General features: G+C 43.8%; 6 protein-coding genes and 7 long non-coding RNA genes across 29 annotated transcripts; 7 read left to right on the top strand and 6 right to left on the bottom strand.

Moving 5' to 3' along the window:
- Window positions 1-2,715: 2,715 nt before the first annotated feature.
- PLEK (pleckstrin) lies at window positions 2,716-27,854 on the bottom strand. Its single transcript, XM_072768649.1, has 9 exons — window positions 27,696-27,854; window positions 18,297-18,452; window positions 17,875-18,056; window positions 16,162-16,253; window positions 12,894-13,078; window positions 11,221-11,325; window positions 6,370-6,456; window positions 5,444-5,513; window positions 2,716-4,334 (listed from the first exon to the last, which is right to left on the bottom strand). Exons 1-9 carry the CDS (start codon window positions 27,735-27,737, stop codon window positions 4,198-4,200), a joined length of 1,056 nt encoding a protein of 351 aa, XP_072624750.1. The 5' UTR covers window positions 27,738-27,854; the 3' UTR covers window positions 2,716-4,197.
- Window positions 7,994-8,795, top strand: LOC140600413 (uncharacterized). Its single transcript, XR_012003684.1, has 2 exons — window positions 7,994-8,483; window positions 8,626-8,795. It is a non-coding gene; the product is annotated as an uncharacterized lncRNA (long non-coding RNA).
- LOC140600414 (uncharacterized) lies at window positions 11,841-31,153 on the top strand. Of its 2 annotated transcripts, XR_012003685.1 has the most exons (5): window positions 11,841-12,055; window positions 12,974-13,252; window positions 13,930-14,061; window positions 30,172-30,302; window positions 30,955-31,153. It is a non-coding gene; the product is annotated as an uncharacterized lncRNA (long non-coding RNA). The 2 variants fall into 2 exon arrangements; XR_012003686.1 differs by lacking the exons at window positions 30,172-30,302; window positions 30,955-31,153 and adding an exon at window positions 14,284-16,200 and having other exon boundaries at window positions 11,850-12,055.
- Window positions 31,154-43,210: 12,057 nt separating this feature from the next.
- LOC140642340 (uncharacterized) lies at window positions 43,211-47,140 on the bottom strand. Its single transcript, XR_012038815.1, has 3 exons — window positions 46,677-47,140; window positions 45,816-46,061; window positions 43,211-43,597 (listed from the first exon to the last, which is right to left on the bottom strand). It is a non-coding gene; the product is annotated as an uncharacterized lncRNA (long non-coding RNA).
- A 2,502-nt stretch (window positions 47,141-49,642) lies between these two features.
- On the bottom strand, window positions 49,643-55,704 carry LOC140600410 (uncharacterized). Its single transcript, XR_012003683.1, has 3 exons — window positions 53,572-55,704; window positions 52,981-53,093; window positions 49,643-51,273 (listed from the first exon to the last, which is right to left on the bottom strand). It is a non-coding gene; the product is annotated as an uncharacterized lncRNA (long non-coding RNA).
- Window positions 55,705-66,154: 10,450 nt separating this feature from the next.
- CNRIP1 (cannabinoid receptor interacting protein 1) lies at window positions 66,155-82,319 on the top strand. Its single transcript, XM_072768648.1, has 3 exons — window positions 66,155-66,365; window positions 68,423-68,573; window positions 81,767-82,319. The coding sequence occupies exons 1-3, from the start codon at window positions 66,187-66,189 to the stop codon at window positions 81,929-81,931; spliced, it is 495 nt and encodes a 164-aa protein (XP_072624749.1). The 5' UTR covers window positions 66,155-66,186; the 3' UTR covers window positions 81,932-82,319.
- A 3,388-nt stretch (window positions 82,320-85,707) lies between these two features.
- On the top strand, window positions 85,708-92,369 carry LOC140600408 (uncharacterized). Its single transcript, XR_012003682.1, has 3 exons — window positions 85,708-85,935; window positions 87,834-88,610; window positions 90,623-92,369. It is a non-coding gene; the product is annotated as an uncharacterized lncRNA (long non-coding RNA).
- Window positions 92,370-113,409: 21,040 nt separating this feature from the next.
- PPP3R1 (protein phosphatase 3 regulatory subunit B, alpha) lies at window positions 113,410-179,182 on the top strand. 3 transcript variants are annotated; one of them, XM_072768643.1, is made up of 6 exons: window positions 113,410-113,549; window positions 146,451-146,490; window positions 165,315-165,491; window positions 167,125-167,184; window positions 168,104-168,288; window positions 177,063-179,182. In XM_072768643.1, exons 1-6 carry the CDS (start codon window positions 113,502-113,504, stop codon window positions 177,108-177,110), a joined length of 558 nt encoding a protein of 185 aa, XP_072624744.1. In that variant the 5' UTR covers window positions 113,410-113,501; the 3' UTR covers window positions 177,111-179,182. The 3 variants fall into 3 exon arrangements, with proteins under 3 accessions (XP_072624744.1, XP_072624745.1, XP_072624746.1); XM_072768644.1 differs by lacking the exon at window positions 113,410-113,549 and adding an exon at window positions 115,684-115,794; XM_072768645.1 differs by lacking the exon at window positions 113,410-113,549 and adding an exon at window positions 116,873-117,239.
- Window positions 179,183-179,934: 752 nt separating this feature from the next.
- On the bottom strand, window positions 179,935-190,640 carry PNO1 (partner of NOB1 homolog). The gene is made up of 7 exons (XM_072768642.1): window positions 190,359-190,640; window positions 189,727-189,876; window positions 187,078-187,161; window positions 186,841-186,901; window positions 186,489-186,606; window positions 181,268-181,338; window positions 179,935-180,382 (listed from the first exon to the last, which is right to left on the bottom strand). Exons 1-7 carry the CDS (start codon window positions 190,569-190,571, stop codon window positions 180,315-180,317), a joined length of 765 nt encoding a protein of 254 aa, XP_072624743.1. The 5' UTR covers window positions 190,572-190,640; the 3' UTR covers window positions 179,935-180,314.
- Window positions 190,641-190,945: 305 nt separating this feature from the next.
- DNAAF10 (dynein axonemal assembly factor 10) lies at window positions 190,946-213,069 on the top strand. The gene is made up of 8 exons (XM_072768641.1): window positions 190,946-191,254; window positions 198,108-198,208; window positions 200,481-200,611; window positions 202,955-203,056; window positions 205,404-205,519; window positions 206,142-206,276; window positions 209,004-209,101; window positions 212,165-213,069. Exons 1-8 carry the CDS (start codon window positions 191,072-191,074, stop codon window positions 212,370-212,372), a joined length of 1,074 nt encoding a protein of 357 aa, XP_072624742.1. The 5' UTR covers window positions 190,946-191,071; the 3' UTR covers window positions 212,373-213,069.
- Window positions 195,068-201,411, bottom strand: LOC140600407 (uncharacterized). Of its 3 annotated transcripts, XR_012003678.1 has the most exons (4): window positions 201,131-201,411; window positions 200,181-200,295; window positions 197,612-197,697; window positions 195,068-196,427 (listed from the first exon to the last, which is right to left on the bottom strand). It is a non-coding gene; the product is annotated as an uncharacterized lncRNA (long non-coding RNA). The 3 variants fall into 3 exon arrangements; XR_012003680.1 differs by lacking the exon at window positions 197,612-197,697 and having other exon boundaries at window positions 201,131-201,402; XR_012003681.1 differs by lacking the exons at window positions 195,068-196,427; window positions 197,612-197,697 and adding an exon at window positions 199,760-199,905 and having other exon boundaries at window positions 201,131-201,403.
- An 18,763-nt stretch (window positions 213,070-231,832) lies between the features above and the next one.
- On the bottom strand, window positions 231,833-243,508 carry LOC140600405 (uncharacterized). Of its 11 annotated transcripts, none has more exons than XR_012003671.1 (4): window positions 243,365-243,508; window positions 240,609-240,777; window positions 237,847-237,968; window positions 231,833-233,051 (listed from the first exon to the last, which is right to left on the bottom strand). It is a non-coding gene; the product is annotated as an uncharacterized lncRNA (long non-coding RNA). The 11 variants fall into 11 exon arrangements; XR_012003675.1 differs by lacking the exon at window positions 243,365-243,508 and adding an exon at window positions 242,608-242,869; XR_012003672.1 differs by lacking the exon at window positions 243,365-243,508 and adding an exon at window positions 242,121-242,587.
- Window positions 243,088-262,158, top strand: C1D (C1D nuclear receptor corepressor). 2 transcript variants are annotated; one of them, XM_072768646.1, is made up of 5 exons: window positions 243,088-243,200; window positions 256,584-256,731; window positions 257,463-257,529; window positions 257,844-257,899; window positions 260,532-262,158. In XM_072768646.1, the coding sequence occupies exons 2-5, from the start codon at window positions 256,594-256,596 to the stop codon at window positions 260,694-260,696; spliced, it is 426 nt and encodes a 141-aa protein (XP_072624747.1). In that variant the 5' UTR covers window positions 243,088-243,200; window positions 256,584-256,593; the 3' UTR covers window positions 260,697-262,158. The 2 variants fall into 2 exon arrangements, with proteins under 2 accessions (XP_072624747.1, XP_072624748.1); XM_072768647.1 differs by lacking the exon at window positions 243,088-243,200 and adding an exon at window positions 243,395-243,595.
- The last annotated feature ends 24,485 nt before the right edge of the window (window positions 262,159-286,643 follow it).

The following is a 286,643-nucleotide window of genomic DNA, read 5'->3' as shown; positions in this document are numbered from 1 at the left end:
CAGAGCGGGGCCCAGACGGATCCAGAGGCTGTTCAGACCTGGATCTGAGTCCTGTTGCACGGCCGGCCGCGGGTCTAGGGCGATGTGATCACCCTTGGCTCCCTGCAGCATCGGCCCCGTACAGCTGGGGGGCAAGGGGTGTGGATGTGCCAAAGCTCCCGGCACACGCGGTCGCACGAACTAAACTCCGTCTCTTACTACAAGGGGGACCCTTACGGCGGGGACTGAGAGTTCGAACTCGGGCGGCCGAATGGGGCTAGAACCCCCCCTCCCGACAGTGCCAGCCGTGCGACCTTGGACCAGTCCCTTCACCCCTCGGTGCCACCGTTGTCTCTTCCGTTAAACGGGAGTAACGTGGCGTAAACCTGCTGGGGCGATCACGAACGGTAGGAAGCCCTCCCTGCAAGGGACGTGGGCAGGCGAGTGACAGCGGAGAGCCCCGAGAGCTTGCTGCCACACCTGCGGACACCTGCGGAGCTCGGGCCGGCCCTGAGCCGTCTGGTGGTGACTGTCCCTGGCTCGCTGAGCGCCCGTCAGCCCCAGCGAGCGCCGCACTAAGTGGCAGGGGGCACTTCTGAAACAGCTGCAAAACACAAACACTTCTCTGACCCCAAAGATCACAAACCCTAAAACAGGGAGGATGGTTGGGGTCTTCAACCGACACCGAATGAGCAGACGTCCGGACAGGTGGGAGCGAAACCCCCAGGCTCGGCGTCTACCTGGAAGTGAGGGGAGGACGAAGAGGGAGGCGCGGGGGAAGCACCGAGTCGGATCTTGCAGGGACAATGAGGCCAAGAGAAGCCAAGCGTTGTCTGCGGCCTAGGCTGGGGGAGACGTTGGCAGGGACCGGCGACAGCGGGCAAGAGGAAGGGCGGGAGCCACCTGGCGAGGCTTGCTGGGCCCCGCACTAGTGCCTCGGCGCCTGAGCCCTGGGCCGTGGGGTCCCAGGAGCCTCCTGGCAGCGACACAGCGGATGTCGGCGACAGCTAGCCATGCCTTATTGTTTAAAAAAGTACAAGTGCAAACGTAGCCCCCACCCCACCGTCCCCGCCCGCGTGCACACACGCAGAATCAGAATCCCCGGAGCTAAGGCTCGGGCACAGGTTCAGGGAAGACTCCACCTGCCACTGGGACCCGGACCGGAGGCTGACAGCCACTGCCATGGGGCCCGGGACCCGGACGGCCACGGGCAGCTTCAGGCACACGGGAGAAAGGGCTTCGAGGGGTGCAGGGAGCCCACACGTGCCAGGGGACGCTCAGCTGGCACGACCGCTAGTCCCAAGGACGCCCCTTAGTCTTAGCTCAGGCCTTAAAAAACAAGAGAGCAGGTAAGTCGGACAGGCGGCCAAGGCAGTGAGGCCCCGCGTGGCCCTGCACACGCCAGCGCCGGGCCCCACACCCCCGGGGACAACCACGGCCTCCTCCCGGCGCCCTCGGCCTCCCCTCCCGCCTGCCCCAGTGGAGCCCAACCGCCGAGGGCCCTCACTCCAAGCTCAGTTTGTCTTGTAAAGCAGGCTTCTCCCAACTTTCTGTGTCCCCCACCCTTCTCTCTCCCATACCCCCTAATCCACTCTGGCGACTTTTCAAAACTCTACATTTTCAGAGTAGGACAGGAAATGGAGCCTGGAATCTTAAATAGTTCCATCCATGGTTTTCTTTTACCCTACAGCGGACGTAGGGTGGCAACAGGGGAGTTTTTGTCCACGGTAGACTTTTTCCCCAAAATCCAAAGGAAATGATGTCCATGCTCTGTTTAGCTTTTTCTTTCCTTTTTTTTTTTTAATTTTTTTAGGATTTTATTTATTTATTTAGAGAGAGAAAGAGCAGAGGGAGGGGCAGAGGGGAGGAGGAGAGAGAATCTCAAGGAGACTCCGCACTGACTGCACAGCCTGACGTGGGGCTCGATTTCATGACCTGAGCTGAAATCAAGAGTCAGACGCTTAACCCAGTGACCCACCCAGGCCCCCTTAGCTTTTTCTGATGTCTACGAACGAGCACCGGGAAACTGCTCGTTATTTTTAATCTAAGCAAGTTCCTCATTTTGAAAGCCGGGCCCTGCCGGTGGAGCGTTAGCCGCGGTATGTGTCTGTCTGCCTGTCTGTCTAGGAGAGACACTGGACATCCGCGGCCAGCACTGTATTCTCCACCCGCCTAGGGCTACACTCTAAAAATCCACTTTGGCCAGGGACACTTCCCTTTCACCAGGAAGAACCAACCGCCCGCCTTGGGAAGCCATAATGACGCTTTGACTTGTCCACGCACCACTGGGTACACATTCGCAGAGCGTGTCATGCAAATCCCAAGGAGCGACCGTCGCCTAAGCTGCACTTCTGGGGTTAAATCCGTGCACATCTCGCTCAACCATACATAGCAGCCCTTCTGTAGGAAACTCATTTTCCCCTAAAGTAGAGAGTTTTCTGTGTCCTTCATAGTCGCTGGCCATTTATAGATGCTTCTGCTTGCCCGAGCATTATAATCAAGGTCTTGTGAATTAAAAATTAGTGATACTTAGTCTTCATTCCCCCCGTATTTGTATTATTATTCCCTGGAATAGACTGATTTTGTTGTGTTTTTTGTTTGTGTTTTGGTTTTTTTGTTGTTGTTGTTTTAATGTTCTAAAGTCATCGAGCTGACGTGCGAGGTATTACCCTCAGGAAGTGGGTTGTAGAAAAGGAGAGTCCTCGGTGAAAAACATCAGAACCATCACACCAAAGAGACGCTGAACACGGTCACGTTTATTTCAAAACATAAAGTTGAGTCCATATTAATAAATACTTTTGACACTGAATGTAGAAAACCTACTGTGCTTGCTAAAGAACCGGAGGAAAGGTGACCTTCTACGCCCAGGCCGTTGAGACGACAATCTGGGAGTAGGAACAGCCTCACGGACGTTATGTGCAACCGGGAGAGGGAAAGAGAGGACTTGATAGAATCAGGAAAAATCTGCACTCCTTTTCTCACGAGACCCTTAAACTCAGAAATCTGAAATTGGAAAATGCACCTTTACACACGCACCTGGGGTTTTGTTTTTTTCCTCATTTCGGGGTGAGAATCCCTGGTTGGTGGGCAGGGTCAAGGTGGAGGGCGGGTACCCAAAGTGAACCTGGGTCAGACCGCTCCGGTTGGTAATCGGTTCACGAGGCCCTGAAGAGGCCAAGCAGGCTGGTGCCCAAAGCTCAGAAACAACCACAGTTATCGTTGACCCAAGAATTGGAGGCGCCGCACAGCGCGGACGGCCACCTCTGCGAGTTCTGTGTAGACGTAGGTCATCTCAACGCTCCCTTCGTATAAGCCCAGTCTGGCGGCTTTCAATCCAGCCCCCGAAGCCTCTGGAACTTGGGGGGTAAACGTCAGCCAGCCAGGCCCCCAGGCCCCTCACCCCCCTGGTGACCCATCCGATGCCTTTTCCTACAAACATTCAATCGAAACAGAACCTCAAGGACTGGAGTCCCCCGTCCTAATTCCAACCGATGGTAGGGAAACGCTCTGGAAGGGGACGAGCATGGCCCCGTCTCAGACCCGCCTCGGGTGGCAGTGGGCCGTGCCTCCGGGCGCCGCAAAGACCCCCGGCTGCTCCTGGCTTCCTTGGGTCATTTTCCCAGAAGATGGGACTCTCCAGGTCATAGTTAGTGATGGAAGGCTTCCACCTAAAAGCGGCCACTGTGGCGCTCCCTTTGGGGAAGTTTTGGGTCAGAGTGAGGAAAGAAGGAAGCTCTTCGTGATAGATGATCTAACTGCAAAGAGGAGGAGAAGGTGGCAAACGAGAACAGGAGGTTTGTGCCGAGACCCCCCGAGCAGACCCCGGTCCCCACTGCATCGCCTTCTGAAGGCCAAGATTGAGCCCACAGCAGTGACACGCTCCCACTGGGCGACTAGAGGCATTTCCACTTCCCCGGCTGGTGGCATATCAGGGCTTTGGGTTTTGAAGCTCGGGCCTGGGGAGCTTAAGCAGTGGGGCCAGGCCGCACAGCTTATTATATCTGCGTGGGGGCCACAGAGAGGCTTCAGGGAGCCGTGTGTCGGCGCGGGGGAACAGGACGCGGCGTGTGGTTAGTTACATTCAGAGCCTCTGCAGACAAAACCCTGCACAACCCTGGGGCCTTCCTCGTTGATTTGTCCCCAGAAGTGGACAGGTCCCGGACCAAGCTAATTCATCGGGTTCCTTCGGGAGAATGACGATGAGCTGCAGGAATAGTCTCACTTCCCAGTCCGGGAGGCCACCTGGATGGCTTTGATCCACTCGGTGCGCTCCTTGGGGGTGGCCGCTTGCAAGAAATAGTGAACTTCATCAGCCGTGATGATCTCAAAGAGGTTCTCTTCTTCACTCTTCCTGACTGGTGAAAAAAGACAGTGAATTACGGCGCAGGTGCCCCAGAAAGGCCGCCCAGCCCTCCCTCCTTTGGCGAGGGATGCAATCTTAATGTTTTCAGTGTTCTGAGAGAATGAAGTGTGTGGTTTGCAGATTCACCATCCCTGTGTGATCATATATAGTCATTGTATAATTATAAGTATGTAGTATTTATACAGATAGGTACAGAGTATGCTTGTGTGCTTGTGTGAGTGTGAGTGTGCTTAAGAAAGGAGTAAAATAAAAAAAAATTAAAAATTTAAAAAAATTTTAAAAAAAGAAATGAGTAAAATACTCAAGGACAAACATTTCCTTTTATCCTTTACAAGCAAACTAGATTTCTCACTTTTGCACATCAGCCATCTCTAATGAGTACCTCACATGGTGCCTACTGAATACTTTCCCTCTGCTCATAATATAAACCAAGAGCTGACTCAAATATCTTAAAATTAAAAACAAAAACAAAAACAAAACAAAAAACGTAGACCCACTCCCAGGACCGCCGGGACAGCCTTGTTTTTATCACGGTCTAAGTTAGAGTCTCTGCTGAAACATCAAAAAATAGCGAACTGGCCAAGAGTGTGATTAAAACATCCACATCAAATAAGAAATCATAATTGTATCAGGAGAGGACGGTGAGCATACCCAGGGGTAGTGAAAATCTAGCTTTTGCAGCTGTAGTGTTTTCCCCATCAGCCTCTGTAGCACCATAGACCCAAAATGATGCAGTAAACCCAGGGCCGGGATGTCTAAACCACCTGCCCCCGGTGAAGTCCGCCTGCACCGGCACCATTATTCCGCACACCACACCATAGACTTGCGACCTGTCAGGTGACCCCTCATTCCAGAGGAGGAGCTAAGGCCCAGATGCGTTAAGTGATTCACCCAAGATCTTGCCACTAATCAACCGCAGGCAGGTGCCCCTCACTACTGCACAGACCCTGCTTGCTGTGGGAGATCCCTGGTCTGCACGCGTCCAGGGTCCTCCCTAAGGGATTGATTGATTGATTGAGGATTGCTGTTGGCTCCGGACGGCCAGGGGTGGGAAGGAAGCCTCGGCAGACACACGTCTCTCAAACAAAACTTCATTCTTACCATCTGGGTTGCTCTCCACGGAAGTCACGACACAGCCTCTCAAGTGAATTGCTCCCAGAGGTTCTTCTCCCTGGAGAAGAGACGAGCCCCTCGTTAGGTTTCCAGTGTACGAATCCACCTCATCCTGTGGGCTCGGAAGCCGCCCAGACCCCCCCGGCACAGATTAGGGCATCAAAATGGGTAAGAACAGAAGGAGGCCGAAGAAAGCCCCTTCCAGATCCCTGACCCCCCCACTTCACTCGGGGAGGCTGGATGAAGAGACACAAGCCAATCCAAGTTCCATTTCTGGAGGAAGGTGAAGGGCAGGTGGAGAGACCACATCGCCATGTTGCATGATCGAGCTGTTGCATGTTTCCAGAATTCTTTGGCCCCATGCACCTGACACAGCGGCCTAACCCTCGCAGGAGGGAATCAAGGAGCTCTGCCCTGCGATCGGAGGCTGACACCCACCCCCGATGGAGCTGTCTTTACACCTTAGACTTGGCCTCTTTTATTAAGGAAAAGGCCCTCTTCTGAGTTGCCAACAGCCCAAATGGCTGTGACTCACTCAATACTCTCATCCAAACCGGCCCAGAGGAGGAATCATCACTTTTTTGCCCATGAAAACATGACTTGGACTGGTTGAGTTCCTCTGAAAATATCGGATTGGGACAAACAAAGCAAAAATTATGTTGAGTTGACCAAAATAAATGACAATACGGTGATATTTTCTTTCAGCCCTGAGCTTATGCTGGTCTCAAAGCATAAGGCCTCACACCTTCCCAGTGAGAGGGGAGAGGAGAAGGTAGAGGAGGGTCGGAGAAGAAGACATGGGAGGGTTAAAAAAAAATGGGGAGAGAAACAAGCAGAAAGGAGAACAGGAAGCACAGCTAGCAGACGCAGTGGAGGCTTTGAGCGCAACGGGTTTGTTGCCCACAGGCCCTCACCCCGGCGGCGGGGTCGTAGTAGTGCAGGTAGGCAGGGTCTTCTCTCAGAATAAACTTCCTCACTTTCCAGTTTTTCCTCCTGTGCCCCTGTGTTCAGGATCAATAGAAGAAAAGGAATGATGAGTTCCTGGAATCGCTCTGTAATAAGTCTTAGTGCACTTGAAACAAACAAAAAACAGGTAAAATATTAACCCCACCACCAGAACCAGGCCCCAACCCAGGTCTTTGCCAGGGAGATAGCACTAGGACCAGTGAACAATTCGGGTGTTGGGATATTATGGATTAGTTGTTTCTTTTTGTTTTTAAAGACTTTATTTATGAGGAAGAGAGAGAGCACACCTGGGAGGAGGAACAGAGGGAGAGGGACAAGGAGACTCCACACTGAGCCCAGAGCCTGCAGCGGGGCTCGATCCCAGGACCCCAAGATCACGATCTGACGGAAACCAAGAACCAGTTGCTTAGCCAACTGAGCTCCTCATGTGCCTCCTGGATTAGTTGCTGCTAAGATTGTCTTCCCGCTTCAGTATTATATGTGATGGTGCTGTGCCAAGGTACGGACATCCAAGGGGCGATGCAGAGGTTAGGACATAGCCCTCCTCTTCAGAGAGTTTACAACCCATGTAGACGAATAAACTAGCAAATGTCCAACTGCAGTAATTGGTACGGATAATGGATTTCAAGGGAATTAAATGTGGGATATGTAATTGTGGGTTTGGGGGGTCAAAGAGACTCATTAAGATCTGGACTTACCCCCAGAGGACCCACGGGAGTCGGATGGGTGAGAAGGAGGTGGGACGACCTGACAACAAAGACGCAGCAGTGGGAACCTGCCAGGCGTATGCAGACTCTGGTGACTGAGACCGGGACGGCTAGCGCACGGGGGTGCCGGGGAACGGCAGAGGCAAATTCGGGAAAGGGAAAGAGACTCTAAGGCACAAGGTGAGGGTCGTTGCTGATAGCTTCTGAGTCAGAGGCGGGAAGTCACATTTTAGGAAGATTAACGTGGCGGCCTCACGGAGGGCCGGCCAGCGGGCCAGGGGAAAGCTAAGCCAGGGGAAAGCGGAGAAGGTAAACAGAAGGTCATCGGGAAGCGATCGCGAGCATCCACGTAGAATCACTAGGGACTAGCATCGGGCGGCGGCAGCGGAAATGGGAAGAAATCCGCACCGGGACAGACGTGATGAAGGCGAGGAGGCCCTGGGCCTCCGAAACAGGACGACGGCGTTCAGACCGTGAGTTCGGTCAGTGGGGTTCGTGTCTGGTTTACCTTTGTTCCCCCGGCGCCCAGCCCTGGGCCTGGCACGGGGACTCTCACCCCAGAAGCTGCTTCATGTTTGTGCGTAATTGCCTTGAAGTACCCAGTTTCTCAAGATTTTTAAAATGTCACGGAAAACCTGATTTCCCATGGAAAGTTCAAATGACTTAAATATCTCCAGGAGCTATATAATAGGTGTATATATATGTATTAGACTAGAAGATGTATAGTTTCCATCTTGCCAATATGCCGCGTTTTATTCGTTCATTCTCAAGCCCCACGTGTTGGCAGGCACGTATACAAATCTTCCAATACTTTCCACGTGCTCATATAGGGAAAAGTGAAGCATTTGTGGTTTTAGCAAACAATGCGTCCTTCATAACACCAGGTCAGAGGAGTTTAAAGGGAGCTGCCACGAATGGGCCTCGGTTATTTGGCCAAGCACTCGGTCAAGGAGCTCCCCTCCAAAGAGGCTTTTACTTGCTTGAAGGATGGAGCCAGGAAGCTACAGAGTCCTATGGGAGGACACAGGCTGTTTCTCTGCATACATCATATCCAAAAATACTTCTGCAAAGCATCGACTTCTAAAATCCCTTTACTGAATTCTTGCCCTTTGCCTTGGCTAATGTTGCCCGTGAGACGAGATTACTAAAGTTTCTGCCTGACGCCATTTCCTCCTGTGGACCTGTGGACACACACTTCAGGGTCTCTCATGCCACCACTGGGGGAATGACAAGTTCTTATGAATCGTGGAAGAGGGAGGTAACAGGAGGATGTGAAATCAGCCAACCCTGGCCAACTGCCGATCGCCGTCAAGCCCTCCCTGACATCGATGATGGGACGCATGGAGAAGTTTAATGTTAGTAAGTGGGGATCGGGTCGTCTTTCATTTAATGAGTATTTCTGGGAGGGGTTAAGGCATGTGTGAATGAATGCCTGGGGTTTCGGAGAATTGTTGTGGATCTTCCAGCTACTTATATTTAATTTAATTTGCTCTACAGGGACACCCGGGTGGCTCCGTGGTTGAGCGTCTGCCTTCGGGACCTTCCCGGGGTCCTGGGATCGAGTCCCACATCGGGCTCCCTGCAGCGAGCCTGCTTCTCCCTCTGCCTGGGTCTCTGCCTCCCTTTCTGTGTCTCTCATGAATAAATACATAAAATATCTTTCAAAATTTTCTCTACAAAGGTTCATTATCTATTACAGACCAAGGATGCTGAACTACGCAACAGATAGGAGAAAAACACATAATGCATTGTCCTTCCTCATCAGAAAACCTACATATGGTTGACAAATGAGATATTTTATTCATTCTTTCATAAAAGAATGAATTAGATTAAAGGGATTACGTTGAACATAAATCACTATCATTCATCCTCAAACTTGCCACATCCCCCGAGTAGAATTATTTCCTCTGGGACGGGGGAAGTAGGAAGAATGGGGGGAGGACTGACCTCCAGTTGGACACAGCCACTTCCCACCTGTGAGGTGTGGGACTCAGGTGTCCTTTTTCATCATGAGCCTCCTACACACGTTAACCCTGGCCAACTCCCAGGAGCAGACACAGAGCAGTTTCTCTTCATGATACTCGAAGAATTTTTTTTAATCCCCTCAGGTGAGTCTGATAGGAACCAGGTTATAAACTCCCGAGCTAAGAGGATGCAAACGTTAAAGGAGGCAGGCCGTCAACCAAAATAGAAGAGGTTTCTGTTCCCTGTCCCTCCCCACTCCCCGAAATTAGGGGAAATGATATTGTAAAAGAGCAAAATTTCCGAATGCACATAGATTTCTGTTTTCTGTTAAAAGGTGGCTAAGAGGGATGACTCTTTAAATAAAGAAAAAGGCCAGCTTTTAAGAAAAAGGCCAGCTCTGTGGTTCTCAGCCTTGGCCCCACACATCAGAATCATTTGCAGAGCTCTGAAATCCGGAGACTCCGACCTAATTGGCCTGGGGTGAATTTTTAACAGATCCCTGGAGGATTCAAATGTGTGCCAAGTGGGCTAGCTGCGGCTAAATTGTAGTTATCAAAGGTCAGGTAGAGGAAGGCGAAGAAGAGCCCAGAAGCAAGCCTACTTCCCGTCCCCACTGTCTTCCACACACACTCAGATAACCATGTCTCGACCACCCGGGGTATGGCCTGGGGTGCTTCGCCCAGACCTGACATCCGTCCAGCCCAGACTTCGTCTACCCGCGTTCAGCCTTCACGGTCAGTCTCCTCAGGGCTCCCTCGACTCTAGACTAAGCCTCGTCCCATCAACCAACCCAAGGAAGTCGCAGTTGACAGCAAGATAGAGTTACAGGCGGAATCGGGAAAATAGGGAAATCACAGAATTCCTTCCCAAGCTCCTCTTGTCTTAACATCCACCTTCTGGGGCAGCCCGGGTGGCGCAGCGGTTTAGCACCGCCTTCGGCCCAGGGCGTGACCCTGGGGTCCCGGGATCGAGTCCCACGTCGGGCTCCCGGCACGGAGCCTGCCTCTCCCTCTGCCTGGGTCTCTGCCTCTCCCTCTATCTCTATCTCTCATGAATAAATAAATAAGAATCTTTAAAAAATAAAAAGTCCACCTTGTGGCTCCTATAATCAAAGAGCCGGGAACACGGCAACGTTGGGCAGGCCCGGAGGTTGCTGGCGACGGGCGAACTCGGCGCACAGGCCCTGGCCAGAGCCTTCCGTATCGGAGGCGGCCCGGTCCTCCCTTTCCCTCTAACCTGGTGGGCGGTCACCGGGGCACCGACGTCGTTAGGATCCCCTGCACGTTCTTTTGCAAGCCCTTGCTCTAGTTCTCTCAGGGCCCTGAACTCTCAAAACCTGCTGTGAAGGGGAGTCTTCCAACGGGCGCCCCGCTTCCCTTGAGGAACTCCAAGTCCGTGTCTACACCTCATGCCGACCCCATCCCGGGTTCCTGTTTTTAAGAGTGAGCCCAAGCCCGCGGCTTCTCCCCTGCAGCCCGCGAGCTGCCCGCAGACGGCTCTCCCCAGCACAGCCCCAGGGCCCGCCTTTCTCTGGCACCAGGTGCGGGATCAGCTTTCACCGTGGCCAGCCCCGACTTCTCCTCAGCCCCCGCCCTCGCATCCCCCTGCCCCGGCCCCCCGGCCTTGGCAGCTGCCGCCCCCCGGGCTCGCCCAGCCGGCCGCGGCCTCCCCCGACGGCAGCCGAGCCCGCAGACCCGCGGCGTCCCTGCTCCCGGGACAGTGGGGCTCCGGAGCTGGCCCGCCCGGCTCCCGCCGTCCCCCCACAATCCAGATCATGATCCCCCGCTGCCGGGGGCACGCTGGCTTCTCCTTGTTTCCGGGCCACTCTGCCCCACGACGGGTAGGCGAGGACAAGCACTTGGCCCATCGGTTCCTTCTCCGGTGGTGAGAAGGGCACCACTTTCTGGAAACCTCTCTTTGCCCCGCGAAGTGGCTACCGAAGAGCTGCCCCGTTGGGAGGCGCGCCTGGGCCCGGCCTGCTCCCCGCCTCCCGCCTAGGCCGCGCTGGCTCCCGCTCCACCCGCTCCGTCTAGGGGCCGGGGACTTGGCCGAACAAAACCAATGAATGGGAACGGAGGAGTTGGGAGGCCTGGTGAGGGCGAGAAGACGGGGCGGGGAAGCACGCACCTGCTTCAGCAGACAGCCCTGCTTGATGATGACCCCTCGGAACTCTTCCTTCAGAATCACGTCGTCATCGCTGGAATTCTCCTCACAGAAGAACCCGCTGTCCGGCTGTTGGGACACCAAGCGCTCAGTGTGGTCACCAGCCTCGGCAGGTGGCTACTTGCCAGGTCTCCTCTCTGCCTGCCCCCTCCAGCGACTGCAGTAGGCTCCTTTGCTCCTTCCTACCCCAACCTAAACTTTAAAGGTTGTCCTTGGCGGGACACCCGGGCGCTCAGCGGTTGAGCATCTGCCTTCGGAGCAGGTCATGACCCTGGGGTCCCAGGCTCGAGTCCCACGTCGGGCTCCCCGCATGGGGCCTGCTTCTCCCTCTGCCTCTGCCTCTCTCTCTCTCTCTCTCTCTCTCTCTCTCGAGTACATAAATAAAATCTTTAAAAAATAAAAAAATAAAAAAAATAAAGGTTGTTCTTGGCCTGCTCATTTCCCCTCCCCCGTGTCTTGTCTCTGGCTGCTTGTCCTCGCTTCTAGATGCTTCCTCATCTCCACCCAAGTGTGACCTTGGCAATACCTAGCCTTTCCTTTTCTCAGGCTCCCCAAGCTATGTTCCAAGTCCAGCTCGGCACAGTTCTTCCTTGTTCAAAGCCTTCCTCCTCTGGGCGCCTCATGGCCAAGTCCTTAGAAGCGGAGTTGGCTAATTTACAAGACACTGCGTGACACAATCTCCATTATGATCTTTACTGTTTAGCCCCTTCGACTTTGAGGAGACCAAGAGCATGACGTGTCCATCCAGCCTCCTGTTCTGAGGTCAAGAGGGAACTGGGACCTGCTCAGCTATACGCAGGTAATGAATCATGCAGAGGAAGAAGCGTTGCTCGGGTGGGTATTTTTAGAATCCCACATTTAAATGGCTATAAACAACCAGATCAAAGGTCTGGAAAACAAAACAAAACAAAACAAAAACTGGCAGTGGAACTTGCCCCAAGTGAAATGAAACTCGCTTGGGGATATTCACTTCATTTTTGTAAGAAAGTGGTTCTCTTAAGTAGTTTCCTAACTTTTGCGCTCTGACCCCGAGTTGAAACAAAACTGCCAAAATCCCCCTAGAAATCCGCAGTGGCTGGCTTTCTTATATGGCCCAAGATTAGGTCCGTATTGTGCAACGTATCCTTTCCCAATCCGTGGTACGCATATACGGAAGATAAGACGAATGGGGGCGGGGGGGGGGGAGATGATTGGGCGAGGGGACGTGGAGAAACACATTTTGTGTCAAGAGTCGTCAAAATACAACTGGCACATCGTGAATTTACAAATCTCCCTCTAGAAAGGAAGCTCCCTCAGGGCCATAATTTTTGCCCAATTATTCTTTTTTTCACTGCTGTTGTCTCCTTTGTCTAGGAGCGTGCCTGGAATGTACTAGGGCCTAATAGGGTTGTTTTTCTTTAAATGAATTATTGCTTGGAATAAGAATAAAGTTTTAAACGTTCACTTAAAAACAATGTGCAACGAGACAACATTTTTCTTCAAAGTGAGTCACTGGATACAGCAGGCATTGCAGAGGAGGCCAAGTCGGGGCTGGGTCCTTTCTTTTGCACATGTGGGTGTGAATTCAAATCAACCCACAATGTGCGTGGGGCAGCCCCCAAGACAGGAAGAGTAAGCGGGTAGCATTTCTCACTTACAAAGTAGTAGAAGGCATCAGGGTTGTCCAGGAAAGGGTGTTCAGCCATCCCATCCGCTGCATTCTTGGACAATTCCCCAGCGGGCTGCAGGTACCCTTCACCGAGCAGCGAGGACGCAATCATGAGGCCTTCCTGGCGATTCCGAACAGACTTATTGGACACCAGCCAGTCGATGACACAGTTTCCTGGATGGGACCAGCAGAAGGAAGGTTAATGTGCTACCGAAGTACCAGAGAACAAGCCACCGACAGTTACCCCTCAAGAGTTCCAGAGTATCCACGTGTCTGACTTGTCTCGTCTTCCCCGTGATTCCAAGAAGGAAAAGTGAAATCAGTGGGATAGACTCTTGGAAACAAAAGGTATCTTGTAAAGAGCTTTTACGAGCATCTACATGCTCCTTAAGGAGCAACACATGCATCAAAGAAACAGGTTTTACTGACTCACTCATTGACTCTGTTAATGAGCAGACACTAAAAAAATAAAAAATAAATAAATGATTTAAAAAATAATAAAAAATAAATAAATGAGCAGACACTTATTGAGCATCCACTAGGTGCTAAGTGCTGAGATGGCTACTGGGGATGCTCCCTCGGGGAATCTAAAAGGAAGAGATGGGCTGTACTTAAGGATTGGGACAAGCGTTCTGCTGCAGATCGGTGTGGTGCCCTAGAGCTACAGGGTCAAATCTGCAGGAAGGTGGGGTGAAAGGGGTGATAGGGTGGGGGGCGCTGGTGGGCACTGGTGGGAAAAGATTCAGGGAGGAAGTAGCACAGCGCTCAAGCTTAAAATATGAGTATATGTTTGCCAGGTACACGCAACGAGAGCTGAGGGGAACCTGCACAGGCCGAGGGAGCAGCGCATGGGAACCGAGGCACACAGGCGTGAAGCAGCCCCTTTGGGGGGTGGAGGTCAGAGCTTGTAAGAAGAAGGCTAAACGACAGAGAGAGAGAGGGAGAGAGAGAGGAAGGCACGAGGTGAGTCGGGGAGCTTTGACGGCATGAAGACTCATTGCAAATCTTGATCACATCATTTGCAGGCCTAGCAGTGACCCTGAGAAGTCATCTAATCCAACGGCTGCCTCAAGAGAGGATTGCCAAGAGGAGACAAGGAAACTACCCAGAAGAGGGAACTGACCCGTCAGTTGTGTTCTCAGCAGGCTACAATAAAGGTTTGTATTAAAAATGGCATGTTCTGTACGAAGGGAGCCACCCAGCGAGCCAACCTAACAGGCAACAAGTTCCGCGTCATCAAAGCAAGAGTGGTAGGATATTGCTAACTTTTGAAACAGGAGTTGGTTCGTGAGCCTTCTGGGAATTTCGTATATGAAAGGCTTTCTACCCACTTTTCTCGTAGAAGGATAAACTCATTAACACTGCATTTCTGCTCCTAGGCCTCAGAGTGAGCCTCTAGAAGAGTCGGGGCGGTAATGACAGACCTCATTGGAGAATGAGAAAATTAGGGCCCAGTGAGTTTAAGTGACGTTAGGCCTGAGCTACACAGAGATGGCCTGTCGCCCAAGTGTTCTAGCCCTAGAGCCCAGGTGTGCTCGGTCAGGTGTGCTGAAGCTTGGAAAGACCAGTTCAGGCTCCCCGTCATCCGACGCTCAAGGTCCTCTGTCACTTGTCAGCGGTACAAGAGTCCCTGTCTCTGCCTTAGTCTCGTTTCCCCACCGAGACCACGAGGCTCCCACATGACACCTTGACCCCACCTGGATTCTAGGACCCACCCTGAGCCTCAGTGGACAGGACTTGAGAAGTTCCAGCCCTGTACTCTGGGAGTCAGTAACACGCTGCACAGGGAATGAGTATGGCCTAGACCTGGTGCCCGCATCTATTTTGGAACCTCCTCCTTGTCCCCTTCCTTTGCGAGAGGATCTGCCTTAGTGACGTCACTCCTGCTGGAGTCAGGGCCCTGCTTTCCCTTATCACTCCCACAGCTTGGAATCTCCGTCCTAAATGTCAGCCCTGACTGTCTGATGCTATTAGGCCACAACCTTACTCTCCGAGGCTGATTCCCGTTGGATACTGCCCTCCCACTGCACATCACACTCTACCTTTCTGACTTTGACCTGGACCATTTTCATGAACCATCTATTGACTGCTTAACCCCTCAGATTCTACATCTGTTGTGTCTTCTTAGAGTTTTCCTCTCTTGATCTCTTCTGTTACTGTAAGGCATGCCCAGCGTCTAACAGTCTAGCTGCAAAGTGCATGTCCCATTTGGCCCCCTGACGGACTATGAGCCTCACCAAGCTGGTCATTTTCTTTTCCCAAATGCATGTTCTGGATATCTCTGCCCCATACCTTTGTCCTCACCATACTTAATGAAATGCCACCAACTCTTTGGGTAAAAGTTAGGCACCGATTTATATTCATCCTGAGTTCTTTCTCAGGTTCTTTCTTTTCTGAACTCAGAATTGTCCATGCAGACATATGACTTCTTAATATTAACCACCCTGAGAGCTCGCACCATATAGTATCTAGTGTGTACCAGGCGCCATCCCAAACGCATTGCAGCAAGCCTATGAAGTAGATGCCCTAGGATTATCCCCTTTTTATGGACTACAAAAGTGAAGCACAGGGAGGCTAAGTCATTGATCTAAGGCTTTACAGCAAGTAAGTGGCAGAGCCAGGATTTGAACTAAGGCAATCTGGCTCCAAAGAACATGTTTTGAACCTCTGTGCCATCTACCTAAACTCAAGACACTACTTGCCTGACCCTGCACAGCCTCAAGCATCTCTCACATTTTCACTTAAATCTTTCATTGTATACCTTGATTCCTGTTTATCATCTTTTTTTTCTTATTCTCATCAGTTTTTATTTTTTATATAATAATTTATTTTTTATTGGTGTTCAATTAGCCAACATACAGAATAACACCCAGTGCTCATCCCGTCAAGTGCCCCCCTCAGTGCCCGTCACCCATTCACCCCCACCTCCCGCCCTCCTCCCCTTCCACCACCCCTAGTTCGTTTCAACGCTGTGTCTATTTCAACATCATGCCATTTATTTAGGGAGTGGAGGTCGGGGAGAGACCCTTTGATTGATTAGCTAGAACTTCTGAACCTTTAGCTTGACCAACAGAGTTCTTTTCCACCTTTCTTTCTGTTTCCATCCTGGCGAAGTTCAATTTCTTATGTTCACCAATCTGTGTTCTATGACCCCATTTGCCCACCACGCTTCACGCCCCCTCCCACATGTGAGGCTGAGCGAGAACTCTATATTGCCTTCCCCAGGTGCCCCATTTCAGACTTGAAAGGCCTTTTACCTGTGAAGCAGTGATTAAATATCTTCTTGTCCTTCTCTAGATTGAGTTCTTTTATTCCTTTCTCGATATCTTTCATGGACAGATACAAGGCACTGTGCAGAGATGGAAACAGACAGGTGAGTGGGGAACCTTCCAGAATGGCGAATCCTCTCTGGGAGTCACCACCTTGGAGAGACTGGCCATGACCACAAGCTTCCCCCATTCTCAGGTGGCCCCTGAGCCTAGTATCTCCATTGGAACAGAAGCAAAGGGTCGGGTTCATATTTGGGTGACTCTGTGGCTTATATAGCATTGAGCAAAATATACCAGGAAAGTACTTAATATCTTACATTCTTTAAGCTCTTTGGTAATTGAACTCCTAGTACCTGAGTAGAGAGTTGCCCCTGCGAGGTGCTAAGATGAGAGGTTCTCAGGGCCAATTGTCCATACACATTCTAGATCTTTAATTGCCCTCAGTCCTCATGTGTCAGTTCCTTAAGAGTCCTTCAAGAGACCATCTGTTGTTGATAATTGCCTCCAAGGAAAGGAATGTTCTGACTAAGCTTATCTTTTACTCTAAAAATTATGAGGGATGGCAAGTTCTCATTTTTTTTACTTGAAATAATAAACAAAAGATGGCCTTGCCAGAGAAATTGCAGACAGCAAAATAGAAGGCTACTTTCATGTATCCTGTGGCTGCACAGAACACAAGGATTATTCCCATTTAGCACTGACAGCTGCAGCCACAGACACGGTCACTGGACAGCCGCACCCAGCAACCCTAGCTGCACCGGGCACTGCCTCTTGGGTCATCACCAAAAAGTTTTCTTGGTGAGGGAAGGTGCTTATTCTCACCAAGCTCAAAGCACAGACTTTATTAAATCCCTGTGATGTGCTAAGACCTGTGTTGGGCTTGCAGAAGGGGTTTCTTCTCTCCTCTCCCAGAAATTCTCCCCATTTTGTAAACAGAATCCTCGTTGGATGTGTTAAGCAACCAACATGGAATTCTTCCTACCAGGGCTCCTGCTTCAGGGTATGTTCAACATAAAAGCAAAACTAACAAGAAGCGAAGAGATTCTAAGGGCAAGAGGCTCGTGTGGTAGCAGATGTGGAGCATGCAGGAAGGAAAAAAACCCTGACCCCAACCACTGGTCGATGCCAAATTTACCCGTGAGCCTCTGAAAACCTTCAGGCAGCAACTATCACCTGCTAATCCAAACCAGCAAACATAAGAGACCATGAAACCAAGTTAGGGCACCAATAGCTTCTGCCCAGAAGGGATATTCACCCTGACTGGCTCTTGTTGGCTGTATAAGTGCATGACCCTGAACTTGAAACAATACCTGCTTGGACACATAGCCCCCACCTATCTAGAGATCCTGAACCTTACTTTCAAGGCTACGTTATTATGGCTACTTCATAAATGCACTTATGCGTTCTCTCTCTTTCTCTGTCTCTCTCTCTCTGCCAAGATTACCCAAAACGAGGGAATTTATACTCTATTAGCCTCTTCTCCTCATCTGCTAGAGCTTGGAGAGGCTATGATCACTCTCCTTCAGACTCATGGAAACACCTCAGTATACCAAGCGCCAGTATCAACTTGGAAGAGTGGATACAGCCTTCCAAGGTGACCGAAGCAAGCCTTGTAGCAGGATCTGTTGTGAGCTTTCCATAATGGGGAGCCAGGGGCGGGGGGATGAGGAAGGGGGGAGTAAAGCAAACACAGAAAATCACCCTAAGTCAACGGTTTCTGGCAGTCGAATGGACCTCCTGGTGGATTTCCTTGCGAACTTTTGACCTCCTTCAATGCATTTAATGGCCTTCTTGGTGTCCCGAACCCAGGAATCTCTCTCCTCCAGGAAGGCTGCTTGGAAGAAGTGGTCCTGCTGTTTGGTCGTAGTGATCTTAAACACAAACTAAAAATCAAAGCACATCCCATTAGAAATGATTCCTTTCGAAGAGCTGAGGTCCCTTATGAAGCAACCCCATTCTGGAAGTGAAGTGCTTGGCCAACAGAAACCCAAATGCCCAGGGTGGAAAGTGAGTGGTGGTGAGAGGGACAGACCCAGGGAGCACCATTCCCATTGCAGGCTATGCGCAGGCTTAAAGGTCAGTGCATGGCAAGGTGTCCACTGTGGCTAACGATGTTGACTCACCATCCTTTTGCCAAAGTCTTGACAAGGGCTAGTCAGTGTGCTTCCTTTCAGGGGAATCATTCCTTTGGGGCTGTTGTCACTTTTCTTCTTGTAGAACTCAATTCCATCTTCTAACAGTACAACCCACATGGGTTTCCAGGTGTTGAACACACTTCCCTGTAACGACAACAAAAAGAGCTACGCAATGATGTTTTCCAAAACTGTTCAATAATGGGGCATAACTTGGCAAATAGCCTCGCTTTGGCCAGAGTGGACGCAAATGATGCACATTCGTATGACCAGGCTGGTAAGAAAGCAGCTTCAGGGAAGAAGGGGACTGCCATTCAGATGGAAATTAAAAAAAAAAAAAAAAAAAAAAAAAAGCTTTTTAAGAGAAAATGTATTTACATGCACAAGCTGGCCTTCAGCTTCCCAGGGGCCATTACCAAGGGATTATGGTATGGCTCTCTATTCTCCTTGTGTGCTTCAGTCTGGCTTTCTGTGGCTCATTTTCTGCTCCCAACCCTGCCCCTGTGTCCATTCCACTTAGGGATGGCAAATAGATTCTATCTCGAGCGTCAATTGAGACTGAATAGTAGCTGATGGAAGCCATCAGCTTGGAAGCCATAAGTGGTGACACGCTAGCTGCAGTTACTTCCATCCTTTGGTCTGATCAGATTTTCTCTGGATGTGAACATCAAGAAGAAACTCAAAGAGCCACCTTGCGTATGAGCATGAATAAGTTATATGAAAATCACTTGCAAAATGCTCTAGGAGGACAGAGTGAGACTATCCATGTCAATGTGGCCTTAGGAAAATCCTTATTTAAAATGTTTTCAGTTGGGGTTAATGCCAACCGCACTCGTAGCAATAAATTAGCCATTCTGACTACATCAAGAAAGTCTCTTTCTTATCTATATTATGGGAGAACTTTGGAAAAGGAAGTGGTTCTTTGCTTCTCATCTTTTTTTTTTTTCGCTTCTCATCTTTGAACCCGTGGTGTCGCCTTGTCATGACTACCACAAAGTAGAATTATCATCCAGTTTCCAGCAGATCCTGCTGCTTATCTTAAAATACAAAGAGTATTTGTAAAAAAAAGATCCAGTTGCCCAAAAGGAAGACTATTTATGTAACAAAGATAAATACTGGTGGGACTATCGTTTTGCTTGTCCAAGTGTTTCCTTAGTTTTAGTCTAATTTAAAAATAATCTTAAATTAGAGCACAGTATCTCTTTTCTGCACAGGCAGGATAGCTCTCCATACTAACACTGGATTATTTCTCTTTTTAAAAAATAGGCAATGTCAAGACACATGAAATAATGTCAGTCAAATGCCTTTCTGTCTTACATCTATCTGAAAGAAATTCATATTCAGAATATAAAGAGCCCCTGCAAATTAGTAAAAATAAAATACAATCTGTTTTTTTTTTAAACGGGAAAAAACTGAAAGAGATACTGTATTAAAGAGAATATCCGAAAAGCCTTTGAAAAGGTGTTCAAAATCACTTTTCACCGGGGGAATGTAGATTAAAACCAAATGAGATACCTGTACACGCCCACAAGAGTATCTAAAATTAAAAAGATTAAGAAGAGCAAGATTTGGCAAGGATGGTAACCGGAACTCCTATACATGGCTGGCAGGAGTGCAAAATTGTCCATCCAATTTGGAAAGCTGTGGAGAATGCCCTAATTCTTAGAAGATACATGTTGAAGTATTCAGGTGTGAGGTGGCATGATGCCTGCAACCTTTCCTCAAGGATGTCAGTGTAAAAATGTGTGTGTGTGTGTGTGAGTTTATACAGAGGTAGGGAGAGAGAAAGCAAATGCATCCTTTTGTTAACAGTTGATAAATCTAGGTAATCTACTATTTTTCCTACTTCTCTGTGGGTTGAAAATTTTCATAATAATTGAAAAAAAATTGATAAATAAATGAACAACGCATGACACTATTATACATTAAAATTCAGGATATATAAAAAAATAAAATAAAATAAAATTCAGGATATACTTTTAGGGAAATATGGGAGGTCTATTTAATTTTTAAAAAAGAAAAAAACGAAAATATTCAAAGATACATTCACAGAGGTAGGAGTAAGAAGTTGGGCTAGATGACTGCAAATGCCTTTCAAGTTCAAAATCCTATATCCTACCTCAGGCCTACCAAAGGTTAATAACGGCTGTAGTCCCTCAGGGCTTTTGACCTTGGAACTGGGGTACACTGGGAGAGGTCAGCCAACACTGCATTCCTTCTGTGGACAATTAAAATACAGCTACTCCGGAGCCAACTGTTCGACATGAGTTCATTTGAGTTTCCTAATTCAAGTGCAGCCTAAGGGACCCTGTCAACTCACTCAGAGGAGAATGTGTCCCCTGGGATTCGGGCTCATTACGCACAGCCAGGAGGCCGAAGTTCTATAAAACAAAAGAAATCTGACCATTTATAAAGTGGAAACTTTCTTCCAGGCTTGGCTGTGGTTAATTAGGTTGGGGTGATGCACTTGGTATGTGCTCTCTCCTTGTGGCTATTACTGCAGCTTCTCACTGGAGTTAGCTGTCAGCACCTCTCTCAGCCACCTCTTTATTCACCCCTTCTGTCCCCAAGCCTCTTGATGCTCATCAAATAGCACACGTGGAAGTGTGATCAAGGAGCATCCGAGGATATGCTATATGTTGGCAAATTGAACTCCAATTAAAAAAAAAAAAAAAGGAGCATCCAAGCCAGAAAGGCATTTAGGATCACCTGCCGACACTCTCATCCTACAGGTGAGAATGTTGAGGCCCATTTAAGTGACTGGGCCTAGACCACCTGCCCAGTTGATGTGGACTGCGACTAGAATCCAGGCTCCTGGTTCTCGATTTTATGCTCTTTCCATTTTCCCTCAGATGCCATCATCATTTCTGTTCTTACATAACTAAGTAATTCTGGATTCTAAATCAAAATTTTTAGACCACTTAGCTAGCCATATATACAAGCTCAAATATATATATACATATATATGTGAATATATCATAAATGTATAATATATAATGTACATTACATAATCATAAACATAGGGACTTATTTATAATTGAGTAAGAGCAATCATATAAATAATCATAAGATATATCTAAATCATATTATATCATTTTATAGAAACATAATAGATATGTTTTATGATTTCATACATATAGAGAGCATTTTTGTGTTTTTTCCCATTATAGGCCAAAATCTAAACAATTTCAAGTCACGACAGGCAGGTGTTAGATGCTGAGTCAGATTTAGTATCTCGGGTCAAACAACTGCTCATCATCACGGGACTGCTATAGTTTAGTGCACAAGAGTCTGAGAACGCCTGACACCAAAGGGAGAAATCTTAAAGGACAAGATATTTGGCCATATAAAAAATTACACCTCTACACATTAAAAAAAAAAATCCTGCAACAACTGGAAAACACGTATAAACATGTGGATTTTATAACCTATTCTCATATAACTAAAGGTTAATATTTTCAATATTTTTTTGAACTCTTTAAAATCAATAAGAAATATACAAACACTCCTAACTTCTTAAATGGGCAAATGACATACACAGGCAATTCTCAGAAGAAAAGCCTGGATTGAATAAACATAAAAAATGCACTGCTTCAACAGCGCTCGAAGAAATGCAAATTAAAATGAAATAAGATCCGATCTTTTTATTTAATGCGATTTTTAGAAAGATATATAAAAATGTACTAGTGATGAGTTTGGGGAAATAGCGTTTGAAAAAAAGGAGCTCTGTGAGTCAGCAGTTTGATGTGGGCTGTCAAAAAAACTCAATCATTGTAGGACTATATAAATAGAGGCATAGAATCCGAAGTGATGAAAGTGATATTGTAACTTTAGATGGAGGACTTCCAATAGGTGACCATGGATCTGGATCTGAATAGCCCAGGATCAAATCCCAGCTCTGCTACAGTCTAGCAATGTGACCTTGAACAAGTTTTTAAACCTCATTTTCCACATCTGGCTAATGGGAATAATGCTACGACCTATTTCTTAGCGTTATTGGGAGGTGACGTGAACTACTCCATGGAACTTGCTTAGGGCAACAGCTAAAAGAACACAGTAAGCATCCAATGAATACTCCCTATTCCCTGTAATTCTGTGCCTCTAAGTGCACCTGGAAAATGACCTCATGTTCAGGAAACCTCAAAGCTGCAGATAAGCAGGGCCAAGCAGAGCAGATGAGGACTGTCTTCAAAGGTGTGAAACATTAATATAGACTGCTTGGAAGCTCAACAGGTGGAGGTCTCTGAAAAAAATAAAAAGTTTGCTGCATAACTTAAGGGAGAAATTTAAATTAGTGAGTTCCCCATCGCAAGAGGTATTCCAGCGTGCTTGTTAGTGAATTAGTTAAAGAAGTGTAAGCCACAGTTCAACGAAATTCTTAAATACTCAGTATTCCTTTCAATCCCCAGATTCTTTGTTTTTTTTTTTTTTAAGATTTTATTTATTTATTCATGAGAGACAGGGAGAAAGAGGCAGAGACACAGAGAGAGGGAGAAGCAGGCTCCCTGCACGGAGCCCGATGCGGGGCTCGATCCCAGGACCCCAGGGTCACGGCTGAGCTGAAGGCGGATGCTCCACCGCGGGGCTGCCCCAGTGCCCGAGGCAGGCTCTGCTTACACTGTTCCCACCCTGAGGTGGGGGGGACCTTGATGGACAGCTCCAGGTCAGAGTGACCACTGCACCGACTGAGGCACGCCTGCTTGTGTAGCTTCACTGAAAGAAGCCACGACTCCCTGCTACGGGGCAGGGGAATTTGAATGTGGTGTCGAGCCCCTCCCAGACGCCTCCCACGGAGTGCAGACACCCCCTTTCACTTCCTTCCCCTTTCCCTGACTTCTCCTTTCGTACATTGATGTTGACGCTTAGCTGGAATTGAAAGGAAATTACATTACGGGGAAAACTCGGTAACTGACTTCGGTGGAACTGTGAGGAGGCCTCACCTAACCTCCCCGACTCGGGGGACGTGTCAGTTTCAGTAGATGGTGCATTGAATTAAGCCCTTATTGCTGCTACATCATAGATTGTATCACCCAGTTTTCCGAACCGATCCATGAAATCGCTCGCGTGACATCCCGGATAAATGGTCATTTTGGCACCTACGTAAGTTCTTCGAAGGCAAGGACACTAATCTATTCAGTAGGATATTTTCTACATGAGTAAACAAGTTGGACAATTTCTCAATAAAAACAGAGGAGGTGAGCAATAGAGAAATGGCACCAACCAAATGCTCAACAGAGTGATTTCCGGAGTCACCAGGGCTTTACATTCGAATTTCAACTTCGCCTCCTCCAGGCCGTGTGGCCTTAGTCAAGTCATTTAATTTTTCGAAACATTTGTCTCCTCCCCTGTAAATGAAAGTAATACGGCACCTACTTGCCATTGCTGCGAAGGTTAACTGAGATACTGTACTTGATGGGCTTAGCACAGTGGCTAACTGGCAGGAGGGGCTCAAAGAACAGTGACCATGTAGACAGATACGATCCCACGGTGTGTAGACAGCGGGGTGAAGTCATTCGGACCCAGGCTTGTCCCGGGCACCATCCACCATGGCAACAGCACTCCGGAGAAGAAAATCACTGCCAAACGAGCCCCGGGTACCACTAGCACCAGGTAGGCCTGGCCCTCCACGACCCCAAGGCCACTGCTGAGTTACAGAGCAGCTTCGCCACTTAACAGCCGGGTGCTGTTGGGCCAAGCCTTTTGCCTCCCTTGTACCTCAGTTTCCTCTTCTGAAAAGTAAGGATAATAGTTGGGCCCACTCTGGGTTGAGTTGCTATGAACATTAAATGCTCTGGTGCGAGCAATGCTCCCATCTCTCTTTGCTGCAGGGTAAGGACCAGCTGGTAGCTGTTATGAGGGTGATGAATCGACAAATGCAAATTGCTGGGGACCCCTGATGGTGGTGTGTCCGGAAGGAAAGGTAGCTGGACAAAGGGTTCCTAGGCTGGGCCTCCTGGCTCTCGGGATGCCCTGCACCCGAGGCTCTCTTCCTCCCTCCGCAGCCTTCTGCGGCCCTTTGCTTTCCTGCTCCAGCACCTCCCACCCTTCTCCTTCCCGCCGCCCCGACTCCTGCGCCTTGGCCCAGCCTCGCACAGCCCCCCAATCCCGAAGCTGCTCTTGGGATCCGCCCTGCTGAACGCAGCGCCTGCTGCTTGGTTGTCGATCTGCCAACATCACTTTGCTCCCTTGACCTCTAGGAATAGGTTGGTTTGGGACATGAGTCGGTAGAGTCCAGCTTATTCATTGCATGGAAACTGCTCCTCTGTCCGTTTTTTTTTTTTTTTTTTTAAGCTACGAACGATTACAAATACATCCAGATCAGCAGTGTGCTCTCAAGGACGTCCAAAAGACGTCTAGGTTTATTGGTTGGAATTAATCCCCAAGCCGAGAGAAAGGGAGGTTGAGGTCACTAAACCCAATCTGGCCCACGGTACAATTTGTCCAGGCCTCACTTGAGTTCTGGTAAATTCATCTAATCTCCCTTTCGCTGGCTTGGGTAGGCCTGCAAATGGAAATAAGGATACCATCACAGAGGGTGATTAGGATTGAACGAGGTCATGTTCGCACAGTGGCTAAGCCGCTGCTGTCTGGTCAGCTCTAGGTGCTCTTTTTTTTCCCCCTTAAAGTCAAAAGTGACAAGATCCTGAGGCAAGGAGGTCTAGGTCTTACTAAGAGTGACAAAATTGCAAGGGGATAAAATCATGTATTTTTCCTCCTTCTCGAACTCTCATTTTATTTAAAGACCTAAGGCAGGGGGCAAAGGAGGAAACTGGAATTGTAAAATGTGAGCGGTCACCCTGCACAGAAGAAAAAAAAAAGGAACATCTCATAGTCAGTCCATTGACTGTCGATCCCAAGATTTCTGACTTAACGACATCCTTGCACCAGCTTTTCTAATATTGTATTTTGCCACTCAAAACATCTTATCTCCAATAAAGTTATTTCACAAACCAAGACCTAGGGAAAGGGATGTCCCTTATTACTACCCAGGTACCTTAAGCTGAATAAGAGAAAAAAATAAATGAAGGGAGATTCATATACTATTGCTTGTCATGCTCTAACATCAAAAACCACAGGGAAGGCATCCAACCGCCTTGCCAGAGCAATATTTCTATGGTCTTTTCTTCACTATTACCTTGGCAACCAACCCAGAACCAGTGCATGTCCCTCTTAGCAACTAGAAAAGGACCTTCATCTACTGAAGCGCATATCAAGACGAATATAAATAATCATGGTCACATACGTAGCACCTACTATGCACTAGGTTCCTGACATCTATAGTTTTTAATCTGTATGTATGAGGTAACCGAAGGAAACTGAACGTCCAAAAACATTCCTGGGAAATTCTGGCTCCAGGTGCAGTCCTATAGCCAAGGAAGGGAATACTTCTGAGACAAGCATGCCTTCAAAATGATAATTAGAGAATCTTAGCACAATACAACAAAGACTGTTCTAAAAGGTCCCAGAGAAAAAAGCAAAAACTACGGAAGATGTAAATTATAGATAGGAAAATGAGGCAGATGGAACGTGTGAAAAAAGTCAATATGAAATTCCACTAATGCTTTTACCTGGGTACATTTTCTAAATTGGCTTTAATAGGCCATAATCTGAGAGAAGTACTCTCGCTGATCAAAAACTATTAATGTAAATAAATCTGTAAGCCTGGCAAACCGAACTCTTTCACCCCCACCTTCTAGTGGGGCGGCCTCACTTAGTAGAGATTTAGTCTTCTATATTTTTTTGTAATTTATGGAGGTTTTTTTTGTTTTTTGTTTTTTTTTTTAATTTATGGAGTTTAAAATGTGAACATACAAACTTAAATAGCAGCAATTTTCACCACAATATGTTTCCATTCACTTGCTCTTCTCCAAATAGTAGGTCAAGCAACCAGGGAAGAAACACAACTTTGATTATTACTCAACAGTCACAGGGAATGGTCGGCGCCTACTGCAAAAAAAAAACAAAAAACAAAAACAAAAAACAAAAAAAAACCATGCACACTTCTGCGCGTGTATATGTGTGTCTTTTCCAAAGGAGTTTTCACAATAGCTAGAGATGCCATGTGAGCTAAAGAGCACACCATCCCAGGCTCCTCTCTTCTCCGGCACCACTTACGATTCTCACTTCCACAGATACATTACAAACCTTAACCCACGTTACACTGACTTCAAGAAAATCGTGGTGGAGGGGGCAGAGTTCAGCCCCATGAGTCAAAACCCGAGCCGGAAAGTGGGTTTGTCAACTGTCACAGCCACGTGACCTGGGGGCAGTCACCCAGCTTCCTGGTCTGTTTCCTCTTCTGGAAATGGGAGAATGAGGTCAGGTGATGTCATGTCCCTTCCAGCGTCAGGTCAAAATAGAATCAGGCTTAACCTGCTCACAAGTAGAGCGTTTGGGGCTAAAATGTTAAACCCACAAATGACCTAAAACAGGCACATTAGGTGCTCGCTCCGTTGAAGAGTCGAGCGTCTGAAAGACTGTAGTGAGTTCGGTCTACTTCTGACGCGCTGGGCCCACTGGGGTCATTGTGAGAACACTTGTTCACGGAGGTGTTGCCCACAGGATGCCAACCAGCCCCGCGTGTGAATTCACACAACGACATGACATGTCCCCGGCGTTAGGAGAAAAACCAGCGGTGCTAAGAAAATTCAAGTTTTTCATGCCATAGCCAGTGAGACGAAAGCATTTTTGAGTGATCTTGGGTCCCTGTCCCCTGAACTGTAGAAGTACTTCCTCCTACCTTAGCAGTACAGCAGATAAATGGACTCAGAATGCTGAATGAAGAGATTTGAGCCCAACTTAAGACAAAGGCAAGGTTTTTATGCACCCATTCTTAGGAGACGGCCCAAGAGATCAGCTACGATTGCTGTGTCTTTATACCAGCTTCTCTTTAATCCCCTTCTCTTTCCTCTCCTCCATAAATAAATAAATAAATAAATAAATAAATAAATAAATAAACAAATAAATAAAGGAGGATGGGAATTTAAGTAACAAAGAAATAATCTCTCTGAGTAATGTCTAGAGCAGAAGAGTGCGAGTCTTCAAGCACAATGTACACATGCAGCTCCTGACAGGAGTTTCCTAAATCACGGTGTAGATTTTGCTGAGGCCCCCACCTAGAAGTCTAGAATTCTCATCCCTGCAAGATGAAGCTGCGCTCGTGCCTGAGCTGGATTGTCCACCTGTCGGAACCAGGATGCTGTGGATCCGTGGATCCGGTGCTGGCCCCCCTCCCTTGCTGCACCTGCCGCGCTGCTCTCCGCGCCAGCCCAGTGGGTTCAGTAGAGAACATTCCTAAGGTGAGTGAGTAGAGAGCCCCAGGCTGCGTGCGCCCCACTGCTCCCCAACCCCATCTTCAGCGAGACCCTGGTGGGGGGCTCTTCTGCTTACCCTCTTCACCAGGTAGCCCTCCCTGATCCGTTTTGGCTCCATGGCAGGTGGACCACCAGACCGCGAGTCCGCTCTCCCCGAGCCCCGTGAGCAGCTCAGCCTCCTCTGAGAGCTGAGACAGTTGTGGGCAGCTTTTCTAGAGCGAGTTCCCTTTCACAACTTCCCATCTGCTGGCCCGATCGCATGATCACATCCTCTTCCTCTCCCTGGGGTGGAAGACCAGAATAAGGAACCGCAGGCAGAAACTACCCATTCTTTGCTAACTTGGGAGACTTATTGGGAGTGCAGTTGGGTTGGATAGTCACCCCAGGTAAATCTTTACTGCTGTAAACAAAGCCATTCACCTAAAGAGGAAACAAAAAAAGACAGTGAAAGAAGAGGAAAATGAGCAAGAAAATCCCATTTCATTTAGTTCTTACAAGAAACCCATGGGGAAGTGATGTTACTGTCTTTCTCTTAGCTATAAGGAAACTCGGGCTCAGAGAAGAAAGCAATCGTCTCAAGGTCACCAGTTGGCTAAGAGGTGGATCCGGGGGGGACCTCACCCAGTCTGCTGCCCCACATCTGACCTGAGAACTGGGCGGCACACAGAACGGTCGCCCACAGTGGACCTGTCAAAGGGAGTCCACGGGCAAACATCTTTGAGAAGTTTTATCCCTATAGTCCCAGCTTTGTGACTCCCCTTCGGATGAACAAACTAAAGCTCCTCCCAAAGTACTAGAGCAAAGACTCCTCCTGGGATGGTGTTCGAGCTTGTGTTTCCCAAACATACTCGGCCGCAGAATTCCTCTTCGAACAATTTCTGTTACCATCCGTGTTATGGGTTGAATTGTGTTCCCCTCAAAAGAAGTCCTAACCCCCAGCACCGTAGAATGTGACCTTATTTGGAAATGGATGTAATTAGTTAAGGTGCAGCAATACAGGAGTTGACGGACCCTTGACCACTATGACTAGTGTTTTCTTAGAAGAAGAGTGAGAAGTGAGACATACAGAGAGAAGACGGCCGTGGGATGGCAGGGGATGTGATACGTCGCCGAGCCAGGTTGTGCCAAGGACTGCTGACGGACACCAGACGCTGGAAGGTGCAAGCAAGGATCCTCCCCCTAGAGTAGTCACGGAGAGAGTGGTCCTACCAACACCTTGATGTTAGACCCCTGGCCTTCAGAACTGTGAGGCAATAAATTTCTGTTCTTTTAAGCCCTGTTTGTGGTACGTTTTTAGAGCAGCCCCAGGAAATTGCTACAAATCTGAAAAACTGGCATTCTACAGGAGAAACACTGAGAAGGTTCCCTGGGCCGTGTGACAATGGGCAGGTTCTTTCACCACTCCATGCCTCGGTTTTCTCATCTGCAAAATGGGGACAGTGACACCGATTCAACCGAGTCATTCTGAAGATTCTGAAGATGAAATAAGATAACACGTGTGAGTGTTTTTTTAAAAGTGTCCGGAACAAAGTAGGTGTCCGTAGACGTCATAGTCTCCATTTTCAGGGATCATCCATTACCTTAGGGCAGATCTTTCTCAACGTTAAGTTTAACAGAGGTCATGGAAGCAATCACAGAGCTAGATTCTTTTACTAGTCACCATTCTTCATCCCACCAGCCACCATTCTTGGGCTGCAGTCAACAGAAACCAACTCTAGCTGATTGACTGGAGGGATATAGAGTGGCTCACAGACTTGGGGGAAAAGAAAATGAAAACTAGAGTCTTTGGAAAAACAGAAACCAGGGCAACTGTGGGGTTCCAGGAAATCAGAACTAATGAATGGTCTCTTTGAGACACCAAGCTCAAAGGCTTCCAGTGGATTTGAGGCTCTACAGGTTCCCAGAGAAGGAGCCATTGACGGGCCTTGCTTGGCTTAGCGCTTACCTGTTGGCCACCCGCAGGGGAGGCCTCGAACTGACAGCCCATCAGGACAGTGCCCCAGGGGCAGGGGCTCATCCCCGAGGGAAAATCAAGGATGAGCTATTAACCTAAGTGTGAAAGGCCGTAGGCAGGCAATACAGACTGATGTCCCCACAAGGCATCTGAGGAACCAGGAAAGTTGGGAGCAGGATGATGGGCTCTTGGGGTTTTCTAAGACCTTCCTGACTTGCTCTCCTTCCTCCTTCCAGCTCCGTGACTACCCTGCAGTCATTGCCCTTCTGTTCTCACTTGTCACCAACACAGATTGTGTAGAATTCTAGATGGCTTGCCATCGGTTTGTCATTGTGCCAAGATTATTCAAAAACTGGGGAGAAGGGGTAGTAAGAGTGGAAGAGTCCACATTTGATGGCCCTCGGGTGAAACAGAAACTCATAAAGGGGTGGTCTGCAATGTCTGCATTCAAACAAGTACTGTTGCTCCGGGTACGTCCCCGTGGGCAATGGAAACGGTGCGTGGATTTACCAAGTCTGAGCTCACAGCTGAATCCATCTCCTTTTGTTCCATGCAAGGGATTTCTAGTTTATCATGTTTTCTCCTGTTTTCCCAATAGGACGAGAGGCCTCGAAGACTCCTTACACCAGGAAATGTCGTGTTATCTGGCCGCCCACAACGTAGAAGCATCCTCCGCATTCTGCATAATTCATCTCAAGAAATACGTGTTTAATGGTTACCCTGTGGCAGGTGCTGGATGAGGTCATAATGTCTTGCCCCCCAGAGCACCCCAATGTGCTGCTCCGCTGAACGTACCACGGACAGGATGAGCACTGGATGTTATACTCTCTGTTTGCAAATTGAATTTAAATCTAAAAAGAGAGAGAGAGAGAGAGAGAGAGAGAGATTAACTAGAAGTTTAAAAAAAAAAAAAAGAATGTTCCACAAATGGATCGGATGCTGCTGCTTGGGCTTCTGCCCCCTGGGGTCATTGCGCCTGGTTAGCAACACCTCGTGGCCAGGAGAGGAACTGTCTGAATCAGCGGCGTGTTTAGGGCTTCCCTTCTCTCTCTCCCTCTTTTTTTTTAATAAATTTATTTTTTATTGGTGTTCAATTTGCCAACATATAGAATAATACCCAGTGCTCATCCCATCAAGTGCCCCCCTCAGTGCCCGTCACCCAGTCACCCCCACCCCTCACCCACCTCCCTCTCTACCCTTCTCTTACCCATCTGAGCAATTGCTCCTTGGCGCTGTGGGGCCCCATCCCCAGATCAAATAATTACAGCCTCTTCCAATATCTTGTTCATGTATGTGTGTCGAGGCTTTACTTTTTAAAAATCCCATCCTGTCCTTTTAATTCCCGGGTGTGACTCACACGTTGGAAACATTCCTACGGTAGGTTGTATCTGCGTAAGGAAAATTTAAGACTTTGGAAGAAGCAGAAAAGACGACCTGCGGGTCTCCAGGGGAAAGCTACGCAGGCGTCACTCTCCGCACACGGCTCCGGGCCACCTGACACCGAGCAAGTCGGGCTTTTCCTTGTACTTGAATTATCTCACGACTCTGTAAATTGTGGATCGTTGATAGCAATGCAAATTATTCTTGTCTATAAACATGCAAATATATTTTTCTGATGAAACTTCAATAGATTCTATGGATTCCAATCCACTTCACCCTCCCCACCCCCCCCCACCTTACCCTGCACTAAAACAAGCTGGGTTTTCGCCCATTTGTAAATCGATTTGAACATTTTACTCCACGTAAAAGGATCACGATGATAAATTCAGTTCGTATTGTCATCATGCAGAGTCACAAATTCTTTTCCTTTTGACAAGAACTTTCCAGATCCACTCTCCAAACTACATCCAAATACAAAATATGGTATTGTCGACTATAATCAACGTGCTGTGCGTTACATTTGCATGACTTACTCATTTTATAACTGGAATTTTGTACCTTTTGACCCCTTCACCCATTTCACAGACCCCTAACCCTGCCCCAGGCAACCACCAATTTGTTCTCTATATCCATGAGCTCAGTGTTTTTGTTTCGTTTTGTTTGGGAGTGTTTTTTAGAATAGTATTTAGATTTTTTAACATTAGTATCTCTCATTTTCTCCCTGATTTATTTCGCCTAGCATACTGCCCTCAAGGACCATCCATGTTGTGACAAATGGGAAGATTCCATTCTTTTTTTAATGGCCAAATAATATTCCACTCAACAAACATATTACATTTTCTTTATTCATTCATCCATCCGTGGGCATTTAAGTTGTTTCTATGTTTCGGTCACTATAAATAATGCTGCACTGAACATGAGGATGCAAGTAGCTTTTCAAATTGGGAGTTTCATTTCCTTTGGATAAATACCCAAGAGTGGAATTGCTGGATCATAGAGTAGTTCTATTTTTAATTTTTTGAGGAAATTCCATGCTGTTTTCCACAGTGGCCACACCAGTTTGCATTCCCCACCAACAGTGCACAAGCATTCCCTTCCCGCCACATCCTCGCCAACACTTATTTCTTGTCTTTTTTTTTTAAGATTTTATTTATTTATTCATGAAAGACAGAGAGAGTGAGAGAGAGAGAGAGAGAGAGAGAGAGAGAGGCAGAGACATAGACAGAGGGAGAAGCAGGGCCCCTGCAAGGAGGAGCCTGATGTGGGACTCCATCCCAGATCCCGGGATTAGAACCTGAGCCAAGGGCAGATGCTGAACCGCTGAGCCATCCAGGCTCCCTATTTCTTGATTTTTTGATAACAGCCATTCAACCTGGCGTGAAGTGACATCTCATTGTGGTTTTGATTTGCACCGCCCTGATGATGAGTGCTGTTGGGCATCTATTCAGGCATTTGCTGGCCACCTGTATGTCTTCTTTGGAAAAATGTCTATTCATGTCCTCTGCCCATTTTTTAAATCGGATTGTCTGGGGTTTTTTTGCTATTGAGTTGGATGAGCTATTTACATACTTCAGATATTAACCCCTTAGGAGGTATATGATTTGCATTCAGTAGTTGCCACATTATCTCAGTTATACTGAATAAATCTGCCCTTTGCCCTGAAAGAATACAATATCTCTATCTTTCAAGGCTATTGTTCACTGTACAAATACCCCTGAAGAGATAGTGCCTCTTCTTGCAAGTTGCAGAGAAAGATAAATGATCCACGGAGCATTATCACCCAACAGAAGGAAAGCCTTATGTCGTTAGCTCATTTAAACCCACTAGAAAATATCCAGTTGGTGCCCAATGGGTCTTCAGCTCAAGATGGGGAACCAAGCCCACATACTGTGCAGCTGTCTCCCAACGGACACACAAAATTCCACACAATTTATGCGCAAATGATAGAAGAAATATAAAAGTGTGAACATACATATACCCATTTGCTTCGAAGAGAGTATTTCCACGCATATATTTCCTCGCACTGCCAGCTCAGAGGACCTAGAAGCAGCCACACCCCAGTAGCAATGGGCATGATGGTAGGGGCCAAATGTCTGTGTTCCCCAAAATTCATATGTTGAAATCCCAGTGCCAAAAGTGACAGTATTAGAAAGTGAGGGGGGCCTTTAATAGAAAGTTAGGGCATCAAGGGGCTTAGTGCCCTTAGGGACTTAGAGAGCTTGCCTTCTCCCTCTGCCACCACGCGAGGATAAGATGATAGGACGGCCGTCTGCAGCCGGAGGAGGCTCTCCCAGCTGTGCTGGCACCCCAACCTCGGCCACTCGGCCCCCAGAATGGTGAGAAAGCTCTGTTGTTTATAAGCCACCCAGTCTGTGGTAGTTTGTTAGAGCATCCTAACCCGACCGAGACCCTCCAGTGCCCAGATGTCGGTCCGCGATTCTCCAATAGAAGGCAGTGGGCTCCTTGGACAAATAGACGATTCTAGGGCCGGAGCAGGAGATACACAAGAGGAGCCTGGAGCATCCTGTAGTGCCAGAAAGGAACGAAACACTGAAAAAGATTTTTTTTTATTAAAAAACAAAAAAGTATGAGGTGCCTGAGTGACTCAGGGGTTGGGCATCTGCCTTGGGCTCAGGGGGTGATCCTGGGGTCCTGGGATCGAGTCCCTCATCCAGCTCCTTGCTCAGCAAGGAGCCTGAATCTCCCTCTCCCTCTGCTGTTCCCCCTGCTTGTGCTCTCTCTTTGTCTCTTTCTCCATCTCTGTCTCTGTTAAATAAATAAATAAATAAATAAATAAATAAATAAATAAATAAATAATCTTTTTTAAAAAGGCAAAACCACAATGATGGGTCATGTCAAAGGGACACAGGAGCCAACAGAAAGAAATTCCAGAGGCCAAAACTGGAACAGTTTGAGCAACAAAATAAGTAGAGCAGGATTGGGTTATATCTCAAGGTATAAAAATAGGTAAATAAATGATTGAATAAATAAATAAATGACAGAGAATATACAAATCTATTCCAGGAATTCCAAATAATTTATGTAAATACTATCCCCTCCAAGCGACGGAGCATATATCGCGGCTCCTTGACTACTGTGGGCTGCTTGCGGCGACTTCCCTTCAAGGAGTACAGTATGCAAAGAGGAAAAAAGTAATTTTATGGTGGAGAAAGCTGACGAACACTACCTAAGCCAGGTGATCAAAGCCAATATCAACAGTGATAAGTCAGATCGAGAGTGTGCACTCATGGGGAAAGCATTACACAGACCTCAGTGGTGGGACATTCTATTAAATTCTTGGCCAGCACTCCTTAAACCTGCCAAGGGCATCAAAAATAAGGAAAGTCTGGGAAACTCTCACAGCTAAGAAGAGCCTAAAGAGACATGACAACTAAATGTGATGTGAGACCCTGGCTGGGATCCCAGAACAGAGACAGCACAGGATGAAAAAACCTAAGCAAACCTTAAAAAGCATGGACTTTAGTTAATAATAACGTAGAGATATTGGTTATTTCGTTGTCATCCTCTCAATTTTCATAACGTGCAGATGGACATTCCCACACAACAACAATTTCCATATAGTGATGTTCACGCTCCATTTGTTCAGAAAGGTTTTAAATTCGCTAACTTGGGAAGGTATCTGCATCTCCACGTTCTCTGCAGCATTATTCGCAGTAGCAAGGTAGGGCACGGCCTACGTGTCCATCCGCAGATGAAGGCGGCGAGGGTGTGTATATGCATTCGTGGATAGTGAGCTATTGCTCCTGCGCACAAAAGGAAGGAAATCTTGCCACTTGTGACAACATGAATAGACTTCGAGGGCATTATGCCGCGATGATGCCGTTATGATCTCACGTATAGATGGAATCTAAAAAAACAAAAACAAAAGCCAAGCTCATAGATACAGAGAACAGATCGATCCCAGAGGTGGGAGTGTGAGCTGGCGTGAAGTGGGGGGAGTAAGCCAAAAAGATACAAACTTCCAGTTATTAAAAAAAATAAATCCTAGGGATATACTACTGCATTATGTATCTGGAAGTCGTTACGGGAATAAACGTGAAAAGCTCTCATGACAAGGGAAAACCTGTTTGGTGACTACGCATGGCAATGGATGTTAACTCGGTTTATTGTGGTGATTGTCTCTCAAAATATGCAAATATTGAATTATTATGTTGTGCACCTGAAACTAACGCTACATGTTAATTATACCTCCAGACTAAATAGTAATAATAATAATAATAATAATAATGATAATAATAATAATAATAAAAAGCTTGAAATCAGCAAGAACTGTCTTGCAGTGGGAGCTGTCTTCCTCGCCCTCCGAGGACGATGAGGGTCCAGAAGACCTCTTCTTAAGCAGCAAGGCTTGGTTAAGATGAAGATTGTAACGACCTGGAAAATCCTCTAGCTGTCTCAAGATGGAAAGCACTCGAAATTCATTATTTTTGAAGATACCACGAAATAAGAGCCTTATACCCCCAACCACAGCCGAAACCTAAGAGGGTAGATCCCCAGAAGAATCCCACAAACACGGCCACGCTGCGAGCACCAGCTGCTGGGGGTGTGGATGGCTGGGAGCCGGGAGCTGGCCGGCCAGTTCCAGGCCCTAGAACATTCGGGAAAGTGCGACGGACAAACCAGGGGCGTGGACGGCCCCGCTGGGCACCTGCCGCCAGCTGGCAGCTTGAGCAGAGAGGGGATGGCCTGAAGAGGCGGAGGGGACCCAGGACGGGAGCTGGGGGGGCCTCACTGACTCCCGGGCCGTCTGTTGAGTGCACGTTGGTGCCCGGGCCGGCCCAGCGTCCGATAAGCCTCCTGTTCTCCAGCACAGGTCGAGGTTGCCCTGGACAAGGGCTGCCTTCTTTTGTGCCATCGGCCCCTCCCGCAGATAGAGCTCGATGGCCTGGGAGTTCTGTGCCCGGGGCGGTGCTAATTCAGCGCGTCTGTAGGCCAGCTCCCGCCTCCCAGGACACTGCCCGCTGCAGCATAAACAGCACTTCGGGGGGCACCCTCACGGCCACCCCCTGGCTGCTGTCCCAGGAAGCCTCCGGGCTACCGAAGTCTTATTTTTTTTATTGGAGAGAGAGAGAGAGAATCCCAAGCCGACTCCCCCGCTGAGCGTGCACCTGACGCAGGGCTCCATCTCACGACCCTAAGGTCACGACCTGAGCTGACATCCGGAGTCTGACACTTCACGGACTGAGCTGCCCAGGCTCCCCAGGCCTCTAGTCTTTCCAAACAAAATGATATTGCATCGGAATGTTCCCTACGCCCTTTACTGGGGCTTGAATATTATGAACAGGAACAGAACTCATCTCAACTTTGAAATATATGGACCCCTCTTCTTTTTTTTTTTAAGATTTATTTATTTATTTATTCATGATAGGCTTAGAGAGAGTAAGAGAGAGAGAGGCAGAGACACAGGCAGAGGGAGAAGCAGGCTCCATGCAGGGAGCCCGACGTGGGACTCGATCCCGGGACTCTAGGATCAGGCCCTGGGCCAAAGGCAGGGGCCAAACCGCTGAGCCACCCAAGGATCCCCTGGATCCCTCTTCTTAAGGACAACAGAAAAATCAGTAGATGCGTGAAGAGTGGACACTGTGTGCAAATGGAACGCATTCGTGAAGAAGCTGGACCGGGGCAGGTGCAATCACAGAGCCCCCGCTTTTCCTCGGCGCTCCCCACTCTGACAATCAGTTCTCCCTCAGCCCCTTGGATGAAAACTGTGGCAGGCTCCACGTGTTTCCCAAGAACTCTTAGTTTTAGAAAAAAATCCAGTCTGGTGATCATCTAAGTCTAGTCCAGTGTAATATAAAACAGTCTAAACATCCTTCTGTTACTTTACAGTCTGACCCCCCCTTCCCCCCCGGTTTGAAACCTGGAATGAAAGAGGAAGATGAATGGTCTTCTCATCCTGTCCTGGCTCCTCCCCTCGCCCTATTTCCTAGGTTCGACTTTCTGATCTCTCCCGGGCCTAAGGGGCAGAGTATAGGGTGAAAGGTGTCTCAGTAGACCTGTCCCTCCAGAGAACCCCTGAGACAGCTGCTTTAGCGCCAGGGCTTGGGGACACAGGGGAGAGTCTATTAGGCACCATGCCTTAATTCCTCATCCTTGTATGTCACTGAAACTTAATTTGAAAATTTCTCCTTTTTTTGGGATGCCTCGGTGCTCAGTGGTTGAGCATCTGCCTTCAGCTCAGGTCCTGACCCCGGAGTCCCTGGGATCGAGTCCTACATCAGGCTCCCTGCATGGAGCCTGCTTCTCCCTCTGCCTGTGTCTCTGCCTCTCTGTGTGTCTCTCAGGAATAAATAAATAAAATCTTAAAAAAAAAAACAAAAACCTCCTTTTCACAACAACGTAAGGGACCATGAAAGATGCCCTACTAGGCAGACGCCTTTCAAGTAGACTCATCGTGAGTCGCCTTACTCATTCAGTGGCCCCGGGCCCGTAGCCGGCTCGGGTCAGCCCTGACCTGGGTGTGCATGGCCCTGACCCAGCCCTGCACGGCGATGCACCGCGTTGGTGCCCGACCCAGCAGCTGAGCTCCAATCTGAGCTCCACGACTTCCTAGCCATGTGTCCTCGGGCAGGTCACTCGGCTTCCCTGTGATTCAATGCACTTGTTTGTAACACCAGGGTAATAATAGTTCCCCCCTCATAGACTTGCTGTGAGAAGTAAATGAGATAATTATGCACAGCTTTCAGGTGAGTGTCCGGTACATAGTAAGTGCTTACTGAATACTAGATAGTATTAGTGGTGTTTTTTTTTGTTTTTGTTTTTGTTTTTGTTTTTTATGATAGTCACACAGAGAGAGAGAGAGAGGCAGAGACACAGGCAGAGGGAGAAGCAGGCTCCATGCACCGGGAGCCTGACGTGGGATTCGATCCCGGGTCTCCAGGATCGCGCCCTGGGCCAAAGGCAGGCGCTAAACCGCTGCGCCACCCAGGGATCCCCTAGTGGGTTTTTTTTTTAAGTTAAAGCATAAGTGACAACCTGAAAAAAAATTTGGAATAAGCACAAATTACAAAAAGTTACTATTCGTAACATAAGAAGAACTACAAATCTTGGGATCCCTGGGTGGCGCAGCGGTTTGGCGCCTGCCTTTGGCCCAGGGCGCGATCCTAGAGACCCGGGATCGAATCCCACGTCAGGCTTTCGGTGCATGGAGCCTGCTTCTCCCTCTGCCTGTGTCTCTGCCTCTCTCTCTCTCTCTCTCTCTGTGACTATCATAAATAAATAAAAATAAAATAAAATAAAAAAAGAAGAACTACAAATCTAACAGAAAAAGAAAATGCAAGGGAAAAAATGATCAAAAATATTTGGAATAAGTAAAAAATACAAGAAGTTACTATTCATAACATAAGAAGAACTACAAATCTAACAGAAGAAGAAAATTCAAGGGGAAAAATGATCAAAATATTTGGAATAAGCACAAATTACAGAAAGTTAGTATTTATAACATGGGAAGAGCTCCCACAAATCTATCAGTAGAAGAAAATTCAAGGGGAAAAAATAATCAAAAATATTTGGAATAAGCACAAATTACAAAAGGTTACTATTCATAACATAAGAAGAACTACAAATCTAACTGAAGAAGAAAATTCAAGGGGAAAAAATGGTCAAAAGATGCCAAAAAAGCATTTTTACAAAATAAGTATCATTACTTATGAAGAAACTTGCCCGTCTCAATTGTAATTAAAGAAATGCAACTTAAAACAATTCGGATGTGCCCTGTGTTGCCTCCAGACTTAAAATCTTTCCCGTGTGGGTGAGAGTGCGAGGGCACTCCCATATCCTATTAGTGAAAATAGAAGTTAGCAAAAGCCTCCGTGGAGAGCCATGTGCTGGTAAATTTTAAATACATGCTGTTTAGACAGACCAAGTACACACCCCAAGGATCACGCACTCTTGCTTATCCCAGAGAGGACTAGTGATCTTTCTAAAAAAAACAAAAAACAAAAAAACAAAAACACAAAAAAAACAATAGATGCCCACTCATCCTACGAGACGTCACTTGTGGTCTGCGCTTCAAGCGTCTGGTTCCTCTCTAAAACCGACCGTGAGCTCATGCATCTTTAAAAATCCATTAGTAAACAGATTTGTCCACTTAGCAATAAAATCAAATCTATTTTTCAGCTGAAAATCTAAATCAGGGCGTAGGACACGTTTTCCGTGAGAGGGCAGAGAGTAAATGTTTCCAGGTCTGAGTCATACAATCTCTGTCACGATCACTCGGCCCTGCTGAGGTGGCGCAGAAGCCACCGCAGGCCACCCCTGGATGACGGAGCGCAGTTGCCTTCCGGTGGAGCTTCGCTTGTGGACGCTAAACCTGACTTTCGTACCATCTTCCTGTGTCACAAAATGTCACTCTTCCGATTTTTCTCCACTATTAAAAAAATGTAAGAGGCGTTGTTAGCTTGCAGGGCATAGAAAAACAGGTGGCAAGCTCGATTTAGCCCAAAGGCTGTTTTGGGTTTTTTGGGGGGGATTGGGTTGTGTGTGTGTGTGTGTGTGTGTGTGTGTGTGTGTGGCTTTTTTGGACCTCTAATCCCAGAGATGGAACTCCGTTTAATCTGGTCAGTGGGCTATTCTAGACCACAACAGAAAAATTCTCAACACATTTTGGACCATTTTCTCAATACTTCACAGTATGCAAATATTACAACAAACACAACAAATTTCCTTTTCCCAGCTGGGGGGGGAACAGAGGGCATTCCTTAGAGGTTATTCCAGTTCTAATGTACTTGTAAATATACTTGGGGATTTTTTTTGGATTTTCAAAAAAAAAAAGAGAACCTGTAAATATATCAAAAGGCACAGAAAAGATGGAAATAAATAGGGAAATGGAAGAGGGTGAATTAATGTTTTCCATTAAAACCAGTGATTTGGGGGAGCATCTGGGTGTCTCAGTGGGTTAAACATGTGAGGTCAGCGCAGGTCATGATCCCGGGGGTCCTGGGATCGAGTCCCACATCAGGCTCCCTGCATGGAGCCTGCTTCTCCCTCTGCCTGTGTCTCTGTCTCTCAAGAATAAACAAAATCTTTTAAAAATAATAAAAATAAATAAAAATAAAATAAAAAAGAATATTCCCATCTAAGGAAATAGTGATAGTTTTGGGGGGCGGGGGAGGGTCCAGCCATAAGGATGTTCTTTGCAGTGTGGTTTATAGTGATGAGAAGATGGGGGGGGGCGGATCTCTAAATACACAAGAATGAAAGCCTGGTTGAGGGATTTATGAACCCTGCATAGAATAAAATAAATGGCATTTGATAGGAATCAGCGGAAAAAGCAGGACACAAACCGGTTGGAGACTTCAAGTGCTAGTTTTTAAGCCGCAAACGTGGAACTATTGTCAGGCTGAAAGGAGGTGGGGTCCTGTGACGATCTGGGTGCTGAAAAATAAACTGTCAAATCTTTAACAAGGCCATATCTAACAGTGACCATAAATATTTCAATAGTTAGAGGTACAGTGTGTTGGGGACTTGCGGGTATAGTTTCGGTGCCCAATTAACAGGAGCGGCATCAGCCAATGCCAGCGTGCCCCCTGCTGTGGCTGGCTTCTGGAAGGCTCTAGAAGAGTCAGCACAGCTCTCGGGGCAGCACCCCCAGCAGCAGCAGGCTCGCCGGGTGCCACTGCCCGCAGGGCCCACAATCCCAGGAGGGTGAGCAGGGGACCCGGGGGGACGGACAGGCCCTGCCCCGGGCCCACGAGAGCCCCCCCTCAGGGTCATCCCGTGCACAGGGCCCAGGGGACGGGCCGGGGCTCCCATCCCAGGGGGTCCGCACAGCTGCCAAGTGCCAGGTGCAGTGCCCACGGCCAGGGCCCCAGACTTGCATCTCGGGGGGCCTGCATGTGCATCACGGTCACCCACACCGAGGGTGTCTTCAACCTTCCAGCGTTCAAACCCGTTCTTTCCTAAAACGGGCTTCGGAAGCTATCGCAACTGCTGGGAGTTCCAGGTGCCACCCATCCTCCTGCCACTTCCTGCCACTTCCAGGTGAGCTAAGGGGCGTTAAGAGCAGCCTGGCGTCTGGATGCCCGGGTAGCCCAGTGGTGAGTGTCCGCCTTCAGCCCAGAGTGTGACCCTGGGGTTCCGGGATCGAGTCCCGCATTGGGCTCCCTGCATGGAGCCTGCTTCTCCCTCTGCCTGGGTCTCTGCCTCTCTGTGTCTCTCATAAATAAATAAAATCTTAAAAAAAAAAAAAAAAAAGAGCAGCCTAAGGTTACTGAAGCGATTTTTAGATACACTATTTTAAAAGTTCGTGACATCATCAGCTCTGAGCTGTTATTTCTAGGTCAGCACAACGTCTTGTCTGCAGGCCTCGTCATGCAGCAGCGACCGTGAAGGCCGGTGACCATCGGACACCCTGGGGCCCAGTGGGGTCGCCAGTGGGGCGGGGACGCACCAGCAGCGGGGTGACATCACGCACCCTCCAGCGGCTGACCTGCCACGAGAGGTGCAGGGAATTCTTTCCCCAATGGAATTTAGACCAAATGAAATCTCTGATCACAACTTGGTCCTAAAAATGTTTTGAAAAAGCTAAGAAAACGTTAAAAGCTTAGAAATAATTTGTATATAGTTCATCCTGATTCAAACAGATTTCCCATTTCTTTAAAAGATATACCTTGGAGATCCCTGGGTGGCGCAGCAGTTTAGCGCCCGCCTTCAGCCCAGGGCGTGACCCTGGAGACCCTGGGATCGAATCCCACGTCGGGCTCCCGGTGCATGGAGCCTGCTTCTCCCTCTGCCTGTGCCTCTGCCTCTCTCTCTCTCTGTGTGACTATCATAAATAAAAATAAAATAAAAAATAAATAAAAAAATAAAAGATATACCTTGGTCTCACTTATGGAGAGAAAAAAAAGGTAAAATCTGGGCTTACTTAAATATTTACCAAGTAACCCCGGGAAGGGAAGCTGGATTAGACAACAGCTAAGTTCTGTTCCAACACCTAGATTCTATAATTCTAGGAAATAAGTAGGATTTGCTTCTATTTTGCTTGGTTTGTTTTGGGTAGTTGGATCTCCTTCAAGCCCAGAGTTTCTTTTTTTTTTTTTTTTTAAGATTTTATTTACTTATTCATGAGACACAGAGAGGCAGAGACCCAGGCAGAGAGAGAGGCAGGCTCCATGCAGGGAGCCCGATGCGGGACTCGATCCCGGGCCCCGGGCCCCGGGGTCACGCCCTGGGCTGAAGGCAGATGCTCAACCGCTGAGCCCCCCAGGTGCCCCCAAGCCCAGAGTTTCTAGGATACTTTCAAGCCCCCCCCTCCCGGTTTCTAAGAGTGAAAACAGAAGTCTTTGACTTCTTGATTCACCTCTTTATGAGAGGGATGGATGTCAGTGCCCCTAAGGCTTCTGTTAATTCCCCAAATGCTGTCGATGGTTTTCAGAATCACGTTCTCTTTAACACTTTGATCAACCTGAATCCACAATAATAAGAGCTTACATTTATTGAATGTTTACTATGCCTTGGCACTGTGTTAAATCCTTAATTTTAAACTCATTTAATCCCCCCCACTCTAACCAGCCAGGTATGGTCATCATCCCGTCTTACAGAGGAGAAAGCGAGCCCAGAGAAGTTCAATGACTTGCCCACATCAGCGGAGTTCATACAGAAGGCGGGCTGGGATTTGCTCCAGGCCTGCCTCATTCCAGAACCTGCAAGCTCAAAAAAAAGAAAAAAAAAAAGAACCTGCAAGCTCCACGCAATACCTGGCCCATGGTCACCTCCAGTCCATGGCACATGGCAGCCAAAATTAATTAATTAAATTCACATCAGCCCCAAAGAGAGCCACCGTTTCCACAGGCGAAGCAAAGCTTCCTTGATCTTTCATTCCTTAAAAAAAAAAAAAAAAAAAAAAAAAAAATCACTGTATTTTTGTATAGACACCTATCAATACAATATCCCTGCAACAAACACAATCCTGGATTTTGTGTACCAATGTCTTAAAATCTCTTGACAAATCTGAGGTAAGGAAGTAAACGCTCCATTTGAAAAAGGCTTCTCAAAAAAAAAAAAAAGAAAGAAAAAGAAAAAGGCTTCTCTTCTGAAGACCATTGAAACAATAGGAGTTGGGGCACCTCTGCCTGTGTCTCTGCCTCTCTCATGAATAAATAAATAAAATCTTTAAAAAAAAATAAAAGATAGGAGTCATATAGAAAACTCTCTAATCATCGATCTTAATCCAGAAATAAAACCGGTGGATAAATAAACACAACCATACACATATAGATAAAATCTGAGGTGGATATCCTTTTTTAAAACTTTATTTATTCATTTGAGAGAGAGAGCAAGTGAGAGCAGGAGCAGGGGAGAGTGTTGGACGGAGGGGGAGAAGCAGGCTCCGGCGGGGAGCCCGACGCGGGCGGGACTCGATCCCAGGACCCTGGGGTCACGCCCTGAGCCCAAGGCAGCCGCTCACCCGCTGAGCCCCCCCGGGGGGAACCCTTAGATGAATATCCTTTACACAATCCTCCTTTCAAATCATTTTTCGTCGCAATGCTCAAGACCGAAGTCGAGCACCCGAAAGTTCGAAGTCACAGTCTTTGGCAAAGGCCCCAGTGTGGCTGCTCAGGCAGGTGACGCATATGCTCGGGATGGCGAGGTGCCCTTCGGTAAGTGGGGGTGTCCTGCGTAGCCTGGGGAAAAAGAAAACTGGTAAATGTGAGTTCCACGTCTCACGCTTTATATCAAAATAAATTCCGGATGGATCAAAAACGTCCATATTAAAAATATCGGGAAAGCTCTATCAGAAAACACAGGATAAAATTATTCTTGTGATCCCAGAACGGGGATGCCCTAAGAGGCTGATGGGCTCAACTGCACAGAAGTTAGAAATCCCGTCTGTGGAAAGCACCGCAAATGAATCGAAAAGACAAATGTCAAGCTGAAAACAAATGATGCTAACATCACACACAAAAGGCTGATTTCCCTAGTGTATAAAGAACTTACATTAAAAAAAAAAGGGGATCCCTGGGTGGCGCAGCGGTTTGGTGCCTGCCTTTGGCCCAGGGCGTGATCCTGGAGACCCGGGATCGAATCCCACGTCGGGCTCCTGGTGCATGGAGCCTGCTTCTCCCTCTGCCTGTGTCTCTGCCTCTCTCTCTCCCTGTGTGACTATCATAAATAAATAAAAATTAAAAAAAAAAAGAACTCTTAAAAAAAAAAAAGAACTTACATTAAAAAAATAAGATAAAGACAGAAAATGGGAGGCCCGGGTGGCTCAGCTGTGGAGGAGCAACTGCCTTGGGCCCAGGCCGTGACCCCGGGGTCCCGGGATCGAGTCCCGTGTCCGGCTCCCCGCAGGGAGCCTGCTTCTCCCTCTGCCTGTGTCTCTGCCTCTGTCTACGTGTCTCTCAGGAATAAATAAATAAAATCTTTAAAAAATAAATAAAGGTTTTTGCTGGAAAACAGTTGCTGGTGTGCTTCATCATACATGTAAATGCACGGACGATTGATGAGATCGTATTTTGCAGGCGATGATGATTTTGAACTGGAGTCTCATCCAGCAGACGCTGCTGAAGAGCGGGGCGGGAGGGGGGGACAGGCGTGTCGGGGGGCGCGGGCCCGCTCGTCCCCGCAGGACAGGGAGGCTGCAAGATAACGAACTCCGTCCGACTGGTCCTCCCTGCAAAGTTGCTGAAAATCAATCAATAGGCTTTGTGGTAAGGGCTGGAGAAGGAGAAGGAGGAGGAGGAGGAGGAGGAGGAGAAGGAGGAGGAGGAGAAGAGAAGAAGGAGGAGAAGAGAAGGAGGAGGAGGAGGAGGAGAAGAGAAGGAGGAGGAGGAGGAGGAGGAGGAGGAATGGCCTCCCAGGTCTATATTCCCCTTTGATGCTGGTGGCCAGCAGCGGGCCCCTCTCCTCCACAGCGGCTGAAACACTCGTACCTACACAGAAAACTCTAGTTTTCTCTCGTCCATGGAATAAATGGAGCAACGAGGAGACGCGCGCAGATGATCCAGCACCTGTGAACACCACTAAGAGCTACGCTGAGGGGTGCCCTGCGGCCTGCACACCGGGCGCCCCACCAGGCCTCCGCAGGCTGTCCCCGGCCTGGTCACTGCGCGGTGGCTGCTGTCCCGGCCTCGAGCTCCCGCCGGCGCCCCGAGCTGCGCCCACCCAGACTGTCCCGGGGCCGGCGGGCTGCGGTCCCCCCTCTGCAGGAGCAGGCGACGGGCCACTGTGCCACCCGCGACCCACGACCCGCCCCCGGGCTTCCCGCCGCCTTGTGGCATTAGCCCTTCCGTGGGGCAGTCGTGCCACCAGGCCACCGGGCTGCACGCTCCCCGGACACGGTCAGCCTCGGCACCAGCACGGCCACCATGGCCTGTGACCGTAGGCACTGTCCCCTCCGGGTCAGCTCCACCCCTCAGTCCCCACTGTACCCTCCACGTCAGCGTGTCGGGGGACAGTGCCCCGAGTCCCCTCAGTCCCCAGTGTCCCCTCCGGGTCAGCCCCACTCCTCGGTCCCCAGTGTCCCCTCCGAGTCAGTCCCATTCCTTGGTCCCCAGTGTCCCCTCCACGTCACCCTTGCTCCTCGGTCCCCAGTGTCCCCTCCAGGTCAGTCCCGCTCCTTGGTCCCCAGTGTCCCCTCCATGTCAGCCCCGCCCTCGGTCCCCACCATCCCCTCCGTGTCACCCCGCTCCTCGGTCCCCACTGTCCCCTGATGTCACTCTGCTCCTCGGTCCCCAGTGTCCCCTCATGTCACTCTGCTCCTCGGTGCGCCCCCAGGCCCGGGTCCAGCTCTCCTTCCCACCCCAGGGCCCCAAGTGGCGTCAGACGCTCAGTGCGAGGATCAGGCTCGGGCTTATTTGTCCCCCTCCTCTGGGTTCCAGGCTTTGCCACCTCTGTCCCCACCTGAACATGCTTTGCTCCTGCTGTTTGAATGGCAGCGCTATGACAGGCGGGAAATCCGCGTTGCAGCTCGACCTTCAGGGCAAGAGCTGTGCCACCCGCATCCCGTCCTCCGAGGGTGGGGAAGGCGACCTCTGGGGTCACGGTCGCCCTTGTGCTCGTGTTAAACCCGCACAGACGCCCGCGACCGCGATGATCCGTGTGTCTGGGCGGTGCTGTTGGAATATCGTGGCCTGTGACGTGCAGTGGCTTGAAATTCAAGTCAGAGATATGAGGAGCACAGTGGGTGGGCGCCACCGAGGTCATGAATGATACCCACTCAATCGGGGTGATCGATACCACCCACTACTTTATGTATGAAATTTCCCAGAATAAAGACTTTTCTGAAATATAAGAAATTGTGTTTAGGGCGCGTCTGGGTGGCTCGGTCAGGTAAGGGTCCACCTTCAGCTCAGGTCATGACCTCGGGGTCCTGGGATGGAGCCTGGGGGGGGGTCCCCGCTCAGTGGGGAGCCTGCTTCTCCCGCCCCCTCCCCCTGCATCCCTCCCTCTCTCCAGCTCTCTCCTGAGCTCTGTTTCTCTCAAAGAAATAAAATCTTTTTTAAAAAAAAAAGAAAGAAACTTTGTTTAATGCCCAGGAAACCCCTAGAGTCAGGTTCACAGCAGTGAGGGGCCTAGAGCTGGGGTTTGGTGGCCGCTAAGAAAGCAGGCAGTGCAGAAAAAGGAAACTGCAGGGGAGGGAAACGGAAGAGCTAAGGGCAGTGGCCAGGCCGCATCTTCTGGGGTCAGGGGGCCAGAGGGGCCCCCCAGAGGTAAGGGCGAGGCGGCCAGGCTCCCCCTCGGGGACAGATGCCGCGTGCTCACCGCTTCTGCGACTGCTTGACTGCTCGGCCCCTATTTTAGAGAGTGAGATCTCACAAGCCACAAAGCCAATCTGTGGTGCCACAAACCGGGGCTAAATAGAACCTGGGTTGCTATGGGAACAGCAGAGCCGGCCAGGGGAGGGCCGCGTGCTTTGTCACCGAGACAAAAAAAAGTAGGTAAAAAGCAAAAGGCAGAGAATACAGTGGGGACGGGCGCCAGGCCGGAGCCCTCTGGGGTCAGGGCCCTGCAGAATGTCATCGGCCCCTTCCCAGCCTCGGGGCCTCCCCCCCAGAGCCGTGTTTATGAAGCAGGGTCTGTGCACCCGGGGAGGGTGTCGGTGCGCCCATTCTGCAGAAGAGAAAACCGAGGCTCAGAGAGACCAGGAAACTCTCTAAGGTCTGGTGAGTGCCAGGGCTCGGATGGAAACCCCGATCGACCCAGAGCCAAGGCCCTGTTGTCCCATCTCTGATCCTGGAGCATTTAGCGCTGCTGAGTGCTCGCTCAGAAAGTATCCGTGTCAACCGGGGGGTCGAACAACAGCATCAAAGTAAAGGTGAACCTAGAAATCGTGTTTAAGCACTTAAAGGTCCAGAGCGGGACTGCAGAAGGGGAGGCAGGAGGGGGGATGGGGTAACCAGGGGCGGACACTGGGGAGGGCACTTGATGGGATGAGCACTGGGTGTTACACTATGTGTTGGCAGATTGAATTTAAAATTTAAAAATGCAGAAAAACAATAATAATAATTAAAAATAAAAATAAAGTAAAAAAATAAATCAAATAAAATAAAGGTCCAGAGTGTTTTGAAGACTCATACTCCATCTCCTTTCTTTCCCAAATGTCAAGCAAATAGCAACTGTAATATTAGGCTATAATAATAATAAGGGGGAAATCTCTGAGAAGAGACACATCAACAGAGACGTGCATTAAGGAATGGGCCAAACGAGCAATATTCTGAGACATCAGCGTGTATGTCAATCTAACATCATTGGGATAAATAAAAATTATGCTGTTCCGCTTAGGTTTCCTCTCATAACTTCTCAAATAAAGGGTGCGATGTAAAGCAGCCTTATGCGTGTTCAGTCCCTATAATAAATCCTCGATTTTAGTATTTTTTTCAAGGTGGTAGGTAAAGGGCATGTATCATCTCAAGCTGGGTTTTGAGGAAGATGCTTTCGTCCGTGGTTGATGTTATCTGGGGATACTGGACGTGTTTTGCTGAACACAAACACAACCCTGATCATCAGCCCGGTTGCCTTGTCATCCTCGAGGAGAGAGATCGAGGCTCCTCGGTGGGGGGGGGGACACGGCCAAGAGCCTGCTGCCCCTACGGAACAGACACCGCGATCCACCGGTTCCACCAACGAATTCCAACCATATTTTAGTCTTTGCATTATTCATTCAAGATTTGAGGTCCTAAGAAAAGATACGTGCCTCGCACCTTACGCAAGGATTAACACGGAATGTGTAATATCTCTAAATGCAAAACATAAAACTAGAAAACTTGCAGAACAAAAAGAGGAAAAATATGCTGCAGCCTCACGTTAGGCAAAGATTTCTGCGATACCACGGTAAATTCGTGATCCATAAGGAAAACAAAGTGATGAATTAGAATTCTTCAAAATTAACAACTTGTGTCCTTAAAGATACCACTAAGAAAACCAGAAAGATAAGGCACAGATTGGGAGAAAATATTTGCAGACCGCATTTCTGTACTGTATCTAGGTTACATGAGGAAGTCTCAAAACCCAGTAATAATAAAACTAACAAGTCAATACAAAAAAAAAAAAGAGGAAAAGAAAAATTAATAAACATTTTGTGGCGGGATCCCTGGGTGGCGCAGTGGTTTGGCGCCTGCCGTTGGCCCAGGGCGCGATCCTGGAGACCCGGGATCGAATCCCACATCGGGCTCCCGGAGCATGGAGCCTGCTTCTCCCTCTGCCTGTGTCTCTGCCTCTCTCTCTCTCTCTCTGTGTGTGACTATCATAAATAAATGAAGAAAAAAAATAATTAAAAAAAAAACAAAAAACATTTTGTGGGGGACACCTGGGGGGCTCAGTGGTTGAGTGTCTGCCTTGGGCTCAGGGCGTGACCCCGGGGTCCCGGGAGTGAGTCCTGCATCGGGCTCCCTGCATGGAGCCTGCTTTTCCCTCTGCCTGTGTCTCTGCCTCTCTCTCTCTGTGTCTCATGGATAAATAAATAAAATCTTTTTTTTTTAATTTAAAAATTAAAAAAATAAACATTTTGTGATAGGCTAACCAATGGCTCCCCTAGAGATGCCCACATCCTAACCCCTGCGGTTTGTACATATATTACCTCACACAGCAAAAGAGACTTTAAATATGATTAGGGTCAGGATCTCGAGACCCTGAGATTATCAGGGATTATCCAATGGGGCCGAATGTGATTACAAGGTTTCTTATAAAAGGGAGACAGGAGGGTCACAGTCAGGAAAAGACAGTATGATGAGACCCAGAGAGAGACTGGAAGATGCTCTGCTGCTGGCTTTGAAGACAGAAGGTAAAGCCATGACCAAAGAATGCAAGTCATCTCTAGAAGCTAAAAAAAGTTAAGGAAATATTTTCCCCTGTGGCTGTCAAAAAAAAAAAAAAAAAAGCAGCCCTGCCAACACACTATTTTAGGATTTTTGACCTCCGAACGGTCTGATAATTAATTTGTATTGTTTACACTCCCAATTTTTTAGTGACTTGTTCCAGCAGCAGTGAAAACCTGATGCACACACACCCACATGCACTTAGGGGCACATACAGCTTGAAGAAAATGGTTTTTATGAAGATAAAAAAAAGTCACATATATACACATACAACATAAGCAGTTCAAAGAAAAATTATGAACTAAATATATGTAGGTAACCGCCACCCACAAGAGAAATAGAACATTCCCAACAGCCTACACACCCCCTTAGGCCCTTCCCCTTCCTGTTCCTCCCTCCCCGCTGAGACCACAACTGCCCGACTCCAGGGTCATCATTTTCAGGGTTTCCTTCACAATTCACAGGCGCCTAAGTGCCCACAGACGAGTGGATTTCTTTTTTTTTTTTTTTTTTAATTTTTTTTTTTAATTTATTTATGATAGTCACAGAGAGAGAGAGAGAGAGAGAGAGGCAGAGACATAGGCCGAGGGAGAAGCAGGCTCCATATGCACCGGGAGCCTGACGTGGGATTCGATCCCGGGTCTCCAGGATCGCGCCCTGGGCCAAAGGCAGGCACTAAACCGCTGCACCACCCAGGGATCCCAGACGAGTGGATTTCTAAACCGTACGGCGATGTTGCCTGTTCTCCTAAAGGTTTTCATGGTGGTGGGATTCGCGTTAACACAAATGTTTTCCGCCGTGATCGTTTTTGAGCGCACAGTTAGTTCTGTGATGTTGGGTGCCTCCACATTGTTGGGCAACAGATCCTAGAACTTTGCATCCTGCAGACCCCAAATTTCATCCTCATTAAATCACTCCCCTTCCCCCTCCCCCAGGGTCCCTGGTCACCACCAGGCCTGCTGTCTCTGCGAGTTGGTGACTTTAGATCCCTCGTCTGAGCGAAATCCTACTAGTTTGTCTTTTGGTGACCAGCTTTTCTGCAAGAGCATCCTCAAGGCTCACGCACGTTGCAGCATGGATCCGAATTTCCCTCCGCTCTAGGTCTGAGTAATGTCTCGCTGTGCGTGGACACCGCATCCCGCTGGTCCATCCACCTGGCGTGGACACTTGGTTTGCTCCCCCCTTTGGGCCATCGAGGATGTTGCCGCTGTGAACGTGACTGTACGACTCTTCTTTCAGTTCTTTTGGGTATGTATCCAGAAACGGGGAATTCTATTTCTTAATTTTTTTGCGGAAATTTTTCTGTTTTCCACGGCAGCTGCCCGTTGTACATTCCCACAAAGAGTGCACAAGAGTTCTCATTTTTCCACATCCTCTTCAGCACCTGCTATTTTCTGGTTTTGGGGTTTGGGGTTTTTTGGGGTGTTTTGGGGTAACAATCATCCTAAGGGATGTGAGGTGATACTGTGTTGTGGTTTTGATGTGCATTACCCTAATGATTAGGGACACTCGGCATCTTTTCATATGTCTATTGGCCATTTGCATATCTTCCTTGGAGAAATGTCTATTCAAATTCTTTGCCTGTTCCTTTTTTTTTTTTTTTTTGCCCATTCTTTAATGAAGTTATCTGGGGGTTTTTTGGTTACTGAGTTGTAGAAGCTCCTTATATATCCTGAATGTTAACCCCTTATCGGAAATACGACTCTCATTTTGTCCCTTTCCATAGGTTGCCTTGTCATTCTATTGATTGTGTCCTTTCATCCAGAGAAGTCTCTAATTTTGGAGCAGTCCAATTTATTTTTATTTTTATTGCCTATATTTTTGACATCATAACCAAAAACATCACTGCCAAATCCAACGTGGAGGTTTTCCCCTATGTTTTCTTCTGAGAGTGGTATAGTTTGGATCCATTTTCAGTTACTTTTTTTTATATGCTGGGGGGGGGTAAAGGTCCCACTTCATTCTTCTCCATATGGCTATCCAGTTTTTCTCAGCATCATTTGTTGAAAAGAACTGTCCTTTCCCCTACTGAAGGGTTTGGGCACCTGTTGAAAATCATTTGACCATAAATGCAAGGGTTTATTTCTGGGCTCTCTATTCTATTCTATTCCATTGGTCTGCATGTCTGCTTTTATGCCAACGCCAAACTATTTTGACTACTCTAGCTTATTTATGCTTATTTTGGAACTATTAGAATCCTATTTGTACTCTTGAGGATTTTGTTGGCTTGGGATTTGTGTTGGTTTTGGTTTGGGTTTGGGTTTGGGTTTGGGTTTTTTGGTTTTTTGTTTTGGTTTGTTTTTTTGGGGTTTAGCATTGAGATATTGCATATAGCTGAGTTTGTTCATTTTCATTGAATATGGTATTCTCTCGTCCAAAATTTGTCCATTCTATTGTTGGCGGATATTCAAGTCTTTCTCAAAATCTATGGGATTTTTTTTTGGAAATAGATTGCTGTCACCCAGTCCCATCAGGTTTGAAATGCTTTTTCATAGCTACAGTCTCTTTCGACCTAGATCATCTTTGTGATTTCATCTTTTGAGTTTTTAAACATGTAATTCATAACCATTTTATATTTCCTATCCGAGATTCTAACATTTGAATTTCCTGATGGTCTAAGTTTGCTGTTAATTATATGTGTGGAAACTCAATCTTCTATCTGTGTGGTTTTACTGATTTTTTTTTTAAGATTTTATTTATTTATTTGAGAGAGAGCCTGAGGAGGAGGAGAGGGAAAGGGAGAAGCGGACTCCCCACTGAGCAGGGAGCCCAGCGCAGGGCTTGATCTCAGGACCCAAAGATCGTGACCTGAGCTGAAGGTAGCTGGTTAACCAACTGAGCCACCCAAGTGCCCCATGTTTAGTTGATCTTTGATTGAAAGTCGGTATTTGGTTGATATTCATCTGTTGAATTATGCGTGGCCTAAGTTGAGCATGCTTCCTTCCTCCAGATATGATTTTTTATTCACTTCTTCGAGGAGCCAGGGACTGTTGCAAATCTACAACTACTCTTAGCCCATATGTGGAGCATGAGGAGCCCTAGGCTCATTCCTCACCCCCCTCCCCTCCATCTTGAAGCTGGCCCAAGAACTTACTTTCTGGATGGCAGGGCTCATAGTGCAATTTCATTTGCTCCTGCTCAAGTCTACCTTCTTAGAGGCACTGGAATTTATGGGGTTTTCACTGGGATTTTTTTTTTCCTTTGGAAAATTCCCTATTTTCTGTGATAAAAGCAGTGTCATAAAAGTTGGGTGTTATGTAAGTTCTAGTTGTTTTGTAAGAGGAGAACTCTCTTGAGACTATCTGGTGCAACGGCATATCAAAAGCAGAAGTCCTTCAGATGTCATTTTTGGTAGGTTGGTAAGGCCCTCAGGCTCCTGCTTGATCTTAATAAACGGCAGCTATTCCATGAACCAAACTGGACTTTTGCTTTATTGAATAAGATAGACAGGAGCTAGGTTGTCCCCTGCTGAGGACAAAAGCTGTACCTGGTCCTCACAGAGGCATCAGAGCGATCTGGAGACCAGAAAAGAGAAACGAGCTCTACTGAATGAGTTTTATTACGTTTCCACTGTTTGCTGAGAAATGTGAGCCATAAACTAACCATAAATGCATCCATTGTTAAGAATAATGTGATTTGGGTCTACTTTGGATGAATCAATGAGGTTCTTCATTATGTGACTCTGAGGGAGGTGAGTGTGAGAGCTCGGGTCCATCACCTACATCAGGTAGTATCTGGACAATCAAACTTACCTTGAGCTTATTATTTTGGCCTGTTGCTGAAGCGTCTTCACCATGTTAAGATTTGATGGGAGCCTCTTGGTTTAGAGAGCATACTTCTATAAAGAAGCTACTTGAAGAACATTCTGTCTTTCGCAAAACGACATTTCAAGATATCTATTAAATTACTCAGCGTCCCTTAAACAAGAACCCACACACTTAAAAGATTTCTCCTTATATTCAATGCCAGGAAAAGCCACATCTCTTTAGAAAAAGATGTTTGCTTTTTATCAAACTAAATAACCCATATGTTTCCTGTCTCAATTTTTTTTCCTTAACTCCCAGAAAAATCAGATCTACACTAAGGGCTCAATTGGGGTAACCAGTACATCCCAGGTCCCATTTCTGTCTCTGATCCTCTTTGTAAAAAATAACATGATTATCCTTTCACTTCGTATCATAAAAGTAATGCATATTCATTATTCATATTCGTTAGGGAATACAGGCAAGAAAATTTTTTAAAAGCCTGTTCCTATTAAAACCTTAGTGTACATCCTCTGACTATACCATCCCCACTCCCACCCCTACTCTATTGTTATTTCCTTGCCAGATAGGAGAACTGACTCTGACTTATGTAGGGAAGGAAATTTAGGAAGAAAATTTTCCTTTTCTTCTACCCATCACATGTTCATCAGCTGGGTCCCTGCAAAATAGACCAACAAAAGACGCATTAACAAGAGAAAAACAGAGGTTTAGTAACATGTACATCACACTTAACTCATGGAGTACCCAGTGGCGAGTAACTCAAAAATGTAGTTAGAATTTGGGTTTATTCTTTTTTTTAAAGATTTTATTTATTTATTCATGAGAGACCCAGAGAGAGGAGCAGAGACACAGGCAGAGGGAGAAGCAGGCTCCATGCAGGTGCCCGATGCAGGACTCGATCCTGGGACCCCCAAGTCCAGTCGAAGGCAGACGCTCAACCACTGAGCCCCCAGGTGCCCCAGGGGCTACATCTTTACAAACGTATGTCCTCTTTTTTTTTAGGCAAATGGGGAGACTGGAGAGAGTTTTCCTTGTATGGCTCTTCTCAGTTGCCTTCTGTTCAAAGTAATCATCATGCCAAGGTACCGAGGCGTGTTGGGGGGGGGGGATTCCACTACCACCCACTTGCCGAAGCTGTAAAATCTACTCGTTAGAAGGCTCCTGGAGGGCTCCCACGATTCAAGTGGAACACCCAGGCCTCAGAATGACAGCAACCCCGTTTACAGCCCCAGAGATGGAAATCCCGGCCTCCTCAGGACTTGACCATTGGTTGACTCGTGTCCAAACTCCTTTTCTTCGTGGGGCCTGGCCAGCGTGAAGCAGGCATTCAGCGCCCCACGAGGATTGCGCGGCGTGGGGCGGGCCCGGGAGCCAGTCCACTGAGCACCGGGGGTTCTGCTGACATAAAATCAGGATGAATAGAAGGAAGCGTTTCGAACCGCTGCCACCACCTGTTTTTTCCTCCTCTCTCCTGTGTAGCCCAAGCCTGGTGATAATGAATCTATGTCGCCCCAAACCTAATGCCGCTGCTGTGACAAAGAAACCATGGACTGACTGTCATTCTCCTGGGGGCTCCTGGGCATCGGCTGCCCGCATGCCCTTCCTGCCCTTCCTGCCCCACCGAAGACGGAGGGCATCTGGAGGACGGGAGAACAGGGGTCCGCACTGGGCGGGAGGCCAGAGTCCCCCTGAGTGCCTCACACACAACTAGAGCAAAACAAAGGCTGATTCTTTTTATTTTAAAAATTCACTGTAGATGGTTTTTTTATTTTAAATTTTTTTTAAATAAAAATTTTAAATTTTTATTTTAAAAATTCAGATGCGAATCTGTTGCATATCATTGACACCCGAGACCTAACGGGCACCCTCCTCAGCTGTTTATCTCCTGCAGTATTTCTCCGCAGCTATGGGAACACCCATTTATAGGACCCTGGTACACTCAGTGATGTCAATGTTAGTTCTGAGGAAAGGGTTGTGGCAGTCAAAATACCTTTGGGAAAGGTATTTTCTATATTATATTTCTATATTTTCTATATTATAGTTTTGGATAGGCTAAATGCACTATATCTAATTAACTTCTAGAAAGTTGCCCCCTATCCTGCCATACACACACACACACACACACACACATTCCAGTAGAGCTGTGTTCCAATAGAACCTGATTTATGGACACTGAATTTTTTTTTAATTTTTATTTATTTATGATAGGCACACAGTGAGAGAGAGGCAGAGACACAGGCAGAGGGAGAAGCAGGCTCCATGCCGGGAGCCCGACATGGGATTCGATCCTGGGTCTCCAGGATCGCGCCCTGGGCCAAAGGCAGGCGCCAAACCGCTGCGCCACCCAGGGATCCCTGGACACTGAAATTTGAATCATGTAATTTTCACATCATCGGATACAAATTTTTCTTTTTTCTTTTTTTTCCCCCAACCACTTAAAAATGTAAAGCCGTTCTTAGTTCACAGGCTATACAAAAATAGGCAGGGTCAAATCTGGCTCAAGGGCTATTGTTTGCTGATCCATGTTTTAAATATTTGTACCGGGACGCTGGGGTGGCTCAGCGGTTGAGAGTCCGCCTCGGGGATCGGGGATCAGGGATCGAGTCCCAGGTCGGGCTCCCCGCAGGGAGCCTGCCTCTCCCTCTCTGTCTCTCATGAATCAATCAATAAACTTTTTTTTTAATAAATAAATAAATAAATAAATAAATAAATATTTGTAGCACAGTGACCACCTCCCTCAAAATGCTATTTGCTCAAACAAAAACGTGTGTATGCTTTGGGGCTGCCTTATTAGGAAGATTTCAGATTTAACCTGACATTTCCGAGGGGGAACAGTCTTAATAAAGACTAGCTCCAAGTCAGCGCCCGGCGACGCCCGCCTCCTGCTAGCACCCCTCCCGTGCGACACTAGCATATGGCACAAGTGATGGCATGTCACATCCAGGAGGGAGTTATAAAGACTGATTTCCGTCTTGGATGCTCTCTCTCTGTGTCTCGGAATCTGCCGTGGGGTGTGGTGAGGCCCACCCGGCGAGGAGCTGGAGCCTCCGGCCGACAGTCAGAGGGGGACTAAGGCCTCTGGATCACACCCGTGGGAGCAGGTTTAGCAGCACACCCCGCAACCTTGGCTAATGGCTTGAATGGAACCTTATGAGAGACTCTGCACCAAAACCCCCCAGCCAAGGCCTCCTGAACACCTGATCCCCCAGAAACTGTACGGTAATGAATGTGTGTTGTTTTCAGCTACAAAGTTTTGGGGTCACTTTTTACGCGTCCAGAAATAAGTAAAGCAGTGTCTATGCGTGACCAAGATCTGTTGGGATCCTGACACCAACCCTTCCCATATCCCTGTTCTCAAGCCCCCTCTGCTCTGATGTAAAACCCAACCCTTTGTCTGGGTGCCCAGTCCATGAACCCTGCTGCACCCAGACACTCCCTGAAATTGAGACTTAACTCGAGCCTTTGGAATGTCTGTGTGTCACATATGGAACTAGTAAAAGGAGAGAGGAAAAGTTCCTTGCACATTATTTTCCATAAAACACTGGTTGGATTTTCTGAATCTAGTAGTTTAACAGCATTTTTCCCTCTCAAGAAAAAAAAAAATTAATCTGCTCCTTCCTAACCTACTTATGTGACTCGTCATCTTTCCTTCTCACGTGTTCCAGTTTCTTTCCAGACAGTATATTGAAGTTTAAGTACCAGTTCTTAGAGAATTGTGCTGTTTTTCAGTTACCTGATTTTCCTTATGATGCACAATCTATTCCACTATCACTCTTCAGTATGAAAGGTCCTGTGGTTATTCAAGATGACATTTTGTAAAACATAAGGCAGGAAAAGCAATAATAATAATAATAATAATAATAATAATAATAATACTCCCTCTGCCAAGCCAATCACATGACCCTCACAGAAGCTTGGAGCCAGGCCAGTTGTCATTAGCAAGAAATCATCTCGTGATTTCATCATACTTTGTGATTTCAGGGCATGGGAACTTCCTAATGTCCTCAGATACCTTCTATACCTTCTGCTTCAGTGTGAGGGAGTTTCAGGCACCTGAGCATGTGGGCATGTGAGCTCATAAGCAGAAGAGAGGTGGGATTCAGGAAGCGTGAAATACCCAGTTGTTCTAACTTCCCCTATTCAATTTGTTTCTCAATTAATCAGAGAACTCTAAATGTAGAAGAAACTTCAAGAGATCATTAAAGATTCCCATCTGGGCAGCCCCGGTAGTGCAGCAGTTTGGCGCCGCCTTTGGCCTGGGGTGTGATCCTGGAGACCCGGAATCAAATCCTGCGTCGGGCTCCCTGCGTGGAGCCTGCTTCTCCCTCTGCCTGTGTCTCTGCCTCTCTCTCTGTGTGTCTATGAATAAATAAATGCTATCTTTAAAAAATAATAATAATAAAGATTCCCATCTGGTGTTTGACATCCATAGCTATGTCCTCTAGAAAATTAGACAGGGTCTAGTGACCATGTAGGTCTAGTGGACGAGGGTTATCAGTGGTGATGGGCTTACCAGGCACTGTCCTTAGAGTTCAGGCACCAGACTTGGGCCATCTCCACTCAAAGTCCCCTTCCATCATTTATTTTTGTTTTTATATGTTCTTTTGCCTGACCAGAGTCTTCACTGGTCCTCCTTTAGGAAACAGCACCCCTTCTGGATACTGATTCTCTCTCTCTAATCATTTTGGTGCTAAGGGTTCTATTTCTAGTTATTCCTGAGGTCCAGCTGATACTTTTCCTCATCGATGTGCTGTTGCATAGACTCTTCCTTTGGTTTTCATCAGATACCTAGTCCGTCTTTACCTAAACTGGTTAGAACTGAGTTCCTTGACTTGTGAGCACTTGCAAATTCATCCTAATTCAACTGTGCTATGTGTCATGGTGTAAATAAAAGAACAGGAAATTATGGCCTGACTGAAACACAAGACATGCAAAAAAAATTAGAGAATTATGTAAGAGAGCACATAAATATAATTATCATAGTAACCATGTCTTGGTGGTGTATTAAGTGGACATTAGCTAAAGAACATTTCGAAAGCAATATTCTAGGGCACCTGAGTGGCCCAATGGGTTAAGTGTCCAGCTCTTGATGTCTGCTCAGGTCTTGATCCCATGGTTGTGAGCTCAAGCCCCATGGAACATTCACACCGGGCATGAAGCCTACATAAATAAATAAATAAATAAATAAATAAATAAATAAACAAACAAACAAACAAACAAGCAATATTCCATTTGTGAAAAAAATTATTAAAATGGCCACAACACTTGCGTGTTAAAAGACATCTATTAGTTATTATCATACGCTCAGCATTAAACCCCCACCAAACAGAGACAATCTACAATATTGTGCCATAGACAGACATTCTGTCATTGTCCTATGAAAATCTGAGCTACACTCTCTTGTTGGACATCTGAAAGTTTAAGTATGATTCAAAATGTCGACATCCTGACATTGAAGAAAATTTCAAAATATTTGAACAAATGGAAAAACGGCAAGAGGGGAAAAGATCAACCCATCTCCATCCTTGTCATTTGCATTAAACACAGTGAGAAAAGCGAGAGGCCATTTTTTTAAAAAGCGTTCCTATTGGAAGGGAAAATACGGTGATGGTTTGAACCTATCACAGGAGACTCGGTGAATGCCCTGCTCTGGTTTCTTCTGCATTGAACTAAAGATTTTTGCAGTCAAAGAAGAGAAGATAGCTTCTCCGAGACTCTAAAAGTAGTTGTATAACCTTCACCTTTTGGAAGGAATCTATAAAGCAAAAAATATTGCTCTAAAATATTAGATGTACTCTTGCGGTGCCTGGGTAGCTCAGTAGGTTAAGGCTCGGACTCTTGATCTTCAGTCAGGTCTTGATCTCAGGGTTGTGAGTTCAAGCACTGCATTGGGCACCTACTGGGCATGGAGCCTACTTAAAAAACAAGCAAATAAATTAAATTAAATTAAATTTTAGATGTACTATAAATACCATATTCATTTTGTACTAGATTTTGACTATGACTAGATTTTATTATTAATTAGAGCTATCCATGTCCATCTTTTCCTCTTGTAGTTTGCCACTGCCCCCAATATTCCAATTAGTTGTCAGTTGACTATATTGTGATTGCTCTAAGACTTCGAAGGAAGGGAATATTGGTGAGGGCTGGGCCACTCAGTAACAGCTTTAAGGAGAAGGCAAGACTTGACTTGGGCTTTGGTGGATGGGTTAATTACTAATAATTCTGAAAAATTAATCATTCACTGATTCATTCAACAAATATTAAGCACCTATTATTTGCTGGGCTCATTTCTAGGTACTGGGAAGAAGGTTGTAATAGGATAAAATCCCTGCCCTAAAGGTATTTACATGCTGGTAAAAAGTGTACAAGTAGACAAGTAAATGTATATTTTATAATTCCAGATGCTGACAAATGTTCTGAAAAAAATAATAAAGTAGGGGCATGGAGGCTAAATTTAGGCCTTTCTAATGAGCAACATTTGGTCCTGAATGGAGAGAAAGAAACAGGCAACGCAGAGGTGCAAAAGAATAGCATTCCAGGGATTTGGGAGGAGGGGAGAACAGGAACTTAGTTTTTCAAAGTTTGAGTTGGGGAAGATGAAAACATCCTAGAGTTGGATGTCAGTGATGCTTGCACAATGATGAATGTTCTTAATGCCACAGAACTGTACACTTTTTTAAAACGGGTTAAAATGGTCAATTTTATATTATGTGTATTTTAACCACAATTGCTTTTTAAAGGTCTGTATTAATAGCAGAACAAATGGAAAGCCATCTCTATGAAATCTAGCTTTCATTGAATATTTATTTACATTTGTGAAGAAAAAGTGAGTACTGTTCTCCTGGTTGGTCACAGATAACATCGATGGCAGGAATCAACAAATGTTTTATTTGGATGTAAATTCTCAGGCTAAATTGGCCCAGAGCAAATGCAAGCAAGAATTGATGTTAGGATCAGCATCCCTGAGCCAGAGTCTGCACAGTAACTGTGTATAAAGGTAATTCCCCCAAGAGTCCAGCAGACCGACAGGAGGCCCATTGCTGGTCGCCATGACTACAAAATCCTTTGGGCCTAAGGTGGGGTGTGGATTCTTTGGGATTGGCCTAGGAGAACGGCTTTGACTTCAAGTCTAGCGAGTGAAACTAGGAGAGGAAGTCGTCTAAAGTCTAAAATAGAGGGTAAACTAGTTGAGATCTCTGATGCCAAGTCCATCTGAAGCAGGAGGAGTCTGGTACGTCATAAATTACTGACACTGATTTAAAAAAAAAAAAGAAAGAGGGCAGCCCAGGTGGCTCAGCGGTTTAGCACCACCTTCAGCCCAGGGTGTGATCTCGGGGTCCTGGGATCGGGTCCCATGTCGGGCTCCCTGCATGGAGCCTGCTTCTCCCACTGCCTGCGTCTCTGCCTCTCTCTTTCTCTGTGTCTCTCATGAATAATAAATTAAAAAATCTTTAAAAATAAATAAATAAATAATAAAAAAGAAAGAAAGAGCTCTTATAGATGTCAAACTGTAGCTAAATATGGATTAAATGAAAAAGAAAGCAGCCAAGAGTACTGGGATTGGACTTTATATATATGCACATGTATACACACACACCTACACACACAGCTACGTTCTTGTGTCATAATGCTGATTGCTTTTTGAAGTCTATAATATGAATTTAGCCCAAAGAATGGACCGTGAACATGGAAAATTATTAGCTTGATTCCTCTACCATGTGCACCATTCACTTGGGCTAAACTTACCAATCTCTAAAAGAAGAGCAATAACGGTGGCCCTGTTGATAGACAACGTTTAAGGACATCAGATTTGAGGTAATAACACTAGAGACCTTAGAATCTAGTAACATATTTTCAAATAAACAAAAATAGCTACAATTTATTAAGTATCTATTATGTGACTGATACTCTTGCTTTACACAATCTCATTGGATTCCATGAGCATCATATATGTTACCACTATCATTAAACAAATGAAAAACCTGGGGACCTCAGAGGTTAAGTAGCTTGGGTTGCTCAAGGTCACCAGCTTATAATCAGCAGAACAAGAATACAAGCACAGATCCGTTATACTACATACCCGTGCCCTTTGCACATTTGCACAGGAAATATTCCGTTCTCAAAATGTTATCCTCAATGCACAGCATCCACAACACCTCACATTTGAAAAGTAATTTATTTTTTCAAATGCTTTCCATATTCTCATTTGATTCTCATAGCATTGGGAAGGATGTATTTTTTTGGGGGGGGATGTATTTTAATTCCCATTTTATACATAATAAAAATTGAAATGCAAAGATTTTAAGTGCTTTGCATAAAGAAACCAATTAGTGGCTGAGTCAGCAATCAAACCGAAGTCATCTTACTCCACACCCGACGCTCTTTTCTTTCTTTTTTTTTTTTTTTAAGATTTTTATTTATTTATTCATGAGATACACAGAGAGAGGGAGAGAGAGGCAGAGTCACAGGCAGAGGGAGAAGCAGGCTCCATGCAGGGAGCCCAACATGGGACTCGATCCTGGGACTCCGACGCTCTTTTCAATACGCAGATGGAAGTTGACTTGAGACTGGGATTGCTGACCAAAACGCGGAGGAAAACAGTAAAATTTCCAAAAAGACTTTAAAATAATTTCAAAAGAGTATCACCCTCTTTCCAGTCCCTATCCACCAGAGTCACCAACATTATGTTTGCTGTGTACCTTCCAATTTTTCAAAAGGATAAATAAAAAACATACACACATTTATATGGTCTTAAAATTGTTAGTGTTTTGAAATACCATCATACGATAGATGCATTTGCAATCAGATTTTTTTTTTCAATTTATGTTACTCCAGATAAATCACTTGGATCTAATTACTTTTCAAGATACAGGAGAATTTACATATGAATGTGTTTAAACTAAGGACAGAAATTCAACTCGACAGATATTTATGGAGCACCTACTATGTGCCAGGCACTGTTCTGTGCATGCTGGGATACAGCAATGAACAAACCAGACGACGTGCTTGCCCTCGAGCTGCCAGTCTGCCACCGTGTAGCCACCTCACTTCTATCATGAAGAGTTTTAGCAGGGGCAGCCCGGGTGGCTCAGTGGTTTAGCGACACCTTCAGCTCAGGGCGTGATCCTGGAGACCCAGGATCGAGTCCCACATCGGGCTCCCCACAGGGAGCCTGCTTCTCCCTTTGCCTGTGTCTCTCTTTCTCTCTCTCTGTGTCTCATGAATAAATAAATAAAATCTTCAAAAAAAAAAAAAAAGAGTTTTAGCGCATGTGTTTGCCAGTACAGCATACAATTTATTATGTTAACAGTGTCATAAATTCTACAGCATGGGCATATAAGAATTTATTCAGCTGTTTATTTCTCGGTTGACATTCAGTTTATGCTTTGTTTCGATATTTACAATCAATGCTGCAATTGATACCCAAATTGCATATCTCCAATGTCATGCCTTTAGTTTGGCTGAAGGATTAGTTTTATTTTTTTTATTTATTTTTTTTTAATTTTTGTTATTTATTTATGGTAGTCACAGAGAGAGAGAGAGAGAGGCAGAGACACAGGCAGAGGGAGAAGCAGGCTCCATGCAGGGAGCCCGATGTGGGATTCGATCCCGGGGCTCCGGGATCACGCCCTGGGCCAAAGGTAGGCGCTAAACCGCTGCGCCACCCAGGGATCCCTGAAGGATTGGTTTTAATAGGAGGATTGTTGAGGATGTATGTGTGCGTGTGTGTGTATATACACATAGATACACATATAGTTTAATTTTTAAATTTTTAATTAAAGTTGTTTATTTTTATTTTTTTAAGATTTTATTTATTTATTCATGAGACACACACACACAGAGAGACAGAGACACAGGGAGAGGGAGAAGCAGGCTCCATGCAGGGAGCCCGACGTGGGACTCGATCCCGGATCCCATGACCATGACCTGAGCCAGAGGCAGGCGCCCAACCACTGAGCCACCCAGGTGTCCCTAAATTTTTTATTTTTATTTATTTTAATTAAATTTTAATTTTTAATTTTTAAAGTAACCTCTACACCCAACATGGGGCCTGAACTCACAACCCTGAGATCAAGAGTTGCATGCTCTACCAACTGAGCCAGCTAGGCACCCCATTTATGGTTTAACTTTTAGTAAATTCACTACTTTACTTCTAATAAAAGGTGGTAGCCACTCTATTTTTCCACCAGCCTATGACAGGGCTGATCCCTACATCTTTACCCACAGTGAATTTTAACTCTTTGAAAATTTTGCCAGGTTGATAGACAAAAACATTTGATATTACTGATTTAGTCTACATTCCTCCGGCTTTTTTAGTAGAGATAGCTGAGCATCCTGAAACATGTTTATGGGCCATGTGTATCCCCGACCCCAAACCTTAATAATAGTGGCCGATATTAGAGTCAGGCACCGGAATGTGCATCGTCTCATTTGACTATCGCAATAACCCTACCAGAGAGCCAGCCTCTGCTTTCCTCTACCCCTTTTACAGATGAGAAAAACTTTCCAAGCGGTTGTGAAATTTTCCCAACGTCACACAACTGGCAAGGTGATAGAGTGAGGATTTTAACAAGTCTGACTGGAAGGCTTCTGGGTTCAACTACTACACAAACTGCCTCTGCTGCGGAGGCACATTTTCAAGTCGTTCCCTCCAGCCTTATTCCCTCCCTCTCAGTGAAGTCTGAACGATTCGGATAAACACAAATATTTGATGGGTCCCTTTGCAGAAGACACTACAGTAGGCATTATTGGGTGACCTGACAAAAGAGCTCCTGTCCCCAAAACTTATACACGTTTTGTAAAGAACATATATATTAGTTTTTGTTTTGTTTTGTTTTGTTTTTAAAGAGTGAGAGAGAGAGATTTTACTGGGACGCATGGGTGGCTCAGTGGTTAGGCGCTTGCCTTTGGCTCAGGTCGTGATCCGGGATCTGGGATCGAGTCCCCTGCGTGGAGCCTGCTTCTCCCTCTGCCTGTGTCTCTGCCTCTCTGTCTCTCACTCTGTGTCTCTCATGAATAAATAAATAAATCTTTTAAAAAAAATAGATTTTACTTAATGTCAACGACGATGGTATGATCAGCAAATTTATCGATGTAGAAAAGCGAACCATTACACAAAACCCTGAATTTAACACCAAAGAGTAGCGTGGGCAAGATTGCAAACTCTGAAACAAGAATGAAACCTGATGTATTTTTGTAAAATAATGTAGCAAACAAATCATCTTCAAGATGATGGTTTTTCTAAAGAGAAGCAATACTAGCCTGATTGAATGAGGGCTGCCGTGCAGACGGGTCCCGACGCACTAACCTCACTAACCTGCCCTGGCCTTGGCCAGGTGAGCTCAGGGCCCCGGTAACTATCCAGGCAGGCGGTGCTGAAGCCCGCGAAGCCGTCCCCCGTGGAGCCCAGCACCCTGGGTCGCCAGCTGTCAACCAACCTCTCCATCCCATCCCGCGCATCTCAGATCTGCCGAGTCGCAAGGGCCGCCCCGCCAGTCATCTTGCCCCCAATCCCTCCTCTTGGCCTTCGTCACCAGCGATGCTTCAGGCACCTGCCAGTTGCCTTTTACAGGGTTAATCGCTCACCTTTCAGGATCCGTGTAAATATATGTGACTACACCGTGTCAGTCTTGACCCAAGAATATGCATAAGAGAAATACACACCTACAGAAGGTGCAGCTCCTGGAATGTGTGTATATATATACATATGTATAATATATATATGGTCATCATGTAAATCATATATATACGATTTTTTTCTTGCATATATATATATTCATTATATAAATCATATATATATGATTTTCTTTTTCTTGTATGTATATATGATCATATAAATCATATATATATTATTTTCTTTTTCTTTTTCTTGCATATATATAGAATCATCATATAAATCATATATATGATTTTCTTTTTCTTGCATATATATGATCATATAAATCATATATATGTATTATTTTCTTTTTCTTTTTCTTGCATATATATATTCATCATATAAATCATATATATGATTTTCTTTTTCTTGCATATATATGATCATCATATCAATCATATATATGATTTTAATTTTCTTGCATGTAAATCATATGTATATGATTTTCTTTTTCTTGCATATATAGAATCATCATATAAATCATATATATGATTTTTTTCCTGCATGTATATATGATCATCATATAAATCATATATATATGATTTTCTTTTTCTTGCATATATATAGGATCATCATATAAATCATATATGATTTTATTTTTCTTGCATATAAATCATATATATGATTTTCTTTTTCCTGCATGTATATATGATCATCATATAAATCATATATATATGACATTGCTTTTCTTTTTCTTGCATATATATGATCATCATATAAATCATATATATGATTTTGTTTTTCTTTTTCTTGCATATATATGATCATCATATAAATCATATATATATTATCTTGTTTTTTTCTTGCATATATATGATCATCATATAAATCATATATATATATGTGATTTTCTTTTTCTTGCACACATTTCTAGTCCAGGGTCTCTTTCAGGGCGCATTATCTGGACCTGCGCCTTCCCGCGGCCATTTCCCCTAAGCCTTGGAAAGACTCGTATTTCCTGAAATTTAAATCACTGGCTAGTGAGTAGCGGTTTCCTGCAGCGTCTCCCCTGCCCGCGCGGCCTCCTCCTCCTCCCGGGCCCGCCCGATTCGCCAGCTACGGCTTCCGCAGGCCTCGGCGGGCGGAGCAGGGCGGCGTGGGGAGCCCGAGCCCCTGCACTCCGCACCCCTGCACCCTGCACCCCGTAGCCCTGCACCCCTGCACCCCTGCACCCCGGAGCCTGGCACCCCCGCACCCCTGCACTCCTGCACCCCGGAGCCTGGCACCCCTGCACCCCGGAGCCCGGCACCCCGCACCCCTGCACCCCCGCCCCGCACCCCTGCACGTCTCCAGGAGGAGCCCCACGTCCCCCCGCGGCCGCAGGGATGGCGGCGCGTAAACAGGATTAAGTCCCCTCCGGCCGCGCCGCCCAGCCCGGGCCTGCGGGCCGCGCCCCCGAGCAGCGCGGCGGATGCTGCGGCCCCTGCAGCCCGCGCCCCGAGGCGGGCCCCCCCGCGCCCCCCGCGGCCCCCGCGCCCCCCCGCGCCCCCGCGCCGCGCCCCGCCCCGCGCGCCCCCGCCCCCGCGCGCGCAGCCATGGGGGACCTGCCGGGCGCCGTGCGCCTCTCCATCGCGCTGCGCATCCAGCCCAACGACGGCCCGGTCTTCTTCAAGGTGGACGGGCAGCGCTTCGGCCAGAACCGCACCATCAAGCTGCTCACCGGCTCGTCCTACAAGGTGGAGGTGAAGCTCAAGCCCAGCAGCCTGCAGGTCGAGTGAGTAGGCGCGGCCGGGGGGGGGGGTCCCCGGTCCTGCCCCTGCCCCTGCCCCTGCCCTGCGCGTGCCCCCACCTCCCCTTCTCGCTCCCGTCCACCCATCGCGCCCAGGGCTGTTTCCAGGGCGGCAGGAGGCCAGGCTGGGGGGCGCGGGGGGGTCCCTGTCAACGTGCCACCCCTGGTGCCCAGGCCTCGGCACCCCCCTCCCCATGCCCGGGGCTCCCCGCTGCTCCCCCTGCCGCAGTCCGCCCACCGCCCACCGCCGGAGCCCGGCTGCGCAACGAGGCGCCTCTGCGCGGGGAGGTGGGTCCCCGAGGGATGCTCCCTCCTCCCCAGGGATGCTCCCCCCTCCCGCGGCCGCGACCCCGGGGCATGTCTGCTCGTCCTGCAGGCTGTCCCCCCTGCTCCCCCCGGGGCTGCCTGTTCGTCCCGGTGACACGGCGCCATCCCTGTAACCAAAGGATGTCTCTTGGTTTGTCTGTGGCGGCGGTGACCTCTCCCGCCCCACCCGGGCAGCGGGGGGCCAGCCCCACACCTGGAGCCCTAGCCCGGGAGGCCCCGAGCCCCCTGCACACCTTCCAGAGCCGCAGGGCCCGCGGGCAGGGCTTCATCCAGGGCGGTGTAGGCCTTCCAGGTGTCAGGCCCTAATCCAAGGCCCTAGAACCCCACTGCGAGGTGGCAGGTGCTCCCCACCCCTGTGTCACCAGCCCTGCAGCCGCGTGCATGGGTTACCTTCGCGCTTCCCCGCGTTCCCTGCACTTCCACATAGCCCGGACTTTTCCTGTCCCTTCTTTCCTAGCAACCTCTTCTCCCAAGTTATCTATCCTACATCTCATTTTCTTCACGGTGGTTCTCTATGTTTTAAACTAATCTAAAATGAATCTGTGTTAAGGACGGGACTAGGGATGCCTGGGGGGGCTCAGAGGTGGAGCGTCTGTCTTGGGCCCAGGGCGTGACCCCAGGGTCACGGGATCAAGTCCCGCATCAGGCTCCCTGCATGGAGCCTGCTTCTCCCTCTGCCTGTGTCTCTGCCTCTCTCTGTCTCTCTCTCAGGAATACATAAAATCTTTTTTTTCTTTAAATGACAGGACTATTTTTTTTCTCTTCACACTGTAATGTTTTTAAGATTTTATTTATTTGGGAGTGAGAAGCTGTGCAAGAGGAGGGGGGAGGGGCAAAGGGAGAGGCGGACCCTACTGAGCAGGCAGCTGGTTGTGGGACTGGGTCCCGGAACACGGGGATCACAACCTGAGCCAAAGGCAGGCACTTAACCACCTGAGCCACCCAGGTGCCCCTGCACTTTGATTTTTATCACGGATTTTTCATTGCCCTAACCTAGTAGTTCTTAAGCTTGAGTGTCAGAATCACCTCAAAGGCTTCTTAAAACACAGATGGCCGGGCCCACCCTAAAATTTCCAGTTTACTATGTCTGGGGTGGGGCTTAATATTTCGTTTTCTGATACCTGGGCAGGTGATACTGACACTGCTGCTCCAAGGACTAAACCTGGAGAATCCCTAAGTTAACATAAAGGAATGATGCCAGTGAGAATTTCTGTTTGTGCGGCCCTAGATCACGGGATCTCTGATTCTTCGAACAGAAGAAATCATTAAAGAACGAGTTCAGTGGTTTTTCAGTCGTACCTGCATGTTGGAATCACCTAGAGAACCTTAAATTAAATTTACCAGTGGCCAAACCAGACCTGACCATATTGAATTCTAAGTTCTAGGGTTTGAGATGAGACTGGGGATGGGCACGTTTTTAATAGCTCCAGAGATAAGAAACTATAGAGGCGAATGATAATCCAGCTCCACCTTGGACAAGTGTTCTGGATGAGAATACTAAGGTCAGTCCAGAGAGATTAAGTCATTAGTCTATGGTCACATGACTGGTAAGTTGGAGAACTCAAGCGTCTTCTTCACCTTTCAGAACTTTCCTCCCCATCAGATGACCCCTTTAGCCAAACCCTGTAGGATTCCGGCCTAGGGTTATGGTCCAAACCAGGACAGGGTGCCTAAGTTAATTCCTGCCATATATGGTCACCTCACGTCCATTGCAGGAACATTTCCATTGGTGGCGTGCTTGTCCCTCTGGAGCTGAAGTCGAAGGAGCCAGATGGGGACCGAGTTGTTTATACGGGCATATATGACACAGAAGGTGTGGCCCCAACCAAGAGCGGAGAACGGCAACCCATCCAGATCACGATGCCGGTAAGGCCCTCATGGGGGTGTCGGGGCAAACGGAAACCGTGGGGGAAGAAAAGTCGGTGTCTCCCCTTAGGAAAAAAAAAAGAAATATCATGAAACTATGAAATATTATATTAATGCACAGCTTCATATTGGGGTCTATTTGTCCGTAATATCCCAATACAATTAATTAAATAATCCATGCTTCTTCAATGGTCAGTTCCGTAGTAATTTCTTATATGGCAAAAAAATCAAATCTCTTTCTACACTCTATTCCGTTGATCTGCTATTCTTATGCTAATACTGTACTGTTTTAAGTATATTGCTTTTATAGTATGTTCGTGTATTTTGTAACTGGCCGCCTTACCGAACTTGCTTAATTCTTCGTTTAATCTTACGCTTTTCAGATTGGCAGTTGTAATCTACATACAACTATCATTTTCTGATTCTTCTTTCTAGCCTTGTGGCATTGGCTGATGTTCCTAGAATAATGTTGCTTATTAATGATGGGAAGCGGCATCCTTGCCTTCACGGTTTCACTATTAGGTACAATGTTAGTTTTAAATATTTTATCATGTTAAAGCATCCTTTTTCTAGCTCATTAAGAGACTTTTTTTTTTTTAAGATTTTCTTTATTTGAGAGAGAGACAATTAACCAACTGAGCCACCCAGGCGCCTCGAGACTTTTTTTTTTTTTTTTTTTGATTGGGAGATGTGTTGAATTTTATCTAATTTATTTTCTCATCTATGGAGAAAATTTGTCTCCTTTGATACGTTGATGTAATAATTATATAACATGCTACCCTTTATTTCCTAAAACAAACCATACTTAAAAATTAAGTATTTTAAAAAATATATCACTAAACTCAATATGCTAATATTTTATTTAGGGTTTTTGGATTTCTGTTTTAGTTTTTTGTTTGTTTGATTCATCAACAAATATATGGGGATAGCCTACCTGTCAGGCAGCAGGAGAGTATCAATGAACAAAACAGACATTTCTGGCTTTATGGAGCTTCTAAACCAGAGGAGGAAAACAAACTTTACATGATTATCGATAATAAAGGAAATGATTTTATCATACAAAATATGCTTTTTAAAAAAGGGTGGTGGTACCCTTGGAGCATATGCCAAGGGTTGTATTCTAATCCAAAATTTTGGGGATAGTTTTTTTGGAGAAATGAATAAATAATTAATGAGAATTTGAGAGTTGAGAGAAGAAGGAACACTTGGTATAAGGGTTACAAATTGTTGATTGATTATTTTTTGACCCTTAAGGGGATGATACTCATTATGTGATGAAGAAAGTCAGATTTTTGAATACTATCATTTAGGAATACACTGATAGAACTGAAGGCCAACAAGTCCCTGTAGGATTTCTTTTTATTGGGCACAGATACAGAGAGGAGGACTGGGAACACATCCCAGCATCTGAAAAGATTGACATGGTTTTAAAAAAATGTGAAATAACACAAGTTTCAGAAATCTGAGCAAATTTTTAAAGCAACAGTAATCCTCACATTCTGACCCAGTTCATTTTCAGATTCCCTTCCACATTTATACATTTTAGCTTTGCAACCATTTTATTACGTCCAACATTCTATTTGTCCATTTTATTTGTCCAACATTCTACATATTCATTGTTAGAATTTCAGTGACAACCTAAGACTCTGTCATGCTGTTCCGTAATGATCAGATTACTCCCCAGATGTTAGATATGTCAGTTGTTCTCATCATAAAAAGTGCTATCATGAATAATTCTGTGCTACTGCTTCAATAGGAGTAAAATTGTTCGGTCAAGAGAGATGCATTTTACAGCTGTTCCCACATACCGGCCATTTCAGGTATTTTTACAACGTGTTGTACGTGCCATTTTACAGCGTTACTAACAACAGAGAAACCTAGTGGCTTTGCTCTAATTATGATAACATTGGGAATTACTTTAAAAAATAAATTTCCTAATTTAATTTTTACGATCATTTATAAGAATGAACATTTATTTCAACATTTAATTTTATTTTTGTGTGTGTAAATTGGTTTTTTCATGTTTTGTTAATATTTCTATCAAAGATTATTTTTTACAAATCAGAGTCGTGAGGCGCACCTGGGTGGCTCAGTTGGTAAACCTCCAACTCTTGATTTCAGCTCAGGTCATGATCTAGGGGTCGTGGGATTTAGCCCTACATCTGGCTCTATACTCAGTGTGCGGAGCCTGCTTGAGTTTCTCTCTCTCTCCCTCCCTCTGACCTTCCCCCTACTTGTGTGCATGCACAATGCACTCTTTTTTCCCTCTCTGTCCCAAATAAATAAAACCTTAAAAAATCAGAGTCCTAGTAAAGATCTTTTTTAAAAAATCTGTCGTATCTGTCATATTTCTCCCAGTATTGCTTTGGTTACATTCTCCATTGTGTAGAAACATAATTACATCTCTCACATTTTCCTTTAGGATTTCTTCTATTTAAATTTGAGAAAGTTATTTTTCCACACGGTTGGCACTCTATTTTGATTTTTCCGTAATTTTAGATTTTGTTATTTGCTTTCCCCTCGTTCAATCTTGATTTATATGTTTATAGTTCTGCATCCTCTTACAAAGGATTTAAGATGGGATTAGCATTTTATGAGTCCCAATAGTAAAGCCTAGGTTCCTACATATATTGTCCATGACCAAAAGCAGCAAGTGATTGACAGCTGATTTTTCCAAGAGTGATCACATGGCTGTTGGTAAGAGCATTGGCCGTGTATTTGTATCTTATCTGCAAGAGGCTGATTCTAAGGAAAACAATAGAAATTAGAGAAGGTTTCCTGATCCAGTCAGCAGTTCTAATGTTAAATTCGAATTTTATTCTAGTAATGAAAGACCCACGTGGCCTTGAACCTATTTTATGACTTTTGTCATCAATGTTTCAAGCTTCAGTATTGTAAATTACAGACACAACCACACTTTCAGAGACAAGGAAGTCATGAAATGTCTGAGTAAACTAATTAATTAAGCAGGGGAACCCAGTAAGGGAAGCTGAATTAAAGGTATACAAGAGCAGCTTCTTAAGAGTGTAAAGTTACGTCAAGGTATTTTTTTTGGGGGGGGGCACCTGGGTGGGTCAGTGGTTGACCATCTGCCTTTGACTCAGGTCATGACTCCAGGGTCCTGGGATCGAGTCCACATCGGGCTCCCCGCAGGGGACCTGCTTCTCCCTCTACCTTTGTCTCTGCTTCTCTCTCTGTGTCTCACATGAATAAATAAATAAAATCTTTAACAAAATAAAAATAAATTTTTTTTTAACTTTTAAATCATTAGCTAAATAATGCTGAGACTAGGGATCCCTGGGTGGCGCAGTGGTTTGGCGCCTGCCTTTGGCCCAGGGCCGATCCTGGAGACCCAGGATCGAATCCCACGTCGGGCTCCCGGTGCATGGAGCCTGCTTCTCCCTCTGCCTGTGTCTCTGCCTCTCTCTCTCTCTCTCTATCATGAATAAATAAATAAAATCTTAAAAAAAAAAAAACTAAAAATAATGCTGAGACTATTGGCTACTTGGGGGGAATGTCACTGTTACTCTTTCCCGATACCGTACTCTAAAATATATTCCAGTTGGATCAAGGGGCTAACTGTAAAAAGCCAACTTTTAAAAAACTTGAATGAAAAGAAACAGGAGATGGCCAAAGCTAAAAATTAAAAGCTTTGATTACATGCACTCTAAAATTTCTGTCAAACATCCTAACGGTAAAGTAAATCTTCATTAAGAGGATTTAAATTAAAAGGCAAGTAGCAATCAGTGAAAAACTTGTCCGTAGCGTGCTCGGTCTCCCAAGCTACTCACCCTGGGTTTCGGCCGCGGCCCCTGCAGACTGGGTTTGCGGCCTGCCCTTTGCTGCCCACTGAGGCTGAAGGCAGGAGGTCCTTGAATGATCTCTGACTTGGATTGATGGCAGTTGATCTCTTTATTCAGATCATTCCAGGGGCCCCGGTGCTGGGAGTGACTCCAGCGATACCAGCTCTCAAGCTCTCAAGCTCCGTTTCAAACGGCAGCGTTGGCTTGTTCCTTAACGTGACCGGTGCCCCATGCGGCGCCTCCAGGGGGACACGCCAGGTGGAGACTCTGCACCAGTCCCACTGTTCCCCTCTTGCTGGCTCTCGTCAGTGGGGGACGGGGTGGAGGGAGTTTGGGGGAATACAGCAAGGAGGCCTTGTGATGAGGCCAGGTGTGCGGAGGTAGGTAGCCCTACCGGGTCCTCCCAAACACAAGAGTGGTTCGTTTGTGTCAACTCGGTGCAGTCATTTGGCAAGATCTGTAACTTAATATACAAAGAATTCTTCGAAACCAGTGAGGGGAAAAAAAATAACAATAGGATAGGGAAATGGGAAAGTAAGCAAAAATAAATAAATAGGCAATTCACAGAAGAAGAAATACAAATGACCAATAAATATATATTTTTAAAATATTTTATTTATTTATTTATTTATTTATTTATTTATTTATTTATGAGAGACACAGAGAGAGGCAGAGACACAGGCAGAGGGAGAAGCAGGCTCCACGACTCGATCCCGGGACCCTGGGGTCACGCCCTGGGCTGAAGGTGGCGCTAAACTACTGAGCCACCAAGGCTGCCCCTCAATAAATATATTTTTAAATGGCTTAATTTCACTACTGGTGAAAATATACGTGTAAATAGTGCAATGCAGTGCAATAGCTAATTTCCAGCTACAGAATTGGTCAACTATTAAAAAAAAAAAATAACACCAGTTGTTCAGTGCTGGTGTATTTCTTTAGGAAATAGAGTAATTTTTGTAAATTGATATTGTGTCTTACAAACTTGCTAAATTCACTCATTAATTTTTGTAGCTTTTTATTAGATTGCTTAGTATTTTGTGCAAACAGATGTTCACCCGTAAATAGAAACAGTATTACTTTTTCTTTTTTTCTTCCTCTTGCCATAAGGTACTGGCTAGGACGTTCAACACAGTGCTGAAGAGGAATAGTAAGAGCTGATGTTCTTGCCTTATTTCCCATCTTATAGGGAAAGAACTCAGTCTCTTACCACCAAGGGTGATGTTAACTACAGTTTTTTAATTTTTGTCCATGCCCCTTGGGCAGATTGAGGAACTTCCTTTCAATTAGGAGTTTGCTGAGAGGTTTTTATCATGGATGGATGTTGAATTACCAAATGCTTTTTCAGCATCTATGGATATGATGATAATGGCTTTTCTCCTGTATTTTTGTCAATATGGTCTATTACAAGGATTTAAAAATATTGAACCATCTCTGAGTTCCAAGAATAAAACTCTCTTGGTACTGTTGTAAAAGCCCATTGCTGGATTTGATTTACTCATATTTCAAGCAAATAAAAAGTAGAAACAAATTTTATGCATAAGCTCATGAGGAATTTTTGTCTACAATTTTGCTGATAACATCTTTGCCAAGTTTTGGTGTTAACATTGGCTTCATAGAATGAACTGGGAAGTATTCTTCCTCTGTGGTCTGAAAGAATTTATGTGGAATTGGAATTTTTCCCTTTAATATCTGAATTTATCAGTGAAGCCATTTGGGCCTGAAATTTTGTCTCCAGGAGGATTTGTAACAACAGATACAATTTCTTTAGTAGATGGAGGTTTACTGATAGTTTGAATCTTGCCAGGAATTTGTCCATTTCATTAACTGTATTGGCATAAAGTTCCCAATTTAAGGTCTTTAGGATCTATAGTGATTGCATCTCTTTCATTCCTGATATTGGTCATTTGTTTTCTCTTTTTTTGCTCAGTTTTTCTAGGGGCTTATCGGTTTTTAAATTTTACTATTTTTTAAAGTAGACTCCCCCCACCCAGTGTGGGGCTTAAATTCATGACCCTGAGTTTAAGAGTCGCATGCTTTACCAGCTGAGCCAGTCAGGTGCCCCTGGAGTTTATCAAGATTTAAGACATTGTCAAAAAACCAGATTTTGGTTTCATTACTTTTTACTTATTCTTATTTTTTTCCTCTAGAGTTTTTCCTTATAGTCTTTTATTTATCATTATTTTCTTTTCTATTTCACTGATTTCTGTTCTTTTTTTTAATTTCTGTTCTTTATCATCATTCTTCTCCACTAGACTGAGTAAAGTTAAGAGGACTGGCAATGCCAAGCGCTGGAGAGGATGTAGAGCAGCTAACGCACTCATTGCTGGTAGGACTGTAACATGGTGCAATCACTTAGGAAAAGTTTGACAGTTTCTTATAAAGTTAAACATACTTTATAATTCTCAGAACCTTTTGTCCTATCTATTCAATAAGAGAAATGGAAAGCATCTATCTACTCATAAAACTTCAAGCAGGACAGGAGCAGAGAGGCTGTGAATCCAGTAGGAATCCATAGGTCATACCACACTAAAAGCCACAAATGCTTATTATACTGAATTTGTTCACTGATGAGGTGACATCATGTCTCTACCAATATAATCATGTTGTTCTGTGCTCTCGAGTCAATGGATTTCTGAGGGACCTAATTCTTGGTGAACTTCCTATGTCTCTAAGTGGCATGGTGAATGGGACAAAGTATCCTAGTGATTCTAGGCCATTTGGTTCTAAAACTATAGAAGTTATTTTAAAAAATAAAATAAAAAATAAAATAAATAAAACAAACTTTGGGGGTTCCTTGTTACTGAAGATGACGGATGAATCTCTTCTCCTTGGAATCCGAGGATTCTCTTCCATGTCAGTTGTAAAATAAAAACGTAAAATAAAAAAGTCTGCAACTTGCAGGACGCTAAGAAAAATAATACATCCAGGTCTATAGTAGAGTGTCACTTTTAGAATACCAGAGACTGGGCGGCTTGGAGGCTGGAAGTCCAAGACCAGGGCACCCGCAGGTTCGGTGTCTGATGAGAGCCCTCTTGCTGGTTCAAAACAGTTGCTTTCTTGGCTGTATCCTCACATGAAAAAGGACATAGAGATCGTCCATCCCGTGTCTGTTTTTAAAAGGGCATTAATCCCATTCATGAGGACTCCACCCTCATGACATACGAATTTTGGGGAGATGCACACGTTTAGTGCATGGTAGTGTCCTAAAGCATCCTACACATGACAATCCATATATGTTCTCACTCAGAGAAAAATTAACCTCTAACAAATTTCCTTCTAGAAGCAGTTTGGTACAGTGATCCTAGTTTCTAGATAGGAATTAGGGATCCCAGGCAGCCCCAAAGGCCCAGCGGTTTGGCACCGCCTTCAGTTTGGGGCGTGATCCTGGAGACCCGGGATCGAGTCCCACGTCAGGCTCCCTGCATGGAGCCTGCTTCTCCCTCTGCCTGTGTCTCTCCCTCTCTCTCTTTCTCTCTCTGTCTCTCTCTCTCTCTCTGTGTATCTATCATGAATAAATAAATAAAATCTTTCAAAAAAAAAGTAATTAGGAATCCTAAGTTCTTGACCTTCTCCTCTCATTAGTCGGCTGCATAGCCTAGACGTAGGGCAGTCACTTAACCTCTCTGAATCTTAGTTCTTTCATCTGTGAAACAGGGAAGCTAAAACTATCAAAAGACCTAAGCAGAATGGCCCATGTAAGGTGTTGTATAAAATACAGAATGCCATGCATTTGCACAGAATCCTACCTGTGTGTGCATTGCATCACACAGGCCGACTGGGTAGGTTTTCCTTGGAAGGCACAGATGGGTTGGGAGGGAGTAGAGAGCCTGTGTAGTTGCTTCTGTTCTTTAAGAAGAATGTCAGCTTTCAGGACCCCATCTGCTCCTTACATTCGAGGAGAAGAAATTCTGAGCCAGGTGGTGAGGCATCCATCCTGGAAATAGAACTCCAGAAGAAAGAAAAGGAAGAAGGCTCATGCCTTAGAACAACTAAGGCACAGAAAAAATATAGGCCTAGTAGGCGGCAATTAACTACAACATGACCTGGGGTCCAACACTAGTAAAAGAGAGACAAACCGGAATAGAAGTACCTAAACCTCCCATATCTGTAGCTCTCGCTGTTGCCATCAGCAGATTTCTACGCTGGTCTCCTGTGTCCCTGAGAATGGTTGATGTAGGAGAGATGTTCGGGTTTGAAGCCGACGGCCAAGAAAGAATTCTTGAGATGTCTTTGGTGCAAAAAGATGGTTTTATTAAAGCACAGGGATGGGCCTGGGGGCAGAAAGAGCCGCACTGGGGTCATGGAGAGTGTGGCCCATTATATACTTTCAAGTTGGGAGGGGGTCAGGGAGAGTGGAAGCCTCCCAGGTTTCCAGGACCCTAGGGGGCTAGCTATTGTTAGGAAAATGTCATTTATTACTGTTTAGTAAAAACTCCGTCTCATGAGACTCTTCAGATGTATACTGGGAGTCGTGTGCTTGGAAGATGATCTTGGGAAAGGGAGTAGAGATAAAGGAAGTTTCCAAAGGAATTTTGACATGGTAAAGTTGACTTAAGGACCCTGGGGGTCAGGCTAAGATCGCCTGTTGCCCTTAGCAAAGCATCAGCATCGAGGCCGCTGGGTTCCTAGAGGAAGGTCCCTCTGCCTGTTTCAAGGACTTGTCATTCTTAGGTGTAGGTAGTGAGGGAACTTAATAAGTTCTCTCCTTTGTTTCCCACATCACTGTGACATTCAGACTTTCTTAATTTTAAGGTTGTTCAGACACAGCATCACGTCTTCAGGTTTTTCTCGCCTGTGGTCATCATCATCTTCGTTTTTGTTTTTACAACCAACTTTTATTTATATCCATCTCAAGAAAGGCCTCCGTATTGTTTCTCCCACTTACCTAGCATAGTCTAGAGCTGCTTTGCTCCAAAGATTAATTGGTGTTTGTAAAATATTGTTGTAACGTAATGTAATTCAATTGCACTTAAAATGTGCAGTGCCCTGTGCTGGTCAAATCATGGTAATAATCACAATCCTCATCATCGTCCCTCTTTAAAAATCTTGGTGATTTATAAAATGAGATTTCAATTTATTCTTCCCACCGCTATCCTACTGTCAACAAAGTTGTCATCTTTTCACTGACATGTATATGTATCCTTGATAGAATTCATAAAATGCCTAGGGTTAAGAGGATATGTATGTTATTGTTTTAGAGATGATAAATCCATTTCACCATTTTTAACATTCTTTATGATTTTAAAAGTAACATTTTTTAAAAGATTTTATTTATTTATTCATGGGAGACACAGAGAGAGAGAGAGAGGCAGAAACACAGGCAGAAGGAGGAGCAGGCTCCCTGCAGGGAGCCCGACGTGGGACTCGATCCCAGGACTCCAGGATCACACCCTGGGCCAAAGGCAGGCGCTAAACTGCTGGCCCCCCCGGGCTGCCCAAAAGTAACATTTATTGCAGAAAATCCAAGTAGAAAAAAATAGAAAAACACTCAATTCCTCTAGTTAGAAGCTTTCTTGTTAACATATTTTCATTCTCTTTTTTCCATATGTCTTATTTTATATACTTGAGTTCATACTGTATATAAACTGTATTAATATTTTTCCTGTTGACATTGGTATAAGCATTTTCTCTCATCATTAAAAACCCTAAATTCCTGTGTAATGGTTCCATAAATCCATCATATGGATAAGCCACCATTTTCACAATATTGTCTTAAAGTTGGATGGTTAGATTGCTTCTGGTATTTAGGCATTTTTGCCAAATTGATAGGTGAATAAGACCTCTGTGAAAGTTTCTATTTCTTTAATTACTAATAATATTACATTTGAATATTTTTCAGATATTAGCCATTTTTTTCTCTTTTTAATGAATGTGTTCTGTTTTATCCAAATACTTACTAATTAAGTCATATAAGTTTTTATATATACTAAGGGTATTAACTATTTGGTAAAATTTGTTTTAAATACATTTAAATAAAATAAATGTCTCATGAATGAAATGAATGCATGAATGGGAAACAACAACAGCAAAAAAACAACAAAACATAATTCCATCAGTGTTTCTAACATTAATATGTATCATTTTAATTGAATTAATACCAGACATTCTTGTTCATACTTGACTCAGTTCAGGTAACAATGTAGAATAACAGAAAAAAATAGCTATTAAATATTTACACTGAGAATCGCTACATAGACTTCCATGACCTAGATATGCCATGGTTAAGGTCTCAAAGATAGACATTTACTGTTGTTTTTCACAATAAACACTGTGACATCCTTAAGATAAACGAGAAGTGGAATTGCTCTACCCACGTGTATTTATTCCTTTAACCCTTTCCGGCGGCTGTACGACTCCATCCCTGCTAGCCGTGTTTAGGCTGTTTCCTTGCAGCTCACTAAAAATCAATCTTTCTATTTTTTAACCGACATTCAGGGGCAGTTTACATGTAATAAATGCACTTGTTTGAAGCATATTGATCAATGAGTTTTGACAAACATATACATATACTCATGTAACCAGCACCTCAGTCAAGATGTAAAACATTCCCCCCAAAAAAAGTTCCCTCTTGCACATTTTCATCAATCTTGAATCCCTTCCTCCCGCCCCAGGCTCTGAGTAAACCATGGATGTTTCCTGCTTCCTATAAGCATAGATTATCTATGTACTGTATAGTGATAGAAGATAGATGGATAGATGATTGATAGATAGATAGATAGATGATAGATAAATAGATAGATGTGTGAGTTTTATATAAATGGGATCAAACAGTATACGTGTTTTTCGGGGTCTGGATTGTTTTGCCCAGCACATCTTTGAGATCCATCCTTGTTGCTGCTGCCTGAATCGGTATGTTTCATTTTATTGTTGAGTAAAATGCCATCTTCTAGATACACCAAACTCTATCACCAAGTGTGTGATGAGACTTTGGGCTGATTCCAGTCTGAGGCTATCGTGAATAAAGCTGCTGTATTCTTACTTGTACAGGTTTCTAGGCTGCAAAGCTGTGATTCTTTTTTTTTTTTTTTAAGGGGAAGAAGACAGTCTTTCCTGATTTTTCTTTTTTTTTTAAGATTTATTTATTTATTTATTTATTTATTTATTTATTTATGATAGAGAGAGAGAGAGTCAGAGACACAGGAGGAAAGAGAAGCAGGCTCCATGCCAGGAGCCCGATGCGGGACTCGATCCTGGGACTCCAGGATCACACCCTGGGCCAAAGGCAGGCCCCAAACCGCTGAGCCACCCAGGGATCCCCTCCTGATTTTTCTTAAATTTTATTTATTTATTCATGAGAGACACACAGAGAGAGGCAGAGACATAGGCAGAGGGAGAAGCAGGCTCCATGCGGGGAGCCCGACATGGGACTCGATCCCGTGACCCCGGGGTCACACCCTGAGCTGAAGGCGGCGCTAAACCGCTGAGCCACCCGGGCTGCCCGAAGCTGTGATTCTCTAGAAAAAGATACTTTCTTCTCTTACTTGGGGAAAGAGCTGGGGACTCTAGGTAGATCACCCGGTATTTCCAGTCAGGCACATTTCCCAAAGGAAAGGAAAGCCAAACCTTGTTTTGGGATCGAATTAGCAGGATGAGGCAATGGTGCAGGATATAATTTTGAGAGCATCTTGGAAAGCCATCTGGGGAGCACCTGATCGCCCTCCTCCTGCAGCGGCCTCAGGCTGAGGCTCTTATTGCTCACTGCCCTGCCGCCCTCCACGTCTTCTGGCGCCCGACAGGTCTAAGAAAGCTGCCAAGTCAGTCCCTGTCCCCTCCCATGACGGGAGAGGGTCAGAGGAGAAAATAACGACAGGCATCATGCTGCTGAATGCCAGATCCCCTAAATAGCTCCGGGAGGCAGTAGCAGGGTCAGGCTACCCCGCAGGACACTTGAGCACCTGCCCAGGGGCCCCTAGGGTATTCTCTGCCCTTTTCTCAGCTACATGGGAATTGCGTGCTTAGGGCTCAGGCGAGTTCTGTGCCGCGATCTGCAAGGCCCACCTTCTGGAGGCAGAATGCAAACTTCTCGAGGGCAAGAACCGTGCACGTTTTCATGTGTGCAAAGCACGTAGCAGGTACTCGAATGTGGGTCTGGGTTAGTGGATAATCGAAGCCGGAGCCACAGGCACGGATTTCTTTTTTTTTCTTTTTTTTTTTTTTTTTGCATTTTAAAAAGTTTTTAATATGGGAGACAGAGGATCATTATTATGAAACAATTTTCTTTTTATAAATAACTAGGTCTGACACAGTGGCATATCCATGGGGCACACAAGAAACATACTGTGCGTGACATATATATGGTATACACCATCGCCTTATACAGTATCCCTAACTTAAAAGACTGAATTACATTCACTGATTTATTTACCTATAAATAGATACCGCAAACTACTATCATTTAAGATAAAAAAAAAATTGATGTTCAAAGCACTTCTGTAGATAATACAGAAGGTATGTGTTGGCACCATAACCAGATGACTGACAACTAAGCACACAAACCAGAGACGTAAATAATATACTCTCCGTTATGAACAAGTTCTAGTCAAGGCTCCATGTCACATCTAGTGGCTGAAAACTAAAGAGCACCTAGTAAAAGAAAACATATTTAAATAAATGCTTTCCGGGCACGGATTTCTAACGTAGAAACCCTCAACGGTATTTTTAAAAACTCAAGCAGGGCCTTTGCCAAACACATGCTTCCGAGAAAATATCCTTCCCTGGAAAAGGGGAAGGGCAACACCCCCACCTTGTGTCCTGTGTTTCGTGATTTTGTGTTTATGTTATTTTGCACGACCGTCTTTTGAAATAGAAACCAGGGGCAGCCTGGGTGGCTCAGCGGTTTAAGCGCCTGCCTGCGGCCCAGGGCGTGATCCTGGAGACCCGGGATCGAGTCCCATGTCGGGCTCCCTGCATGGAGCCTGCTTCTCCCTCTGCCTGTGTCTCTGCCCTTCTCTTACACTCTCTCTCTCTATCATGAATAAATAAATAAAATCTTTAAAAAAAAAAGAAAGAAACCAGAAGGTCACCATCAAACACTATCCCCTCTTCTCTTCCTAACCCCCACCCCCTCCCTTCGTGGCAAGCTCAGAAAGCCCGAGATTCAGAGAGTGGTTTCCTTCCGATCGTGGAATTTGGAAAATGGGTTCATCTGGGGAGTCGTGTTTATTAAAGACGGTGCAACAGCAAACGGCACTCGCACGATGGGAATAGGGTCTTAGGGGAAGCATGGCTTGCAGGCAGCGTTTCTGGAAAGCAGCTCGTAGTAAAGGCAATAGCTCGTCCCAGTGGGGGCCTAACCCTTGCAGACCCAGGAGTCCTGACCGTGCGCCCCTGGTTACGCAGGCCCCCGTCTGCGCAGAGTGAGGTCCTTACGGCGCGCTTGTCTTCCCGCAGTTCACCGACATTGGGACCTTCGAGACGGTGTGGCAGGTCAAGTTCTACAATTACCACAAGCGAGATCACTGCCAGTGGGGAAGCCCCTTCTCCGTCATCGAGTACGAGTGCAAGCCCAACGAGACGCGCAGCCTCATGTGGGTGAACAAGGAGTCCTTCCTCTGAGGCCGCCTCTCCCCGACGGTGCGGGTCGGCCCCTTCCGAGGCCCCCTTTCGGGTAACCCAGCGCAGGCCTTCACCAAGGCACCCAGCCTCTCTTGCCCCTTGGGTGCCGATGCCCTCACCGGCCCCGGTTATTCTGCAAGTGTCCGTTCCCTTCCGATGTACCGTCCCCGACGTGAAAGGTTGTGACGCCCCGTCCCCGAGAAGCCCCCACTGTACTAACGCGTCGCTGTCCCTGCGCCCGGCCACCGACCGCTGCGAGGAGCTCGGTGGCGCGGGCCGGTGGCGCCCGCTCCCAACGGTTCGGCTGCAGGGCCGCCGGTGTGTCGTTGCCAAGTTGAGTGATCGCCCTGTTCTTGGTAAATGCTAAATAAAAAGATAAAACACAAAACCATGTGTGTGGGTTCTCTCCCAAGTGTGATGCGGTGGCGGCGCCGTGCAGCTGGGCCAGGCTGCCGGAGAGACCCCCAGGCTGCGCCTCCCGGGGACAGGTCGGGGACAGGTCGGCCCTTCCCGGGGAACCACGATGACTGGAGGACAAGTGTTTCAGAACTCATTAGAACTCTTCCAGGTAACTTCAGGGATTCCTCTGCAGCCCGGTAGACGTGGGCCAAGGCATTGTTGGGGTAACCCGAGGGGACAGCTGTTGTAGGGTCACCTGGCTGGCACGCTCCCGACGTGTCGCATATGATGGGCTCCCTGCGTCCCCCTCCTCTGGGACTTTGTAAACCTGCCTGTGGAACTGTAACGAACTTCTGATAGTTCTTAATAAAGGTATTGGAACGGCGTGCTCCGAGTCTTCTTCTACTGGAGGCCAGAGCCGCCCAGCTGGAGGACCCCGCTCCGGGCCGGCCCGTCCAGGTGTCCAGCTGCGGGGGGGGTGGGGGGACCCCGGGACTGCAGGCAGCACGCTTACCCCAGGGTGGCGGGGCGCTTCAGCAGCGCTCTGACGAGGCTGCATAGACGCTGCACCGGGTGCACCGTCAGACGGCACCGCGCCCCACCGGCCTGCGTCCTCCTGTGATGACCGTCGTGGCTCCCAGGTCGTGGGACAACGTGCTGTCGTGATGGGGCAGGGACGCCGGGAGGGTCGCCTCCTTGCCCGCCCCGGTGCTGTAGCGACGGGCTGGTCCCTGACCCCACGCAGGGAGGATGGAGGCCCTAAGGAGCACAGACATTTCCTCCAGAAGCAGAGGTCGGAGTGAGTCAAGGGAGGTGGGGAGGCGACAGAGCCGAAGTCCCGCGGTGCACGGTGCTGTCGCCATCCCCTGGTGAGCGCAGATCCTGTCGTCCTGCGGAAGGCTGGTTGCGCAGCTGGTTGTGCGTTTGCTCATTTGCTCCCTGAGGCTCCCTGGGGCACCCGCCAGGTTAGGGGGTCCATCTGAGGAGGGCTCCCCGGGGGCACCTGCCGGGTTAGGGGGCCCATCTGATGAGGGCTCCCCGGGGGCACCTGCCGGGTTAGGGGGCCCATCTGATGAGGGCTCCCCGGGGGCACCTGCCGGGTTAGGGGGCCTGTGTGAGGAGGGCTCCCCGGGGGCACCTGCCGGGTTAGGGGGTCCATCTGAGGAGGGCTCCCCGGAGGCACCTGCCGGGTTAGGGGGCCCATCTGATGAGGGCTCCCTGGGGGCACCTGCCGGGTTAGGGGGCCCATCTGATGAGGGCTCCCCAAGGGCACCTGCCGGGTTAGGGGGCCCGTGTGAGGAGGGCTCCCCGGGGGCACCTGCCGGGTTAAGGGGCCCGTGTGATGAGGGCTCCCCGGGGGGACCTGCCGGGTTAGGGGGCCCGTGTGATGAGGGCTCCCCGGAGGCACCTGCCGGGTTAGGGGGCCCGTGTGAGGAGGGCCGCGGAACCGTATTTGCAAGGCCAGCCCCAAACCCGCGGCCCCTCTGGGTCGCTTCCCCGCGGTGAGGCACAGCAACCCCCGGGCTCTGGGCCACCCGTGCTGGGCGCTGAAAGAGAACAGTGTGTGTCTCAATTCCTTTGTTTGTCAAAAAATAACAGTGTGCGTTACGACGGCTGCTAACATAAGCATGAATCCATTCCCCATTTCTGTATTTTGAAAACCAACATTCAGGCACCCCGGGTGGCTCAGCGGTTCAGCGCCGCCTTCAGGTTAGGGCGTGACCCCGGGGTCCCGGGATCGAGTCCCCCGTCGGGCTCCTGCAGGGAGCCTGCTTCTCCCTCCGCCTGTGTCTCTGTGTCTCTCGTGAATGAATAAAATCTTTGGGAAAAAAAAGGAAAAGAAAACCCACGTTCGATTACTGGCACCCAGGTTGAGATAAACCACAGATTAACGCCGGACCGAGGCTTAGGTCTTCTTCCAGAACATCCAGTAGAAAGGCAGACGTATTAGATGGTGGAGCACTATGGGAGCTGGATGTGTCGACGAGTAAAGGTTTCCACGCGTGGAACGAGGTTTCGAGCTCGTGACTCAGCTGCCAGAGCTTGCGTGGAGTTGTGTTGAGGGATGGAAGCAATAGCACAGCTTCTGCAAATGTCCTTTTTTTTGTTTTGCTTTGAACAAGAGGCTCTATAATCTTTGAGTGCGGGGTGCCTCACGCCGAGCTGGGCGCCGGCCCGGTGGGAGCGCGCACACCTGCCCGCGGACCCGGGAGCCGCCACCTGCTGCTGCTCGCGCCCAAGTGCTCACCACCCCGCGCGTCTCACTTGGCTCGCGTTGGAAGCACGGAGTGAGGCTCATAGAATTCTAAGGCCCTTTACGATTTAAGGTGGAGGCCCCTACCTTGCGGTCCCTTAAAAAAAAAAAAAAAAAAAGAAGAAGCTTGTGTCTTTCCTTGGGGCCCAGAGGTCGGATTGGATCAAGGGAGGTGGGGAGGAGATGAGGCCGAAGTAAACAGGAAATCTTAACAGCTAAGCGGCCACGGTAAGCGATCTCTCCTGGCAGCTTCTCTTCTACTTGTGACTGGACTCCAGCCCGGTCCCTCTGGCTGCTTCTCGCAGAGCTCGCCTCCTACTCCAAAATCTGAGTGCTCAGCTATATCAAGCTGCTGAGTTGTAACTTTGCCCCTGGGCCATCTGGAAGGGCTATTTTTATACGAGTTGTAGCCATCTCCCCCTACTTCCAAGCATCAGATGGCCACCCAGAAGCTTGAGGAACTAGGCCATCCTTCTAATTATGATGATGACTCAAACGCTTCGGAGCAGGTGGGAGAGTAGAAATGCCTTGAATTTATATTTTGTGACACCTCGTTTGTCGAGAGGTCACTTACCCAGCCGTCCAGACTGTCTGGATTGCAGTCGAGAACAGAAAACATGCCAAAAAAAAAAAAAGACAAAGATCCCTGTCACAGATGTTGCGAAATCCCTTCACTAAAGGCTGGGGTCTTCCCCCTCAAGACCTTGCGACTCCTACTGCAGAGGCAGTTCTGACTTACAGGGTGGTCTGGTGCCTGGCTTTTAGGAAAGCGGAAGCAGAATGAGTGGAGGAAAGAGGGCAATTTATAGGGGTAGGTACAGTGAAAATAAGTTTGTTTTTTTAGTTTTTTTTTTTTTTTTTCACAGAAAGAGGACAAAGAAAAAAAGCAGATAAAATAAGTCCAAAAATATCATAGATAGGGATATCCTTACAGTATAGGGACACGGTCCTGTGCTAGGCTAGTGGTTTCCATGGACATCAGAAAAAAATTGATGTGCACAGTCATTACCCTGATTTACTTAGAAAGACGATGCATCATTATCTTCAGAAATGTGGCATCATGTTTAAGAGTTCAGATTCTGGGGGCACCTGGGTGGCCCCGTGGTTGAGCGTTGGCCTTCGTTTCAGGTCGTGACCCCGGGGTCCCGGGATCGAGTCCCACGTCGGGCTCCCTGCATGGGGCCTGCTTCTCCCTCTGCCTGTGTCTCTGCCTCTCTCTGTGTGTCTCTGATGAATACATAAAATCTTAAAAAAAATAAAAAAGAAAAAGAAAAAAAGGACTTCAGATTCTGGAACCTAGACACCCCAATTCAAATCCTGGCTCATCCACGTAACAACTGTAAGACCTTAGGTAAGTCACTTAATATCTCTTTTGCTTCAATTTTCTCATTTAGAAAACGGAGGTTGTAACAGTATTTACCCAAAAGGCATGGTTATGAGAATGGAATAATGTAAAATCTTTAGGATGATGTCTGACACATTAACATTAGTTTCCTGATTAATTATCCTTTTTTTTTTTTTTTTGCATAGAGTTGACACACAATATTCCATTAGTTTCAGACGTGCCATTTGGTGTTTGGCAAGTTTGTACCTTATGCTACATCCACCACACGTGTAGCCAGATCTGTCCCATTACATCACTATCCTAGTATCAGTGTGACTGGCACATCACATTATTCAGTACATTTTATTTAAAAGACAAAATATATTTGCGAACAAAATATTAAAAATGTAAAGAGAAAAACTGAAGGTATTTAAGGGATAAAACTCCTAGGATATTACTGATATGGATGTGGAGTAATGGCCAAAGTTTTTGCTCTATTTTTTTCTTTTCTTTTTTTTAAAGATTTTATTTATTTATTCATGAGAGACACACAGAGAGAGGCAGAGACACGGGCAGAGGGAGAAGCAGGCTCCATGCAGGGAGCCCGACGCTGGACTTGATCCTGGGACCCTGGGGTCACACCCTGAGCTGAAGGCAGATGCTCACCGCTGGGCCACCCAGGTGCACCGATGCTTTTTTTTTTCCTTAAAAAAAAAAAACATATGCAAAGACAATATTTTAATTATGTGAAAGTAAATAGCTTGAAGTAGCATATTTTAAGACATTCTGGGAAAAGAAATTCTCCACAAACCGGCTCCATAAAGTTTCTTTTAGGAAGATCCAGTTTTGAATAAGATGGAAACGTTAGGACAGAGTCAGAGCACCTAAAATCTGGGAAAGGTCTAGAATGATGTCTCAGGTTCTCTTTGTTATGTCTTTTACTCATCCTCACTGTTCCATGAGGTCGGCAGCATCTGTCACATGTCCATTTTACAGAGGAAATGGGACTTAAAAATTACTGCCAATAAATAGAAGTATGGAATTTTTCAAAATTCAGTGCTCAGTATAGAAATCTGTGGCACTTGGGATGCCTGGGGGGGCTCAGTGATTGAGCGTCTGCCTTCAGCCCAGGGTGTGATCCTGAGGTCCTGGGATCGAGTCCTGCATCGGGCTCCCTGCATGGAGCCTGCTTCCCCTCTGCCTGTGTCTCTGCCTCTCTCTCTCTCTCTTTCATGAATAAATAAATAAAATCTTAAAAAATGAAAAAGAAAAAGAAAAGAAAACTATGGCACTATGGCCTGGGTGACTCAGTCGGTTAAGCAGCTGCCTTCAGCCTCAGGTCATGATCCCGGGTCCTGGAATCAAGCCCGGGGCAGGCTGGGCTCTCTGCTCAGCAGGGGAGGCTGCTGCTCCCTCTCCCCCTGCCCCTCCTCCCGTTCGTGCTCTCTCTCTCTCTCTCTGTCTCAAGTAAATATGTAAAATTAAAAAAAAAAAAAAAAAAAGAAATCCATGGCACTCTATGCAGCAAATTTCTTAAAGATGATCTTTTGTCTTTAACGTCATCCCAAGTACTGTGAGCGCACGGATACGACGTGACAGTTGTCCCGGGGCAAGGACGAGGCCCATTCCCATTTGCTCCCGGGTGCAAGGCAGGCCATAGCCGTGGTCCCCCCCGTCTAGCCCCGGCCGCGGCCAACTTCTGCTTCTCCCTGCGGTCCACCCAGCCCGGGCGCCTGCACAGCCTGTTCCCTCTGCTTGGAACGCTCCATCCGTTCCCTACCTAGCCAGGCCCTCAAGGGCCAGCTTAAATGTCACCCCAGCTCGGACGTCCTTCCTGACTTCTCTGAAACGTTGAGTCAAGAATAGTTGTGAAACCTTGTTTACTCAAATATTTTTCTTCTTTTTTCTGTTGTACCCCGTTTCAGAAAAGCGTCGTCAGCCTCGATCTAACTTCTGCTTTTCTTAAGTGTTCTGGACGGCTTCCACGTGTTCTCACTGACTCAGTGAAAATGAGCTGACTCCATAAAAAGGTGATGAGATTCTAGAAAGAGCTAGCTGGCTGGCTGGCTGAGTGGCCGGCTGAGAAGTTTGGAAATGCGTTAACCCTTCGGGGGGTCAGTTCTGCTCCCCAGAAAAGAAGGAAGGGGGAGGAGAAAGGAAACCAGCTTCTGAGGTCTCTACTGCCACTGATCTCAGTGAAGATGCCCTGTAACGTCAGTGCTGTCGGTGCTGTCGGTGATGACGGGGCGAGGATGGGGAGTCCTTTCTGGGAGTTTGTGCGCACCAGGGTGGTCGCGTGCGCTCCCCGCCAGGTGTTGCCAGCCTTCCCCTGTGGGAGCGCGTGATAGGATCACACTTCCACGGCCTCGGAGAGCCACGTGTGAGCGGCCCCGGCCAGCAGGCCGTGAGCAGAAGCCACCCTGTCACTGCCAGCCTGAAATACCCAGCTGTCCGTGCGATGCCCAACAGCACTCCCCTTCCCTTTGCCGTGGCCACCAGGCACTTTCACCACGATCCATCATCCTGCATCCTAGCGTGGGAAGATACAGAGTAGAATCTTAGCCCGCCTTCCTTGGACCCGTAGCATCAGTAAGAAATAAACTTTCCTCCCCCGCCTTTTAATGTGATAATGTTGAAATATACAGAGAAGTTGGGAGAACTCTAGAGCAAACGTCCACACACCCATCACCTGGATTTCACAGGTAACAACTGGCAATATTTGCATTATCACTTGTCTATCCATCCACCCTTCCATCATTCCATCCTTCCACCTATCCACCCATCCATCCTCCCACCCATCCATCCTTCCACCCATCCATCCGTCCATCCATCCATCCTCCCACCCATCCATCCTTCCATCCATCCATCCATCCATCCATCCATCCATCCATCCTCCCACCCATCCACCCATCCATCCATCCATCCATCCTTCCACCCATCCATCCCTCCACCCATCCATCCTCCCACCCATCCATCCTTCCACTCATCCGCCTATCTGTCCATCCATCCATCCTCCCACCCATCCACCCATCCATCCATCCATCCATCCATCCATCCATCCATCCTCCCACCCATCCACCCATCCATCCATCCATCCATCCTTCCACCCATCCATCCCTCCACCCATCCATCCTCCCACCCATCCATCCTTCCACTCATCCGTCCATCCATCCATCCATCCATCCTCCCACCCATCCATCCATCCATCCATCTGTCCATCCATCCATCCGTCCATCCATCCATCTGTCCATTCATCCTTCCACCCATCCATCCATCCATCCATCCTTCTACCCATCCTTCCATGCTGTATGAGTCTATCTTTTTTGTTTGTTTGTTTGTTTGTTTGAATGAAAAACTAGCCTAAGACACATCTAAGATTTGGGGTTGTATATTATGACTGTATAATTTAGGCTTTCCCGATGTACAACTGAGGAGCCCTGACCCCACTACTCTCCTTTTCAACAGATGACCCTAAACTGGAACTACTGCCCCACCCCCCAAAAAAAGAAAAGTAATTGTTTTAAAATTAATTCTAAAACATCATTTCCTGCCAGGGAAAAGTTAAAGTCCTGGAATAAATTAGGAGACTGATTAAACCATCTTTTTCCTCTCACGGACTTAAAAAAAAAAAAGATCAACTCTGAGCTGGGTGAGGTGGGGCTCTGGAGGTAGCAGGTGGATTACATGGGGGGAGGAAAGGCACCCATCACATTCCCTAAGGGCTTGTTGTATACAGCATCTCATTAAACCCTTCAAACTACCCTATAAAGTGTAAGTGATTTCCACCATTAAAATGAAGACATTAAACTCGGAGAAATTAGGCTACCTGCTGTCGCAGGGCTAGTGTGAGTGGCAGAGGCAGAATGACAGCTCGGTGACTCCACCTCTGGAAGCCCACAAGCTCCCGGCGCCTGACCGTCCCCGAAGCTTTCCCTTCATGCTGATGAGGTCCTTCCTAGAGAGGACGAAGCCCGTAGGGTAGCAGTGATGAGCGGAATTGTGAACATCAGCTTATTCAACAAAAATATTTTTTGAAGGTTCCAAAAATTCAACAAGCCCATTAACCACAGGAGCACTGTGAATTTTTCAAAGCTGTAACAGTTGGTTTTTCCTTGGCTTCATCAGTCACTTTCTCTGATCAAAAATAAATAAACAAATAAAAAATAAAAAATGGAACTTTTTTTTTTTTTCATTTCTTCAGCTCAAAACCTGGTCAGAATCCTTTTTTTTCCTTTCTTCTCAGTTTATTCTTTAGGCTTTTATCTTGTCGTGGAAGATCAGATGTGTGTGTGTGTGTGTGTGTGTGTGTGTGTGTGTGTGCAGACGTTGGGCACTTATTTCCCCCAGCCTAGATGATCGCACCTTGAAATTTAATAAGAAGACCACACTGAGACATGTTTAGAATTTTGACGGTTGCAGCCCAGTGATTTCAGATTCGTGTAAGTCATACCCAAAGTGGAGGGTGGGAGGGACGGGACTTGAAGTCGTCAGGTTTCCATTCAGGGCAGGGATGTTCTCCCCCAAGCAAGGTAGCTCTTGCTTACGGGGGGAAAGGGCACAGCCCAACCATGTGGCCTGGGAAGAGGACCCAAGAACCCTTTTAGCACCTGGAGTTACGGGAACTTATTCTTACCCTGTAGATGTAATCCAGCCCCGAATGACTAATTCCTTCAAATACTGAATATAGACTTTCTTCACTTTTTATATTTTATAGGGCTGCACCTTTCCCTGGTGATCTTTATGAGACTGAGCCTCCCACTAAAGCTTGGATACCTTCAAGGGGGGCAGCGTGTAGGAGTTGCCTGGGGTGTTGAATCGGTTCTGTGCCCTGACAGTGGTGGTGGTTGCATGAATCCATCCACGTGTCCAAGCTCACAGAACTGTACAAACACACAGACACATAGTTCATTTTATTCTGTTTCCTTAAAAAAAAAAAGGCAAAACCCATGAAGACACTAACGTAGTGGCCCGTGAGTCAAGAAGTCAAGTTCTCAAGGCCGGTCCATCTCCTCCAGCATCGGGGAGTGATTCCACCGGGACAGACCTGCAGACAGGCTTCTCGAACGGGCGCTGCCGGGTGCGGGTCTCCCCTCTTTCCTGCGGGGGAACCAATCCTCTGGGAGACCTGGCAAGCGGCAGAGGCTTCCTCAGAGGCACTGGGAGAAGAGCTCCGCGCCGGGTGCTTGGACTCTCGGCGGCCCGGTGTGGGGCGTGGGCTGAGGCGCGGCACCCCGAGGAGGCTGCGACGGGGAGACAGGTGCAGCGCGGACGGGGCAGGAGAGGCCCGGAGCAGAAGCGGGCCTCGGTCAGTTGGGTCAGCCTCCTGGGCTCCGTGGCGCAGGGAGGGGCTCCCCAGGACGGCCAGGGGACGGGGAGTCGGGCAGGTGCAGGCAGGTGTGCGCCTGGGCCCTGGGAGGAGGACCGTGCTCGGCGGCCTGCAGGCCCGGGCCCGCCGCACGTTCAGCTCCGTGTCTACATAGCCCTGCCATTTAGTCGTGGGGGTCAGAGCGTTCCTCGGCGGGCCGCGTTGTCCAGGACCTGGGGACCGGTTTCGCAGGGAGGGAAGTGTCTGAGCGGACGTGACGGCCGGAGGAGGCCAGCCAGCAGGTGCAGCCGGTGGGGGCGCGAGGGCCTGCGGGGCCAGGGCCTGGGCCTGGGCCTGCATCCGTGCCCCGGAGCCGTGCTCGGGCAGGGCCTCTAAGCAGCCAGCGTGGCCTGAGCTTGCTCCCCCCTTGGGGGGTGAGGGGAGGTGGGCGGAAGGCTGCTAAGATGCTCGGAGGGCCCCCCAGGAGGAGCTTAGAGACGCGGGCGATGTATCAACCCACACGGGCCGGGGCTGCCCGGATCGCAGCTCTTCTGGCAAAACAGACCTATGGGACTTGACAGCGGTTCTGAAGAAGAAACGGCCCGGCCCTTGTACGTAAAGCTTGCTACTTCCAGGGCCTTCCCAGAATCCCCCGCCCTGCCGGGCTCTCAACCGAGCCTGCTGTCTATTCTAGGCGCGCACACACCTCCGGAACGGCCGCCCCCAGGGAGCCCTTGTGGGCATAAGCGCTTCTTCAGTGAATGCCATCTCGAGGAACAAACGGTCTTTGCTTTGTTCCTGCCCCCGCCCCCGATTATTTGCTTGGCGGTCTAAGGAAGGACGGCTGCTTCTCACAGGCCATCAGAACTACCTGGGGTGCTCGCTGACACGGAGATTCCCGAACCCCACCTTGTGCAGACCTGCCAAGGTAGGGAGACTCTCTGAGAGTAAACCCAAAGCATCTGCATCTTACTAAGCACCTTAGATGATCCTTGTGACCGCAAAGTTCAGAAACGGCTGGGGGCTCAGCGGCTGAGCTTCTGCCTTCGGCCCAGGCCCAGGCCGTGACCCCGGGGTCCCGGGATCGAGTCCTGCATCGGGCTCCCCACAGGGAGCCTGCTTCTCCCTCTGCCTGTGTCTCTGCCCCTCTCTCTGTCTCTCAGGAATAAATAAGTAAAATCTTAAAAAAAAAAAACAAAAAACACCTGCCTACGGTCTATTCACTGTAGTTGTTCTCTTCCATGTCCTTTACTCATTCCCCCAACACTTGTGGGGCGCAGGCTGGGCCTTGCACAGATGCACATGGGTTGGGCTGTGTTCGGCAGGAAACGAGGGCTGCAGGAATCTTCCGAGCATAAAGTGCCAGAATGACATGTGTCACCGAACTATCTCCCGTTGGCGGCTCGCGGGCGGGGAGAGGAATATGGAAGGCAGCACCTGCAGAGGAGGGGGCGAGCAGGGCACAGCGAGAGCGCGGCCCACGCCGACCAGGAGGGGTCTGACGTGGGCTAATGAAGGTGAGCACGCAGCGGGGGGCCTGCACGGAGGCAGCCTGGCCCGTGCCCTGTGGGCCACGCCGTGGAGGGGTGGAGGGGTGGAGGGCTGACCGCTCGGGTGGCCACGGAGGTAGGGATGGACGTAGGGATGGAGGTAGGCACAGAGGTAGGGATGGAGGTGGGCATGGAGGTAGGCACGGAGGTAGGGATGGAGGTAGGGATGGAGGTAAGGACGGAGGTGGGCATGGAGGTAGAGATGGAGGTAGGGATGGAAGTAGAGATACAGATAGGCACGGAGGTAGGGATGGAGGTAGGCATGGAGGTGGGCAGAGGTAGGCATGGAGGTGGGCATGGTGGTAGGCATGGAGGTAGGCACGGAGGTGGGCACAGAGGTAAGGATAGAGGTAGAGATGGAGGTAGGGATGGAGGTAGGCATGGAGGTAGGCACAGGGGTAGGCATGGAGGTAGGCACGGAGGTGGGCACAGAGGTAAGGATGGAGGTAGAGATGGAGGTAGGCACGGAGGTGGGCACAGAGGTAAGGATGGAGGTAGAGATGGAGGTAGGGATGGAGGTAGGCATGGAGGTAGGCACGGAGGTGGGCACAGAGGTAGGGATGGACGTAGAGATGGAGGTAGGGATGGAGGCAGGGATGGAGGTAAGCATGGAGGTAGGCACGGAGGTGGGCACAGAGGTAAGGATGGAGGTAGACACGGAGGCAGGGATGGAGGTAGAGATGGAGGTAGGGATGGAGGTAGGCATGGTGGTAGGCACGGAGGTGGGCACAGAGGTAGAGATGGAGGTAGGGACAGAGGTAGAGATGGAGGTAGGGATGGAGGTAGGCATGGAGGTAGGCACGGAGGTGGGCACAGAGGTAAGGATGGAGGTAGAGACAGAGGTAGGGATGGAGGTAGAGATGGAGGTAGGGATGGAGGTAGGGATGGAGGTAGGGATGGAGGTAGGCATGGAGGTAGGCACGGAGGTGGGCACAGAGGTAAGGATGGAGGTAGAGACGGAGGTAGGGATGGAGGTAGAGATGGAGGTAGGGATGGAGGTAGGCATGGTGGTAGGCACGGAGGTGGGCACAGAGGTAGGGATAGAGGTAGGCATGGAGGTGGGCACAGAGGTAGAGATGGAGGTAGGGACAGAGGTAGGGCGAGGGATCATGGCTAGTCCGAGCCAAAAACCACTTCAAGGGAAGACTCTTCAAAATTGTTATTTATATATTTGGGAGAGAGAGAGAGAGAGAGCTCGCAGAGGAGAGGCAGAGGGAGAAGCAGGCTCCCTGCTGCTTGGGGAGCCCAATGCGGGACTTGATCCCGGGATCCCTGGATCACAACCAAGCCGAAGGCAGATGCTCAACCACCGAGCCGCCCAGACGTCCCCTCCATTTATACATTTTTATAAACTAAATGCGGGGAGTAAGACAAAGAAAGAGTCAGGGAGACAGACCGAAAGAACGAGAGACACGGAGAGAGGTTGGGATCCGAGAGCGTGCGCAGCCAAGGCAGGTGACCATTCCTAAGGAAGGAGGGTGGGGCCGGGAGACGGGACGCGAGCAACCTTGCCGATGTGCAGGCTCCCTCTGCGTCTTCAAGCTGTGTTTAGCAATGAGTTTAGAGACGCGTGCTTTGGGGACTTTTGGAAGCCATTTGTTAACAGCTGCTTACACGTCTTGTTGGCTGCCACTAGGTGGTACTCGTGGCAGGACAGATTGGCCGGGCTTTCCGCGGCCCGTGCTCATCCCGGGCACCTGCACTGGGTGGAACTGCTTACCTGTAGAGAGTGATGCACATAACTTCACCCGGTGTTATTAGCATATATTCCCAGAGCTTAGGGCTCGGGGGCCCCCAACTTCCCTTTAATTCCCCCTCTGGATAGGAGGTAAGAGATTTTTCTATTTCAGGCCTATCAAAATATTTTCAAGTAAGAAACTGCCTCTATATAAATTGTACAGAGTGTGGTCCATGTGCTTCTCTCAGATTGATCTCAAGATCTCCACTCTACGCTAGTATTCCCAGGCCAAATTTTGATCGGATGCATAAAAATAACTTAACTCTTTTTCTCTGATGTCTCCCTTGACCTGAGGTTTCCTAGTTCCAAGAATGAGGCCTTCCTTTTCATCCACTCACCCTTAATTCTCCCGGACGGTCACGTCTTCCGCCCGCCTCAACCGATGGGGGCAGGAGCCGAAAACGTCTTACCACCCATCGGCTTTCCATGTCCCCTGATAACTCAGTAACTGTGATTTCGGGCTTTCCCCCATTTAGGCAGGCATATCTCCTCTCCCGTCATGGAGGGTTCTGGACTGGTTGTCCCTTTGTTCTAAAACAGGGTTTCGTCTCCAAAGCGTGCACCCCAGGCTCCCAACCCCGGAGTTAGCGTAGCTTAGCCGGACGCGGTGAAAACACTCTGTGCTGTCTGCAGAACACCAGGGAGACCCACCCCAAACTCCCACAGCTACTCAGTCCCAAAGGCTGCAAGGCCAAGAGGTGCCTGCCGTGGTTCTGGCGTGGCCGAGGTGGCCGAGGCCTGTTCCCGGTTGTATAATCCTCACTAGGCCTGCTGGAGTCTTTTAACCTTCTTACCCCCTCCAACCCCCCCTCCAACCCCTACCGGACTCCTCCAGCAGGGGCAGTACATTGAGTCAGCCTTTGGATCAAACCCAAGAAGAAAACTACCAAGGTTACACAGCTGTACGAGCCACTTCCTGCACAGCCGGTCGGGCCACTGACAAATACCAGAGGGGAGGCTCAGGAACACCGCATACCAGCAGCATTAGTGTCCCATAGATATTAGCCACTATCCATTGTTGAGAATAATAAAGACAACTGTTTATTTGAGCTCTTGCTCTTTGCCAAGCCCTTGCTAAATCCTTCGGCCACACCGGAGAGCAGCCGTGTAGCTCCCGTTTGACAGATAAGGAAACAGGGACTTGGAAAGGTTCAAGTGACCAGGCTCAGATTCATCTATTTTCAAAGCCTGTCCTCTTAATCCCTATGCTTTTACGAAGATGGGTAAGGGCCCCGATCGTTCAGAGATCCGCCTACACCCCCACTTCATAGATTACTGAGGATCTCGACTCCCCCTCCCACCCCCCACGCCCCCACCTCCTCTGACCCCTTAGTCCACTGTCTTTTGCAAAAGGGAAAGAGAGAAGTTCAAGGCAAGAAAGTAAATGTAACCTTGTCCACGGGATTTGCACTGACATCTTGCCTTACACGTTTTTAAAGGCAAGAACTGTTTTTCGGGTGCTTTTTGTCTCCTCTCGGCGCTTCCTATGATTCTCTGCACTTTGATGCGTCGGTGACTGGCTGGCCTCTAGTTCCCATTCGGCGTCAAGAAGGTTAATGATGGGAAAATAACTCAAGGTTTGTTATTTTCTGTGGGCCGAGATAATTTTTTTTTTTTTTTTACCATTTGTTTCCCTTTACCACGAATCCTTAAGAATGAAATGAAAATTGGTTTCCAAATTGAAATATTTCATCTAGTTTTTTTTTCGAGGAGTCTAATCATATTACTTTAAGAAAAAAAAAAAAGAGTGGATCAAGCTGGTGTGGTTGTTGGAAAGCCGTAAACAAGAATAAATCCACCACAACCTTGTCTTTCCCAGGAACTTGGAGCAAGAGCTTGTTTTCATGGTATAATTAGGTAGGGATTTCTGTGACTTAATTTAAAAGCCTGAATTATAATCACCTTTTGTTCTTTCTTCTTCTTCTTCTTCTTTTTATTTTTTCAAAACAGTTTTCTTCTCTACTACCCCTGGATGAACCTGGCTCTGCCTCTCCAAATTCAATGATGTCAGGTCAGCAGGGAGCAAATTCAAGACTGTGCAATGCCCATCAGCTATTAGCTGGGGAGATCCCTTCATCCCCAAGGTCCAAGTTCAATTCTAAAGGGCATGTTTTCTTTTCGGCGTACGTGGTTATCCCTCATGAACAGCAATGGGTGTTTGAGAGTGAATGTGAAGAAGGCTTTGCAACCCTGAGATTTTTCCAAGCGTGAATGTCACGAGGCCAAACTAAACACGGTTTTGCTCTTTGGCTCCGACAAATGGTGATACCCCCGAATCAGAGACTCCAAGTGATGAAATGTCCACACAGGTGGCTTCTGCACGCGTCACCTCGAGGACACGGGCTTTGAGAATGGCCTGTCTCTGTACTTCTCGGGCGCCAAGCCGTTGTGACCGTGCGAGGGAGGGGAGGGGGCATTTCTGAACAGGGCTGGGGTTTGTTGTTGTTTTGCTGCCCAGATGTCCTACAGCTCGTGCCAGGGAACGAGCTATACTCAGTGCTGCGTGAATGTCCTGTCGTGGAACACTTGCATCCCCGGCTACCTTCGGCTGATTTTATCAGTATCAGAGACTCTGACATCATGCACAGAGACACAGGCACTGGGGAAAAAAAAAAAAAGCAACCAAAATGTGAATAACAAACTGTTCGAGATGAAGCAGTTCTAGAGGGCTGGCTCCACTTGCCCGAGAGGTGTGTAGCAACACCAAATAAGCCAAAATAAGAGGCAGCCTTGTTTGTATAGAACTTAATAGGCCCCAGAGGGGAAAGAGCTCAATGAAACAATCTCGCCTAATATTTTTTTCTTAGGTTCTTTGCTCTATTTCATGGAACCGATGATTTAGAAAGGTCTCTAAAATGCACGGTGGCAAGAACACCAGTCTGCCAGGGTTCTCAAAATGTACGTCAATGGCTTTAGTCTTATTGGATATACAACTATCAATAGCAGTAGTGGCATTAGCATGAACTTAAACTCAGTAATTTCTGACAATGAGGGCTTGACTGATATTTCTAAATTCTTTACGCCCCCCAAAAAAGAGTAGGAAACAACATGACTAATAGTCAGATGAAGACCCTTTCTTTTCTTCTGAAGATATTTTTAAGGATATAAACAACCCATTCTCTTCTTTGCTGGTATTAACCTACAAGAGACAGAAAGTCAACTTGTAATTGTCTTTTCGTGACTGTTGGCCTCAATTCCTGGCTCAGGACATAATAATATAAAGCAACTGGTTTTGTCTTGCATGAGAAACTAAAATTAAAATCTCAGGAGTTACTTATTTTAACCCAGAAACAGGAAAGGAAGCAGTCTGTTAGAAAAAAAAAGTCATGAAGACAGTTTCTCAAATGTGTGGACCTTTTTAACTTAGTACCAATCTATGACAAAAAGCAAAACGAGACAGGAGTGGGGTTTTCCTTAAGGTTTTTAAAGTGTTTTTGTTTTTTTTTAATGTCTTTCTCTAGTTGCAACTGGACACTGCTACTGGCATGTCACAATCTACTCTGGGGAATGACTAACTAAATTACTATATCCATAAATATTCTAGTGGAAAACATTTGCAAGGCTCATTTTCATAAATACACTGCAGTGCCTCGAAGTTGAGACCCATCTCATAAGACTAAATTCAATTCTATTTTTCTACATTACAGTCAACAATTTCAAGGTGTTATTTTAAACATCACAACTCCAAAAGTATGACAGAGAAGAGTTATATGGATGCTATATAAACCAATATTGCAGTTTATTACAGAAAAAAAAAAAACTACCCAGTGATGGTGGATTCCATTTTTCATACTCTCTAATTCTGAAAGTCAAGCAGCCTCTAGCATTTATTCTTGGCTGGGATAAGTGGTTTTTTTTGAAAAATAAAATTTGGATGAATGTATGTTATTCCAGCTCTTGACACATTCAATCTCTGTTTTTTTTTTAAATCATAAATCATACTGCTGTTATCAAATGTTTAGCTTTTGAAGAAGAAATAACACTAGGTGTTTATTTACCAAAGCTAACTGAGTCGAAGTCACAGCTAATTCTGTCTCATTCTTGGGATTCTTCTAGTCACAAATTACTCAGTGAAAGGAGCAAATGTGCTATATTAACTGAATGCTTGAGTAGTAAGTGAAGTTGTTTATAAATTGTGTTACCCAGTACACAATATTCTATACTAGTCATCAGTTAATCTATAATTGGAAGGGAAATTGTATTTCAGACAATAAACCTTTATCGAGTGCCTTCTATACATCAAAGGATTGGGACAGAGAAAGAAATCACAAAATAATCTCTAGATCATCTTACAAATTACAGTTGTCGAGACAAAAATGTGAAAGTAGTAACTACAATAAACAAGTAAATAACTTGTCTGCAAAAGAGGAAAATCTTTCGTTTTCCCTTTCTGCTTTTGGTCTTCAGTGTTATTAAATTCCATTTTTAATCCACTTCCAGGAACAATGTGAAGCTTCCCAGGTAAGTTCAGATCTAAAAGATTGAGGTGTTGGCATTATCAACAAATAATTTGTGAACACAGTTCCTGGAAACAAAGAGCTAATATTTTTGAAGATCTCAGTAGGACGGACAACCTCTTCCCCTCAACTGTATCGATCTAAAGAGAAGTAGAAATGTTTTCATATGTGAGGAACAAGTCTCTTCTTTTTTTTCCTCCTCTTTTTTATTTTTTGAAGGTTTTTCTTTTTTTTTTTTTTAAGTCATCTCTACACCCAATGTGGGGCTCGAAATCACAACCCCAAAATTAAGAGTTGGCTCCACAGACGGAGCCAGCCAAGTGCCCTGGAATGAGTCTCTTTTTTCTCTGTAAACACATAGGGCTCCAATTCCAACCTCCTTGGTTCCCTTTCCTGGCTTGGCAACTTCTTCCCACACATCCCCAGGGAAAACTGCTTTGTCTCATGGACACTTCATCTTCCAGCCTGGTAAAAAGGGGAGGAGGGATAATAATGCTTTTACTGCAGAGGTGTTGGTAAGAATTAATTAATATTTATAATGTGCTACATTAAGGTCTTCAAGTGATTCATAACTTAGAATTTATATGGCTCTTGATCATTGCTTAAAGTATTTAAAACAGTTCTTGGTTTTTCAATTCAGGCCAAAAAAAAGGGTGGTGGGGGAGGAACAAATCTTCTTACTTCAAACAGTAGGATTAAGCATAGGAACACTTTGGCTTTCCTAGGAACGATTATTTTCCTGAGGTGAAAATATTGCTTTAGGCTATGAATAGAGTAGCCTTCATTTAGAGCTGATAAAAGCCAAAGGAAGGAGGTTCTACAAAGCCATTTTAATAGCTTATCCTGCCATCTTTGGTTGTGTTTTCGAACTATTCGCTACTCAAGGGGAATCAGTTCATCTATTTTGTAATTATTTAATTCTAGCACTTAACAGAAACCCAAGAGGTCATTTGATTGACGTCCTTCTGCCTGCAGTCGTAGTACTGAGCTCCGATTCTGCAAAGCAACTCTCATTTTATAGATAAGGAAATGAAGGCTTGGTGAGAGCTTAAGGAACGGAGCAGGGATGCAAACTCACAACATTGGACCACACAGCCCATTCCCTTTCCACTCCTTCCCACGACCATCTCCAGGAAATACCGAGAGCTGCCATACCCTGTGCACGTATACTTTCCATCCCTATCCTTCCTCTGGACTTAGAGAGGAAACTAAGCCATTCTAAGGAAACTTGAGTCTCATCCCCAGAAGAGATCAAACCATCAGTTATTTTTGAAGGATAGGTAGTTTACAATCACTTTTAAAAAAGACACGTCTATAAATTTACATTGAAGACACAGTAGCTACCTATATCCTTTCTTGAAAATTGACTTAGGTTCACTTAGTTTCAGTGATTTTTATACCAAGTTAAAAGGCATGTGATGTTTGGAGAGCCCTTTAAACTTTATATTGAAGCATAATATACACACAGAAATGAAGTATATTGTCGAAATAAAACAAATGTCTAAGATCCATTCTATCTGTACCTCATAAGATGTGATGCCATTTCACATCTCAGAGAAATGTATACAAGTAAGAATTAGCTCTAACAATCTATACATTACCTCATATACTTAAGAGTGCTCTGAAAGGTTAAGGTCATTATGTAAATTAAGGTATCTTTGGTAAAATATTATTATAATATCATTGTTTTAAGTGATAATGATATATTTTCCTGTGCCTTTGAACAGCAGACAGGACACGATAAAGATAATTCTTATTTATTTATTTAAAGATTGATTATTTAGAGAAAGAAAAGAGAGCGATCATGAGCGGGGGTCGGGGGCAGGGGCAGAGGGAGAGGGAGAAAGAACCCCAAGCAGACTCTGAGCAAAGCACAGAGCCTCACACCGAGCTAAACCCCACGATCCTGAGATCACTACCTGAACAGAAATCAAGAGTCGGACATTTAACAGACTGAGCCACCCAGGTGCCCCAAGATAGAGATAATGTAAAAAATCATAGGTGCCTCTGCACACTACCACTATCTGTAAACACTGATTAATAACCCGTACAAGTATGAATATGTATAAAAATGTGTTCATACAATTTACCTCCACACAAGTTGCATAAATCATCTTCATTGTCTTTTAGAGGAATGATATGGCCTTAAGGTCCAGAAATACCTAAAACCTTGGATAGCAATTGAGAGAAGTCAATCCTTTTTTTTTTTTTTTTTTAAGATTTTATTTATTTATTCATGAGAGACACAGAGAGGCAGAGGGAGAAGCAGGCTCCCTGTGGGGAGCCTGATGTGGGACTCGATCCCAGGACCCCAGGATATTACGCCCTGGGCCAAAGGCAGATGCTCAATCGCTGAGCCACCCAGGAGTCCCGAGAGAAGTGAATCTTGAGTCGATATCCATCTTCATCCTTTCATTTGGACTCATATTCCTCTGTTTAACATTCACTGAGTGTCAACAGAGAGACCTTTTCAAACCCACATCATTGTCCTAAGCTGGTAAACATCCAACCCCCAACTCTGGAGGCTCTGTGATGCTCCTGAGCTGCAAATGCATGTTTGTGGGAACATCACCAATGGGCATAGAGCTTCTATTATACTTGGTTACACTCTTCTTATCTTTAGACAGGGAGTCTGTTCAGCCCTACCTCTAACTTAGTTGAAGGATATAGGCCACCAAATATCCTGCTCTGTGCCAAGACTCAAATTAAACACAAACAAAATGCACACACCGTGCAAGATTGACTTGGACTCAGTCCCTATTCTCGGTGTCTATTATGACAGGTGCAAGAGCTGAGCAGCCCTCTGGGTACCACGTCTCAGCTGTGCAGCTCCCTCCTGGTCATGGGGCTCTGGCACCATTAGCAGAAAACACCCTGAGAAGACTCCCTAAGGGGCTGAATTCAGCTTTTGTCTGCCTGGTGAAAAACATAATTCTTCTCCAACAATTCCCCTAGGATTTTCCGTAGGGAGTAACATATAACACTAAATTGACCCAATTTGAAGAACAAGTTAACTAAATGAGAAAGAAAACAATGTCCCGTAAACATATTTTGACGAAACTTCAGTAGTTTGAGTTTAATGTCTTATCAGATTATATTCTCTTTTGGCACTGAAATCTGGCTAACAGTTTTCAGGAAAAAACACATTTTTAGAAAATATTAAATATAAATGCAGATATTTAAAAAATCATAAAAACTGTCTGAAGAGCTTTTATGAGAGTAATTTAAATTATTTATTACATTTACTAGAGCCCCGTATAACCAAAGTACTTAAATACTTTGATGTTTTAACTTTTTAGGGTTGAAATTTTTACAAAGTTTCAGATAAAAAAAATATATTTTTATTTACATTGCAATGTTTTTTTTTAAATCTTCATTTTATAAACATTAAGTGGTCCCAGAACTCAAGCAAAAAAAAAAAACAAAAACAAAAACAAAAAACCAAAAAACAAAAACAAAGCAACCAACCAATTAAAAAGAAAGTTATGGGGTGAGGAGTGGAGAGAAATTAGAACTGATCTATTGTCGTGTAACACATTCTCCTACTAAATCAGACGGAGGAATTTTAGATCAGCAGATAAAAAGCTAATCCAATTTCCCCTACAAATGCTTGGGGGTACTTTACTGACTGCCACGGTGAGGAAGTATTTCTGTATCTACAATTAATGATAAAAATGAGTGGTCATTATCCACATAGAAACACTGTACTCCTGGTACCAAAAAAAAAAAAAAAAAAGCCCTCAATAGCTAAATTCATAAAGCAACTAAAAATAAGTAGACAGAAAGTCTCTATGAATCTTTTTCAGGGAAAAGTCTCTTGACTAATTCAAAAAGTATCAGTCTTTGCTCCCCTTCAAGCATTCCCTTGATTTCCTTAACTTCTGGTTACATAACCGATTCTGTGACTTGTAAACAAACAGCCCCATCGCTTAACAATTCGGGATCTGTGGGCTTGTACTGCTGTTTCCCTGTGGGGGTTGAGAGCTGCATAATGATTTATTCCTTCCCCGCCCCTGCCTTCTTTTCCTATTTGGCTCCCTCTTTTTTTGTCAAAGTAGGTTAAAAAAAAAAAAAAATCCAAGGGAACTCAATGTGAAAACAAACCCCGGTGCTAGAGGATGGAGGCCAGCAATTTCGATGCCCAAAGTGCAAGAAATGCAAAGATGTGAGGGTCTCGCACTTGGATGAGCTCCCCGCAGGGAGACCACTAGGATGTGGTCTTTCCAGCATCCCCTGGGCTTCCAATCATATGCTTTTGGATAAAGCAGCTTTGATTCTCCTCATTTCCCACGCATGAAACTCTCACAGCTCCAAAGAGAGCTCTGCCTGCAGAAGATCCGCGGTGGGGGAGTTCAGGAGGAGGCCGGGCTCGCAGGCGGGAGGGGGGATTCACCTCCCTGTCGGTCGCTGGCGGGCCCCAGTGACAATATGGGCTGCTGGCCAGTCGGATGCTTGCCATTCTGGTGACTGGACCTCATCGATTACCTGGGATTGAAACCCACCTAATTCCACCCCTGAGAAGTTAGATTCCAGAGGAGCGGTTATGTGGTGGATTTGATTTCGTTTCTGCAGTGCAGATTGAATCCGACTGATACTGTGGCATGTTGTACCACGCATTTCCTGGCACTTTGTGTTGCTTATGGAATTGTCAGGAAGTGTTTTCGTTACATAATGGTTTAATGCAGGAAAAATAAACACGTGGACAAATGAAGTATCTGGAATTTTTAAAAAGTAGAAATGCGGCCTTAAGGAAGGACACACAACAGAGCCTTTAAATACCTTCAGTGATTATGAATGTTAAGTAATTCTTTTTTTGTGCTTGCTATTTTAGAAGACCTTTTTTCTTTTTTCCTAAATATTAAAAAAAATTTTTTCTCTTTTCCACTTATCACTTATTCTTCTACGATTCTGGGCAGTATAAATGATTTCCATGCCAAAGAATCTCTTGGAACATTAGCGTCTAACATCTAAGCTCCTAGTGGACTTCCTTCTTAAAAAAAAAAAAAAAAAAGCCCCTGAAAGTATTTTATTAGCTGCAACAGAGCAGAAATAAGGATGTTTTAAGATTGCAAAAAGCAGAGATGCCTGGATGGCTCAGCAGTTGAACAACTGCCTTCAGCTCAGGGCGTGGTCCCAAGGTCCCAGATCAATTCCCACATCGGGCTCCCCACAGGGAGCCTGCTTCTCCCTCTGTGTCTCTGCTTCTCACTGTGTCTCTCAGGAATAAATAAATAAAATCTTTAAAAAAAAAAAAAGATTGCAAAAGGCGTCTTTGAATAGTGTCTGGTGATTTGCTGTTAGTCCAAGGAGTGTTATGTGATTTGTGATAGAGGAATACTTGATGATCTCTCTCTCTCTCTTTTTAAAAAAGAATTTATTTATTTATTTATTTATTTATTTATTTATTTATTTATTTGAGAGAGAGAGAGAGGGTGCATGCACAAGAGAAAGCACAAGTGGGGGGGTGGCAGCAAAAGGAGAGGCAGAGGGAGAAGCAGGCTCCCCACGGAGCAGGGAGCACCAGCCCCACCCCAGGACCCTGGGCCATGACCTGAGCCAAAGGCAGATGCTCAACCTACTGAGCCACCCAGGCGCCCCTTGGATGATCTCTCTATATGATGCTTGCCCCTCTTCCTTAAAAAACCAGGTTGTCCTGGGAGCTTTCTGACCGTAGTGTGTCCTCTCGCTTTGTTTTTAAACTGTATTTTCACTTGTCTAATTTTGAATAAGAAAGTCCTATTTTCTCTGACCTTGATCCACATGATCCAGGTTGAACGCCGCCGGCCCCAGTTCCGTAGCCTGCCGACTAAAGTGAGATTCTGAAGCCAGTTAGCTGCTGCACCCAAGAAATCAAGAGGCGCCTCTGTGCTCCTCTCAGAGACTGCCTGCCGTTGGAGCTTGCCTGGTTTTGCTCTGGCAAGTTTCATAAGGTTTGTTGGAAACAATAGAAGCATAGATTTGTAGAGTTGAAAGAAATGGTGCTTGGCCTTCACCGATTCTAAATCCCTTATGCTAGAGATGAGAAAATGCATTCCAGACAAGGATGGAGAGCTTGAGGGGCACATTTTCTATTTTTTTATTCTTTTTTTCAAGAATCCATTTTTATTTTTATTTTATTTATTTATTTTTTTAAGAATCCATTTTTAATTCAAGTTCATGGTAACAATGTTTATACCCTACTAAGGGGCAGGGACCCCAAAATTTGTTGTGATTTCTCTGTTCACATAGCACAGGAGTTAGAGGGAAAGACTAGTTTGCTCCCGTGAAAAGGGCCGAGAATATATAGAGCAAAACACTGAACAAATCTTAAGGACCTGGATGTGATTTGCCAGCCTCCATGTTAGTAACACCAACGATCTGACTTTATGTAATCATGAACTGCAACTTGGAAATTGGATAATAAAACATCGGGGTGCCTGGGTGGCTCTGTTGGTTGATCGTCTGTCTGCCTTCTGCTCAGGTCATGATCTCCAGGTCCTGAGACGGCCCCCTCACCTCCCTGCTCCGCGGGGAATCTGCCTCTACCCTCCTTCCTTCCCCAAGCCTCCCCCCTCTCTTTCTGTCTCTCAATCTATTCTTAAAAAAAAGGGGGGGATCCCTGGGTGGCGCAGCGGTTTGGCGCCTGCCTTTGGCCCAGGGCGTGATCCTGGAGACCCGGGATCAAGTCCCACGTCGGGCTCCCTGCATGGAGCCTGCTTCTCCCTCTGCCTGTGTCTCTGCCTCTCTCTCTCTCTCTCCCTCTCTCTTTGTGACTATCATAAATAAAAAATTTAAAAAAAGGATAATAGAACATTATCATGGAGGACTACATGTTTCTCCATAGTGGAACATAACTGGTATTGTTAAAAAGTAGTTTAAAAATTAACTTTCTCACTTCATGTATCTGCTTCTTGTGTATCTTGGAAACGCATTTATTTACTGTAACAACAAAGTTGTAGTGTTTTAAAAGTTCACTGTTACTTATTATTACCTAATGAGTAGAAACATTAATTGAGGACACAGTGGAGAAGATTATGTTCCTGCTATTTCTACACACTAGTGCAAATAATTCCAAGTGGGAAAAAGTTGGTGAGTCTATGGTCGTGGAGGTCTCCATAATTGGACTGTTCTTACAAAGACAAAAAAATTGAACCATCGTCTTTTCCCTCATCACGTCTTCGGGGCTGGCTGGCTGTCAGATAAATGGCACGAGTCAGTGGTAGGTTTGGTGTGGCCTTCTGGGACTGTTCCTTATGGAGGGAATTGGTTTTTATTTAAATACGGTTATCAGCTTCGAGGTTACATACCTGGAGCCATCGTTACCAGAGTTCTCCGAAGCCTAAAGTCTTACATGAATATGATACTTGGTGAGGGAAACAGTTTTACAAAACAGTGTCAACATCCCATTTTTTAATTTTAAAAAGAAAATTAAAAATATAAGGGGTAATGCCCACACATGCACCCACAGGCCCCACAGTTAGGCACCAAATGGCAGTATGACATAGTGGTGGAAAGCTTGAGCTTTGGAGTCACTCAGGCCTAAGTTCTACTTCCAGCCCCAGCACTTACTGCCCTCTCTTCTTAGAGCCACACAATGATTTTCAGTTAACTGAGAGGAATTAAAAATATGGTACCGATTTCAAAGTGCTTAAAAATATGTCTTTATAACTGCATCCTCTTCCCCATGCTCTTCCAGCCATTCCTATGATTCTTTGCGACCTGCTAACCAGCCAAGCTCAGACTCCTCCAAGCTTCTCCACCAATGCTGGTACTGGGAGGGCTCTCCTGGGGTTCAAAGTTCTTAAAGTCAGTGTTTATAGTGCCTCAATCTTCCACCCACCACTATCTAAACATCCAAAGCCTGTTTGCTCTGTCACAAGAGCATGCAGATCTCAACCACTAGGTGACTGGAGACTCTTGTCCTCATCTCTCAACCTCTTACTCTTAAATCCTTACTCTTAAGCCCACACACTTTAAATACCAGGATCGCTTTGTTTTGGGGCCTCTCAAAACCAGGGTTAAGGAGCAAAACGTGTATAATTCACTGAAGAAAACATTTACCAAACATTTTATCCTTAGTCCAAAATACACGATTTGTAAGTAAAATATTTTCCTAGAAATACAATCACCTTCCTCATTCTAATAAGATGCATAAAATATTATCTACATTGCAATTTCCAGCTGTGGCCTGGAGAATTTTAGCACAAGTGCAATTTGCCAATTATGCAGAACTAGCAAGTTCTATTTACAGCTTTATAAATTTTGCATATCTCCTACATGTTTATAAACTCTTTTCAGAAGAGCAAATTATTTTAAAAAGCACACTGATTAATTTTAGTGAGATAGTCTTGAATAGGCAGTCATGGCTCATTTACTGAATATTCACAACTTACAACATTGTACTGTATATACTTATTTCCACAAGTATTTTTCTTCAAAATATGCCTTTTTTGGTTACTCTTATATTTCTTGGAAGAATAGCATTATAGAGAATATGCTAGTGAGTGTTTTAAATTTGATTCCGACAAGTTTGTCCCGAAAAAAAAAACAAATTTTCTATGATAATTTTAGTCATTGTAAGGAAAACTGATATAACCAGTCAATTTTTTAAAAGATTGCGAATTTAGAACATCGCACAAGAAAGAACTCATTCCAGCAGAAAAACAGAATGAGGATTAAATACTCAAAATAGTTATGACTTTTGTTGAAACAAATTGTTTTAATATACTCATAAAATATAGACTTAGAAGAACTATGCCATCATCACCTTTATGTACAAATAATAGGTTAGTTTAATTTTCTATCAATTAGGATACCATGGAGAGAAAGAATATGATGTGAAATTTTGTGGGTAGTGTAGGTACTTTGATGGAGAAAAAAATTAAAGCAATGTGTATCACAGAGAACATTTTATAACTATATTATATGAGCTATGTGTGCGATTGGTGCAAAATTATAACAAAATAAGAGTAGATCTTGGGGATCCCTGGGTGGCGCAGCTGTTTGGCGCCTGCCTTTGGCCCAGGGCGCGATCCTGGAGACCCGGGATCGAATCCCACATCGGGCTCCCGGTGCATGGAGCCTGCTTCTCCCTCTGCCTGTGTCTCTGCCTCTCTCTCTCTCTGTGACTATCATAAATAAATAAAAATTAAAAAAAAAAAGAGTAGATCCTAGATCATATGACATTTTCAGAAAATATGATCTTCAGCTCTGAAGAATTTTTTGTTGTATATGCAGTTCATTATATGGTCTCGTTGCAGGATTTGCATAGGTTACTTGTGTCTTCGTGAAGAACATGATTGACAGATCAGTTTCCTTTTTCCCTTTTTTTTTTTTTTTTTAAGATTTGTTTGTTTATTCTGGAGAGAGTGCATGGGGGCAGGGAGAGCAGAGGGAGAGATAGAGGGGAAGCAGACTCTCCACTGAGTACAGAGCCCAACAAGGGGCTCCATCTCACTCCTCTCATGACCCCGGATCATGACTCAAGGGGAAACCAAGAGTTGGATGCTCGACCAGCTGAATCACCCAGGTGCCCCAGTTTTGCTTCTTTTTAAGGTCAAATGAAGTTTTGAATGAATTGGATTAGCTATTCAATAGGAAGGAGAGTAAATAGCCACTGTCAAGTCAGGCTTAATTAACTTATACTTCATAGGGAAAAAGTGGGTGGTTATTTTCTAGATATTTTACCTTCAAACCTAATCACTAAATATTTATATAAAATACATACACACACACACACACACACTCAATGTTCAGGACAAAGGAGAGATTAATAATAAGAAAAAATAGTTTATAGTTGCCTAGAAGGATATTTATATAGTAAAGATACAAAATATTTTGTTGCCATTTACATGTTATATTTTCTTCCATATACAGAACAGGAAAATAACTTTGGAAATACAAGCAGAATCAAAAGTCAAACTAGAGGCTTGGGGGAAATCATATAACACATGATAAGGGGATCATATCCATCAACTACAAGGGGTTGTTACAAAAAAACACTAAAAAAAAAAAATCCTCCTCCCCAAAGTGGGCAATGAGCAAGTAAGTCACAGGGACATAGGTAAAAGGTCAAAACTTAAGAAAAACATGCAATATTACCAGTAAATCAAGGAGTGCAAATTAAAATGAGGTGCCAGTGTTTTAAAAAAAATCTACATTTAAAAGAAATGTCAATGCGTAATTTAGATGGTTGTTGGGAAATGTGCAATGCCAGTGGGAGTCTACAATGGTACAAACTTCCTTGAGAGTAATCTGACAATATATATATTTTAGAAATCTTTTTTTTAAATTTTTTTAAAAGATTTTATTTATTTATTCATGAGACACACAGAGAGAGAGAGGCAGAGACACAGGCAGAGAGAGGAGAAGCAGGCTCCCTGCACGGAGCCCGATGCGGGACTCGATCCCAGGACTCCAGGATCACACCCTGAGCCAAAGACAGACGCTCAACCACTGAGCCACCCAGGCGTCCCTATTTTAGAAATCTTTAACATTTTTATATTCTTTGTTTCTATCATTTCACTACAAAGAATGTATCTTTAAAAAAATTGGAGATTTGCACAAAGATGTGCAAAGACGTTTAATATACTATTGTCTGTAATAGGAAAAAACTGAAAACAACCCAATTCAAAATTAAGTCATGGGAGATTTGTTAAATAAATAATAGGATACATTAATATTATTAATGTATATATAATTGTTTATATAATGAATATATAAACATTAAAAATCATATTCTTTTTAAAAAGATTTTATTTATTTATTCATGAAAGACATGGAGGGGGGGCAGAGACACAGGCAGAGGGAGAAGCAGGCTCCATGGTGGGAGCCCGACGTGGGACTCGATTCTGGGTCTCCAGGATCACGCCCTGGGCTGACAGCGGCGCTAAATCACTGAGCCACCGGGGCTGCCCAAAAAATCATATTCTTGAAGAATATTTACAGAGGTGGGAAACGTCACCAACCATTAAGTGAAAAAGTATGTTATAGAACAGTAGGTTCCAATTATGTAAATAATATATATAAATAGAAATATATATAAATTTTTTCCTGTGTATACATGTAAAAAGGATAGGCTATACGTCCAAATGTAAGCAATGATTATCTCTTGGTGGTATTATTACAGATGATTTTCCTTTCTTTGTACTTTTCTGTATTTAAAACATTTTCTGTAATAACCATCTTAATGAGCCAGTGGTTCCCCCCAAGAGTCCCTTAGAATTAAGCTATTCCATTTATGTCACTAAAGATTACCCAGTTCTCAGAGTCAGGAAAAAAGGAGAGAAAAGGTGTTCAAAAGGGGAACATCCAGAGTAGTTGCCTCTAATGGAAACAAGGGATGTAAACGACCAGTTACTAATGCCTCATATTTAGCCGCAGTGGTCCCCACTCTCTCCCCATCTAGAAAATGCCATCCCAGCCTAGTTAGGGTTCAACCACAACTGAATGACAACGCGCGGTCATTGCATCGCCTGGTCATTCACTAGAGAAGTCAGTGGGGGCCTCTGAGGCCTGCCGTCTAAGGCCAGCGGATCCCCACTACCTGTGGGTTAGAAGCCGTAGAATTTCTCCTTTTCTAGGGGTTCGCTGGATTCTGAGCGCATCCCTTTTCCCATATCAGATGAGTTAAACTAACGAATGGCTACTGTAGGCCAAACCGATCTTCTTTTGCCAGTTTGTGCATTTCCATTCCTTTGGAAGTCACAGTCTACCGTGAAAATCCCCTGAGAAAAAAACCCCGACAATCAAAAGAACTAGATTCAATGTGTTGCATGCACAAGGTGCTGACCAGGAGGAAGGATGCTTATTTTTACATGGACCATAAAACTGGAAACTTGATCCTTTATTTATTAAAGATCTCTTAAGGGGACGCCTCGGTGGCTCAGCGGTTGAGTGTCTGCCTTCGGCCCAGGGTGAGACCCCGGGGTCCCTGCAGGAGCCTGCTTCTCCCTCTGCCTGTGTCTCTGCCTCTCTCTGTGTCTCTCATGAATAAATAAATAAAATCTTAAAAAAAAAATAAAGATCTCTCAAAAATCTTTGTAAGATGGCAGGATTAATACTTTATCCCCTATTACATTCTCTACATTTTAGAATTTCTCTACAGTGTACTGATTGCTACTTGAAATTTATATTAATGGTGAGGGTAAAATATGGAAGTTAAATTACAGTAAGAAAAAAATCATTAGTGAAAGCTAAATGAATTATTAATTCTATAGAGCCACTAATAATATTTTTATAAATTAAAATGTGTTGTTCGTTGCAATATGTTGTTTGATGCTGAAAAAACTAGATGAAGTATTTTATTTACTTATTAAAGATGTTATTTATTTACTTATTCATGAGAGACACACAGAGATGCAGAGGCACAGAAATGCTAAGGGCACATAATATAGTTTCAATTAGTTTGTTACATTTAGAATTTGCCTACCCTCATTATAAACAAATACTATGTTTGTGGTCAGTGATGAATAATTTCAGTTAAAGGATTTAGATGAGTGTTATCCAAGAGAACTTAGGTACGCAGTTACCCAGCATTTATAATGTAGCTTAATAAGAGAGAAGAACTGAATTCAAATTTTATTCACTTTTAATTAGTTTAAATTTAAACAGCCACAAGTGGCTGGTGGCTACCATATTAGACAGAGCAGACATAGACTTAAAACGAACTACCCAAAATTCATACAGAAATGGGCTGGAGCCAGAGGTGAGACTAAAACTAGGGTCTCGCTCTGGACTTCTTTGCTATCTCGTGTGTGGAGCACCTGGAGGTATTTGTGAGTGTGTAAGGATATAAATGCGTTAACAAGTACGAAAAATAGGTCTTCTCTAGTGTCGTAATACGACCGTTTCATAGTTAAATCCTATTTTTTGTTATGCTTGGGTAAATACTGTTCAGGTTAGTGCTTTATGGTAAATACTCTTAGTAAATGTATATACTGGGAATACTATCAAATCTGAAACACTCAGCCTTTGCTTGGTACTCACTTTTAAGTGCAAGAGAGCAAAGAGACAAATGAGACTTCCAACTCAGAAAAACTATTTCAAGACATAATCTAGGACATCTCGGTGGAAATGTCCAGGTGTATACCAGTTGTTCCGTTTGTCTTGGGTCTCTCGACACGCTGCGGGACCATCCTTTGCATCTTGACCTCCCCTCCTTCAGCTTCCTGGGCATCCTTGCTGGGTATCCCGCCCTGAGCCACGTTTATTTATTTATTTTTCTGTTACTTCTTTCTCCTTCCACCACTTAAGAGCATGATGCTACCTTTGGTCCTGTCTTTAGTCCTTTCTATTGCGTCTATGCTCTCTGATTTCTGTCCTTTATCTCATGTTTCAACATTTATCTTTATGCAGACAACTATCCAATTGTAAAGTACTTTTCACATGGAAAAATTATCAGCACAGGAAAAGAATTGCTCGTTACGTAAAGAGTGTTAACAGGCTGCCTCTAGAAGCACGGTGGAGTATTCCTCCAACACACAGATTTAGATGTGGATTCAAGAGGTTTAGGAACACATTTCAGGAAGACTTTTTTTCCCCCTTTTCTTTTTGGCCTAATATCTAATATAAAAATAACTTATACAACCAATTAATCACATAGTTTGGGGAACCTTGTCCAAATTTTAAAATATTTCTGATTTGTGTTTCATCTGGAAACTAAATGACAGAGTATTTTATTTTGAACAAATTCATTGTTAGGAGAATTAGAGAAGTTGCACACAATCCATAATTTAAAGTACTAATGCGGGGATCCCTGGGTGGCTCAGCGGTTTGGCGCCTGCATTCGGCCCAGGGTGTGATCCTGGAGACCTGGGATCGAGTCCTGCGTCGGGCTCTGTGCAGGGAGCCTGCTTCTCCCTCTGCCTGTGTCTCTGCCTCTCTCTCTCTCTGTGTCTCTCATGAATAAATAAAATCTTAAAAAAAAAAATAAAGTACTAATGCTTGAAAATGTTAAAATTCCATCCAGGAATTGGTAAACATTTTCCCCAAAGTCATTAATTCATTAAGCTGTATCTTTTTAAGAGCATTGTTTTTTCTACCATCATGTTTTTAATAGCAAATACACTGTTTCAGCTACATTATACTTTAATTTTTTAGGAAGATTTTATTTATTTATTCACGAGAGACATTATTATTCATGAGAGACACAGAGAGAGGCAGCGACAAAGGCAGAGGGAGCCCGATGTGGGACTCGATCCCAGGACCCAGGGATCACGCCCTGAGCCAAAGGCAGGCGCTCAAGCCCTCAGCCATCCGTGCGTCCCCCAGCTACATTATAATTTAAATAGGCTTTTGCAGAAAGGCCATTGTTTACAAAACTCTTTGTAAAATGGTTTCTATGGAGAAATGAGTTTCCAAGATGGAATTTAGAATCCTTGGCTCAACCCTCTGCTGCTTAGCAAGAAGGGAAGGACCCACTTCCCTGCCATCTAGGTGCTAGGAACCTCTCCTCGACCACACCCTGGGGCACGGGGTGGGGGTGGGGGGCTGGCATCTCTGCTCCTTCCTTGGTACAGACGAGGATCCTGGGAAGGAAGGCGATCTATTCCCCGTGCAACCTCATGCCCATCAAAAGCGAATTCTGTGGTGTGAAACCAGGTGGCGAAAAGGTACAAAACATTCTTAAATCCGGGATTCTTGAACTAGGACATAGATGTTTCATCTGGGAAGAGAGGTAGACATTTCCTTTAAATCTGCATTAACAATAAACAGGTACTGAAAAGGAAGGGACAGGACTTCCAGGTCGTTTCGGTCGGCTCTCCTTGTCAACTGGCGTTTTCTTCCTAGAAGAGGGTGCAGCCAACGGGGTTTCTAATTGACCTCAGCAGAATCACGAGTAGAAGCGTGAGCCCTGGGGTAATGCTGCACCGGAGTACCTTAAACAGCCGCAGGAGTGGTACTTTATTTCCTCTGCCACCCTTAAATCGTGTGTGTGAATAAGGGACAGTGACCAGTCCTTGAAGAATAAGGCAGATTTCTGGGTTTCACAACCATCTAGAGTCTCTAATACATAAGATTTCCTGTGACATTCCTAACTTCTTACACGTAATTGTGGGGACACTGAAGCCCGAGGCTGCCTGCGGTCAAATAGGACCGTAAACATTAATTTCTTAAAAACTTTAACTTGCTCTCTGCTTACAGCTTAATTACTATCTTTGCATCTTTTCTTTTTTCTACTGCTAAATAAGAGAAACTTTGCATCTTTTCTTTTTTCTACTGCTAAATAAGAGAAAATTTGAAGATTCACTTTTGACCCATCTTGAGGCGGATTCCCATGTCTCTACTACCTTCTAACCTGCATCGCGGCCTCCTACTTGGACGCCTCCGCTGGGCTCTCTCATTAGCAACTCAGCACTCTTTTTTTTTTCTTTAATATTTTATTTACTTATTCATGAGAGATAGAGAGGCAGAGACACAGGCAGAGGGAGAAGCAGGCCCCATGCAGGGAGGCCGACGTGGGACTCGATCCTGGGTCTCAGGCAGGTGCTCAACCGCTGAGCCAGCCAGGGATCCCACAACTCAGCCTTCTTAAATCCAAACTCCTCTTGCCCTACTCGGCACCCAAACTTTGGCTGATTGGTTTCTGTGAAGGACATCCTTATTTCCTGTCATCCGAACTGAACTTGGCCATCCTTCGCCTCTTCCTCCCTCCTTGTCCCCGGCATCCGCTATGCTGCATACTCAGGGCATCTCTGCTTCAGGTCTTTCCCCTTCCTTTCCTGGGCCATTAGTACTTCCCATTACCCCCTGCATGTCGGGATGTCATAAGGGTATCTCCCTCCAGCTTATGGGGCATAAGACTCCCCAAGTCACCTTTGGGTCGCTCAATTTTCTAGGAAGGCCCCCTTCTCACACAGGTCTTCGGTCTTGGGCTCACCTAGTTATCCACCGACGTGCAGACCTGCAGGGAGACTACTGGGCGCCCGCCCTCTCCCATACCAGGCTTCACACCAAAACTTAATGGAAAGAGACAAAGGGAGTGACTGAGGTCATACTTCGTTTTTTTGAACCTTAGGGCGAAAACCCGCGAATTAAAAGGTGCATTTTAGGATTCAGAATAGACGACCCGGTGTCAGGGGCAGAGATGCAACCTGCTGCAGGCCTGTATCTTGTGCGGTGTAGACAAGGCTGAGAGTGTGGGTGGTGCCCCCGGGTGTAGACCGGGACCGCGCAGACCTTGTGTCTCGCTGTGTCAGGGGCCGAGGCTCGCGACCTCTCACGGTGCCTCACTTCCCAACCTCGGACTCACCTGCACAGCACACACCTGCTGGGCGCCCGTGGTCTAAACTGGCTCAAAATCGCCAACGAGACCGCGGGTTACTCTAAACCTACTGCATCCCACAGAAGTCAAATCCTTTCCCGGTACTTAATCCCTCAAAGGGATCATTCGACTTTCACGGAGGACGTCCCAGGGCCCTGCACACGGGGCGGGGGATTTTTTTTTTTTTTTAAGATTTTATTTTATTTATTCAGAGAGAGAGAGAGTGAGAGAGAGGCAGAGACCCAGGCAGAGGGAGAAGCAGGCTCCATGCAGGGAGCCCGACGTGGGACTCGATCCCGGGTCTCCAGGGTCACGCCCTGGGCTGCAGGCGGCTGCACCACCCGGGCTGCCCAAGGGTGGGGGAATCTTTTTTATGTACTGCTTAAAGAAAAGAAAAAACAAAGAGGGTGTGTCTTAATTTTAGGATAAAGTCATCAAAAATAGCACACGGGACACGCAGCTCAGCTCGGGGGCCTCTCCCTGTTTTAGGGCTCATCGGGGTCTAAACAGCAACGTATGCAGGGAGGGAGCTCGGAGGGAGCAGCGCGGCCCCCTCGGCCTTTCCCGGATGGATGCGCGGGAGGCGGCGGCAGGTCAGCTCAGGGGCGGGACGCGGGGGTCGGGGTGGGCGTGGGACGGGGCTGCCCTAGGGCAGGTGACCCCCGCGGCCGAGCAGGACTCTCAGGTGGGGGCCACTCGCCCAGGGCCTTTAACAGCCTCCGGAGGATTCGCCCACGGGGGCGTCCCCACACTCCCCACACCTGCCCGGGCCGCGTCTCACACGTGATCCCCGAGTTAGCAAGACTTCGAAGAGGAGCGAGTGGTCACAGCAGATGCACACGGTCGTCCCCACCATCCCGGGCGGTCCCCTCGGATGGCGCCGCTCCCCGTCCCCGTCCCCTCCCCCCCCGCCCCTCCGCCTCGCTCCCCTCCCTCCCGGCGCCCCCCTCCCCCGGCCCCTCCCCTCCTCCTTCTCCACGTCCTCCTCCTGCCTCCCCCTCCCCTACCCCTCCCCCCGCCCCTCCCCTCCTCCCCCTCCACGTCCCTCTCCTCTCCCCTCCCCGCCCGCCCCGTCCTCCCCATCCTTCCCTCCACCCCAACTCCCCCGTCCCCTCCCCCACGTCCCTCTCCTCCCCCCGGGCTCTTCCGCCCTCCGTTTCCCTTAACGGGCTCTGCTTCCCGGGCAGGGAACCGCCCCCCTCCGGGACCCGCGAGACTCCCCAATAGAAGGGGCGGCCCGGAGGGAGCGCCCCGACCCCCGCCCTGCAGCTCCCAGCGGGCACGGGCGCCCCCGCTGCACCTCGGCCGAGCCCCCGGCGCCGGCACGCCCCTCGGTTCCCGCTTCTGCCGCAGCGCCCGGGCGGCCCCGACACCTTCCGCCCGCCCCGCCCCCCCGCCGCCGCCCGGGCTCGCGCGCCCCTCGCGCCCCTCGCGCTTCCTCCGCCCGCCCCAGCCTCCCCCACCCGCCCGCCTCCAGCCACGTGACAGGAAGGGCTCCGCCGCGCGACGTCACGACGTCCCCGCCGTCCGCCCCCGCCCCCGCCCCCCCGCGCGGCGCACGCAGACGGCGGGGGGACGGCGGGGGGGGACGTGCTCGCGCGCCCCGCGCTCCCCACCCCGGGCCGCGCGCGGGTTCCCGGATGTGCGCCGCGCCGAAGCCCCGCCCCCGCCGCCCCGCGGCGCCCCGCTGGCCCCGCCCTCCGCCGCCCTCCCCCGCGCTCGTGCTGGAGGTTGCGGGTCAGCGCGAGCCTCCGCAGAGTCGGTCGCGGCCCCGCCTGAGCGCTCGGCTGCAGCCCCCGAGCCGCCCGCGCCGCCCGCCCGCCCGCCCGCCAGCTCCTCGGCTCGGGACCCGCTCCCCGCCCCCGCCCCCGCCCCCGCCGCGCGGGCCCCGAGGGCCGCCGCCCCTCCCCCACCCCGCGGGCCCCGAGGGCCGCCGCCGCCGCCGCCGCCGCCGCCGCCGCCTGCGGGAGCCCTTCCGAGCGCCGCCGCCTCCCGCTCCCGCTCCCGCCGCGCGAGCCGCCGACCGCCGAGCAACATGGTGAGCGCCCGCCGCCCCCTCCCCTCCCCTCCCCCTCCTCCTCCGCTGGCGGGGCCGCCGGGGCCGGGGCGCAGAGGGGCTGCCGGACGGGCCTCCGGTCCCCCGCCCCGGGCCGCCCCCGCCGCCGCCTCCACGTGGACCCTCCCGTCCTCCCCCGCCCCCGCCCCCGCCCCGGGGCTCGCTCCTCCGAGGCCGGCCTCGTCCGGGTCCCGGGCAGCTGCGGACGCGCTCGGGGGCCTTTATGTAAGCCCCGCCGCCTCCCGCCGCCTCCCGCCGCCTCCCGCCGCCTCCCCGCGCCGGGCCCCCGCCTCGTCCCCCGGGCCCCGCGGCCGCGGCTGCAGCGTCGGGCTCCCCCCACCCCCCCCCCCCCGCGGAGGTGCCCGGGTTGGCGGCCCCGGCTCTCGGCGCGTCCCCGCCGCCCCGGCCTCCCCTGCCCGCCCGCCGTCCTCTGCCTCCCGAGCTGCTTGTTTGAATCATGGCGACTTAAGTTTGTCTTTCCTTCCCCGGCGTTAATCCCCAGGTAGGAGTCCGCGCCGTGGTGCTGGGAGCAGACGCTAGGGTGTGTCCCCGCCCCGGCCCCGCGCCCCGCAGCCCGCGCCGCCGGGCCCGGCCGCCTCCCCTCCCCTCCCCGGAGCCCCGGGGGTGCGCCGTGACCCGGGCGCCGGCCCTTCCCCCGGCCCCGAGGTGTAGACGGCGGCTCGCGGCTGGGCTGGCGCCTCGCGTTCGCCTCCGCCCGGCCGTGGCCCTCGGTGTTCCAGGACCGAGCGGCGCGCGGGCTGTGAGCTTCGCCCGCGGGGGTCCCGGGGAAGGGGCTGCGGAGGATTCGGGAGTTGGGGTGGGGAGGAAGCCTGGCCCAGCTCGGGACCTGCCCCCCCAGATAGGGAGCCCGCAGGCCCAGCTCAGGACCTGCCCCCAAGTTAGGGAGCTCGCAGGCCCAGCTCGGGGACCAGTCCCCCAAGTTAGGGAGCCCACAGGCCCAGCTCGGGGACTTGCCCCCCAAGTTAGGGAGCTCGCAGGCCCAGCTCAGGGACCTGCCCCCTAACTTAGGGAGCTTGCTGGCCTAGCTCAGGGACCTGCCTCCCAACTTAGGGAGCTCGCAGGCCCAGCTGGGGACCTGCCCCCAAGTTAGGGAGCTCGCAGGCCCAGCTCGGGGACCTGCCCCCCAAGTTAGGGAGCTCTCCGGCCCAGCTCGGGGACTTGCCCCCAAGTTAGGGAGCTCGCAGGCCCAGCTCGGGGACCTGCCCCCCAAGTTAGGGAGGCCGCCGGCCCAGCTCTCAGACATGCCCCCCAGATAAGGAGCCCAGGTGTCTGCAGGCTGCTGCAGAAACCGGCTTAGATCGCGGCTGTCTGTGCTGCAGTCTTTTTTTGTTGACATAGATTTTTTTGCAGTTAGGAGTTGCACCTGAGAGCTCTAAAACCCCCTCCTCACCCATGGATTTTCCTTGAAGGTCAGGATCTTGAAGATCTTTGGCCATGGCTGCTAGTGTTTTTGCAGCATTTGTAAACAATACATTGTGAGCAATAAAGACCCAGCTACAAAAGATCCAGCCTTTTGTGGCATATGGATTATATATCAGAATGAGCTGGTTTCCTTCTCTGTGTGTGTTGGTTTGTTTCCTGTGCTGTGTCCCCTCTTTGACTCCCCCCCCCCCCTTTTGACCCAACACATTGGATTTGGGAAATACTTTCTCAGCTCTTAATTTTAACTTCCTGGTACTCAGTGTTTCCTTATCTTGAAAAAAGTGTTTTAAGATTTATCTTAGCGGTATTGTTTTTTTCTCCCCCCTAGGTCATTATTTCCTTCATACCAGTTTTCAGTATTTTCTGATTTTTTCTGGGTTCTTGCTTCTGCCATGGTCTCAGTACCATTTTGGACCTAACGGATTTGTTGTGACAGTAATTTCCCAACTTTAGAATGATTTTGGTCTGTTGAACGCAACACTGGTTTGAAAGTATCGAGACCATATCTATAGCTCAACTCTGCTATGTGGGATATTAATTAGCTCAAATAATTTGGGCTTTGGAGTGATCTAGTTCATTTTTCTAGTTAAGTGAGTATAGAATTCTGAAAATTTTCATTCCCTTTGGAAAGTTTTATTACAACTGAGTATCATGGACGTATTTACAATTTTGTCAGTGGGTTTTAATTTATGAATAAACTAAGAATATCGCTGATTAATTCAAGTAAGGAGAAAGTAAAAAGATGGGATTGAACCTATCAACAATCTTTTCTGACAGGTATTTATTTTAGTTGCTATGTAAGAGTAGTTTATTTCTTTTTTTTCCTGAGAGTTAAGTCTTTTCCTCCTTTCACCTCTTTTTGAATTTTAAACTGCTGAGCATTCAGGTGGGATGAAGATTTTACATATAACATACACATACCACAGCTGAGTCCTGAGCTTCTAGGAATTTTCCTTAAACCACTAACGGTCAGTTGTCTCTGATGAAATAGTGTATATTTGCTGAAATAAAAAAAATATATGCCTTCACAATTTTTTTCTCTAGGTGGGCATCTGTATTTTAGAGTACTTCAGTATATCAGTGTTAACTGATATGCAGAAAAAATAAAATGATGAAACAAAAATCACACATCTAGGTGTGTGTGTGATTGAAAAGTCTCTTGAGTGATTTTTGGAGGAGTAAATTTTGTAGGGGCATTTTTAGAAACTTTTCATGTATCAGAGATAGTTTTTTTTTTTTTCAAAGATAGTTTTTACCACGTACTTAAGATAACAAAAATAGGATTTTATTTTGGATGCATATATGAATACTGTGCATAAGTAATTGGCTTTTTTAAAAAATTTGTTCCTTAGGAAAACCCTTAATTTTAAAAATGATCTTTTTATGTCCTTGTGTTTTTAAGCTTTGTGTTAAAATTATCTCCATAATCTATAAATAGATCTTAAAACATTTATTGCTGTCGTCAATACCTACTCTTAGAGTTGCACCCAACATATTTTAGTTTAGATTCTGTGACAAAGGCTATATAGCAACAACAAAGGAAGCAACTTGCTTTATGGCCAGCAGAATTAAAATTCACATTAGTCATCATGAGAAAATTTCTCTGCTCATTATGTCCCAAAATGGATGAGAAAATTACAAAAGCGTAGATTGCAAGGTGGAGAAGCTAAGGGTCAGTCAACAAAGCAGGGCAAGGACCCGGTAACCGTGGGTAGATGAGGCATCTGTCATAGGTGGTAAGGCAAGGACCAGTACAAGGGAGCGGAAGGAGGTCCTCCTGGGCCAGGAGGATTAAGTAAGTCAGACCGGGGCCCAGAGTCTGGTCAAGCAACAGGGATTCATTCGTATCACAAATACTTGTAGATTTTGTCTGCTGTTCACTGGTTACTGTGCTTCGGTGTTGAGGGTATTAAAATGGTTAAGGCAGGTTTCCACCTTCATTTAAGGCTAGAACATTAGACAAATGCCAATAGGTATAAAGAAAAGTTAATGTGAGTTATCCTATAAATAATTCACACAAAGTCTGATAGAAAGTGAGGAAAGAGAAGGTTAGTTTCATCTGGGATTAGGGAAAGTTTGATGAAGGAGCCGACAATTGAATTGGGTTTAAAAAGGTTATTAGAATTGCAGAAGGCAGAGTTGGAGCATCTAGGAAAAGATGACTTTTTAAATCCTGGAGATAGGAAGAGAAAACATTTGGAGCACTAATAACTTGGACCAGCAGAGTCAGCGCCATTTGGGGACTCGTTGGGTCCCACCCTGGACCAGCTGAATTCAGAACTCTAGGGAGGGGGGCAAGCAGTCTAGGTTTTACAGCTTTTCCCCCTAATTCTGATATGTGCTGAATTTTGAGAGCCACTATTTAGAGAATATCAAGGAATGGATTCTTAAAAATTTTAGTTGGAATATCTGTTAGCGCACCTCACACTATACAAGCAGGACACATTTGTAATTTCCAAGGAACTTAATCAAGTGGAGTAAACAAGACAATTATGCATTGTGACGGGTGTTGAACAGTACGTGGCAGGCAAGAGTTGCCCGGTGCCTGGCTGGTTCAGTCAGTGGAGCATGCGGCTCGATCTTGGGGCTCTGGGTTCAAGCCCCACGTTGGGTGTAGAGATTACTTAAAAATCTTAAAAAAAAACAAAAATTGCATGTCAGAGGAGAGGCTTAATCTGAACTGTGGTGAGGATGGGGCAGGGAGAAGAATGCCACTCAGAGAAAGCTTCCTGAAGAGATGGTGTCTGAGCTGAGTCTTAAAAGGAGGAGTATTTAGCCAGTGAGACCGTGGTCTAGATCGAGAGCTTTAGTTTATGACCGTAGAGGCATGAGACATGAGACGCACAAGGCAGTTTAGCATGGCTGGAGGTAGCGGGGTAGGGTGGAAAGGAGATGGGGGTGGTCAGGTAGACGGGTTTGCATGTCATATGGAGGACGTAACATTTTTTTTCCCTCCTGAAGCCAGTGGGAAACCATTATTTTTAAGCAGAAGAATGACATTGTCTGAATGACTTTTGTAGAGAGATCAGTCTGGTGGCCATGTGGATTATAAAATATAATAAATGAATAGAGGTGTGGGGACCGAGGAAGAAATTGTCACAGTAATTCATGTGAGAAATAAGGACTTGAAAGACTAGTAACGGTGCAAATGGAGAGGAGAGACCAAGTATGAGACGCATTTTGGGAGGTAGAGGAATAGGACTGGGGATCCCTGGGTGGCGCAGCGGTTTGGCGCCTGCCTTTGGCCCAGGGCGCGATCCTGGAGACCCGGGATCGAATCCCACGTCGGGCTTCCGATGCATGGAGCCTGCTTCTCTCTCTGTCTGTGTCTCTGCCCCTCTCTCTCTCTCTCTGTGACTATCATGAATAAATAAATAAAATCTTAAAAAAAAAAAAAAAAGGACTGATGATGACTGTTGGATTGTAGGGAAGAAAAAGGGGTGTACCCTTTCAAGGGTGTGGTTTCTGATTTGGGTGACCAGACAGAAGGTAGTACCATCCGTTCAGCAAATGTTTACTGAGCACCTGCTGGGGTAAGATTCAGTTCTAGGGATAGAAGAAATGTCCTCGCCTCAAGAAACTCCAGTTTGCCGGGATGACTGTTCCCTTTAGCCTTCTCTTATCATCTGAATATTAATGCTTGGAATGCTGTGTCGCAAGATTCCGTATGTTCAGTAAGATAGAGCGCTGTGAAATACTAAAGCTGCTTGCTGCATAGATTCCATGGCCTAGGGTAGAGGAGACCGGATGGCGTGAAGGGAGCAAAGGTAACGCGTTAGGGCAGTGATCCTCAGTATGCGGGTCCTGAACGGGCTGCATCAGCATCATCTGGGACTGTTTCGGAGTTGCACATCCTCTGCCTAGGCGGTATAGGTAAAGGAGATAGGAGGGAGTGATGTTGATTTCTATTTTGGACATGTTGAATTTAAAGTAGTTGTGGGGGGGCAGCCGGGTGAGTGGCTCAGCGGTTTAGCACTGCCTTCAGCCCAGGCTGTGGCCCCGGGGTCCTGGGATCGGGCTCCTCGCAGGGAGCCTGCTTCTCCTTCTGCCTGTGTCTCTGCCTCTCTTTCTCTGTGTCTCATGAATAAATAAATAAAATCTTAAAAAAAAAAAAAAAGTAGTTGTGGGTCGGGGGCACCTAGAGGGCTCAGTTGGTTAAGCATCTGCCTTTGGCTCAGGTTGTGATGCCACCCATGGTCCTGGGGTGGAGCCCTGAGTGGGGCTCCCTGCTCGTGGGGAGCTGTTTCTCCCTCTCCCTCTCCTCCCCCTTCTCCCTGCTCATGTGCACTTATTTCACCCAGTTTCCTGGCTCACTCTTTTTCTCTCAAATAAAATCTTTTTAAGTAGTTACGGGTCATCTAGGTGGAAATGGCCAAAAGGTAAACTGGCTATCTGGAGCTCAGAAGAGAAATCTGGACTAGGGTTGAAGATTTGAGCATTGTCTGTGCAGATCTGTTAGGAAGTCGTTGAAACCAGGAAACTGGGTGAAATCCTGTGGAGAAAGAATATAAAATGAGAAGAGAAGAGGGCAAACCCTAAACCCTTCACTTAGGTAGGTAGAGGATGAGGAATCTGTTTTATTCTCAGAATAAATTGAGAATAAATTGCCAGAGAGGGTTGGGAAGTTAGAGTGATGTCACATCTGAAGGAGTCAGCAGGGCCTAGATACTGCAGAGCTCAGGAAAGAGAAGAACTTGAAAGTATCTTAGAGGCATCAGGAGAGGTCTGGTGACCCTGGCAAGACTACAAGAAAACACCATTTTGTGCCGGTAGCAAGGAAAGCCAGGATGCAGGGAGTTGAGGAATAAATGGGTGGCCAGACATTGAGTATAGACTCCTCTTTAAAGCTTTGACTAGAAAGAGACAAGATAAAAAGCTACAGAGTTTAGGTTTGAGGAAGGATTTATTTTGGGCTAAAAGAAATCGCCTGGAAAGAGAGTGTGGTTGAGGATTCAAAGGGAAAAGATGGAATTATTAATAGTTCGAGGTTCCCCAAGGGGGTAGGAGGAAATATGACTCTTCTTAGGCAGTAAGATTTTTTTTTTTTCATCCGTTAACATGAGAGGGAAGAAGATAAAAATGAAGACTGTTATACAGGTCATAATCTTTAAGACAGTAACTTCAGTTAAATCCTAGGTAATGAAAATAAGATTGCAAGGGGATGTAAACTCAGAATGCAGAGGCCTTGCCTTTGTCTTTTCACTCTTCTGTTACAAATACGTGGTATATACCAGATACGAAGTAGAGTTTGAAGAAGAAATAAGTGACTGAATAAGTGGAATAAAGGAGTGAGTGCTGATGACACAGCGGAGGCAATGAGTGTAAGTTCCTCTTTTGAGGCATTTATGGGAAAAGAGGGACAAAGAAAGGTTAACTTCAGTGGCTTACAGTTGGGGTGAGTTCTGTTTAAGATAGCAGGTGTTGGTATTCTTTAGAATTAGTGGAGAAGCCAGGCGAGGGAGCTGTAAGAAAGGATAATTAATGGAATGAGTGCTAGAAGTGGCAGAAAGAAGAGGGATAAAGGAAAAGAAAGGACGTCTAAAGAGAGGGTAAAAAATCAGAGTGAGGTGAGTGGGCCATGGCAGCAGATACGTTTTAATAACGGAGTTCATGTGAGGTGGCCTAAATTATCTCAGTAAATTCAAGATAAGTTTAAGGTAAGATCATCTGAAGTTGAGATTAAAGGCTGAGGCAAATGGGGTGAGATGGAGGGTGAGGAGTATGGAAAAGGATATTATGATGCTGATTTTGGGGGATTTGATAATAGGGTATTAAATAAATGTTATTAAATAGTAAGTGGGACCCAGGAGAGAGCACCAGTGGGTCAGTGACCTCGGGCATGAATATAGGAAACAAGAGTATTAACAAGAAAAGAGGGTTAATGCTTTGTCAGTCTTTGTTTTCATAACTTCTGATAAAATTACATAGGTTTAAAAGAAACCATTTTCTGAGTTTAGGTTTTATGTAAGGGGAACATCTAGTTGCAGATTGATATTCTTTAATTTTTTTTTTAAGGTTCTGAAGACACTATTAATACATTTGCTTAAAATTCAGATTATACCAAAAGGTATAAAATGGTGCGTGAGCCTTTTCAGGGCACCCCTTTCTCTCGTATTGATCACTTTTTTGAGTTTCTTACATACTTTGTTGTATACGTTAATAACAAAACAGATTTGGGTTTTTTGTATTTTTTCATCCTTCTTTTTCCTTTTTTAAACTTCTGACACTGTATGGATATATTACTTTTTTAATAATTTAGTTTTTATTTAAAAAGATTGCGAAAGTCAAGTTTAAAGAGATTTTAATGATACCATGCTCTAGTTAGCTTATTACTATTAGTTTTATTCCAAGGGTTTTCTTTCTTTCTTTCTTTCTTTTTTTTTTTAAGGATTTTATTTATTTATTCATGAGACACACAGAGAGAGAGGCAGAGACACAGGCAGAGGGAGAAGCAGGCTCCATGTAGGGAGCCTGATGCAGGACTCGAACCGGGGACTCCAGGATCGCGCCCTGAGCTGAAGGCAGATGCTCAATCGCTGAGCCACCCAGGCGTCCCTATTCTAAGGGTTTTAACTGAATTTCATTGTAAGCACTGACTCAACAATTGAGCATAATTTTTAAAATCAGGTAGCAATTTTGTAACTATTGAGGTTGGTATTTTAACAAGGTTCTAACTATGACAATATTTTACAAAATTACTTAGAAAAAAAATTTTTTTAAAGTAATTTTTCCATCCAATGTGGGACTTGAGCTTATAACCCTGCGATCAAGAGCCATGTGCTCTACTGACTGAGCCAGCTGGGCCTCCAAGAAAATATTTTATTAGAGCATTTTTTTGTGCTTATTTTTTCCACTTATCACCTTATTACGCATTAACTAAATGGATAACACTTTTTTTTTTTATTTTATTTATGATAGTCACACAGAGAGAGAAAGGCAGAGACATAGGCAGAGGGAGAAGCAGGCTCCATGCACCGGGAGCCCGATGTGGGATTCGATCCCGGGTCTCCAGGATTGCGCCCTGGGCCAAAGGCAGGCGCCAAACTGCTGCGCCACCCAGGGATCCCTGGATAACAATTTCTGAGAAAAAGTAATCTCCAAAGTGTAGTCCTATAAAGCATCTATTTTATTTCAAGCTTATTTCAGATTAAATTTACTTCCTCACTTTTATACTTTCCAAATAAAGCTTTTATTTAACAGCGCGCATCTACTTTCCTTTTCTGAATCTTCTCCTTGAACTCTCATACCTTTTTTGTGATAATGAGTTGACAGCGTAAAGCATATATCTGGCACAGGAATGAGAGATGACTAATATATGTTTTTGGGTTTTTCTTTGATTTTTATAATCTTGTGCTATAAATTTTTTTTAGACTCTCGAAGATTTTTATTGCAAATATTTTAAAGTTTTGCATTGAAAGTTCAACAGGCCATAGGTTCTTAGAAGTTCCTTCCTCGGAGTTTTGTTTTGTCAGTTAAAGCCCTTTATTATGATTATCATAAGGAGGGCCATGTGATAATCTATTGCTATCCTAAAAAACATTTCTGAAAGTGAGATGACACTTTGACTTGTTTTGGTAGCATTATTAAACTTTTCTGTACTCTAACCGGGTCTCTTTTGTCCCTTGTAAATAATAGAGTATTCATTTTAATTTGTGTGAGAGTTAGGTATGCATTTTAAAACCTAAGTACAAGACAGTGAAGCATAGCAACCTACAGAAAAGATCAGATCTTTACCATTGGCCCTAATGAAGCTGTTAGCAGTTTTATTTTTTAATCCTTAATCTGTCTAGTTTCAGAGCTGATTTTTTTATTGTATCTGCCGGAGTGTGATGCCACAAGGACGTGCAATAAGCTGGCATCCTGTAGTATTACTTGTAAGGCAGTCTTTAATAAAAATTGGAATGTCACGAAAAACAAGTGTAATGGGTAATAAGAGAAGTCTGTGACTTTGTGTCGGTCTTGCAACTGTTTTCTTAACAAATAGAATTCATGAGTTATAAACAAACTCATAATCTTTTTCAAGTAAATAACAAATTTATGAATAATCAGATTACTTAAGCTCTGCCTTCCTATCTGTCACTTTCTATCTTTACCATCATACTTCTTGGTTCTATTTGCTCATTTTCTTGCTTTTCAATCTACTACAGTCTAGATCTGTGATGTATAATTCCGTAGCCCACATGTGGTTTAATTTTAATTAAAATGACTTTAACTTACGTAAAATGATAAATTCAGTTCTTCAGCCACAATAGCTACCTTACAAGTGCTTAGTGGCTACTTGTGGCTAGTGATTCCTGCATTTGTGCAGATACAGAACGTTTCTGTCCTTGCAGAGCAGAAATTTTTATTAGATAGCACTGGTCTAGAATGATTATGTATCTGCAATTCACTGAAAGTTACTGTGTTGGCAGTAATCCTCTAATACCAGCAGGAGCTTTGGAGTTGGAAAGATTTGAATTTAGATTCTGGTTCTGCCATTCATTAGCTGTGTGACCTTGAACAAATACCATAAACTCTTGACCTTATTTAGTCGTGTAAAAGGGGGATAAAACTACCTCAGATCGTGGTGACAGTAGTGTCTGGAAATCCATTTGGTACTCATTAAATCTCCTTGGTTCTTCATTCTTACTTGACTTCTTTGTAATGTTGGAACTTCTTGGAGACTCTTGGAGTTCTTTCCTTTTTTGGCTTCTGTGACATTTTCTGCTAGTTGCTGTTCTCCATCTCTGACCATTTTTAATCTTAGTTCCTAGCTTCTCATCTGGGTTTGGTCCAAGGCTCTCTTAAGTATTGATTGCATCACTTTTCCATTTAAAATCCTGTATATTATGGTATTAACATAGCCTTCGCATAGCCCATGGACTCTGTAGCTTCTACGTGTTTACTTCGGCTTCTTTACCCATGTCCTTGCTTTTTCTCTATATTCTAGCAACGTGGGCTTGTTAGCATTTTATTCTGTATCGGATGCTAGATTTCTTCTGCCGTCTGTTTAATCTATCATCTGAGCCTTTTGCATAGGCTATGTTTGGAATGGTTCAGAAGTCCCTCAAGTAAGTAACGGAGTCTCCTACCCCCATGCCAGGTCAGACCGTGTTCCTCTGTTTTGCCAGCTGCCAGCGTAGACCCCTCCATATTACAGGAGCTTAATAAACATTTGTTGAATGAGTGAATTGAGTGAATACATATACTCTTTGTTTATTTTCATCGTCTCCTGTGTACTGATGGTTCGTATTTTCAGCCTGCATCATTCTTTTCTGCTCCAGTCTGTGGATCTGACCACTTACAGGATATTTATCTAAATGAGGGTGTCTATAAGTCACCTCAACTCATCAGAACTAAAACCACATTCATTATTGTCTTCCAATGCATGTTTCAATTATTCCCTAATTTTTCTTCCTAGAAACAGTATCTATTCATTCACTCCTATCTGGAAACCTGATATGCCTTTTTCTCCCCTTTACTACTATTTAAGTCTTTTTTTTTTAAATTCTTTTTTTAACTTATTTATTCATGAGAGATACAGAGAGAGAGGCAGGGAGACACAGGCAGAGGGAGAAGCAGTCTCCCTGCAGGGAGCAAGATGTGGGACTTGATCCCAGGACTTCTGGATCACTCCCTGAGCTGAAGGCAGATGCTCAACTGCTGAGCCACCCAGGTGCCCCCCTACTATTTAAGTCTTAAGTAATCAATCATCAGTTACATCCTGTCCTAAAACAGTGTAATGTAGGAATATGTGGCCTGACCTGGCGTAGGGGTGGGAGGCTCAGTCACTTACCTGAGGGACTTCTGAGGAATTTCAATTTGGTTCATGTAACTATTGATAAAGAGGAAAGTATATTTATAATGTTCTCAGCATATTAATGCTTCATGCTGTTAGGTAGTAGCAACTGAATCCAAAACACACTAGCAACTAAAAGTAGCAAGAATAATAGCATTTTATACTATCCATGTAGCCCACATTCTTTCTCTTGACTCAGTTTGGCCATTTACCTATATTGGAAGAATTTATTGCATAATTCCCTCAGATATTTGTGTATTTTTCTCGTGTTTCTATAATTTAGTTTCAGATATCCCTTTTTCTTTTACTCTCGTGTACCTTTTAAAAGTCCCATACTTATTTGTTAGCTAACACATCTTTACCTATGCTTAATTAGGATTTTTGTTGGTTTTGTTAGTACTCTAATTGCCTAAGTTTTGAGTGTCTGCTTCCAACTCTGTTTTCCTTAAGCCGTGTTATTTTTTTTTAAGTAAGCTTTATGCCCATTATGGGGCTTGAACTCATGACTCCGAGATCAAGGAGATCAAGAATTGTATGCTCTACAGACTGAGCCAGCCCGGGGTCCCAAGCCATGCTATTTTTAATATGTAGTTTTAAGAGCATGTTTTTTTCAGGAATATAAGTATCATGTTATAGATCACACAAATGAATCGGCTTCTTTATCCTTATTGCCACTGGCATTGTTGGAATTTCATTTAGATCTTACTGGGACTAAAAACAAAACAAAAAACAAAAAAGATCTTACGGGGACTATTTCCATAGCCTACTTAATGCTTTGCTCTTTTTGCCTCCAGTTTCTTCTTCATTCTGTCTTTCATATTGCCACTAGAGTTTTTCTTCTGAAAAGGAAATCCAGTGTCACTGCCTTACTTAAAAGTTAGTGCTATATCTTCTTATATTAAAAATTTTAATTCCTTTGTATAACACTCGTGTTCTGATCCTTATTTCTGGCCATCCTTGTGTTTAACCAAGTCAGACTACTTGGTTCTCAAGTGCCTCCTCTTTTTTCTTTTCTTCTTCTTCTTTTTTTTTTTTTAATGTGTGAGTGCTTTTGTATGTACTCTTTCTTCCATCTGCACTGTCATCCTCCTTTGTTCCACAAACGTTAAGATCCTATTCTAGTGGCATTCTATGAAAACTTTCCCAACTCCCTCCAACAATTAATGGCCATTCATAGATAGCTTTCATGATAGTACATACCATATTTCATTGTGTTTGGTTGCCTCCCCTTACCTGTGGGATCCTCTAAAGCAAGGGATGCATTTTTACTCATTTTTGTAAAGCTAGTTCCCATTGTAATATCTCTCATGGAATATGAATGTAAATAATGGATAGGTATAAGTAGACATTTTTTTTTTTCTGCTGGCTTGGGAAGCCAGCAAAATGCAACTAGGTTAGTTATATTTATCGTCTAGGGCTAGGGAGGTCTTTGAAAGTCTTATGAATAAACAGTTACAAAGCTCAAGTGCATTAGCACAATGGGAAAGCTATTGGAAAGGAAAGTATTGATTCTAAAAGTAAAAGGACTTCTTTTATGCTTGGAGATATTTTTATGTATCTGAGTAAATTATCAGTTGCATGTGAGAATGTTATTCATTAAGGAGTAAGTAGACTTTTTCATAAATAAAGGAGACTTAATTTATAAATAACATTTTTATTTACTTAGGCTGATCTAACATAACATTTTTGTACTAGATATATTATAGAACAGCTGATAAAGTGAAACTGTTACTCTAAATCTTTGATTTCTTAATTTACCAAACACTTATATTTGCCTACTACAGCTATAAAACTTAGCGTTACAAAGATGAAAGAAAAAAAGACATAGCTCCCAAAGACTTCACAGCATAGACTGAGTCAAGCATGTGGAAGAAAATATTGTAATACAATATAGTGTATGTGTACATATACATGTATATATAAAATTAGAATACAGTATATGTGCTCTCTATATATATACACACAGACATACACGTGAATATGTTTCAGTAGAGCTGTTATAAGGTGCTAAATTTCTTCTGATCACTCTGCTTGCCTAGTTTGAACTTGACATGTAGCGGCTGTTTGGACATCCTATTACTCGTTTGGGTCACGCTACTCATAGACCGTGTCAAACAATTAAATGCTGAGAGAATACTATAATTTTATTTATTTTAGAGCGTGCATGAGGAGTAGTGGAGGGGGAGAAGAATACAGAGAATCTTAAGCAGGCTCCATACCTGGTGCAGAACCCGATGTAGGGCTGGATTTTACAATCCTGAGATCATGACCTGAGCTGAAACCAAGAGTTGGATGCTTAATCAGCTGAGCCACTCAGGTGCCCTGCTGTTTAAATTTTTAAAAATTAATGTAGTAAAAACTAGTATTTGTATTTTTGGATGATCTGAGTTTCATAATCATTTCATGCTGATTTCTGTGTAGCTTTCTATCCAGTAATTTTTAACAAAGTAGCACATGTATCTGAGTGTTGGGCTATAAGTAACACAATACCCACCCAACTAAATGTGGCCTAAATAATAAGGAATGTATTATTTCACAAACTGAGAAGCCTAGAATCAGAGTTACAGGGTGGTTCAGCAGTTGACCCAGTTTCATCAGGGGCATAGATCCACTTTACATTAAAGCTCCACTTGTCTGAAGAGGGCCACTGCAATTTTAGACACCAACATCTGCCTGCAGAATAGCGGGGAGCACTTCTTCAAGTGTCTCTTTTTATTAGATTGCAAGTCTCATTACAGATTTTTTCTTAAGGTCCATTGTATTGTCTGTATTTCTTGCATACCAGAAAAAGAGCAAATTTCTCACTCTGGCAGTTAAGTGCATCCTCCTCCCCCACTTGCCCTCTGTTGATTGAGAAATAATTGTCATAATCAGTGTAAGTTTAAGGCTTACAGTGTGATGTTTGATTCACGTATGTTATGAAATGATTGACACAATAGGTTCATTTAACATCCATCATCTCCTATAGATACAGTAAAAAGAAGAAAAATAATTTTTTTCTCCTTGTGATGAGAACTCATAACAATTTTCCTATATTTCAAATAGCAGCATTAGCTCTGGTCATCATTATATCTCTAATACGTATTTCTCTTGTTACTGGAAGTTTGTACTTTCTGACCACCTTCCTTCAAGGCAGCTCTTAGAAATTGTCCCAAGGTTACCTTCTATCACCAGAGCCTAGGCCTTATGTAGTAAAAACAACTTCAGTATTTTATTTGGTATTCTGAACAAAAGTCGGTGAGGATGATGTGATTGTAGGTAATGAAAATTAGTTTTTTTTTTTTCCTTTAAGATTTTTATTACTCATCAGAGGCACACACAGAGAGGGAGGGACATAATCAGAGAGAGAAGCAGGCTCCCTGCAGGGAGCCTGATGCAGAGACTCAATCCCAGGACCCCGGCAGGGCAGACACTCAACCACTGAGCCACCCATATGCCTCTGGGATAAAATTTTTATAAATCATAGGTTCTATAAGAAACTTCTGTCCAGAATGTTTAAAGAATTCCTACAATTCAGCAATAAAAAACAACCAATGAAAAAATGAGCAAAAGATCTGAGCATTTTTCCAGAGAAGGTCAACAATTAATTGTCCATAAACACATGAAAAGATGCTCCGTATCATTAGGGAAATGCAAATCAAAACCACAAAGAGCTACCACTTCGTACCCACTAGCATGGCTATAACCAAAAAGACCAGGTAAGTGTTGGTGAAGATATGGAGAAATCAGAATCTTCCGAACATTGCTTGTGGCGATGTAAATATTGTAGCTGCTTTAGAAAACAGTTCTTCAGCATGTTAAACATAGAGTTGCTATATAACTTAAGTTACGGAACCTAAACTATATAACCATTTCTAGTGTATACCTGTAAGAAATGAAATGAAAGACTTGTACATGAATGTTTATGCAGTATTATTTATAATAGCCAAAAAAGAGGGGACACCTGGTTGGCTCAGTGGTTGTGTCCCAGAGTCCCAGGATCAAGTCCCACATTGGGCTCCCCGCAGGGAGCCTGCTTCTCCCTCTGCCTGTGTCTCTGCCTCTCTCTCTATCGCTGTCCCTCTCTCTCTCTTACGAATAAATAAATAAAATATTTAAAAAAAGGGAAATAGTCCAAATGTGCACAGATTAAATAAAATGTGGTATATACATACAACAAAATATTTTATGGCATTAAAACAGAAGTATTGATTCTTGCTGTACTATGTGGATGACCCTTGAAAATATTCTAGGTAAAAGAAGCTGGTTACTGAGGAACACATAATGTATGGTTGTATTTTATATGATATCCAGAATAGATAAATATGAAGAAACAGAAAGTAGAATGGTGAGATGAGTGAGGGAGATGAGGAATGCCTCAGTGGATATGGGCTTGCTTTTTGGTGTGAGGAATTTGATTCTGGTAATGGCTGCACAACTGTAAATGTACTAAAAACCATCTACTTCAGATGGATAAATTGTATAGGTTGTGAATTGCATTTCAATAAAGCTATTATTTTAAAAACCAAACCCTTACAAAGCTATAGTAATCAAAGTAATATGGTATTGGCATAAAAACACATAAACCAGTGGAATAGAATAGAGAGCCCAGAAATAAACCTGCACATATGTAGTCAGTTTATGACAGAGGGTGTGGAGAGGATGGCCTCTTCAATAAATGATGTTCAGAAAACTAGACAGACACATGCAAAAGGATGAGGCTGGACCACTGTCTTACACCAGATATAAAATCAACTCAAAATAGATTAAAGACTTGAACGTAAGACCTAACGCCATACAATTAGAAGAAAATTGAGGCAGTAGTTCTTTGACATCATCTGTGTTGATGGTTTTTTGGATTAAACACCAAAAGCAAAGGCAAGAAAGGAAAAATAAACCATTGGTATTACATAAGAATAAAAAGCTTCTGCACAGCAAAGGAGAGTCAACAAAATGAAAAAGAAACCTACTGAATGGGAAAAATATTTATAAATCCTGTATCTGATAAGGGGTTATTGTCTGCAATATATAAAGAGCTCTACAGCTCAATAGCAAAATGACAGTCCAGTTTTATAAAAAAAGGATCTGTATAGACATTTTTCCAAAGAAGACATACAGATGGCTAACAGGTAGATCAAAAGATCCTTAGCATCACTAATCATCAGGAAAATGCAAATTAAAACCATAGTTAGATACCACCTCCCACCTGTTAGAATGGCTGTTATCAAATGTCAAATGACAAGTACTGGCAAGGATGTGGAGAAAAGGGAACCCTTGTGCACTCTTGGTGGGGATATAAATTGGTGCAGCCACTATAGAAAACAGTATGAAGTTTCTTTAAAAAATTAGAAATAGAATGGCTATATGATCCAGGAATTCCACTTCTGGAATTTGAAGGAAATTCAAACACTAAAAGATGTTTGCACTGTCCTGTTCATTGTGGCTTTATTTACAATAGCCAAGACATGGAAGCAAACTAAGTGTCCATCAGTGGATGGATATGAATGAAGAAAATACAGTGTGTATATATGTCATGGGATATTAGTCATAAAAAAGGAAATCTTGCCATTTGCAGCAATGGGGTTAGATCTTCAGGGCATTATGCTAAGTGAAATAAGAGAGAAGGACAAATACTGTATCTCACTTCTGGAATCTTAACAAAAAAAACCCCAAAACTGAATTTAATACAGAAAATAGATTGGTAGTTGCCAGAGGCAGGAGATGGGTGGGTGAAATGGGTGAAGGTGGTCAAGAGATACAACCTTAGTTATAAAGGAACTCATGAAATAATACAGCATGGTGACTTACAGTTAATGCTATATTATTTGAAAGTTGTTAAGAGTAGACGTTAAAAGTTGTCATCACAAGAAAAAAAATTATGATTGTTCTGGTTACTGACGTTAATATTAATAAGATCTACTGTAATCCCAGGGTCCTGGGATCAAGCCCTGTGTCTGGCTCCCTGCTCAGCTCAGAGTCTGCTTCTCCCTCTCCCTCTGTCACTCCGCCTGCTTGTGCTTTCTCTGTCAAATAAATTCTTTTTAAAAATTGTCTTAATTTGATGAAAATAATGTCATTGTTAGAAGTAAAGTTTTTGTTTTTGCCAACCCAGACTTTCAGAAAGATCTCTACTTTAATAAAGCTTTTGTCGGCAGCCCAGGTAGCTCAGCAGTTTAGTGCCTGCCTTTGGCCCAGGGCGTGATCCTGGAGACCCCCGATCGAGTCCCGCGTCGGGCTCCCTACATGGAGCGTGCTTCTCCCTCTGCCTGTGTCTCTGCCTCTCATGAATAAATAAAATAAAAAAAAAAACTAAAATAAAATATTTTAAAAAATAAAGCTTTTGTCATGTGTCTGTTGCTACTTGAGAGGTGTCTTACAGCTTTTGGGAATGAGATCTTATTCTTAAATCCTTCCTTTTATTAATTGCTTACAGTGTATCCAACACTTTGTAAGGTATTTTTAACTTTTTGGACATACACTCAGTCTCTCAGTCCTGGAAAAATTCTGGTTTGGAAGGTTAATTGGCGAATGGACTATGTTTACAATTTATATAACAGTTGTTTAGAAATTAATACATTTTTCAAAGAAATTACAAAAGGGGATTTACTTTATAAATATAAAAAAGGATATTTTGGTGATAACTTAAAAATATTAGTAAGTATTTTGTATGTCTCATAGAATAACTGTAGTGAATAAAACCAGAAGACTACAACCACTGAAGTTTGTGGGATGTGGGTAAAGCAGTGCTGAGAAGGAAACTTAAAGTACTAAATGCAACTATATTTTAGGAAAAAGTGTAGATAATCTTGAGCTCCCATCTCAAAAACCTGAAGAAGAAAAATTAAAAAGAAAAGCACAATCTACCCAAAGCAAAGAAGCAGGGGATCCCTGGGTGGCTCAGCGGTCTATCGCCTGCCTTCGGCCCAGGGCGTGATCCTGGAGACCTGGGATCGAGTCCCGCATCGGGCTCCCTGCATGGGGCCTGCTTCTCCCTCTGCCTGTCTGGCTCTCTCTTTCTCTCTCATGAATAAGTAAAAATCTTTAAAGAAAAAAAAAAGAAGCAGCAAATAGAGATAACAAATCAGTTGAATTGAAGACAAAAACCAGAAAATCAATGAAATAAAGAGCCGGTTCTAAAGACATAATTTTGACAACTGTGATGTAATGGACTAGTTTCTTGAAAAATACAAACTACCACCCTTCACCCAATATGTAATAGATAATTTGAATAGTCTCTATTACCTTGATACCCCCCTGGAAAATAATGCAAAAACTATCAATTTTCCCACATCAGTGTATATCCAAAAATTTTAAGGAAATTAAGCACTATGGGGAAAAAAGTTGGAATACTACTACCGAGTAGTATTTATACTAATAACTAGTATTAGTTCTTGCACTGTCCTGTCACTGATGAAACGCACAGCTGTTTCACTATTTGAAACTCAGTATAAAAATCACGTGATCACATAATTTGATGGAAAAGACATTTAATAAAATTCAGGACCAATTCATAGTTTCTTAAAAAAAAGATAAAAATAGGTATGTAGGGGGAACTAACTCAGTTGGATAAAGACTATACAAATCTGTAGGTGCCATTATACTTAATGGCAAAGACCAAATGCTTTTCCTTTCAGATCAGTAACAAGGTAAAAATACCTGCTCTTAAACAGCTCTTTAAACATAGTGATGAAAGTTTTACCCAGTGGAATAAGGCAAGAAAAAAAAAAAGATTGTAAAAGAAGAAAAACTCCCTATTTGCAGATGATATGATTGTCTACATAGAAAATCGTGGGAAATCTACAACAGCCAAAAACTAGAATAAATCCTCAAGATCAAAGGAAACAAGATAAAAATACAAAAACCGAGGTTGATCTTGGGTAGAAAAGAGTAGGATTGGTTAGGTTAGATATTATTTAAAAGATAAATTTTAAACTGTGAGATTGAGTAATAGACACTGCTATTTCAGGTCCCATCAGGCAGTAGGATCTTTATATTTTTATGCAGTAGGAGCTTTAAGCTAGTTAACGTATTATGTACCTTCAAACATTTGCTAGGTAAAGGTACAGAGTATAATTTTGACAGCATTTATCAGGCTAGGAAACTTCGGGGTTTTGTTTTTCTCCTGAAATAATTTGACAGGTACAGATGTTACTTCTTTTGGAAAACTCGTCACTGTTTGACAGTGGTATTCTGTGTTAACATTTTTCCCGTATGGTGACATCATAACTAATTTTTATAGAGTGTCCACAGTATCCCTGGTACCAGGTTTGTTGCCATAACCAAGGTAATGTTTGATTTGTATTGCTAACAATTTCTGCTTCTGAGATTTACTGCCTTAAAAAAAAGTTTCATTTGAGCCTGTGTATGAGAGGGCGAGAGCGCATGAGTGAGGGGCAGGGGAAGAGGGAGAAGCAGACCCCGATGTGGGGGCCGGTCCCAGGGCGCTGTGAGCTTGGCCTGAGCCGAAGGCGGGAAGGCAGACGCTGAACTGACTGAGCCACCCAGGTGCCCCTGCCATTTCTTGTCTTGTGCCGATTGCTGTACTGCCCACAAAGGAACGGAATAGAAGTGAAGCATCCTCTGTTTGGTAAACTTTGGTCTCCTGAGTCCACAGGATGCTGTAAAGGGCTTCTTGATCTCCCCTGTCCTCCTTCCTTTACTATCCTCCTCTATATTTAAATATATCTAGCATCTTTGCTCGTCGTCGGAAACGGTACAGCTGGAAGGACCCTTTGAACTCGTCTAGTCAAACTTTCTTACTTCCTTTATGGAGAAGTCCATGTCTAGAGCAAGGGATACTTGTGAACTCCCTTGATAGGGAGGGAGACTTGGCCTTGGAATCTGCTGGTATCAGTGCTTTTTATCTCTTGCTTCTATCCTTTGATCTGTTCACTTCTTTCCCCCCAGTTTATCCATCCGCAGTTTCACACATTGTTTTGTACTTTTTTTTTTTTTTAAGATTTTATTTATTCATGAAAGACACAGGCAGAGACCGAGGCAGAGGGAGAGAAGCAGGCTCCCTGCAGGGAGCCCGATGCAGGACTCGATCCCGGGACTACGGGGTCACGACCTGAGCTGAAGGCAGACCCTCAACCACTGAACCATCCAGGTGCCCCTTGCTTTGTACTTTTGAGAGCAAAGGGTGGATGTCTGTTCTAGAACAAGTATTAAGATGGTCAGTGATTTTACCCAAGAAATTAATAGATTTCTTTATAATAATTCCCATAACTGTGGGAAGTTGGCAAACTCTGTCTTTAAGCAGATGAAGACATTTGGATTCTTTTTCTTCAAGTCCATATTATTTAGTATTTTAAAAACTTACCATATCATGATTACCAATTTGATTGGAGGAATAGGAATATAATTTCTAAAGAAATTTTCTGGCAAAGAAATGAAGAAAGTATTTTTGGATCTCTTTCATCTCACTTTGTTTAGAGTTACTTTGATCCTGAAATGTCTTGATGTGAGAGAATAAAAATAAATTTTGTAGATGCATACGGTAAAGTTTAGACGATTTTCAAAGGGCCTGCTGTCAGAATACGTGGACCCTTGTCTTCAGTAGACTTGAAGAGGGGACAGCATGGCCTTACTGGGCCATAGGCTCCTCTTGGGAACATATCAGAGTGCTGCTTGCTTATTTAACCTGTCCGGACATCCAGATGCTTAATAGATAACTCATTATGACAGGTGAGCATCAAGGAAAGCAGAAATCCAAAGTTCCTTAGTAAATGAACTTTTAAGAACGTAGAGAATCTCCTAAGATGCCCTGAATCTAACCATGTTCTGTAACACGTTGGTGCGTAACATGCCACTTAAACGAGGTTCCTGAAGGCTGTCTGGATTTTTATGTGCACCTATAGAATACTTCTTGCATAGATTTAGGACAGTGTTAAATCTGGCAAGGGGTTGCAAAAGATAATAAAACCGTTGCTGCCCTCATGGAATTTAATATCTGAGAAGGGGACTAAGTAAAGGATCAAGATTACTTAAGTTTCTGGTTCCTCATGATACTGTAAGATCTCTAAAAATATTTTAGAGTATCCTCATGATACTCTAAAAATATGTAATTTGCTACCTTGAAATGAGTCTGTAAGTTACAAAAACAAAAATCCATATACTTGATATGTGAATAGTAGTATGATAGGAAACATTATTTTAAAGAAAGTGATGAGAAACTTATATTTTTTATTTGCAATGTTTTTTCTTAACTAGAGACTTAAATCTATGAGTCCTAAAGTAATTCCATTATATCTGAGACTCCTATTGAGTTTTTTAAAAAAAATAAGCTTTAGGGGCACCTGGGAGGCTCAGTCGGTTGAGCATCCAACTCCTGATTTTGGCTTAGGTCGTGATCTCATGGGCTGTAAGGTCAAGGAGCCCTGTGTGGGGCTCCGCATGCTTGTTCCCACTCTGTCTCTCTCCCCTTCCCCACCATCCCCCTCCCTGCTTGTGCATGCACACATTTGGATGCTTTTTCTCAAATTTTTTTAAAAATCAGCTTTATTGAGGTATAACTAACATATAACAAATTTTAAGTGTATCGTTAACGTCATGACAGTTTTGTAAGCACCACCACAATCAAGATGTGTAAACATTGCTGTCACCTTTAAATGTTACCAGTACCCCTTTTCACTGACCCTCTTAACCTCTGGCAACCCCTGATCTTTTGGTAACTGTAGTTCGCCTTTTTTAAAAGTACTTATAGACCGGGATCCCTGGGTGGCTCAGGGGTTGAGCGCCTGCCTTCAGCCCAGGGTGTGGGCCCGGGGTGTGACCCCGGGGTCCTGGGGTTGAGTCCCGCGTGGGGCTCCCTGCATGGAGCCTGCTTCTCCCTCTGCCTGTGTCTGTCTGTCTGTCTCTCTCTCCCTCCCTCTTCCCCTCTCCGTGTCTCTCACAAATAAATAAAATCTTTAAACAAAAATAAATAAATAAAAGTACTCACAAACGGAATCACGCAGCAGGTAACCTTTTGTATCCAGCTTCTTTCACTGACTGCTTTTGAGACCGATTTATGTTGTGTGTATCGGGTGTCTTCCCTCTTCCTCAGTAGTACTCCAGTGTCCAGATATACCAGTTGATCCATTTGACGGTTGACGGACACTTAGGTTGTTTCCTCCTTGGGCTGTTAACAAAGCTTCTGTGGACTTACATGCACAGATCTTTGCATGGGCATGTTTTCATTTTTGAGTGTCCTGTTAAACTCGCTGATGGGAATCCATCAGACTGTTCTCCAAAATGGCTTTGTCATTTGGGGTTCCCACCAGCAATGTATAAAAATTTCATTTGCTCCGTAGCTTCACCCACACGCGCTATGTCAACATTTTTACCTCTAGCCACATACACAGTGTGTCTGGGTGTTGACCTCTGTTGCTGTGTTACAAATGACCGTTAACTTAGCGGCTTAAAACAGGGCCTGGTGACAGTGTCATAGTTGTGTAAGTCAGAAGTTCTCTGCAGGGACTCACAAGGCTGCAGCTCAGGTGTGAGTCAGAGTGAGCTCTAGTCTGGAGGGTTTGGGGAAGATTCTGTTCTGAGCTTGTTTAGGTTGTTGGGGGGACTCAGTGTCTAGCTGTGGCACGATCGCCGTCTCCGTTCCCTGGTTCACTGTGCGCTGGAGGCCTCTCGCCCTTAGAAGCTGCCTGAGTGCAGTGGCCTGTTCGGTGGCATGCGGTGCGCTCCCTCGTCCTGAATTCTCCTCTGGGTTTGAATCTCTGACGTCCACTCTTTGCTTCTAAAAGGCTGTTATGATTAGAGCAGACCCACCTGAATAATCGTACCAAGGTCAGCGGGTGTGGCACCTTAATTACATGTACACAGTCCCTTTGAGCCAGTCCCTAGGCCTTAGTATTTGAGTAACCGGGAAGAGCCGTTTGCACACCTAGGCCTGGGAGTGTCGTGCGGCGGGGGTGGGGGGGGGTGGGGGGGTGGGGGGGGTGGCATCTGAGAACCCTGCCTAGCACCTAACCATGTGCGCTGCATTCTCAGGAGCATTTGGTATGTCAGTTTCTAAATTCCGGGCATATATATACTAGTTGCAAATATTGTATCTAATTGTAATTTGCATTCCGCTAATGTCTAATGATGTGAAACATCTTTTCATCTTATTTGCTGTCTTTATCTTTTATAAAATACCTACTCGTGTTTTGTCTTTTCCTTTTTAAAATACCCATATCCATTTGTTTTATCATTATTTGTTGCAAAGGTTTTTTTTTCCCCATTGAATTAACCTGGACACCTCTGTCAAAAAGATTGTGTGTGTGTTTTACATTTTATTCTGTTCCATTGATCTTTATGTCTGGTCTTACACTGATACTCTATTAGTGACTAGCCTTACTCTTAAAGTCAGATAGTGTAACTCCTTCGACATTGTTCCTTTTACAAATTGACTACGTAGGTCTGTATGGAAATGCATTTGCTTTTTGTATACACCTTGTATTGGGTGACTTTGCTTCATTTTTTTAGTTGTGATAGTCTTTTGTAGTTTGTTTGGTATTTAGATACATAATCATGTTATCTGCAAGTAAAGGCAGTTTAACTTCCTCTTTCCAGTCTGTATTGCCTTTTATTTCTTCTTGCTTGCCTTATTGCACTGCTGCAGATAGCTTTATCTTGTTCCTGATCTTAGGGAGAAGGCATTTAGTCTTTCACAATTAAGTATATTAGCTGTAGGCTTTTTGTAGGTAGACTTCATGGATTGAGGGAGATCCTTAGCTTGCTGAATTGTGGTTCTTATTCTATCATGAATGGATATTGAAATTTGTCAGATGCTTTTATTGTATCTGTTGAGATGATCATATGGTATTTTTTCTCTTTTTAGTCCATTACTGTAGTGAATCCCATTGATTTGGAATATTAAACCAACCTTGCAATGCTGGGATATTCCTCAGTTGGTCATGAGGAAACAATTTTATGTTTTAAAATTTTTTTCTCGATTTGCTCAGATATTGTTAAGGATTTTGTGTCGGTTGTCATGAAGAAGTAGGAGAGTATAGTTTTCTTTTTTTTAATTTTTATTTATTTATGATAGTCACACATAGAGAGAGAGAGAGAGGCAGAGACACAGGCAGAGGGAGAAGCAGGCTCCATGCACCGGGAGCCCGACGTGGGATTCGATCCCGGGTCTCCAGGATCGCGCCCTGGGCCAAAGGCAGGCGCCAAACCACTGCGCCACCCAGGGATCCCTAGTTTTCTTTTTCGTAATGTTTCTGTCTGATTTTGGTACGAAGGTATACTGGCCTCATTAAATGAGTTAAGGCGGCATGTTTTTTACTACGAATATATGATCAAATTGACTGGTGAAGCCAGCCAGGTCTGTAGTCTTCTTTATAAGAAAGTTTTTAACTCAAATTCAGTGTATTTTTATAGCTGTAGAGTTATTCGGCTTTTCTTTTTTTTATCTTGAGTCAGTTTTGTCATATTCTGTCTTTCAAGAAACTTGTCCATCGAAGTTGTAAAATTTGTTTTCATAACATTGTTTAGAAAATTCCTTTATTATTATTTTAATGTCTCTAGGGTTTGTATTGATTTGCCTGGGGGGTTTACTTATTGACCTTTTCCAAAAAATGGGTTTTTGTCTTTATTGATTTTTCTTGTTTGTCCACTTCTATTTTATTTCTCTTTTTTTTTCTTTGTGATTTCTCTTGCTTTAAGTTTAACTTACTCTTTTTCTAGTTTTTTGTTTTTTAAGATTTATTTATTTATTTATGACAGACGCAGAGAGAGGCAGAAACAGAGGCAGAGGGAGAAGCAGGCTCCCTCTGGGGAGCCCGAAGTGGGACTCGATCCCAGGACCCTGGGATCATGACCTGAGCCAAAGGCAGAGGCTCAGCAACTGAGCCACTCAGGCATCCCTCCTTTTGGATTTTCATGGGTTTTTATGGAAAGGCTTCATTACATAAGCATGACTGATTAAATCATTGGCATTTGGTGATTAATTCATCCACTAAACCCTCCTCCCCTAAAGGAGGGTAGTGGAGCTAAAGTTCCAACCCTCTAATCACATAGCTGATTCTCCTGCAACCAGCCCCTATCTTTAGGTTCTTTCTCAGCTTCACCCCTTAATATAAGAAAAGACACCTTTAAAAAAAAAAAAAAGAAAAGAAAAGACACCTTTTTATATAGTTCTCATTTAAGAAATTCCAAGAGTTTTAGGACCTTTGTGCTAGAAACAGAGGAAGACCAAATATAATTCTTATTATAAATCACAATATATTTAGGATTTTTAACATCCTCCTAATTGAATCCACTCTTTTTTTTTTTTTTTTTTTTGAATCCACTCTTTTAACATTATGAAATAGCCCTCTTTATCCCTGGTAATATTACTCGTTCTGAATTCTACATTATCTAGTATTACTAGCCACTGTATCTTTCTTTGGATTAATATCTGTGTGGTATATCTTTCTTTTTAGTTTTAACCTAGCTCTAACCTCTGTTTAAAGTAGGCTTCTTGGGACATCTGGGTGGCTCAGCAGTTGAGCGGCTGCCTTCGGCCCGGGGTGTACATGGTCCTGGAGTCCCGGGATCAAGTCCTGCATCGGGCTCCCTGCAGGGAGCCTGCTTCTGCCTCTGCCTGTGTCTCTGCCTCTCTGTCTCTGTGTCTCTCCTGAATAAATAAATAAAATCTTAAAAAAAAAAAGTAGGCTTCTTATAGATGACATACAATTGGATCTTTTTTTGTTTGTTTAAGATTTATTTAGAAGACTTCCTGTGTGCTTGTGTGAGCAGGGAGTATGAGCAGAGGGAGAGACAGAGAAGCGGGTTCCCCACTGAGCAGGGATCCAGACATGGGGCTCCTTCCCAGGACTCCGATCATGACCTGAGCCAAAATCAAGAGTTGGATAGTTAACCAGCTAAGCCACCCATGCGCCCCTACAGTTGCATCTTATTTAATTGTAGCTTTAGAATGATTACTTAACATTGTATTATTTTCAGAATGTTTAGATTTAAATCTGCCATCCTGCTATTTTACTTCCTATTTTTTCCACATTTTTTGTTTCTTTTTTCCTATTTATCTGCCTCCTCTGGGTTGAGTATTCTTCATGATACCATTTTATTCATTTTTTTATTAGAAATGGTCGCTCTAGGGTTTAAAATACACATCTTTAACATCATGCTGTACTTTCAAATAACATTGGAATGTTTCCCTCATACTGTAAGATCTTGACAGCATACATCACTCTTCTGTCTCACATTGATGCTGCTCTTGTCATAGATGTTACTTGTGCAGCACGTTATACACTCTAGAATACATTGTTACTGTGTTTGTGTTAAGCAGTCAGTTATATTTTAAAGGTGTTTAAAAATGAGGAAAAAAAAAAGCCACATTTGCCATTTCTGGTGATCTTCATTTCTTGGTCTAGGTCCACATTTCCATTTAATGTCTTTTTTTTTTTTTTTTTTTTTTTTTTTTGCCTGAAGGATTTTCTTGCGATATTTCTTATAGTGCATGCGTATTGGAGCTTAATTCTTTTAGTTTTTGGTTATCTGGGGGAAAGCATTTTGCTTTGAATCATATTTTTTTGAAAGCTATTTTTGCTGGGCACAAAATCAGACAGGTTGAGGTATGAGTTCTAAGTTTAGGAGACAGATGAGGCATTCACTCACTGTTAGTGGAAAAGCACTGAAGGGTTCCACCTGGGCTGGTGCTTGCTGCTTGTGGATGCTGGCCAGCTAGGAATGATATAGATAGAGGAGGGATGGCATCATTTATAAAGAATTGATAACATTATAAAGGTCAGTGAGTTGAAGAAACCTGGACCTGGTTTCAGAGTTCTCCCTGAAACTACCATAGAACCCTTTTTGCCTTCACTTCTTTTTTTTTTTTTTTTTTAAGTTTTATTTAAGTAATCGCTACATCCAGTGTGAGGCTTGAACTCATGACCCTGAGATCAAGAGTTGCATGTTCTACTGATTGAGCCAGCTGCACCATACCCTCACTTTTAAGACATTACAGTATTAATCATTATTGTTAATAAAACACAAACCAAAACAAACCAAACAAAAAAGACCAACCCAACTCAGAATGACAATCCAGAGTATCATTGTACTCTTTCAAGAGCCTCTCAAGAAACATACTTTTAATAGAGTGTGGGGTTTTTTTTTTTAATATTTTTTAAAAAAATTTAGGCCTGAAATATGTGATGCAGTAAAAGATAGGAATCATGGTAAGAATCTTAAATAAGGGGTGGAATAAACAACTCTCTCTTGTTCATTACTATCAAGTTTTCTTAATGGTTGCTATTTCTTCCATTTTTAACATATATTTGATGTTTAAAGTAATCTGAAATTAATTCTGGAAAATTGCAGTTATCTGCTATAATTTTCAAGGGAAAGGCTAATTATTGGTAACAGAAGAATTAAAGATGCAAAATTACTGATAACCTTTTTTAGAGCTCAAACTTATAGCTAATGAACCGGACTAAAATATGTTTTTCAGGCTGTATTCAGTAACCTCTGAGGCTCTGCTAAGTATATTCATATGTTAATCCTATTGAACACATTGCTAGACAGGGTCAAGATTAGGTAAACGGAATGAACATAGGATGTGTGGTATTGATTTTATCACTGAACTTTTAAGAATTCAATTATTTAAGGATCTGTAGACTTTTTAAAAAAGTTTATTTATTTATTTATTCATGAGACCCAGAGAGAGGCAGAGACACAGGCAGAGGGAGAAGCAGGCTCCCTGCGGGGAGCCCAGTGTGGGACTCGATCCCAGGACCCTGGAATCATGACCTGAGCCAAAGACAGATACTCCACTGCTGAGCCACCTGGTGTGCCCGTAGACTTTTTTCCCCAAGATTTTATTATTTATATTAGAGATGAGGACAAACAGACCCCACGCTGTGTGCAGAGCATGATGAGGCCTGGATCCCATGACACTGAGATCATGACCTGAGCTGAAATCAAGAGTTGGATGCTTAACCGACTGAGCCACCTCAGGTGCCCGTAAATTCTATAGACTTTTAAAAGATCTTCATGATTTTTACATCATGTGAGTCTGTTATACTTGGAGTTTTTAGTGTTTTAGAATTACTCCTGGTTTTATCACTAAGCAAATGATCTGATCATTCACCAGGTACTTGACTGCCCTGGGCTCAGTTCAGTAAGATTCATTAAATGTAGACTCTGGGCCAGGTCTGTAGTTTTTTTTAGAGCTCTTTTTTCCTTCTATAAATTTAAATGGAATCCTGCATAGAAAACAGATGGTTGGTTTTATATATTTTATAAGTTAGGAATTCAGGTAAATTATCAACTTGGAGTTTTATTCATGAAATAAGACTTCTCAAGAAAAAGACTTGAATTGGCTGTCTTACTTTGGACCCATTTTCTTATGAAAATTTGTCTTATTTTAGTTGAGCAGCATATAGAAAATGGTTTCAGTGCAGGTATAAATGCTAAGAAGCTCTTCTTTTTCTTCTTTTTTAAGAGCTTTACAGTCCCGAGAAACTTCATTAAAATAGAGGTGACGGGACGCCCAGGTGGCTTCAGAGTTGAGCGTCTGCCTTTGGCCCAGGGCGTGATCCAGGGATCCTGGGATCGAGTCCCACGTGGGGCTTCCCGCAGGGAGCCTGGCTCCCTCTGCCTGTGTGTCTCTGACTCTCTCTGTGTCTCTCATGAATAAATAAATCTTTAAAAAAATAAATAAAATAGAGGTAACAGGAGAAGGTTTTTTCTGAACTTTGTCCCAAATTGAATTCAGTTAGAGCATTGATAGTCTTCAGTATGTTACAATTGGGTATTCAGCATATTTAGGGCATTAAAATATTTAAAATAAATTTTACTCAAATGTTTGTGTAAGTCACACAACTCAGGTCTGTTTGATTCAGATCAGATTTGATTTGTTAAGAATTTTACTATGTAAAATTTTTTTGTATCTGAAAACTGTAATTTATAGATCTGGATACTTTGGTTTTTGGCTTATTTCCCTATGTTTTGGGACCCAAATAACCTTTTAAATAAATTTGTGACTAATTATTATTTCTTTTTTCTAGGGAAATGAGGCAAGTTATCCGTTGGAAATGTGCTCACACTGTAAGTCAGATATTCTTGTTATCAAGAATGTCTTTTGTTTACACATCTCTATATATGTATGTATACATATCAGGTCCGTCTATATATCTATACAGCTAAGTTAGCCCTTAGCTATTTAAAATGGATAATGAATTGACTTTTAGTCTTTATAAGTTATTAAGAGTTGGGAAATTTTAAAAAATAAAGTTGTTCTTTATATCTGCACTATGCTGTAGTTACAGATTAACCCTCAAATCTCAGTGGAGTAACCCAACAGAAGTTACTCAGATTAACAAAGTTTCAAGTAAATGGCTAATTTATTTATCCTTTGGTAACATAAAGTATTTATTGAAGGCAATACTTCCGTAGACCAAGTAGCTATTGCAAAAGAGGTTTCTCAGGGAATGAGGAGTGTAAAAAGTGTGGGTGGTCTGGTCATTTCTGACAGTACTGGAGAATGTAAAGAAAGAAAAATGACAGTTTTAGAAATTCTAGATCAGTCAGGATCAAGGGGCTTAAATAAAAATCATAAAGTCTCTGTGTAAGAGGGTAGAAGTATAAATTGTTACCTCAGCATATTGCTAGAATTGACCAAAACCAAACCTAATTATGACTGGAGACCAGGGGTTGGTAAACTGCCTGCTGGGAGTTTTTGTTAATAAAGTGTTGTTGGACTATAGCTGTGCCCATTTACTTATATTTTGGCTGTGGCTGTTTTCATGTGACAGTGGCAGGACTGAATAGTTGTAACACAGACCATATGGTACCCTAAGCCTAAAGTGTTTACTACCTAGCCTGTTACAGAAAAAGTGTGCCAGACCCTGTTGTAGACTGTAGTGGTCTTCTGGATTTGCGAACTGTCACTTCTGGGAGTGTCTAACCTACCTTTGAAAGACGATCAAGATTAGAGCAGTTAGGTACTGGTGCTCCAGGTGTTACCTAGATCTGTAATTCTTACCCTGGAAAAGTTCCCGTGTCAGTTTTATAGTCTCTTTAGAATTGAAAGGGTTCTGCTCAGAATTGTGCCTTGCCACTTACTGTTTAGTTTGAGGATGTGACTTTTTTTTTTTTTTTTTTAGATTTCATTTATTGGAGAGTGTGGGCGAGAGAGAGAGCAGAAGCAGGGGGAGGGACAGTAGAAGAGAGAAAAGCAGGTTCCCCACTGAGCGCAGAGCATTGATGCAGGGCTTCATCCCAGAACCCTGAGATCTGACGTGAGCTGAAGGCAGATCTTAACCCACTGAGCCACCCAGGCGCCCCGAGCATGTGGCATAATTATTTCTCCAGTTGCCAGTGAGCAAAAAGGAGGTCTGGAAATCTGTAATTAGATGGGCTTCAGGCTGCAAATAGAGTTGGGATTGGCTGTTGGGATTACAGCTCTGATAGGAAAGAGGTATTAGGAAGTTAGTTTTTGTTTCCTCGTTAAGGTTAAACCATGTCATGCTTCCTCATCCCTCCAAAAACCACCTCAATTCTATGTTCTTGATGAGGCCTTATGTAATTGGCATAGCCTTGAGTGGTCTTCTCCACTCTTCAAGTAGTTACTGTCTGTTTTGTTCTTTTAGTATTTAAATTGTGCTTTTTAAAAAAGCAAGAAGGTTCTTTATTTTATTCTGTAAGGTACTGTCTTTGGCTCTGTGATATACAGATAAGTAAGCCCCACACGGTACTTACAGTCTGGCTATTGAGAGGAATTACTACAGTATAAGTAAACCATTATGAGAAATAAAAACAAAGGTTCTAAGGAGGGAAGATTAATTTGGCTATGGATGTTAAGAAAAGCTTCATGGAGGTTGTTTTGAAAGCTGTTTAAGATTTATCCAGTACAAAGATGGGCTATTCTCATTATTCTCATTATTTAATTAATTAATTTGTTTGTTTGTTTGTTTGTTTTTTGCCTCTCAATTCAGTGTTCACTTCTTATTGAGTTAAATTACTGTAGGCCACTGTGACTTTTTGTTGTCTGTTAGCTAACCTGGCTGAGCTAGGAAATGTATACTGTGCTGGGGTGATTTGCTCAAAGTTGAGACCTTAGTTGTAACTTGGCCTGAAAACTTGGAAAAGTGACTGAGTGCAAGATACTACTTTAGATAGTTTACGCAGAATACTAATGGGGGAATAGTTGGAAGTTTGAGTGGAAACTCAGCTTTAGCTAGTTTTTACTGCTGATGAAACCAGTATAATTCTGAATGTTTCTGATAAAATTGGTAAACACAGGTCTGGCTTATTTTGTAGACTGACTGAATATAGATGAAAACAAATCTTTTTTTTTTTTTTTTAAGAATTTATTTTAGAGAAGGAGCATTAATGGGAGTGGGGACAGAGGGAGAGGGGAAGAGAGAATTCCAAGCAGACTCGACACTGAGTGGAGTCTGTTGCAGGGCTCCATCCCACGACCCCAGGATCATGACCTGAGCTGAAATCAAGAATCAGATGTCCAACCGACTAAGCCACCCAGGTGCCCCAAGAGATCTTTTATCTGAAAAGATTTCTCAATTTTCTTTCATTAGAAGGTGACCTATGAAGATCTTGGCAGATTCTGAAGGCATGTCCTTTAACAAAAACAGCTATCTGTAGAAACCTTGAAGACATCATTAGCTTTTAGGACATTGCTCTCATTTTGCGTAAAAAAAAGTCAGGCAATTCAGGCAATTTTGTTTCTGGTTTGAGAATATACAGATGACGTGAAAGTGTAGAGACTTGACTTTGTGCTGTTAATTTCTGCTCTCAATCAGACTGTCACAGGGAAGTTTACGTGTTCATATCCCTGAGAATCATTGTTTTTCTTTGTTATGAGAACAAGACTTTTTCAGAGAAAAAGTTAATCTACGGTTAATTTAATTTCCTCTTTCATTTTTGCATTCCTTTTTCCTCCTTAATTTGGACTAGCTTAATTCCATTCAGTATTTGTTTTAAAGATTTTACTTATTTTAGAGAGAGCATGCACAAGTGGGATGGGGGTCAGGGGGAGAATCTCAAGCAGACTGCCTGCCTGCAGGTGGGGAGCCCCAGAGATCATGACCTGAGCCAAAATCAAGAGTCAGACACTTATCCGACTGAGCTACCCAGCAGCCCCCCGTTCAATTTTTAAATAATGTCTGTCTTAAAGAGTGATTTAGGGTTGACCCTCAAACCTTTATTCATTGTCTCAGAAATCTTTGGTGGAAACTCTTTTAATATCAAAAATTTCATTTTGAGTGTGTACAGGTAAAAATATGTTAAAACATTTTATTCCTTTGGGGTGCCTGGGTGGCTCAGCTCGGTTAAGCGTCTGCATTTGAATCTGGTCATGATCCCAGGGTCCTAGAATTGAGCTCCACGTTGGGCTCCCTGCTTAGCTTCTCTCTCAGCCCACTCCCCACACCTCACCCCACTCATGCTCATGCTCCCTCCCCTCTCTCACAAATGCACACATGCTCTCTCTCAAATAAATAAAATCTTAAAAAACAAAGCAAAACCCATTTTATTCCAGAATACTATTTAGTATTAAACTTCTTTGTCATTAACTTTGAAATTGACTTCTGGATTTATTACTTCGATTAAAATATTTATAAATGTATCACATAGTTCATGTTTCTTAATCTACCAGCTGTGCTTTACCATTTACTTACTAATCTAGTGATCCTGAACTTGATTTTACCTAGTTTGTTGAGAATTGCTTATATTTTGATTTCTTTTGAGTCAAACTGTAGAGCTGGGTAATGGAGAGAGGGATGAAAAGCTCCCTATAGTGTATGACTTGAACATCTGGGTTTTGAGTTGTTACCTTGTTTTACTGTTATAGGTAACCTTTTAAAAAGATCCCTGGATTGTCTGTTAGCTTCTAAATATTTTTAAGATTTTAGGCAGGTAGTCTTAAGAAAAAGTGAGGGGCTAGCTATCCAATTTGGGTATGTCAGCACCTACAAATCTGAGGTTTTAACAATGAAGTCCATGACGTATAATAATGTGATAGGCTGCTACAGATTTGAATAATTTTGTAGCTGGTGTGCAGAAATCAGTTACTTTAGCTGGTGAAAAAGCCTAGCCAACTAGTTAGCAAAAGTATGATGAATTCTTGGGTCTCCTTCCAAATGTTAGAGCAAAGGATAAGGAAAAATATACAAAAAAGGAAAGATTTGGGGCACAAATGCAGAGAGTAATAGCATCTGCCTAGGGGAAATTTCAAAGGATATAATAGATAAAATAGCAAAACTAATCAGTGAAATAGAAAAATTTCCTCACCTGAAAAATCAAATCTTCTGATTGAAAAAGCATTCTGATAACCAAGTTTAGATAAAAAAAGATTAATATTTAGTCTCAACTTTTGTAATTTTAAAATCCCAGGAGGAAACGAACTAGGGGTGGTGGAGGGGGAGGAGGGCGGGGGGTGGGGGTGAATGGGTGACGGGCACTGAGGGCGGCACTTGACGGGATGAGCACTGGGTGTTATTCTGTATGTTGGTAAATGGAACACCAATAAAAAATAAATTTATTATATAAAAAAAGAAATAATAAAAAATAAAAAAAATAAAAAATAAATAAAATCCCAGGAGTAGAAAGAAAAACCTCAATGCTGCTAGGCAAGGGAAAAAAATGCCTAAAAAGAAAAGGAATCTGTTGGCATTGGATTTCTTAGCAGCCCCAATAGATATTAGAAACAAGTGGAGGAACATATTCGGAGTTCTGAATCCCTAAATCCAGAATTTGGTTCCAGCTTAAATGATTATTCAGGTTTGGGACCAAATTAAAAATATTGTCAGCAATTAAAGGGCTTGGAAAATGCACCTTTCATAAGTTCTTGAATATGTACCCAGAGAAATGAAATAGAAGTTAAAGAACATAAAATGAGATCTAAGAAATGAAATCTCTCAGACATCAGTGAAAATCACAGGATAACAGCTATGCCAGTGGGCCTAGAAAACAGTTGGTACAAATTAGAGCAGGAGGCCAGAATTGTCTGTGAAGAGTGTCTTCAAGAAGAAAGAAAAGCCATAATATAAATTGTGTCCTGGAATCTTCTCCCTCCCTCCCTCCCTCCCTCCCTCCCTCCCTCCCTCCATATCCTCTTCTTTTGGAATTTCTTGAAGTAAAAGGCAAGTCAAAAAAAAAAAAAAAAAAAAAAAAAAGAAGCCCTGGATATATAGTATCACATTATTGATGATAAACCAGATTGAACTCTGGAGCAGCCATAAATAAGTCTTGAATAATTTGTGTTGCAAGTAAAAAGACTCTTAAATATCCATTCTTTAGTGAAAATACCATATTCTGGGGGGGGGGGTTTGGGATGGGGAGTGGTACAAAGCTAAAGAAAAGTGCAACTAAGTGTTTAAATGCAACATAATATTAGGAACAAATAAAAAATAAGAGGAAAACCTGGAGAATATAGTATGTAATGAGTTGTGGTTGGATTTGACTTACAAAACAATGGAAATCTTTAAGAGATCTGTCTTTTGAATAAGATACGTTACTGACCTCACGTGTACACTTGGGTTTAAAAAAGTGTGACTTTTAAGCCATGGTTATTAATAGCAGTGGGAAAATTCATTGTGTTTTTATGATCTTATAAATACATGCTTTTTCGGTAGTTATTGCCTGTTTTGATTAGAACCACAGTATAGATAAACCAAAAGGAGAAAAACAGCATCAATACAAACACCTTCAGTAGGAAAGCCAGTAATATATAAGTTAGAGAACATCTCAGTAATACACTGTTTGATTTTTATCTATCCGGAATGAGAACATTCTTATTATTCCCTTTTCTCCACATTTAGCCTGAAAATGCAGGTAAAGGAACAGCAGTGTCTAGTATCTCTCAGCCTAAGCTTCTGTACTGTTCACATGGAACTAACATAGGAAGAGAAATCAGATCAGAAAGGATTTCAAGAAATCCTGTCACTCAGCTTTGCCATCAAGCTTTATAGTATTGAGCATCTTAACTCTCTGGGTCTGTTACCTCATCTTGAGTTTTTCATCTCCAAGGTTTCTCTGAACAATTTACATTACATGGCTTTTCTGTGATAAATTTTCTTCTGAAGCTCAATTACCTCTGGAAATAATTTTAAGAAAAAATTTTAAGATTATTACAACTGTACAGCTATTTTTGACATTTTTGGACAACATTCCTATGCCTGAGTGATTTCTAGAATGATGGATCGTTTATGGTCATGTCTTTTATATGAGGTAGAAAGCAGTCAGTGGAACATGCAGCATTAACATTTTGAAGGAACATTCTAGAAGAAAGAAAACAGTTACCAATATTAGTAACAAAAGAATTTGAAATCATTACAGATCCTACAGATGTTAAAAGAATAACAATGAAATGCTATGAAGAATTTAATGCCAAAAAGTTCTGCATCTTAGATTAAATGGGAAAATTTCTGTAAAAACAAATACCTAAAACTGACACAAAAGTAGAAAGTCTTAATAGAATTGTATCTGTTAATGAAACTGTATTCTTTTTTTTTTTTAAGATTTTATTTATTTATTCATGAGACACACACACACACACAGAAGGAGAGAGGCAGAGACACAGCAGAGGGAGAAGCAGGCTCCATGTAGGGAGCCTGACGTGGGACTTGATCCTGGGTCTCCAGGATCACACCCTGGACCGAAGGCGGTGCTAAACCGCTAAACCACTGGGGCTGCCCTGAAACTGAATTCTTATTTAAAAATCTTTCCACAAAGAAACTCCAAGCCACGTGGCTTTACTGGTAAATTCTAGCAAACATTTAATGAAAAAAAAAATCATAATCTATATTTCCTTCAAAAAATAGAAGCTAGCATTAGACCATTGGCAATATCAAAGACATTATAGAAAACTGTAGACCAACATTCACCATGAATGTAATGCAAACATCCTTAAATATTTTTAAATAGAAGCCAGCAATATGTAGAAAGGACAGTAAAACATGACTGAGTGAAACTTATCCTTGGAGTAGGATTTTTAAATAAACAATATAATTCACTATGTGGTTAGAAGAAGAGGAAAAAAACAATGATCTTATCAATAGATGTAGCAAAATCTTTGACAGAGTTTAGTGGTAAATACTCTTAGCAAATTAGGAATAGAAGGGAACTTCCTAGATAAAGCATCTGTAAAAACCCTATAGTTAACATCAAACTTAATAATGAAAGACTGAATGCTTCCCATCCAAGATTGGGGAAAAAAGATATAGTTTTTCCACTCCGACCAAATGTAGTCAAAATTGTACTAGAAGTCCTGGTCAATACATTAAGTCCAGAAAAAGAAATATAATATGTTCAGATTAGAGAGGAAGGAGTAAAAAATAAGAGCTTTTATTTTCAAACAATGTCATTGTATAAATAGTAAATCTTGAGTTACAAGAAATAAGTGAATTCGGCAAGGTTGTAGAATACAAAAAGTGTGCAAAAATCAGTGGCAATTTCATATAATCACAATGAATAATTCAAAATGAAATTGACAGAAATACCATTTATAAAGAATAAAAATGAGCTATTCATGTAACCTAATAAATGTAATATTTGTATACAGAAACTATAAAACATTTCTAAGAGAAACTTAAAAAGACCAATAAATGAAGAGAGAGAATCACATTCATGTTTTGGAAGACTTGGTAAGGCATCGGTTCTACTCAGGCTGATGTACAGGTTCATGTTGATCCTTAGCAAATTCTCAGCAGGCTGTTTTTTTTTTTTTTTTTTTTTTTTCCCTTAAGATTTTATGTATTTATTCATGAGAGACACACATACAGAGAGAGAGAGAGAGGCAGAGACACAGGCAGAGGGAGAAGCAGGCTTCCTGCAGGGAGCCTGACGTGGGACTTGATCCCGGGACTCCAGCATCATGCCCTGGGCTGAAGGCAGGCAGGCGCTAAACTGCTGAGCCACCCAGGGATCCCCTCAGCAGGCTTTTTGTGAAAATTACCAAACTAATTGTTAATTCCATTTGGGAATGTCCAGGTCATAGAAATGCCAGAACAATTTTGAAAAAGAAAAACAAAATACTAGGACAATGCTCCCTGATTTAAAGATTTACTATAAAACATAAGACTAGTATTGGCATAAGACAGAAATGAATCAGTGGAACAGAGTGGAGGGCATAGGTCCATACACCTGTATACACATATACACACACATGTAGCTTCACTGGTAAATACATAATTTGATTTGTTTCTAATTTGTATATAGTTGAAATATAGTTGACATTGTGTCAGTATAATATGTAAATTTAAGATGTACAACATGTTGATTTGTATAATTGATTTTTTAAAAGATTTATTTATTTGAGAGCATGAGCAGGAGGTGGGGAGAGAGAGAAAGGGGTGCGAATCTCAAGCAGACTCTGTGCTGAGCGTGGAGCTTGACACAGGGCTTTATCTCATAACTGGGATCATGACCTGAGCCAAAATACAGAGTTGGACGCTCAACAAATTGAGCCACCTAGGCGCCCCTGATTTTTCACAAATTCATTGAAGATACCACTGTAAGGGATACTTTTCAATAAAATACAACTATATTTCTATATGGAATAAAAATTTACCTCTACCCTTACTTATACCATATACAGAAAATTACATGGGTCATAGATTTAAACATAAAAGCTAAAACTATGGAACTTATAGAAGAAAGGAGAAAATCTTCATGACCCAGGATTGTCAAAGATTTTTAATACATATAAAATACAAATCATAAAAGAAGAAAATGGATTTCATCATAATTGAACATTTTTGCTGCTTTATTTATATTGATTAATTGAGCATGAGTGGAGGGGAGGGGCAGCGGGAGAAGGAGAGAGAATCCCAAGCCGACTCTGCACTGATGCTGATATAGGGCCTGATACCATGACCTGAACCAGAATTAAGAGTTTTGACACTCAGCTGATGGAGCCACCCATGTACCCCACTTTTTTGCTCCTATGAAAAGGCAGCTTATAGATTGGGAGAAAATACTTGAGAAACCTACTCTCTGACAGGACTTGCATCAGTCAGTATATAATACAGACAGAATTTCACAACTCTTTCAGACAACCCAGTTTTTAAAAGGTAAAAGAGGGATGCCTGGGTGGCTCGGGTTGAGCGTCTGTCTTCGGCTCAGGTCGTGATCCCTGAGACCCAGGATTGAGTCCCGCATCAGGCTCCCTGAGGGGCCTGCTTGTCCCTCTGCTTGTGTATCTTCCTCTGCCTTTTTCTCTGTGTCTCTCATGAATAAATAAAATCTTAAAAAAAATAAAAGGATAAAAGATTTGAACGGTCACTTCACAAACGAAGATAGACAAATTGACAATAATCACCTGAAAAAGATGCTCAAGATCCTTAGTCCTCAGAGAAGTACAGTTTAAAACTATACAGACGGCTGCCACCCACTAGAATGGCTAAACTTAACAAGATTGACAGTACCACATGTTGACAGGAGCTCCAAATGGGGACCTCCTAGAGTTCTCACACATGGATGAGGAGAGTGTAAAATGGTACACCGCTGTGGAAAGGTTTGTGATGATTATTGAAAGTTCATAAAGTTCCTTATATGCTTACCCTGTGATTCAGCAAGTCCAGGAAAACATTTGTTGACAAAAGACTTTGTGAATATTCTTAGCAGCTTTACTTCTTATAGTCCCAAACAGGAAACAGGTGTGTCTAGTAACCGGTGAATGCATAAAAAAAGGAGCGTGTGTATCCATAGAGTGGACTATATATACTACTCTGCAATAAAAAGGAACAAACTACTGACCTATAAAACAGCTTGAATTAATATAGAAAACTAGAGAAAAAGTAGATACAAGAGTACGTCATATATGATCCCATTTATTATATGAAATTCTAGACATTGCAGAAAGCAGAACAGTGGTTACTTGCTCTTGGTGGTAGGGGACATGATTGTCTGCAGAAGAGCGCAAGGGAACATTTTGGGATGATGGAAATGTGCTTTTATCTTGATTGTAGTGATGCATATAATCACTATTCATTTGTCAAAACCTATAGAACTGTGTATTTAATGATGTATTTTTGGAGTGTCAGTTATTTCTCAAAGTTGGCTTAAAATTTCTTATTAGCATCCTACAATTGATAATTCTTTTTTTGGTGCTGATGTCTAGCTTTTGCATATTTGACAGTTCATTTTTTTTTTAAGATTTTTTTTATTCATTTGAGAGAGAGCCAGCAAGAGCATGAGCAGCGGGGAGGGTTAGGGGGAGAGGGAGAAGCAGACTGTCCCCTGAGCAAGGAACCCAATGTTGGGCTTGATCCTAGGACCCTGGACCTGAGCCCAAGACCAACACAGAACCGACTGAGCCACCCAGGCGCCCCTACTTTTTTTTTTTAATTATATGAAAACTATAATCTAGAAACACCAGAACTGCATGCTGCCTCTTGGATTAGAAAATGATGATATCCCCTAAATTTGTGTGACTGTATAATCGTGTTGCATAAAATACTTTTTCTGTTATTTCATAATATTGGTAGATTGTTTCTTTGCTTTGTTGTCAAACAGTTACTTACACAATGTAAATATTAAACTGCTAATCATACACAAGGTCATTACAGAATTTGGGTTTTTTTTTGGAACTTCTTATGGTTTTATCTGTGACCATCTCGACTGCGCCCTCTGGTGGTTTTTGCAGCTTACTTGGGGTAACATGAAAATACAGTCTTCCTTTGTAAGGAGATATATTTTACAAAAGACCTTACAATGTCAAAATTAAACTTTATGTTGAGAAACTACCCCAGTACCTCGTATTGATGACACTGTAATGATTTATTCTTGTGGCAGTCTTTATAAGAGTCCTTCAGTTCATGTTTCTTCGTAAGTAATTTTGTTATGCTTGGTAGTTCTTTCTAGAATATTTCTAGGTAGAGATTCTGAGATTCCTTGTTAGAGTAATCCTTCCTAACAGTTTTCATTCTATAATATAGTTCTAAATTTTTACCATAGAAAGTAGATTGGGGAAGCTCTTCTTGGAAATATCACCATACAGTCAGGATGAGGCTGGAAATTTTCATGGTGCCAGAAATTAAGGAAGTGCTCAAAATGGGGATTGTTGGTAAGTCACATAGGAGCCAACTTGAGGTAGTACCTAAACAAAGCTGGAAAAATTTGACTAACAAGTAATGACAGTATTGGACTTTAACCTATGGAAAATATCTGTGATCCATGCTGTGATATGAATAATTAAATAAGGAAATAAAAGGAGAAGGAACAGTTTTTAATTTTTTCTTAAATAGGAACATTTCAATTAATGTAGGAAGAAAGAGGGGAAAAGAAAATCATTGTTAAGCAAATAGTAATAAAGTCTTGCCCACAAGATTCACCTATAGGTGCTAAAGTTGGGTCACACTTTTAGGAGAAATAGGCTATTTGCATAGCCTCAAAGTATTGCCCCCCCCCCCCCCAGCCGCCTTCTCTGATACTTTTAATACAAAGGGGAGAGGTAATAGATTTATAGTGGAGAAATCTGACAGACACCACCCTGGCCGGGTGACCCAAGGTAACATCACTAGCAAAAAAGACATGACATCATGAATCCTTTGATAACAATGTGCTGATGAGGACACATCATCATTTCTATGGTATTCTTGCCCCAAATGCCCAAATTCATTCTAATCATGAGAAGACATCAACAGGTTCAAGCTGAGGGACATTTTGCAAATTACCGGATTAAAAGTTTCAAGAACATGGAAGACCAGGGAAGAATTAAAAGCTGTCACAAATTAGAGGAGACTAAGGAGAAATTATTTTAAAAAATGTTAATGTCTCACCAAACCATAGTACAGTTATCAAAATCAAAAAATTCACATTGGTACAATACTATTAAATTGCATGTTTGAATGAAAAAACTGGTGACATCTTAAAAGCTTTCCAAGATTCTAAACAAGATCCCACATTACATTTAGTTGTTTCTTTCAAAATATTATTACTGCTACAAGATTTGAAAAGATTTACTTTGTTTTTGTTGTTAGATGATTAATAGATAATAAATTATTTATAAATTGGCTATTTAAAAGAATTTCCTCGGGATCCCTGGGTGGCGCAGCGGTTTGGCGCCTGCCTTTGGCCCAGGGTGCGATCCTGGAGACCCGGGATCGAATCCCACGTCGGGCTCCCGGTGCATGGAGCCTGCTTCTCCCTCTGCCTATGTCTCCGCCTCTCTCTATCTCTCTGTGACTATCATAAATAAATAAAAATTAAAAAAAAATAAAATAAAATAAAAGAATTTCCTCAACGAGGAATAATCTTGTTTCTGTTAACTACTGTGCAATTATTGGGAATTGGCTAAAGTTCAAGGAAAGTTTATTTCTCTACCATTCTGCTTATTTCTGTTCATTTTGAAAAATCTCAGAATCATGTAAAAGAGCTTAGACTTCAAAGTAGTTTTTCTAAAAACAAAAACAAAGTAGTTTTTCTATTCATCCTAACAGTGGAGTAGCATCTTGGTGTGTATGTAGTAATAAGAATAATGCTTTAGCAGCTAGAGACCTAGATGTTTTCTATATAATACTATTTGGAATCTCTTTTATCCTTTTTTTCTAAATGAGAAAGAACTATGAAGGGAAATGGTTGAGTTTATCTGAGAGAGTGACGATTGAGTGTGCAACCTTCTATCTCGTATTATATTACTCTAATATTAATACATCCAGTTGACAGTATTTATTAAAATTTACTGTAGTTCTCTTCAGTAAATAGTGTTGGGAAAACTGGGCAGCTACAGGCAAAATAATGAAACTAGACTACTTTCTTACACCATACACAAAAATAAATTCAAAATGAACTAAAGACCTAAGTGTGAGACCTGAAACCATGAACATTCTAGAAGAGAGCACACGGGAGTAATGTCTCTGACATCAGCTGTAGCAACATTTTTCTAGATACGTCTTTTGAGGCAAGGGAAACAAAAGCAAAAATAAACTCTTGAGATTTCATCAAAATAAGCTTCTGCACAGCAAAGGAAGCAATCAAAACTATATGGCAGTCTATGGAATGGGAGAAGATAGTTGCAATGACATATCTGAGAAAGAGTTAGTATCCAGAATATATGAAGAACTGATGCAATTCAATGCCAAAAAACAAACAATCCAGTTAAAAATGGGCAGATGACATGAATAGACATCTCTCTAAAGAAGATACCCAGGTGCCAACTGGACGCACACAAAAAATGTTCAACGTCACTTATCACTAGGGAAATGCAAATCAAAATTACAGTGATATATCACCTCATACCTGTCAGAATGGCTAAAATGAAAAAGACAAGAAACAGGCCTTGGTGAAGATGTGGAGAAAAAGGAGCTCTCCTGGAGCCCCAGGAGAAACATGGAGGTTCCTGGAAAGGTTAAAAATAACCCAAGAATCCAGTAATCATACTACTGAGTATCCAACCAAAAAATAACAAAAACACCAGTTCAAAGGGGTGTGTGTACCTCTGTGTTTATAGCATAGCAGCATTATTTGCAATAGCTGAATTATGGAAGGAGCACAAATGTCCATTGATAGATGAACGGATAAAGAGATGGTATATATATACAACAGAATACTATTTGGCTATAAAAAGAATGAAACTGCTATTTGCAGCAATATGGATGTAGCCACAGAATATAGTGCTAAAAGAAATAAGTAAAAAAGATAAATACCATACGATTTCATTGATATGTGGAAATTAAGAAACAAACTAGCAAGGGGGAGAAAAGACCTGAACCAAGAAACAGACTCAACTCTAGAGAACTAATGGTTACCAGAGAGGAGGCGGGTGGAGGGATAGGGGATATAGGTGATGGGGATTAAGGAGGGCACTTGGGATGAGTGAGCACTGGGTGATGTATGGGATTGTTGAGTCACTGTATTACACATCTGAAACTAATAGAACACTATATGTTAAGTATACTGGAATTAACAACTTAAGGGATCCCTGGGTGGCTCAGTGGTTTAGCGCCTGCCTTTGGCCCAGGGCGCGATCCTGGAGACCTGGGATCGAATCCCACGTCGGGCTCCCTGCATGGAGCCTGCTTCTCCCTCTGCCTGTGTCTCTGCCTCTCTCTCTTTCTCGATCTGTGACTATCATAGATTAAAAAAAAAACAAAAAACAAAAACCTTAAAAAAACCCACTATCTAAATGCAAAAAAAAAAAATTCTGTAGCCAAATGAATTCTCCAAAGGAAATTCTTAATTATTTTATGTGTTAATGAGATTCCTGAAATCACTTGTTAAAATGAAGTAACTATCTAGATTTCATCTTTATCCTTGAGTATAGTGAAGGTGCAAGGATCTGGGTAAGGTCTCCACAGTTTAATTTGGTGTTTTCTGTGTTAGCAATCCATCAATTCCTTATTAACAACTTAAATTTCATAAACTGATGAAAAGATCCAACTTTTTAATGTCTTGGTTAAATTTAAGAAAATGATGTATATGACTTTTATAAGATTCTTTATTTTATTAGTACCTTGTATAATATAAATTGAATATTGTAGGCATTTTCAACCATTAAAAATGATAGTTTTTCCAAAGGTATCCTTACAAGAGGAAAAATAACATGTTTTAACTTGGCAAAACATATGAAAAAGAGTATCTCTGAGTCACAAGATGAGTCAAGAGGGTGAGGTGTTTTTTTCCCCCCCTTGTCCATCTGTTTTAAGGGAGTATGATCCCAAGCAGTAGAAAAAAATCTTTGATGAAACTTGGTACCAAAACTTGGAATCTAATCCTTAATATTTAACTTGTACTAAGTGCAGACCTGAACCAATTAATGGTACTACCTGTTTCAGAGCTCTGTGCCTAATTTGTAGGAGATTGGTAAGTGCCGATATTTCAAGAATTGAGATGCTGTGTCATGCTCCAGCATACGTTTAATCCTGCGGCACATGTGGTCTGCAGTGCTGGCGAGTGCAAGTGCTGAATAACTGCTTCGTGGTAACAGTAAAGACCAAATAGATTACTTTGTTCCATGCCTAAAATAACTTTTTTTACCATTTATTTTTGAACCTAGCTTTCTTAGATCTTGGATTTAAAAAATATTTATGGCATTGCCTTCTAGGCTGACCATTTAAATATATTGTAATTACTTAGGTACAGATTCCTCCAGTTGTTCAGTTAGCCTCAAATAGATAATAAATACTAGGTAATCTAATCTCTGTCTTAACTTACCATTGTGATCCACGCAGGAAGGAAGGGACAGAAAGCAGGAAATAAAACAGGTGATTGGAGAATAGATACTCCCTTCTTTCAAATTAAACTGGCTTCTTAAAGAATCTCAGGGTGAGTTTTGGCTGCGTGGGGTATGTGAGAGAGGTGAATAGAGATTAAATAGAACTCATTCTCTCCAGGTCTTACTTGAGGGGCTTTTTAAGAAGCCAGTTAAAGTGTGATCGCTGGCACATTGCTTTGCCTTTGAGGAAAGTTGTAACTACTCGTCCAGAATAAGTATCAACTATCTTGTAATATTTCATAAGATATTTAAAGCAAAAGACAAATTTTAAGATTTTATTTATTCATTTGAGACAGAGAGCATGAGCAGGGGGAGAGGGAGAAGCAGACTCCCTGCTGAGCTGAGGGCCCACCTTGGGGCTCGATCTCAGGACCACCCAGAGATCATGACCCGAGCCAAGGCAGATGCTTGACCATCTGAGCCACCCAGGTGCCCCCAGAAAATGGTTTTAAATGTTGCTTTAAGGGCTTTTGCCAGAGAATGAGTTAATGATACGTACAACAATAGAAGAGTTAGTACCTCCTCCCTTTTTTAAATCAGAAAAATTGATAGGAGTCTCCTAAATGGAGAGTTCGGGGAAGGACATTCCAATAGAGGGTATATAAGGAAGTGGAAGCATGAAATTTATGCTCTCTGATCAACTGTGCCAAGAGCATTGTAGCTAAAGTCAAGATAATGGGGGAAGAGAAGGATGGAAATTCAAATTGAGGCTAACTATTGTCGAGGGCTCTAGATTTTTTTATCCTGATTATATCAGGAAGCCACTACATATCGGTAAGCACGAGAGTTAATGATTTGGCTGAATGTGTCTTTTAGAAAGATTATTGTTGGCAGTATAAAGAAGTCAATTTGTTGGTTGATGATTTATCTTTATTCTTAATATTCCTTAGTCATTTGTCAAGACTGGAATGCTGTCTTCTGGATTAGTGGGGTTTTCTAGGTAATTGAAACATAATCCTTCACCTCAGTTTCAGTTTCCTGATGTGACTTGATGAACCGTTATTTATGTCCCAGCCTTAGTAAATGGAATCTCACAGTGTCTGGGTTAGGGCGCTGCATTTCCGCCTTTGCTCCTTCCAGTTCCTGATACGCACTCGAGACCTGTTGCTAAATGGCATGGCATGCTGTTGGTGGACATACGGTCTCTCCTTTTCCACTTGCAGTATACGTTAGTGATCCTTTGTGTTCCGTTTCCTCGACGTCTTTTCTGGTTTCTGGTTGTAAACTAAGGCAAAACTAAATATTACCAGAAAATAGTTAACTCATCCTTGGTATGTACAGAGAGGAGAGTAGCTTTCAGCAAAATCTATGAACTTGGAGAAACTTGTGAAAGATTTGCTGATTGGTGTCTGATTAGATAAGTAGAGTTTTACTCTAAATTCTAATGGCACTTTGATCAGCAAATTTTATTTATTTATTTATTTATTTATTTATTTATTTATTTATTTATTTATATTTATTTATTTATTTATTTATTTATTTATTTATTTATAAAAGATTTTATTTATTTATTCGAGATAGAAAGGCGCAGAGACACAGACACAGGGAGAGGCAGGCTCCCTGCAGGGAGCCCGATGTGGGACGTGATCCCAGGACCTGGTGATCACGACCTGAGCCGAAGGCAGACACTTCACCACCGAGCCACCCAGCCATCCCTGATCAGTAAATTTTAAATCTGAAACACAGTGCTAATTTAAAACATTCATTGAGCACCTTTTATATGCAGCGTACAGAAGAACAATGAAAAGTCGTGATTTCTGGTCTGGGGTAGGAGAGATGTGTAAATAAATAAATGAAAAGCATTTGAGGGACTTAAAGTGAAGTTTTTTTCTCCAAGGGTACAGGTATCCAATTTCATGAATTACAGAAAATCAGGTACTCAGAAAATCAGAAAATAAGGTTTATCTGAACAGTTTGTTTTTTATCATCTGTTCATTAAGGAATATACTTTAATGGATAAAAGGCTCTTTGTAGTTGATGTGTTCATGGAGTGTGTGTTTAATCGTTGGAAGCAGTGGTTAGATGAATCGTGAAAGGCATTTCTGTTCTGTGGTAAATTTAGTATGTATTCTTGAACGTCTCAAATGCTGCAAAAAATCACATATCTGGGGAAAGTATGGATTGGATAGGCCACTCTGCAGCTTTGTTAACAGTACTTAGAAAAACTATAAAGATCTGAAATTTTTTAGCACAAATAACCTGTGGTGTTTGTAGCAGTTCATTTATTAGCCTTAAACTAGGACTTGTGCTTCCTATTTTGAACTTTCTTCCCGATCCTTGAGACATCTACTTCAGCAGAAACTTAATTTTGTAAAAATTAAATAATGAGCCAGGTTATAGTCACTTTTAATTGCTTTTCGAGGCTCGGTGGCGGGGAGACACGGAGGTGGAGAGATGAGGAAGTACATTTGCAGCTTGTTCATTTGTTATCTGTGCTTTTCACCCGATAACAATGTTGAAAAAGCCTTGAAGGTTTTGAAGCCACTAAACTTGGAGTTATTTTCACTAAAGGCATTTGTTTTCACCTTTTTTTTTTTAAGATTTTATTTTATTAAGACTTGCTCTTTAATTTGAGAAAACTTGGTCCTTTTCCCTTCATAACACACTAGGAAAAGTCCCTGCGTACCAGTGGCGTTTCTGCTCCAGGACTGACAGGACTCAACTGCTTCATACCAGAGCAGCATCTGGTAGTTGGACAGTGTGTACTTCAGTAGTGCAGATAATTACAGTTTGTATTCCATTTTAAGATAATATTTTTATATTTAAAAAATCTGTTCTTTAGCTTTTAAGTTCTTATAATGAGGATGCCATATATTTGAATTTTCAAGAACAGTTTGTAGTCTCACTCTCTAATATTGTGGGCTATAATACATGTACACCCATGGGCTGCATAACATTTGACTTGTTAATTTTCTTTTAAAAGTTTCTTTTAGGAAGTTATGCTTTTAATATTTTATTCTGTTACCAGTGATTAAAATTATTTGTATGAATTAGTCTGATTTCTTAAAGGAATGAAAACAGTAATGTAATTTAGGAGAAAATTATCTTCTTCAAGAAAGTATATGCTGCTAAGAGACCTGATGCTGAATTTTTATAGAGTAATCACAAACTAATACAAACGGTTCTTAAGTTTATTTTTCTTTAAGGCATTAAAGAAAAATTAATTTTGTTAGCTCTGGTTCTTTTGGTTAAAAAAGTTGAAAGCTTGTGTTTTATTTACTTGCTAAGAGTATCTCTGGAAGAATACTCAAGAAACTGGCAACATTGCCTCTAAGGAGGGAATTGGATGTCTGCAGGGTGGGATAGGAGGAGGCCTTGAATTCTGAACCATGTTCAAACCATGAGCTATTAGAAATAAACTTTAAAAAGATAAGTGAAAATCAAGATACTCTGGTACAGAACGGAGATTGATTTAGCTTGCCTAGTAGGAATCACCTGACTTCCATGATCAGCTTAGCATTGCAATCCTATAATATCTTGGTGCGGTATACAGTTGGTTATGGCGTGGGCAGGCAAACAAAAAGGTAACCAAATAAAAATATCATCGACTTTCTCTGTTACAAGGAATTAACCAATAGTTTATGTAACTCTATCAGTTAAACTAGAAATTAAACTATTGATTAACTGATGGATTTTTTCCCTTTAATTTTGATAAAATCATTTGTAAATCTTGCTACCTCTTTTGGTTTGCTTTTAGTTGATGCTGATGAAATTAAAAGGCTAGGAAAGAGATTTAAGAAGCTCGATTTGGACAATTCGGGTTCTTTGAGTGTGGAGGAGTTCATGTCTCTGCCTGAGTTACAACAGAATCCTTTAGTACAGCGAGTAATAGATATATTTGACACAGATGGGAATGGAGAAGTAGACTTTAAAGGTAAGAAAGTATTTTTTTAATTTAACAAGTTAGGTAATCTATAACTAGTTTTACAGTTCTGTATATGAAATGTCTGACATTTAGTTTTTTAAAAATATGTTTTTTGGAGATTGTATAATTCATTATGTTAAATTCTCAATCTGTGGTATATGAACCTTAATGAACTAAGATATTTTACTCTTTTTTTCATAAATGATCAAATTGTCCTTTAAGGTAAGGTAAGCTAAGAAAAAAAAAAGAAATTTAGTATTTTCTTTGTTTTTAGAAAAGCAGTCTTAATCTAGGGCAACATTATAATAGAATTGCATTTTTAATTATTTTAATTTTTTAAACTTATTTTTAAAGATTTTATTTACTTGACAGACTAAGAGATTACAAACAGGGGGAGTGGCAGAGGGAGGGGGAGAAGCAGGCTCCCCACTGAGCAGGGCTCCATCCCAGGATCCTGAGGTCATGTCCTGAACCGAAGGCAGACGCTTAACCGACTGAGCCACCCAGGCACCCCAGAACTGCATATTTAGAAACCTTTTTTAAAGAATGAGACTTTAAAAATAAAATGAAGAATGAGACTTGCACTAACCAATAAATTAAACTGTAGTAATAAGGATGTGGGCATTATACAAAATATTATTTGAATTAATCTAGATTTTTATGTAAAACAGTAGTATTTTTGATAATATTACCATGATACAAAATTTTATATTTGATTCTATGATTTTAATCAACAGATTTTGTTATTTTAGTTCCAAGAACTGAATTTTCAGTGAATGGGGATCTAAAGCTGATTTTATGACTTAGTGTTTAGCAGGCAGTGAAGAAAAATGATCATTTTCACAAGTCCCATTTTCATTTAAATGGGACTGAATTTTGGAACCAGAAATTCAGATTATTTTTGTTCTGGCAAAACAGTGTATAAGAAGGGCACCTGGCTGGCTCAGACGGAAGAGCATGGGATTTGATCTTGGCATCATGAGTTCAAGCCCCATGTCAGTTGTAGGGATTACTTAAAATAAATAAAAATTTCTAAAATCCCAAAACAACATATGATTTTTTTTAATACTTTTTTTTTTTTTTTAAAGATTTTGTTTTTAAGTAATCTCTACACCCAGTATGGGGGCTGAAACTGAAAACCTTGAGACCAGGAGTTGCATGTGCTACCTACTGAGACAGCCAGGCACACCATGATCTTTTTATTTTTTACATTTCTTTATTTTTAAAGATATTCATTTGCTTGAGAGAGAGAGAGACAGAGAACAGGAGAGGGAAAAGCAGACTCCCCGCTGAACATAGAGCCCAACACAGGGCTTGATCTTTTTTTAAAAAGCCCCCTAGAATAGGTATATTCCAAAAAGAAAGAGTTAAATAGCTTAAAGAATGTGTTTCTTTTTAGTAAGCTCTTTGTTGCTTAATAAATACTGTTCAAATTGATTTCACCCTAGAGTTCAGATTTAAAAAAAATATATGGAACCTTGTTTGTCGAAGTTTCAAATTTAGCATTTTCAGTTTAAAACACTGCTTAGTAATATTTTTCTTTTGTAGCAGGGAGACATCATTTTGTGAATGTGTGTGTGTGTATTTTTCTGTATAAAGAATAGAAACTTCTGATTTGTAAACACTTTTTATTCTTGTTCAGAATTCATTGAGGGAGTCTCTCAGTTCAGTGTCAAAGGAGACAAGGAACAGAAGTTGAGGTGTAAGTATTTTTCTTCAGGGAGTTCATTTTCCCTTTTATACCACTACCACCCCATACTACATTATAATTTCCTTTTAAAGTATTATAAAAGATGTCTTCTATTCTGGATCCTTAATATATACCTAACAGCAATTTTAAATTCTGGAGAAAATCCTTTTAGGATATTTACAACTAGTATTTTTTAAAAACAATGTCGTTGTTTTTTAGTTGGATAGAAACAAAAGTTTCCTTCTACTGAGAACAGCTATGTAAACTACACGTCTTGGATAAGATATTTTTTTTTTTTTTTTTTAATGAAAGTGAGGAAAAAATGTTCTAATGTGATTAGGTGAACTTAGTTTATCATATACATATTTAGCTATAAGTCCACTGTTTTGGTTAATGTAAGCAGCCTCTATTAAAGTGGACATCTGGTACCTTTTTAAGGTAGTCAGCTCTTAACTAGAGAGACATTTTACTCAATCACAGTTCTCTGAGGCACAGGATAGATGCAGACATCCTTTGTAAATGAATTCTTAATGTAAATGAGAATAATAGTAATAGCAATTATTGTCTTTCATTGAACTTTGCTGTGTTTCAGACACTGTTCTCAGCAATTCTCATGTATTAGTTGTCATCTGAGAGTACTCTAAAGAACACGGGAGGTTGGAACTGTTAGTCCCAATTTTATGTGTAGAAACTGAAGCTTAAAGGTTAAATAACGTAACCCCGAGGTACGCTGATTGGCCCCAGCACTCTTGACAGCCAAAGCCTGTCCTCAGCCCAACTCTTACCTACTAGAGACAAGATCCAGTGTGGGAAGGAGCCATCCTCATAGTTCTAATTCTCCGTATTTGCCACTTACTGTTTCTTCCTCATTCCGAGTATTTTCCTGTGATTGCCTTATAACTATCACTGATTTTCCTTACTCTCTTTTTAGTTGCTTTCCGTATCTATGACATGGATAAAGATGGCTATATTTCCAATGGGGAACTCTTCCAGGTGCTGAAGATGATGGTGGGGAACAATCTGAAAGATACACAGTTACAGCAGATCGTAGACAAAACCATAATAAACGCAGATAAGGATGGAGACGGGCGAATATCCTTCGAGGAATTCTGTGCCGTAAGTACAAAGGGCTGCTTCTCCTGACCACTAGGCTCTAAAGTCCTTTACAAAACCACTTCATAGGTTGCATTCCTTATACTTGTTTTGCCCTAGAAATTTACATATTTGATTTTGCCTGATGGCCCATATTCAAAATTTTTGTGTTCCTGGCAACTGTTAATAACTAACAACTGTCACTCTCAAGAATTCATATTCTCAGTGACTATTTGGTAACGCACCACAGGAATGGAACTAGTCACTTTGCTTATTGTTGGTAGCCCCCCTACTATAACCAGAGTATATTCTTAAGGTTGTTTATCTAAAAATAAGTATGTTTGAAAATCCTGGTGGAAGCTATGTGTTCATGGGTTTCAGTGAGGAATCTGGACAGAAGGTTGGCTTCACGAGGGTAACAGAAATGGAGTCCACATGCATCTCAGACTCCTCAGTGAGGCAGTGTCAGTGGTGATTCCGCCCTCCTCCCTCTCACAAGCTATCAGTGGCTGGTTCTTGTGTGTTAGGGGAAGGGCCCCGCAGGTGCAGGGACTGCAGTTACAAGGAGCCCTAAGAAAACTCACTGGAAGTGGAAATGGGGGCCACAGATGACCTTCCAGTTTGTTGCCTTTCTTCAGTACATCTAGGGTCTTACCACCACTGACTGCTTCCAACAGCCACACAATCACTCATCTTTCACTACTTTGCCCCTAAAGCAAACATATCAGCCTTTTGATATTTTACAGGAAGTTATAAGTGCAAGCTAGAGATGCTAGAGAATCCAGAGGAGAGGCCAAGATAACAAAGAGAAACGTTTTGAAATTCTTCGGTTATGATTGGATGCTTCTGTAGGCAGATTCCCTCCTCCCTTTTCATCTTTTATTTAGACCACACAAGGAAAAACAAATGACTGGTTGTGTGTCGTCATGTAAGCTAAGGTTGCTGCTTGGCATTTAAGTAGAAGTTCATATTATCCTTTATATTCCTTCATCTCAAGGGAATACTGTCTGCATGTTGTTTCAAAAAGTAGGGTGGTGCTCTATTTTAAAGAACAGACTGGATGATTTTGGAAGAGAGTTAGTTTGAGAAGGAGGGGTTAGGAATCCAAGATGGCAGAGGAGTAGGAGACCTTTGTTTTGTCTGGTCCCAGGAATTCAGCTAGATAGCTGTCAAATCATTCTGAACACCTGCAAACTCCACTGGAGATCTAAGAAAAGGATTGCTGCAATTCTGCAAATAGAAGAGCAACCATTCTCTGCTAGAGTGACAAGACAGAAAAACCCACCGCAAAAAAAGAGAACCAAGAGTCAGTACTGACTGCCAGGGACCCGATCAATATGAATATAAGTAAGATGTTGGAATTAGAGTTCCGAATAACGATCATAAAGATACTATCTGGGCTTGAAAAAAATACAGAAGACACTAGAGAATCCCTCGCTTGGAGAAATAAAAGAACTAACATCTAACCAAGTCGAAATCACAAAGGTTATTAATGAGATGCGTTAAGAAATGGAAGCTCTAACTGCTAGGATAAATGAGGCAGAAGAGAGAATTAGGGATATAGAAGACAAAGTGATGGAGAATAAAGAAGCTGAGAAGAAAGGTAACTACTGGATCATGAGGGGAGAATTCAAGAGACATGTGATACCATAGAGTGAAACAATATTAGAATAATTGGGATCCCAGAAGAAGAGGAAAAAGAGAGAGGCACAGAAGATATATTGGAACAAATTATAGCAGAAAGCTTCCCCAAGGAAGGAAAACAGGCATTCAAGTCCAGGAAGCACAGAGAATCCCCATCAAAATCAGTAAAAATCGGTCACTTCGACATATGATAGTGAAACTTGGACATCTCAGAGACAAAAATTCTGAAAGCGGTCAGGACAGGTTTGTAACCTACAAGGGTAGAAACATTAGACTGGCAGTGGATTTATCCACAGAGACCTGGCAGGCCAGAAAGGACTAGTATGATGTATTCAGGTTGCTAAGTGAGAAAAACATGCAGCCAAGAATACCATATCTAGCAAGGCTGTCATTCAAAATAGAAAGAAAGAGCTTCCAGGATGAACAAACTAAAAGAATTTGTGATCACTAAACCAGCCCTGCAAGAAATATTAAAGGGGATCCTATAAGTGAAGAGAAAGCCTGAAGTAACATAGAAAGGAACAGAGACAGTATATAGAAATAGTGACTTTACAGGTAATAGAGTGTCACTAAATTCATTCTTTCATTAGTTAACTCTGAATGGAAATGGGCTAAATGCCCCAATAAAAAGACACAGGGTATCAGATTGGTAAAAAGAGCAAGACCCATTGAGATGCTGTCTGTAAGAGACTGATCATAGACCCAAAGACACTTCCAGATTGAAAGTGAGGGGGTGGAAAACCATTTATAATGCTAATGGACATCAAAAGAAAGCTAGGGTAGCAATCCTTATATGAGACAAATTAGATTTTAAACCAGACTGTAATAAGAGATGAAGAGGGACACTATATCATTAATTAAAGGGTCCAGCCAACAAAAAGATCTTAACAATTATACATATTTTTATTCCCCTAACATGGGAGTAGCCAATTATATAAACCAATTAATAACAAAATTAAAGAAACACATTGATAATAGGGGACTTTAACACCCCACTCACTTCAATCATAGATTGCAGATCAACAAGGAAACCAGGGCTTTGGATGACACACTGGATCAGATGGACTTCACATATATTCAGAGCATCCATCCTAAAGCAACAGAATATACACATTCTTCTTGAGTGCACATGGAACATTCTCCAGAGTAGATCACATACTGGGTTAAAATCAGATCTCAACTGATCCCAAAAGATTGGGATAATTCCCTGCTTATTTTCAGACCACAGTGATTTGAAACTTGAACTCCATCACAAGAGGAAATTTGGAAAGAACTCAAGTACATGAAGGCTAAGCAGCATCCTACTAAAGAATGAATGAATCAACCAGGAAATTAAAGAAGACTTAAAATTCATGGAAGCAAATGAAAATGAACACACAACTGTTCAAAACCTTTGGGATGTAACAAAGGTGGTCCTAAGAGGAAAGTATACAGCAACACAAGCCTTTCTGAAGAAACAAGAAAGGTTCTTAAATACATAACTTTACACCTGAAGGAGCTGGAGAAAGAACAGCAAATAAAGCCTAAACCTAGCAGGAGAAGAGAAAATAAAGATTACAGCAGAAATCAATGAAATAGAAACCAAAATAACAGTAGAACAGATCAACAAAAGTAGGACCTGGTTCTTTGAAAGAATTTGTAAGATCAATTAACCACTGGCCAGACTTACAAAAAAAAAAAAAAAAAAAAAAAAGACAAAGGACCCAAATAAAATCATGAATGAAAGAGGAGAGATCACAACTAACATCGAAGAAATATATACAATTATTAGAACATATTATGAGCAATTAGATGCCAACGAATTAGATAATCTGGAAGAAATGAATGCGTTCCTAGAGATGTATAAACTATCAAAACTGAGAAAAAAAGAAATAGAAAACTGAACAGACCTATAACCAGCAAGGAAATTGAATCAGTCATCAAAAGTCTGGGGCCTCCAGGGCGCTAGGTGGCTTCCCAGGGGATTTCTACCAAACATTTAAAGAATTAATATTTACTCTTCTGAAGTTGTTTCAAAAAAGTAAAAATGGAAGGAAAATTTCCAGACTCTTTCTGTGAAGTCAGCATTACCTTGAAACCAAAACCAAAGACCCCACCAAAAAGGAGAATTATAGACCAATCTCCCTGATGAACATGGATGCAAAAATTCTCACCAAGATTCTAGCCAGTAGGATCCAATAGTACATTAAGAGGATTACTCACCACGACCAAGTGCATCCCTAGGCTTCAAGAGTCGTTCAACATCTGCAAATCAATGCGATACACTAATTAAAAGAAAGGACAAGAACTATATGATCCTCTCCATAGATGCAGAAAAAGCATTTGATGAAGTACAGCATTCTTTCTTGATTAAAACTCTCCAAAGTGTAGGGATAGAGGAAACATACCTCAATATCATAAAAGCCACGTACAAAACGCCCACAGTGAATATCATTCTCGGTGGGGGAAAACAGAGCTTTCCCCTTAACGTCAGCAACACAACAGGGGTGTTCACTCTCACCTCTGCTGTTCAACATAGTACTGGGAGTCCTGGCCTCAGCAAGGAAATGGCATCTGAATTGGCAAAGAAGTCAAACTCTCATTCTTTGCAGATGACATGATATTCTATGTGGAAAACCCAAAAAATTGCACCACAAAATTGCTAGAACTCACACAGGAATTCAGCAAGTGGCAGGATATGAAGTCAATGCAAAGAAATCACATTTCTGTATACTAACAATGAGACTGAAGACAGAGAAATTAGGAACTTGATCCCATTTACAATTGTACCACAAATTATAAGATACCTAGGAATAAACCTAACCAAAGAGGCAAAGGATCTATACCCAGAAAACAAGAGAACACTCATCAAAGAATTTAAGGGAGACACAAAGAGATGGAAAAATGTTCCATGCTCATGGATTGGAGGAACAAATATTGTTAAAATATCTATGCTACTTAGGGCAATCTATACATTCAGTGCAATCCCTGTCAAAATACCATCAACTTATTTCACAGAGCTGGAACAAATAATCCTAAAATTTGTGTGGAACCAGAGAAGCCCCCAAGTAGCCAAAGGAATGTTGAAAAAACCCAAAGCTGGTGGTATCACAATTCTGGACTTTACAAAGCTATAATCATCAAGATAATATGGCACTGGCACAAAAATGGACACATAGATTAGTGGAACAGAAGAGAACCCGGAAATGGACCCTCAACTCTATGGTCAACTACTCTTCAACAAAGCAGGAATGAATATCCCCTGGAAAAAAAAGACAGTCTCTTCAATAAATGGAGTTGAAAAAATTGGACAGCCACACGCAGAAGAATGGAACCGGACCATTTCCTCACACCACACACTAAACTACACTCCAAAGGGATGAAAGACCTAAATGTGAGAAACGGGCAGCAACCTGTTTGATCTCCACTCTTCTTGCTGGACATGTCTCCAAAGGAAAGGGAAACAAAGGCAAAAATGAGTTATTGGGACTTGATCAAGGTAAGCTTTTGCACAGCAAAGGAAACAGTTGACAAAACCAGAAGACAACGGACAGAATGGGAGAAGATTGTTGCAAAAGACATCGGATAAAGGTGATCAAGTCTATAAAGAATTTACCAAACTCAACACCCAGTGAACAGATATAATCCAGTCAAGACATGGGCAGAAGACATGAACAGACATTTCCCCAAAGGGGACCTACACATGACCAAAGGCACATGAGAAAATGCTCCACATCACTCAGCATCGGGGAAATACAGATCAAAACCACGATGAGATCCCACCTCACAGCGGTCAGAATGGCTAAAATGAACAGGTCAGGAAACGACAGATGTTGGGGAGGATGTGGAGAAGGGGAGCCTCTTACACTGTTGGTGGGAACATATGCTGGCACAGCCACTCTGGACAACGGTGTGGAGGGGCCTCCAGAAGTTGAACATAGAGCTTCCCTACGACCCAGCAGCTGCACTAGGGATTTACCCCAAAGATACAGATGTAGTGACCCGAAAGGGCACCTGCAACCCAATGTCCACAATAGCCAGACTATGGAAAGAGCCCAGATGGCCAGAACAGACGAATGGATAGAGGAGGTGATACACACACACACACACACACACACACACTGGAATGCTACTCAGGCATCAAAAAAAAAAAAAAAAAAAAAAGAAATGTTGCCATTTGCAACAATGTGGTTGGAACTAGAGGGAGTAAGTCAATCAAGAAAAACAATGATATCTTACTCATATGTCAAGTTTTAGAAACAAAACCGAGGATCATGAGGGAAGGGAGGGAAAAGATGAAATCAGAGAGGGAGACAAACCATAAGAGACTTAATCATAGGAAGCAAACAGGGTCACTGGAGGGGCGGGGGGACGGGGTAGCTGGGTGATGGGCACTAAGGGCACGTGATGTGAGCACTGGGTGGTGTTCTGTGTAAGTGATGAATCACTGACCGACCTCTACCTCTGAAATTAATAATACACTCTATGTTAATTAATTGAATTTAAATAATAAATGAAGAGAGTTAAGCTTGAGATTGAGAGTTTGAGCTGTAGTGATGGAACAGCTGTAAGGGGTGTCCTCGCCTTGTTTCTTGGGGGCCAAAGATCACAGAAAGACTCCCGAGGACTGGTGTCCGATTGTGACGTGAGACCAGGCTGGTAGTGGCAGCACAGATGGTAGCCCATTTTAAAAGAAGGAAAGAAAAGAAATCCTAAGCCTTGAGGGAATGAAGTAAAAATTGGAAAACTCTTGCCCGGAGTGACGTGGAAGAGCTGTATACAGACAAAGACTCCATTTGTATTTAGTAAATATAAAATGTAAATTAAAGTCACATATGAGTCACTTGTCAGTGGGTGGAAATTAAAATACATCTTTAGGTATAGAAATGCTACTTAACACTGAAGACAGCTGTGCTTTGAGTTCCTCTCCAGTGTTTGTGATAAATTGCTTTTGTATTTTTGAGGAGCACAGTTCAGAAGTATAGAAAAATGTTTGCGTTAAATAATCCAACTTTTCTGAACATTGGTCAAGCCCATAACTCTGGCTTCATGGAGTCCTTTTTATTCTGATTTCTCAAGCTATAGCAGTGAAAGAGCCGGGAAGTTACTTTAAAAGATCACATGCTTTTTTGCCTCCTTTAAAATTTTCAGAAATTTTAAAATAGAAATGATTAGTGACTGGATTAAAGTTGGGGTTGAACTGAACGCGTACAGTTGACCCTTGAACGACATGGGTTTGAGCGACACTTGTCCACTTGTGCAGGTTTTTTTCAATGAAGTATTGTACTTTCTTTTGGTCTTGATTTTATTTTTTTATTTTTATTTTTTTTAATTTTTTATTTATTTATGATAGTCACACACAGAGAGAGAGAGAGGCAGAGACATAGGCAGAGGGAGAAGCAGGCTCCATGCACTGGGAGCCTGATGTGGGATTCGATCCCGGGTCTCCAGGATCGCGCCCTGGGCCAAAGGCAGGCGCCAAACCGCTGCGCCACCCAGGGATCCCTGGTCTTGATTTTAATAATGTTTTCTCTCACTTTGTTGTGACACAGTGTGTGATACACGTAACTCCAGAATGTGCGAGTTGACTGTTGATGTTATTGGTGAGGCTCTTAGTAGTTTAGTTTTGGGAGAGTCAGAGGTTACGCGTGGATTTTTGACTGGTGGGGGCGGGTGTTGAAGAGCTTGCTTTCCGAACTCCGGGGATCTTAAAGGTAAAGGCTGTGAACCCCCAGGACAGAAGAGCTAGGAGTAGGGAGGGTAACAGCCGGATTCAGTGACTTGGAGGTCGGTGAGCTAGCGGGGCCGAGGTCGGAGCTGCGAGCTCGGGAAGCTGCGAAGCCCCTGCCTCCCATCAGGGCCGCGGCTGCCCAGCAGCTAGAAGGCGGCGGGGCCGTGCACCCCGAGGGTCGCCACACACTCAAGCTGGTGGAAGAATGAACACACTTCATTGTACGCACGACGGCGTCGCTTCTTGGGAAACTGCTGGAAGGTGTGCTCCTGTTGTAGTCGCTTGTAAATCGATAAAGACCGTGTGGGGCGGAGGAGGCAGAGGGTGCAGCCCTAGGGGAGGAAATGCCCGGGATGGTGAGGGAAGGTCAGAGGTGACACATGACTAAATTGCTGAATTTCTGTCCATTCAGAATGAAGACGGAGCAGTTGGAAGGGTGGGGTGGGAAGTGGGGGGAGGAGACGGCCGCGGGCGGTGTCCTGCGGAGGCACCGACTGGCAGGTTAAGCTGGCGTTTTCAAATAAAAATTTTTTTAAAAAGATTTAAATTGAAAAATAATACAGATGCAGTTATATGCAGCACCAGGGATTATCAAAAACACGTTGGGTGACACGGATCAGACAGGAAAGGTCTCATCAAACTAATCACGTAGTCCGGGCGGCGGCCTGTGTGTGTTAGGGCGGGAGGAGGCCGCAGGAGGCCACGGAGGAGGCCACGGAGGAGGCCCGCTGACCGCCCGGGGACCGGTTACTTGGGGCTTTACTCGGGAGAATTCAGCAAGCTGTGAACGTTTAGGACGCCCCGTGCGTTCTTTACGTAGGTCGTACTTAATAAACCGTGGCCCCCAGATGACAGCACAGGTGACTGCGAGTAGATCAGTGACTCGGGACTGTCCTCCGTGGATTCAGGGCCTTGGGAAAGCCATGTGCAGAAAATTGTATTCATTTGGTACTTCTTAATACTTTCTAGAATAGACCGACAGCTAAGCCCATATTTGGATCTTGAGGATAATTTCTGTGCCCACATCCAGGTATCCCTTAACATTAGGCTGAGAGAGTAGCGGCGGTGGCGGGCTGCACAGTGGGCCAGACCCTCCCACGCCTGCTCCGGGTCTTTGGGCTTTAGAACAGTGTTTTACATCTTTAAAGTGTTAAGAGCGTGGGAGAAGAACATGCGAGAGGAACGGTGCGTGGCCTGCAAACCTGAAGCATGGCCTGGCCCTTCACGTTTGCCACCCTCTGTCCTAGGACACGAGGAAATGCCTGTTCTCCCGGGAGAAGAAGCCGTGAGAATTCTCGAGGCACTGCAGGTTTAAAAACAAGAAGCCAAACAAGCAAGCTTCTGAAAATAAATTAATATGTATATTTTTTGGTCAAGAGGGTGAGACTAGTTAAAAAGGAGTTTTCAAATACGGTTAAGCTTGATTTGTTCGTGTCTGTTGCAGGTTGTAGGCGGCCTAGACATCCACAAAAAGATGGTGGTAGATGTGTGACTCTTTTTTAAAGAGTACCACCCAACACTTTTGCTTTCTTCTCCATCTCTGAAGATCTGCTCAAGACGTCCAGCAATGCTCTCTGTGTATTTAAATGGAAGTATTTTTCTCTGTGAAGCCACATTTTCCAACACGAGCCTCATGAAGCCAACTAAGTGTTATTGAACTCTTGTTCTCTCAATAACTCAGTGTAGCACTTTAAAGTCTGAAGGACAGCAGCATGGAAAGAGCATATCAATGTGGTGAAGAAAGGGAAGGGGTTGGCTTTTTAATTTATTTTTCTTCATCTTTTATAACAAGAAAGTATCTATATATACATATGTAAATATTTATATATAGATATATGTAGCTTTCTATATGTGTAGTAGGTTGGCTTTAATTTAATCTACTTGATTCAGAAACAAAACGATAGAGTACAAAAGTGCCAAGCAGAACATAAAACATCCTTACTTTTATTTCACACAGTTTTATATATAGATAGAAAACTGTACAATTTGAGCCGGGTGTTAGGCCAGCTATCTTCCTTTTCCTGTGCTTTCTCCTTTGAGAGATTGACAAAGCATTTGTTAACGTCCTCTCTTATTTACCTTAATTGCATTTTTGTATCAAAGGAGTTTGTAATTTTATTTATACCTATGAATATATATTGCCAGGGACTGTGTCTCATTGCTGAGCAGCTTCTATCACCTCTGCTTGAGGAGAAAGGGTAGTGCAGTGCCGCTGCCAAGAGCTCCTCCTGGTGTCCTCCGGGAACTGCACAAAGCTTGTGGCTGCTTCCTTGTTGTTTCTTGACTAGGAGCCATCTCCACGTTCAGTGACCGTCCCTGAGTCCGCGTACGTCACGAGCTGTGGAAAGGCCAGAAGCCGTCCGAGGCGATCACTGTTTCCCTTAGACGTTCAATGATACCCAAAGCAATCGTGGAACGGCTTAGGATAGCCGTTCGTTAGTTAGTACGTGGGTAAACGGTTTGTCACCACACTTCCCTTTGAACCATAAACCCCCCTCCTGTTTCAGAAGACTTGCAGCTCCTCAAAAACTAGTGATGCTCAGTGTGCATGTTTGTATCTAACGCTCACATACATTTGTGACCTAAACGGGAGACGTCTTACTGAGCTAACCGCCGCCGAAGAGCAGCAGTCTTCCCCAGATTTGCACCTCTTGAACTTCTTTACCACGAGGCATAGAGTGCATGACGGTTTTTTCTTGATTTGCCCATATCTGTAATGGATGCTAACTTACTGAACGTGTGATATAAAAGTAGCTGATCATGTCCCACCACTTGATATTATCCCTTCCCTTTTCTGCAAAGGTACTATTGGCTGGAAGAAAACATTGTGGTTAGCTTTCTAGGAAAGTAGTCTTCCCCTGTATAGTTTTTCTAGAAAAAACGGTTTTGTAATCGTAAGTGGAAAAGGGCAGGTTCAGTCAAGGTGAGTGAATCTTCAGTTGGGCACCTGCCTGCCATCGCTGTTCCTTCAACTGAGTGCTGCACATCATGGGCTCTGTCTGTGAGAGAAAAATCCCGGTGCTTGGTGTCCTTGCATGACATGGAGTTTTGCATGTAGATCAATTTAAAATGTACCTCTTGTTTACATAATTTGCATAATTTTAAAAGATAATGTTGCCAAACTTTGGAAATGTTAATGTTCAAACTGAAAATCTCCACTACATGTAACTTTCTTCCTCTGGATCAGTACGTGGCTTATAATCCCAGCCAGTGGTTTGATCTGTTCCAGTGTCAACGGCCATGTGCTCTGCTTCAAGGGGGAACTAGTCTTTTGTGAATTTTTTGTACATAAGTATTTGTTACAGATATTTTAGCAAATGCTTTCTATTTCTCTTGCTTGTGCATATCTTGGCTGGCGTTACAGAAAAATAGTGCAAACATTATTTCCTTACTGGGGAATGAGGGTTTTTTTCCTTCCCTTTTTTTTTTTTTTTTTTTTTTAGTGTGGGTGGGGGAGGGGTTTATGTTGAATGTTTAGTTTTTCTTCTGCATGAAACATCATGTTGTGGGATCTTTAGAAAACTTCATACTGTATGAATAAGAAAATAAAATATTTGAAACTTGCTCAAGTGTGTTCACAGTGGTCTTTGCTGGGCTTCCCAGCCATTTGATCGTGTCTTTGTTCACTTGGTAGTCGTTTTGCGCTTCTTTAAGATAAATGGATGTTCGGTATCTGACTAGAAGAACCTGCTTTGTCCCTGGTTGAAGCCACAGCACTACGAGCACCCACCAGGCCGCCCCCCACTGCTCCTCTGTGGCGCCTGCCGTCTCCCCACCAGGCCCACAGCTGCCGCCAGCAGGGCCGCCCCACCAGACACCCCTGCACCCGCCTCTCCTCCTCCCCTTCCTCCACATTTTCCCTCCGTGACAGGACGTACCTCGGCATCCTGTACATTGGTCTTCCCTGGTTATTGAAATAAGAACTCAGCAGGGGCAGTGACTGTTGTGTCCCCTGTTCACGGGCAGCCTCATGGTGGAGGCTACCTCGCTCTCCGTGCTCGCTCGTTACCGAGCAGAGGAGTATTTGGATGGGCAGCCCCAGGTCAGCAAGCTCTTGCGTTTGTAGGACATTGTGGTTTTCTTGGTAAAAACATTATTTTACCGTATTTCCCCTTCACCCAAACATTGGTTAAGGTCTGGCTACTTTCACTAAGTGCTTATTTGAAAAATAAAATTCTTGTATCAACCTTGTGATGTAATCTTTAATTTTATAAACTACAAAACAGATCAACCTTCCTTTGTTCACAAGTGATTTCTGAACTTGCTTCTAAAAAACCCACATGCCACCTAGTATTAAGGGTCATGATTCAGAGCGATTTTGTGAGCTGATTGTTTAATTACACTCCATAGACAAGAAATGTTTATAAAAGGTTACAAATTCATAAATAAATTCATATAGGACAGTTTAAACAAGGTTCCCTCCAATAAGAGCATTATTATGCAAATCTTTTATTTAAAATGAAGTGATAAATTATGATGTATAATTACGGTATTAAATTCAGATACGGGAAGGATCTTCAAGTTGCTGTATTATCAAACCTTTGCTTTCTGCTGATGCTTCTGGCTGAGAACGGAAGAAGCGATGAAGGCTGCAAGTGACTAAAAAGTTCTTCACGTGGTTTCCTGTGACCACAGGCAGAGGGCAAGGGCTTTTATTTACTCGAGTCCAAAGACAAGGTAAGCCTCTGATTTGAAATCAGAATCGATCTGCTGCTCTGCTAGCCACGGCTCGGATATTGCCGTAAACCTTTGATGGAGGATTTCCTGCAGAGGAAAATAAACACACCTGTGTAAATACACTCACGGATACAGAAGACACACGGAAAGCCATCTGCAACTCTAAGAACGCACATTTTCCAGTGGAACGTTCTTAACAAAAGAACCATAAACCATACCCAATGTATACTCTAAAAATATTTTAAATCCTAAGGGTCAAAGGCACTGAGTTATCTAAATATTTCACAAGGAAGCTGGTCAGTCTGATCTGGGCACTGGTGGAAAATCCCATTTCGAGCGAGCTCCTACAATCCTGTAACTCTTAGGCAGAAGTTGCTGGCTTTGCTGCACAGTTTGAAAATAGGACCAGGGCGCCCGGGTGGCTCGGCTGGCTGAGTGAGCATCGGACTTGGTTTTGGCCGTGGCCCCAATCCCAGGGTCATCAGATTGAGCCGTGAGCTGGGTCTCTGCGCTCAGTGCTGAGTCTGCTTAGGACTGCCCTCCACACCCCCTTCACCCACGGAGTCACCTCCACACCCCCTTCACCCACGGAGTCACGCTTGTTCGCTCAAACCTTTTTTTTTTTTTTTTTTTTTTTTAAAGGGCAAAGTGCATCTATTAGGTTGACTTGTGATCAGCAGCTCCCTTTTTGTTGGAACCTAAAACACAATGCCTGCCTGCTATTCTGGAATGGCTTTTCATGGCACCTCGGGAAAGCAGCAAACATTTAAGCAACATAACCCAATAAACCTTTTCTCCAGCAAACTGACAGAATCCAAGCAAAAATACTTTAGACCCACATTTGCCAACCCTTGTTTCTACTTGTAATCTTTAACATCATCCTTAACCTGAACTGATTTGCAAATGTGGTTTGAGTTCTAAATCCCCTAGATTCTTTCCAGAGAAAACCGCCAAGGAATAAATTATTCTTACCCAGGATGAGGTTGCAAATGGCAGTTCTTGCCATCTTGATGTTTTGGAAAGAGCCAAGGATGTGAACTTTCCTGCAAGAGAGAATGTGAGATGAGTGAGCAACAAAAAAGCATTTCCTTAACTAAATCCCATAATCCAGAAACCCTGGAAAATCATTAGACACAGATCCCTAAAAAAAAAGATGGTGGTAATGGTCGCACAACTCTAAATACACTAAAAATCACTCTGAAGGAGAAGTCTGTGGTATGTAACTTACATCCCAATAAGAATTAGGAGAGACACAAAATTTAAGAAGCCAAGAATTTTAAGATTCTTGACTAATAATAGCTACCATCAAGTGAGTGCTTTTTATGGGCCAGGGCTTTATGTGTTCCCGCTGAATCCGCACGAGCGTTGTTAAGGTAGATGGTATTCCCATTTTATAAATGAGGAAAGAAATTTACAAGAAATAAAGAGATCTGCCTCATTCTACACTGGCAGAGCTGTCCTCAAGAACCCAGCAGAGTCCCCCTGTACTTCATTAAAACATTTGGATTTCAACTGCAAAGTTCTAAAGGTCATCTAAATTTCTTCACCACTCAGGATCATCCAGGCCCAATGGAAACTTCTGGCTGACTCAAGAGGGACAATATAGTATTTTGCCATTTTGAGCCCATCTTCCAAAATGTCAGTAAACGGACACCAAAATTGGCAGTGGGAACATCAAACAGAACCCTCCCACCCAGATGGGCCCAGGCATTTCTGAAAGTGGGGTTAAAAATGACAAAATCTGTTCAAGATGATGCCTAGACCTTCTCCACTGTAACTGGCAAAATTACCGACATGGGGGGAGCCCCCCAGCTATTAGGTGTTGCTCCCTGGGAAAGGTAAAAGATGTGGTGCCTGGACCAGGGGTACCAGGTACAGCTGAGGTACGGATGCCACGTTACAAACAGGCAATGTCAAGCAAATATTTGCACACTTAATTGAGACCTCCCAACTATCTTCCATAACTGGGCTTCAAAGTCTGGCAGCAAAGAGCCTGGAGAATGCTTCTCTGGGGGAACCCGACCTGCTCAATAATAAACACGGAAAGATCCACCAGGGCTCCCTGAAGAACAGCCTGGCGATCGGTATGTAAGTGAAGCCTACATTCAGCCAGCATCCTCCCCCTGCCCCCGGGATGCCCGGAGACCAGGACTTCTAGTCTGCTCTCGGCTGCCTCACCCCTGAACGTGTGGCACACCCTGAGGATCAAAAAAAAGAAAAGAAAAAGAGGCTACAACCAGCTAGGTGAAGATAGAGAAACGGACACTACGAGGAGAAAAGAATGAAAACGGCAAAGACCAGAAAATCCAGTCGGTAGAGAAGCTATTTTCATGTGAATCAAGGGCACGGTGTTAAGAAAACTAAAAGGATTAGAAGACAGAGTTACAGAAAGGAATTAGAGACAGGATAAGGAAAGAAAAAGGGAAACCAAAGCAGTTCAAGAAAATTTCTAAGAATTATAGAAAATGAGTTTCTACTTTGAAAGGGCCCAGTAAGAGAAATAAAAATAGACCCACGCTAACACACAGCACTATGAAATTTCAGACATAATACAACTGCCAGCTAGTTCGCTCAAAGAATCAGGTATCAAGATGGCACTGGCCCTCTTAGTAGCAACACTGAAAGCTGGGCTACAGCAACGTCTTCAAAAATTCTGAACAGATGGGATTTATATAACAGAACTCTATGGTTGGCCAGGAGAGAGGACATCTTTGGAACTAGAAGTTCTCAAAACACAATCTTCCTAAGCTGAGCTAGCTCCTCGACTACATACGGCATCAAAATAAGGAGTCGGGGGGGCGGGGGCAAAGGGAATGCAGGGTTGGTCAAACAGCACAAGCTTCCAGTTACAAAACAAGTGAAGCCCTGGGGATGTGATGTATACAGCATGCCTAGTAGAGTCTACATAATGGAAAGGTGCTAAGAGTAAACCTTAAAAGTTTTCACACAAGAAAAAACAAATTTGTAACTGTGGTGATGGATGTTAGCCAGACTTATGGGGGTGCTCAGTTTGCAATATATACAAATATCAAATCAGAAAAGAGAAACAAAAAAACCATAAGGAGCACTCGGGGGAAAAAGAATCCAACAACCAAGGGATTCAAACAGCAAAAGGTGAGAGGAAACCCAGGATGCCAAGTGGGTGCCAGGCAGAGAGGGCAGCAGTGTTTCTGAGAAAAAAGGCTCCAGGAGAGATTTCTCCAACGTTTGATGCATCTGGAAACACCAAGAGGATAGAACAACATACAGCTTTTTAATGGGTTTTACTGATAGATAATTAGCACACAGATAAAGAAGATTTTTCTTTAAAGATTTTATTTACTTATCTGAGTGAGAGAGAGCGCAAGCACGTGCAAGAGAGGGAACCTGGGCAGGGGGAGAAGCAGGCTCCCCAGAGCAGGGAGCATGATGCGGCGCTCAGTCCCGGGACTCCAAGATCATGACCTGAGCTAAAGGCAGACGCTTAACCAATGGAGCCACCCCTGCGGCCCAAAATTTATCTATTCAAGTGAAAACAAGGTGGTAAGGGACAGAGTGATCACAGTTACCACCTGGCCCAGCTGGTGATATGCTGAGCACTGACAGCCCAGGGAATACTCCATGTCGGTCTTAACAAAACCCACAAGGTACTGGAGAACGCAGGGAGGGCTAAGTACACTGGGTGTTTTAACGGCTGAGTAGTTGGGGTAGAGGTGGGAGGACAGATGAAAAAAACCTGAATTTTCAAGTTTCATAGTAGAATGTCAACAGTTAATCTGAAAAAACAAGTCAAGAAGCTGGTATATAAACAAGGTATTTGAAAATATGGATATATGATTTTTAAAAGTTAGCTAAAAGAGTTGAAATTAGTTCCTTTGAGGAAGAGGAAATGGGAGTAGGTGGTACAAATGTGGGGCTTGCTAAGTACATGTACGTGTCATTTCGATAAAAATAAAAATTCTTGACAATAGCAGAGGAAAGATGAGGAAACAGCGAGCATACGTAAGTGTGAGTAGTTGTGCCGCTGAAACCACCAAAGGGACGGGGCGGTGGCTGGAGTGGAGGTCTCAGGACCCACAAGTAACATGACTTCCCATCTGATGCACTGAGTTTATTTGGAATAGTATCCTGCTCACATCGTACTGTAGTTTACCAGGTTATCAGCAACTCATCAAAAACAACTCTTACAGGTGCCTGCAAGTCTGTGTCATGGTCACAGCGTTATCAGGAAGTTGCTGAACATGTGGATTTCAAATTAGCTTATTCATACCACACACTCCATTTCAAGTAGTATGTGACTCAGTTTGTAACTCGGTAATAGCACCATTATTCTTAGCGGCCCCAAACTGCAAACAGCCCAAACCTCCATCCACTGGGAATGGATGAACAAAATGCAGACCTCACGCCAGTACTTGGCTTGTAAGAACTGCTGACCTACCCAAGGAACGGAGACACTCCAAACAGCAAGCTAATTAAAACAAGCCATACACCAAAGACTGCATCCTCCTGTGCACTTCCATTTATACACATTTCTAGAAAAGGCAAAACCATGACAGAAGGTAGATGAGTGACGGCCTGGGGTTGAGGTGGGATCACAGACCGGCCTATACATCTTCCTGAAACTGAAACAGGTAATGTGGTTTGTATGTACATCACGCTGCAGTAAAGCTATTAAAAAAGCTAGTTCAACTAGTTAATTTTACGTTAACACTCATCAACGTACTTAAAGTTTTAAACTTCATAGGACCCATAATTTGATCAGTGCATCAGTTACATTTTTAAATCCTCAAAAGTCTCCAGGGCGACATATGATACTTTCTAATGTGGTGTGGATTTCAAAATATTTTAATTTCTGGTTCGAAACAAGCTCTCCTCACGGCTGCATACTCCCAACTCCAGGCTCGCCTCGCAAGGACCAAGGTTACAATAAGCCTGTCTTCCAGGAAGGGGGCCGTCAACGTGGTGGTGTGGTTAACCCTCCACTGTAAACCAGAGTCCAAAACTTAGTTCTAAAAAATGGTGAGCCCGAGTTTAGAACAAAGATAGGAGGATTCTAAATAAAATGATTCCTGGGTTTAGTAGCGGGCAGGTCCCTCCTCCTGTCAGTCAACTGCTTCGTTCCCCAACTTGGCGGCATTATATAACCTCCACACCATCTGCCAGGAGCCCCGACCTGGCACCGCAGCAGCTGCAGCCCCGCCGGGGCTAATCCCAGCTTGACTTCCTGCACCCTGACTTTAAGCCTGGCTCCTCTCCTTTCCGTTCACATAGAGCTGCTCTCTAGCTTTTCACCTAACGTGCAATACTCACCATCCTCCCGTGAAAAGCCTTTACATAGAATTTAAAAATATTTATTAAATTATGCACATGTATTTCTTTCTTTACAAGGAAAGTCACAATGGCATTTATTTTTTTTTATTTTTATTTTTTTTTAAAGATATATATATCAGGGCTTGGTAAGTTATGAACCACAGGCCACATTCAGCTTGCTGCTTATTTTTTTTTTTTAATTTTTATTTATTTATGATAGTCACAGAGAGAGAGAGAGAGAGGCAGAGACATAGGCAGAAGGAGAAGCAGGCTCCAAGCACCGGGAGCCCGATGTGGGATTCGATCCCGGGTCTCCAGGATCGCGCCCTGGGCCAAAGGCAGGCGCCAAACCGCTGCGCCACCCAGGGATCCCCACAATGGCATTTAAAACACCCACTCCTTCCTCTCTCCTACTGATGTACCGGTCCCCTCGGATACTATTTAAATCTTCACCTGTCAAGTAACTTCTTTTAATAGTAATTATAAACATTTCCTTTGCTTTTTTGAAGATTCTATTTATTTGAGAGAGAGAGAGAGAGAGAGAGCACGAAGAAGGGAGGGGCAGAAGGAGAAGCAGGCTCCCTGCTGAGCAGGGAACCCGGAGCAAGACTCGATCCCAGGGCCCCTGGACGGCGACCTGAGCAGAAGGCAGAAGATCAACCGACTGAGCCACCCAGGCACCCCTAATCATTTCCTTTATTGCTGAGAAAAAAAGCTTAATTCCTGAGATTTTTCTCAACTCACTTAATCTGCTTCCAAAGTAACTGTATTTCATCCAGAACTGCACACTGGCAAAGAGTCAGTGGCAACATTATGCATGAAATCCAATTTTTATGACTCCTTGAAGCCAGCAAAAGATCACATATAAATCAGGACAATAATATTCTCAAGACCAGATACTTACACATCAGCCAAAACTATCCGTGTCCGTGTCACATTCTCTATGGTGAACTTGGTTTTTCCTCCTTTGCCAGCAATTCTTCCTATTGCCCTGGACAGGTGGTCTCCCTTTAGGGGCTTCACTAAATGAGAGAAGCAAGACCTGAGGAGGCAAGCGACTTCAGCACGCCACCCACTCCATCATGAAATTTAATCACTAACTGAATTAACCCTCCTAAAAGACGCAAAAAAACTTTTTTGAACCTGCCGATAACACAGGTCAACTGATGCCATGAGAAAGCTAAGAGTCTCCTACAATACAAAGTCAGCAGTACAAAAGTACAACAGTTAAGGGAAAAACACCACCCTAGACTCACCATCTGTAATTTCAAAAGACTCTAGGAAGAGATCATCCAACCTAATGAGGGCAAGCGCGTCCTACAACATAAAAATTAAAGCTGTGAAGTCCTTCTGTTTACATACCTGAGAATAACTGTTAAAATTCACCAGACCTAGAAGACTCAAAAAATATTTTTTTAAAAAGCTCAAACCCGTTGAAATGTTCATACTAAGTGTTTTTAAGCACCCAATTCAAATGTCACAAAGTCACTCACCTCCACCTGAAACCCAAGAATAAAGGCTTTCACAAAATCTGCTGCTTTTGTTAGAGCACTAACATCCTTGGTTTCTTTACAAGTCTGTTACAAAAACAAAAAAAAACAAAAAAAAAACACACATATTAAGACCAGAGGTGAAAATATTACAATAAAACACCAGGGCAGACTTTCCTCATTATTAAAATTTCCTTAACCACCATCCTTCCCCAATATATCCTCTATGACCCAGTTTTTGGTGAGATAAGCACTGTGTTGATTTTGCACAATGAAATGCTCCCAGCTCCAGAGTTGGGTAGTTCCATCTGAAGACTACACCCCAAGACCCATGGGACTCGGGGGCCAACGGCAGGATTCCTCTGGCAGCCCAGTGGCCCACAGCTCAGGGACCCCCTCTTCTCTTCTCCCCCTGGGAGTGCTGATCTCCTCTCCTGACTTCAATCATCGTCATACGCCCATGTTTCCCAGAGCACTAACTGCGGGACCCACTACCATGAATGGTGTAAGCGGGAATCTCGTCCTTAAAGGCTTTATTAGATACCTGCAGAAATAGCTGCTACTCGTAAAGTCCCCACCACTCACAATGACACGCACCGCAAAGGTGCCTTACGCACAACAGCTCTAGTCTCCATGACAACACTGAATATTAAGTAATATAAACCCCTTTTTATTTGAGGAAAATAAAGTACTAAAATGTGAAAAAGGCAGAATTCTGACACAGGTCTGATTCCAAAACCTTCATCTCCATTCTCCGATGTAGTTGAGGAGACCAAATATTTGAGAAATTTCAAACTACCCGAGGTTGTGTGATACACACCTCAAACCAGATCCCGCTCCCATCCCGTCTGTGAGTGACCCTGGGCAAGTCCCACAGATGCTCCGGGTCTTAGGTTTCCTCACTGGTAAAGTAAACGGGTCCGCGTGGGGGGTCCTGAAGGTCCCCCAGCATCAAGACTCACTTGTTAGTGACGGACCTTGATGAACATACTCCTTTTACTCTCAGTTTGCTCACATCTAGAGGCCGCAGGGCTGTGCATGCGAAGCACCCCGTGTGCCTGGCAGCTGGCCGTACCGACGGGTGTGAGTGGAATCCAGACTGACACCTCTGCGACATGTCCTAAGACAGCCAGGCACAGTCTGAAGAGGTGACTGGAACATGGGCCCATCCCAAGGGCGAGAGCACTGGAGCTGGACTCTGAGATGACAGGAGTTGAGGCCGCAAAGGAATAGAGTACGGGGGAGAAGGCCTGCTCCCCGCGGCAAAGTCCCCCACAGGTAGGGACCCGGAAATGCTCAAAGAGCTGGTGACATGAACCTGGGGCTTAGATTCCTACTTACAAAGGCAAGGTCATTCAAAAAGCCAACTCTTACCTTTGAGAGGTTTTGAAGATACTCGGGGTGAAAGCCGTGCGGTCCAGGAAAAGTAACCCGCACCAGCACGGGGGGGGGGGGGGGAGTTCAAAGCAATGAAGCAAGGGAAACCTCTGCGGAAACAAGCCGTTCTGGCACAAAAGGACAAGGACCTGCACGGAAGTGACCGTGAGAACAAAGAGGAGTTCTGCTGCCAACCTCTAGATTTTAAACTTTACCAACTACTTAAAGCAGTGCCTCTGCTTTATTCCGTCATTCTAGTTCAGCAGAGAGGAGTCTTCAGCGGACCTGAGGATGCTGGGTGGCTCAGCGGTTGAGCGTCTGCCTTCAGCCCAGGGCGTGACCCCAGCGTCCCGGGATCGAGTCCCACATTGGGCTCCCTGCGTGGAGCCTGCTTCTCCCTCTGCCTGTGTCTCTGCCTCTCTTTCTGTGTGTGTGTCTCGTGAATAAATAAAATCTTAAAAAATGGAAAGTATAATTTTGGTCATCGATTCTGATATATAAAACTGGTGCCCAGAAAAGGAAGCCCAAAGTCGACCTTGCCTAGCTTCTGAGCTGACGCCATGGAAAGCAGGTATGTGCGCGTGTCCCTTACACGCTCCTTCCTGTGTAGGACACAACCGCTTTACCCAGCCTGGTCTCCTTTCCACGCAGAATATCATCAAGATACACGCACAGGCATCGTCAGTATTTTGGTAGGACCTTGGATGCACCTGATGGATGCAACGAGTATTTTTTTTTTAATTTTTTTTTTATTTATTTATGATAGTCACAGAGAGAGAGAGAGGCAGAGACACAGGCAGAGGGAGAAGCAGGCTCCATGCACCGGGAGCCCGACATGGGATTCGATCCCGGGTCTCCAGGATCGCGCCCTGGGCCAAAGGCAGGCACCAAACCGCTGCGCCACCCAGGGATCCTCATTTTTTTTTTTTTAAGATTCATTTATTCACGAGACACACACACACACACACACACACACACACACAGAGGCAGAGACCCAGGCAGAGGGAGAAGCAGGTGCACGCAGGGAGCCCAATGCTGACTCGATTCGGGGACCCGGGGTCACGCCCTGGGCTGCAGGCGGCGGGATGCCAGCCCGATCCAACGACTACTTGGGTTGAATGCATGCACATTTTGAAGACTCCTCCGTGTGGCCATTTAACAAAACAAATCCCCGTTAAACAAAGTCTATTCACGCCTTCTCACCCCCGCCCGCAGGAGAGCAACAGACCCCGACACATTTGGGAACATTTGGGAACTGGCTGACATCCTCCTTACCCTAATTTCCACATTCCTCGATTTCAGGTTAAACCGTATCTGAAGCCCCAGGTGCTCTACGATGGGCGTGAATATCTTCATCCAGTTCTCTTTTAAGGGCGTGTACCTGTTGGCCGGGACGGCAATCTTCCTGGTTTCTTCTTTCCCACCCTAGGATCAAAGGACACGCAGGTCAGGAGATGCCCCGGGGGCCGCAGGTGCAACCCTGAGCGGGCCGTCCTTCCCCAGGACGCTTGGGCTCGACGGATTAAAACTTCCTGGCGCAGAGCCCCAGCTTGGAGGAATTCACTAAAGATGCCCCGGGGGATGCGGGGGCGGGGCGAGTGCGGAAGGGGCGGGGCCACGAGACGAGGGGGCGGGGCGAGTGTGGAAGGGGCGGGGCCACGAGACGAGGGGCGGAGCGACAGGAGGGGGCGGGGCGGGCTCAGCGGCTTGGCGCCGCCTTCCGCCCAGGGCGTGACCCCAGGTCCCGGGTTCGAGTCCCGCGTCGGGCTCCCCGCAGGGCGCCTGCTTCTCCCTCCGCCTGTGTCTCTCATGAATTAGCAAAATCTTAAGGACTTCCCTCGGGAGCAGCCCCGCAGCTCCGGCAGCACCCGCAGGCCCCGGCCCCGCCGCGCGGTCCCCGCTAGTACCAGGACTCCATCCCCGGCGAGGGGCGGGAATACGGGCCTCTTCGCGGGCCGGGCCTCCTCCGTGTCCATGCGGCCCGCGTCCGCGCCCTCGCCCGCCGCCGACAGCTGCTCAGCCCGCCGTTTCTTCGCCCGCCGAGCACCCCTGCGGGCGACCGGGGTGAAGCCGTCCCCGGCCGCGGCGCTCTGGGCGTCCATCTCCGTCTCCGCCTCCATCCCCGCGGAGCTCCGGCGCCAACATGTGCTTCCGGCCCCGACGCGGGCGCCGCTGCACTGCGCAGGCGCACGTCGCGGGGGCGGGGCTGCGTCGGCCAACGAGCCGCAGGGCCCCGCCCCGTGCCCTCGGGGTCCTGCAGGGGGCCTGAAGCGGGCCGGCGGAAGGGAGGACGCCCCAACACGTGCCTGATTCCCGGGGCGCCGCCCTGGCTTCGCCGGCCGCAGCCGGGGCCCTGGGCCTCCCAGCGTGGGTGTGCACGGGAGGCAGCAGGTGAAGATGGGAGCCGAGTGCGTGCCGTCGGGGAGGAAACGTCTCCGCGACTTGAGCAGCGCGTCAGGCACGGCCGCGGACGACTACACCGACCGGCCGGGGCGCCCGGGGCGGCTACGGCGAGCGGGAGGGGGAAGCTGTCGTTGCTGTTTGGGGTCTGGTTTCCCGGTTAGCGCTCTCGGGGCGCGCCGGCGGGGCCGTGGGGCCGGGGGCCGGGGCGGGGGGCGCCATGTCGGCCTTCGAGAAGCCTCAGATCATCGCCCACATCCAGAAGGGCCTCAACTACACGGTGTTTGACTGCAAGTGGGTGCCCTGCAGCGCCAAGTTTGTGACCATGGGCAACTTCGCGCGGGGCACCGGCGTCGTCCAGCTGTACGAGATCCAGCACGGGGACCTGAAGCTGCTGCGGGAGGTGGGTGCGGCGGGGACCGGGGTGGGGGGTCCGGGTCCGGGTCAGGGCCGGGTCGGGGTCCGGGTCCGGGTGCGGGTTGGGGTCCGGGTCGGGGTCCGGGTCCGGGTCAGGGCCGGGTGGGGGGTCCGGGTCCGGGTCCGGGTCGGGGTCAGCGTCCGGGTCGGGGTCCGGTCGGGGTCCGGGTCCGGGTCGGGGCCGGGTAGGGGTCCGGGTCGGGGTCCGGGTCGGGGCCGGGTAGGGGTCCGGGTCGGGGTCCGGGTCGGGGTCCGATCCCGGTCGGGGTCCGGGTCGGGGCCGGGTAGAGGTCCGGGTCGGGGTCGGGGTCCGGTCCGGGTCGGGGTCCGGGTCGGGGCCGGGTAGAGGTCCGGGTCCGGGTTGGGGTCCGGGTCGGGATCCGGGTCCGGGTCAGGGTCCGGGTGGGGGTCCGGGTCGGGGTCAGGGTCCGGGTCGGGGTCCGGGTCGGGGTCGGGGTCCGGTCCGGGTCGGAGTCCGGGTCGGGGCCGGGTAGAGGTCCGGGTCCGGGTTGGGGTCCGGGTCGGGATCCGGGTCCGGGTCAGGGTCCGGGTGGGGGTCCGGGTCAGGGTCCGGGTGGGGGTCCGGGTCGGGGTCCGGGTCGGGGCCGGGGTCCGGTCCCGGTCCGGGTCCAGGTCGGGGTCCGGGTCCGGGTTGGGGTCCGGGTCCGGGTCCGGGTCAGGGTCCAGGTCGGGGTCAGAGTCCGGGTCGGGGTCCGGTCCGGGTCAGGGCCGGGTAGGGGTCCGGGTCCGGGTCGGGGCCGGGTAGGGGTCCGGGTCGGGGTCGGGGTCCGGGTCCGGGTCAGGGCCGGGTGGAAGGTCCGGGTCGGGGTCGGGGTCGGGTCGGGGTCCGGGTCGGGGTCCGGGTTCAGGTCCGGGTCCGGGTCAAGGTCAGGCTCCACGTTGGGGTCCGGGGTCCCGGTCGGGGTCTGAGTCCGGGTCAGGGTCCACCGCTGAGTCCCGTCCCGTCCCCGTCCCCGTCCCCGTCCCCGTCCCCGTCCCCGTCCCGGGCTGCCCTAAACTGCTGTTTGATAGAAGCAGAAGCCGAGGTGCCTGCGTAGGTGGCGGAGGCGCTGGCCCGGTGTCCGGTGTCGCAGGCACGTGAATGACAGCGTCCCCGCTCTCGGGCGTTTACTTTCCAGCGGGGGAGCCACGATCCGTTAAATAATCAGGCCGAGGATGCATAAATACAAACCGACATGAATTCTCTACCATAAAGGAACACGGTTCTGCGAGAGTAAAAGAAACTGGGGCTCGGGGGGCTCCGCGGTGGAGCACCTGCCTGGCCCAGGGCGTGACCCCGGGGTCCTGGGATCCAGTCCCACGTGGGGCTCCCTGCGTGGAGCCCGCTCCTCCCTCTGCCTGGGTCTGCCTCTCTCTCTGTGTCTCATGAATAAATTAGATCTTAAAAAAAAAAAACTAAAAACAACTGGAGAGCATCTGCTTGGACGAGGCAGGTGTTAAACTGTCAGCTAAAGGATCAATACAGTTTGGATCTGCAGGCTTGGATTAGAAGGTACATGAGATCCCGTCTAACTGTAAATTTCTCCGAGTGCTGGTTTTCTCGTTCAGTTTGTCTTTTCTTGCCGAGTACTTGGGTCAGAGTTCCTAAGCATGGCTTGGTCGTCTTCGCCTTGTCTTCTGTGGTTCACTGGTTAGCCCCCAGGCACCCGTTGCTGTTTTAGGGTCCAGTTCGGATGACTTGATCCCCACAGGAGCACATCCTGACACTGCATTCCTCGGGTACTTAGGGTCCGCTCCAGAAGTTGTGTCCCGTTTGTCTCTAAGTAGGTCGTAAGCTCCTGGGGAGTAAGGGTAGTGTGTTTCATGAGCACGGCTTGTAAGGTTCAGCCGCTCAATAAATTACCTGTTAAAAGCACGAGTGTACGTATACCTGTAAAAGGATGTAACTTGGAAAATTTAAATAATTGGTTTATGGATCATTAACCAACAGGTGTCAGGGTTTGAACAACTGGGAAACCTTGGAATAGGAGACAGAAATTTACAGGTGAAGCATTAGGAACAGATACCAACTACCGTCACATTTAACCAGAGAGCATTTGCAGACTTGTGGCTTTGAAGGTAGGATTTGTGCATATTTCAGGACTACACTCGTTCTACAAGGCGAAATAGGGCCCTTTGTCTCTATCTCTTGGCAACCTATGCCAAGACACTATGCTGAAGAAGGGCCGAGGTACTCAAGGGACGAATCCCTTCTTCTAAAGAGAGGATAAAACTAGCGCAGAAATACTTTTAAGAACTTGGATTACGTTTGGCTGTGATGGTGCAGTGGGAAAGGCTGTAGGTTTAATACAGGCTTGGTGATTCCCAACCCTTACTGTGCATAGGATCAGCAGAGTGCGTTCTGGAGGTCGGTGGGGTGGGTGTGTGTGTTTTAAAATATTCACGCCATGGTCCCACCTTAGGGAATTCTGATGCCGTGGGACTCTTGCATCTACACTAGAGTGAGGCCTGGACATCAGTATTTTTAAGACTTCAGCTAGATGATTCTAACAGGTACCAGGGTTGACTGCCACTGGGTAGGTGAATTCTTGAAACACTTGGTTTTTCATTGTGGAACCACCTAAGGTCACGTGTTCCAAATCTCGTGCATCCGAGGTAAAAATGTGGCAGGGATGCCGATGGGTCTCTGTCCGTGTGTGCCTGACCTTGGTATGAAGGACAGACGGAATGAGGGCCTGCTGTACGGCTGAGCTGTTTGTTCCATCGCATGCAGGGTTGCGGGGTTCAAGTGAGAGCTGAGAATCTGTCTCTTTCTCATCAAACTTTACAGGTGTGAGACTTCCTCATCCTATAAAGGGCACCTTTTCTCTAATTGGCCCAAAGGACGAGGGGTGGCCCTGAAAGATGGAGTCATGGTTGTGGATGTTTATGGTGCAGAAATTAATAATAAGCTAATAAAGTTCTGCTTTTTTAGCCCCGGCACCACTGAGTTTACTGCTTGTTACCATTTGGTTGACTAACTTTTAATGTTAATTAAAGTAGTACCAGGATGTGGAGGAGGAAATACTGACAAGCTGTACTAGACCCACCCACAGACAGAACAAAAATAGCTCTCATGGGAATTATCCATCATGGGCTGCCTTAATCATGTCAGCTTACTGCAGCAAAGAGAACCAACAGATATGTCAAAAATGACCATCTATGATGTGTCCTACAGCGAAAGTTATTACTATATACCAGTTTCTTTGTGAAACAAATTTTGTAAGATCTTTTTAGCCATTTTTTTTCCTAATAAGAAGAATGTAAGTAACCATTGGATTTTTTGAACCTTTTTTCTCCCCCAAAGGTAAAATAATTTGACAGAGGCTGAGAAGGAGCCTTTTTATGAACTATTAAAACTTAGCTTCAGGACGCCTGGGTGGCTCAGTGGTTGGGTGTCTGCCTTTGGCTCGGGGCATGACCCTGGGGTCCCAGGATTGAGTCCCGCATCGGGCCCCCACAGGGAGCCTGCTTCTCCCTCTGCCTGTGTCTCTGCCTCTCTCTGTGTCTCTCATGAACAAATAAATAAAATCTTAAAAAAAAAAAAACTTAGCTTCGCTCCAGTGCTACTTCTTAAAGCTATTATGACCTCCATGAACATCTTAGAAAGAGAAAACACCCCTGCTTCTGTAAGTCCGCTTGTCAGCAGAGCTCAGCTCTTCTCAGCAAACTGTAGTCGTCATCGTCATGCAGATAAGGTTTATACATTTGAGGTTTTAAAATATTTTTATATTTTGAAATAATTTGACTCTTGCACAGCAGACTATGAGTACCTATTTATTTTTTCTTTGGTATAAGGAGACGAGAGAACATGAGGGAAGCGTAAGTACCATATATTTACATCTTGTAAAGATTCGAGTGAAGGTGAAAACTAAAGGACACTAGTCTGAAAGTAGGTTCAGTTCATGACTGTACCATCTCCCTCGCCAACCCATTGGTACTTCTCATGACTCTCAGGTTTAGGGGTCGGGGTCCCTGGCCCTAGGGACCTTGAGTAAGCCTGTGTCCTCATCTGGAAAAGAGTGTTCCAAATACTTGGCTTGCAGTTGTGTTAAACAGAAAAGGGATGGCATAGCCTGGAGGGCCGTCTAGAATGGTATCTGGTATGTGTGTTGAGTATATGGATGCTGTTTTCATCGTGGCATATAAGTGACACCAGAAACTGTGTGTCATGTGAAACCGTGGTGGGAGAAATGGGAATATGGACTCCAGCAGTGGTTGCCCTTTCCCCAGCACTAGGAATGAGAGGTTAATGCTCTTTTATACTTTGATTCAACAGACGTTGAGCACCTGCAAGGTTGCCTAACAGATGGGACGAGGCCCCCTTCTCATGGTATTCATTCTAGAAAGGTTGGGATAGATAATTGAATAAAACACTTTTATTGGTAAGTGCTTAGTAAAGAAGATTAAACAGGGTGAGTGATAGTGCTTTGGGGATTCCACTTCAGAGTGGAGGAGCAGGGAAAGCCTCTAAGAAGAGGTGACATTTAAGCTGAAATCCAAATTGCGAGAAGGAAGATCTCATGATGTGAGGGAAGAGCGATTCAGGCATTAGTTAATAGTAAGTGCAAATGTCCTGAGGTTGAAATGACTTTATTGTGTCTAAAGAGCAACAAGAAAGCTAGAGATGTGGCTGCAGTGTTGTAGAGAGGAGAGAAGCGGGGAATAAGATCAGAGAATCATGGCGAGATTGCAAGGAGCTTTGTATGTTTTGTCTACCACAGGCCTTGGTGCCACTCCTGCGAGTCGGGGCCTCTATAGATGGAGATGCATTTGTTCCATTCCATTATATTCCAGTGAAGACTGACTTTCAGAATTTGTGCAATGACAAATGTGGACACATCTACTACAGATCTATTGTAGTAAAGCGGTTCTTAGTTTGGTTTCTTTCCTTCTCAGGTAGGGATTGTCAGACGTGTTCAGGTGCCAGAACTCTGAACGCTGCGGTGCTGTTTTTGGGATTCTGTAAAAATGGAATAGTCGGTTCTAATTCTGCACAAAGAAGGGGTTTTCCAGTCGAAAAATCTGGCTGCATTATCATAATGTGGTCTTTGTAGCATGTGAAGTAACCAGACCTAAGTTTCATGAAACAAAGACAGAATCTTCATTTCCAGGTTTTCTTACGGGTGTGCATTTGCTGATACTTTCTAACAGACGAGCTGAAAGAGATATCCAAGAAAACTTAAGTTTGAGAAAAATTATCAATTGACAGCTTTAAACTGTGTGTGTGTGTGTGTGTGTGTGTGTGAATTTATGTTGGTGCTGGACGATCAGTGTGTTGTAGGAGCGTGGCTCGAGATTCTCTGTTTCAAAGGGCCAAAAGGTAAGAGTCAGATAAAGAGGTTGCCTAGGGGGATCCCTGGGTGGCGCAGCGGTTTGGCGCCTGCCTTTGGCCCAGGGCATGATCCTGGAGTCCCGGGATCGAGTCCCATGTCTGGCTCCCGGTGCGTGGAGCCTGCTTCTCCCTCTGCCTGTGTCTCTGCCTCTCTGTCTCTGTGTGACTATCATAAATAAATAAAAATTAAAAAAAAAAAAAAAAAGTCGCGTAGGGAGGACGGTGTTTTATTACCAGCAGGAAAATCTTCAAAGGGCTGTGCGGGCCGCAGGGCCCGAGGGGAGGTCAGCTTTGGGCTGGAGGCTTGTTGGCCCAGGAGGCTGCAGCCCAGCGCCGCAGGACGCAGGCGGGAGGCCAGGACCAGGACCAGGACCGGGACCGCTGGACCGCGCTGTCCCGGCCCTGGGCGTCCCGTAGCGGCCTCGTCTGACCCCACGTGGCCCGAGTTCTAGGGTCTAAGGCAGCGGCAGACTCCAGGAAGGGCTTCAGTGGCCGCGGCAGGGGGGTTGGGGTGGGCGGGGGAAGCAGAGAATGGGAAGCGTCAGAAGTAAGGGGAGATGAGCGGAGGCCCCGCGGAGGGGTGGGAGCCGGTGCGGGGAGCAGGTGCGGGGAGCAGGTGCGGGGAGTCGCGTAGGAGCTGCTGTTTGGCCCGGGAACTCCTTGCGGGCGTGGCCGGTCCTGTCCACGTTCGTGTCCCATCTGCCTAGTTCATTAATTTGCGACCAGCAGGAGCTCACGAAAAGTGTTGACTGCCTGGTTGGACAGGTGTGCGGAGCTGAATGCTTCGAGCTCCTCGCCCGCGGCAGGAGGCTCGCACGGTCTCATCCCTCAGGGCCCTCTCGGTGACACGGTCTGTACGTGGTTAACACAGTCTCGTTTCTTAAATAGTGCATCGGTGTGTGGTGGTTTTACTAACACGATTGTGTGCGGTACGGGGAGCAGTTGCTTTTTAAAGAAACTTCAAAATATTGGTTACTCCAGACCAGTAGCAGCGCCCTTGGTACTCACGTGTATACAGATCTCTCTGCATCGATAAGGTCCCGGAGAGAATAGGGACATAAACATTCTCGGTTTATAGGGTTCTGCAGGGAAAACTGCAAGAGACACATAAACATTTTTGTTCCTGTAGCCATCTGGTAAGAAGAATATCTTCATTATGTTCTCATTTCTACTGAGGATCTTAAAGAAGAACAGCACATTAAAGGCAGAAAGTTTCATATTTGCAAACCATGCCAGAGACGGTGTACTTGTCAGCATTTGAATGTCTCATTAGTGAGATGAGAGGAAAGGCAAAATTAAGACTCCTTCTCTTTGACAGTCACATACTTTTAAACTATAGAAAAGCGACTAGAGGAAAAGCATGATAATTTTGATCAGAAAATGTTTTAATTGCTTTTGTATTACGTGTCTTATTTAAGTCCTATAATAGAGCCATAAATACCATGAATTATATAAATAGCTGCTTACATAAATAACGTATCCTCTCTCCCTCCCTTCTGTCAAGATTGAAAAGGCCAAACCCATTAAATGTGGAACATTTGGTGCAACATCTTTACAGCAGAGATATTTAGCGACTGGAGATTTTGCTGGAAACCTTCATATATGGTAAGATTATTTAATCAATATTAAGACACGAGGTAGGTATTTTCTTTGATAAGTCTTGTCGGTCTTCCTCTGAAGGGGCGAATTCTACTTTTAAAATGTTTCTTGTTCATTTTTAACTGTTTATAAAAATGTGAGAATTGTCTTTTAATACATATTTCTAGATTTCATATTCAAAATCTCTTTAAAAATACTTTAAATTTTCTTTAGATTTTGAATGATGTTGCCAGTATTTATTTCCACACATGCTGTTTGGTGCTGGCGTTTAATACCCTGTATGTGTACATAAAGGGCTCTTCCCTGCACATGTGTAACGCAGAACAGTTAGATATTGTTTACATGTCAGCAAGACAATTAGCCTTACTGAATGATACACAGAGATTTTGTTTTGATTTTTTTAATGTAGAACTCTCATTAAAAATTTTTTAAATACTTTAGTTGATATCTAAGCACGACTTTTCAGGAACGCGTCTGTTGAGCAAATCAGTATAAACCTGTTACTAATGAACAAAACCATTATTATGCCAAATGCTTGTAATTTTCATGTTCGACCTGGATTTATTTTCTCATATTGAAATTAAATTGCAAGAACTGATATTCCTTTTAATTCTTTCTCAAGAATATCTTATTTTAACTGTTTAAAGTATATAGTGATGTTCTAGAAGAAATCATCTTCTTTGCTTCATGTTTTCTAAGGTGACCTTTCTTGATTCTCACTCATAATCTGCTGCTTTCTAATTGAATTACTTTGAAATATCTCTCTTAGAATATAAAACAGAATGAAGCTATTTTAACTTCCTTTTGCTTTAACTGCTTAGTCAGCACTTAGCAGAATGCACCGGTTCTTACATGCTGTGTCATATACTTTCACAGAAATCGGGAGAGGCCAGTCTGATTGTTATTTTTAAAAATAACATATTTCAGTATAAGAATATGCAAAAAATATAACTGTTGACTGTCTTCCTAATAGAGTCTCCTAGAATAGTTATAGGTATTACTGACTTACTATCATTGTTTAATCTTACAATTTCATGTTATAAAAAGCAGGGTCGTAAAGTCTGTCAAAGCAGTTCTTTTAAGTAGAACCTCACTCCTATTTAGTCTGATTCTTTCACAGTGATGCTACAAAGGTAAACATCTCTTAACCAGGTTGAGCTATCTGAAATTTTAATTAGAGAGATTTTACTAATCTTGGGATAATAATCTAGTAATAAGTTAGGATTACATTTTGTGAATAGCTGCATTTATTATTATTTTTTTAAAGTATAAGTTGTCAAAAACTGACTTGTTAAAGAGAAATGTGGATTAAAGGCTCTAGGGAAAAAGGGAGGCATGAGAAGGGGTATATTAACATAACCTACTTGAGCCTACCATCTCGGGGAGACTCAGACGCTCATAGTTAGCAGGTACTTTCCTGCATTCCTCTCTCTTAACTAACCTAGATTTAGACAGACTTACATTTATTGTGACCAGCATGATGATACACTAAGAAATGTGTAACTAGATGAAAATAGTACGGAATTTATTATTTTTTAAATTTATTTATTCATGAGAGACACAAGAGAAGAGAAGCAGAGACACAGGCAGAGGGAGAAGCAGGCTCCCTGCAGGAGCCCGATACAGGACTCCATCCCAGGCCCCCAGGATCATGCCCTGAGCCGAAGGCAGATAGATGCTCAACCACTGAGACACCCAGGCATCTGGAAAATAGTATGGAATGTAGTGAGAAAATAGTACGTTACAAAGGAGGGAACGTATGCAAAGTAAACGCTATTCATATTTTATCCCTCCAAAAGGTCTCAAGATCAGACTAGCAAGGCCTATTTTGGAAACATTCTGAATTACTTTGAATTTACTCTGTGTTTAAAGTAGTGATGATTAGACTTCAGTGGACCAAAGGGTCAGAAGATTTGGGGCTCCTCCTCCATTACGTCTGGGAAGGAGCCCAGGAATCTGCATTTATTAGCAAGCTCACCTGGTAAATCATGTGCAGAGGCCCTAGATGATGATCTCCAAGAATCACTAAGTGGGCTCAGGACTTAGAGTTGCAAGTTGAATGATGGCAGTTCTCATTGAGGACTTGACAGTAGCTAAAGAGGAGACAAAATGTTGGAAGTAAATGTATAAATTATGTTCATACTTGAAACCCTTATTTTTTTTTGAAACCCTTATTTTTAAACAAAAATCTAAATTTGATGTGCATTCTTAAATTTCAGTAATGGACTAAATGTGTGGGCCTCGTGGAGTAAATAAGAGGCTGTGTTCTGTTGTCTAGGAATTTGGAAGCTCCAGAGATCCCAGTATATTCCGTAAAGGGCCATAAAGAAATTATAAATACCATAGATGGCGTAGGTGGACTGGGAATTGGGGAAGGTGCTCCTGAAATTGTGACTGGCAGCCGAGATGGTAAGTTAAAGTATTCTGTGTATTTAAAAATGCTTTTTCTTTAGATCCTTGTGCAACAGTTCATCTTCTCTATTAGAAAATCCTCTTCAGTAGCCTTGATTCCTTAAATCTAATGGTACACTTTTTTAATAGGCAAGTTGAATTGCTTATCCCTCAACTGCCTCAGACTTCTGGGTGTTTTGAGACAGAGGCATAGCCCTTACCATTTTAGCTTTGAGCTAGTTCAACTACTACCACTGTTTCCTCTGAACCTTGAAGATTTAAAATTTCCTCACAGGTTTTTGAGGCAGCTGACAATATAGGATGGGAGGCAGCTTTTCATTTTTGTGATGGGGCGGAGGGAAGGAGAGGGAGAATCTGAGCAGCCTCCACCCACGCCCAGTGCAGAGCCCAACACCAGGCTTGATCTCACGACCCTGAGATCACGACGTGAGCCGAAATCAAGAGTTGCATGCTCAACCCACTGAACCGCCCAGGCACCCCTCACTTTCTTTTTTTTTTGAAAAGCAGAATTAGTACTTGTGAAAACTGTCGTGTTGACAGCCGGTTGAACATCGAAGGTCTGTGATCCTCCACCGAGCGTTGTAGAAGGATCCGAGGGCACCAACTTTACTTGTCCACCCTGCGGTTACTAAGGGGACAGGTCTGTTGGTGTTCAGAGGTGTTCTGAATGCCTGTAAAGGGAGTCAGAATTTGCTTCCTCATAAAATACTTGGCACCTTAGTGAGTTTAGCTAGTTTTTAATGGCTGCTCAAGACTATGAGGAAATTGTTTTAAAAGAAAAGTGAAATATATTTTTCTAAGAGTTTATTCAGAGTGTCTGTTTTAGAAATCAGTTATTCCTTTTAATCATAAAAGTCATATGGAATATAGAAGGAGAATTAGCATTCAGTCTTCCACAGCAGCATAACCCTTAGATTTGTTTTCCTTTCTAGCCTCATCTACAATTTTGTATAGCTGTCAGTGTGGGTATGATTTTTGTCTTTTTAAATTTTGTGTTTTGTCATACGCAGATGTTGCCGTTTCCATCACTGCCATTCTAATGACTATGTGATAGTCACTACACTGTGGGTGTAGCTCAGGCGTCCTTAACCATGTCTTTGTTAATAAGCATTCAGTTTGTGTTAAGTTTTTGTTTATTGTTTTAGGCGAGTGGCTTTAAAATAATGAAGGAATGAGTATCATCATGTATATAACTTTCTTAGAATTAGCATATTTTCTTAATTTTTAAAATTTACTGTCAGACTTTCCAAAGTACCCGTGTACATTCCACGCTACAATAGATGAGGTGGATTTCCAGTCTACCCTACTGGCATTGATTTTCCTTCCTGGCCCCCCCCCCCGCAATTTTATAGATAAAAATCATAGTCCATTCCAATTTGTGTTAACTTCTGTATTTAACTTTCTGTATTTGTCAGTTAGTTTTGCTTTGTGAATTGTCTATTTATGTTCTTTGCTCATTTAACTATTGCAAATTCCATATGAATCTTATCAATTTGTATGAGCCCTCTAGCGTAATAATTTGTATAAACCCTCTAGAGTAATATAATAACCTCTGGTGACATTGTGAGAAATTCTTTTAATGACACACTTTATTTTTTTCCTTGGAGATAAATCTAGTGGGATATCTCTCCTTTTCCTGAGTTTATTATCTCTTTTAAGGATTTTTTACCCTTTTCCTGTTGTCTTTCAAGTACTTGCCTCTTAGCCATTTTATTAAATGCATTTGTATTTCTCATAGGCAATGAGGAGTTTAGTTAGTAGTCCTGTAATTTGCATTAAAAGGAGAAGCATTGGGAAGACGTATGTGTTAATTTTATTTAATATTTCCCTCATCTCTGTTGCCACAGGGAAATTAAACTTAATTGTATGTGAGATAGTATTCTATAACCCCATATAAGAAATCGTAACTGTAAAAATTAGAGTTTATTCATCTGTATAAGAAAAATGCCAACAGTTACATGGGTTGTATGGAAAAAAATGGAAATGACACTGATATTATTCTAAATAACCAGTGTATTAGGTTTAGGCTCAAAGAAAATAAGATACAATCTGAATTAATAACCTTTGTGTTTCCTTTGTCATTCATACCTTGTTGATAACTTCAGAACAGCTGTTGGCTTTTCTGTATCTATTAACTTAGACATCGAGTCGGACAATAAGATAGGGGTTATGTCTGGTATTAAATACAACTTGCCCAAGTAGAAGTCAGAAATATGTGAGTATTCTTCGAGTGTTCTATGGTCTGTTGTATCGCCACAGACACAGGAAGTCATAGGAAGAGAATGCAGAAATGTTATCAATCACTATTGAATTTTGCCAACTCACTTGTATGTACGACAGGCACTGTGAAGGTGTGGGACCCAAGACAAAAAGATGATCCTGTTGCCAATATGGAACCTGTACAAGGAGAAAACAAGAGGGACTGTTGGACTGTGGCATTTGGTAAATTATTGAAGAACCTTGCATTTGAGGTATCAGATGGTGAAAAGCGCAGTGCTTCAAGAAATTCCCAATAGTCTCCTTACAGTCTGTTTTGTGGATTGTTCTGATAGTGTATTGAGGCAGATAGAGACGGTGCTTATTAATGTCAGCCTCTGGGGCCTCGGTTTGAATCCTCGCTTTGTTATTTCTTGGCTGAGTGAAGTGGGCAACTTACCAAGCTTCTCTCTGTTCCTTAGCTTCTTCACTTATAAAGCAGAACTAATAATAGAATTTACTTAATAGCATTATGAGGATTCAGTGAATTAATACATGGAAAGTGCTGAGACTTGTGCTTAAATTATTAAGTGCTCAAAATATTTGCTACTATTACACACTTCTGTTTAACTAGATAATGTTGACCTGGTTTGGAGCCAAGTGCCATTAGTGGAGCTAAGCAGAGTCTCAAAATCAAATGGTGACCTAACAAATCTTACGTTATACTCGACACAGACAATGTTATTTTCTAGAACATGTTATGCCATTACAGAATTATTTATCATTTGATAACTTCTGTTCCTCTGTTACTATTACTTAAAATGCACATTGACTTTGTAGGACTAAATGATGTGTGCCCTAGTATCTCTCTTGCTGACAGCCATAATTAAAATAATTTTTGGGATCCCTGGGTGGTGCAGCGGTTTAGCACCTGCCTTTGGCCCAGGGCGTGACCCTGGAGGCCCGGGATCGAATCCCACGTCGGGCTCCTTACATGGAGCCTGCTTCTCCCTCTGCCTGTGTCTCCGCCTCTCTCTCTCTCTGTGTGACTATCATAAATAAACAAAAATTTAAAAAAATTAAAAAATAAAATAATAAAATAATTTTTGCTCCTAAAGGATACGGATCATACTTAGTTGGAAATCTGTATGTTCTTTCTTCTGTTTCTTCGCATAATCTTGTGTAGATAACAGGCATTAAAAGTGCGACTTAATAGTATATGTGAATTATTTAACTTTTATATGTTGTTTAAAAATTGCAGTATTATTTAATCAGAGGAAAGTCTTAGATTTCCAATTAAAAAAATAAGTTATTGTATGGGAATTACTGTGTTTGTATGTTATGAGCAATAATATATAAATTTAGTGCATGTACACTCTAGGGAGAAATTTCAGAATTTGTATTTAGAATCATTATCTAAAATTTGATACAATAATTAAAATGTAATTACCTGTGGGTCCATTAATGCCTTTCATCTTTGATCTAAGGGACATAAGTACAGTTTTAAATTTGGGACATAAAGTTTGAAAAACAATTGATCTCTTTTATGAATGTCAGGTACATGCAGAACAGTGTGAACATGCAGAGGTGAGAGATTCCCAGTCTTGCCTCAAGAAGCTTATAGTTTAGTAAAGAGGGTATGACGTCTACGCTATTGATGGTACAGGGCGGGAATGATAAAAGGTGACAAGGGGTGTGGATGAATATAGAAGGCATCTCGAGGGGCAGGTGGCTATGGAGGAAGAACATTTTGACCCCAGGCCAAGTATATATAGTATTTGAATCACTGAAGTTGGGAGGAAATGTCAAGCCTGGGGAATAGCCCAAGAACGTATGTTGAAGGAAACCGTGGCGGGAGTAGCCTTTCCAAAGTCAGGAGTGTTTAGATGGTTGGAGGCGGAGGTGAACTTTTGAGAGTTTTTGTGGGGATGAGATGTGACCAGAACTTGAGGAAGATCAGATTGGTGGTGTGTGGCGGGGAGAGGGGAGGCCAGAGGTCCTCCAGAAGCACCCCCGGATCCACGCAGGAGGAGTTGAACCTCAGGTTACAGTCTTACTGCAGCTGTGATCGTTCCTACAACTACGCACAGATCACAGTGTGTTAACTTAACCAGTTCAGATTTATTTCCGTGCAAAGAGAACACCAGACGACATTTTGTAAAATGAAGGAGTTTTCAGGTTGTTTCTATTTGCGTCCAAATGTAGTTGCTGCCAGAGAAAGCAACCGTAGCACAGCTGTAGTTCTTCTACCCAAAGCTGCTGTGTTTGGACATAACCGACCCGGCCGCGTGCGGGTCGGGCAGAGAAGGAAGGGCGCTTGCACGTAGACTCCGGTGAACACCGGTCAGCCCTTCACTAGAGAACCTCAGCAAGGGAGGCTTTAAAAAAAACAAAAAACACAAAAACTCAAAAACCAGTATCAGATAGCCAGCCTAATAATCCTGACGTCCCGTCGGGGTTGGCAACTCGAGATTCGGCCTCTTGTGGGTTTTTTGGTCTGATTTGGTACCAGTTCTATGTGTGTTTTACGACGTGATTTCAGCAGCCTTCAGACGAGCCTTCCTAAAGACCCGCAATACGTCTTGATTTCCAGGCAATGCTTACAATCAAGAGGAGCGTGTTGTTTGTGCTGGCTATGACAATGGCGACATCAAACTGTTTGATCTGAGAAATATGTCCTTGCGGTGGGAGACCAACATAAAAAATGGGGTAACGTACACTTGGCTTCTGTGTGGGTGGTCTGAGCGTGCTTTTGTCCACCTCCGAACTACTTTAGAAGGAGAGCGCCCCTCATGGCTCATCTCGGGCAGCCCCCTGCCCATGGCTTTGAACCTTCAGGGCTGTTCAGCCCTCTGAGAATTTAATGATTCTCATCAGGGGTCCTCTCTTCAGAAAGTGAGCACACGTTGAGATGTGCTGTGACAGTCCCTGGTGGCCACCAGCCCCCGTGGCCTGTGTGTGGACCCCCGTGGGCGAGGCCGTGTGATGGTGAAGTGAGGTGGTAACGGGCCCCGTGCCTGCTAATACTGGAAAGCCTGAAACAGTAGTAGCCTCCCCAAGTACTTTCAGATTTGGGGGTCGTGAATTGTAGACCTTTAGTGAAGAATGTGGTTCCTTCCTGTTTTTTAAAATCAGCTTTGACTGGGCGGTAGAAAATAAAGTTACATGAAAACAGTAAAAGATCCCATGGGTTTCCAGATTGATCTCAAAAGATATAGTGATTATTTAAATGCTTTCACATGAACTGGTAATTTTACTGTTTGACTTAGTTTAAAAGAACCTCCTGAATAACAGTCATTGGACCATCAATAATACGTATTTTCTATTTCAGGTGTGCAGCTTGGAGTTTGACAGAAAAGACATAAGTATGAATAAATTGGTAGCTACGTCACTGGAAGGAAAATTTCATGTTTTTGATATGAGGACACAGCATCCAACTAAAGGTTTTGCTTCTGTTTCAGAAAAGGTAAGTTAGGAGAGAAATGTCTTTCTATGAAGAGGAATGTTCATAGCTTGTTTTAGACTAATAAATAGAATTAGTCACCGAGGTTCCTTCCAGGTCTTTATGTGAAGGGAGCTATTTTTAATGCATTCCTGTAGGAACTTGACAAGTTTTTCTGTGCAGAGAGTATTTTCCCAAAGTTTATCAATTTTAGATTTCTTGATTACAATAAAGGCTTCTCAGTTGGCTAAGAATCTTATATTGTAGTTTAAGAACAATTGCAAGACAACTAGCTGATGCTAAGAACTGCATCAACAAAATGTAGCCTTATGCTTTCTAATAAATATATAATATTTGTGTTAATATCTAATTATATACTTCTCAAAACATATCAACATGTATATGTTATTTCCTTTCATTTTATATCCCGGTTTGCTATATTTTTTTTTTTTTTAATTTTTATTTATTTATGATAGTTACAGAGAGAGAGAGAGGCAGAGACACAGGCAGAGGGAGAAGCAGGCTCCATGCACCGGGAGCCCGATGTGGGATTCGATCCTGGGTCTCCGGGATCGCGCCCTGGGCCAAAGGCAGGCGCCAAACCGCTGCGCCACCCAGGGATCCCCCCCGGTTTGCTATATTAAGTGAAATCATTCAAAGCATTAATCATGGGCACATAGTAGATTCAGAAAAATTATTTATTCAGTCACTCACTTACACATATACGTACCATACGTTGCTCCAGACGTATTTGAGTAGCTTGGAAGGAAACATCCACGGCACCTGGTGGCTCAGTCGGTTAAGCATCAGCCTTCGGCTCAGGTGATCCCGGGGTCCTGGGATGGAGCCCTGCATGGGGGCTCCTGCTCAGCGGGGAGCCTGCTTCTCCCTCTCCCCCTGCCCCTCCCCCTGTTCTCTCTCTCTGTCAAATAAGTGAATAAAGAAAATCTTAAAAAAGAGGGAAACGTACAGTATTACGACATCAAAAATAGATCAAGAAAGCAAATCACAGGGAAAATACTGGTTAAAGAAAAAAACAAGATGATGAAGTCTGGAGTAAGGGGATTGCATAAAATTCAAGCTGAAACGCCCTGTCATTTGCCGGAGGGTTGGGAATGTGACTCCGACCTTCCTTGAATGTGGAAGTAAAGATCCGTTACAGGTTTGTGGTTTCCATAAGATTAAAACTTGTAAGTTGCTCAGGAACTAAACATTTACTCTCTCGCTCCCTCTCCCTCCATCACGGATTCAGTAGCACTTCTCAAACCTTCCTGTCTTGTCTTATTTTGTTATTACTGCTAATTATTATTATTACTGCATATAAATTGCTGTCACTGCCTGATGAACTAAATTCTTAACAACGTAGCTGTAAGTTGCAGTATCTTTTGCCTCGTTATTTCAGAATATAGTAAGTGCCTGTCAGCAGCTTAAAGCATTTTATTAAATAGGCTCTTATGCAATTGTGACACGTTTCTCAGCCAGTGGTTTGTTTGTTTGTTTTTAAGATTTTATTTATTTGAGAGCATGAGTGAGCGAGCACAAGCAGGGAGAGTGGCAGAGGGAGAGGGACAAACAGACCCCCCTGAGCAGGAAGCCTGACTCAGGGCTGGATCCCAGGACCTGGGATCACGACCTGAGCCAAAGGCAGATGCTTAACCACTGAGCCACCCAGGTGCCCCCGTAGCCAGTGTACTTTAAGAGGTTACATCCCCTCTTGCTTTGTGCGTGTATGTTTTTATTCAGTTTTCAGAAGAGAAAAGAGAAGCTTAAACTATGAAATAAACTGAAATACGTTTTAGCACCTTGAACCCAGTCACTTGAGGACTCTTACACTTGAATATGGGATTTTATTTTACAAGACTATTCAGTCAAATGCCAAGACTAATCGCTCACTGAAATGTGAAGTGTCTAAGCATTACCTAGATCTGGTTGGTCTCAAGCAGAAATCCTTCCTCCCTCCCGCTCCCTCCATCTTTCCTGCCTGCTCCCCCACCGCCCACCATCTCGCTGTCTCTCAAATTCCTTGCAGTGACTCTTACACCATTAACACTGATTTACTAGCTGTTGTCGAGGTGCTAACAAGCTCTTAACCTGCCAGGTGCCATTTTTGTCTTTTAGTTTAATATGACTGATAAAGACCCTGGCTTATTATGACCTTAAACACCGTCTTTAAGTCCTTGTGGTCCTTATTTTGAAGCCTGGACAAGTCAGATGGTATAAAATAAAGATAAGGCTCTGGGAGCTTTAAATTAAAATTCATTCTGTATATGGGAACTCTGTGTGGTTCTCACTCAGTTTGCTGGAAACCTGAAGCTGCCGTAAAACATAAAGTCTACTGTTTTTGAAAAAAAAATTCACCCTGTACCTTTTTCACCTTTGGATGAAGTATATATGTATTTGCATTTTGAGTTTTTCTTCTCCCTCAGAGTGAGCTAGAGATATTTAAATGTGTAGAAATCGATTTGCATACTTATGGTACTATAAACTTATATGGACTTTTAATCTGATAACATTTTTTTAATCCACCAGAACTTTGTTTCATAAAGCAATAAAGAAAAATGATGCTTTTTGTGAGGGACTCTGTAGTGATCTCTGTAGCCCTTACAAAGAAACGTGCCGGAAATACTTCAACTACTTTTATAACAGTTGAATTCTAGTAAAACAATTTTTTCCTGCAGAGTTTCTCTATTTGCACAGTCTTTTTTATCATGTAAATGTAAAAACTAGTTGTGTGCCTCTTGTCCTGTCTAGGCCCATAAATCAACTGTGTGGCAGGTCCGACACCTGCCACAGAACCGAGAGCTCTTCCTGACGGCCGGGGGCACCGGCAGCCTTCACCTCTGGAAGTAGTAAGTCTCTGCCCGCGCACGTTGCTCCTTTTTAAGTCACTGGTGGGCGGAAGGTAGGAGTAGAGTGAACTTTGTTGTCTCTCTTCCTCCTTTGACTTCGTTCATTTTGATATGATTTTAAGTTAAGTGGTATTACGTAAGTGTTATTTTGCCAGGTTTTAAAAAAAATTAATGTACTTATTTTACACTTAGTAAATACTAACATTCTTTAGACACACTAAAGATATTGGTCATTTTAGTTGTGTCTTCCGTATAGCAGGGTAACGTAGGAATCGTTCTTTTCATAGATATAAAATCATAGTTTTTGCTAGGTTTCCATTGTTTGTTTTCCTTTGTAATTTTGATATGAAACATTTGAACAAAGGCTTTTGAAATATCATTCTGGTTGCTAGAACACTGCCTTTTGAGAATAGGAAGATGGTTGGAATTCTTAATTTTAGATCCTGATAATTCCCTTGCCCAAGTTCACCTACCATTGCTGTGAAGGAACCAGCACAGTGCCGAGGCTCCTGATGGCATCCAGGGAAAGCCTGGCCGTCGAGTGGGCTGTGTGCGGCGGGCAGGGTGAGGGCGAGGGCGAGGTACAGCTGCCGCTCTGCTCGGCGTGCCGGGGCCCTCAGGTGGCACGTACCAGGTCAGCGGTCATTTAAAGGCCTGATAAAAGTTGAGAGTTAATGGTTTTTCTTTCTCCATCACTAAAGGCAAAAAACCCAACAACACACAAATGAAAGGATATTTCAAAAGTAACGTTTGATTAACGACACACGAATAAGAACACTCTTCAGCACGGCTGGGACTTTGCCATGTGCGAAATACTCGTCTGTTTATCAGCTGCTGTTAGGAGCTAGCAGGGAGTCTGAGAAACAGGGCTGCGTGTGGGAAGGGTTCAAGCGTTAGGGATCCAGCTGACCAAAACCGGAGAGTGAATGTTTTCGGTCAAGACTGTATGGTTTCTGTTAGTGAGAAGCAGAGGAGAAGCCGTAAGAATTCCGGGAGAACGGCCGGTGGACAGCCCACTGGTGGCTTCCCTTTGCCTGGTACGCTGCCCATCGTCCCTCCCCACTGCCTCCAGCCCAGGGCTCCGGCCCCGTGGTGAGCCGAGCGGGGCCCATCGGTATCCTGCGGGGACCGTGCTCTTCAGACTCCTTCCCCGAAGAACTCCTTCCAGTTTCCTTTGTCAGCCACATTCCATGCGACGTGCAAACGTTTCTGCAGCTAGAATTTTTGATGACAGTATAAAGTGGGGTCTTGTATGTAATCAGAAATTTGAAGCTTGTCTCGATAGGAATTTTCATCTTCATCGTAAGAGATACCTAGTCTTTCTTCAGATTGGTTAGGAGCTTTGCTGTCGGAGTTGTTACTACACCAGCAGAAGAGATATGGTTTAACTAGCATGATATTTGGCTTTCTTTCCATTTGCCAGTCTCCCTCAGTAGTAATGTAGTTGTTCTACAATTACTGAGTACCTGAGAGTTCCTAGAGCATCTCATCTAGTTAAATCAGAGATTGTTTTTTGAGTGGATGGACTCCAACATGCAGATTTCTTGTGTGTATTTGGTTTTTTAAAAATTTTATTTACATTCAATTAATATAATGTGTTACTAGTGTCAGAGGTAGAGGTCAGTGATTCATCAGTCTGTGCCCTCCTTCATGCCCATCACCAGGTACCCCCCGCCCCCTTCCCTCCAGCAACCCTCAGTTTGTTTCCTAGAGTTAAGAGTCTCTTAGGTTTGTCTCCATCACTGATTGCATCTTATTTTTTCCTCTCTTCCCCTATGATCCTCTGTTTTTTAAATTCAGCATGAGTGAGATCATATAATTGTCTTTCTCTGATTGACTTACTTCATGTAGCATAACACCCTCTAGCTCTATCCACGTCTTTCCCAATGGAAAGATTTTTTTTCTGATGGCTGAGTAGTAGTCTAGTGTGTGTGTGTACTACATCTTACATATACTACATCTTCTTCATCCAATTTTTGTGTATTTAAAACTCTCACACATGCATATACATTCTTAAAACTTTAATAGATAATATAGAAGGTTTAAAAAATCTTTGTTTTAAATACTAAATAATTGCATCCTTTGCCAAGAGACATGAAAAAATTCTGTAAACTGTGTCATCATCCGAATGTCTTACTCCTTTTAATCAAAAGAGGTTGTATGGTCCAAGAAGAAGAAAGAATAGTAGGGATCTGCCTAGCACTTGTGTTTCTGCTCTGCTTCTGAGTTGCTTTGTCCCTCTCACACTCTTGGCCTCTGTGAGCATCGAGGAAATGAAGGTAATGTCATGGTCGGTACCAAACAGGCTTTAGAGCCCCTCTGAGGAAGATTATTCCTGTTTTTCACTAGGAACTTCTTTTCCCCCTTCTCAAATCTAGACCAAATAGTATTTATAGTTGTTAACCTTCAGCTCTACTTATTTTATGAATTTATATGTTCAGCTGAAAAAAAAAATGTTCTTAGAATTGCTTTTTTTTTTTTAAAGCAATGATTTTTTTTTAAGATCTAAAGTCTCCTAGCAGCACGTTTCCATGGCAATGGTACACACAAGGTCTGTGGGCTTGGGTCTGTGTCATAGAGCTCGACAGTTAGGAACAGAGTCTGCTGCTCATTCTGGAAGTGCTTAGGCGACGTTCCGCAAGTGTTACTTACAGCTTTTGCCTTTGCACTTGCGCTGCCTGTGGTGTCCAGGAAGCCGGATCTAGAGAAGGACTGCGTAAAAGATTATCAGGAACACCAAGCAAGTTTAATAAATAAGGCTAGGTCAACCTAGAACTTTATAATAAAAGAGAATACAGGCTCAAGCTGAGCAGAGATGATGTTTAAAAGTTTTTAGTAGAACCGAGCCCTTTATTTCTTTTTTAAAGCTATAGTTTGGGGGATGAGGCTGAGGCTGAAATAGTGTCTATTTGTATAAAACGCAACATGGAGAGATTCTTTAAGTCCTTATCAGCTTGAGTACCCAGCAGAGAAGTAAAAATGGAGCTACTGGACTGTATGTGTATAAATACGGTGTGGAGAACGCTAGGATCTCTGTCCTTACCACTCCGGTCTTGTTTGCAGCGAGTACCCTATTCAGCGGTCAAAGAAAGATTCTGAGGGAGTCGAGATGGGAGTTGCGGGCTCGGTCAGCCTCCTGCAGAACGTCACCTTGTCTACCCAGCCCATTTCCAGTCTCGACTGGAGTCCAGATAAAAGGGGTCTCTGCATCTGCAGTTCTTTTGATCAAATGGTAAGAGTACTGATCGTTACAAAACTCCATAAAATTTGATCCGAAGACTTAGGACCTGAAACCTTCCGGAGGAACGCTCAGAGTATTTAGGACGTGCCCGGGGATCCTCTGGCCCTCACTAGCAGAGTTGGATTTGACGGATGAAAACAGTCCCCAGATGCAAACGTCCAGACCCGCCTCCCTCCGGGTGTGAAACCCCGAGAGGTGTGTTCCATCCACTGGACTTGGACTGGTTTGCTGCAGCGTGGGGGGACCGCTGTCTCCAGAGCCGGCGCTGCTCATCTCTCCTCCATCTCTACGAAAAAGTTGGTACTTTTCTGCATTTAAACATGTTTTAAATTTGTTCTTCGACCCCAGAGTTACATATTTTACCATAACACCTGGTTTCAAATAGTTCAGTCTCAGTAAAAGTACCATGAATTAACTTTCATATACTTTGAGAGATTTCAGTGTCAGTAAGTTTCTGTACAGACTATTACTTTATAAAATACCAAAATGGCATGGTCAGACTAGATTTGGTAACTGTTTTCAGCTGTAAGACTCCTAAAACGAAATATCATTTACCAAGTGAATATTTATAGTGACCTCTTTTTACCTAAAAAACAGGAGTCAAATTAGACTTGCTTATTGGCTGGTAGGTGATGTTGAGATGTAGAAGATTATGGGGGTTTTCAGCCTTATTTTTTTTGTCAAATCTTTTCATATATTTTATAAATAAATTTGTTTTTGAAATCTGTGGAAGCTTTGATTCTGTTCACGTAACAGTAGTAATAAGGCCAACACCATCACTTCTTTGCTTTATGAATGCTTAGTAAGTACCTCGTGATCCACGGTTTCATCGTGCTCACGGGATCTTTGGCTCGGCTCAGAGGCATTCACTTTGTCACGCCTTCCTTAAGCCTCCCGTTCCCCCCCACCCCAACTCAGGAGTCGGAGCACCTAAAACACTTTAATATGTAAGAGTCCTGTGACTTTATGGGTGCTTGGAAACTCAGTGTTTTGGAGTATTAAATTCAGAAAATTGACCTTTTAAAAAAATCCCCAAGAGGTTTTTTTGCTGTGGTCATAATTATGGAAGTAAACTGAAACTGAATTTAAAGCCTGTACCTGCTGGGTTGTTTTGTTTTTCATTTTTAAAAGAAAAATAAAAAATATGGAATTCTCTTTTAGGAAACTTGTATTGGGTGGTGCATTTAGGTTTAAGTCAAGAACAATAATTACTTCTGTTTCATTAAATCTGCCATGGACTGTAAGGTGATCGATCTCCCACCACTGGGAAAGGCAAATGCTGCCCCCAAAGCCCATACACGCTTCTCATCACTCAGCATTTCTTCACTATTCACTGGATGTTCTTTTAAACTTAGATACGTGGTTTTTTTCTTGTGTATCCTTACAAAGGAAAACATAAATAAATTTGGTACCACGTGCCTCCGATGTCTCCCAATTCAGAGGCTGAGCCTCCTAAATCACCTTTCCGTGTTTTCCTTGCAGTATTGTCCTTTGTGCCATAAAAAATGTTGGTGATGCCGCACACGTGTCTGCTCTGAGTTTGGGCCTCGGGGCCCCCTCTTGGGCGCGGGGATACCTGGGCCTAATGACCGAGGGGGACGGCCCCAGAGAGCAAGGAGGGAATCCCTGTCCCCAAGGCCGTGCGAGTGGCCTTCCCTGTGGTCCCTGCAGCTGCACGTCCTACACCGCGCGTTCAGCACCTGGGACGTGGACAGCTCTGTGTGGGCCTCGTGCGGGCCCACGGTCGGCTCGGTGGGCTCAGGCCGCGCTGGCGTCAGGCCCCACGTGCCTTGCACTAACGTGGCCCGACTAGGAGGATTTGGGGGCGTTTATAGAGAAGCAGAAACACCAGAGAAGCAAAATCGCTGGGGATATTATGAGATGGGACCTTGTACGGCTCCGGGACCTGGCTGGGCAGCCAGGGGGCAGCAGGTGACAGCAAGGCCCAGCAGGGACCCGAGCCTGTGCCCTGGGGACCCTGGGCAGGCCCTGGAGCACGCGTGCACACGCCTCCGGCCCGGACGCTGCAGGCGCCACAGCGGGGTCCCGGGAAGGGCACGGCCGCCCACTTATGGGGAGCCAGCTGCTGGGTGACCTCGGCCTGGGCCTCTTCCGCCTTCCAGGGCCCACCCTGACCTCTCTCCTGCCCCCACCGTACACTCCCCACCTTCTCAAGCCCCCTAACCTGGACTTGCAGGTTTGTGGTGGGGACCTAGCCTGGGCACGTAAGGAGCCCAGATGTTTGGGGGCCACGCTGCAGGTGCTCACGGAAGCTCAGTTGCTGACTTCTCTGGAAGCCGGGTCTGCGTTTGTGGAGGTGGGAGGCATCATCCCGGAACCCGAAGAACTCAGGATCGGAGAGAGGAGGTGATCCGATGGAAAGAAGAGCCGGTGACCGGTGCGGTGACCCCCGGAGTAGGAATCGGGACAAAGGCGACCAGGGAGGGAAGCTGAAGCTGTGAAGGGGTTGACGGAGGACACAGGCGTCTGGGCCTGGGCTTGAGGCTGCTTGCCCAGGCCGGGGGGGCCGGGCCGGAGGGGGAACGCTGGTGACGGGCATGTGCGTGACCCTGGGGGCAAGGACAGGGACACTGATCGTGGCATCAGCTGCTGGGGAGGTGTGGGCCTCTTTCCCCTGGGCTCACTGCAGCCTCAGGCCCCCCAACCCCACATGCTGGCGAGCACCCCGAGGATGGGTCGGCGCAGCTGAGCACCCCCCTCCCCGCCCACCCGGGACCCTGGGCCACGGCCGAGCCCCGGGAGCCCCCACCCCTCATCACGCGATGAGCCCCCTGCTCCCGGGGAAGCCGGGCCGCTGGCAGCAGGCAATGGGCCCCGCGTCCCGCACGCCCGCCTCCCACTCCACAAACTCCACGACCTCACGCGAACGAAAGGGGACTTGATCTGCGGCCTTGACCAGGCCAAGTGGCGTGGCTTGGGAGTCAGGCCCTGCGCGCCGGGCACCTGCGGGGGGGGGCTCCCCGGGCACCTGCGGGGGACTCACCCTGGGCACCTGCGGGGGGCTCCCCGGGAAGCAGGGCCGAGGTCACGGCCCAGCTGCCCACCAAGGCCCGTCATCTCCGGAGCCACATGCACTGCGCCCCCGGGGACCGTGCTGTCCCCGCTGTGCCGCCGGCACCGTCACCCCAACAAGCTGCTCTGCTGGGGAGAGTCCACGCTGACAAACCCGGGAAGCACGTAGATTGAATAGTGGCCTTGAATCACTAATTCTGCAAGTTTCTGATTCTACGGAGCTATTACCTTTTTCATCAGATGGGCCCCTCCTAAAGAGGGCCAGAGGGTCTTCTGGAAAGTTCCTGAGACTGGAGGAAGGCGGGTTACGGGTGCTGTGGAGTCCCGGCTCTGCAGGCCGTGCTGCGTGGGCGCATTTCCTTGGGTGGCCCGAGCCGAGGACGGGCTCGGAGGGACCCTGGGCCTCGGGGGCTCTGCGGGCTGAGGTGAGCACCCGGCGAGGGGGAGGCCACCGGGAGGACGCGGCAGGCACACGGGGGACAGTGGCGCCCAGCGTGCCGGGGCTCCCAGCAGAGCCTGCCTGCGCTCAGCCGGGGGAAGGGAGCTGGGTGGCGGGGACTGCAGCTGCAGGTCCCCGAGCCCGGACGCGGCGGCCTAGCGTCCTGTACCGGGCGGGGGTGGGGATCCCCGGCCTGCGGGCCCCTCAAGGGCCTCGCTCCTGCCCCGGTAGCCCTGCAAGTGCCCCTGCGGCGGGAGGTGGCGGGAGGCGGGGGCACAGAGCGGCCGAGCCCCGGACAGCGTGGCCAGTGCGGCCCAGGGGCCAGTCGTGCGGCCACACCTCGCCGAGAGCGGGCCAGGAAGGGCTGTCCCCGGGGGCCACGGCACCCCCCGGAACAAAAAGGGCATCTCTTCTCCGGAACTCGGGAAAATGGACATGGATCTCACATCAGGAGTTTGCTGCAAAACACCATTACGTGAGCATGGCTTTGGGGAGACAAATTGGCAACATCCATCAAAACGTTAAATGTTCATATTCTTTGAACTAAAAGACCAATTTTTAGAGCTCCCCTCCACGTATTTACTCTCACGTATCTGCGCACACGAATGTGTGTATCTGCGCCTATCGTGGCACGGCGCCGGGTGTGAGATCACAAAACTGGGAACAAACCAAATGTCCATCAACAGACAAACTGTCCGAGAAGCTGTTCTGTGCCCCCCGGGGGCCTGTGCAGCTGTGAAAGGATGAGGTGAAGGGAGAATGGGGGAAATCCACAGGACGCGAAACCACACGCGTGGGACAGGATGTGCAGGAGGGGAGCCTCCTGCGCTGTGGCTGGGAAGGTGACCTGGTGCGGCCACTCTGGAAAACTGTGGAGGCTCCTCAAAGAGTTAAACATAGACCTGCCCTACGACCCAGCAATTGCCCTGCTGGGGATTTACCCCAAAGATTCAGATGCAATGAAACGCCGGGACACCTGCACCCCGATGTTTCTAGCAGCAATGGCCACAATAGCCAAACTGTGGAAGGAGCCTCGGTGTCCATCGGAAGATGATGGATAAAGAAGCTGTGGTCTGTGTACACACTGGAATATTCCTCAGCTGTTAGAAACGACAAATACCCACCATTTGCTTCGACGTGGAGGGACCTAGAGGGCATTATGCTGAGTGAAGTGTCAATCGGAGAAGGACAAACATTATATGGTCTCATTCATTTGGGGAATATAAAAAATAGTGAAAGGGAATAAAGGGAAAGGAGAGAAAATGAGTGAAAATATCAGTGAGGGAGACGGGACATGAGCGACCCCTAACTCTGGGAAATAAACAAGGGGTGGCGGAAGGGGAGGGGGGGATGGGGTGACTGGGTGACGGGCACGGAGGGGCTCACTTAGCGGGATGAGCACTGGGTGTTATTCTATATGTTGGCAAATAGAACTCCAATAAAAAAAAATTAAAAAACAAACAAACAACAACAACAACGAAGAAGAATGAGGCCACCAGGAGCACGGGGACGGCCAGGAGGCATTGCTAAATTTAACAGCAGGCTGCGGCATGTTACACGTAGTGTGATAAGCACAACGTGAGCTCAGTAGTAGAGTGTTATTATATGTGTTCCTGGAGGTGTATCGGAATCTTTGTGGACAGAGAAAGGAGCCTGTGTAATTTGAAGGAGCTGCCGGAAACTCTAAAAGAGAGAATCACAGTTAACGACCGTGAGCTGAAGCCCTGAGGATGAACAAATGAGTCGAGTCTGGGGTCACGGAAAGTGCCACCAATCTGGTTTCCAGAAGGGTTCTGCTTGTACCAAATCAGCACCAAGATACTGGGTGGGCCAATCAGATGTAAGGCCTCTGTGGCACATCTTAATGGTGACACTGGGTGGGGGGTGGGGGTGGAGTGGGGGGGTCCTGGCAGGACGGTGAACAAGACACCTGAGGTAATGCCCTACTACTGTGGCATTGCATCCAGGTGATGACGTGATTTCTATTACATTGAGCTCTTACCAGAACCAAAGGGAGATCTCCAATGATTAAAAAAAAAAAAAAACAAAAACAAAAAAACCACAGCATATAAACATGCAAAGTAAGCTAAAACCAGGATTGAGAAAGGAAAGAAAGCTGCAAACTTGGAAGGTAAAGGTCAGTGGCAGCCACAAATGCGGGCGCTGGAGGCTACGCTCAGCCTGCTGCGGAGCCCATTGCCTCTTAAGAAGGTAGAAGTTGTCTCCTATTGGTGGTGAATACACGACGACTCCAGGAAGAAGTCCCTGCAGATCCATCTTGGAGGAGGGTGTCATTAATTCAGGTTTCCAGGATTCCCACGGATTATGTAAAACCAAATAAAAGATCACAATAAAGAGTTACCAAACGGGGTGCCTGGGTGGCTCAGTTGGTTAAGTGCCTGCCTTCAGCTCAGGTCACGACCCCGGGGCCCTGGGATCGAGTCCCGCATCGGATTCCCTGCACGGCGGGGCACCCGCTCCTCCCTCTACTGCTCCCCTCTCTGCCTCACACTCTCTCTCTCATAAATAAATAAATAAAAATCTTTAAAAAGTCAACAGACACGTGAAGAAACAAGGTGTGATGATGATAGCACTTAGGACTAAATTTAGCCTGCCATGGCAAACAAACCCAATAAAGGTGGCTTAGACGTGCATTTATTTGTTTTCCTGTAAAACAAACCGAGAAGGAGGTGTCCAGGGCAGGTTTATCACAAATTCATCAGGGACCGGTTTTCTTATGGTTTATGAATCCTCTGAGATCTTGGTTAAGATCACTGTGCTCGTGATCCCAGGTGGCTCCCAGAGCCCCAGACACCCATCTTCCAGACCATTATGGAAGGAAGGACAAGAAGAGTATCATTATTCTCTTCAAAAACATGATTCTGGATGCTGCACACAGCCCCTCCGCTTATAACTTACTGGTAAAATGTTATTTATTTGTTTTTTTCTTACTGGTAAAATTTTAATTCCATCGACCACATCAGGATGTCAAAACAAGAAAAAAACAAAAAACAGGGAGTTTTAACTGGCTGACAAGAAGCTTGGCTAAAAAAATCCATATTTTCATTTCTAGGAAGGGATGGGGGAAGGGATACTTATTGGCAACCTCCAGTCTCTGACACTATGAGTGTGTCATAGTCTGAATAATGAACCCCCAAAATATCCCAGTCCCAGTCCCTGGCTCCTGTGAATGTTACCTTGTATGAGAAAAGGGACTTTGCAGCTGTGATTAAGTATATCGAGATGGGGAAATTATCCTGGATGATCCAAGTGGACCTTCAATGCAAACACAAGTATCCTTATAAAAGGGAAGAAGAAGGCGACTGGACTACGGAAGTAGGGACATCACTATGGGAGCAAGAAGCTGGAGCGAGGCACGGAAGGGGTCCCAAGCCCCGGAATGAACGTGGCTCTGAGAACCTGGAAAAGGGAAGGAAATTGATTCTGCATCTGGAAAAAGCAGCCTTTCCACCACCCTGGCTTTAACCAAGTGATTGTGGACGTCTGGCTTCCAGAACTTTCCGAGGATGAACTTGGGTTGTTTTCAATCACTAATTCTGCGATTATTTGTTATAGCAGTTATAGGAAATTAATGAAGAGTGAGGGTCAGAAGAAACAAAAAAACCAACCATAATGCTCCTCCAAGAATTCAGATGTTGTGATGATCAGATACCGAAAACTTTAAAGAACCTTTAAAGATGATTTAAAGATTCAAAATTCATTTGGGGAATAATAGTAAAAGGGAATAGAAGGGAAGGGAGAAGAAATGTGTGGGAAATATCAGAAAGGGAGACAGAACATAAAGACTCCTGACTCTGGGAAACGAACTAGGGGTGGTGGACGGGGAGGAGGCAGGTGGTGGGGGTGACTGGGTGACGGGCACTGAGGGGGGCGCTTGACGGGATGAGCACTGGGTGTTATTCTGTATGTTGGCAAGTTGAACACCAATAAAAACTAAAAACTAAAAACAACAACAACAAAATTCACCTTAAAAATGTGCACAGAAGAGACTACCAACAATGACCTAGAAATCCGAAAGGGGATCCATTTCAGAAATGGAAAGTTATCATCTTGCTATGAGTAACCGATGGATGGGTTAAATGCCAGATTAGGAATGGCTGGGAGAAGAAGTGACAAACTATAGAAAAGAGCTGAGGAAATTACCCGCACTCCTGCGCGGAGACCTGGGGCGATGAGGATGACAGGTAAGTCAACAGTGTGGAAGACAGAAGGGGCATGAGAAGAGAGACAACGCCCGAAGTGGTGAAATATGGTGAAAGCCAGGGATCTACAGATACAGGAAGACCAACACACATCAAACAGAATAGAAAAAAAATTCTACACCCAGACACATTTTTGTACGATTCCACAAAATACCAAGGATCTTTTAAAAAGCCAGAGAAAAGGGATCACCTACAAAGGAAAGGCAAGTGGGGCGACAGTAGGCTTCTCAATAACAACAAGGGGAAACAGGCAAGAATATCTTCCAACACACTGTCCAAATAAGATTGTAATTCCAGCAAAGGTTTTTTTTTTTTTTTAAGAACAAAGGCTAAATAAAGATATTTTCAGAGTAACAAAGAATGAGGAAATTTACAACCAAAGGCTCTTAACTTCATGAACTCCTAAAGGATATCATTCAGGAAAAAAAAAATAATAATCTCAGTAGGAAGGTCAGAAATAGGGCAGCCCGGGTGGCTCAGCGGTTCAGCGCCGCCTTCGGCCCAGGTCGTGACCTTGGAGACCCAGGATCGAGTCCCGCGTTGGGCTCCCTGCATGGAGCCTGCTTCTCCCTCTCTCTGTCTGTCTCTCTCTCTCTCATGAATAAATAAATAAAATCTTTTTTTTTTTTTTTAAAAAAAAAGAAGGTCAGAAATATAAGGAGGAATGATGAGCAAAAATACCCGGTAAACACGAAGGCGAAACTGAGGTAGATGTGAACAAACTTTAGCTGGATGTGATTAATAATAATAATAATATAATACAAATATGATGATATTCAAATACAAGTTGGCATCATACGAGGTCCCATTTTACACACCCACTATCTTAGCAAACACGAGAGGCCTCGAGTTGGTGACAATGTGGAACAAGGACTCCTACACGCAGCTGAAGGGTGCCCACGGGTGCAAACACTTTGGAAAATAATCTGACCCTGCAATAGCCTAGAGAAATTCTTGCATATGTGGACTTGATGACAAGTTCAAAAATGTCCCTAACACCGTTGTCAGCAACAGCAGAAACTGGAGACAACCCAAGTGCCCCTCAGTGGGAGACTGCAGGAGTAGATTGTGATCTATTTACACAAATGGAGCTCAGCAGTGGAAATGTCGACAACACAGTCAACTGGTACGATGGGGACCAATTTGACAAACATAATGTTGAATGTAATTCCTTAAATCGCAGGATTCTCACTCTTAAAATGAGGACAATCCTAGTTTCTATCTCACAGAATTGTTATGAGGCTTTCTTTTAAAAAATAAAGTTTCATCCTTTTCCTCTTTTTTTTTTTAAAGATTTCTTTATTTATTTGAGAGAGAGAGAGAGAGAGAGAGAGAGCAAAAGAGAAGCAGACTCCCTGCAGAGTGGGGAGCCCAACGTGGGGGCTTGATCCCAGGACCCTGAGGCCATGACCTGAGCCATAGGCAGACGCCGGACCTGCGGAGCCACCCAGGCGCCCCCGTGGTGAGGCTTATATAAGATAATCCTTGTGGAGCACTTAGTAGGTGCTCAGTAAATGTAAGGAGCAAATACTGTGATGACTCCTATTCTGGGCTTCATCCTCCCTTTGGTCACTGCGTGCAGTTAAGCTCTGCCCATGTGTAACCACTCACTCTCGCCTCTACCTCCCCAGCGCATCTGCTCTTTTCTGCCCAAACCCTTCCAGGCTCCTCTGCCCTCCCCCCACCCCCACACACACACACGTGAGCGTGAGCAGCATCCAGGGCCGGTGTGACAGAGCACTGAAAAGCACGTATACGGATGCCAAGAAGGGAATCCTAAGCATAAAGGCACAGAATATTCTTTGTGTCGCGGCCCGGCCGATGTGGCTTGTGCTTCAGAATGTGTTTGGGTGGTTCTCACAACCCTGAACGACTAATGTCTGAGCAATGCTTCCTTAGGGTTGCAACCTGGACATTCAAGTCCGACCACATAAAACAAAAAGACATCCGCTTAGGGAGACTTGGATGCTGATGGGGTCTGAATGGCTTGTGGCAAATGCTTCCAGAACTGGGATTCCCGAGGAATAAGGAATGCACAGTTGGTTAGGGCAGGCCGGCAAACCGTGCTAGAATCCTGGCAGCAGAAGTCTTGAGCTGGAAGCCTCTGTTTCATTGTGCCCCAGGGACTGCAGAGAAGTAAGTACAAAGTCACCCTTTGCCTCGACTTTCTTCGTTTTTTCGCTCCAGTGTGGCAAGGCCGCTTGCATCTGGCTCAGGAACTGGGCGTTTTGCAACACGTTTTGGAGTGCTTCCCTTTGTGTTCTCCGAGATTGCAGCTGGGTTCCTTGGTGGGAAACAGGGGTGGGAAGAGAAGCTCAAATCTAGCTGCCTTCACTCTCCCCCACACCCCTGACTCTCAGTAAATGCAATCCCTGGCCTGATGCCTAATGTGGCTCTTGGGTCCATGCTTGCCAGCTCCCGGGTCCCTCCCATACTTCTGTCTTCCCTGGCTCCTGCCGTTGTATCGTGCAATGGGTTGATCTGTGTTCCCCTAAAAGGTGTGTTGAAGTCTGTATTAGGGTTCTCTAGAGAAACAGAACTAATCAGAAATCATAGAGATACATACAGAGAGATGTACTATGAGGGACTGGCTCGCGTGACCTGGAGAACGAGAGGTCTGCAGCTCCTGAGCTGCAGGCCCACGAAAGCCCGTGGTCTAGTTCCAGGCCCAACATGCAGGCCTGAGAACCAGGAGCATCGGTTTTACTGGACAGGAGATGGATGTATCAGTTCAAGCGGGGAGTAAATCGGCCCAGCATGCAGCCCAGCACGGGCCTTGAACTCACAACCAATGAGATCAAGATCTGAGCTGAGATCGAGAGCCAGACTCTTAGCTGGCTGAGCCGCCCGGGCGCCCCTAGTATTCCCAGTTTTTGAACACATTGCATTTCGTGTGGTCTCAGACCACCTCTTTGGAAAAGTGTATTGATTTCCATACCTCTCTAGTCCAGTCTAAAGCAGAAGGAACCACACTCCACAGGACTGAAGCTGCTCCACAGCTGGGGCCATGGGACCATGGATGGAGGGAGGACCTCAGTGGAGATAAGGGTGGTTCACCGTGTTGCCAACAGAATTAAGGGCCTCTCAATTATTCCTTCTGTAGGAGGAGATTTCATTAATGTCTTACTTATCCAGATTTCATTTCTCCTGGGCTGGCGAATAGGACATTTCTTTGTCCAGATAACCGGCGGCTATACACTGCTCTTCTTGCTTGTTTAACCCAACTCGCTTTACCCATTTCTTCATTCTTCCCACTAACAAACCTAGCCTTCATCACACGGACGTAACATACTGTTCTGAAAAACAAAAAACAAAAACACGGCAACCCAGGCAGGATGCTGGGTTAGTGACAAGAGTGCTAGCCCAACCCTCTCCTCCTTTCCCCGCTCCCCGCCATCATGCTCTTTCCAAAGAAAAGTTTCGTTGCAGTTGTACACCACAGATTTTGCATCAATTAGTTATTAAGGTTGTGTCTCTTAAGCTTTAATGAGGGTAGCTGTGATTTTAATTCAAGACTATGATTTATTTCATACCTACTAAGTGTCAGACCGTGCAGGGCATCAACGTGAATAATTTTATTTGATCCTTACAATTGACCTGCAAGGGAGACCATTGGGTTCAGTTGTTTGGAAACTTTGGTTCTAAATTGTTTTGTTCTTAATCTCACTTAAAAAGCAATAATTTGTTTTTAATTTTGTATAGATAATATATGCATAAAATCTAAAGGCAGTGGAAATACAGCCAGTCCAAAATGATATGTAGCATATGTGTAAACGCACACTGGATCTTGAAGGCCTGATATGAAAAAAAAAGAATGTAATGTGTCTCATTAATAAGTTTTATATTGATTGCATGTTGAAATTTTAATATTTTGGGTATATTGGGCTAAATAAAATTGTCACAAAGTTAGAGGATTTAAGACTACTTCATTTTGTTCTCAGAGCCCTTTTGCTTTTGTGAATACCTGGCCCACTGACCCTATGAGCTTATGCTTTAGAAAACAATCATGCACCAGTATCTTTTAGGGTAAGGAAATCGAAGCCTTCCATATGTAAATGTTTAGTTGATTTACAGTGAGCCTACAGCTGAAATCAATCTAGATGGTGTCTTGGGGACGCCTGGGTGGCTCAGCGGTTGAGCATCTGCCTTCTGCTCGGGGTGTGATCCTGGGATCTGGGACTTTGTCCCGCATTGAGCTCCTTGTGGGAGGCCTGCTTCTCCTCCCTCTGCCTGTGTCTCTGCCTCTCTCTCTCTCTCTCTCTCTGTCTCTCATGAATAAATAAATATTTTTTTAAGATTAAAAAAAAAACCCAAATAGATGGTGTCTTGGACAGGATTCCTTAGAAGCGGAGCTTAAAACAGGGACTTGGGTATACATAATTTATTGAAGGAGTACTCTTCAGAAAAATCAATAAATAGGAGTCAAAGAGGCAAGATAGGAAGGCAGGATAGGGAGGGGGAAAGAGCTGAGCATGGACATCACCTAGGTGAACTCTAACCTTAGCCAGATCCATGGTGGGTGGACTCTGGAGCTGTGCTGTCCAATAAAAGTTACTAAAATGTTGGGAATGTTCTATGTAATGGGCACTGTCCGGTATAGTTACCACTTGCTACACACGACCACTGAGTATTCATAATATGGCTAGCATAACTGACAAACTTATTTTAAAATTTAATTTAAATGTGAAGAGTTACACATGGCTAATGTCTACCATGTTGGACAATGGAGTTCTGTAGTATAAGCCTCAAGACGGAGCAGGGAGGAGGGGGCTGGCCCCCTGTGCTCTCCTTGCCTGTGGGCTGCCCCAGCCTTGTTGGGGGGTGGATAGGACGTGATTCTCTAGGCAAGGCTGTTGGCAGGGGACATGCACACAGCTGAGGCGTAGGGGTACTGGCCGAGTAAAGGGGATGACGCACAACCCAACGCCCACTCTAGGTTAGTTCTCCGCTGGATCATCTTGACACCTTAAGAGGAAATCTATTTGATTTTTCAGTATCTACTACAATCTTTGAGGTGGCTAGCCCAACGGCTCTAAAGAGGAAAAAAACGAAAACGACTTTGCCCCTTTCCACACCGAAGTGTCATAGATCTGAAGTTATAAATGAGGAAGCCTGAGTTCATGTTTTATTTATACCTATTACACTTGATTTATGGTGTTGGAAAACATATTCAGCTTAATTTATGCAGGAATTAACTCTGGTAGAGATTAATTTTGGATCTATGGCCCCTTCCTAAAGTATATCATCACTTTTCATAATCTTGGCTTGCAGACAGAGATGGTAGTGAGTCAAAAAAAAAAAAAAAAAAAAAGAGAGAGAGAGAGAGAGAAAGAAGGAGAAAAACAACACCATAAACAAAACCAAAACACTGCCAGAGAGAAACACTTTAGGTCTTTAAAATGAGAATAACAAGACGATTTAGGATTAGGATCCCTTTAGGGTTCACTGATAAAGCCAGAATTTATTAGAATTTATACAGTGGTACTTTACGATGGGTTCAGCCATTCATAGAAGGTTTTAGAGGAAAATACATTAGACAGAAGGAATGTATTGGCACATACTTGGCACAGACTAATGCTTAATACTAAGGAATTAAAAAATCTGAAATATTTAATCCATATTACAGTTGTTATCTATGTTATATCTTTATAGACCACCAGGCAAGTGTGTGTGTGTGTGTGTGTGTGTGAGAGAGAGAGAGAGAGAGAGAGAGAGAGAAGAGGAAAGGGATGGGAAGGAGAAGATATCATATTAAAAAAAAAATCAAAGGGAGGCCTCTGCCTGGCTCAGCGGGTAGAGCATGTGACTCTTGATCTCAAGGTTGTGAGTTTAAGCCCCAAGTTGGGTGTAGGGCTTATTAAAAACAAAAACAAAAACATCTTTAAAAAGCCAAAGGGAAGCACAACATATAGTTTTGAGCCTCCTGGCAGTCAAGGGAAGAAAAGGGAACAACAGACGTCATGCCTCATACAAGAAAGTGTAATAGTTTGCCAAGAGGAATTAATTTTGTTTTTGTTTCAGAGTGCGGTCTCTCTACAAACAGAAAGCTGTTTTTATTAAAAGAAAACCCCCGAAACCCAAACAAACCCTAACATAGTGGATGATGTCTTTTTCCTTTTTTTCTTTTCTCTCGTCTTTTCTTTTCTTTTCCTTCCTTAGGCCCCAGCCGTCTTTATTGCCTATTCCTGACCCAGTTCACTCACTGACACTACCTGCCTGGGCCCAGCTGATGCCTGTGGTCGTGACCCCTGGTCATTCTGGCCTCTCCCTGTCCGAGCCTCAGGCCAGGCAGCGCCAGCAGGTGCACAGAGGAGGAGACAAAGTGCATCGCACCCCCCACCCCGCCCTTCCCAAAGCAGATGGCACCATCTCTCCACAGCTGTATGTTTCCACAACTGTCCTTTCCTGAACCCTGGAACTGTGTCATCACCCTGGTGATGGGACAGCGGTGCCGAAGGAGTGTCTGGGGACAGGGCACCAAAAAGACCTCCCTCGTTGGGGGGGTCTCGTCTGTTAATTTTTTTTTTTACGATTTTATTTATTTATGAGAGACACAGAGAGAGGCAGAGACACAGGCAGAGGGAGAAGCAGGCTCCCTGCGGGGAGCTGGACACGGGACTCTATCCCGGGACCCCAGGGTCACGTCCTGAGCCAATGTCAGGTGCTAAACCGCTGAGCCACCCGGGGAATCCCCTGTCTGTTAATTTTTATTTGAAATGGGCACGGGCGTTCTGCGTGGCCATGTGGAAGAAATAGAAACGATTAAGGATTTAAAGTAATTTGTCCAAGGTCACGTAGCTAGTGATGGACCATAAATTCCAGTTCAGGTGGTCTGACTCCAGAGCCCAAGATGTGATCTGTTATGACTATTTACCTCTCTGTCATACCTGTAAGGGGCAGCTCTCATTTTCTTGGCTGCCTGCCTCCCACTTTAGAAGCTGACAAGTCCAGATGTCGTCTCAGCTTCCACTGCAGCTGGCACGTAGGCCCTTGACCTAGGCTTGACCGAAGAGGTTCACCCACTAGTGATTTTGAACTGGGAGCTGGCGCCGTAAGGAGGCAGAGACGGTGGAGAATCCAAAGGTACCGAGCTGGTGGTAGCAGGAGGAGCACATCCAAAGCTCAGTGTCCGTGGCTGCCACGTGACCTGCAGCATCCACTGTTCAGTGGTAGGGGTGGTTCCTCCCTGGCTGGGTTCGGGGGCGTGCTCTTGGCGGGGGTCCACCTGCTGCCTAGCTCCCTTGTCTGGGCTCCTTTTCTAGCCTGGTTCTAATCATGTTGGAAACTCCTTGAATTACTTAATAACTCAGCAACAAATATATATATATATATATATATATATTTATATTTATATTTTTATATTTCTATATTTTTATATTTTTATTTATTTATACATATTTTTTTTCTTCTTTTTTTCCTGCTTAATCAACCAGAGCTAGTTTCTGTTGCTTGTAACTAAGACCCCTGGCCGGCATAATATCCAAATCCATTATCCTGAATATAGGATGGCTACCACATACCCCATTCCTATCTGGAAAAAACAAAACAAAACAGCAACAACCCACATATGGATCCAGAATTTTATGAAAGTTTAACTGAGTGGAGGACGAAAGTGGCAGATTGTGTATCTTCGGGAGGACTTTCTAGCTCATCTATCTGACTACTTACTTATGGTCCACTGTCGTTTGCATGGATGAATACGAGACCTTACAGTGTGTTGCTCTTAGAGTCCAGAAATGGATTTTTACCTTCCAAGTATAATTTGAATTCCAGGTCTAACTGTGAGCTTTAAACATTTTGTAATGAATTTAGCTTTTGAGTAATAATAAGAAAAAAAATACTAAATATCTTTCCTGCTCATTATAGGAAAAATGGCTTCCCCAAACTGTAGCACTTAACAAAAAACTAAGATCACAGGGGGAAGCTGAATTGCTGAATTATTTAATATAATCTGACTCATTAGAGTCTTGGTTTCTGAGATGGAAGAGGATATGATAGCTTACATAGAGGTCACTGATACATTCCAAGATGAAATTCACTTTGAAGAAAATGAAATGTGGTTGGTGTAACTAATCTCTCCGGCCTAATTCAACAGGGGAGTTGAGTGTGCCGTTTGACGAGGGGGTTATAATTACAAGGCATCTTGGAACTTCTGGGAGAAGCTACTGCTTCCGATGGCCACGCGGTCGACTGAGATGTCAGATTATTAGACAGGAATAAGCCATACAGAGGCCAGGGGTTTGACCTTGGAAAGTCTAGACACCCTAACATGATTACCATCACTCTAATCAGATTATAAAGTAAACACACTCTCTACAAAGCAAAGAATCTGATGGGGTTATTTAGAAGATGATGAAAAGCTGCTTTCTATCTCTACCGAGGACACAACAGGAAGAAATGGGATGGTTTGCAGCATCAGAGGCTTTGGGAAGATCAATGGTTCTAAGCCAGGATTACTTTGGGGACATTTTTGGTGGGAGGGTGAAGGAGGGTATTGCTGGCATCTAGTAGGCAGAAGCCAGGGATGCTGCTAAACATTCTATAATTTAAAAAAATAATAAAAAAAATAAAAAATAAAATAAAATAAAATAATTAAAAAAATAAACATCCTATAATTTATAGGACAACCTCCACAACGAAGAATTATCTGGCCCCAAAATGTCTAACAGTTGCCAAGCTTGAGAAACCTGAGTTAGACGTAAGGAAAACACTTCTGATTCTGAAATTATATAAATAGTGGAATAGGTTTGCAGGTCCAAGACTAGTGTGAGGTGAGTGAAGCATTTGCCTTAGGCGGCAACATTTAAGTGCCAAAAACCTCAGTTATCAAGATAAATAATATTAAAAAAAAACCAAAATCAATGCAAAAAAAAATCCATGATGAACAATATAACGACATTTTAAATAAAGACAGGATTCAGCAGAGAAGGGATCTGGGTAGGTGGAAGTTGAAATGTTATTTACCTTGATTACTGAGGCTTGGAAAATCAAGCCCCCGGCCCCCTTGAAGTCTGTGCCTGAAGGCCAGTGTGTCATTCCTCTCATCCTAGTCCTAGCCTGTTGGATTATTAAGCGTATGCAATTGTTTTAGCTAAATGGTGATTTGATTATTACTATACTGGGGTTAGTCAGGTGTGGCAAAGGTAAACGAGAAGGTCTTTCCAGCTCTAGAATTTCAGATCTTAGGGACTACGTTAAGCAAGGAAGCAATCCCTGTATTAAGCTGCATAGAATTTCCCTCACATGGGTTTTTAATTTCTCTGATTTATAGCATGGCCTTGATTAGCCAAGATCACCTTCATTATGAATGGTAATATATGAGTGGAATCCCAAAGAAATATGTGGCATTAATTGCGGTCTTAGGCCATACCCTTCCGTCGTAACTCACCCTTCCCGAAAAATGACCCTTGTATGATTTTTCCATTTTAATTAGCAAGTAAACTATTCCTGCTTTTAATCCTTTCTTCTTCCCAAAACCCACTTCACCTCAAAACCAGCTAAGTATTCTTTTCTGGGCTCCACGGATATTGACATTATTCTATATCATTTGTCCCTTTTGTTTCTCAAAATGCCTTACATGGTTTTTGTTTATTTGTTTTTGTGGGGGGAAGATTTAAAAATTTCTCTTTCTAACTGGCCTGGGAAATTGTCTACATCTAATTGCTAAGTGTACGTATGTGGGATATAGAGTACTTACAACATAATGCTGACCCCCTCAGAAATGCCAGATGAAAGAGTCCAAGATAATTTACTATCTGGGCAGGGCAAGATAGACAGTTATAAAAAAATTGCAATAATATTACTAATTAGGAGAAATGTGGTCTTGGATCCGTATCAGAACAAACACTCTAACCATTATAGACTGCTTTCCATTAATGTCCCTGGTTTCCGTCGACGCGTGGCTGGCCTGTTAGGGTACCTGCATTCAGCAAATGTACTCGTGCATAAAGTAACTGGATATGGGACCTACCACTTCCCCATATCCTGTCACTTAATCTGACATATGTACAATTCCTTTTGATCTGTGCTAACCATCTTTATCTGAATGCATATCTCAACTTCCTATCTGTTATTTTAAAAAATGCTTTAATCAGAGGGTAGTGACAAGTTGGGTTGAATTATAGGGTTTGGGTTTAGGATTTTTTTTTTCTTTTCATTTTGTTAAAAACAAAGCAACGTCAGACTTGGGCTCCTTCTTCCTACCCACGTCATCATTGCTATTGTGATGAGCTATTTGGAATTTATTTCTTGAAAAAGGAATAAGAGGAAAGAAGGAAAAAGGGAACTGAGGAACTAAGTGGTAGATGGGGAGATGAAGAATGATTCTAATATTATTTGAGTCGCCAAAGCTAGGCATATCCAAATGTTTTCTTCTCTTTTTCTCCTTTTTCCATTCTTTTTCGTTTTCATTTTGGGTCAGAAGTGAACAGAAGTTTTCATGCGTCTGTCTGCTGCTTAAGTAAAGGATGCATTTAATTGTCTAGGATTTGGGACTCTCAGCTGCCTAGATGTGAGCTTTCCAGAAAATCCACCAGGAGAGGGCGGTGTGGAACACTGAGTGCTTACTCAGGGGGTTGCCGGGGGTAAGAAGTCACTTTAGTATCACACATTTTGGCTAAGGACAGATCATAGAGTCTAAATTGTATGCGGCTAGGTTTTCCAAATTCAGAAAACGCTGATGACGACGCTTAAAGCTTCCTTTCTAATAAACTATATACATGAATATTAAGTGTGTGGGCTGCCTATTATTCTGTTTCAAGAAGAAAAACCCCCTAAAACAAACAAAACTATGTCCCCTAGAGAATTTTAGTTAGACCTTTGGAAAGAAAATCAAATGAAACAAATGGGATGTTTGTTCTCTTTTCTAAATAGAGAATGCCTTTTCTCTAAATAAATATTAACTCTGCATATTTTTATAATCATACCGTGGTCAACTGTCTAGTTAATTTTCTTCTCAAGCTTATTATTATTATTATTATTATTATTATTATTATTATTATTTATAATAGACTCCTAAGTCCAAATAAAAGAAAACAGCTTTTTAAAAAAGTATATTTAAATGTAGCACGATATTCTGTTAAAGGGGTTCTTTAATCCAGCCATTGGTTCAACAGGTTTGTGTGTATAACTGGCTAAGTTTAGGTCAAAGTGAAATGATTAGGTCTTTCAAGCAACCACTCGCAGGACTTGGACACTAAAGCTTTAAGAGATGGGAACTCAGCGGAACCACCGAGAAAAACAGGGTATATTCCTGCGGGTTCCATGAAGACCAGATCCAAGGGCGGCACCAAGATGGATACATCATCGTGTTTGAGAGGAGAGAGGAAGTTTGCAGAGCATTTCCATATAGAGGTTATAGCAGAAGACTGTGCTTACAGCTGGTGCTCAATAAATGAAATGCCAAGAATAAGGCCCTTAAAGGTTGTGTGAGGGCTTGATGTGAGCCGATATGTGAGGTTCTGGTGCTTTGCTGTAGCCGGTGGGTTCTCTGCGTAGTTCACGGAGCTCTGAGGATGACGACTTGGAGGTGGGGAGTGAGAAGTAGTGTGGACGGTCATGGCTTCTAGGTTATGCTTCTGAAACATCTGCTTATTTTTGTTGTTTCAAACTAGTGCTTTCAGTCCTGATACTTCCCATATGGCCCCGTTCTAGAGGGGTGGAGAATGTAGGGCAAAGTCAGGGAGTCTTTTCTACTGAAAATCTCCCCTTTCGCCCCTTGAAGAAGGTGAGGAACCTGAGTAGAGAGTGTGATGTCGGGGTTAAGACAGAGCAACCGCCATACATGACCGGTGAGGAAAAGTTTCAAATCCAAATATTTATTATGTAGTGAATACAATTATTTAAGGTCACAAGAACTTTACACTATTCTTTTTCTTTCTCCTTAAAAATGCCATTAAAATTTATGTATTTATTTATTTATTTAAGAGAGAGAGAGAGAGAGAGAATGAGCATGAGCATGATGTGGGTGGGGTCAGGGAATCTCAAGTGAGATTTCAAGCAGATTCTACAGCAAGCACAGAACCCAACTGGGGCCTTGATCCTATGACCCTAAGGTCATGACCCCAGTCGAAATCATGAGTTGGATGCTCAACTGACCGAGCCACCCAGACGTCCCTTAAAAATGACATTTTGATTTGATCATGTAGCTATTAACTCTGAAAGAAGCTGATATTGGAAACATTGACTTGGAACTAGATTTTTCTGTTGCTTTTATTAAAAAAACAAAACAAAACAAAACAAAAAAAACCCAAAGGAATAGTGCAAAGAATCTCCAGTGTGAACTTCAGCCGTGAGATCTGAACCAACGATGCTCTAGGGAGCAAAGAAAAATGGAAATATCTTCACATCAATGTTGACTTAAATAGTAGTGATGGAGTCCTTTGCAAAGAAGCGAGACGCCCCAGCGTTTACTCAAGTGTGTCTGTTCTGTCCAAATCAGTTATGAGGGCAGTTATGGAGTTTCTTTAAAAATGTCCCTGCTTCTCAGTGGCCTTGATTCTCAGGGTGAAATCTTGCGGTGAAATCTTTTCCAGATCCTCTTCCCTGTAAGGGGCTGAGTGAGAGGAATCATGGAACGTGTTTGGAAATAGAGCTTCAGAACTCCTTCGGCCTCAGAGGACTTGCTCGGGGCAACATCTAACAAAACAAATTATGAAACACCCACTGCGGAAGAAGAAGAAGCGCTCCTTTAAGGTATGTTTAATTGAGCCAGTAACACACACGGAGGAACAGCCCAAAGCACTTGCGTTTCAATCTCCTGGCTCACTTCCTGGGCATACTGGGCATGTCCTAACAGCCTCATAAAACACAACCAATTGTCTCTTATTTCGTAATTAGCATCTTGTAAAGTTGACAGTGTGGTTATGATTGGATCGAGCCAGAAACGAATTCCCACTTTTACCTGCACAGAACATAGCCTCCTCACGGGAACTAAAGGAATAGCGTGCACAGGAGAGGAGGAGCTGCCCACTACGTGAAGACGAAGCATAAATGTTATCAGGAGCTCCTTAAAACCTTTAGAGAAGAAAATAACAAAAGTAAGCCGGATCTTAGCTCTATGCATGATTCCTTAGTCTGCTTAGTCAGCTGCCTCCTCCTTCACAGAAGACTGGCTGGGTACAAGCAGAGTCAGAAGAATCAAGTCCCAGGTGCAAGTTTACCTTCTTTTCATAGATTATTTCGTTTAATCCTACCAACCAACCACCAGGAAGATACGACGACCGTCTCCTTTTACGGGTGAGGGAAACGAAACACAGAGAGGGAACGTAGCTCGTCGGAGTTCACAAAGTCATTAAGTTCTGTGCTGGGGTTACAACCTGAAATTCTGACTTTGTGGTTGTGCTTCGTACCACTACACCACACTACACTGCCTTTTCTTCTGCTAAACTCTTTTTTTTTCTTTCTTTCTTTCTTTTAAGGAAGATTTCTGTCCAGTGTGGGGCTTGAACTCATGACCCCAAGATCAAGAGTTGCATGCCCTGCCAACTGAGCCAGCCGGGTGCCCCTCTGCTAAACCCTTAAAGCAATGTTTCTCAAGTTGGGCTCCAAAGACACATTTTCAGGGACTCTGGAATTCTGTGAGAATTAGCATTTTCTATGATCTTATCTTTTGTTTTAATCTGAAAAAAAAATTAACATAAGCATGTTTGCGGAATCACATCATAATTGGGTATGGGCCTATGTTGTAACTTCTTTTTGCCTATGTAAATTCCTGCCTCCTGTGAAGCCACAGACTTGGCGAGAGAAGGATTTAGTCATTAAGGTCACATGCCTCTGACGGTCTTATGATATACTCCACGGAAGGAAGAAAATCTCTAAATACAGTCTGTATCCCATGTTGGGGTCTTTTCCTTTTTTTCATTGGCTGTCAATTCTCAGTGGCTGTTTTGGTTCCCTAATTTTTTATGTATTTTCAGTGTAGGAGAAGTGGAGATATGGGATTCTCTGCCTTCCCAATATTATCTGTATTCCTACAGTTATGATGTTGAAAAATTACGAGGATTCCGTTGGGATAGGTGCTTTAAAAGAGAAAGTTTGTCTTAAGGCGCTAAGTGAGGCCCTTGGGAAAACTGGTACAGCCTTCATATGTTTCTGAACAAATGAATCTCTTTGTGGTTATGTTGTCAAAGTGAGAAAAGAATGTCATGTCATGCCACCTAAGTAATTTTGAAATAAACTTTTCATTTTGTAATATGTTAGATTTATAGAATAGCCACAACTATAGTAGAGTTCTTGTCTATTTCTTACCAGTTTCCACTAACGGCAATTCTCAACTTACACATTTGTCAAAACTAAGATATTGATACTTACACATTTTTTAAATTAATAATTAATTAATTTATTTATTAATTTATTAAGATTTTATTTATTTATTCATGTCAGACACACAGAGAGAGGAAGAGACACAGGCAGAGGGAGAGGCAGGCTCCATGCAGGGAGCCCGATGCAGGACTCGATCCCGGGACCCGGGGATTATGACCTGAGCCAAAGGCAGATGCTCAATCACTCAGCCACCCAGGCAGCCCTTACACATTACTTTTAACTAAATTCCAGATTTTATACAGATTTCACCAATTTTTACCATTTTTTTTCTGTTCCAGGATCCAATTCAGGAGACCACACTGCATTTATCTTCTAATAATTGTGTCAGAAATATTAAATAATTATTTTAAAGATTTACTTATTTGTTTGAGAGAGAGAGTGTGCTTGAGCAGTGGGAGGGGCAGAGGGAGAGGAGAAGCAGACTCCCTACTGAGTGTGGAGCCTGACACAGGATTTGATCTCACAACCCGGAGATCATGACTTCGGCTGAAACCATGAGTTGGAAGCTTAAGCAACTGAGACACTCAGGTGCCCCTGTCAGAGGTATTTTAAACAAAAATCTCAACTAATATTTGATTCTTTCTTCATTCTAAGAATTAGTATGTTGCAGTTATACAACAAACGTTTTGTTAATATATCATGAAATAAATGTTTAATAATACCCTTTCTTCCAATTTTCAAATCGGAGTACAAATCAAAACATTTCTTACACAATTTACTACCAAATTTTACTTAAGTATGGAAATTTAATTTTAACTAGTCTTTTCCTCTTACTATGTTTAGATAACTAGTTGGATAGAGGGGTTTCTTTAAAATACATAAGACAAAAAAAATAAAATAAAAAAATAAAATACATAAGACAGGCTATTAGGATCTATAGATAAAAAGAGTAAGTTTGATGTCTGTATAACCAGAACTATGTACAATGTGCACATCCATTCTTTGAGCTAAAAATTAACAAATTGATAAAACAAAAATAGTTTTGATGCATTACAGAACCTTCAGATGAATACCTGGACAGTAAAGCACTGTCAGATGGTAATCACTCTCTGCCTGCCTCTTGATACACAAATGTATACCTTCAAACAGATATGCAGTGTTATGATAAAAAAAGTAAAGTTTCTTTTTTTTTTAAGATTTTATTTTATTTACTCATGAGAGATACAGAGCGAGAGAGAGAGAGAGAGGCAGAGACACAGGCAGAGGGAGAAGCAGGCCCCATGCAGGGAGCCCGACGTGGGACTCGATCCCCGGACTCCAGGATCACGCCCTGGGCCAAAGGCGGTGCTAAACTGCTGCGCCACCGGGGCTGCCCTAAAGTTTTCATTTATTTCAGCAGTATTATATTTCACCACTATCACCTTTATAATATTATGAAATAAACCTCACTGAATATGTAGCTTACATATCAGGGGTAAGGTACTTAATACAGTTTTTTTTTTTAACCTTTACATTTTTTTGGTTTAATAAATAACTTGTCATATCCAGGAAAATGAACACTTTCCAAGAAGCCGAACTCACTCCTCTTCCTCTTTATATATTTTTTACTGAACTGTGGCAGTTAGCTAGTGTACTATATGGCAGACAGCTCTATGCATTTATGTCTTTGCTGTCTGAAGAATTCAGCTAAGTTGGCCTACCTCCTGATCTTGACCTGAACTCACGTGTCTGGGCACGGGCTATGAGGCAGCTGGTTTGGCTGGGCTTAGTGGGATAACTGGGTTCTGCTCCACATGACTCTCACTTTCCTCCTGGGCTAATGGACTAGCTGGGTCTATCCTCCTCATTTTGATGGTAGAAGCACAAAGCAAGCCCAGGTTTTCATGCTTCCTCTTGCATCACATACACTATTGCTCCATTGGCCAAAACAAAGCAAGTGGCCAAACTTCTAATCAAAGGGTGAGAAAAGATATCCTACATCCTGATGGGAGGAATAGCAAAGTCACCTGGAAAAAGGCACAGAGACAGAGACGGCTGCAAATGTATTGATCAACCACCAGCTTCTTTCAAGGATTTAGCCGTCTCGTAACGGGGGCCTATGTCACAATGTTGGAAACTCAGTACAGCCTGGGTTTGTAAGGAATACATACAGAAACATTTCAAAGCCTGAAATTGCAAAATACAGCACCTAACTTCTGTCATAAAGTTTAGCAAAAGCAATCAGTAGGGTGGAAATCATGATTTACAGGTTTTATAGACCCGGTTAGCACTTAACTGAATCACACATGCCCACATCACTGATGAGGACTGATTTCTCAGTCTTGGACCACCTAAGAATGCCCTTTCCTTTTATATCCTTGATCGTCATTCCGGAAAATTCAGGTTATTCTTCATGTGGGAATGGCAGGAGGCAGAGGGCTACATGCAATTCAGAGAATGGATTCATTCTGAGTAATAAACGTATTTATTTTCTTCATGCCTATAAACATTGACTTTTTTTGAAGGATGTTATTATGTGGCAAGGTTTCAGGGTATTTTTAAGAGGTATGACAGGAATCAATTTCTTAAATAAGCACTGAATTATCACAGCTACTTTTTTTCCAAATGGATAATTCTAGGGAGGTTTAAAAATCCTGTCTTTACTCCATTTTGTGATGTAAATAATTTAGGATAATAAAGCAGAGTGAGGTGAAGATGAGTGTTATGGTCTGAATTTTTGTGTCTTCCCCAATCATATGCTGAAATCCTAATGCCCAAGGTGATGGTGCTAGAAGCTGGGGCCTTTGGGAGGTGATGAGGTCATGAAGGAGGAGTCCTTATGATGGGATTAGGACTTTTAAACAAGGTCTGAGAAAACTCCCTTCTGCCTTCCCCAAGTGAGAAGACAAGAAGTTGACAGCTTCACCCAACCTTACTGACACCCTGATCTCAGACTTTCAGATTCCATAATTGTGGGAAGTAGTTGTCCATTGTTTATAAGGCACCCAGTCTGTGGCATTTTGTTATGAGAGGACTAGGACAATACGGGAAAAAAAATGTAACTTTTCTGTGTACTTAGCATGACTTATGAGCTGACAACCTAGCTTAAATTTTCCCACCCCACCCGATGTTTCAAATGAATCAAGTACTCACAACACTCAGAAAACAAAACAACAGCAATAACGACCAAAAAAAAAAAAAAAAAAAAAAAGGAAGAAAGAAAGAAAGCACAAAAAAATAGAAGAGGAAGCGGCTTATTTATTTGGGTTAATTAGACAAGCAGTAAAGATAGTGATGGCATCAATTGCTTATCACCTAGACTCTCCTACCCTTGGTTTCAAGATAGAATATTTTTACCATCTGGGCATTGTTCCTCAGGGTGTCATGAAAACACTAATGACTTCCCCTGAACTAGCCTAATTTGCTCCTAAATTCTTGTAATTTCTCTGTTTCTTAGAGCAGGAGTCAAATCAGGCAGAGTTAGATTGCAGATTGTCTTCTGAACTAGCAAGTCAGCCCCAAATGGGGCTGGGCTTACATGCGGGCATTTCCATCCCTCAGTACTTACCTGTCTGAGCACAGCTTACTCTCCATCAGTCCCTCTCCTGCAAGGCTGGAGGATGGAGTGGAGTTCTCAGGGAGCTGAGTGGTAAAGCTGCCTCACTTGCTTGTTTATTCTCAATATCCAGCCTGAGAAGTAGAGAGAGAGTGATTTAGCCACTTTTTGGCTCAATGACTAAGCTAGTCAATGAGATAATCAATTGATCCCATTGATTAACGAACGAGAACAAACTTCCAAACGCTGATGCGGACCCAGTTCACGGTTGTTTTTGTTTTTTTTATAATTTTTTTTAACTTTTATTTATTTATAATAGGCACACAGTGAGAGAGAGAGAGAGGCAGAGACACAGGCAGAGGGAGAAGCAGGCTCCATGCACGGGGAGCCTGACGTGGGATTCGATCCCGGGTCTCCAGGACCACGCCCTGGGCCAAAGGCAGGCGCCAAACTGCTGGGCCACCCAGGGATCCCTCACGGTTGTTTTTGAATTCATGATTTACGAAACAAAGAAACAAAGCTTGCTACTGGAATGTAAACCTTAGTATGGCCTGCACTTTACTTTTCAAAATTGAAGGAGGCGATGGGGATGGCACTGGGCGATATTCTGCACAGTAATATTTCATACGTATAGACCATAACCTGTGGTGTTTTTTTCATCCCGGGTCCTTAAAGGTCACAAACAAGACACGAGTCTTGTAAATAAACCACCCAGAAAGCGAAAGGGCTGCATTTCAGAGAAGGCTCTTCCTCTCTGGTCTCCCATCCATCATGCTTTTGTATCTCCCTCCCTTGCTTCTCCCTCCTTCTCTCTTTTTCTTTTCTAAATTTATAGACATGTTGCAAGAATAATACAATGAACTGTCTCGTATTGTTCACCTAGATTCACCGATTATAAACCAAACACTTGGGGCGCCTGGGTGGCTCAGCTGGTTAAGTGTTCGACTCTTGGTTTTGGCTCAGGTCACAATCTCATGGATCTTGAGATCAAGTCCCACGTTGGGCTCCATGCTCAGCGGGGAGTCAGCTTGAAGATTCTCTCTCTCTAACTCCACCCCCCACTCTCTCTCTCTCAAATGGATAAATCTTTTTTTTTTTAATTTATTTATTTTTTTTATTTTTTATGATAGTCAGAGAGAGAGAGAGAGAGAGAGAGAGAGAGAGGCAGAGACACAGGCAGAGGGAGAAGCAGGCTCCATGCACCGGAAGCCCGATGTGGGATTCGACCCCGGGTCTCCAGGATTGTGCCCTGGGCCAAAGGCAGGCGCCAAACCGCTGCGCTACCCAGGGATCCCTCAAATGGATAAATCTTTAAAAAAAATAAACCAAACACTTTGCCACATCTGATATCTCTCTTCACATGTAATTACTATTATTATTACTATTACTATTTTTTCAGAACTCGTTTTTTTTTTTTTTTTTTTTTTTCAGAACTCTTTGAGAGTAAATTGCAGACAATGTGGCTCTTTACCCCTAATCTAAATATTTTAGCACGCATCTCCTGGGAGTGACAACATTCTCTAACATAATCATAGTGCAATTATCAAATACAACAAACTTAACATAGATTTAATACTATTATTCGATATAAACTCTACATTCAATTTCACCAACTGCCCTGATAATATTCTTTGTAGAGGTCTTTTTTTTTCCTTCATTGATTCTGGATCCGATCCAGGATCACACATTGCCTTTTGCTGTCATGTCTCTCTAGTTTCTCTCTCTCTCTCTCTTTTTTCTTAAGATTTTATTTATTTAATCACGAGAGACACAGAGAGAGAGAGAGAGGGAGGCAGAGACACAGGCAGAGGGAGAAGCAGTCTCCACGTAGGGAGCCCGACGCGGGACTCGATCCCGGGTCTCCAGGATCACGGCCTGGGCCAAAGGTGGCACTAAACTGCTGAGCCACCCGGGCTGCCCTAGTTTCTCAATCTAGGACAGTTTTTTTTTTTTTTTCTTTCATGACAAACATTTCTGAAATAGAGCTTTTTTTTTTTTTTTTTTTCCTTTTTCTTTTTTTTTAAGAATGTCCCTCACTTTGGGTGTGTTTGGTATTTCCTGAGGATCAGATTTCAGATAATACCCTTTCGGCAGGTATAATACATTAAATGATAGTGTGGTCTTAATGCATCATCAAAGAAGGCACGTGATGTCAGTTTGTCCCATTAGTGATGCTAAATAGAACACTTGGTTTTATATCTACCAGATTTAGCCATTGTAAAATCATTTTTACTTTCATAATTAAAAAATAACCTGTGATGAGGTGTTTTAAGGTGGTATAGACGTCCTGCTCTCCATCAAACTTTCACCTAACAGTTTTTGCATCTACTGATGCATCTCACCTGAGTTTATTATTATTATGATGGCTATAAAAATGGTGACTCTTTTGTTATTATCCAGAAGATAGAAAAAAAATTCTATTTAATTATTAATTGGGAGCCTGATTTTGTTATATATAATTTGAATACTAAGACCTAAGAAGTTTCCTAAATTCCACATCAGAATTTTCTATTTCTGTCAACATTAGAATTTTCTAATTTCCTTTTTTTTTTTTTAGTGATAATACTGCATAGTGGTAATTCCTGTAATGAATAATTAATGTTTATTAAATGCTTATGTGCTGGGCACTATAGAAAGCACTTATGGTGGCTCATTTGTCTCACAGTTATTATTAGCTTTATTTTGCCAATGAGAATAGGAAGGATCATGAGAGGTTAAATACCTGGCCTAAGGTCGCATAGTTTGTCCCGAACAGCTAGTTTTGCATCACTCACCGTCGTTTGTGCTGTGAAGTAATCAAATGGGAAGGAATTGCTCTGCCCTGGGAATGTGGTCAGCGCCTTTGCTTCCAGTTCCAAGGCCAGCTCTACTGTTAAATATTGAGTCTCTTTCATTGCAGCCACGAGCTGGAGGATTCAACTAGCACGGAGGTCAATTCAGTCTCTGATGTGAAATAGCAGAACAGAAACTGTGATGTAGCACAAAGCAGTGGTTTTCAAATGCTACCAGGAGGCATTTTTTCCCCTTTTGTGACCAGAGGTTTTGGATGAGTTTCCTTTTTTCTTCTCCCCATTCCCCCACCCCCACCAGTTTTACTGAGATGGAGTTGACCTGCAATACTGTATGCATTTAAGGCATACAGTACAATGGTTTCATATACGCACATCACATATCACAAGTTACAAACGCGAAAATGATGCTCTTCGTTGTTTACAGTAGCCCCCACCTTGTCCTTAGAGAATATGGTCCGAGGCCCAACACCCGCCCCCATGCCTGACACTGCAGATATGCAGTATGTACTGTTTTTTCCTATTCATACGCATCTAAGATAAAGTTTAATCTGGGGACGCCTGGGTGGCTCAGTGGTTGAGCGTCTCCCTTTGGCTCAGGTCGTGATCCCCGGGTCGGGGATCCAGCCTGCTTCTCCCTCTGCCTGTGTCTCTGCCTCTCTCTGTGTCTCTCATGAATAAATAAATAAAATCTTTAAAAAGAAAAAAACAGTTCAATCTGTAAACTAGCCACACTAAGAGATTAGCAGCATTAGCACAATTATAATATTTTTAAATTAAAAAAAAGATTTTATTTATTTAATTGACAGAGAGCAAGAGAGCAGAAGCACGAGGAGTAGCAGAGGGAGAGGGAGAAGCAGGTTCCCTCGCTGAGCAGGGAGCCCAATGCGGGGCTCGATCCCATAACCACGTGGGGCTCAATCCCACCGATGCAGGGCTCGATCCCATAGAGGCGGGGCTCGATCCCATCGATGCAGGGCTCGATGCCATAACCACATGGGGCTCAATCCCATCGATGTGGGGCTCAATCCCATCAATGCGGGCTCGATCCCATGACCATATGGGGCTTGATCCCATAACCGTGGGATCATGACCTGAGCCCAAGGCAGACGCTTAACCCCCTGAGCCACCCGAGCCACCCGGGCGCCCTTATAACAATATATTGTAATGAAAGCTATGTAAATACGGTCTCTCAAAATACCCTACTGGGCTGCGCTGGCCCTTCTGGTGGCGCCACGAAATGGCAAAATTCCCCGGGCGATGAGATGACGTGGCCTGAATGGCGGTAGGGACCTGCCGGCCTACGAATTCATCACAAGAAAGCAGGTGCTTGCAGACCGCGGCTGACCCCGGGTGACACCTGCTGACCCCAGGTGCTGACACCTGCTGACCCCGGGTGCCAACGCGTGCTGACTCCGGGTGACACCTGCTGACCCCGGGTAACACCTGCTGACCCCGGGTAACACCTGCTGACCCCGGGCGCTGACACCTGCTGACCCTGGGTGCCAACGCGTGCTGACTCCGGGTGACACCTGCTGACCCCGGGTGCCGACGCCTGCTGACCCCAGGTGACACCTGCTGACCCCGGTGCCAACGCCTGCTGACCCCGGGTAACACCTGCTGACTCCGGGTGACACCTGCTGACCCCGGGTGCCGACGCCTGCTGACCCCAGGTGACACCTGCTGACCCCGGTGCTGACGCCGGCTGACTCCGGGTAACACCTGCTGACCCTGGGTGCCAACGCGTGCTGACTCCGGGTGACACCTGCTGACCCCAGGTAACACCTGCTGACCCCGGGTGCCGACGCCTGCTGACCCTGGGTGACACCTGCTGACCCCGGGTGACACCTGCTGACCCTGGTGCTGACGCCGGCTGACCCTGGGTGCCAACGCGTGCTGACTCCGGGTGACACCTGCTGACCCCGGGTGCAGACGCTTGCTGACCCTGGGTGACACCTGCTGACCCCGGGTGACCCCTGCTGACCCCGGTGCCGAGGCCGACGCCGAGGCCGAGGCAGGCGAAGGCGCCGAGCGAGAGGCGAGGACAGCAGGTGGCTGCCGGCGAGCAGCGCTTCCCGCCGCAGCCCCACTGCGCGTGTCGAAGCCCAAGTTTTCGCGCAGGGACACGGTAAGGAAGGACCGAGGGCGCCTGCCGCGCTCTGCCTCGTCTCGGGGTCCTCGCCTCGCCGCGCGGCCCGAGCGGGAGTCGGCGCGGAGCCGCGAGCCCTCCCGGCCCCGGAAGGCGGGCTGCGGCCCACGGAGACCCGGCCCCGACGCGGTGCAGGCGGAGGCCGCGGGGGCAAACCGCGCGCGAACGGGGCCCGGCGGCTCACGCGGCTTCCTGCTGCCCGGGCCCGCCCCGCCCCCGCTGACCCCGCTGACCCCGCAGCCCCCGCAGCCCCCGCCCGCCGCCCGCAGGGGCGCCCCTGAGCCGGCGCGGGGCGGGGCGGGGCGAGCCGCCTGACGTCACCACGCGGCGCCGCCCGCCCCGCCCCCGCCGCCCGCGCCGCCGGCGCCTCTTTGACGTCACCGCCGCCCGACTGCTCTTCCCGGAGGCCGGCGCCGGAGGCCCGCGAGGTACGGCCGTTCGGAGCTGGGGCGGGAGTTTCTCTCGTGTTTCTGCACAAGTTCGCCCCCTCGGGGAGCCCCCGCGGCTTTCACACGCCGGCTGGCCGCCAGGAGCGCCCGCACCCCCCCCCGCTCACCTGGGCCCCTCACCGGCGCCCCCTCCCCGGGCTCACCTGGGCCCCTCCCCACTCTCCATCCAGCCTGCAGGTGGTTTGCTGGTTTGTCTGCCGTTTCTCCCTGGTCAGCTCCTCGGGCACCTCGGCAGGGGGAGGAGCCCTGAAGTGACGTCACAGCTGTCAGGGCCCCAGGGCCAGAGCGAACGCCGCGCCCGTGACGTCCACGAGGTCACCTGGTTGATGTATTTTCACGCCTCCGGAGGTCGAGGTGCCTCGGCCGAGGTTCAGGTGCCTTGAACGCGCCTCTGTTGGCCGCGACCCCGTGTCTGCGGGACGCAGGTGTCTGCCCCGCCAGCGAGCTCTGGGCGGCCTGATCCTGTGTCGGGCCGGGAGTCCCTGTGTCCTGACGACGCCGGGTCCCAGGAGTCGGGCAGGCATCTCCCGCTGAGACTCGGGAAGCCGCTTGCGGCTGCTGTTTGGTTGAAAGGTGGAATAACGGGCGTGCGGGCGGGGCTGCATCCCGGGGCCCCATCGCGGGGCGCCCATCGCGGGGGCTCCATCACCGGGGCTCCGTCACCGGACTCCATCCCGGGGCTGCATCCCGGGGCTCCATCCTGGGACGCCCATCCCGGGGCTCCATTCCGGGGCTCCATTCCGGGGCTCCATCGTGGGGCTCCCATCCCGGGGCTGCATCCCGGGGCGCCCATCCCGGGGCTCCATCCCAGGGGCTCCATCACCGGGGCTCCGTCACGGACTCCATCCCGGGGCTGCATCCCGGGGCTCCATCCTGGGACGCCCATCCCGGGGCTCCATCGTGGGGCTCCCATCCCGGGGCTGCATCCCGGGGCGCCCATCCCGGGGCTCCATCCCAGGGGCTCCATCACCGGGGCTCCGTCACCGGACTCCATCCCGGGGCTGCATCCCGGGGCTCCATTCTGGGACGCCCATCCCGGGGCTCCATCCCGGGGCCCCATCGCGAGGTTCCATCACGGGGGCTGCGTCCCGGGGCTCCATCCCAGGGGCTCCATCGCGGGGCGCCCATCGCGGGGGCTCCATCGCGGGGCTCCATCACCGAGGCTCTGTCACCGGACTCCATCCTGGGACTCCCATCGCAGGGGCTCCATACCGGGGCTCCATCCCGGGGCTCCATCGCGGGGCTCCTCCAAGGTGCCACGGGATGCTGTAGCGGCCTTCAGGTGCTGGCGCTGTCTGCGTCCCACTCAGAGGACGCTCTCAAGCGGTTCCTTACAGTTGTCTCAGCCACCGATTCCAAGCACTTGGGCCTTCCATATGTTTTTTTTTTTTTTTCAATATGGGTTTATTTATTTATTTATTCATTCATTCATTCATTCATTCATTCATTCATTCATGATAGAGAGAGAGAGAGGCAGAGACACAGGCAGAGGGAGAAGCAGGCTCCATGCAGGGAGCGGGAGGTGGGAGGTGGGACTGGATCCCGGGACCCAGGGGTCACGCCCTGGGACAAAGGCAGGCGCCCAACTGCTGAGCCACCCAGGGATCCCCACAATATGGTTTTGAATGGTCTACATTGGATCAGGATATTTGATCCTTTTCACTCTAGTAAATTAGTAAACTGTTGCTACCTGCAAATGTACTGACTGGTAATCGAGCCAAGCACTGTTCTAAAAGCTTTACCAATATTATTCATTTCACTTTTACGATAGCCCTATATACTGTTATTATTTTAGAGATGAGACTATTGTAGTAAGCAAATTCCCCGGTTCTGGAAGGTAGTTTTGCCGCTTCATAACTGTAATTTTGAAAACGCTTTGAGGTAAACACTAGCATTAATAACAGAAGTACATTCATTGTATAATTTGATGTAGTTATTCATCTCAATTTTGAACGACCTTTTGTGATTTAGATCTTCTGTTATTGGACTTTGGGATAAATTTGGCTTTTTTGGAGGTCAGCACCTTTAAAAGGAAAAAGTCAATCTTAGGGATTTTACTGTAAGTTTGAAGGAGAATTATAGGTGGCATCGACACGGACTGTCTGCTAAAGGAGCAACATTATTGATAGACTGTTGTGTGTACTTTTCACCATTATTTTCTAAGATAATGCAGTACAAAAGTACAAAAAGGTCATTATGGTAATAGAAATCTAGTGCAGCATCTGCAGATGTCCCTCTAGTTCCAAAAAAATTATAAATTGCATTGTTTTTCTGGCTTAGTTCATAATCATATGTAACTCTACTTAGCATAGGAGTGGAAGTAGCCCTAGAATGTACATTATGGTATATTTTTGTTTTGGATCTATGTGGTGACTTCCTAATATCTTTAAGTACAGACTGATCTCATATTAAGATTCCCCAAGGTTTGTCCCCAGTTTGCTTTCTTTGGTTTTGGACAGGTAGCAAACAGTTACATGTACCTAATATGTGGGAAGACCTTACATTAGTCATGTGCAGATGCAAATGTCATGCAGAGTAAGTCTTGCCTTGAAGGAACAGCATAGAGGATAAGTAACCAGTGGAATGCTCTGGGCAGAGGGGTGTCAGGACCTGATTTAGCTTTTTAACAGTATCACTTTGGCTGCTATGTTAAGAATAGATTGTTGGAGAGTGTGGTAGGCAAAAGCCAAGAGACTAAATAGGAAGGTGTTGTAATAATTCAGTGAGATTATACTGACTTCATAGGGTGAAAAGAAGTGAGTTGCGGTGAGAGGCAGTTCAATTTTGGATGTATTTTGTCGGTAAAGGTAACAGATTTGTTTATGGATTGAACATGGATTGTAAGAGTGAAATAATTGCCAGGATCTGGAGCTCGAGCAACTAGAAGGATGGAATTGCCATGAACTAAGGAGTGAAAAACTAAGGAGCCAGTTTGTGGGGGAAGATTAGAAGTTGCGTTATGACATGTTAGGTTTGAGATGACTGTAAGTCATCCAAGTGGAGATGTCGAGTTACCCAACCTGAAGTTCATTGTGGCGAGGGAGTTCATTGCTGGAAAAGAACATTTGGGAGTTGTCAGTGAACAGATGGTATTTAAAATAGGGAGACTGGAGATAATCACCAAAGAAGTGAATGTACAGAAAAGAAAAGTAGTACAAGACCTGAGTCCTTAGGCATCTTAGCCTTTATAGATTTGGGGAGATGAAGAACCAGGAAAGGAGACAGAATGAATGAATCACTGGTGAGAAACAAGGACTGTTTTGAGAGTCTAGTGTTGTAGGATTCAGGGCTGAATGAATAGTGTGATCATTTTTGTCGAATGCAATGAACAAATGGATCAAGTAAAATGAGGTTTGACACCATCGGATTTATCGAGATACATGAGAAGGAGTATGACTGATGAATATATAATAAGTCTGGAGAACCTTGGGAGCAAAGGAGAGATACTTTTGTTTGGGAGCTATGGAAGCCTTTTGATGCTGGTTTAAATAATTGATGTTTCACTAGGCTCAGAATACAAGGGGTGCAGTGTGAGGATGGGGTACTCCAGCCAGAGGGAAAGGCCTTACTTTTTCCCTTCAAGGCCATACTTCCCAGTCAGTTGTTTTAAGGATGCTTTTGCAAGTCCTTGCTCAGCCATTCCCTCATTCTGGATAGCTATTCTTGCTCTAGGCCTACAGAACACTACTAAAGAAATTCACAGAAGACACGATTTAATGTTAGTTATCCTCAACCAGATCCTTGCTCCGTTCCCTGACAATTCTTTTATTTATCCCTATTCCTCCTAGCACATAATCTACAGTGCCATGTAAATGAATAATGTTTACTGAGCACTTACTACATGCTGGGCACTGAGGATTCGTTTATTTAATAGATACTTATGTAGCATCTATGACATGCTGCTATGATACTTGGAATATACTAATGAGCAAAGACTTGCCCTGTACCAGGCTTACAGTCTAGCGTGGATGGTGGACAATCATCAGATAATCACAGAAATACAAAATTATAACAATGATAGGGAGAAACCAGGATGCCGTGAGACTCTGTAACATGTGGATATGACTTGATCTGAGTGATGAGCGAGCTGGGTTAAGTAGGCAAAAAATGGTGGTGACTGGGAGTCCTCACAATTCTAGGAGTTCTAAGAGAACAAGACTGTAGAGGCGTATGTACCACGAGAATAGGGAGAAAATGGCTAGAAAATTTATGTGTAGAAAAAGGAATCTATTCATATGGTTCTTTGAATATAATAGGGCTAAAGAATGTAAGTTTGAGGGGCACCTGGGTGGCTCAGTGGTTGAGTGTCTGCCTTTAGCTCAGGTTGTGGTCCTGGGATTGAGTCCTGCATCAGGCTCCCTGCAAGGAGCCTGCTTCTCCCTCTGCCTGTGTCTCTGCCTCTCTCTGTGTCTCTGATGAATAAATAAATAATATCTTAAAAAAAAATAATATAGGTTTGATTTTAGCTGCTAAGTTGGGGGAAATGACACTTTATCTGGCATATTTGGGAATAAATTCAAAGTTTCAGATAATTGGAAAAATTATTAAATGTAAATATATATAATTATTATGTTGTATCTATTATTGTTTAAAAATCATAATTCTGAGAGTATGACATAAAATGTGCTCCCTTATCATCCTGCTTTTTGGTTTCCCAGAAGTAGCCATAGTTAGCAGCTACTTTTATATCCTTTAAGACATTTACATGCATATCCAAGTATGCCTCTATACTTTTTTTCTTAAAAACAAGTGGGTTGTATTAGATATGCTGTTCAGTTTTTGTTCACTTAATATATCTCAGGAATTTGTTCTCTACTTCATACTTTTTCACTGCCTCAGAGTATTTTATTGAATGTGACTATATCATAATTTATTTAACCAGTTCCTGTTAATAGGCATGCAGATTGTTCTCTGCTTTCAAGTTTCAGTATTTCAAAGAGTGTTTCCGTAGATGTCCTTGAACATTATCTTGTATGAAAACGTACTCTTTGGGAAGTAAAATTGCTGGGTCAAAGAATTTGAACATACATAATTTTGAAGCACAGTGCCAGATTCCCAGCAACCCCCTTACTTATTTTACACTCCAGTTAATAGTAAATGAGAGGCTGTTTCTCCTCACCTTTGCGCATATTAGATACTATCAATCTTTTTAATTTTTGCTTGTTAGATGAAAAGTGACATCTTGTTTTAGCAATTTATGTTTCTTTGATTATAAGATTGAGTAGCTTTATGTTTATTGGTCATCTGGATTCCTTTATATTTGAGCTCCTGATTTTCTTGTTCTTTTTTATTTTGGATTGTAGATATTCTTTTCATTGTTAATTGATTTGTTGAGGTTCCTTTTTATCTCTCTTTGTGTTGCAAACATTTTCCCTGGTTTTACATGTGACTTTCGACTTGTTTTGTTGGTTTATTTATTCATTTTTGCATGCACACATTTTTAGGAGGGCCAGATAAAGTATAGGGCATCAGAATTTTTTTTAGAACAAAATTTGTGACATTACTGAAATAATCAGACATTCTGAAATGTCAGCCTTTGTTGGAAATGTTAGTAATACAGACCTCATTTGAGGCCACAGTATCTGTTTTGTTTTTATAAGTATTGTTCAGTAACTTACAGATCTGATGAGTGCACTCAGTAACCTAGCTTCCCTTTACCTCCCAATTATACTTGGAATTGAAACGGGAGATAATAGAGCTGCTTAAGTATTCCAGACTGTACTTGATGTTTAGGTGTTACCCAGTTTATGAACTGAGTTAGTTCTAACTATTCTAAACATTAGTTTGTGAGTTAGATATGTAATTTCACTATAGAAATAATGTGCATAGGTTCTTTTTTAAAAAGCTTTATTATTTTGAGAGAGAGAGAGAGAGTGCATGAGCACAATGTGGGAGGAGGGGCAGAGGGAGAGAATCTTTTTAAGCAGACTTCCCGCTTAGAGAGGAGCCCAACTCAGGGCTCTGTCCCACAACCCATGAGATCATGACCTGAGCTGAAATCAAGAGTCAAGACGCTTAACCAGCTGAGCCACCCAGGTGCCCCTGTACATAGGTTCTTACCTCAGCCCTCAACAGTGTAATTAACTCACGAAGGCTAGCTTTCTTTAAAATGCAAATTCAAGATGTCCCATGATTTTGCCCCTATGTACTTAGTATGCATCCTTAGAGGATAGGGATATCATTATATAACTATAATGCCATTTTCATAGCTGAATTCTAATTTCATAGCAAAATTATCAATAATTCTTAATATCATCTAATATATCTGATCCATCTTCAGATTTCTTTGCCTCGAAATTCTTTTTATACTTGATTTGAATCAAGATACAAAGTCTACGTATTCTATTTGCTAGCTCTCCCAAATCTCCTTAATTTCTTCTTCCTCTGCTTCTCCCTTTTCTTAATTTTTCTTCATCCCATTTATTTGTTACAGAAACCAGGTCAATTGTCCAGTAGACTATTTCTCATTTGAGATTTGTCTGTTTGCTTTCTTGTGGTGTTAACTTGTTTCTCCATCCTCTGTATTTCCTATAAAATGGAAGTTAGCTTTAAAGGCTCAGTTAGATTCAGATTCAACTTTTTTTAGGAAGTTGGAAATGCTACAGAGATGGTGCTGTGTACCTCATTATTGCTTCACATCAGGAGATTCATGACATGTTTGTGTCCTATTTTCAGTGATGTGAAGGTTGATCCCTTGGCTTAAGTAGTGACAGTCCCACTCCTGTGTTGTCATCTTTCCATCACCCCTTTATCTGTCAGTGATTGTTGTCTGAATCTATAATTTCATTAGGGGTTGCAAAATAGTGATTTTTAAAAAAATTTATCATTCCTTCACATTTGTTAGCTGGAATTTTAAGTCTGATTTTATTACTTGGGGACCTGACAATCAGGAATAACAAGGCTATTGTGGGGGAAGTTCTGTTGCATCAGAACAACTTGTAATGCCAGGAATATATCTTTTTTTTTTTTTTTTCCCCTGTAGTTCTGGAGGCTTAAAGGAGCATGATGGTCTTTTTGATGTGACAGCTTGGCTAGGCTGCAGTGCCAGATATTCAGTCCAAAACCAATCTAGGTGTTGCTATAAAGGTGTTTGTAGATGTGATTAAAATCTACAAATTAGTTAACTTTAAGATAGGGGCTGTATTCTAGATAATCTGGATGGTTTTGATTCAGTCAGTTGAAAGGCTTTAGAAGCAGAGCTGAGGCTTCCCTGACAAAAAGAAAACTCCACCTGTGGGCAGCAACTTCAGCTTGGAGCTTGCAGTAAGCCCTTCCTTGATAGCCTGCCCTGCAGGGTTTGGAATTAGTCCCCACATTTGCTTAAACCTGTTTCTTACAATAAATCTCTTCATATATATCTCCTGCTGGTTTTGATGCCCCGGGTTAGCCCTGGCTGGTACCAGGAGCAACTCTCCTGATGCTTGTTTTCTAACAAAATGGGTTGGGGAGTGGTGGTAAGGGTCAGAGGACTTACATTGTTTAGGGTGACCATACGATTTATTGCTCAAAGTGGAGCTTCTGAAAGAGAAATGGGGAGCTGAGTAGATGGCCAGCTGAAACTGCAGGTACATCCTGGGATTGTCTTGGGCAGATTGAGACATAGTCATTCTATGTGCCAGGCGCTGGTAATAGAATCTCAGTGTGACACAGGCCCTTCAAGGAGCTTGTAGTCAAAGGCACATCAAGTACATCCACAGACAATACCAGATAGCGTTTTAAGTGATAGGACAGCTTGTAGTTGTGTTTATCCGGACAGAATGGGAGGGTGGCACTCAGAGAATTCTTCACTGGCTAAAGCAAAACGTGATCTTACGTCCAAAAATAAGCAGAGTTTGAACAAAGTTGAAAGAGTGGTTAACGTACAGAAAGCCATGTAGTGAAAGGTTAGAGAATGAGCATGGCATCTCTGGAAAACTGCCATGGTGGCTACAGCCATTGGACTGGAAGAGGGAGGGAATGAAGGAGGAGGTTAGACAAGGGCTACGTTATAACAGGCCTGTGTCCATACTGAGGGGGCGGGGAGCTATTGCAGGATTTTAAGCAGAGGTGTACGATGACTAGAGCATCTTTATAGAAAAATCGTATCTTGAAACTTTCCAAAATTGAGAGTAGAAAAAATTGACAATAGGAAGACTACTCAAAGGCTCTTGAAATGATATAGTCAGTGAGAGTGGAGAAAAGCGTGTGATATAAGGACATTAAGGAGGCCAAATTGATGGGGCTGATTGGAAGGGGTGAGGGTAACCCCTGTGTTCCTGGCTGGATTGATCTCCTTGAAGTAAGAGAACTGAGGGCAGGAGGTAGGGACATGGCTTCTATTCTGCGTGTGATGTTGTGCCCCCCTCCTTTTATGCTTGTATTATGGTTTTTATGACCAGTGAGAGGAGGGGAGTGGCAACAATATCCTGTAGGGCTTGCGAGCAGAGTCCTCCCATCTGTGCTTTAGTCTTAGCTTGACCATAGGGATGGAAGAGACAGATTTTCTCATGTGCTCTTCTACCCCCACCTTTGCTTGCTGGTACTTGAGAAGGAGCAGTTTGAAAGGTGAGAAGCACCTGTAGACCTTGGGAGGGGGTAAAGAGCAGAGGAGATGGAGTTCTTTTCTTCTTTCCCTTCTTTGGACATTTCACCATATGAAATAGGCAAGTTATTGAACCTCCAGTAAATGAGTACTTAGAATAGTGCCTGGCTCATAGGCAGTGATTTTCAAATGTTTGCTATTGCTGCTAATACCATACATTTCAGGGCTTTATCCTGGGATCTGAGTAGCAAAGGAACAGAGGTTTCTGCAGTTTTCTCCTTGTAGCTTTTCCTGTGAAAGGAACACATATTTAGGAACTATCTATATAAAATGTTAGAAAAAAATCATATGAATTGGAGGGAATTTCTAATAATAGAAGAACTATTATTTTGTAGTTTGCTTTGCCTTTATTTTTTTAGTTAGGAAAAAGGCAAGTGTTTCAGTTTGTATTTAATGAGGATAATTATTCTTACTGCTTTGCTTTCAGTGTTCACCCTAACCCATTTTAACAATAAATAACTACTTGTTTATTGGGGCTTAGGGACCAGGAATAATTGCAGGAAAAATCCCCATCATGATTCTGGGGAGGAAAAATATTTTCAAATAGAAAAGTTGATGAAAAAAATACACGTTTATATAAAGGCTTTACTATTTTTTTTATATTTGCAATATTTGTTAAAAGCCAAAATACATTGTTAAAATATGCTTTCATTTGAATTTAATGATTGTTTATTTTTTACTATGATTTTAGTACATGTTTTTTGAAATAATAAAATTTAGGGGTGCCTTGGTGGCTCAGTGATGATCTCAGGGTTGTGAGATCGAGTGTCACTTTGGCTCAGCGCTGGGTATGGAGCCTGCTTAAGATTCTCTCCCTCTCTCTCCCTCTGCCCCCATGTCCTGCTGGCCGTGCATGTTCTCTCTCTCTCTTAAAAAAAACAAAAACAAAAAACAAAATGAGTCTGCTTTGATCTTATTCCCTAATCCTTACCCGTTCTCAAAGAGAATGTCTCTTTTTTATATATCTCCCTCCAGGCTTTTTTCTACAGATCTTCATTTATACAGATTTTTAAAAACAGTGACATGTTGGATGCACATTGTTTTATACCCAATGTTCTATCAGTTTTTTCACCATTTCTCATTGTGTGTTACTACATAAAGATTTACTTGTTTTTAATATTTCGATGGATGTGTTGTAATTCATTTACCTGTTTCCCTATTGATGAATATTTAGATTAGTCTTTCCAGTATTTTGTTAGTTTTTTTCATTCAACAAATGTTTATTGACTGTCAGACAGTGCTAGGGAACAAAACACACAAATTTCTGCTCTCCTATGATTACATTCTTTTGGAGGTGGCCAGACAGTAAATGAATAAAATAAATATGTCAGGTGCTACTGAGCGCTGAGGCCATTTAGGTTATTGCAATAATCTGGGCAAGATACGGTGATAGCTTGGACTGGCTTGGACGAGGGTGGCAGCAATGGAGGTGATAGGACATGGTTGGATTCTAAATATGTCTTAAAGATGGGGTGAGAGAGAAGAGTCAAGGCCCATTCTGTAATTTCAGGTCTGAACGGTTGGAAAAGTGGAGTTGGAAAGACTATAGCAGGCAAGATTTTGGTGTGGGCACATTACATTTGAGAATCTATTAACAACCAGCCAGAGGTATTAAGTAAGTAAGCAGTTGGAAATGTGATTTGAAGTTCAATAGGGAGGTCGGGGTTGGAAATAAAGACTTGGGAGTCACGGAGGGAGTAAATTAGAGGGGAAAAAAGAATCAAGGAGAGCCCGTGGGCATATCAAGGATACGAGGCTGAGAATATGAGAACGATGGCACAAGAGACCAAGAAAGCAGCCATGAGGTAGGAGGGAAACTAAGAAAATGTGATGCCCTGGAAACTAAAGGAAGGGAGTGAACGATGTCAAGTGATGAGAACAGAATTGACCGTAGAATTTAATAGTGTAGCTGTGTGGGCGACCTTGACGAACAATTTTGAGTGAGGAGGAGGGGACCTGATTGTAGCCGGTTCAAGAAAAGATGGAGGGAGAATTGAGACTGTTAGTGTAAGCACTTCTTTCAAGGGTTGGAAAATGGGGCTTTCGCTGGAGGGAATATGAAGTCAAGATGTTTCTTTTGTTGTCAAAGATGGAGAAATAAAATGTGGTAAGCTTATGGTTAATGATAGAGCAGAGGGAAAAATTGATGCAAGAGAAAGTGGGAGAGATTGAGAGAAGAGTTCAAGTTGTCCATTTTAATAAATTTGTATGTATGTATACAAGGATTCCTGTAAGCTAGATTCTTTTTTTATGATAGTCACAGAGAGAGAGAGAGAGAGAGAGAGAGGCAGAGACACAGGCAGAGGGAGAAGCAGGCTCCATGCACCGGGAGCCCGACGTGGGATTCGATCCCGGGTCTCTAGGATCACGCCCTGGGCCAAAGGCAGGCGCCAAACCGCTGTGCCACCCAGGGATCCCCCTGTAAGCTAGATTCTTAAAAGGACTTCCTGAGTCAAAGAGTATGTAAATTTTAAGAAATCTGTATTCCACCTTCATTGTATACGCTTGCTGACATTGAACTTTAATAATCTTTATGAAATAGGTATCTCAGTTTTTCATCTTTTTCTGTGTTCTTAAACAATTAAATACTGTAAGAATTACCTGTTTCTTAAAGGTTTGAAAGAAATTACCTATATCTTCTAGGCTTGGAGCCTTTTTGGAGCATAGTTCTTTGACCTTAAATTTTTTGACCTAAAATTTTTTGTCTTTGGTTACTGAACTATTTGGTGTATGTACTTCTTTTTAGGTTAATTTTGGTAATTGTTTTTTTTCCCCCAGCACCTCATTCTTTTCGTCCAGATTTTCAAATTTATTGGCTTAAAATTCTACATAAAAAGAAGAAATACTAAATCTTCTCTGTGTTTGCAGTATATCCCTTGTACTTATACCTTTATCTGGGCAGCAGATGCTGGAGCGTTTCCAAAATCTAGAGATTTTGGTTTGACTGTTTTCAGCCTTCATAGCCCAGCTCTTAATGCCCTTCATCTTGGAGTTATTCATACATTCTCCTTCCCTTTGGGGGGATTGCAGGCTCCTTGGCTCTCTTTCCTATCACTCTGATCCCCTTTGCTCTTTAGCTTACAGAAATTTGTGCTGTCGAGGTCTGCCGATGGATACGTGCCCTTTTTGGTTTCCAACATTACTATGGCCTCTTTTTTTTTTTTTTTTTCTTCAATTTCTTCTGTCATTTTGGAGAGATTTTGAGAGAGATGAGAGGCAAATACATACTCTTAGTTAGATTTTTGAAATAGAGAGTCACGGTTCTTCCTGTGTGGTTTTATCAGAGTCCTTTATTCAGTTGCTGGTTGCACAGTAGTTTGATAGTAATTTTACAGCCCAAGCAGTGATAGTCAGATGGACTTCACTATTTTTCCTTTTTTAAAATGAAACCAGATGTTTTAGCAGAATATACTTGTTGAATAGAAATGATACATTGTCAATAAATATTCCAGTAGTACTTTTTAAAGTTAAGTGACGTCATAACATTTAGAACTATAAGGGACTTTACAGATCATTAGACCAACTACCTTATTTTATGGATGAAATATTTGAGGCCCTGAGATTTTCAGTGATTGATCAGGTGACAAAGTCAGTGTGATCAAGCAAGACTTTCGAAAGTCCATGTCTCTTTCCTTCAATTCTACTATGGTATTTTATATATTCTTGGTTGTTCTACTTAGCTTTGAAATGAAAGAGGTATTTTCAGCTAATATTTGTTTTTCAAACCTACAGATGGTATATATGTTTTGGCTTGGAATTGCTTCTGAAAATTTGGCCTTAGATATCATATTAAATATGTTACTGTGGATTTTGTTTTTTCTCACATAGACGTTAAGTATAATGATATAAGTGTGAATTTTAAAAGAATATGCTGTCAAGATATACTGTAGCCTAAATGAAAATCATATAGTTTACTTCTCCCCAGTTTCCTCTTTTCTGCTGGTAGACTTTGATTTGTGCACTCTCTAAATTTGTTATTAATATTTTAAAAGGGGCTTAAAGAATATATATAAATGTAAATAGAGCTTAAAAATCATTTTAGTGATAGTCATAAGCTGTTTCAGACCTAGGTTTTCTAATTTTTTTAGTTTAATATACCATGCTGCTAGATCAACACCTAAATTTAGAAGGGCCAGAATACATAAGTTTTTCAACAAAAGAACTTACTATTTTTTCAGCAATTATAGAGGATAGGATATACTCATACTTTCATACCTTTCTTGTTTTTTTTGTTTTTTTAAAGATTTTATTTCTTCATTCATTCATTCATGAGAGACACAGAGAGAGAGGCAGAGACACAGACAGAGGGAGAAGCAGGCTCCATGCAGGGAGCCCAATGTGGGACTGGATCCCAGGACCCCAGGATCACTCCCTGGGCCGAATGCAGATGCTAAACCACTGAGCCACCTAGGGATCCCCCCCTTTGCTTAATCTTTAACTTCAACAAAAAGGATTTTCTTTTTGAAAGTTTTTTTAAATGTAAGATTTTTATTACTGATAATCCATATTTGGTCTTTTGTTCTTGAAAAACATTGAGGCTCTGATATGTGTCGCATTAGTGAATGGTGGGTTCTCTTCTTCCCCTACCACCTCAAACAGATTGAAGAGGGGAGGTTTGAATATAGTTGCTCTAGAATTATATTCTAAGATTTGTTTAATTATCTTCAGGTTTTAACTCTTTTATAACTTTTTAATACATGTTATAACTTGTTGATTTTGTTTTTGTAAACTTAAAGAGAAGTCTGTCTCCCACAAATTCTAAGAATTTAATTTTTTTCCAGTTGGTTAATAATGGCAAGTGAAGAAATTAATGAAGACTATCCAGTAGAAATTCATGAGTATTTATCAACATTTGAGAATTCCATTGGTGCTGTGGATGAGATGCTGAAGACCATGATGTCTGTTTCTAGAAATGAGTTGTTGCAGAAGGTATTTTAAAAATGCAGTTTCTAAAAATGTAATTTGTAAAACAGTGCTGTGTTATGAAAATATACAGAAGAAGACATAGTTTAATGACATACGCTCCTTTCCCCCTTAATTTCAATTTTATAAGTGGGTATTTTTAGGGGGTGAAAAACAAACAACTCTAACTATATTTTGACTGGTTTTTGAGAAAAAAGGAGCACTCACAACATTCTTTTTGACGGATTCTATCTTTGACCTTCTAAATATTACAATGATGTTATCAGGGTTTCTGGAAACCCTATAGGACAAAAAGAGTAAATTGACTTTGACAGTCTAAAACAAATCTCATTATGTTTCTTCTGTCTTTGGTATTGCCTAAGCATTTTAGCCTGCCTCTTATACATAAATGCATCATGTACAATGTTTATATTGATAAATTACTTTTGACATACAAAGCCCAGATCGTAACTCCTGAAATTAAAATAATTGAAGAGAATTTTTCTTGGGTTATACACATTCCTTGTCTAACTAAAGATGATACCCTGAAGTGAAAATTTGTGGGCAAAATTCACCCGTTAACAAAACTACTTCTTTTTGCAAATTATTTCAACATCACTTGGTTATTGGATTTTAGGACGTGAAAGAAACGTCTCTTTGATGTATTGGTAAAGTTTAAAATAATGTGATGGTGCTCAAAGTTTGTGTGTATTTTCTTTCTCTCTCTCTCTCTCTCTCTCTCTCTCTTTTTTAAATAGTTGGACCCTCTTGAACAAGCCAAAGTGGATTTAGTTTCTGCTTACACATTGAATTCAATGTTTTGGGGTATGTATGTTCATTTGGAGTTAATTAGAAAGCATATTATTTATTGTGTCAAAGGTAATTTATTTTTTAAATGCTAGCAATTTATATTTAGTTATACATTATGGCAATTTTAATAGTTATTTATTTCTTTTAAGTGAGAATACCAGATGTCCATGAGCCACATAAACATTTAATATTACACAGAAGTTGAATAATTTAAGATTTAAGAAATCATTTTTTTGGTGATATTTCTTTTTTTATAACTAGAGTTTCTTTATTTAATGCTCTCAATTAATATATATGCCATTTTATTCCATGAAATCTTTGTCTTGTAGTTTATTTGGCAACTCAGGGAGTTAATCCTAAGGAACATCCAGTAAAGCAGGAATTGGTAAGATTGCAGTGGATTTCTTTTTATTTGACTATCTGTTTGTTGTGGTATTCCTGAAGTCAGAGTCACAGTACCTTTATCATACTAGTTATGGAGAACAGCATTATTTAGAGTCCAAATTAGGAAAGTGAGCCAGATTTCATCATGTCTTTAGTTTTTCTTTTCCTTTGTCAGAGAAATGGTGTTCCATATATTATATAAATCTCTGGATGGGAAAATGTTACAATTCAAGTAATTATTTATAACTTCCATATTATTTTTTCTATAAATTCTTGAAATCCTGTTCATCCCTACAACTGCCTTTTTTTTTAAAAAAAAAAACTCTTACACAATTCTTAAAAGTATATTCTAGTTGATTTACTAGCAAAGACGGGAAAGTTTCTCCCCCACCTTTTCAATTCTTCCATTAATTCATTTTCTCAGCAGTAAAGAATCCAGTTCAGCAACAAAGCTAAAAGCTTTTTTGGCACCAGTTGTATGTGTACTGTCCAGTAATTCTGCATTAGTGACATATTTACAACCTGTAATAAATCTTCTAGGTTTGTCTTTGTATTCCATTTAGATGTATAAGTACAGTATATAAGGTCTAGTATCTTGGAGTTTTTGCTGACTTCAAAAGTTAAATCATTCAATATGAAGGAAAAAATTAGAAATCTAACTTATGGTTACCTTCTTGACTTGGCCTTATGAATAAGAATATTAATAAATTCTTTGTTTATAAGATATAAGGTAAATATGTGAAATATGCTTGACATTGTAGTAGTGTTCTCAAGTCTTATGGTGGCTGATATGTATGTTATTTAAATTTAGTAGAATATTTGGTCATTTATTTACAAAAAAATGAGTAAACCAGTTTTATAAATATATGGATTAAGGCATTTTCTTCTTTGAAAGCTCTTGGGGGAAAACAAATTTATTTTTAAATACAGAAATTGTAAAAAATACTTCAAGCAAAAATGTAAAACAACATGAGGCACAGATCTTGATTGACCAGTGATACTGACTTTAAAACCTTAAGAAGTGTGCCCTGTATCATCTGTTTTAAACTTTCTAATATGGACTTTACATTTATAAAGTTTCTCATTTTTCCTTTAATACAAAGTTATTTGGAGTTTCTTAACACTTGATTCTGTCATTGGAAATGGATAAAATCATCATCTGTCTTTTTTCTGTGTCAGAACCCACTTTATAGAGGAGTACATTCGTATTCTGGATTATGGTTGGCACATAAAAAGCACATATAAACCTATTCCCCTTTTCTGACCTTGACAGACATCACTAATTGATCACAGAGTTACTGTGTGAGAGGAAATCTATTTATCATATATATTATGAGTGGGGAAAGGCATTGAAAATAGTTTATTTATTCGACAAATAATTGAATGCCTATTAGAAGCTGGGCATTATATCCAAGTGAGATGATTCCTCTGTGAATAAAGCTGATAAATACTGCTGCCCTTGTGGCAGATGCCAGGCTACCTAGTGGAGGGAGACAAGCAATTAACATAAACAAATAATAAATGTATATAGATGTATAGTATGTTAGAAAGTTATATGTTATGGGAAAAAAATAGCATAGGATGAGAGGGGTTGGAGTGCTTGAGTAGGATTGCCATTTTAAGTGGTAAAGGCAGGACCTATGAACAAGGTTAACGTTTGAGCCAACTGGCAGGGAAAGAGGGAGTGGCTGTGGAGATATTTGAGGAAGATCATTCCAAGCAAGGCTGGTGGGGGTAGGGGGGGAGGTTGTGTTGGAAGGACTCGGGCTTTTACTCTAAGGGAAGTAGAAAGCCATGAGTGGATTTTGAGCAGAGCTGTCAGCCTTTCACAATTAAGTTCTATGGGTCTGCATTTTTCTGTGTATTTTTCTGTAACTATTTTGATTATTTTAATGAAACTTGCTTTTGTCAGTGATCAATCATTTACTATGCTATTTTATGGCTCTCATCCCTTTTATTTCTCTAGTCAAAGTATAAAAAAGCCCTTTATTTTGATTAATGGTCTCAGAAGATTTGAAGTGGTATGGCAACCTATTATGTTTCTCACCCAAAGGCTGATTAGAACTGTATATTTCATTAGAAAGTATCATGTGCTTATCGATCAAAACTATGAAGTTCAAAAAAAAATTTTGTATTTTCATTTTGCTTATTTTAATTGTGATACTAGAAGGTAAAATTTAAAAAATAGTTAAGTGCTACTACTTCCATTTCCTGTTTAGAAAAATTCCAAGAGTTTAATTTGTATGTTGCATACAAGTATACGAAAGCTCTAGTTTAGATTATCGACTTCAGATACAGAAGAGTTAACTATGTGGACTTAGGTTAATGTTAAAATAAAAAATGTATAACCACATGTAAACAATTCAGTGTTTATCTGTGTAGTGATGTCTTAGTATTGTTCTTCCTCTTTTGAAATACTCCAAACACTTCTGAAATGACTTTTTAATGTCTATTCCCCCCAGACTATGAGCTCCAGGAGAGCATGGAGCATGTTTATCCTGTTCACTAGCACCACTCAATAGGCAATAAATATCTATCTGTTGAATTTAACTGAGGTATAGTATAATAAAACTTAGTGGTGGTGAACGGCTTAGTAAATCTGTTGCTTTTTTTTTTTTTTTTTAATCTTTAAGGAAAGAATCAGAGTATACATGAACAGAGTCAAGGAAATAACAGACAAGAAAAAGGCCGGCAAGCTGGACAAAGGTGCAGCTTCAAGATTTGTGAAAAATGCCCTTTGGGAACCAAAGCCTAAAAATTCATCCAAAGTTGCCAATAAAGGAAAAAGTAAAAATTAACCTTTTGGTTTTGATGTACACATATTGAAAAAGTACATCATTTTTATTGTTTTCCACACAATAGATGACTCTGTGGCAATGCAAGGTTTAAATGTATTCCTTATTGAATTCATATGTAAAATTTACATTTTAAATTTGTAATGCTAAATATTCTTTTCCCTAGAAAGATTAAGTTATCTTTATTGATTTTCCTGTGGAGCACTATGAGGTTTTTAACACTGTGATATATTTTATATTTATAGTTTATCATCTCTCTTGACAAGATTCTTATTTCCTTATACAGGTCAATCTTTCAAGTACCATTTTATAAGCAACTATGAAATTTAAGTTAAATGTTCTTTGTAAACATTTGTCTATTTTAAATGAATAATGACTTTATGAAGTATGCTATTTGAAGGCTAAAGTTATAAATACATCTGTTTTCACTATATAATATTAAGAAAGAAATGACTTAAATGTCCATTTTTTTCTAAGTAGCTACTTCATCATGTTTTCATGATTTGGGGAATTATTGCTTTTTTTGATATTCAAAGTGTGAAATTAAGACTTTAGGGTTATATTTTAGTTCTTGGCAATTTGCCTCTATGTCCCATTTAAAGTAAAATATATTCTCATTAGCTTTAGATGGGAAACGAGGCTGTATATTGATGACTGAATTTTGGCTTCATATACCCTGTCAATAAAGACTGTAAAGGTTGTATAGCTGACTGTTTATTTTTCTCCTTTGTGTAAATTTGCTCTTGAAATTAGGAAGTTAGTTTTTAGAAATCATTAGGAATAGAGAAATTCATGAGTTTTTGTTGCTTATGCATCATTCCCATAGACCTCTTGGTCTAATCTTTTCAGATCTTTTGATTACATATTTTTGAGGTGATATCAAGTACATACAAGTTTTTTGAAATAACTTTCTATGTTTATGTAATGCCAACCACTTAAGGAGAGGACAAGTCCAGAGGATATCATATTGTGTTTATATTCTTATTTTTCTGGAATATTTGTTCCAGAGAATTCTGTGTGTCAGAAAATTTTTTTAGTGTCTGAGTCCTTGAATTTTAATTATATGCTTTTAATGCTTTCAGTCTTTGAATCCACATCATTATGTATAGGAATGCCAACTACAGTAAAGTACTTTAATTTTTGAAAAAGAAGTTGTTAAAATTTTCTGTGTGATTAATTCTTCATAAGTAACCTTGAATAAATGGATTTCTTGATTTATGGTAGAAGATATTGGAAATGGTCTTAAAATGTAATGGATTTTGTAAAGCACGTTGAACTCTTTTTATGACACATGAAGAGGAAGTCACTGATAGATGCAGAGAGTCTTCTGGCTCAGATGTCAGACCATTTTTGAAGTAGAAGAACGTTTATAATTATTTCATTCCTTTTTTCAGCCTCATCCTCTCAAATTTCTAGCTTTTTTAAAAAGTAACTTCATGAGACAAATAAAGGTTGTTATGAGCAAGTGTAGTGTACATGTGTTATTTATTACAAAGAAACTTAATAACTTGCATTTCTGTATATTTTCTTATTTCATGAAAAAAAAAATGAGAAAGGTCCTACAGCTGCAGAAAATCATTAGCCAAAGTTACCGGTTTACGAAAATCCAACTCTAAATTCTGTTAAATTTAAGTTTCTTAGTGAATAATTAGTAGAAATTTCAGTGTTTTATTAGTAGAAATTTAAAAATAGTTTGAGTGCATTCCATTTTATAATGTAAGATTTGAAATACTTATTACCTGGCACATAAAAAGGAGTTGAATGGTGGTAGTGCAGTGGGCGCTTATTTTTTATTGTTGTTTGTTTATTTCACAAATATTTAATGACATTTACATTTGCAAATACTATGCAGGTTCCAAGGAAGACAACTCCAGTCTTTATTCTATTTTTATAAAGTGTTAGGAAAAAAGTAGTCTTTTTGTTCAATTCACTTTTTCAGTGTTACTAGAAAATTGATGATAAATTGTGCTCATTAACCTTAGTCAGAACCATAAAGGGTGATGGGTTGATCTATTTGACTAGAGTGTAGTTATTGTTAACATAGTTTTTTCCAAATGACAGTCTGCTCTAAGTTTAGATGTTAATCACATCTTTTATTAATCTCTTTGGGAATTAACAAGTTGGAGAGGTTATAGCTGTAGATATTTTTAAGATTGGAATTATAGACTATTAATCTAATACTAAATAATGAGATTTTGTCTTTTAATATTATTTTAAGTACAATTTTCTTGTTCATAGTTGCAAGATGGGAATTCATTTTAGTAAAGTAGAATATGTTAAGAGGAAAATTGAAGGTTGAATTATGGTTTACATTCCTGGAATTAGGAGGTTATGTCAAGTTGATTGGTTTTTAAGATACCCTGCAGATTAAAAAATTGGCCTACTAGCTATTAGAAATGGATTGGTATTATTTCTAAATAAGGCTTTTAAAATTGACTAGAGATGTAGGAAATGCTTCAAAAATGGACAAGGTATTGAATATAGATACTTCTTAAGTAGGTCATTGGAGAAAAAGATGCTCTAGGACTCACTCAGTTTATGATATAGTTAAACGATAATTTTATGCAATAAATTATCAGAAATTCTGGCTTTTCAAAGTGACATTAACTGAGAAAGATTTGAACAGTGATTCTGACCCTCATGTAATAGCTAAGTCTGGTATGTAAAGGGAAGAAAAAGAAGCACTGGCGTCTCATTTTCTTCCCTCATAGCATCGTTCATAAATTTGCCCTTGCCCAAATATATTCACTGGCTCTTTTACCAAATGACCTTGATAGCAACCTATTTTATATAAATGTGATCTGAATGTACTTTACTAATAAAAAGCATTTCCTTTTCCTTTTATCCTGGTCTAAAACACTTCAGTTTTGGGAACACAAACCACATTTTACTTATTTTGTATACTAGCATTTTACAGTTGTCATTAACAATTATGCTGGGGGAAAAATCTATAGGACTTCATAGTAGAATTCTGTTGATTGTTTCTACTTGGTTAATTTGCTATTAAGTTACTTGTGAGCAGGATTTCAAGCAAATGCTTTTTGAATGTTTTTGGTTTGCAGATACGTTTTCCCGTCAGAGTGAGCTGTCCTAGAGTACTCTGGAGCAGCCACCCTCTGACCTGATGTGCCTTTTAAAAGTGTTTATTTTGTGGCATAATTTTTAATACAGCCAGGAAGGATTCGTAAAGTTATCTAGCAGATGCCTATAGTGATATCTACTGGCAGTTGAGGTTTAATTTTAATTCTGCCCTCCTACCCCCAAAAGGCCAGAAACCAAAACCAGTCTAGCTCTGTATTATTCTTATTCTTCTGTTCATAAAAGGTTGAGAAAAGATGCTAGCTCCTCCCCCCCCAACCCCATAAACCTTGAAGTCAAGCAAGTGTATTGTAGCAGAATTACTGCATGCAAGATGTCACTTTTGCAAAGTGATATATTTCAGACAGTGCACAAAATTTGATGGTGGGGGAAACAAGCTTTTATAAATGAAACATTTAGGAGACTTTTTTATTTTATTATTTGCTTTCAGTTCAGTGTTGCATTTTAGGTGCAGCCTTTCAGTTTGGCAGCTACAATAAATGACTGAAGGGAATTGAAGATGATAATTCAACATTTCGAGATGCTTCTGCTGAAATGAATATAGACCTATTCAGGGCTTGAATTTAAAAGTTTACAGTAATACAGTTTGTTTGTTTTAAAGCCAAGTACCCAGGAAATGATATGATTTGAATGAGATGATTAGGAGAAACAGAAAACAATACCTTCAGCCCCTTGTTACGGGGGGCGGGGGGTATTATCTGTTGAGAGTCTGTGTTGAAAATGTTAGTGTAAAAAGAATAGAGGCTGGGCAGCCCGGGTGGCTCAGCGGTTTAGCGCCGCCTTTGGCCCCGGGGATGACCCTGGAGACCCGGAATCGAGTCCCACGTCGGGCTCCCTGCATGGAGCCTGCTTCTCCCTCTGCCTGTCTCTGCCTCTCTCTCTCTCTCTCATTCTCTCTCTCTCTCCCTCTCTCTGTTTCTCATTAATAAATAAAATCTTTAAAAAAAAAAAAGAATAGAGGCTTGTTATGTACAATTTACTGGAGCGTGTACAATTCATCTTGGACCTTGTCCAAAGAGGTTTAGTTATTAAAATAGCAGAAGAGTTACTGTAACAAGGACTCACGGACATCAAGGGATTACCTGTAAACCATGCTAAAATTGTTCATTTAGTGACCCTTGCTCTCTCTAATAACGCATCCCATGACTTACTTAAATCGAGATCATTTACTACCCTCTTTCTGATACCGTCTTTTCTACTATCTTTCCTTAAGAAAGAATTCATTTAAGAATATGTATAACAGTTGCTAGGTTGGGCAGCCCGGGTGGCTCAGCTGTTTAACACCGCCTTCGGCCTAGAGCGTGATCCTGGGGTCCCGAGATCGAGTCCCACGTCGGGCTCCCTACATGGAGCCTGCTTCTCCCTCTGCCTGTGTCTCTCATGAATAAATAAATAAAATCTTTAAAAAAAATAGTTGCTAGGTTTTATAGGTTTTAACATTCTTTAGTTCTAACATTTGTGATTTTGACTATTCACGAGTGACCTCACAGGTCCATGGGGTATATGGCATTTTGCAATTTTGCCAAGGCATAGTCCTAATTCCCATTAAATGCCATGCAGAATGGCATCGCTCAGCTGGTGGTGTGGCCTAGCAAATGTCTCCGCAGCCACAGGTTCTTCCCTCAGGGTCTCATGCATTTATTCACCCATTCATTCCACAAATATTTATAGAGCCTCTCCTGTGTGCCAGGTTCTGTTGTAGGCATGGGAAGTCGAGCAGTTATTCAGACAGTATGTAGTGACTGGAAGATGTCAGACTTTTATTACGTGAGAAGGGCTGCTGTGGGCTGAAGGGTGCTCCCCCAAAATGGGTACGTTGAAGTCCTGACTCCCAGCATGGTTTCTCATAATGAAACCCAGAAATCAGGTCATTGCAGGTGTAGGTAATGAAGATGACGTCCTTGGGGCGGCCCTAATCCAAGGACAGGTGTCCTTAGAAAAAGGGGTAAATCTGAACATAGACACGGACAAGAAGATGAAAACTGAGATCCAGGTAATGACTAGACAAGCCTGGGAGCGCCGAAGATTGCCCGCAAACCACCAAAAGCGGAGTGAGCGGCCCACGACAGATTGTCACGACCCTTGGAAGGAACAACCGGGCCAGCACTGCGATGCTGGATTCGTAGCCTCCAGAGCTGAGAGCGCAGGCCTCGTTGCACAAGGCCCGGCAGGCCAATACGAGGCCCTCCCATGAGGGGGGTTAGGTCAATAGTTCGCATGTGAAAGTGGGTGTAGGAACCTTTAGGACACAAGGTGGAAGTGTAATTCTGAAGAGAAAACCGGGAACCTGTATAGATTCATTCAGGAGTATCTTTCAACTTGGGCAGAGATCTCAGGGCTTAGGCTCTGAAATGTCAAGGGTCTGTGACACTCCTGAAGCCTGGGCGCTCAGACTTTCCTGGGAGGCGTTGTCGGTTCTGATGGCGTGTGCCGTCTTTTAAACTTGGTTTGAAGAAACTCATTTCCCTGAAGGAAGGAAAACCCCGTCAGGTTTCGAAGGAGAGGATATTTTCCCGGGCCTACTATGTGCTGTGTGGTCTTCCCTAATGCGATGCAGCAGTCAGCTTCAAGTAGTGAAAATAAATACTTAGAACATCGTACCCAAGTTGTGCTCATCCAAGAACACAAACCACTTAAATCTCCTATTGAATTCAGTTTGATAGAGTGTTTTTTAAAAAGACATTATTATTTTTTCAAATTCTAAACTGCATGATGTGCAATTCAGTTTTCTTTCTTTAAAGAACTTAATGCTTACTGGTTTGGGCCCGGTTTAATATTTTTTAATATATTTTTTTAAGATTTTATTTACTTATTCATGAAAGCAGAGAGGCAGAGGCAGGAAGAGCTGACTCCATGCAAGGAGCCAACATGGGACTCGATCCCAGGACCTCGGGGTCACACCTGAGCCGAAGGCAGATACTCAACCACTGAGCCACCCAGGCGTCCCAATATTTTTCAATATTTTAAATGCTGTGTATTGATTTTCAGCTTTTAGAATCAATCAGTAGGTCAAACACGGAAGACAAGAATGTAAAAATCTGCCTTGACAAAAAGTAAAAGTCAAAGCACATAGAATAAAAGTGAGTTTGAAATGGGGAGAAGAGGACATCATACGGGGAACAATCCAGATGCTGCACAACACGGGTGGATGAATATCGCTTTGCGTTTATTTCAGGAGTAAAGGTAATAGCTCTGCTATTCTTTTTAAATTCTTAAATGAAAAACTGGAAGGAGTAAGGAGGAGTGGTATAAATTAAATCCTTATTTTTAGGATGGGGAGCCAGATGAGGTCCCATGAAAATTAGTAGTGTAGATGTACATTATGAAGGTAATCACCAGAATTAAAGACAGAAATGATTTGAAAGTGATAATTCCTCACTTGGAGATGAAGTGAGAGTATGGCTTTTTTGTTTTGTTTTGTTTTGTTTTACATGGTTTGGTAAAAAGATGTGAGAAAGTCGTACTGATGAGCAAAACATTTGTTCAAAGCAGCAGCATAACAGTTGGATAACCCAATGAATGGTAGTTTAGTTTTTGAAACGTTAGGCAATAAATAAATACATCAGTGAAATGATACCAGAATGCCTAAGTGTGCATGCATATATTTCATTGTCTTTAAAAAAAAAAACCCTTAAATACTTGTATATAAAAATGTCCGTAGGCATTTAAATTTTTTCCTACATTTGAACTCAGTTTATTTTTAATTTTCATTTTAGACAAGTTTCATTCCAGATAGAGCTAGAAAATAAGAATCTTTACATTGAAGTGGCTCTCCTAGCATGCCTTCCCTGGTCTTTCTCAATTTCTGAGTGTTATTCAAGGTAACATTAGCACAACCGTAGGGTTATAAGTAAGTGATGGTGTGATCTTTGCTCAAATGTTTTAATAATGCTCAATCGAAAGGGGGGTTTTCTTGTGCCTAATTTTCTTTTTTTTTTTTAAGTTTTTATTTATTTATTCATGAGAGACATACAGAGAGAGAGAGAGAGGCAGAGACACAGGCAGAGGGAGAAGCAGGCTCCCTGCGGGGAGCCCGATGTGGGACTCGATCCCGGGACCCCAGGATCACGCCCTGGGCCGAAGGCAGACGCTCAACCCCTGAGCCACCCGGGTGTCCCTCTTGTGCCTAATTTCCACTAAAAAAATGAAACTTCAGGAGAAATGCCCTTATAGATTTTTTTTTCAAGACCTTATTTCACGCTATAGTCTCACTAAATATATGGAAATTGATTGTTCAATAACAGAAGTTATACATGTCAGAAGTGTAGCAAAGCATAAAATCTTTTTAGGATTTGTCCTAACAACAATTAGGGTTTAAGGAATTGGAATGGCTAGATTTTATCTACCACTTTTAAAATTTGTAGAAAACACTAATAATAAAGACTAACCTAACAGTGGTTTTCTTTTTTTTAATTTTTAATTTTTAATTATATATTTTGAACTTTTAATTTTTAATGTTTAAATTTATTTATTTATTTATTTATTTATTTATTTATTTATTTATTTATTTAACAGTGGTTTTCTTAATTATTGATGCTACTTACAACTTTAGCACAAGTTGATATTCAAAGTTACCTCCCTATATCACCTAAATACATACCATTAGAAATAACCCATGATTAAATTTCATGCTCTCAATTATCTAGGCATTTAAGGTAACAAAATAATTTAAATATAGAACGTTGAAAAGAAATGTTCAAAGCAACTTGTGGAAATAGTGTTAGTTAATGTGTATTTTAATCCCCTGAAGGGAAGTGCTATGTACCCTTAATACATGCCTTCTTAGACTATGACTTGTTAAGCTTAACTCTTCTGTTCTGCCTTGAAATTTATAGAAATATTGCAATAATCGTCGTAAGCTGTAGTTGTGTGTGATCACTCATGGCCTGTATTGCTCTACCCCCCGCTTAGATGTGATCTTAAATCAACTGATAAGCTTTATTTTCTACGGCAGTTTTAGATTCACAGTGGAAAGTGTGGAGTTCCACATACCCTCTGCCCCCCAGCGTGTAAACCCCCAGCACTACCGACATCCCCCATTCGTTCTCACTGGTGAACCTACACAGACACATCCCGTAGCACCCAGAGTCCATCGTTCACGTTAGAGTTCACGCTGGGTGCCGGACAGGCTACGGATTTGGACAACTATACGAGGGCAGGTATGTGTCATTACAGCAGCACACAGAATAGTTTCACGGCCCTAGAATCCTCTCTGCTCCGCTCACTCATCCCTTCCTCCCTCCCTCCGTCCCCAGAACCTCTGGCAACCACCGATCCTTTTCCTGGCTCCCTAGCTGTGTCTTTCCAGAATGCCACCTAGTTGGGATCACACAGTTACGTGGCTTCTTCCAATTGGCTTCTTTCGCTTGTAACATGGTTGTCTCCTCCACGTCTTCGTGGCTTGACAGCTGCTTTCAGGTGCGAGTGACATCCCATTGTCTGCATGTACCGACGCTATTTATCCACTCACCGTCCTGGATGCTTCTAAGTTTTAGCATTTATGTTTAAAGCTGCTATACACATCCATGTGCAGGTTTTCCCATGGACGGGTTCTCAACTCCTTTGGTCTAGTGAAGACCAGCACATGCGATTGCTGGGGGATGCGTAAGGGTATGTTTGGGGTCGTGAGGAACTGCCCACTGTCCCAAAGTAGCTATACTGTGCCCAGTGAATAAGGTTCTCGTTGGCCCACGTCCTGCTATTCCACAATTGCTGGTGTTGTGATTTATTTTTAAAGCTTTTATTTGCAGATTTTGCCATACATTTTTGTTGTGGTTCAAAAAAAAAAAAAAGTGATCAAAGGAGATGTAGAAAACCTTAAATTTCTTTTTTTGTTTTTTTTTTTTTTTAAAGATTTTATTTATTTATTAGAAACAGAGAGAGAGGCAGAGACCCAGGCAGAGGGAGAAGCAGGCTCCATGCAGGGAGCCCCACGTGGGACTCGATCTTGGGACTCCAGGATCGCGCCCTGGGCTGAAGGCGGCGCTAAACCGCTGAGCCATCGGGCCGCCCCGAATCTTAAATTTCTTAATGATAAAACTGGAACAGAGCTAGGATCTACATCCTGAAAAGCTGGCGACTAGAAGATTTCATTCAGGATGAGACCTGGGCTCTAATTTAAAGTGCATCTTTAAAATTCCTTAAATTTCTTGACTTACTGAAGAGCATTTTCAACATATTCAAACCCATACAAGACAAAGTGTTGTGAATGAATAATATGAATGAATAAGTGAATGTAATCTTAAAGTATGTGAGTTGGGGAATACAATTGAATTTATTATGTCTTTGTTTTTAATGGCATCTTTACCAATTGTTTTAAATCTTGCTGTTATCAAGATAGACTGATTACTGGATTGTCATTTTCGCGCCTGGAACTCGGGCTCAGTGTTCACTTTTTTTGTACTAGTACCTGTAACCAAAGCGTAGGTATTCAATTCATTATTTTTTTTTATTTTTAAAAGGCCTTATTGATTTATTCATGAGAGAGAGAGAGAGAGGCAGAGACCCAGGCAGAGGGAGAAGCAGGCTCCACGCAGGGAGCCCCACCCAGGACTCCATCCCAGGACCCGGGTCACGCCCTAGGCCGCGGGCAGCCCGAAGGTCATTCAATGTAAAAAACGCTCACAGATGAATAGGAAGGATCCGGAGTCCGTCCTTCCCGAAGGGCTGTCGTGCGGGTGTCTCCCCCCCCCCCCCCACCCCGTGTGCCCGTGGGGCCGTGAGCCCAGGTGCTGCGGATGCTGCAGGTCGGGCCTCAGGTCCCGTGTCCCGCATCCGAGGCGGCCGCGGGCCTGGTTGCTCGCGAGGGACCTGAGGGAGCGGCGCGGGGCCTCCACCCGGGGTCCAGGCGGCGGGAGGCCCACGAGGCCCCATGGGCACCGGCAGGTGGATGCGGCTGCGCGCGGCCTGCGCCGAGGGTGGGCGTAGAGGGTGAGTGCGGAGGGTGGGTGCAGGTGCAGAGGGTAGGTGCGGGTGCAGAGGGTGGGTGCAGGTGCGGAGGGTGGGTGCAGGTGCGGAGGGTGGGTGCGGGTGCAGAGGGTGGGTGCAGGTGCGGAGGGTGGGTGCAGGTGCAGAGGGTGGGTGCGGGTGCGGAGGGTGGGTGCAGAGGTGGGTGCAGGCGCGGGGGGTGGGCACGGAGGGTGGGTGCAGGCGCGGGGGGTGGGCGCGGAGGGTGGGTGCAGGTGCAGAGGGTGGGTGCGGGTGCGGAGGGTGGGTGCAGAGGTGGGTGCAGGCGCGGGGGGTGGGCACGTAGGGTGGGTGCAGGCGCGGGGAGTGGGCGCGGAGGGTGGGTGCAGGTGCAGAGGGTGGGTGCGGGTGCGGAGGGTGGGTGCAGAGGTGGGTGCAGGCGCGGGGGGTGGGCACGGAGGGTGGGTGCAGGTGCAGAGGGTGGGTGCGGGTGCGGAGGGTGGGTGCAGAGGTGGGTGCAGGCGCGGGGGGTGGGCACGGAGGGTGGGTGCAGGTGCTGAGGGTGGGCGTGGAGGGTGGGTGCAGGCGCGGGGGGTGGGCGCGGAGGGTGGGTGCAGGTGCAGAGGGTGGGTGCGGGTGCGGAGGGTGGGTGCAGAGGTGGGTGCAGGCGCAGGGGGTGGGCATGGAGGGTGGGTGCAGGTGTGGAGGGTGGGTGTAGGTGCAGAGGGTGGGTGCAGGTGCGGGGGGGGGCGCGGAGGGCTGGGAGGGCGCGGGGTGCTGAGCGCGGCCGCATCCCTGCGTGTCCCCCCGCCTCCTGGAGCCGCGGACCGTGTCGGGGGCGCGCGGCCCGTGTTCCTGCGCGAGGATGGGGCCGGGCGGGGGACACCCGGGGGGACCTGCAGTCGCGAGGCCGGGCCGGGGTGCTCGGGACCCCGGCACCTGCCCCTGCGGCCCGGGCCCCTCCCGGGGCACCTGCCGTCGTAGGGCACCCCACCCGGGATGGGGGGACCCGCTCGGGGGCGGCGGCTGGCGCCGAGGCTCGGGTGGGGCGGGGCTCAGCGCGGGCTCCCGCGGGCCCTTGTTCTGGAAGCGCCGCCCAGGGGGTTGCAGCTCCTGCGGGGCCGGGCCGGGCGGTGACCGGGACACCACTTGGACCTCTTCCCGCTTCTAAGGGCGGCCCCCGCGGGCACCTGCAAGGAGGTCCTGGAGGGGAGGGGTGCGCCCCCCGCGGGCACCTGCATGGAGATCCTGGGGGAGGGATGCGCCCCCCGCGGGCACCTGCAAGGAGGTCCTGGAGGGGAGGGGTGCGCCCCCCGCGGGCACCTGCCCAGGTGGGACGAGCGGCCCCGGAGCTGAGAGCACCGCAGGCTAGTCCCGGAGCCCCCACGGCTACACCTGGCCTATGCCTCAAAAATAATTCTTTCCTTAAATTAACTGATTTAACCCATCGAATCCCCCCTCTGGCCGTGTAAAACATGCTCTTTATAGAAATTAAAGAGAGATTTCACCCCTTCCCTGGCCGAGAAATAATTGGCTAACACTTAAAATATTTTCTTGCAGCCTGTTATCCCTTTACATTCAGCTGCGAATAGTTTTTGAGTCATGTTTTTATTCTATCTCTTGATATAAGACTTTTTTGTTTTTTGGATAAGAATTTTAATGGGGGGCCCCTGGGTGGCTCAGTCGGTTGGGCGTCTGCCTTTGGTTCAGGTCGTGATCCCAGGATGCTGGGATGGAGCCCGGTGTAGGGCTCCTTGCTCAGTGTCTCCCTCTCCCTCTCCACCCTGCTCATACTCTCTGTCAAATAAATACATAGGTACACATTTTTTTTTTTAAAAAAAGGATTTTAACGAAACAATTAAAAAAATGTAACCGGTTTTAAAAAAAATAAAGATGTGGTTGGTTGAGATTAACAGGTGTTTATTGGGTGCCTGCTACGTACGCTGCGGCCCAACCAGCCAAGTGCCCCCACTCTTGCTTGAATTTCCATACTAGGTGAGGTTTCCCTTCAATATTCATGCAACACGATGGAATGCTTTAACTGCCCTCCTGAAAATGTATCTCTGTTAATAATTTGGATTTTCATGCCTTTGAGAATTTTCTGAGATGTGCTTCTGTCTCCACAGTTGTCATCGTTGCGTTGGCCGGTCAGAACCACTGGGTGGCAGCAAAAGAACATAGAAGATTTTCTATCTTGCTTTTGTGTGCACAGAAATCCAGTGAAAGCTGTTCTTTGAGTTTCATGGGTGATGGGGAGAGAAATAGGTGATTAAAACTTGACGTGTAACCAAGGCAGGCGACGCACCAGCACACCTCACCACGAAACGTATGTTACTGTAGGTAGAAAATATTAAATATGTGCTTCCTGCTACCAAAGCCACGTTATAAAATCCTCCTTTCAGTTCCCTTTAGTCATGAGCATATCTTTCAAGATTCCTATGCAGTTACTTTTCTATTTATAAAGGCGAAGAGGAAAAACCCAAGCCAGATACTAAGAAAAACTTGTTTTGTGAGAAACTTGTGAACAGAGATTTCGAATGTCAAACAACAATGGGAAGGAGTCATTTTCTTGACAGTGTGTTTTAAAGAACATTCTTGGAAGAAGACTAATTGAATTTGGAGTCCTTGCTCATAGACAAGAGTTTGTTTTACCTCTTCTTTTCAAAAAAAGGGAAAAAAATCACTTAGAAAGCAGCTTTTAAGTAGTAGTTCTGGTCTCTTTGGACGATTTCGTCCTTTCCTATAAAGTTACAAATGGCTCAGGTCCAAGCTGAGCACACCTTACGTATGATGCAAAGGCTCCAGCTAAAAATGTGAGATGGTCCCGAGACAGGGGCAAGGGAACAAACACTTGTTTTATTTTCATTTTTATACGTATACTTGAAATCTGTTTAGGTGAAAAACACGGCTTCCCTTTTCTCCCCAAAGTTTTAAGGCAAAATACTTTAAAAAGAATCTTGTTCTTTGAATTTTAGACAAAAATATGCTTAGCTTATCTGAAAGCTTCTCCATGAGTTATGCAAAACATTAAGTGCAGAATGAAAAGTTTGCTTTTGTCCAGAGGGCTGGGTATTGAGCAAGACGGGGTGTCATTCTGGGGCTTATTCCCAGAGGGTCTTGGAAGAACAGTGTGTACGTTTCTTCCCGTTGAGCTTCGGATCTTCCGGTTGTGCTTGGAGCCTGAGCCATGCTCGATCTTATTTCTTGTTGGCAACATGACCATTGCCTCTTGGTGTGTGTATGACATAGATCAGTGAAGCTTATGCTAGCTGACCCTTAGTGGAAATGAAGTTTAGGAAAAATAGGAACGTTTTCCCCACACTGAGTATAGGGCCACCAGAGTCTTGATGTTCACTTTTCCTTTAACATGACTCAAAGGAGGGGTTAAAAGAAATTTGCGGTTATTTGTGGGTGCTGAAATCCCAATCTGAAACTATAGGTGATAACGCTCCTGGGCTTGGACTCTGGCCATCAGTGTCTGCCGTGGACCCAGAACAAGGACCGAGAAATAATTATTTTCACTGTTTCCTCCCCTTGGAGCAGATTTGTTGTTGTTGCTGGAGGGGAGTGTGGGAGTAGGGAAGGGGAAGCATTTATATTGTCCCAATGCAAGATAGGTTTGTGTGAGATGTACTTAGTTTCTTCTTTAGAAATTATGTAGAGTCACTATGATGAGAGAGTCCTTTGCTATTTCTTATAGTCCGCAGTATTCGAGGGCCAGAGGGTCGTAAATCCTCTTGGGAAATTTCTGGGAAAGAAAGTTCTATACACTTGCTCAGTAATAATCGGCCATAAATTTCTTCTTATATATAAAATGTATAAATTTATAATCATGTTCTTCAATATACTAAGGGCAATTATGAATATGATGAAAGAAAGTTTGTTTTGAAAGTAAGAGATGGTAAAAGTAAAGGCTGAAGCGAAACATAATTTGTAGTTGTGTTTACAGACTATAGAGACCCTCTCTTTCAGTTTTCGGGATTTGTATTGTTCCAGGTTTAGTATTTGTACAGCTGTTTTACATTTTGTGGAATTTGATAATCCAGTGTTAAATCACCAATTCTTAAAATTGAAGTAAATATCTGAATAGAATATTTTTTTAGTGTGAATTGAAGAACATCAAAAGGAATATTATAACACAGCTTCAATTTCTTGATTCTGTCACTGACAGTTGACTTTGAATAAATCACTAAAATTATGCATATAAATCTCCATGTACAAAGTGGGCACAGCCATACCCATCTTTTCTCATCAACTATACAAATCCAAATGACAAGGATTCAGGTTTTTGGAAGATAATGCTATTTAAAATGCTACATGGGCAGCACTAAAATTATGATGACATTTTACAACAAAACCGGGCAGATTTGACGGAGAGTTTCTCTTCTAGTCTGTTCTCTATTTTCTTTGTACCAATAAGGTTTCTAAATGAATAGTTGAAGAGGTCATTTGGGGAGGTTAGGGCTCTAAGACTTTGCACTTGCCAGCTTCTTTGCTTGAAGCCTGACCCTGGAGTCTTACGCACTCTGGAGACTTAAGATTTTACTAGGTTGTTTGAGAATATGGTCCAATCCTTAGAGTCAGGTATTGAGGAATTTCTAACAAAGGAAAAGGCAGTGTATTATATGAGAAAGTGTCAGTCCTTCCTCTAATTCATTTGAAGAAAGGCCACACCACAAGGAAGAGATTCTCCCTATATTTGTTACAAATGAAAATTGTTCCTTTTGACTTGAGCAATGTCTAGAGTCAGCTACTCTCAGCACTGGCTCCTCATGGGCATCATTCTTGAAGCTAAAAAAAAAAAAAAAAAAAAAAAATCCCCACCTTGGACTCAGGCCCCACCAGAGATGAACAAATCAGGCCTTTTGGGCATGGGGCCCAGGCATTAGTATTGTCTGAAGCTCCTCAGGATGTATCATGACCATGCAAGGTTTAGAAGGACTGATCTAGACACTGTAATGGAAAGTAGCAATTTTGCAAAAGTCTTAAATGAGACGACAGTCTTCAACATCCACTCCTTTGTTCTTGCTTTTATTATCTCACTTTTTCAAAGCAAACGTATAATTTGAAGACAAACAAAAATATATAACAAAAAAGTGCTCGGAGTCCACACATCTTGTCAGTTAACTGTGGTCCTTCGTGGGACAATTCCAACTTGGCTCTGCCACCGTGAGGGATGGGGCGATTCCTTCCATCCTACCCTTCACCATGCCATTGAAAGGAGCTTAAAAACGAACATAAAATTCATCTGAGTTGTCTGACACTGCTAAAGTTCTTAGGTATTGACATAAAATGAAAGAAATCTTTTGCCCAACTTGAACATGAACCCATTCAGTAATTGCCACAGGTTTGAACAAATTGGTGGTTTTTCTATTCTGAAATGATCAAAAAAAAGAAAAAAAAAGAAAATAAGAAAAGAAATGAAAATAAACCCTCCTCAAAACATTCAAATAATGATTTTTGTATATATACACAAACAAAAACACATTTGCAGGATATCTGTTGTAGAATCTAGTCTCTCATTATGTGGACATGGGGGATAGACAGGGATTCTGGACTTGGGTTGGCCGTGGTTAGCTGGGACCCTAAACATTTCTTTTATCCTCACGTAGCTTCAGCTTCCTTATTTATAAAATGGGGTTGCACCTATGATTCTGACAAGTTGGGAGATCTTATTTGCTACTTCTACAATCCTTATCCACTTCTGAAATCAACCCTGCTGTAAAGAGATTTGAAGTTCCAATTAACTATAGCCTTGTTTCAGAAAAATCCTAACCACAGGTGATAATATTTGCTGGGTGAGTAGAAAAGAAGATTGATGTCATTTACTACCAATTGCATTTGTCCCTTTTTATGAGGAAGATAATGCAGACATTGGATTGAATTTCAAGACTGTCTTAGACACATTACACAGAGAGCTGGGAAATATTCTTTTCACTGATTATATTATAGACACTAATGTTTAATATGACACATAAATCAGTAAAGTACATGAGCAAGAGTCTGACATACTTTAAAAAAGAATGTAGCAATATACTTATATATTTGATATATAGTTGGTACCCAACAAATATTTGTTAAATGTGAGTGAATTTGAAAGGTTAAAAGCAATTTCTCAGTCTCAAATGCTCATTTGAAGAGGTTTTAAAAGATCCGTGTTTTTTGGTCATAAAATATGTTTTCGACTTGGATTTTCTTAAATGGTTGAAATTTGAGTACGGTGAAATCGGGCAAACATCATGGGGCAGAAATGGGAATTTTTAATTAGATAGTGCCTGGGCTAATAACTTACAATAATCATTTTGAAAAGTTTGCAAAAGTTACAGCAAGCTTTAGAATATCTTTAAACCATTTTATTAAAACTGTACTCTCAATGAAGAACTCCAAGTTTGTTCTTCCTATGGAGTGTCCATCTAGTTATTCCTGTAGTTATATCAACTGTGATAAACTTTGTGGCTATGAAGCACAGTTTTATTTAGATTTTGAAGAAAATGGAAGTCACATTAATAATATTCTGATATAACCATTTGCTTAAATTAATACTTTTAAAAGACATTATTTTAAAAAACATAAATAAAAGACATTATTTTGGTCAAGTGAGTTTGTGGTTATTTTGGATTAAATGATTATAAATTGAGGAACCACTTGGGAATAGGAGGAATTAGCAAGCTTTTTGTTTTCCTAGCTCCTCTTATTTAAGACTAAAAAGAAAAGGAAATTATGTTTAAATGTCTTCTATTTTAATAATGGTGGGCAGAGTCATTCGGACTGACCTTTCTGCTGAGTCCAACCTGAAAATTTGGATCCAAACCAGCAAACAAACAGACAAAAACTGTGTTACAATCCCAGAAAGTGAACAAAATAGCAAAGATTATCAATGCCAGAATCTAGAGATAGGGTAAGACTCAGAGGGTGGTCTTGGAGCTGAGTCTGCTTTTCTCCCAGTTCTTGGAGATAGGAGGCCAAGAGGTCAGGGGTCATGCAGTAGTTTGATGCCCTATGAAGTTAATGCTGCAGTGATTGGTGTCCAAGGCCCATCAAGGTTGAGAAAGAGTTCTAGTGCCTCCTGCCCCACATTGATTTGGGACTACAAAGGGTTGTACTCTAGGAGCAGAAAAGGGTGAATGGGAAGTCGGCCCAGGGTGCTAGTATTTCTAGGCACCCAGTGAAGAAAATATAAATCCGTCCTGGAGAAACAATATCATTATCCAATGCCTCAAATTACTTCTAAAAGGAATTTTGCAAAAACGGTATTTAAGGCATAATAAAAAATATACAGACAGGAGACGTGAATGAAAGCCAACAGAAACAACACTATGGAAATAGACTCACAAGGGTGCCAGATGTTAGAATTTTCAGATATAGAATTCAAAATAAACATACCTACTTTGGAGAAGGTGGTAAAGGACACAATGGAGAAGTTAGGCAGATGTGGAACCTATACGAGAAAAGACCAAATAGAAAATCTGGAACAGAAAATTTAATAATGAATTTGGAATATCTCAGTTGATTGACACAACTGATGAGAGAATTAGTGAGCTGCCTGAGGGGTTAAAGTCAGTCTCTAGAGTGAAATTGGTAGAAACGAAAAGAATGGAAAATTGGAATAGTGGATAGAAGACACGGAGGATGAAGTGAAAAGCTCTAACTTATGAGTAATTATAGTTCAATAAGGAGAGAAGAAAGAGAATGGAGTAGAAGCAAATCTGAATAAACTAGATGTAAGAATTTCCCATAGCTGATGAAATTCATCAGCCCACAACGGTTGCCTACAACTCTGAAACAAGACATATTATGATAATATTACTGAAACCAAGGGTAAAAAAGGAAAGCAAGGTTAAAAAAAGATAAATTGTCTTCAAAGAAACAACAATTAAACTGATGGCTGACAAATGATGGAAACTAGAAGACAAAATCACCATATTTTAAAGTGCTAGAAAAAAACCCATTAGTAACCTAGAATTCTAAGCCTTTTGAAAAGATCACTGATGAATAAAAATATAGAGAATCTAGGCAAGAACTAAATTTAGAGAATTTGTCAGCAGATTCATGCAGAAAGAAATTCTAAACGGTTTTCTTTCGGCAGAAGAAAATTAATTCAGATGGAAGTTTGGGAAGAATGAAGACTATTCCTCCCAAAAGAAAGTATATTGGTAAATATAAATGAATACTAATGGCATAAAACAATAATAAAAAATTTTAAAAATAAAACAATAATTAAATGGTATTATGGAGTTTTAAATAAATAAGTTAATTAAATAAACCATATAAAATACATGACAAATTGGCATGTAAGTTGTTAAGGGAAGAAACATGGAATTAAAGTATTCTAAGGTATTTTGTCCATCAGAGGGTGAGAGCAGCAATTAGTATTAGAGTTTGGTAAGTCAAAGGATGCAGGTTGCTATCTAGAGTCACACTAAAAGAGTACATAACTTCTGAACTAATGGGCAAGGATTTGGAATAATTAAAAATATTTTAAAAGATTGAATCTGAAAGGAAAGAAGAAAAAAAGAAGCACAGAACAGGCAGGACAAGTAAAGAATCCTTAGTAAGATAGTAGACTTAATAGGAAAGAATCGGTCATTGCATCAAATATAAATGGACTAAAATTATCAGTTGTATAAAAATTTTGAGAGATCCATCTAAAACATAAGGAACAGAAAAGTTAAGTAAAAGGATGATAAAATGTTTGATGTATGGGAAAGATGTAAGAATTCTCATTTCATGTGTAACAATATAATATCAAATACATGAAGCAAAAGTTGACAGATTAAAAGTAATAGGGAAACTGACACTCTTAGTTCCTGATGGTCACATACTTTTGCCAGTAATTGATAGAATAAGCAGAAAAACAATTGTAAAGGAGTAGAAATTTTGAATGATGTAATTAATAAACTTGACCTAATTGACGTATAGAACACTGAATATCCATAGAATTCTTTTCAAACCCACATGGAACCTTTTTTTTGAATTGATTATAGACCATAAAGCAAATTTCAGTAAATTTCAAATACTTGAAATTAAATAAAATCTATTCTCTGATCACAACATAAACTTGAAAGGTAACTAGATAATTAACTAGAGAAAGATTACTAGAAGTTTCCCATGTCCTTGAAAATTAAGAATTATACTTCTAAGTAATCAGTGAGCCAAAGAAGAAATCATAAGGAAAATCAGGAAACATTCCAAACTGAATGAAGATGTGATATAATGTATGGAATGCAGCTAACATAATAGATAGAAGGAAACTTGTCGCCTTATGTATTTCTATTAAAAGAGAAGAAAATCTGAGCCAGTAATCTGTTACCTCAAGAAGCTGGTAAAAAAAATTAAATCATATCAGAGAAGAAGATAAAAAGAAATAATAAAGAGTAGAAATCTATGAAATAAGAGACAAATGTGTAATAGAGAAAAATCAATGAAGCTAAAAATTAATAAAATCATTGGTAATAAAGACCAAGGAAAAAACAGGCAAAGTACAGATAATCAATGCCAGGAATGGAAAAGGGGACATTACCATAGATCATCTCAGTAGATGCAGCATAAACATCTGATGAAATTTTAGCATCGATTCATGATAAAATCTGTGGGTGAACTAAGGACCGATGGGCACATCCTCAGTCTGAAAAGAGTGATTACTAAGAGCCTGCTGCAAAGTTTGGGGAAAAAGTTAAGAAAAAAGTAAAGGTGTAAGGACTGAAAAATAAGAAAAACTGCCTTTATTTGAAGATGGCAGGATTATGCACATAGAAGATTGGAAGAAATCTACAAATAAATGTATTTCGCAAATCACTTAAAAATACCAGTTACTGGTAATAAATGCAGAAAACTCGCTGCAAGTCCTATTCTGGACTGGATGTTTGTGTCTCCCCCTCCACCCCTCCCTCCCCGCCTGCCAAATTCCTGTTGAAATCCTCTGCTCCCTAGCCCCAGGGCTGTATTTGGAGATAGGGCCTCTAAGGAAGTAATTAAGGTTAAATGAAGCCACAGGGGTGGAGCCCTGATCCCATAGGATTAGTGTCCTTCTGAGAAAAGATGCCAGGGAGCTCTCTCGTTGCTGGCTCTCTCTGCTCTTCCTCAGAGGAGAGGCTGTGTGAGGTCACAGGGTTGTCGTCTGCAAGCTGGGAGGAGATTCCCACTAGGAACCGAATTGGCTACCCCTTGATCTTGGCCTTCCAACCTCCAGAATTGTGCAAACATGAATTTCTGTTGTGAAGCCACCCAGTCTATGGGATTTCAGTATGGGCGGCCCCTGCTGCACAGTACAGCCTCTCTTTAGAAAACTGTACAGAATTATTGAGAGCCTTTAGGGTAGACTTAAATAAACGTACTATAGCAGTTCATGGTTTGGAAGATAATCTCTTCCAAAGTGTTCTACAAACGTACTTCTCAAACTTTACTGTGCACACCAATTATCAAGGGATCTTGGCTTAATGAGGTCTCTGATTGAGGGAGTCTGGCACAGGGCTGAGACTCAGCCTTCCTGAGTGGCTGGAAGGTGATGCTGATGCTGCAGGGCCCTGAACCACGCTGACTACCAAGGAGGTGTAGATCCACTGAAATCCCACTTTTTTTGTGTGTCCAGGTGGTCTCCCCCGTTCCCTCTCCGTTCTATCAGCTAGCCAAGTGACTTCTCCAGTTCTCAGCATATGGTCTACTTCTTTTCCTCTGTGGATCCCCTCCTTCTTGCAATGGACGTAAAATTAGAGATCGTATCACATCACCTCTAAATACTCGGTAGAAATCTTTGTAAGGAGTAACTATCGTGTAGTTGTCACATCTAAAAAAAAATTTTTTTTGACGTTATTTCTCAAAAGTCATCAAGTATGTAGAAAGGTTTCAAATCTCCTTGTTTTCTCATAATTTATCAATAAACTGATATTCTTTTCCTCGATGATGTGGTTTAATATGTTCCTCTGTAAAATAGTAATTGATCTAGATGAGGCTTCATGAGATTGGGCTCCAACTCTATTTTTTTTCAGGGACACTTCGTAGGGGGTGGTGTATGTGTCCCCTGGCACCCAACAGAAGACACACGACATCTGTTTCTATTTTCATGACATTAAGATGGATCAGTTGTTCACCTAAGGGTCTTCGCAGCCATTGGATATAACTGCCCACGTACATGATTTCACTAGGGGTTACAAGATGGTCATATTCTAATTTTATTATTCCTTATTTATTTATTAGGTGGCATTCCTCTTTTCCTGAACAGGAATTTTCTCTCGTCAGCTATCATTACCCGGAGGTATATAGTCTGTATAGAAAGGCAGAAGAAATACTGGATTCCTTTCCTTTGTCAGCCTTTAGAATAATGAGTTGATTCTCAAGCATTTTTAAGAGGCAACTAATTTATTAAAAAGTATCACTATCAACTCTGGATTCTTTTTACTTTTACTGTGCTTCCGTTTTTTGTAGGTATTACTCTTCTTGAATGTCCAGTTGTTCCGTCTTTGGCCAGTGGGAGCCTTTCTGGGGTTTCTGCTGCCTACTTGTGACGTGACCTCAATAAGTCTGCAGCTTCAGCCCAGTTCACTGCTTAGCGTTTATATTCTTGTCTGGTCCACAGAGATATTTTTTTTTTTTGGGGGGGTGGGTGGGTGTTTAAACCCAAATTTATACTCGTGTTTCTCTGTCTTTACACTTTATCATTGCTTTCATTATGGAAGAGGGTGGCGAATCAAAGCATCACCTCCCTGCACTCCCTTGAGTAAAAAGTCCAAAAAGAAGCTTCGAAATGACCATCCATCCATTCGTAAGATGCCCTAAACAAATAAACTGACATTTCAGATAATAGGACAAAAGTTTTGTGATCATGAGACACACATAAGGAGATGAAGGGTCCAGAAAGGGCCAGGCTGAAGACTTGGGGTCTTGACCACAGTGGTGGGAGGAGGAACCGGACACCAGAATTCCGTGTTTGCCCTGTACATTTTGCCCCTGGTCACTTGTAGAAAAATATTTGTCAGCCTCATCCTAGAAGGTGAGTTTTAACCATTCTCAGCAAGTTGTATTTTGCCCTCTTTGAGTTTTAGCTTAAAGGACTCTTTCTGGTGATGTTTACCCATAGATTCTTGGATGAGGTAACCCATATATCTGGTGTTGGGAGCAAGCCAAGGCGCAACAACTGTCCTCTGAGGCTTATTTTTGTTGGAATGTGCTTTTTTACTCTGCAGTGACATAGCCGATATTTTAAGCTCTTGAGCTGACACTGTAGAAACAATCTACTCATGTTCTAATTTTTAAGAAACTCCTTTATTTAGTTTTCATTAATTATTGAATAGCTAATATTTCAAAAAGATGGGTGTTTCTAGTTAAAATGATACATATTTTATGCTGAATGATAGGGCCTGAAATATGTTTATTAATTTAAAAAGACGTGTGTGTGTGTGTGTGTGTGTGTGTGTAAAGTTTTGTTTTGGGTTTTACTACTATCATCCTTACCTAGCATCACAAAGATCTCTGCACTTTTCTCCTTTCCAAATGTTCATGATTGACCTTTCAAACAGGACTAAGGAGTAAATAAATGAATGTGTACATCGATAAATCATAATTGCCTTTGAGGTGCTTTTGAAATCTGAAAAATGGACTGGGTGACGGGCACTGAGGTGGGCACTTGACAGGATGAGCGCTGACAGGATGAGCTACATGTTGGCAAACTGAACACCAATAAAAAATAAATTTATTAAAAAAAAAGAAATCTGAAAAATGTCTTTAAATTATTTTTATTAAGTTTAGAATAACTGATAACTCCCTTACGGTAGGAAAGATGCTACAGTTAATCCTACCGTGCTGCCTCATTTTCCTGAATCGTATTATAATTTAAATCCGCTCACCTGTGTTAATTAATGCAATTGAAACAAGTTCAGTTTCTCTTGTGAGTATTAGTGGAGGTTCAGACTAGTGGGCATAAAAAAGTAACGCGGAAAAAAAAAAGGTGACAAAGTATTTGATGGTTGATAAGGCTCAGAGTTCCCATTATGTTGTATATGAGTCCACAAGACTCCAGACTTAGGGAAGTGAGATCTCGCCAAAGGGACTGGGCAGCTTTAGTGCCCCAGTGATGACTGAACTCAATTTCCACGTAACGTTCTTGTCTCTGCTTGAGTTACTTTGCTAATAGATTTTTTCGAAAATTGAAGCTTGGGTAATACTTGTTATAAGTTTGACTTTTCAAATTTTATAGACAGATGATCCAAAGCCGGGCAGGAAGTTTAGGAAACTGGGGTCTCTGCCTCGGCGTCCTCATCCTGTCCAGTTCAGGAGCTTGCTGCAGTCACTAGGGACGCGCTGAGAGGACCCTCTGATTTGGACCGCTGTGGCACGTGGGAGGACAGATCCACGAGGATGGTGCTACCGACACTGCAAGGTAGATCGTCTCTATCTCGTGTTGGGGTGAAATACGATTTTGAACTGCCTTGTTCAAGTCAGATAGCGTCATTGCAATCAAAAGCTACATTTAATCCTAATTTTTTGATTACACTTTTTGCATTTCCCTCCGGTATCGTAGGTTTCTGAGTGTTTTATTCTCGCTACTGATGGCGTAAGTCCTCACTGTAAATATTCAAACGTGAGAGAGATACAAGGTAGAGAAGGAGCACACCTACCAATCCCGCTGCAGTAGAGGCAGCCTTAGCCACGTAGGCCCATCAGTTCCACGCGCAACTTTCAACTGTCAGCACCTGAGAGCCTTGCGTGAGGCTTTTGCTTACGGGCTTAGCGGACCTGCGTTTGGGCCAACTGCAAGTGCTGGGGGATCAGTTGCCCTTGGGAGCTCTCAACCCTGACTGACAGGATATGTGAGTAAATAGCGCTGCTTCCTTCCCCCTTTGGGACAATGTTCTAGAGTTTTCTCAGCATTCCCTGGTGGGATTAAGCTTCCATTGTCTACACTGGTAAATTAGCTTGATAACATCACCCTCCCATGGCTTCCTCCGCTTCCTGTCTGCTCCACAGCCCTACTCATTTTCCCTGGGATTACCTCCCAAATGAAGCATCCCTTCTGGGAGGACCTAACGTAAGGTACCCATCTTCCAAGGATGATGCCAGGACTTCAAATTCTCATGCTTGTCATGTGCAAGTGAAGGATCAGTGCTGTTCTAGGGGCTTTCTTGAGTGCTGTCAGGGTGGAAATTTAGCGAGAGATTCTCCTGTTCATAGGAGAACCTGTTACCATCCTGTTCATAGGACCTGAGTCTTTGGGAGTCGGGTTGTCCATTCCCTCTGGTCAGTCATCTATCAGGGTTTCTCCGACTTGGCACCATTGACATTTGGAGTAATACTTTGTTATGGGGGCTGACTTATGCTTTTTCAATGTTTAGTGGCATCCTTGGTTTCTATCCACTAGATGTCAGGAGCATCCCTCACCCTCACATCTCTGAACATCGCCAAATGTCGCTGGGGGCCAGAGTTGCCCCCAGTTGAGGACCGTTGAGTTAGAGCAAGTGCATATGGGTCGAATGTGGCCAGTTTATTTGCTGTACTTGAAGGTTTTCTGATCACCTAACAGGAAGGAAAACACAGATTGAAGATGACCTGAAAAGAATCTTTAGAGTTACTCTTTTGTGTCGGAGTTACCTCTTTCCAATAAAGTAGGAATAAAAGGAATATATTAGAAGAAGTCTTGTATGGGAAGGAGGGTTCGTTGGTGGTGGTACTGGGTCTGGGGAAAGCGAGCATCTTTCGAGAAAGTGGTGGCTGGCTCGTGTCCTGATGGAAACTGGGAAGTTGCCACTGAGATTCTTCAAAAAGAGGGATCTCATGAAGACCCTGGTCCTGGATTGCAAACTGACTAAAGGGTCTTAAACTCTCTAGTTATGCCTTTGTATTTAAGGCTGTGGGTTCAAACTTCCCTGGGAAAGGAAGACACCAAACCACCGTCAACCATAGCATAGGCGTAGGCAACAGCCTGGTCTCCCATAAAGAACAAGTAAAGATTAAGTTCTTGGGGTGTCTAAGAAACATGTGGGCACGGCCCGGTGTAGCTCAGAGAAATGGTATCGACTAGGAGGGGAGCAGTAAACCTGCATCCCAGGGCAAGCCTGGGTGGAGGTGGAGGGGCAAGGATCTGGGAATACGGGGAACAACAGGAATTCCCTGGGGATTGCCTCCAGGGCCGTGCAGGTGGATAAAAAGTGGATGTTTCTACCTGCTGCGTTTCCAGCTTGGTGCAGTGGGAAACTCAAAACCAGACCCAGACAGGAAACTAAGAATTCTTTGCACAAACAAGAGTCAATCAAATTATTTCCTAGAGCAACGTAAGGGTGGGAATTGAACAAGTGTTTGACATACTTGGTTTTCACACCAGGTGTCAGAGATAAGATAAGACTGTCCAAAGTCAGAGAAAATGCTGGGGGGAAAAGGGATAGATTATCATCCGGTTGATAGTATAGAATTCCGACCCCTCCCGCCATTCTAGTTCTCAAAAGCTTGACAATTCCCTTCCTACACCCTGGGAACATATCCTAAACTTGTCTGAGCTGTACTTTTACTCACCTAAATTCTAATGAGATATCACTTCTCCTTTTTTTTTTTTCCCTTTCACTTCTCCTTTTCAAAGTGACTCCACCTTTTCCTCCGTTGAAAACTGCGGTGGCTGATTTTATTCTCAACTTGGAATCTTGGGGGAAGGCATAGAGGTGTTACTGGAATGTCAGTCTTTTATAAAATTATTGGACCGTCGTAGGAAATAAGCTACTGCGGCTTCCGTTTCCTGGTCTATGTCAGTGCTTCTCAAAGTGGAGTTTCACAGCCAGCAGCATCACCTTCCTCTGGAAACTACGGTTAGAAATGCAAATTCTCAGGACCATCCCCGACCTGCTGCGTGATAGACTCTGGAGGAGGGGGGGGCCCAGCAATCTCAGTTTTATCGAGCTCTCCCGGGGATTCTGGTTTACATTCCAGTTTGAGAACCATTGGTCCACGTTATGGAGGAAAAGACAA

Source organism: Canis lupus, chromosome 11, assembly GCF_048164855.1.
Source record: "Canis lupus baileyi chromosome 11, mCanLup2.hap1, whole genome shotgun sequence".
Classification (NCBI taxonomy): domain Eukaryota; kingdom Metazoa; phylum Chordata; class Mammalia; order Carnivora; family Canidae; genus Canis; species Canis lupus.
Note: the sequence above shows the minus strand (reverse complement) of the source record. Positions and strands in the feature narration are given on the sequence as shown.

Excerpts from the sequence above, each read along its gene's own strand:
- CNRIP1 (XM_072768648.1), top strand. The coding sequence starts at position 66,187 with ATGGGGGACCTGCCGGGCGCCGTGCGCCTCTCCATCGCGCTGCGCATC. Across the intron at positions 66,366-68,422 it reads CCCAGCAGCCTGCAGGTCGA|GAACATTTCCATTGGTGGCG; the intron begins GTGAGTAGGCGC and ends CGTCCATTGCAG. Across the intron at positions 68,574-81,766 it reads CCATCCAGATCACGATGCCG|TTCACCGACATTGGGACCTT; the intron begins GTAAGGCCCTCA and ends GTCTTCCCGCAG.
- C1D (XM_072768646.1), top strand. The coding sequence starts at position 256,594 with ATGGCAAGTGAAGAAATTAATGAAGACTATCCAGTAGAAATTCATGAG. Across the intron at positions 256,732-257,462 it reads GAAATGAGTTGTTGCAGAAG|TTGGACCCTCTTGAACAAGC; the intron begins GTATTTTAAAAA and ends TTTTTTAAATAG. Across the intron at positions 257,530-257,843 it reads ATTGAATTCAATGTTTTGGG|TTTATTTGGCAACTCAGGGA; the intron begins GTATGTATGTTC and ends TTTGTCTTGTAG.
- PPP3R1 (XM_072768643.1), top strand. The coding sequence starts at position 113,502 with ATGCCCATCAAAAGCGAATTCTGTGGTGTGAAACCAGGTGGCGAAAAG. Across the intron at positions 165,492-167,124 it reads TGGAGAAGTAGACTTTAAAG|AATTCATTGAGGGAGTCTCT; the intron begins GTAAGAAAGTAT and ends ATTCTTGTTCAG. Across the intron at positions 167,185-168,103 it reads CAAGGAACAGAAGTTGAGGT|TTGCTTTCCGTATCTATGAC; the intron begins GTAAGTATTTTT and ends CTCTCTTTTTAG.
- PNO1 (XM_072768642.1), bottom strand. The coding sequence starts at position 190,571 with ATGGAGGCGGAGACGGAGATGGACGCCCAGAGCGCCGCGGCCGGGGAC. Across the intron at positions 187,162-189,726 it reads CGAGGAATGTGGAAATTAGG|ACTTGTAAAGAAACCAAGGA; the intron begins GTAAGGAGGATG and ends TTTTTGTAACAG. Across the intron at positions 186,902-187,077 it reads TTCTTGGGTTTCAGGTGGAG|GACGCGCTTGCCCTCATTAG; the intron begins GTGAGTGACTTT and ends TTTATGTTGTAG.
- DNAAF10 (XM_072768641.1), top strand. The coding sequence starts at position 191,072 with ATGTCGGCCTTCGAGAAGCCTCAGATCATCGCCCACATCCAGAAGGGC. Across the intron at positions 205,520-206,141 it reads AGACCAACATAAAAAATGGG|GTGTGCAGCTTGGAGTTTGA; the intron begins GTAACGTACACT and ends TTTCTATTTCAG. Across the intron at positions 206,277-209,003 it reads TTGCTTCTGTTTCAGAAAAG|GCCCATAAATCAACTGTGTG; the intron begins GTAAGTTAGGAG and ends TGTCCTGTCTAG.
- PLEK (XM_072768649.1), bottom strand. The coding sequence starts at position 27,737 with ATGGAGCCAAAACGGATCAGGGAGGGCTACCTGGTGAAGAGG. Across the intron at positions 18,453-27,695 it reads AGGGCTACCTGGTGAAGAGG|GGAAGTGTGTTCAACACCTG; the intron begins GTAAGCAGAAGA and ends TTGTCGTTACAG. Across the intron at positions 5,514-6,369 it reads ACTACGACCCCGCCGCCGGG|GGAGAAGAACCTCTGGGAGC; the intron begins GTGAGGGCCTGT and ends TCTCTTCTCCAG.